The sequence below is a fragment of the Sceloporus occidentalis genome, unplaced genomic scaffold (genome assembly GCF_023333645.1).
Source record: "Sceloporus occidentalis isolate IW3139 unplaced genomic scaffold, rSceOcc1.0.p SCAF_1, whole genome shotgun sequence".
Classification (NCBI taxonomy): Eukaryota; Metazoa; Chordata; class Lepidosauria; order Squamata; family Phrynosomatidae; genus Sceloporus; species Sceloporus occidentalis.
Window position 1 is genome coordinate 36,052,517 of NW_028316981.1, and position 249,388 is coordinate 36,301,904.

At 41.0% G+C, this 249,388-nt stretch overlaps 5 protein-coding genes across 8 annotated transcripts; 1 reads left to right on the top strand and 4 right to left on the bottom strand.

The window, feature by feature from the left end:
* Positions 1–61,613: 61,613 nt before the first annotated feature.
* EOGT (EGF domain specific O-linked N-acetylglucosamine transferase) lies at positions 61,614–94,222 on the bottom strand. Its single transcript, XM_089519291.1, has 16 exons — positions 94,204–94,222; positions 85,256–85,482; positions 84,011–84,111; positions 82,213–82,321; positions 82,008–82,102; positions 79,361–79,465; positions 77,364–77,470; positions 74,768–74,871; positions 70,976–71,068; positions 68,991–69,062; positions 68,719–68,805; positions 67,276–67,344; positions 67,075–67,136; positions 66,029–66,148; positions 62,903–63,005; positions 61,614–62,167 (listed from the first exon to the last, which is right to left on the bottom strand). The coding sequence occupies exons 2-16, from the start codon at positions 85,463–85,465 to the stop codon at positions 62,021–62,023; spliced, it is 1,584 nt and encodes a 527-aa protein (XP_089375417.1). The 5' UTR covers positions 85,466–85,482; positions 94,204–94,222; the 3' UTR covers positions 61,614–62,020.
* Positions 94,223–107,677: 13,455 nt separating this feature from the next.
* TMF1 (TATA element modulatory factor 1) lies at positions 107,678–142,423 on the bottom strand. The gene is made up of 17 exons (XM_089519306.1): positions 142,220–142,423; positions 134,444–135,666; positions 133,044–133,147; positions 131,822–131,948; positions 131,314–131,419; positions 129,896–130,038; positions 128,775–128,941; positions 128,426–128,582; positions 127,282–127,374; positions 126,556–126,712; positions 124,484–124,676; positions 119,287–119,356; positions 119,104–119,196; positions 117,883–118,002; positions 116,407–116,553; positions 113,508–113,633; positions 107,678–110,814 (listed from the first exon to the last, which is right to left on the bottom strand). The coding sequence occupies exons 1-17, from the start codon at positions 142,374–142,376 to the stop codon at positions 110,671–110,673; spliced, it is 3,327 nt and encodes a 1,108-aa protein (XP_089375432.1). The 5' UTR covers positions 142,377–142,423; the 3' UTR covers positions 107,678–110,670.
* A 3,419-nt stretch (positions 142,424–145,842) lies between these two features.
* Positions 145,843–167,841, bottom strand: UBA3 (ubiquitin like modifier activating enzyme 3). 3 transcript variants are annotated; one of them, XM_089519319.1, is made up of 18 exons: positions 167,771–167,841; positions 167,528–167,635; positions 164,615–164,735; positions 163,119–163,199; positions 160,060–160,142; positions 158,501–158,581; positions 157,187–157,230; positions 156,784–156,848; positions 153,074–153,229; positions 152,885–152,987; positions 151,400–151,513; positions 151,014–151,067; positions 150,367–150,403; positions 150,212–150,293; positions 148,874–148,974; positions 148,678–148,741; positions 148,536–148,590; positions 145,843–146,622 (listed from the first exon to the last, which is right to left on the bottom strand). In XM_089519319.1, the coding sequence occupies exons 1-18, from the start codon at positions 167,794–167,796 to the stop codon at positions 146,534–146,536; spliced, it is 1,464 nt and encodes a 487-aa protein (XP_089375445.1). In that variant the 5' UTR covers positions 167,797–167,841; the 3' UTR covers positions 145,843–146,533. The 3 variants fall into 3 exon arrangements, with proteins under 3 accessions (XP_089375445.1, XP_089375455.1, XP_089375464.1); XM_089519329.1 differs by lacking the exon at positions 167,528–167,635 and having other exon boundaries at positions 167,771–167,826; XM_089519338.1 differs by lacking the exons at positions 167,528–167,635; positions 167,771–167,841 and adding an exon at positions 165,673–166,684.
* A 4,278-nt stretch (positions 167,842–172,119) lies between these two features.
* Positions 172,120–194,210, top strand: LOC149321311 (PRA1 family protein 3-like). Its single transcript, XM_089519352.1, has 3 exons — positions 172,120–172,358; positions 191,333–191,550; positions 192,425–194,210. Exons 1-3 carry the CDS (start codon positions 172,183–172,185, stop codon positions 192,595–192,597), a joined length of 567 nt encoding a protein of 188 aa, XP_089375478.1. The 5' UTR covers positions 172,120–172,182; the 3' UTR covers positions 192,598–194,210.
* Positions 194,211–199,088: 4,878 nt separating this feature from the next.
* Positions 199,089–243,198, bottom strand: LMOD3 (leiomodin 3). Of its 2 annotated transcripts, XM_089519377.1 has the most exons (5): positions 243,107–243,195; positions 231,037–231,145; positions 224,212–224,540; positions 205,976–207,361; positions 199,089–200,836 (listed from the first exon to the last, which is right to left on the bottom strand). In XM_089519377.1, the coding sequence occupies exons 3-5, from the start codon at positions 224,503–224,505 to the stop codon at positions 200,810–200,812; spliced, it is 1,707 nt and encodes a 568-aa protein (XP_089375503.1). In that variant the 5' UTR covers positions 224,506–224,540; positions 231,037–231,145; positions 243,107–243,195; the 3' UTR covers positions 199,089–200,809. The 2 variants fall into 2 exon arrangements, with proteins under 2 accessions (XP_089375503.1, XP_089375492.1); XM_089519366.1 differs by lacking the exon at positions 231,037–231,145 and having other exon boundaries at positions 243,107–243,198.
* Between the last annotated feature and the right edge of the window lie 6,190 nt (positions 243,199–249,388).

The following is a 249,388-nucleotide window of genomic DNA, read 5'->3' on the forward strand; positions in this document are numbered from 1 at the left end:
TCAGCCATAACAATGAAAAGAAGGTATGTCTCTGTCTCTGTTTCTCCCATATCTCCAAGACTGCAAACCTTATATATTTAAAATTTAGCATGCTTACTAGAGAGGTATAACATTGACGTATTCCGTTTTTTAAATAGATTATTTAATTAAGAACTGTTTGGAGTCTGCAATATCTTTTTTATTCACTAGGTGGTAGACTTTCCTAACCTAATCTGGGGCCTAATCTGCACTGCAAAAATAATGCAGTTTGACACCACTTTAACTGCCATGGCTCAGTGCTATGGAATTCTGGGATTTGTAGTTTTGTGAGATATTTAGCCTTCTCTGTCAGAGAGCGCTGGTACCACAACAAACTATAATCCCAGGATTCCATGGCAGTTAAAGTGTTGTCAAACTGCATTATTTCTCCAGTGCAGATAAGACCTGAGACATTAATTCCTCTGCAGGTCTTGAAAGCAGCTGCACACAGTACTTTCTCCTACAGGGTCCCTGGATACTTCTTGCTGTCCTTCTTTCAGGAGGCTTAGACATTTTTATTCAGGCAGGCTTTTAAAGGAGAAGTCTTTAAAGAACAGGCTGGGGTGATGTAGTATTTTAATTGTACTGTTTGTAAGCGCTTTTAATAATAATAATAATAATAATAATAATAATAATAAAAATTTTATTTATATACCGCCCTTCCATAAGATCAGGGCGGTTTACAACAATTAAAATACACAATATTCAATTAAAACCATACCAAAATTACATAAATCATACAATAAAACGAAATCAAAACAAAAAACAAAAGCAAAAACAAAAGCAAAAGCCCCCGGGTTAGCCAATCCATTGCCTGTGCGGCGGGGGGGGGGGGGGGCTATGGGGCCTTAATCGGGGAATGCTATTTGAAACAGGTAGGTCTTCAGATCCCATTTGAATTGGGCCAGGGAGGTAGCTGAGCGGAGCTCTATGGGCAGCGTATTCCAAAGGGCTGGGGCGGCGATGGAAAAAGACCTCCTAGAGGTGGAGGATAATCTCGCCCCGGGAACCCTAAGGAGTTGCTGCCCAGATGTTCTGAGGGTGCGGGGCGGAATGTACGGGGAGAGGCGGTCCTTCAGGTATCCTGGGCCCAAGCCATTTAGGACTTTATAGGTCATCACCAACACCTTATATTGCGCCCGGAAGCGAATGGGCAGCCAATGGAGGTCTTTTAAAACCGGTGTTATATCTTTTATCTTGCATTTTATCCTTTTAATGAGTGATGTGTTCTAATACTGTAACTGTTTAATTCTGTTTTTATGCTCACTTTTGTATGGTTTTAATTGTATTGTTCTTTTAAATTGTAAATCACTTTGTGTCCCAGTTTGCGAGTGAATGTAGGATGTTTTTATTGTTGTTCTTGCTGTTATATTAAAAGGCAGAGAAAGAAGGTCCTCTTTCCCTGTGCCCTACGCCTTCCATTTAGCTAATACAGTTTATAACCACAGAACTATCCCAAATGCACTTGTCTAAGACTTTCTAAGCCATTTAAACAAAGTGGAGGTTTTGCTCCATACATCATTGCCTCCACCACCACCAGTACTCCTTACTTCAAGCAAAGGCTCTGGTCAGGTACACTGTAAGACAGTCTCTATTTCTGTTTCAATAGCTGACTCTGAAGCCTTGATATCTGTTGTTTCTTGGAAGGAATAAAAGTCGAACAAATTTCTAGCAGGAGATATCTACTCAGATGTTGCTTCTATAAAGATGATGATGATGATGATGATGATGATGATGATGATGATGATGATATCATCTAGGATAATCAGCTGAAAATTCATGTAATGGTGAAAGGTAAACTATTTTATAAAAACGCTATTACAAACAATTACACAGAACTTGAGAAGAGTTAGTTTTTGGACAACAGAGATCTTAAATCCCCCAGCCAGTATGGCCAGTGGCCTTGCTGGCTGGGGGATTATGGGAGTTGTTGTCCACAAAGGTAACTTTTTCAAGCTATGGCTTATGGTGTGGACAGACTGATTCTCATTTCCAGCTTTGGAAAGAATGTCTAACAATGTACATGTTCTGGAGCAATAGTTCCACATTACTGCCAATAATTCCAGATTACTGCCAAATTCTTCTGATTAGAGCACTGGCAATGTCTTAAGTAACTGCACACAGTAGCAGTCACTTACTGTAACACATGACTTCTCAGAAACATTTCTAAGTATGTGCATGATGCAGACATAAAAGGGATCTTTCAGTCTTCTCAGGGTCTATGTTAACCATACAGTATCTTTCAAGATTTGTCACAGTCAGTCACAATCACACCAACTCTGTTTCTCAAGGAAATGGCCTTGGAACACTCTTGATCTCTAAGACAAGGGTTCCTGAGTCTTTATTGAGCCATTATTGAACCATGGCCATCTGTTGCCTGAATACATCTGGAGTGGCTGGATGGGTCACTCCTGTGGAGTCACTGGGACTAGAGTTAAGCAAATCTAGACATAAGGCTTCTGTGAGAAATCAAAGAGAAGGGGCTAGAAGAATGGGAGAAGAAAGTAGTTCTGCAACAGTTTTTTTCTAGTTATGAGTAAAATACAGTGGCTAGCCTTTATATGGGGTAACATTACATTATCTACAGGCCATCCATTTTGGAGAGCATGCGTTTGAGGTATTAGTTGCATTGGCATATAAATTGAAACCAACAATTAAAAATCATAAATGTTTACTGGAAAGCAGAATAAGTTAAATGACGAGTAAACCTATTGCATGCAAGTTATATGATAGAAAATTGCTCTGGCCTCAATATCTAAAGCATCTCTAGATTTAAAGTTACACATGGTTAAACAAAAGTTGATGTTTCAGGTGTGTTAAAAGCTACATCTCTTTAGGAAGAAACTGGCAATTTTGGCTAACTGTTACCTATGTGATGCAAATAAAATTTTGTTGTGGCAAATGATGTGGGCATGTCCAGTGGTGTATCCTTTCTGGTTGAGTATGTTGTAGCACATTAATTTTGTATGAGAAAAATCTTTGATATCTGTAGGTGCCTGTGCACTTTAAAACTATATTCCTGTGAATTGGCACTTAGGTGATGGTCAGTGTGGTTGGATCCTGCATGCTCTTGTTGTTGCTAAAAGACCTACATTCCAAGGTTGGAAGAACAAATGGTCACCATCCAACATTAAGTCTAACTGCTTTATCAAATACCCAGAAGATATTCTCCTGATATCATATCCAAGCAGGGCTTTGTAGTTGTTTTAACATATGCTCAGCTTTTTATTGTTGTGTGCCTTCAAGTCACTTCTGACTTATGGAGACTCTAAGGCCCATGGGGGTTTCTTGAAAATATTTGTTCAGAGGGAGTTTGCTCTTGCCTTCCTCTGAGATTGAGACAATGTTAGGCCATCCAGTTGGTTTCCATGTCTGAGCAGAGATCTGAACCCTAGTCTCCCAGTACCCTAGTCCTATATTCAAACCACTGCACCATGCTGGCTCTCCTGTTCAGCTTATATTAATGTATATGCCCAGCCCATGATTGTATTCTATGTATTTCTGTAAACTCTTTTTTTTTTCAAGTGGGAAGGAGGAAAAGTAACCACTTTTTCCTAAGTGGCTGGATTTCACATTAAAAACTGGTTCCAAAAATAGAAAAAAATATAAATGTACACTTGCATGTGTGTGTGCATGCACAAATATGGAAGAGGGATGGAGGTGGTAGTCACAGAATCAGGTTTGAAATATATCTTTCCAGGGATCCTTATGTGTGAATGCTAGGGTTCAAGGCTAGCATAGTTCTTGGCTACTCCCAAGCACTGGGAAATACTGTGTTCCAGGCTGCCCATTCAGCAGAAGTGGGGCATGGGCACCATAAAGCAAAGGCTAAAGAACCTATCTGGCAAAGTCATGGGTTTTTGGCAATATTATTTCTATAAAGTGATTTTCTGCAGGCAGCTAATGGTTGGGAGTGTTAAGAGCAGGAACATGGGCAGGAACACCCCATAGAAGAACTGAGTGTTGGGGTCCATAATTATTATAGCATTTTGGAACAAAAGAATGGGAGCTAGCAAAACGGAAACAACTTTGTCAGGATGGAGCTGTACCTTGAAACAGATGTAGGAGAAGAAGAAGCATGCTCAGTCTGGATACATACCTCCTCTTGACCAATACCTGGTCTGAACAAGTGTCAGTAGAGTGGATTCCTCGGCTTAAATTCAATCAAGACAAGGCCTTCTTGTAGCACTACAACTCAGGATGGAGCACACAACAACAAAAACATACTCTACTGGGAACTTGAGACCTATAAAACAAGTATTTGCTGAGTACCTCTAGAACAGCTTGGCCTTTTTACACTGTTTCTGTTGACACTGCCATACTTGTGTCTCCACCTGAGGTAAGCAAAGGTCTTTTAAGGCGGCATTACAACATCATCACAAAGCACTAGGGCAGGGCTATCTTCCAGGCTCTTAGATCAGGTAGCCTGCCAACACTACATCAGATAATTGGAACTCTCCCAAGCAACCTTCTAATAGCAGTGGGCCAACATACACTGGGATATTTTGATTATGTACAAACTTACTCATCAACAAGCATCAGGCAACAAGAAAAAGCTCCCCTGTAGAGTAGATGAAAGAGCTAGGATCAACAACAACTCGGCAAGATAGAACTGCCACAATACCTTCCATGCATCTCAACCAGAACCAGGGGATACATCAAAAGTGATTTTCAATTGTCAGAAATCAATAACTTAGAAATAAGGTCTGCCACCAGACTGGAAGGAAATCACAATAGCTAGCTTTTGCAGACAAGAAGTTTAGAGGAACCTGCTGTCAATGTACTGTCACAGCTAAGTCTCCCATGAACTCAAGCCTGCAAAGGGTCTGTGATTAAGGTGTCTGGAACACTATGGACTAAAATTAAAGTTTACATAGAAAAGCTTATTGTTCTGGGCTAAATGTCAAAAGGGTATTGCTAGACAGATAATTGTTTCCTCAATACATGTGACTGGTCAAAAAAGATTTGGGGAAACCCTCAAAACTTCACTGTTAAGGTTATAAAAAGAATACACTTTGTCTGGTTGTTAGAACTCCTTCTATTGAGTTTGTTCTCCATATACCCATTTTTAATAAAAATGAACACTTGATTCAAAGCCTGTTTCATTTCCAGAACCAGCTTTGACAATACCCATCTTTTTTCCCATTAGCAATAGGAAATTTAGATTCCACCTAAACATTAGGAATAATTTATTTACTGTTAGATTTGACAGTGGAATGGAGTGCCTCAGAGGGTAGTAAACTGTCCCTTAGCAGTTGTTAAATAGAGGTTGTGTGGGCATCTTTTAAGAGTGTTTTAGTCATATATTCCTGCATGGGAGGCAATTGGGCTACATTGCCCTTGTGGCCTCTTGCAACTTTTACGATTCTACAAAATATGAAATGTGAATGGCTTATTTCAATCTGTCAGATGGGTGTACACTACACCAGCATGCTGCAGTGGTTTGTATGTTGGACTATGATCCTGAGACCAGGTTTCAAATCCCAGCTTGGCCACGTAAACCTACTGGGTGACCTTGGGCAAGCTACACTCTTTCAGCGTCAGAGGATGGCAATGGCAAACCCCCTCTGTAGAAACTTGCCAAGAAAAGACCATGGTGGCAGGTTCACCTTAGGGTTGCCATAAGTCAGAAATAAAGCACACAACAACAGATGGGATAACTCAAGAATTTTATTGAAATTTGCACCAATACCTTTTTATAATTGATTTCATTTTTTAGGCCGCCTTCTCCCAGAAAGGGCCCAAGGTGGCCCACAAATAAAAATATTTTTTAAAAATTACAAAAGTTGTAAAACAATTAAAAACTTCAAAATAGAACCAATATAAAATTGCATACATAAAAAACAAAAAACAAACAACGCACCCCATATAAAAGCTGCCACATAATTATCTATGAAAAGACTGAATAAAAATATCTTTGCTTGCTAGTGAAAGGAAAGGGCCAGCCTAGCCTCCTGTGGAAGGCTCCATCTCATGTCTGCACCAAGGGAGCCAATGATGATGGTGAGACCCAGAGAAAGCCAACGTTGCCAACCACATTTGATTTTATTGTTTAAACAAGAAAAAATGGCCTAAATCCTATTGCTAGTCCCAACTAGAAGACAGCCAATGAATCAACTATATCTATTTGCTGACTCAACATTGAACAATTAATTGAATGTATCTACTCTAATTGGAAGTAAGCAACATGATTCCAGCCTATATGTTACAGACTGGCTGCTTTATTACACCAAAAAAGTACAGGGCTATTGTTTTGAAAACTGTATGCCCCGTGCACATATGATTTCTAACATTATTGATGGTAGAAGACCTGGCATTAAGTAATCAGATTTGTAGTCAAATTATGTGTTTTAGTCAAAATACATGGGCTAAGCATGCATGGTTCTTAATGCTATTACTTGGACAAGACCTAACCAGCAAGTAATCCTGTTTTTGGTCACACTACATGTTATTGCATGCTGTTTAAAGCGACTTACCCCATTCTCATTGAATTCTGAAGCCAGATTTTATTGAATGCACCGGGGTCCTGGCTGCAGGCCAGATCCCAGCCGCACTTATGTGGCATCTTTTCAAAACCGGGTGTCTGCTGGGACCCGGGCTGCAGCCAGTTTCACTCATCCAGCCCCCGGAACATGCAATAAAATTAAATGCAAATGGGGTAAGTTGCTTTAAACAACGTGCAATAAACTCCTTAGTTGGTTAACCCATGCAGAGACATTTACGTTACTGCCCAACAATGCTTAAAAATGTAATTTATGAAATGCCTTCTGCATTTCATTCCCCTCTGATTTCACTGTGTACAGTCTGCCACCCCACAGCCATGTGTCAGATCAAGAAACATTTCATGCTTCTGAGGAAGTGGATTCCAGTGCACAAAAGCTTCTGCCTTAAAAACAAAACAAACAAAAACAAAAAATGTTTAACACCTGTATGACATCCACATGGTCCTCTCTCTGCTGCAAGAACAATTGTACTAGTTTTTGGTTGATGGAGGAGAATTTCATTTCAGTTTATTTCTGAAGAATTTATCCAAATGTACAAATTTCTTCATATTCAGGGTGGAAAGAACCCCAGGTGTAAAAACTGTGAATACAGGAAAAATAAATACATTTTCTCATCTCTACTGGTCACTCTTCATGCATACCTCATGAGCTATTGATTGGAATCTTGATAGTATTTTACACATGAGTAAGGTGCTTATCACACTATTTGTTGGCAAGGAGGTGTCATTAAAAAAACTTTCTCCTGTACTCAAAAGGGTAGAGAAATTGCAGTGCACTCTTTTGTTCCATCAGTAGTGTTAATTCCTCTGTTTGTTTTCTTGCACTTGAAATACAATATCATTTACACCACCTTCTTTGCTCCAACACACACTCACCCCATTCCCTGCCAGGAAGATGAACACACACCATGCCACTTCCACCATCCCCCCCCCCCACACACACACACCCTAACAAACTAATACTTGCCTGGTTCAGCTTTTATATGTTACTCTTTAAATTGTTGTGTATTTACTCTTTGTTTACTCTTTGAACTTTCTTAAACACCATGATCTCCAGGTATTAATCCTCAATAGCATTACATCAAATCTGTGTTTTTGTACTACTCTCCTTATTTTAAAACTATATAACTTAAAATTTTGTTTTAAAAAACATACTGGAGAACAGAGAACATGTGTACAACAGTTCTCTAGGGAACTCTTAGGAATCCCACTGTTCTCCCAGCCCAGCCCTTGGAAATAGTTTGAGGTTTCCCTGTTGGAGATCCTAAGGGAATCCCTAAGGAAGACACAATGAAACCACACCCACACTGGGACCACTGCTCCCAATATCACTGTGAAGCAGAAGGAGACATTTACACCCAAAGTGGTTACTAAACTATAGCAGGATTCAAGACATTTGCACCCAAATTGGTTACTAAACTGGAGCAAGATAAGGGACCATTAAAAATGGGAAAAGAATTGATTTCCAAATGACTCAACAACATTACAGCATGGTACAGCAGTGTGAGAGCCATAATGCCATGTGATAAGCTGCAGCCAAAGAAGGGACTAACATAGTGCAATTGTCATGTGATTAATATCACTACAGAAGTGGCTTTTATCCAATGCAGAACATCTGCATTCAGATCAAGGTTGCAGAAGCGTGTGCAGTACTATTGTGCACATTGATGCACATTTACATATGGAGTTGGTTGGGCATTCAGTTTTGCAATATTGCCATTCAATACAAAGGTTATTCTACATGTGGACATTTGCACTACACAAAACCAGTGCAGGCTCTCAGACAATAAACCTCTACTATACAAATGACATACAGTGATGTACTACTTCATGGGATTGTTGTAACAAATATTTAACACAGCAACATCTAACCCAAGATGCTTTGCACATCTTGGTATTGGCACATCTTTCCTGGCAGCACTGCAGAGTGTATTAATCAAGAACTGGGATGCCCAGATTTAAGAGCATGCAGACTATTGCTGTTGTTAATGGTTCATATTCTGTCACTTACAATCATGTGTTCTTTGCATTTAAAAAAGGAGTTTCAGACTATTCTAACCACAGAGAACATGAGACATGAAGTAATGGTACAATATTAGATAACTATATATCATAGCCCAGACGCTATGTCAATACTACCTGTTCAGCTGTCAAATTATAGCTAAGTGCATCTTCTGCTTTGTCACTCAGTTACACAGTCTACATCTTGAGCAATACAGACAGAGCCTCCCTTATCCGAAATGCTTGGGACAAGTGGTGTTTTGGATTTCAGATTTTTTTGGATTTTGGAATACACCTATTTGCATATTTGTACATAATGAGATATCTTGGAGATGGGACCCAAGTCTAAACACAAAATTTTTTGATGTTTCATATACACCATATACACATATCCTGAATGTAATTTTAGACAGTATTTTTAAATAATTTTGTGCATGAAATAAAGTGTACGTACATTGAACCATCAGAAAAGTGTCACAATTCCTGCCATCTATGTGGACAATTTTGGATTGAAGAGTATTTTGGATTTCAGAATTCTGGATAAGGGAATGCTCCATGTGAGTGGAAACCTTGCTTGTCCATACTATTGAAAAGATTTTAATCTCATCCAGACTTGTCTTTCTCACTTTGACCATTGCTGTTACCCTTCTCTCAGATGGTTCTACTTTGTCTACATAGAAAGGGATCTTGTAGCACCTTTGAGACTAACTGTGGGAAAGAAATTGCTATGTAAATTTTCACAGATTTGGTCTACAGTGCAGTGCCCAGAACCTAACACATTTTCCCCATTAAAAGCTAATATCTTTTATAGAAGAATTAAATAATCTGGTAGGCCTGTAACAAGTGGTCTGCACTGTGCATTGTCCAATTAGGATGACATATAAGAGGAGGCCTAACAGGTCCATTTATGCAATAAGCACTGCAGTCATGGAAACCTTGACTGCTCAACTCATTAGAAAAGCTAATCTTGATTAAAGAGTGAGTCAGTTTTACAATGAGAGATTATGTAGCTCAAACCTGTCTGGAAAACATTGTGTCTGACCTCAAAGGCTTTGCCACTAACCCTAACTGTGATCAATTGCAGGAAGTAATTACTCAGCAATGAAGGGAAAGTGCTCTGCACATACTCAGAATCCCTACTGGCCAAAGGTTTCAAAACAAAATTCATATATCAGAAAAGGGTTGGATCCTATGAAGCTCTTTCATTCACAGTTTGTACTACATCAAATATAGAGCGAATGATGACAGATAATGTAGATATTAGTGAAATTTTGTAAAGGGCTACAGATTACACAAGCATTTTAAACAGTTATTTAATTAACTGAAATTGTTTAATTCACTTTAAAAACAAAATAAATTGGAGGCAGAAGCCATGTGGTCTCCTTGGTATTCAAACTAGATTTTTAGCAATGTTTTGTGGTCTTGAAGTTATGGCAGACATATTTGTTGCTGTGTGCCTTCAAGTTGTTGCTGGGTTATGGTGACCCCAAGACAAACCTATTGCAGGGTTTTCTTGGCAAAATTTCTTCAGAGAGCATTTGCCATTGCCTTATACACATACTTACCACTTTAGATGATGTTGCATTAATAGCACTGACAGGAATGAAGGCTCTCTGAGCCAGAGAAGGCTAAATATCTCACAAAACTACAAATCCCTGAAATCCATAGGATTGAGCCATGGCAGTTAAAGCAGTCTCAAACTGCATTAATTTTGCAGTGTAGATGCAGCCTTAGCCTTTTGGTAATCTTCATTACATGGGCACATATAATGGCTGGACAATCAGGTAACCTTCTGCTCTGTAACTTTCACAAGAGTGCTTCTGCCTTCTCCCTTGAATAGTTCAGGGCCTCTATTTGGCCATGTGCTACAAACTGAGGCTTCTCTGTACAGAATGTGAGAAGGATGAGGAAACACACAATTAGCCATCACCATCAGGGTGACATACCCAACCTGGATGGGTCACCAAGCCTCCCCTGAACAAATCTTGCCAAGAATACTCCATGATAGATTTGCCTTAGGGTCACTATATAGTCAGAAATGACTTGCAGGCACACAACACTGTGTGGTATAGTGGTTTGTGTGTTGGACTGGGACTCTAGGAGACCAGGATTCAAATCTCAACTCAGCCATAGATTGTAGTTTGGGGGTGCACCTGCACTCTGTCAGAGAAGGCTAAAGACCTTGTAAAACTACAATTTCATGGATTCCATAGGATGGAACTATAGCATTTAACATGGGACCCTATCGCATGGAGTTAAACCAGTGGCTTACCTTTTGTGAATTCAGTGCTAATTTGTGAGGCAGCTGGGTCCTATCACACAGAAATCACTGCCAAATCACCGCCGGGGTCTGTCCCATATGCAACCCAGGTCCTGTAAGCCGCTTCTGTGGCCATTTTTAGAAGTTGGAAGCTTCTGTTTTTGAAAAGGGGGCACAGAAGCAGCTTACAGGACCTGGGCTGCATCCAGAACAGACCCGGGTGGTGATTTGGTGGCAATTTCTGTGTGATAGGACCCAGCTGCCTGCCACTGTTTTAACCCTATGCAATAGGGTCCCTGGTGTTAACCTGCATTATTTCTCCCATTTAGCAACTGAACCTAGGATGGCTAGGGATATTGGAGGTTTCAGTTCAGCAACATAGGGAAAGCTGCATGATACCCACTTGTGCTAGCAGATGAGCAACTGAACCATACAACAGACAGTGCTGTTCCTTCCACCCCCTTATCTATGGCAGCAAGCAAGCTTAGGGGGCAGAACTGACAATACACAACTCTGTCCTCCAGTACCTTGCTATTATCTCCAGCCTCTGCCACCTGAGGCAACTGTTTCACTCTACCCAATGGCAGGGCCAATCTCAGCTAGCAAACAAAGCAAAACTCATAGAATATGCAAGGATTCCACAATCCTTCATGAAGTCTTCCCCCCTTCTTCTTTGCACTTCTTTAATGCCTGTTCACAGCCAGCCAATGCTAATCCTGCTGCTGGCTGGGGATGAGCAGTTACAGCCAAAAAGTAGGATTTCTTACTTCTACTTCTTGCCAGAGAATTCTTCCTCCAGCATCTTATCACTTAGGAACAGCAGAAAGCTGTGACGAATTCTACACGTGGATCATGAGAGAAAACTTGGGAAAGTTCCTTTTTTTAAAGACTTCAATTCTCCTGCTGTCTAGGGAGCTCTGGGAAGCATAGTGTATAATTTTCCCACCATCTGTTTTTTACTCTAACATGGATTAAATCAGTGTGTGTGCCACACACACACTAGCAATAGGACATAGGCAGGCATATATCCTATTGCTAGTCCTGTCTAGAGTAATTGAATCAACTAGATTTACCTACATGTCAACTGACCAACAACTGAGCTTACTCTAGTAGGGACCAATCAACAGGAATCCAGTCACTCTGAACTGCCTAGTTCAGGGCTTGGGGAAATGAGTTTTTGGACTATTAGTCCCTGAACCCCCTCCATCATAGCATGCTGTCTGCAGGGTTCTGGGAGCGGTAATCCAAAGACTTAAATTTTTCAAGTTCTGCCTTAAAGTCCCCTAAAATGGATGCCCTTTTGCTGTACCATCTTGATGCTCTAGCGAAAACAGGTCAACAATTGGGTCTCAGAGTTTGGCACAAGTTACAAACCTCTGGGTTTACTCCATTATAGTTATTCTAGTATATGTGCCTACTAAGCCTGATATGCCTCTTTCTGATTTCCTGAAGGTTATAGTGAGTGCTAATTAACATATGTCAACAGATATGGAAAACAAATTGATGGCCAACAGATTGGAAACGCTCAATATACATCCCCATCCACAAAAAAAGGAGAAACAAAGGACTGCAGCAACTAAAGGACCATAGCTTTAATCTCTCAAGCAAACAAGATCATGCTCAAAATTCTGCAACATAGGGCCTTATCAAATGGGGTTTTACCAGCTCAGATCCAGGGTCAGTGCAAATCGGTCGATGCGAAGTCACGTCATAATGTTGATGTATTTTCACAACTGGTGAGGGGTTGCAGAGTCAGTTCGAATCGAGGGCAATTCATGCGATGCAGATTCACGCCAAGTGAAGTGAGTGCACATTGTATTACCACACCAGACCGTGCAATGCGGATTGAACAATTCGAATCAGGACCCTTGCGCATGCTCTGTGGGGCTCTGAGCGAGTCATGACCTTTTACGCTTCCGGGGTGAAGAAGGAGGTCACTTCCTTTTTCCTGTTTGGCGCGATTGAGCCTCGTGTGAATTCCTGGTTCATTGCGTTAAATCTAGCTAGCTCCCTCATGTTATAACGTGGGCATTGCTGCTTCTTCATCCCCATCCCTTTTTTGGTTTAATTTATTTGTTTCTCTTTCTGGTATAGCCCAAAGTGTAATGGTGCATATATATATGTACACAAGTATATATATACACACACACATGTGCACATGTATAGATGCAAGGAGACCTATCAGGATATGTCAGCATACGTTTCTGTGTTTGCAGGTATATATATAAACTGCATTGATACAGACCAAAGTGCGCGCGCGCACGCACACACACACACACATATATATATATACATATACATACATACACACACACATGTGCACATGTATTGATGCAAGGAGACAGATATTGATATGCCAGCACATCTTTGTGTTTGTGCATGTATATACATATATATTTATATATGCATATGAATATTTCATCCTGCATATGTATATGTGTGTGTGTGTGTGTGTGTGTGTGCGTGCGTGTATGTATGTATGTATGTATGTATTTACAAACATACAAGAGAGCATTTGTATATATGACAAGATAAACACATATATAGACAAGAAGACATGGATCTAAGAGTGCATGCCTGCCCGTGTACATGTAGGTGTGTGTGTGTGTGTGTGTGTGTGTGTGTGTGTGTGTGTGTGTGTAGGTAATTACAAATGCACAGGAGTGCATATGTGTGTGTATGTGTATATGCATATCAATATCAATATCTAGATAGATAGATAGATAGATAGATAGATAGATAGATAGGTAGATAGGTAGATATGGATATGTGCCCGAGGCTTGGGATTAGTAAAAGGACATGGGAGAAAACCCTAGCGCCCCCCTCCTTCGAATGCTAGATCAAAACTGGGCAACGTTATTATGTCATTATGATAACGTGAAACATGCACAAAACCCCCATGAAAGGTTTCAGCCCTGCATTACCTCGGCGCCAACGGAGCGATTGCTTCTCACCCCGGGCGCCCTGAAAATGGAAAGGGCCACTGGAAGGAAATGGGGGGAAATAGCAGCTCTGCATCATGGGAAATTTGCAACCCAGGGGGTTTTCGGTGGTGTTCCAGAGCACAAGCAAATTGGGATTCCACACCAGACCAATACACATTGAATTCGAAGCGAGCCTCAGTACGAATCCCGTCAACTCACTTTTTAGCGGACTCATGAAAATGAGGAGCCAAGAAGGTTTCAGTTTGGAAGCACCGCAGAAGCCTCACGCAAACAGCTCCCATTGAAAGGAACCAGGTGTGAAAATACATCAACGTTATGACGTGAATTCGCATCGACTGATTTGCACTGACCCTGGATCTCAGCCGGTAAAACCCCGTTTGATAAGGCCCATAGACTCCATCCATAAATGGAGAGAGAATTGCCAGAGGTGCAAGCAGGATTCAGGAAAGGAAGAGGCACTAGGTACCAGATTGCAAACAGACAGTGGCTAATGGTGCACACCAAAGAATTTAAAAAGAAAATCAGCATGTGCTTTATAGACTATAGCAAGGCCTTTGACTGCATAGATCATGAAAGACTATGGAATGCCCTTAAAGACATAGGAGTGCCAACACATCTGATAGTCCTAATGAGGAATCTTTACTCAGGACAGGAGGCCACTATCAGGCCAGAACAAGGAGAAACAGAATGATTCCCAATTGGCAAACGGGTCAAACAAGGCTGCATCCTCTCACCCTATCTGTTCAACTTGTATGAAGAACATATTATACAAAAAGCAGGACTGGACACAGAAGAAGGAGGAGTAAAAATAGGAGAAAGGAATATCAACAATCTAAAATATGCAGAGGATACCATACTACTAGCTGAGAACATCACAGACTTGGAACAACTACTAAGGAAGATCAAGGAAGAAAGTGCAAAGGCAGGCTTATTGTTGAACATATAGAAAACAAAAATAATGACCACAGAAAATTTTGACAGATTCAACTAGACAATGAGGAAATAGAAATAGTTAAAAGTATTTTCATACCTGGGATAAAATATAGATCAGAGTGGGGACTGAGGTCAAGAAATCATAAGAAGATGAAGAATGGGGAGGGCAGCTTAGAAAGAACTAGAAAATAACCTAAAATGTAAAGACATACAACTGAGCACGAAAGTTAGAATCATACAAGCCATTGTATTCCCCATTACCATGTATGGATGTGAGAGCTGGACAGTTAAGAAAGTGGATTGGAAGAGGATTAATTCATTTGAGATGTAGTGCTGGAGAAGAATGCTGAGGTTACCATGGACAGCCAAGAAGTTAAACAAATGGGTCCTAGAGCAGATCAAACCAGAAATCTCTCTGGAAGCCAAGATGACTAAACTGAGGCTGTCATACTTTGGCAAATCATGAGGAAACACTACTCACTGGAAAACAACAATAATGCTAGGAAAGGTAGAAAGAAGCAGAAAGACAGGAAGGCCACATGCAAGATGAGACTCTATTACGGAGGTTATGGGTATGAATTTGCATGATCTGAGTATGTCTCATCTCCTGTGTCTCCATGGGTAGAGATTGACTTGAGGGTGGGTTACAAGAAATAGTGAACATAATATTCATTATATTAAAAAAATCCTGCTTTCTGATTGTCGGTGAGATCATGCAGACTGTACATACACAATAATTATCAAACAATTAATTGCCAATTCATAAATTATTAAAGAAAGGAGTTTTAAAAAAAAAACCTCTTTCATTTGTGTGCTGTTTTATTCAGAAGCCTAACTCCTGTAACCTCCCGAATGCTAATGAGTAACATCATGATCTGCAAGGACTAGCAAAGGCCAATTAATTAAGAAGAGATGGGCTGAATGCAAAAGCTTTGAAATATACTTATAGCCAAAAATAATTCAATTACGCTTTGCAAGCCTAATATAATGATAATTTAAACAACAACAACAAAAAGCTACACTGGGCATCCCACTTCATTTGTTACTACCAAAACTGTTTTGCTCATGTACTTCTAAAAGGCATAATTGGGATGTCCAGGTGCGATGCTTCAGATAAAGGAACAAAACAACTTCAGCTAGATTCATTGCTCAATTGCATCATTTCCTGGCTTCAGTATCATTACTCTTGGCTGGACATATTTTAATACGAATGGATTTAATCACACAGTTTTTGCTTTTGTAATGCACAGGGTTACATCACAGGATTTTTTTAAGGACTAGAAAAATAATGTGTATAAATAAAGTGCTTATGCATATTTAAAGTCTCTCACACACATGTATGCATGCGCACGCACACGCACACACAAACACACATCAAAGTAGCTGTGTTAGCCAAAAGAAAAATTCAGAATATGAATTAAGGTAATAGAGATCCAGCTTAGTATAGTAGTTTGAGTGTTGGATCATGAGTCTGGAGACCAGGGATCAAATTCCCACTCAGGCATGGAGACCTACTGGGTGGGCCAAGACAAAGGCAAAAAAATAAAATAAGTTCCCTCTGTTTCTCAGAATGGCTTGGAGAGCAGACCAACCATTCCACAGAACTTCACTCTGCTCCTCTGCAATGCCAGGTCGGTCAAAAACAAGACCCACATCATCCAGGACCTCCTCCTGGATGAGGATGCCGACCTGGCCTGCTTCACAGAGACCTGGCTGGGAGAGGATAGCGCAGTCACCTGGGCACAGGCCCTCCCAGCTGGGTATTCTGTCAGTGAGCAGGTGAGAAGAAGTGGGCGGGGGGGCGGAGTGGCTCTGGTTCACAAGAACCACCTGACCTTGACCAGGATACCTGTCCGGAACACAGTCCACTTCGAGTGTATGTATCTCAGCCTGAACACCAGGGATAGTCTGGGGATTTTGCTAGTCTACCGACCACCCCGTTGTCTAGCAGACTCCCTGACTGAGCTGACACAGCTGGTCTCTGAGCTACTGTTGGAGTCCCCCAGACTTCTAGTTTTGGGGGACTTCAACATTCCGCTCGAGACCAGCTTAACAGGTGCGGCTTCGGAGTTCATGGAGACCATGACAAACATGGGCCTATCCCAACTGGTCATTGGGCCCACACATTGTGCAGGTCATACACTCGATGAGGTCTTTAGTACGGAACAGGAATATCCGTGGGCGGAGGTGGTAAGTACCTCCGCATTGTCATGGACGGATCATTTCCTGGTCAAGACGGCACTAAGAGCCAATATCTGCCCCACCGGGGGTGGTGGACCCATTCGAATGTTCCGCCCTCGAAGGCTAATGGAACCAATTGGATTCCAGAGAGCCTTAGAGGGTTTAATGGTTGGGAATGCTGGTGACCCTGTCGATGCTCTGGTTGATACCTGGAACACCGATCTTACCAGGGCTATCAACACGATTGCTCCCAAGCGTCCTTGCCAATCCGCTTCAAATCGTAGGCCATGGTATACACCAGAGCTTAGGAGAATGAAGCGGTTCGGACAACGACTAGAGCGTAGGTGGCGGAAGACTCGACTCCTATCTGACAGAACTCGCCATAGGAACTTTCTTTGTTCCTATCGGGAGGCAATTCGTGCAGCAAAGAGAGCCTTCTCCTCTGCACGTATTGCATCTGCAGAGTCCCGTCCAGCAGAGCTGTTTAAGGTGGTGAGGGAAATGACGCAGGTACCTCCTGCGCCAAATCCCTTGCTTAACCCAACAACGGCCTGCTGTGACTCGTTTAACAACTTCTTCGCAGATAAAATCTCTCAGATAAGAACCGACTTAGACGCCACTGTTGTAACAGAATCTATAGGCGAGGTGTCCAGTGACTCCGTCGATGAAGTTATTCTGGATCAGCTCTAATCAGTAAGTACTGAGGACGTGGACAAACTGCTTGGTAAGGTGAGGAAAACAACCTGCCCTCTCGACCCTTGCCCATCATGGCTGGCCGTCCGGGGGGGGATGCATTGAGGAGATTCCTCACGGATATCATCAATGCATCCTTTAGGGAAGGGCATGTTCCATCTTGTCTGAAGGAAGCGGCTGTTAAGCCGCTTCTGAAAAAAACCTTCCCTGGACCCCCTGGATATGAACAACTACAGGCCTGTTTCTTTGCTGCCATTTTTGGGCAAGGTAATCGAGAGGGCGGTTGCTCTTCAGCTCCAAGCTGTCTTGGATGAAACCGATTATCTAGACCCATTTCAAACCGGCTTCAGGACAGGCTTTGGGGTTGAGACTGCCATGGTTGCCTTGACTGACGATCTGCATCTGAACATCGACAGGGGTAGTGTGACCCAGTTGGTGCTCTTAGACCTCTCAGTGGCTTTCGATACGATAGATCACGGCATCCTCCTGGACTGCTTGGGGGGATTAGGTATCGGAGGCACTGCATTGCAGTGGTTCCGGTCCTACCTCTCAGGCAGGTCCCAGAGGGTGCTGCTCGGGGACAGTAGCTCCAGAAAGAGGGAGCTCCTTTGTGGAGTCCCTCAGGGAGCTATTCTGTCCCCAATGTTGTTTAACATCTATATGAAGCCGCTGGGTGAGATCATATGGAGTTATGGTGCTGGGTGCTATCAGTACGCTGATGACACCCAAATCTATTTCTCCATGTCTCATTCGTCGGCCTCGAATTCTAATGGCATCTCTTCTCTCAATGAATGTCTTCGGGCGGTAATGGGCTGGATGAGGAAAAACAGATTGAAGCTGAATCCGAACAAGATGGAGGTGCTCATGGTAGCGGCCCCGAAACCAAGAATTGGGTTGCAACCACCAGTCCTGGACGGGGTCACACTCTCCTCTAGTGACTGTGTTCGCAGTCTGGGGGTGCTCCTTGACTCGTCGCTCCTGATGACAGATCAGGTGAATGCGACCGTCAGGAGCGCCTGTTATCAGCTTCGGCTGATACGCCAGCTGCGCCCTTTTCTGGAAGTAAGGGACCTCGAGACTGTTGTGCACACGCTGGTAACCTCACGCCTTGACTTCTGTAATGCGCTTTACATGGGGCTACCCTTGTGCCTGGTTCGGAAACTACAGCTGGTTCAAAACATGGCAGCCAGGCTTGTGTCAGGAACATCCAGAAGGGACCATATCACTCCGGTTTTGAGGTCCCTCCACTGGCTGCCTATTGGTTTCCGGGCCCAGTACAAGGTGTTGGTTATTACCTTTAAAGCCCTAAATGGCTTGGGTCCAAGCTATCTCAGAGACCGCCTCTTCCCATACAATCCTCCCCGCGCTCTCCGATCCTCTGGGAGGAACTTGTTGCAGCCTCAAAAATCGAGGCTTGCGGCGACCTCCCAGAGGGCTTTCTCTGTTGTCGCCCTCAGGCTCTGGAACGACCTACCGGACGAGATCCGTCAATTAACATCTTTGGACAGCTTCAAAAAGGCTGTCAAGACGGATCTCTTCAGGCAGGCCTTCCCAGACTGAAATATCCCGGCCTCAGGATCTCAGGATCTCCCCCCTCCTCAGTAATGTCTCCAAAGCCCCCTTTTCTTTAGAACTGAAGTTGCAGTGGTTTGTTGGTTGCTATTATTTTGTTTAATTTATTGTTATTTTAACTAGTTATTGTGGTTTTAAATTAGATATGTTGTTTAATAACTTTTTAAGGGGGGAGGGAAATTTGTTGTTTTTATGCTGTATGTTATTTTAATGTTGTAAACCGCCCGGATTGGTTCGCCACAGGGCGGTATATAAATAAAAAATTATTATTATTATATTATAAAATAAAATTAGAAATCCCTCAACAAGAAAACCCCATGATAGGTTTGCCTTAGGGTTGCTGTAAGTCAGACATAACTTGAAGGCACACAATAAATTAGGGTAATACTTTTATCTTTCAGTCTCAAAATACTCTACAAGCTTTCACATTCTGGAGAGATCTACATCAGGCAAGCTAGTAAGGCATATAAGATCAGGAGTGGGGAAGTGGAGAGGAAAAAGACAGTTTATGTTCAAGCCAGAAAGTCTGATTTTCATCTCTGAGCTTCAAAGTTTTTGAGTCATTTCAGATGAGCATTTCAAAATGCCATCGTGTGTCCTTGTTTACTGAATTTTACAAGGGGTTCAGACAATCTTATCCTCCATTTGTAGTCTTCCCTTGTTTTTCTCCTACATCTTCCATCTTTCTGCTTAACACAAATGCATTAAGAAGGGAAGGATGAAATAGCTGTGCTGTGCCTTCTAATAGCTAATACAAGATGTCCTCCATCTGGAGATGCTCAGAAGAGGAGACTGCAGATATTAGATGAGGCTCCTCTAGGGATGCAGATGATTACAGGTCACTCCTGGGCAAGGCCTCCAAGAGAAATTTTGCAAGGTAGAAAATACTTTTGAGCCCCAGGGTGGTGGCTCCTCTCAATGACCAAATAACAATATACTTTATACAAAGCAATGATATGCCTAATTAGCTAATGAAATGAGCCCTTCTGGCTTTTTTATCTGCAAATTTTCTAATAGCACTATCAAAATCAATTTTATTTCTAATAACACTATCAAAATCAGCTTCTTTGTTTTGGCTCCAAACAAGCCAGTTTCTAATGTAGTTCTCCATTAGTGCCCTGAGATTTCAAGGCATTTTCTGGAAAAGCTTGATGGTTTGTGTCCTTTGGGAATTGTTTAGGTAGTGGGGTGTGACTTTGATGTTGTTGCTGTTAACTGCCCTCGAGTTGATCATGACTCATGGCGACCCTGTGGATGAGACAACTCCAAGACTCCCTGTCCTCCACTGCTCTGCTCAAGTCCTGCAGGCTCTGTCAGGGATCTGAAGGGTTAAAACACAGCACACAAGGAAATGCTTGATGTGTGTGTGTTTGGCCATGAGCATTCAGCAGAGTGACAAGGCTGATCAGCACAGCTGAAGCTCATTGGCTCAAGGACACTTCAGTGCCCAAGTGCATGTAGCCATGGATGATGAAAACATGTGTCTGGATTGCACAGGAGACACATGACATGGTTACACACCTGAACTCACTGGGTTTGGGAGACCACATGGTCTGGAGACTATATAAACCCAGGGGTTGCAAGGGATAGCTTGTGGGTTTGAAGTAGGAGTTGGATTGGTATGGTTTAGCGTTTTAGAGATCTGGTTTTGTATTATAGCACTGTGAATAAAGAGCACTTTGGGGACTTTGTTTCTCTGGTGGTTTATCAGAAGAAGCTACAGCATCGGTTTGCTGTGTGTCCCTGGAGGTTCCTGCATTGCTGCAGTTCCTGGAAGACATCCAGTTGCTGTCATCCCAATTGGACTTTGGAGCCACGCTTCAGCTTCTGGAAATTGCCAGCTCTGCTCCAAGGGTCTGATTTAACCCTAGGACTCATTTGAGTTGCTGATAGCGGTTGTTGGACCCCAGCAGTTGCGCTGACAGGTTCATGGCAGGCTCATGGCCTCAGATTGAGTCTAGCCGTCCTCTCTTTCTTCTACCCTCAACCTTTTCCAGCATTATTGTATTTTCTCATTAGTCATGCCTTCTCATGAGTTGGCCAAATTATGACAACCTCACCTTAGTCATCTTGGCTTCTAGGGGTATTTCAGGCTTGATCTGTGCAAGGACCAGCTACTGGTAACATGTTTTTTTCTTTTTCTAACTGAGAAGGAAATTCATTTGTAATACAACCAATGTCAAAGCCATCACTTGACTTAACATTCCTCTCATCAGAACAATTAGAATTAAGATCTGCAGAAGTCTAAGTCAATACACCCCATTTACAGGAAAAATAGACAGGTCCCTGTAAAAAGCCAAGGAAATACCTGAAGTGTTATATGTTTGCTAACCTTTGTAAAAGAAAATAATGCAATGGAAGGGGGCTATGTGATGGGTGTTGTTGTTTGTTGTTGTTTTTGAGCAAGGTTGCCATCTGAAATTAATGGGCCTCCCCTTGGCTCTTCGATGTACCATCTGAACCTCCTCTCTTATAGACCCTCTTCCTGGGACCCTCCCAAGGGTTTCTGGGACCAAAAACAGTTTATACCCCCTTTAATAATGTAGTTCAGCTGTTTGCTCAAGCCTGTATTCATTCTTTGTTATTATCCGAGTCTATCTTTTTCCTCTTTTAATTCCATTTATTTTATTCTCCCCTGCTGAGATTTAATACTATAAGCTACACAAGGTAGAGAGACCAATCTTTCTCATTTATGTCTCTCAATAAAATGCACCTGTTAGCTGGGTTGGTTTTTTTTTCTACTGAAAGTTTCCCAAGCACTATTCAATGATAAAATATAACAATATGAAGCAGCAAGAATGCTGCTGATCTGTTAGCTATGCCACGCCAATCTGCTTTTGTTTCTCAGTCTGCTCTAGGGTGGCCACTTATGCATCTCTAAAAAAGAGGGAACACAGCAATTCAAATAAAACCTTCAAATAAAATAACTGTTTTCACTTAGGTAGGCCATCAGCTGCACAGCCCAATTATCCTGATGGTTTATATAATTTTAAAGTAGGCAATGAAGAGATTGAAATAGTTCAAGATTTCCCATACTTTGAGTCTGGTTGGTGATAGATTTGCATAGCGGGTAAGGACAGAGTGACTTGGAGGTCTCTCATTCATGGGTTGAAATCTATTTGAAAGCAGTTAACTAAAGAAAACAACAAAATATGAATCTATCACAAAGTTTTCTTTATTCAGAGGGTTCATCTTTGCCCCCTTCTGAAGCTGTGAGAATGTAACTTGCCTAAGGTCATCTAGTGGGCTTCCATGGCTGAGTAGAATTCAAACTCTGGTTTCTGGAGTTGCAGTCCAGTGCTCAAACCACCACACCACACCACACCGGCTCTTTTCCCTACATTACTATAGTCCAGCACTGAATGGTCTGAGTTCTAAATTGTGGGTTGAAAATACCCTGTGAGAGTGGTCCACTGAAAACTTCATGATACATCAGAGAGACTATAACTCAGGGTAGGGTAGAATTCAGGTTTGCAGAGTCTACTTTGATGCTGTTGTTGTTTTCTGAAAGCTGAGGTCCACCAATTAGCTAGTCGCAATCCAAGATTTAGAGCTCAAGCCATTCAATGTCACACTATAATACTTTAGGAGGGAGTGGTCATCTTGATGTTGTTATCATTAAACAAGTGAGGAATGAGACTGAAATTATTACTGAACTACTGCAAGTGTCCCATAAATTTATCCGCAGCTCTAGAAGAATTATAAAGCAATTGGGAATTAGAAATCCTTGCCAAACAATTGCAAATCATGCAGGAACCTACCAATAGATCCAGATCAATTGTTATATCACAAGGAATTAGAAATCCTTACCTGTATCACTCAAGGTTCTACCAGTAGATTCAGATCCAGTTGTTATACAGGTAGAAATCAGAAATCTAGGATCTTGCAAATCACCCAGAGATCTACCAGTGGGTTCACACCTATTTTCTGGCCACCCATGATGTCTATTGTAGCTGCCAAATGTAGAAGGAAGTCAGCACATGATAAATGCACTGTCTAGCATACTCATGAAGACGGCCAAGATGTTCTGCAAATGGCAGGCTAAAATGTTGGGATGGAAATCAGGGTAACAAAGGAAACAAATCACCTTTCAAACAAGTGTTCCACAAACAATACATTTTTAGCAGCTACATGACCACGAAAGTCAGAAGAATTAGAAACTGTGAGCATGCAATGAAACTGACAGAAAAACTAGAGACACATCTCAAGATGCTCAAAAAATGACATTTTTATTAATAATAAGTTTTTAAAAGCCAGCACATATTGGTCTGTGCATACTGTTAAGGCCTTCTTCAGGGGCTCTAAGAAATTATAAAAAGAAAACACATACATAGACATTACATGCCCATAAAAGGACTGTGCTACATCAGAGAGGCTGCCTTTCAAGTGGCTGCCAGTCCACTTCCAAGGAAATGTTGTGGCTCTTTTGTTTCATCTTTATGGTTATCTGTTTGGTACTATGATATCATTCAGTATAATAGACACACACAAGTTACAAGATTTTGCCCGATACTGTATACCACTTTGGAAATGGAGAGGATTTTCAAAGTACTTTGTAATATGGCACAGAGGCCCATCCTTCCAAAGGGGGCAGGGGAGAAAAGGAAATCCCCCTAAGCATGCCCAAGCCCTTGGGTGTCTAAAGTAGTCCTTTGTGACCTGCCTTTTGTGCAAAGAGACTGTGCAGTTTTCAAGGGTCTGTTTGAATAGCCATGTACACTTAAAATGGACGCTAACCACAGGGTCTATTTGAATAGCTGTGCACACTTAAAGTGAATGCTAACCAGAGAGGGAGAATGGCCTGTGAATGGTTTGCAATACTATAAGCATTAATTTCCTTGGGTTAATTAAAAGATAATGTCATTGAAATGGAAGATTGCAACTTGGTAACGGGCTCTAGTACTAAGATTAATGCAACAGGAATAAGCAGAGGATTTGCAGAAAATGAATGCAGGGGAAAAGAGTTCTGTCTTCAAAACACTGCACTTGCGCCAATGAAAGTGGTGGTGGTAGTGGTGGTGATAAGAGAAAAAAATAGATGCATAAAACTAGAGGGGAAAAACAACACTGAATCATAGGTTAGGAAATCAATTATGTAAACACTGAATGTGTGTGTGCCTTCAAGTCACCTGTCAACCTATGGCTGAATTTCATAGACATAGGGTTTTCTTTGGCAAAGGATAGTAGAAGTGGTTTGCCAATTCCTTCCTCTGAAATATAGCCTACAATTAATTAATTAATTAATTAATTAATATCCCGCTCTTTTCCCAGGACTGGGACTCAGAGCGGCTTCACAGCAATTAAAAAACAAACAAACAAACAAACAAACAAAAAGTACAATTAAAACATTTTAAAAATAAATAGATAAATGACATGCATTAAACAGAATGATTAAACTAGTCCAACATTCCTGCCTGTTCTTATAGTGATTCCTTAAATGCCTGTTTGAACAAGTAGGTCTTCACTTGCCGATGGAAAGCTATCAAGGAGGGAGCCGTTCTTATCTCCCTGGGCAGGGAGTTCCAGAGTCTAGGGGCAGCCACTGAGAAGGCCCTCTCTTGTGTCCCCACCAAACGTGTTTGTGAAGGTGTTGGGATGGAGAGAAGGGCTTCTCCAGAGGATCTCAGAGTCCGGGCAGGTTCATACCAGGAGAAACGGTCTGCCAAATAATGTGGACCTGAGGCTTTGTAGGATATAACCAGTACCTTGAATTGTGCCTGGGAACGAACTGGCAGCCAATGAAGCTGTTTCAACAGGGGAGTTGTATGGGCTCTGTAATCAGCGCCTGTTAACAGCCTGGCAGCAGCTCTTTGAACCAGTTGAATTTTCCGAACACTTTTCAAAGGCAGTCCTATGTAGAGCCCATTACAGTAGTCCAAACGGGATGTAATCAAGGCATGTACCACCGTGGCCAGATCTGGCTTCTCAAGGAACAGGCGCAGTTGGCGCACAAGTTTTAAATGTGCAAAAGCACTCCTGGTCACATCAGAGACCTGGGCCTCCAAGTTTAAAGCTGAGTCCAAGATTACCCCCAAACTGTGAACCTGTGTCTTCAGGGGGAGTGTGACCCCATCTAACACAGGCTGGATCCCTATTCCCTGATCTGCCTTCCGACTGACTAGGAGCACCTCTGTCTTGTCTGGATTAAGTTTCAACTTGTTTGCTCTCATCCAGTCCATTACTGAAGACAGACACTGGTTTAGAACCAGGACTGCCTCCTTGGATTGAGGTGGGAGGGAGTAGTAGAGTTGAGTGTCATCTGCATATTGATGACATCGCACCCCAAAATTCCGGACAACTTCTCCCAGCAGTTTCATGTATATGTTAAACAGCATAGGAGACAACACAGAACCTTGAGGGACCCCACAGGTCAATGGCCAAGGGGTTGAACAGGAGTCCCCCAGTACCACCTTCTGAGTTCGCCACTCCAGGTTATACAATACCTGGTATTCAATGGTCATCTCCCATCCAAATACTAACAAGGGTTGGTCCTGCTTAGCTCCCAAAATCAAATCAAATGGGATCTGTGGAGCATGGTCTCCAGAGTTGCAGTCCAAATCTCAAACCACTACACCACACTGGCTCTCTTGCATGGAGGCCATTATACATGTATAATTGGTAGTAAAAGAACACTCCCACCATGGTACTGCCTTTCTGTGGTGGTGGGATTATGTATTCCTGTGAGACAAGATGCTATACTGATTATAGCAGTGCTGTTGCTACGGTCTCCCACATCAGACAGGCTTTTGCTGAAGAACCAGACTAAATGTGCCAAACAGCTACTGGGCCACAGCAATTGGGGAAGGGGGATTGACACTGGTGGAGGATTTCTCAGAGACAACAACATATCAAGGCCTACAGCTGAACATTAAGGAAACAAAAATAATGACCACAGATGATTTGCAGAACTTTAAAGTAGACAATGAAGATATTAAAATAGTTCTAGATCATCCATGTCTTTGCTCAGTCATTAACCAGATCATAAAGTTAATATTCTCTAAGCCATTGTATTTCCCATTTCTATGTATGATGTGAAAGCTAGAGAGTGAACAAAACTGATAGGGGGAAAAATCAACTCATTTGAAATATGGCGCTGGCAAAAGAGTTCTACAAACATTGTGGACTGCTAAAAAGACAAATAAATGAGTCTAAGGCAAATCAAGCCTGAACTCTCCCTAGCAGCCAAGTAGTCTATTCTACTACTAAATAGCCCTTGCCATCAGGCAGTTCTTTCTATCTCCTTTCTTGTAACCTGAATTCTTTCTGGTGCTGCAGAAAACAAGTTTGCTTTATCTTCCATTTGACAACCCTTCAGATAATGCTCAGATAGTTCTCTTATTATTATTATTATTAACCTTTATTTATAAAGCGCTGTAAATTTACACAGCGCTGTACATAAATTTTTTAGTCAGACGGTTCCCTGCCCTCAGGCTTACAATCTAAAAGACACGACACAAAAGGAGAAGGGAGTGGTGGTGGGGAATAGGATCAGGTCCAGCAGATCTTCTCCACCTCCGAGGCCTGGACCAAGGCAGATGGACTGGAGGAAGGGCTTGGCTTCTTGATGGAGGGTTAGAAGGAGGCTTCCTGGGTCAGAGGGGGCTCACCTCTAGGAATGCTTCTCTAAACAATATAGTCTTTAATTCAGTTTTGAAACTTGGTAGAGAAGTGATGCGGTGTGCATGTGGGGGAAGAAGGTTCCAGGAGTAAGGGGCAGCAAGCAAGAAGGGACGAATTCGGGAGGGGGCAGTGGTACTCCTACACTGTGACAGGAGACCCTGACTACCAGAGTGGAGGGTGCGAGTAGGAATGTAAGGAGAAAGAAGGTCAGATAAGTAAGGAACTTGACATACTTCAGGCTCCAGCATGTCTTAATCTGGCCCTAAGTACACCTCAAAAATGGTAACACTTCACCCTACTATTTCCCCCAAAGTGTTAAGAACAGCAGGTGACACTTGTTATACACCCTATGGTTGTAAGATGTTTTTCCAGTCACAGTTGCTATGATTGGGACACCTAAGGAACCCAAGAAAGAACTTGGAACTTCCTCCTCCTCCTCCTCCTCCAGCAGTCCATTCTATGTCCACCATTTTTCAAGAGAGCAAAGCCAGAATTCACTTTTTAAAACCACTTGGTAATAATAATAATAATTTGTATCCCGCCTCTCCCTGTATTGGATCAAGGCGGGTAACAGCAAACAAGAACAATAAAATCAAACCGGAGTACCAATAGATTGTTAGAACAGCGCTGTGTAAATTGACAGCGCTATATAAATAAAGGTTAATAATAATAATAGCATAATCTGCTAATACTGTTAATTTTATTACTGGAAATGCTTTGAGAATCAAACACAACCACCCAAAGTGGGGCATTTCCAGTATCCACTGAAGGCTGACTTACTCAAGTATTTTCCAAACTGTTAATGGTGTTGGTTTTTTAAAGAATTGTTTTCAACAAATTATTTCATTGTTTTATCTTTGTTTTATTATTTCTAGAAACTGGTTTTATTGCACCTTAGTTTTATTGTAAAACTACTTTGGGGTTTTCCACTCTCATAAAAATTAAAGTTGGCATTAAAATCTCTTAAATGAAAGAAAAGGGAAAATAAAATAAAACATGGCTGAAAAACATTATGCAAACATGGTTAAATAAAACAAAAGCAGAAGATCCAGCAGGTTGATTCATTGGCCAAAGGGACCTGACCATTGTAGGCAAGAGGGATGGGTGGTTTGACATACTGGAAGGCAGCTTTTAGTTATTTTCATTATTTAAATTGATACATCTACCCCATACACTTTCTTTAATGAACTATACAGGATAACAGCACAATCCAGTTTCTCCATCATATGAACCAAAGTAAATAGGACTACATACCAAATATCTAGGAGATACTAGGACAGCATGAACAGCTGGAGGCTAGTGTCTGTCATGTTAGTAAGGTGGTGAATTCACTCTGGAGTTTATAGTCTGAACTTTAAAGGAGTTAACTGAAAGCTGGAAAAGACTCATTAGCCAACACCTAACAGAGAAACAGACTTGGAAGCAGAGAAGTAGTAGATGAAGAGGTTCCGAGATGATCCCATAGACAATCAAGTGAACTACTACGTACAGCAGAGACAATGAGCCTTATCACTCTAGAAAACAAAGCCAAAACAGAGCTGGAGATTAGTGGCTTTCTCCATGCCTTACCGTATGGCCTTCATAGCACTTCAGTTCTCTTCTTACGGGAGAAGGTTGTCAAAGCAAGTCTTTTTGTCAAATGCATTTTTCCAGCTAGAAAAAGGACTCGCTTTGAAGAGCTACAATGTTATGCAGTAAGGCATGAAGAAAGCCTCTAGTCTCTGGGTCTATTTCGGCTTTGTTTTCTAGTGTGATAAGGCTCAACATCTATACAAAATCTAAGCCTGTGAGCCCGACCCTGTCACTTTTTTAAAAATTTCTTCCTGTATGATTTTTTTAGCATCTTTTGCTTGATGAAGAAGCCAGGGGAGCTTCAAAAGTTTGCATTATCTGTTTTCTGCATTTTGGCTGGCTGATAAAGGTATCACTCTTTTGTACATTTTGGATTTTGTTTCACATATTTTGCTGTATGACCAGCATAGCTACCGCTGAATATGTTTGCAAGATTGATTTAATTTGTTTTTGCTCCTGTCTTGCAGGAGCTATCAGGAGAAAGTGAGCTAGTCATTGTGCTCACCAGTCTTCCAGGTTTCATTCTCTTGTAACAGCAGCTTTGGATATTGGTAAGAAGGTCAGTAGAGCGTGTGCAAATTCAAGAATATAAAACATGATGAATTGTTTTGTAGGGTGAGCGGGTTGAGCCGCTGGGAAACAAAAGTGGCTTCTCCTAATAACATGCACTATTTTTCTTTATTTTTTAAAAAAATCTGTTAAGTGTGACTTTGTTTTTGCAAGTATATTTAACAACACTTTAAGATCTATGAAATCCCAGTAAAAATCCCATGAATTAGCAACAGACTGCTTTATTTTGAACACTTAAACTGAGAAATCTAAAATCCCCCCTTTTTCAAGCTCCCAGAGGATGAATGGCTGTATTTAAGGAGTTCACATGTGGTCATTCTCTGTCTGTGACTCATGTCTTGTTTATTCCCTTGGAGTTTTACAATTCTGCAAACTAATGTCTTTACTTAAAGGTATTTTTGTAGATGCTCTTCCTTTAAAAGGGTGTATGGAGGGAGGAATCACTTGGCATTAAGGTTCAGATTGTGTGATGAATATTTTAATAGTTAAACATCTAGTGAGGGAGAAGAGACTGGGGTTAATGCAGTAAATAAATCTCTTTGTGGCTTTTAATGTGCAAAAATGGGCAGTGGTGGTTTTTAAAACTTTCCACAAGTGCTTAGATCTGTACTCTAGTACCCTTGGTATCAGTAGGCAATAATGCTTTGTTCTAACTTTTTAAGACACTGTAGGCAGGTACCATAAAAACTTTTTCCCCTTTTTGCTATAATAAAGTATGCATTAACAGGCTGGACAATTTCAGAAAATGATTAAAAGAAGTCCAACCACAGGGCCAATCCAGTCAGGTTTCATTTTTAATTTTAAAGATTTTAATGTGACAGTGTTAAACACAAGCTAAATTCTGTTCTAATCTATGGAATACAGCAGTGCTTTTTTGTATAGATAGGTATTATCTACTCCCTGAAAACTCCCAGATCTATTGGTAGTACACAATTTGAGTATTTGTTGCTTCGTTGCACATGTAGAATTGAAAGGTAAACAATTTTCATCAATTCCCCCTTCCCATTGCAGTTGTGCTTTCACACCAAATATGCTCTTGTGGTAAGCCTTTGAGGTAACCTAGAAGATAGTGGCTAACTCAGGGTCAAACTGTCTGGTTGTTGTTAGGAACTTTGGTCCCTCGTCTTCCTTCCTTAAATATCTGAGTTCATTTTATATCCCATGATGCCAAAGGTCTTAACACTCAATGTCTTTTCTAAATGGATGATAAATTGCTCCTCTCCATTCCCTTCATCAAAGAACTCACTGATCAGTACTTCTAGTTAACTAGTCATATGGGTGGAAAGTTGACTCAGAAGAACTCTGAGTTCTATTACATTCCCAATAGTTTTGAGATAGTCCCTACAGAATCTTCTTAAACCCTGAACAGATGTTTAAGATTAAGATTAAATGCAAGATTAATAACAAGATAGTGATCTGAAAACAGGTTTGGGTGGAATTGAAATGGGTGACAATGGTGTCATTTGACATCATTTGTCATATGACTGGTCCTTTATGTAATACCATTCAGTATTGTCCTCGCTCAAAAACAAATAAAAGATAATGGGGTGGGGAGAAGAGATGAAATAATAGCAATATGGTGTGTGGCGTATCTCCTGATTTTGCAGCTGCTGCCTGAAGCTTATTTTGTATTCATTTCATATTTAAAATGAAAGGCTCAACTTCCACTGGTGACTAGTCTGTTCCTGTAAATGGAGTTGCAGTATTTTTGTACATGAGGTAATTGAGAATGGCTTTTGATCCCTAGCTGTTCTCATTATGCTTCTCCCTTAAGAAAGGAAGATTGGAAATAATCTTACTTTAAACCAAGCAGCTTTAATCACCCAGGACACAGAGCACCAAAAACGGCATAGAGAAAGACGAAAAGCAGATATGAGAATCCTCTAATCTTTGGTTTAGTTGTAATGAAATTGTCCAGGATAAGGAGGAAACAGATGGATCCTGATTAATTTCTCACTGGGAAAAGAAAAAAAAAACACCAAAACACCAGGCACAGAACTCAACATACAGCATCAACAAGTGCGGTGAATGAATGCTCCTCAGATACCAAGAGCACAGATGATACTGCTGCAATGGTACAGAATATTTCATTTGTATATTGAAGACCCTGAGGTTTTGACTGTGTGTATCCTTTCCATTGAGCCATTAATTAAACATCCAGACATAGACAAAACTAACCCCTTTCCACTGTCTTTCCTCCACTTTAATAACCTGTAATACTGTAATAAACACTAAATGCAGTCTCCTTACCAACGTCTTGCTATGGTTCATTATTTATTGTTTCTCAAAGACTTGCAAGAAGGAAAATTGATCCCTCATCAAGAGCAGACAACACTGTTCTTTTGATCTGTAGGTTTATAAATGCTTCACTAGGTATTAGTGGAAGAGGCTGAGCAAGGTGGAGACAACATTAAGATTATTGCACTTCCCATCCCCTGTCCTGTACGGTTGAGAGTGAAAATGGGAAAAACATGAAGCTTGGCATCCTGTTTTATGATTATAAGATTGCAAGCTGGACCTATTCTCTCATAACTGAACTCAAGGGTTTTTGAGGTGTTGCAGGTCAGGGCATAAGGAAATGATGCCTGAAGCACTTTTCTGGTCATGGCATGAATTGAGACAAGCAGTTGTGGCAGGACTTCAAGCTATATCTCCAGCTGCCTGTTCTCAATGCATCCCGACCAGGAGAGTGTAGCAAACATAATTTCCTAGCATTCTGATTTGCAGCACCTTGAGAAATCTTTTGGTTGGGGTGCTGCCTGGGTGAATAGGTAAGGTTTTGTGGGGTAGCATTGTCAGAAATAATTATGTGGACAGAGCTCTGTCATTGTAGTTATGTCTAACAATGCAGAATTCTGTGCATAATTTATGGGAAATGTAGGCTATTTCATAGTCTGATCATGGTTAGCAGTGCTCAGTGCTTGGGGAAAACTAGTTATAACTAGTGAATTGTTTGCAATTACATCTCATTTCCTAAAACAAATGGATAATTACATTACATTGTGGATGTAATTTAACCAAGCATAATTTCACTCCTTTTCCAATGTATTTGTCACTTTAAGTTACTTCTACAATGATGGGATGGCACCTCAATAAATGAAGGAGGAAGAATATCACCTGATGCAAAAGAAATGGAATGGAATATAAACCATCTAGGCTATTTTCTAAATTTAAAGAGTTTGGCTATGGGGAGCAAGACCATGCCTTTACATTAATAGGAAACCCACAAGTAATACCAGGAATCTCTAAGTAGGGCTAAGAATGAGACCTGTAACGGGCCGTAGTTTCCCATGTACAACTGAGCTGATACAGAATTTGTGCAACTGAGCTGATACATTTCATAATGTGCACAAGTCACAGGTAACACATATTACCAGTCAATAATAAGAACTCATCTCCACATCATTCATGTTGATGTGTTTGACACAGTCTGAGATTATGTGTTTGAGATAGAGTTTGGAACAGCCTGAGCTGCCTAGCTTTTGAAAACATGACACAAATTTCTAGCATACTGTTTTCCCCCACAGAACAATGTACACCTTGATCTGTTTAAATTCATTCTGGAGTTTGGAACATTAGAAGTGAAATCAAATGCACTGATGTTAACTGATATAGATTGGGAGGTACTGTCATTATCACTAATAATCAACTGAAAGAAAGAAGCTGATAGCCTGAGCTTCATAGGTGTGGTACAGGCCGCCCCTTTGGGGGCAGCCTGCACCCGCCCCTTATCTTGCCGGGTTGGGGGCAGGGAAGCCTCACCATCAGCCCAGAGACCCCAACCTGGGGCTTCTCTGTGGTTCCAAAAAGGGGTGTCCTTGGGGCTTCATGCCCCAGGACAGTCCAACAGGCACAGCCCGGCCCCTTTCTCCTATGGCTTCGTTCCTGTGCGCCACGTTTGGGTGCTCAGCGGCAGCGCAGGCATCATGCCGGCCCCCGTGTAGATGGGAGGCCATCATGATGACACCACCACCATGAAGTAGGGTTGTAAGGCGTGCGGATGCTCTGCCCCAGGCAAACCTACTACATGTCCAGGCCGGCGCAAAACACCGGTCTGGACCGGACCATAGATTTGAGTCTGAGAAAGTATACTCATGTATACCTCATATACCCTCATTTGGGTTGGTTTTGAGGGGGGGGCAATACAATTGAACAACTACATTCCCATCAAGAAGCATGGTTTATAAAACATCAGTGTTACAGTACATATGGAGAAATCAAGGGTCTCAAGTACAATCTGCATCATTTTCAATTTAAAAAACAACAACAGGTGTCTAACAAGCCCAAACACACATGGGACAGGTTATTCTGCAGTGTGTTTTCATCCAAACTTTCAATATTGTCCTGTAAGCCTAATTTAAAAAAAACCACTGGCATTTGCATTCATTCAATTTGTTGTCTGGCTCTCCTACATATGATACATATGACAAGTGTCAGCAGCAAAAGTCTGGGAAGGAAACAGATATACATCTTCATTAAAATAGTCCAAAACATCTGCTCTGGGAGTCTGACCTCTGGCCCTCTGTGGCCAAACCCTAAAACCCCTGGATTCCTCCCTCCTCTAACCTAAGAAAAAAATGGCTTATTAGAAATTGATCCAGTGATCTTATATTCATCCAAGTAAGAGTAAGCCTCATTAAATTCAGACATGGAGGAAGTATGGGTTTAGCTAGCTGTATACCAGGTTCTGCAAGCTATATTTCAGAGGAAGAATCTGGCAAAGCCACCTCTGAATATTCTTTGCCTAGGAAAAATCTATGACATGCGGTCACCACAAGTTAGCAGATGAAGTGAAGGCATGTAAACACACATCTTTTGGTTTCAGGCTAATGGTTTCAGTCTCACCAAACCCTCAAAGCATGTGACCCACTGAACCTAAGGATCAATGGAAAGCAGAATGGGAAAGTGGGGGTAGAGAAAGAGGGCGAGAAAATCCAAGAGAAGACAAAATGGCAGGGGAAGGATGGAGATCAGGGTTTGAATGCCTGCTGAAGCATAAAAACCCACTGGATGGCTTTGGGCAAGTCACAGTCTTTCAGCCTCAGAGGTTGGCAATGGCAACCCCCCTCTGGAGAAACTAGCCAAGAAAACCCTGATAGGTTTGCCTTAGGATTGCCACAAGTCAAAAATGACTTTGAGGAACACATCATCAATAACAACAAAGGAGCTTATTGTTTGGCTATAAAAACTGGTTTACTTCTATACAGTTTAAAGCTTAATTTGGGTGGCATCCTGATCTTATCAGAAGGTTTTTGCTGCTGAATTTGCTACTCGAATGCAGCCCAGGTTCATCCCTTTTTTCAGGAGTGCTCCATGCTGCTCTTTTCAGATCCGGGAATTTTCTGACTTAGGAAAATGGCCAGGGAAGTGCTTCTGGATGTGGGGATGTATCCATGCTGTATTTGGGGGGCAAATTTGATGGCAAAAATCTTCTGATAGGATCAGGATGCAACCTGAATTAAGCTTTAAACTGGATCAAGGTAAGGTGGTTTTAATAGCCAAGCGATAAGCTCCAAAGTAGCACCATGTGAATAGTAAAGACATTAAAGACATAGAAAGGCGTTCAGTGCAGCTCATCCCCAAGAAAAATTTACAAAATCAGCCATATAGGCCATCAGAAGGAAGGGATCACCAGCCTTCAGTTCTAAAGAGCTTGACATTTTGAAAGGAACATGGCTGCCTGATGATCCCCAGTTGAGCAACATCATGGTCTCCATCTTAGGGTTTCTTGGGGGGAAAAACAAGAAAAAGGCATTTATGATCACCAGCCTGAAAGGGAAAAATTTGGAATAATGAGATGAAGTTGAATTTTCCAGCAATCAAGTTTCTAGAGTATATGAGGAATTCTGAATTGCTTCTATTTGCTTCATCCAATTTCAAGCACTTCTCCTGATCTGATCAATAACAATTTTACATCAAATGACCAGAATGATATCACAGACACACACACACCCTTTCCCCCCCTCAAAACACCTCAGTTTCTCCTCTGGATTCCTTACTTCAAAGAAAAAGCATTAAGGTTATTAAGCGTACTAATGATTGATTTATTACATAACATTCCGAAGTGTTGTCTTTGAAGCCGGAATTAAAAGGTCTCGTATTCCCAATTTTTTCTAAGGGCTGAATGCTAAAAATGCTGAGCAGATAATATCAAAGGCAATATTGTAACCAAGGGCATTGGAAGGAGTTTTTGGAGCATCTGCTCTCCTCTGCATTTACTTAGCAGTATTTTAATGAAATGTTTAATATTCTGCCTAGGATCCTGGCTGTGACTCCTTTTTCCCCTTCTGGGTGGAAAAAAAAAGGGGGGGGAGGGGAGAAAAAGAAATATAGAGAATTAAAGATCCAGTTTAAAAAATTTTGTTCCATATGTGATCCTGTGGAGTTTTTCTGTAATGTACTGCAGAAAATCACTCTATTCCACACTGGCCTGCCTTGTTTAGTCATGGGGCTCTATGGAAAAGCAGACTGCTCCCTGGAATTCCAATGACAGCACAATAATGCACTGCTCTCAGACTTAACAATGTACACACTCAGCACCCAGTTGCATTCCCCTGACTCCAGCACTGCCCTTGGTTGACGCTTATTATCTACTGAGTAATTAATTACAATAAACCAAGGCTTTGTATACTGCCAGTAGTGCCTTCCACTTAAAAATCTTGGCCTGCTTTGGAAATATCCAAAAGTCATTTCCAAATGTTAGCAGCTTCTACATCAGTGGGGCAGGTTATTCAACTAAATACTCTAAAGTAGTGGTTTTCCAAGAGTGGGGTGGTGCACAAGGGTTCCTAAAGTGGGGCATAAGACTTGGAAGCTCTGATCCCTCCCCCTCTTCTCAAACTTTTTTATGTGTAAAATTTACACATGTGTTGCAGTATTTAAATACTGAATTTAGGGGCTGTGCAGCCAGATCGGGTTTGCAGCAACCACACACCATGGCATATCGTGGCCTTTCTAACCAGATTGGGGCCATGGCAACCACACACCGCAGCCCCAATCTGGCCTTTGCAGATTGCAAAAAGGACCTGCAGAAAGCAAAAAGGGCATGATAGTCACAGCACTGTGGTTTTACGGTGCTGCTTTGGTGCTGCATCGTGTGGATGCGCCATGCCACCATGTGCTGTGTGGTGTAGTGCACGACGTCACGCTGGCCTGGGAGCAGAGCCAGGGCATGTGTCATATGGATGCTATGCCCCGATTCCACCCCCAAACCAGCTTTTCTTGCTGGTCTGCACAGCCAGTTAGTTAAATAAAACTGTTCTAATTTGAACAACGTTATTTCCTTATAAAATGTTAAAACATGAACATACATGAATGAAGATATGCACACTAAAGAAACAGAATATTTTTATTCACATAATGTGTCAAGCTGGGTTGTGTGTGTGTGAGGTCCTCATGTAGATGTAAACAGGGTCCCAAGGGTAAAATGTTTGAGTACCACTGCTCTAAAGGCACCAGATTCTTTTTGATCTTGGAAACTAAACAGGGTCCACCCTGATTAGTACTTGGATGGGAGATGACACCAAATTAGGAGGAGTAGCAAATACCCCAGAGGACAGGATCAAAATTCAAAATGACCTGAATAGACTAGAGAGCTGGGCCAAGGCTAACAAAATGAATTTCAGCACAGAGAAATGTAAGGTACTGCACTTAGGGTGAAAAAATGAAATATATATAGGATGGGGGACACCTGGCTGAATGAAACTACGGCGCTTTACAGACGGCCCAAAAACGGAGGTCTGCCAGCGCCTCCGTTTCCGCCACCAGGAAGCCTCAGCCTCCAAACGGCAAGGCTTCCCGACGGCCAAAAAAGAAGCTCCAAAAAGAGGCTTCTTTGGCGGCATGCTTATGACGTCGCAAGGCGCCAATGGTGCACTTGCGGCATCATAAGTGAGCCGTGATGTGCAGACGCTAAGCGTCCGCAATGTCAAAATGGCAGCACCCATGTGTATAGGGCGCAGTCATTTTGTATGTACTAGGTACGTACTAGGGTTAGGGCATCCGGAAGGGACGCCCTTTCATAACCCTAGTACGTACCTAGTACATACTTTTTCCCCTGTGGAACAGGCCTACATGTGAAAGGGATCTAGGAGTCCAATTAAACCACAAGTTGACCATGAGTCAACAGTGAGATGCGGCAGCTAAAAAGGCCAATGCAATTTTAGGTTTCATCAATAAAAGTATAGTGTCTAGATCAAGGGAAGTAATAGTGCCACTCTATTCTGCTTTGGTCAGGCCCCACCTGAAATGCTGTGTCCAGTTCTGGGCACCACAATTCAAAAAAGATGTTGAGAAACTGGAGCATGTCCAAAGGAGGGCGACTAAAATGGTGAAGGGTCTGGAAACCATGCCCTATGAGGAACGACTTAAGGAGCTGGGGATGTTTAGGCTGGAGAAGAGAAGGTTAAGAGGTGATATGATAGCCCTGTTTAAATATTTGAAGGGATGTCATATTGAGGAGGGAGCTAGCTTGTTTTCTGCTGCTCCAGAGACTAGGACCTGGAACAATGGATACAAACTACAGGAAAAGAGATTCCACCTCAACATTAGGAGGAACTTTCTGACAGTAAGGGCTGTTCGACAGTGGAACAAACTCCCTCAGAGTGTAGTGGAGTCTCCTTCCCTGGAGGTCTTTAAACAGAGGCTGGATGTCGGGGATGCTTTGATTGAGAGTTCCTGCATGGCAGGGGGTTGGACTGGATGGCCCTTTTGGTCTCTTTCAACTCTACGATTCTATTATTCTATGAATACCAGATGCTATAGGCTCTATTTCAGAGGAAGGAACTGGCAAAACTACCTCTGAGGGTCCCTGCATAAGAAAATGCTACAGAATGCATGGGGTCGCTATAAGTTGACAGGCAAGTTGAAGCCACACACAGAAACACACACGGGACAGGTTATTCTGCACTGAGTTTTCATCGAAACTTTAAAGGCACCATCTAGCCCTGATTGGTCCATAGAATCACAAAAGGCAATGAAAGAATAAGATGCACATTTTAAAGTCAGGGTGGGCATTGTAAGCAGAGAACTACAACATCACAGGCCTGTCTAGCCCAGCATCATGTTTGCCACGGTAGTTGCCAGACATTTTTCAAAAATCCAAATTGGTGCACAATCTTCATATTCTCCGGAGGGTAATGGAGACATAGGCGCAATGCAGACTGCCCAAAAATGGTGGTCTGCAGGTACCCGTTTTAAGTCTGGAGGGACGCCGCAGCTGCCAGACCACATGACGTCCCTCCAGAGTAAAAAGAACCCGGTTCTTCCAGGTTCTTTTAGCGGCCCCCGGGTTACGTCTCAAGTGCGCCATTGGTGCACTCGTGATGTAACAGACACACATCAACGTGCAGATGCTACACATCCCTTACATCAAGATGGCGGTGCCCGCCATCAGGACACCGCTATTACATACTAGGGTTCCAGACTGTGTGTGTGGTTGCTGCATGGTCCGGAACACTAGTATCACTGCCACCACGCCCCTTTCGGACCATCTGTCTCGGGCCATAGTTATGCCATCGAGACCATTCCCCAAGTGAAGACAGCAGCTTGATTTTGCCATTTTATATAAGGAACATCATTTTACTACACTATTGTATTTAATGGGACTTGAGCATCGACAAATTTTGGTATCCACAAGGGTGGAGTGTCCTGGAACTAAACCGCAGTGGATACCAAGGCCCACTGTATTTTCAAAATGTTTTCAAAGGCCTCTGACAAGGTATTATTCACTACAGGAGATGTGTATAACCTGCAAAGCCAGCACCAGGGCGAGACAGGTTAAAAGAAGGAAGCCCTTGCTAACGAGCTCCACTTGTTGCTTTCCAAAATGCTTTTGACATAACTATGCAAATTCCTGGTGATAGCATTAAATTTCATAGTGGGGAGTAAAGGGGGAGAAAGCTTTAAAGAGTCAAGTAGTATCCCGGCCTCTTTAATAATGAATAATGATGCATCAAAGGAGGAAGATGTAAGAGGGCCGAAAGGGCAGATCTGATATTTTAAAGTAACTTAGCACCATGGTAAATAAATTATAAGAAAAGTTTAGTACAATCCTGCATGCAAAGGAGGCTGATGAGAGGAAAATTTGCGGCTTGCGAGGATGGTTTCCCTCATATGTGTATGGATATGCTTTTTTTTCCATAATATTTTTATTAAGAAAATCATGTTATCTTAGGGTTGCCATGTCCTGCCTGGAAGCGGGATAATCCCGCTTTTGAACCGGGTGGGGTCGTCCCATCCCAATTCATTCATGGACCTGGGTTTGCCCCAGGTCAGATGCCGCTCCTGTGCACTGCTGCCGCCGCAGCCTTCACCATGGCCACCACCGTGGCCTTTGCCACCAGCCGGCACTTCCGCTTGCCCTGCGCACTCTTGCAGGGCCGCGTGCAGGGCTAAGAAGGAGTAGTTCCTACTCCTGAGGCTGGCTGGCCAATGGCTGCTGGCAGGGGGCGGGGCTGTTCTAGCTCCAGTCTGCCCCCATTGGCCAGCCAGCCTCAAGAGGAGGAGCTCCTCCTCTATTTGGTCCCCACGTGGGACGGCCCAGGCCCGGCAAGGCAGCAGCAGCCAGCGGAGGAGGAGGAGGAGGAAGAGGAGGAAGAGTAGCAGGAGGAGGAGGAGGAGGAGGAAGAGTAGCAGGAGGAAGAGGAGGAAGAGTAGCAGCAGCAGGAGGAGGAGGAGGGTGCCCATTTGCTAAGTTTTTTTTCCTAAAGTGCCTTTTCTGTGTATTTTTGGTGCTTTTAATGCTAACAGGTCTTCCTTCTTTTAACAATGATAGTGATGATGATGAAGATGATGATGATGATGATATCAGTCAGCTTCTGCGGCATTCGCTCAGTGTTTCTGTAGCCAAGACAGTGTGACTTTCCAAAGTGCATTTCTGTGTATTTTTGGTGCTTTTAATGCTAAGAGGTCTGGCTTCTTTTAACAATGATAGTGATGATGATGGTGGTGGTGATTTTGATATCAGTCAGCTTCTGAGGCATGCACTCACTCTTTCTGAAGCCAAGACAGTGTGACTTTCCAAAGTGCGTTTTCTGTGTATTTTTGGTTCTTTTAATGCTAACAAGTCTGCCTTGTTGTGACAATGATGGTGATGATAATGATGATGATGATATTGATATCAGCCAGCTTTTCTGAAGCCGAGAGAGTGTGACCTTCGAAAGTGTTATTTTGTGTATTTTTTGTGCTTTTAATGCTAACAAGTCTGCCTTGTTGTGACAATGATGGTGGATGATAATGATATTGATATCAGCAAGCCTCTGAGGCATGGCCAATATAAGTTGCTCTGATTTTTACAAACTCATGTGTAGTGAAGAAAAACCAAAGTCCCTTGACCAAGTACACACCTCTGAGAAGTACAGTTCGGGTAAGAAACCTGAAACCGAGGGCAATTCCACTTCTTGTTAAATCACCTTGGCCTGTTACAGACTGCCAAAATAAAGCTGCTTTGGGTCTCTTTGGAGGTATGCTATTTAAATGATGCATGGGTCCTAAGAGTCTGGAGGTCGCGCCAAAGCCACACTCCATTCCTAAGCACTGGAGTGCAGCTTTGGTGCAGCTTCCGGATTCTTAGTATGCATGCATCATTTAAACAGCATACCTCCAAAGAGACCCGAAGCAGCTTTATTCTGGCAGTCTGTAACAGGCCATAGACATGTTAAATATGCATGTTAACCCATGTTAAGTGTTAAACCCAAAGGGTTTGGTAATGCAATAAGCCTCTGAAATATGCAAGAGGCAATGTTAAAATAAAGACACGTTCAATGCCCAAATGTGCTGTTTGGAATGGAGGGGGGTGATTTGGCCAGAAAAGGAAGTACATTTCTGCCACCTGTCTAGGAATAATGCCAAAATGTCCTCCATTTTGAGCATGCCTAAGAAACATGTGTTTATATTAATGCTTTTTTAAATTATTAAATTTTTTCACATGTCCTCCATTCTAAAAATATGTCCTACATTTGGGGCTAAATTTTGTCCCACATTTGTCCTCCATTTTTTTTACATTTGCCCTGGTTTGGAGGTTGACAGTTATGGCAACCCTATGTTATCTGCATATACAGTCAGGCCTCCATATCCATGGATTTTGCAATTTTATATAAAGGACACCATTTGTATTTAATGGGACTTGAGCATCAGCCAATTTTGGTATCCATGGTGGGATCCTGGAACCAAACCCCAGCCTTCAGAATATCAGAAGGGATTATGAGGCTTTGGGATGGAAGCTAAAAGAGCTAGATGCACAAGTTGTCATATCATCTCTTCTCCCAGTTTAATGGCCTGGTCCAGGAAGGGAGAGAAAAATAGAAACTGGCTCCACAGATGGTACCACTGAGAATGATTTGGATTCTTGGATCATGGGCTGGGGTTCCATGAGGGTGGACTTCTGGCAAGAGATGGATTGCATCTCATGCCAGCTGGCAGAAACATTTTTGCCAATAGCCTCAAAAATTTGATCTGGAGGACTTTAAACTGAGTTATGTGGGGGAGGGAAACAGTATTTTGGAAGGCAGGAGTACATTAAGGACAAGAGATAATAGTCAAACTGTCATAGAGGGAACAAGGCAAATAGTAGAAAAACTCAACAGCAAGAGGGAAAAAACTTTTCACAAACAGCTAGGGCGGAGGACCCATGGTCTTCGATGTCTCTACACTAATGCACAGAGCATGGGAAACAAACAAGATGAACTTGAACTCCTAGCAAAAGCAAATACAATATAATAGGCATCACTGAAACCTGGTGGGATGAGTATCATGATTGGAACGTAGTAATAAAGGATAAGCAAACAGAAAACTTTTTGAAAGACTGGAAACTGCTTATAATTTTTTTAAGCAACAAGAAATCTAATGATGTAATAATTTCTGGCTATGGTTATTAGAAAATTTAATATGATTGTGCAGACAGATCTGTAACAGTGCAATAATATGTATTTTTTTCTCTTTTCTATTTTATTAAGATTGGGGAGTCAGAGACTTACTGGACATTAGGTATATGTCTTTTCATTTCCCCTCTTTCCCTTTTTTTCCTTCTCTTTTTCTTCCTTCAGTTTCTTTTTCCTTGATTGTATACTATTTTGTTTGTAAGTTAGGCTGTTCATATTAAAAACGAAAAATATGACTAAAGTTAATAATGAGGAAGAACACATAAGCTAGGAAAGGCCGCAGCGGTTTGCTTTGCCTGAGTCTACTGGGAAAGTCAAGACTCCACCTCTCCTGTCCTCTCCTCCCTGTTGAGTGGAGTGTGAACTACTTTTGCACTTTGAACTCAGTTTGCAGCAACTGAAGTAAAGTGAGTACAAAGAGGAAACGGGGAGAGAGTAGATGAGGCATTTTAAAAGAAGCTGAAAGCATGAGATAACAGAGGATTAATCAGGCCTTTCCCTGACAAATCAGGACAGTTGGAGGGTCTGGCATAGCTTAAAGAGGAAAACTGTAAATGTTTGACTCAGCCCTTTGTACTCCATATGTAATAAACTGATCTCTGATAAATGAATTCTAGCTCCAACCAGATATGTGTGCCACTCTCTTGAGATCTATGGGAAAATTTTATAAATTAATGTTGCAAAAAGAATTACAGTACAACTTTTAAAGGATTTGCAAGTTTAAACCAGGTACAAAAATAGCAACAATACAAGTGTGTGTGTATGTGTGTGTGTCTGTCTATCTATCTATCTATCTATCTATCCATCCATCCATCCATCCATCCATCCATCCCATAGTTCCATGCATCCAATGAGGCACCAGAGTGAGACTTCCTTGCAGAAAAGTTTAAGTTATGAACCTCAATGGCTTTCAAAGGTAAAAAAACAACACACACACACATAAGAAACCCTAAACTGCTAAAACAAAAATTAATAAATCCAAATACATAAAGTCACTATAAGGAATTTTACCTTTCCATGCCTTCCTACACCCATAAATTAAAACCCTGTTGCCTAATTCAGAGGAAGAAAGGCCTAATTCCTTCTCAGTGGCAACTACACCTCTAGTGCTCTTTCATCTGAATTAAAACTTGTTAAATACAGCCCCTTTCTTAAGGTTTCTCTACCCAGAGGGTCAGTCCACAGCAGTCACACATGCCAAGATCACTGCTCACAATCTTAACTGAAACAATAACTAATATCAAGGAGGAGGAGTACTGTAATGTTTACAGGGGGTTTTAGATTCATAAATCAAATCTGAATATTTGTGAAAACTGGAAAGCCTTAGGCTAAAGAGGCGTTTTAACCTGTCATATAGCCTTGCGGCTTCAGCTGTTTTACTGCTAACATTGTAAAATAATCACAAAATGACAATAATTACCTGCCAACACTCCAAATGGGCCCTTAATAATTCATATATCTATTTCTGCCCTCTATTTATTCCAACAATTTCTAATCTGTTCTTCAGGCCAAAAGCTCTCACGGGGGCTAATGATGATCTAAAACACAATAAAAGAACAGTAAAAGCCACAATAATAGAAACAAATGAAGCTGCCAAGGAAAATAGATCTGTGTTGAGCCAGGCAATTAATGCAGTAAGTTAAAACATCAAGAGCTAACTCTCCAGGTAAATACAGGGGTCTTCAACTGGCACAGAAAAGACAACAGACTCAGGACCAGGCAATTCTCATGAATGAGAGGATGTCATGAAAAGTTTCAGTGGCACACTAGTGGAGACTCCATCCACATACAATTAAGTCCACCGCCATCTACTGGGTAAACTATATAATGCCATTATCCACATTGATCTTTTCAAAGTCAAATCAAAACAAATGAAAATGTTCCTTGTTATATTCCTCACCACCCTCACCTTCAAAAGAAGATGAACCATCCAAGAAAGGTGAGTGTTTCTTAACATCTGTGGACTGCAGCAGTCCTTAGGAAATGTGGCTTCCATGTTGTTTATGCTTTTGCAATATTGTGTTTGTTTATCACTAAGTGCGAAGGCAATTTCAGCACGTCCTTCTAGCTCCCTTAATTCTTTCTTGGCCAAACCTACAAGTTTAGAACAATAAGTTGGGAAAAACGCTTAGAATTATGCCTCAAAACAAGCCAGGAACATCTAATGTAGTCATTTCAAAAGCTTCTGGGTACATTTCATTTGCCTAGTTAACGTCAACAATATAATCATGCATATTTTGCCATTGGATTTTGATATATTTTACTATGTATTGTATATTGAATTTATCTTAGATGTAAGGTGCTTTGATTGTTGTTACAAAAAGCAGGATATAAATAAAGTTTTTTTATTATTATTATTACAATACAATCTAGCATTCTAATTTTTGAAAAATTAAATAAAGGTGTCCAAGCAAATATTTAGCTATTTTTGAGAGCTGGAAATGTAAACATTTACATTTTAAAATGTTACAGCAATTGTTATTAACTACGACCAGTATGCTATTAGTAACAAGTGTGTGTTTCAAACCCATGTGTGTCCTTTTTTTAAGTGAAGTGCATGAAGAGTAATCCCTGTTGGTGCTAACAAAGGGGATGCTATGAGACATAACCCCTGGTGATGTCATTAAGTGTGGTACACCAACCACACTTGCAAAAAGTATGCTATTCAGTTAAAAAATATCAAGTCTATTACATAAAGAACACATGCGCACACACACACACACACACTTTTAAAGTCAGTGCTTTCACTTTGAGATTCTTCTTACTCATCTTGAGGACAAGAGAAGAGAAGCCAGGCACTGAGACCTGTAAACATTACATTCATGACGTCCAAATTTAGAGGCAGCTCCTTGACTTGCATTACACTGGCAGAGCCTATCATTTCAGAGAATCGTAGGCCCAAGACACACCAGCCAAAAGCAGAGTGCCAGCACCGAAACTAGTGTTCCAGAGCGAACAGCAACTGCACGCCCTGGAATCCTATTCTGTATGGGCGGGCAGCATCATGCCGGCGTCCTGTCCACATGGGCGCCACCATGATGATGATGATGACACATAGTGTCTGCACATCGATGCGCATTGTGTACATCACAAGTGCACCAATGGCGCACTTGTGATGTACGCAACATGCCACATAAAGAACCCGGAAGAACTGGGTGCTTTTTACTGCAGAGGGACGCAACACAGTTTGGAAGCTGCGGCGTCTTTCTGCAGTTAAAACAGGCAAATCCAGTCTGCCGTTTCAGGGTGGTCTGTACTGCCCCATAGAATCACAGAATTGGAAGAGGCTTCAAGGACCATCAAGTCCTACTCCCTGCCATGCAAGAATACACCATTCCTGCCAGCATACATACAGAAGGTGGTGGAAATGGCAGAGGCTGCTCCCTCTCCTTGACTGCTTCCACAGTGTGCAGCAACAGCCATGATGTTGCTGGATGCATCTCTCTTCATTATGCCATTCATTGAGTATGTAGGGGGTTGCTGTTGTTGTTCACTGACCTCAAGTTGAGCCCAATGCTCCTGGTGAACATCGAGAGCAAATGCAGCAACCTCCTACACACCCAATGAATGCAGCAACCTCCCCTTCAAATGTAAAGTGACCCCTTCCCCCTCTTGGTGCTCAGGAGCAGCCAGACAAACTGACAAGTACCCTCCAGTGGTTATAGAGATGGCAGTTGTTGTTTTGCACTGGGACATGGGCTTTCTGGAAGAAGGTACTGGATACCTCCTTCCATAAAGTCCAAAGTATACATGCAAGGGAAACCCTTAGCTTATGTCACCAAGAGGGTGACAGTCAATTTCTCCTGTAAAAACCCAAGTATTAATTTTTTTGTTGGGTAAAACGTGGATAGCCCAGGACCAGCCCTGCCCCCCGCCACCACCATCTAGCTGTTAGGCAGCTGCCTCAGACAACAGATGCTTATGGTCAGGGAAACATGGCTAGTTATTTGTAGGCAGAGCTGTGTGCACCCCCCTAAGCTGCCACTAGAATCTCTTGCTAATTTTAGTTCGGGTTTTTTATCAATACGGCCTTAGGCCCATGTAACACTATGAAAGCAAAAAGTGGAAGTGCCACTCCCTTTTACTAAGATATCGCTTCTGAATGATTCTGTTTGGTTGCCCTGCAAATCACATAAGGAGCTTTGCCTTTCTACAAATCTCCTCAGCATCTTTCCTGTTATTGAATGAGTTTCAGAGGTTGACCATGGGAAACCACTTGCAGCAGGGTCAGCTCTCTCGTGGTCTAGTGGTCACTGCAGACAGCTGATTTGGGGTGTCATTTAAAATCCAGCAAAGTCATCTTTATTTAATGTATTGTTAAATGCAGCCGCCCGATTCATCGGGCAGGCCGTGTTGCCGTCGGGAGCTTTGCCACTGCAAGGCTGCGAACGGGCTTGGTCGTGCCCCAGTGTGCCTTGCTGGGGTGCTCAAGCCTGGGATTGGTGGCCAGGGTGGAAATGGGAGGGACATCTGCCTCCCGAGGCCTCTCTGGGAGGCGTGGGGTCCCTCCCTATGGTCTCCCCGGGACCTCCAGGGCGGCCGATTCATCGACTGGCCTTGGGGGCGGGGCGACTTCCCTCCTGGCTCCTCCCACATACTGGCTTATTTAAGGCCACATGGCTTCCTGCTTGGAGCCATTTGCTGCTCGCTGCTGTTGCTGCTTGGTGCCATCTGCTGCTCGGTGCCATCTGCTGCTTGGCTCTAGAGCTCAAGGCTTGACTCTTTTCCTGGCTTTAGGCTATGGAATTCTGGGAGTTGGTTGTGCAGCCCAGAGCTCAGGCTGGACCCCTTTTCCTGGGTCAGGCCTTCCAATTCTGGGAGTTGGAGTTTGTTGTGGAGCCCAGAGCTCAATGCTTGACTCTTTCTGGCTGGCTTTGGAATTCTGGGAGTTGAAGTTTGTTGTGGGGCCCAGAGTGCCAGGCTTTGACTCTTTCCAGGCTGTTGGCTATGGAATTCTTAGAATTGGAGTTTATTGTGGAGCACAGAACAAAAGCTTGACTCTTTCTGGCAGGGTATGGAATTCTGGTAGTTGGAGTTTGTTGTTGGGCCCAGAGCTCAAGCTGGACTCTTTTCCTGGCGCAAGCCATGCAATTCTGGGAGTTGGAGTTTGTTGGGCAAGGCTTGACTCTTTCCTGGCTGCAGACTATGGAATTCTGGGAGTTAGAGTTTGTTGGGGGCCCTGAGCTCAGGGCTTGACTGTTCCTGTCTGGCTATGGAATTCTGGGAGTTGGGGTTTGTTGTGGGGCCCAGAACTCTGGGTTTGACTCTTTCCTGGCTGTTGACTATGGAATTCTGGAGTTTGAATTTGTTGTGGAGCCCACAGCTCAAAGCTTGACTCTTTATGGCTGGCTATGGATTTCTGGGATTTAGAGTTGTTGGGGGCCCACAGCTCAGGCATGACTCCTTTCTGGTTGGCTATAGAATTATGGGAGTTAGAGTTTGTGGTGGAGCCCAGAGCTTATGGCTTGGCTTTTTCCTTGCTGGCTATGGAATTCTGGGAGTCGGGTTTTTCTGGGGGCCCAAAGCTTTGGGCTGGACTCTTTCCTGGCTCAGGCTATTTTATTCTGGGAGTTGGAGTTTGTTGTGAGGCCCAGAGCTACAGGCTTGACTCTTTTTGGGCAGGCTTCCCAGCAGGCTCTCCGATCTGGATGCTCTGCCCAATCAACTGCTGGCATTGGAATGGATCGGCCAACTGATGCCAAAAGATCTGGGGGCCTTAGTTAATTTGCTGATGTCCTGCCTTCACTTTCCATTTGCTTTATCTGCTTTCTATCCACGTACGCTCCTCCCCTTAGGGATTGCTTGTTATTGCTGTTTGGCCTGGATCGGTTTTGCCTGCCAATTGTCGGATCTTGGATTTTCTGCTGTGATAGATACCTGTTGCCGTGATTCCAGATGTATCTGTGCTACTGATGGCTATTCGGCATTTGGGACATTCAAAATGGTTCGACAACTGCTTAGTCGCTATCTGGAATATCACAGATTCAGCCTTGATGGGCTGGTACAGGTCGAGGGAATTCACTGGCTGAGCTGCCTGCCCTTGGACTCTGGTGTTGGACTTTTGTGCTTGGGGTGGTAGGGTTGGCGGAAGGCGTTCCTGTGGAATGGCCTTTTGTGGCGGCAGCATAGGTCATGGATCTGGTGGGCGTGGTTTCCAGGGCTGCATAGCCCTTGTTCGGGAGTCCCTTTGGGACACGGGAGCGCTGAGGGCATGCGTTGTGGCCATTGCGGAGGCCACAGCGTGACAGCGTCTCCTGGTGACTAGGGGCTTGATTAAATACAAGCGATCGGATGGTTGCATGGACGGATATATAGCGTTCCCTTAGCCCCTAGGCCATCCTGAAGCCTGGCCGTTACTAGGTATTACGGTTCATCATACAACAGCGGGTTGTAGGATGATCCAGATCCAGACCTCATGCTTTGGGCCAACCCTACTTTGCTAGCTGGTTGCTTAATAAAGTTGTGGCCTTTCCTCCATATTGCTGGCTCCTGTTTTTCTTGTAACGGCGGCCTCCCAGGCAATTACATTTTTACTCTAAGGAGATTATCACATGCCAAATCTGAGCCAGGATAGACACAGGCTGTAACCGTCACAGATGGATCTTATCACATTGCCCCATACCCGGGCAGTAGGCAGCTTGCATCCAACCTGGGCTTTTCCTGCAGCTTTTCAAGAATGGGATTTTCCTATTCTTGAAAAGCTGCCAAAACAGCCCAGGTTGGATACAGGCTGCCTGCTACCTGGGCACAGGGCAGTGCAATAAGATCCATTGATGACGGTTACAACCTGCGTCTTTCCTGGCACAGACTTGGCATGCAATAATCTCCTTTGATCGAGGGAATAGGAGCTTGTGGGGGCTTCCATCCTCTGTACCAAAGTATGGTATTGGCACTATAGGACCTTGGATGAAGGGCAGGGATACAATCTGCTGCTCCTCTGCAGGCAACACTGTTTTGGACTGGCCCTGACCTGTAGCTTGAGTTTCAAATAAAGTAGTCTTCTTTGCACTAATAATGCCTCCATTTTTCCTCTTCTTCTGTGTCTGTGATAACTCCCACTGCTATTAAATCAGAATTTTCTTTAATGATGATTGTCAGAGCAAACGTGCTTATTTTCCTTCTTGTGTCCAGGGCATATAATCAGATATGTGGCTGTTTATCAGCTCCAGCATCATTGGATCTACATTAATTATCTCTAACCAGGAGCCTCATTGGGCACAAAACTTCATCTTGGCTCACATCAGCATCACCCAACCACCTATACAATTAATCTATTATTTTGTGCCTGCAATTTTGTATTATTTGTGGGGTTGTCATTCTTACAGAGAACCATGATTCAGTCTATTCAGAAATAAGCGCTATTGAGTTCAGAGTATATGCAGCTCTTGGTATCTGCTGGGGTTTGGTTTCATGACCCCTCATAGATATCAAAATCCATGAATGCTCAAGACCCATTACATACAGTGGCATAATAAAATGGCAGCTCTTATATAAAATGGCAAAATCTAGGTTTGCTGTTTGGAATTTATAGATTTTAAAAATATTTTCAAGCTGTGGATACTTGAATCCATGGATAAAAAAATCTGTGGATATGGAGGGCTGACTGTATAGGTTTTCAAATGCTCCAGAGTTTGTAAAGTTTGAAATGGTTGATTGATATGGGGAACAATTTCAGTTTCACTGAGTGTCAAGCACTCTAAAAGCTATTTGAGATCTGATATAAAGTATACTACTAACACAAAATGAAATTATTAGAGAGGGTTTTTACACTTTTAAATTTTGTTGATTGCCACTTTGGCAGAGTTTACACCAAAAGGCAGCATACAAAGCTGTCAAGATCCTCTTTTATCCTGGGAGAATGGAATACCAGTCCCACAGGACTGCCTGGCATGGGATGGTTAGTAGAGCTAGGTGGCTGTCATGTTAATGGGTGGTGAATTCGCTTCTCCAGTTTACTTCAAGGATACTATCCCAGGTGCTGAAACTATTTGGAGATAGGGTTTAACACCTTGGATGGTTTCCTTAAAGTTTGGACTTAAACATGGAAGGGATTTACAGTTCCACTGACATGGGAACCACAAGCAACCAATACAGGAGATGTGGGCCAGGTATCCACCTCCTCCCCTGATGGCAACAGGGGCATGTGCTTACCATGGGACTGAAGTTGCCCATTCATCACTACTACCTCTCTTCAGTTTACACAAGATAGGCTTGGATGCCTCCCAGTATGAACAGTTATACCTATCACTCATACAATAATCTGTTGTGTGAGCAGTTTGACAACATAACATCCTTGATATAAACTGTAAACTTTTGTTGCAGGGGAAAGTCATACTGAATTTACTTCAATATATTGACTTATATTCTAATATTGATATTAATGTATATCAACATTTATTAATATTTTTAATCATATTTATTATATATTTTGTTTTTAAAATATTTTTGAAAACACATAACACATAACTTGCCTTTATGAACCAGGTTTACCCCTCATGACATACATTTATGTATATTTAACCAACAGTTAGGTTCAAAACTGAGCAATTAATTTGCCAAATATTCTGTACTTAGTTGATATTCTGTGGCAGGAGAATAAGGCAAAATTAGCACCAAGGCACACAAAAGGGAATATTTCAGGTAATGCAAACAAACTCCAATGCCAGTGTCAAGCATCAACAGGATTGTTCAAATTGGGTTACATTTATAGCAGTCCTGAGATCTCACAGTTTACGAGCAGTAAGATAAGAACTTACAAACATTGTTGTTATATGCCATCAAGTCAGCTTTGACTTATGGTGACCTTGTGAATGAAAGTTTCTGATATTGTTGGACAACAGCCAACACTGTGGGTTATGACCAGCCCTGCTCAGCATTGTGGCCTCCTTGATTGAATCAATCCATCTGTAACAGAGTCTTCCTCTTTTCCTACTGACTTCCACTTTTCCTAGCATTATTGTCTTTCCCAGTGAGTCATCATGCCCCATGTCTATGAGTATAAACTTTACAGATAGGCTCTAAATATATTCTAAATATCCTGTCATGGCTTTCTCTGTATGGGATGCGAAAGATCAACAGATCTAGATAAGGAAGCCCTGGTCAGTTCTTATGGTGGTCATGTCTATATCGCCCTTCCCACACATTAAGATAGAGATGAGAATCATGTGGGCATTCAGATGTTGTTGGACTGCAAGTCCCAGGAGTCTTGGCCAGCATAGCCAAGGAGAAGGGATGCTAGAAACTGCAGTCCAATGTCTGGAGGGCCACATGATATTAACCCCTGTGCTAACATCATTAGTTGAGACCCTTCTCTGTGTGCTTTCCCACATCAGACATGAGGCTGAAATTCACAAGAAAGAAGGTCTTTCCCAGAGTGGCTCAATTACAGAATGCCCTTCTCAAGCAAGTTTGCCTGGCAACCCTATGCTACCCAAGAAAAACAAAGAGGGATTTAAAAACCCATAAGTAATACTTTGATTAATCCTGATATTATTTATCTGATGTTGTTTTGTGGTATGCATTGTTGTGTTTCTAATCAAAACTGTCCTCGAATTGAGAAATGAACAAAAGTAGGTCAATATTTCAAATAAAGTAAAATAAATGCATGAGATCCCCTGCACTTCCTGTGTGGGACACTGTTGCTTCCCCTTTGTAAAATCAGAGTGCCGAAAGCCAAAGCAATGCCACTGTGGAATGTAATAACTGACTGAATTATGATCATGGTCAAGGGTCAAATTGCTCTAAATGAGTACATTTCCGAACCAAGGAGCACACAGCATGTGCAATGATGCTCATACCAGTAACAATTTCACTCACCTAAGGACAGTATCAGAAAGGTTAGCCTTTGCTCATTGTCTACTAATCTCTTTAACCTGCTCTCCAAAAAGAAAACAATTCAAGCTGTGCTCATCAGAGGATCACACAAGTGTTTTTCTGTAAGCAAATGACACCTCTGTTTTCTTGCCTGCAGCATTCAGGGCCCAATTTATATTTATTTTTTAAAGTGCCTCTGATTAAAGTGGGTGGAATCTCCAGCTAGGCTGAGCACCCAATGGACCTTGCCAGACCCAGCCAGGCAATAGCAATAGGGAGGGTTAAGAGCTGGCTGAAGATACATTTGCTGTCAAAATTACAAGAGGTAGCACTCTGTTCCTGGAAGACAAGTGGCAGGCAGGAAAGGACAATATCATCCAAAATTGGTTTCTGGAGCAATCCGATGATTTGTAGGCCTTGGTGCAACTGGGGCAGGTGGTGCTGGTTACACAAGTGAAAAATATCCAGGGCAGCAATATGAAGTTAGATAAAGGAGTTATATTTAACACCTGAAGGTGAGGCAGTATAAGCTGACCTTACCTCAGCCTTACAGGTGTGGAGAGTTGAACAGACAGTTAAACCTTGTGTGTGTACATTTTGGTCTCAGTCATGCATTGTATCCAGTGTCATCTCTGTAATGCTAGATTACTAGAAAATCTTGGGTTGCATTATCAGGATGTAATGAAATGCTGATTGACTATACACTTGAATGAATCAGGAGAGGCCACACACCTGAATGAATCAGGTGATTGGCTATACCTCTGAATGCATATGGTTCTATGTGAGCAGTTGGCGCATGGATGCATGATTCTGTAATCGTAATAATGAGATATATAGGCAGATGATATTGTAAACCTACAGAAAGGTTGATATAAAGTATACTCAACTTGGGATAATTCCCAGCTATATTTTTATATGTTTCTTCTTGACTCACCCTCTTTTGCACAAACAAATCGACAAGATGCAAGGCAGCTTGACTCCAATTTACCACATAAAAGAACACATTGATATATCCAGAAGGCCTGTTCTATATAAAGATAGCTAGCACTTTTATATAGAAAATTGCATTTTTATAGATGTGGTCTATAAAAATAAAAAGGATGTCTGACTGTCTCTCTGCCTGCCTGCCTGGGCCACAACTCAAAGATCCTGAATCCCAGACCCCTGAAATTTGGTAATAGGGGAGCCTAGGGGTTTCCATCTTAAGGATAATTGAATGTTAACATGTATTAATATTAACCAATTGAAATATGTCTCTTTGCTTCAAGACTGTAGTACCATCTTCAGTCACTAGGTGGTGGACTGCCCTAACTAGTACATAGATTTGCAATCAATACAGTTTGAAGAGCAGCAGTCCAAGATATTCATAAGACTGTCCCTCCCACCCCAGTACTGAGGAGCACATAGCCCCATGGGCATGGTGTGGGCAAACTCCTCTTGGAGCAGTAGGGGTACACTATGGCAGGTAATATTGCTTGAGTGTTTGGTGGCCAAGGTTATACTCTGAAGAAGTATCAGTCTGGGGGAAAGAGAATGTACAACAAAAACATTTAATGTTGTAGAAAAACACTGTAATAATGACAGATTTCCAGTTCCTCAAATGTCCCAACTCTCCAGTGGATGGGATGAACTTATGTGTCTGATATTGTCTTTCCTTACTAACAAGATCCATTCTTCTCTCTATGACAGAGCAAATATTGGTTAATTTCGTCACTCATAGGTGATTTCCCTCTCCTCATTTCTTGATTTCCTTTTGGCTTTCCACTAGAAATAGGTACTATTTGCTTGGAATTCAATCCCACACTCATCCTTGCAAGGTGTATTATAAACACATGTGAATGAGGAGTAAGCAAATCAATTTCATTACTAAGTATTTATTTTGTCCTTTCCACTTTATGCTTTCCCCATAAGCCAAACAGTATTAAAAAGCAAGACAAAAACCATTCACACTGCCTCCTTCAAAAACACATTCTGTTTTGCTAAAGTGTTACAACAAAAGTGAGAATGCTATTACCTGTTCCAGATTCTCCTCTCTCTCTCTCTCTCTCTCTTTTTTTTTTTACTGCTAGCAATTGCCTGGATGATCAAATGTGATTTAAGCCAGACACTCAGACAATTTAAAAAAAAATCCTGATTCAACCTAACAGCAGGAACTGGCTGACACAAATCATGTTATTGCAATTATATTATTTTGGACATGGAAAGAGAAACACTCATGTTAATAACAACAACAAAACCCAAGTATGATCACTGAAACACTCAATGGTAATTCCACAGCATTCCCATTTCTATTTGCAACACCTACTGTAATTGTGTAGCAGTATATGCTGAGGTAGAGACTTACATTTTTCATGATCTCTTAGGCTATCACCTTACAACAAGAGAGAGAAGAGATGTATTTAAGGAAAAGTTATTTAATCCAAATTAAACATTTTCACTGCCTGCTTTTTCACAAGGTAAATACAGTGGACCCTTGTTATACGCTGGGGATTGGTTGCAAGATCCCCCGTGTATAACAATATCCGTGTATGCTCAAGTCCCATTAAATATAATGACATAACAAAATGGTATCCCTTATAAAAAATGGAAAATCAAGGTTTGATATTTGAAATTTATACCATTTTTGAACATTTTGAAACCGTGTATGCTTGAATCCGTGTATAAAAAATCCGTGTAAAAGAAGGGCCGACTGTACGACCCTTCAGCAAAAGAATGTGGCAAAACAAAATCTTGTCCGTTGCTCATTTCTGTCAGTACATTTGATTTAACTGAAAAGCAAGGCAAGGATATACAAAACTTTCATGCCACCAAAAAGACAAACAGAAGAGAGATCGGAAGAATCCTCATCACAAATAGAAATCAGCAAGGCCACTTGGGTTAAGTGAAAGCCAAAGCTAATTTTTGTGGGGTGTGTGGGATGAAGACTCACTGGTCATGTGAACTAGGAGATTCTGAAACTTGTAGTCCAAATAGTGTTTTTTCAAAGCTCCAGAGGAGTCCGGCAGGCACTTCTGCTTTATAGTACCTCATTTCAACAGTATATTGCAGGATATGAAGTTACAGTGCAAGAACTCCTTCTGAGCTGTATTCATAAGCTTACATCCTTATTAACTTTCATTACTCTCTCTCTCTCTCTTCTCTTGTATTTTCTTCTTTTACATCTCAACTTGATTTACTTAATTAGCTAGCCAAGAAAAATTGCCTATATTTTGCTCACAAGCAGTCTGGGAAGTGGTGTAACATGTCCTAAGGGCCTCACTTGGAATAATTGTGTCCCCATTTCTGGGCAGCATAATTCAAAAAGGATGTTGACAAGCTGGAGTGTGTCCAAAGGAGAGTGACCAAAGTGGTAAAGGGTCTTGGGACCATGCCTTATGAGGAGCAACTTAGGGAGCTGGGGATGTTTATCCTGGAGAAGAGACAGTTAAGAGGTGATATGATAGCCCTGTTTAAATATTTGAAGGGATGTCATATTGAGGAGGGAGCAAGCTTGTTTTCTGCTGCTCCAGAGACTAGGACCCAGAGCAATGGATGCAAGCTACAGGAAAAGAGATTCCAGCCCCACATTATTAGGAACTTCCTGGCAGTAAGGGCTGTTCGACAGTGGAACACACTCCCTCAGAGAGTGGGGGAGTCTCCTCCTTTGGAGGTCTTTAAACAGAGGCTGGATGGCCATCTTTGATTGTGAGTTCCTGCATGGCAGGGGTTGGACTGGATGGCCCTTGTGGTATCTTCCAACTCTCTGATTCTAAAGTTCTAAGACACACACAACCTGCAGATTTTTTTAATGGCCCAAAACACCAAATGCCCCACCATAAAAATGAGGTGGTTTGGAGCTCGTTGCCACACAACCCTTCTCAACCCTTCCCCGCAAAAAGGAAATTAAAAAAAAATGAGTTTAGATTAACATCTGGGAGCTTTTCAACATCAGAAATGGATATAGTGCAGATACCCCAGATGGTGTTCAACAGCTGCCTTTAAAATGTCCCAGTTTTAGTCTCTTCCACATTCTCCTTTTGTTCTTAGTTTATTTTGAGTGCTGCAGACTGAGTTCAAAGTACTGAAGCAGCTTGCACTCAGTAAGTCAGGAAAGAGGGATGGAGATGAAGGGTCACAATCTTGCCCTTCCCAGTTGGCTCAGGCAAAAGCAAACTGGTGCAGCCTCTTCTACCTTGTTGTTCTTCTTCATTAATCTCTTTTGCCATCTTGACCGCACTGTGATGTTGCATGCCATACATGTCCCAGTTTTCTTATGTGAAATGTTGGACAGTATGGGCTGATAGTAGTAGTTCAGCAACACCAGGAAGGCTACATTTTGCCCCTTTCTTCTACATGAATAAGATCATTTCCATACCTTGAACGTCCAGTCCCACCTTAAAGTGGTATAATTCAGAACCAGGGCTTATGCGATCCTCTTCTCTTCGCTCCTGATTGATTTGTTTGACCTGAAGCCAGAACTTGTAACTGGAATCATGTATTTCTGTCACTGAGTCCCCCACAGCTGTTTAAATGCTACACTGCTAAACTGGAGAAGGGAGAAATACTTCAAGAAAGAGGCACTAACAAACTGTCAACAAGCATTACTCTAGACACTTTTTTGGAACATGTCTCCTATGCAAGGCCTGAATCTGCCATATGAACAAGTAACAATTAGCTTTTACATGGCTTGCTCCTGGACTACAACTCTGGAGACCAGGGTCCGATTCCCTGCTTGGCCATAGCAACCCACTGGGTGATCTTGAGCAAGTCACATTCTCTCACCCTCAGAGGAAGGCAAAGGCAAACTTCCTATGAACAAAACTTGCCAAGAAAACCCCAGGATAGTATCGCCATACATCAGAAACAACTTGAAGGCACACAACAACAACATGGCTTTTTTTAAAGGCTGCTCCTAGGTCTAACATGGTAAATAGAGAGCAAACAAAAATGCCCATAGGTAGCATTTAGGGGCAAATAATTGACCCCTAGTGGGCTTCAGAAGCCAGAAAAAATGGCAGGCACCCACAGGCAACATTTTGCTCATTCCTGCTCTAGAGTAAGTACTGAGGACTCAATCCTGATTGTAGTCCTAACATAGCCAATAGACTGACTCTTATCGTTGTCATATTCCCAATCTGTATCTATTTGTTTTAACAGATCACTATTTTACAATATAAATTGCTAGAGGCCTGAAAAGAACAAAGAGCTAAGGGCTCCCCCACTCCCCTATGCTAGATTCTGAATTTGATTGGGCCCAAACTGCTTGTTTTACTAAAGCAGAAAAGGGGGATATCTACTCTAAGCTCTAGACTGCAGCTTTTGAACTGCTTTTCTGATTTGGGGAGCTTCATTGTATCCCCCCCCCCTCAAATTCATTCTTGTATCATAGAATGACTAAAAAGATAAAATGCTGATCTTCTTCAATGAAAGCTCTTAAATGCACATCCAAAGGCAAAAGGGTGTATTGTTGGGGAAAGCATGTTGCCTGAATCAAGGGAAGCACAGAGATTTTACTTAAAGAGGCTATCAGCACTGAACATCTGTTCCCAAGGCAATTCCAATGGAAAGTAAGCATTTAAATGCACTGTTAAATACACCAGGCTGTATTATTTAACTTGCATGTTCTTACTGTTGGGTATTTTATACTGTTTTAGAATTAAATCTGTATATCATCTTAAATACCTCGATAGTAAAGAGAAGGAAGGAATATAAATCTTAAATATATAGGACTGCATCCAGGGCAAGCCATACTATAGTAAATCTACTGAAATCAATTGAATTAAATTTGGTCACTGTGTCTACTTAAATCCCATTAATTTCAATTGGTCTCCACTGAGTACAACTAAGTCTGTAGGCACTTGTAATAGTTGGATGACTATTCGCACCAGCTATTAGCATGTTCCTATATAATAAGCATGAGCAGCTTCTGAAGGGACTTTTGCTCCCCGATTTCATTCCATTTAGTAGCTGAACAGATGGGATGTTTGACAGAATTCTAGCTCCATCTAGTGTCCTAAACTATACAATTTTTAGGACTAGAAACTCAGAAATTTTGTTAAACACTGACTAATTTTTAAACCATCATATATTTCAGTATTCGTGGAAAGGAAACTTTCTCATTTTGTCTCAGCTTTGTATTTCAAATAAGTTGGCTAGCCATAAGTAGAGGATTTCCTGACTCCAAAACTAAGAGACAAGTACTATAAACATCAAATTAGTCTTTATTTCAAAAGGAGAGTCAAAATTTACATTCAACAATGGAATCTATTTAAAAATAAAAACACTTGGCAAACACAGACTTTGTGCCATGTAACAAAAAGCTTTTCAAATGAATTACAGTAGTAGTGCAAACAGGAAACATCCTGCCATGAAAAAATATTCTGTTTCCTTTGAAATCAATTACTGTCTTGGTTCAGTCATATAAAAGGCTTATGAAACATAGTAGCACTTTGAATTGTGCCTGGAAACAGACTTGTTTCCACTAACGCTGTCATAATGAGAAGATGCACGCTGGTTGCAGTCAACAATCTGTAGCTTATTGGACCAGGTGAAACTTTTTAATACTTTTCAAACTCAGCATTATGTACATTAGGGCTATAATATATTGTTGTAGCCTGAATAGGGTATACTCTGCAAACATCCCCCTTGGCTCCCCTAAAACCTGGGGCCCGTTCATGTTCCACAATTACAGTGCTGTTAATTCCACTTTAGTTGCAGGGGAATTGCAAATCCCAGGATTTCATATGACAGAAACATGGCTGTGAAAAAATGGGATCACAATGCTGTAGTTTGAATGGGCCCCTGGTCAACCAGATTCAGGAATTAAGCCTTAGTACATCCACACTGTGAACCTGAGTCTTCAAGGGGAGTGTGACACATCCAGTAGAGATTGAATCCTTCCCCAAACTGCCTTTGAGCTGACAAGAAGCAATTCAAGATACCATGCAATGTGATGTATGTGTTCCAGATAATAACAGAATTCAGTATCTTTGCTAATGACAAGAAGGAGCAGTAGCAAACCTTAGCTAGGATCCAAAGTGACTTAGATATTGTTCCATTCAAGTCAAACTCACTGGGGGAGATGAGTATGTCTCTGCTTTCTTTCCTTCTCTCTTGCTAAGCAGAAATGGAATATTATATGCAAAGATCCTTGCAGAAAACCATATAAAATTCCACCTGTAACCTACATGTTACATGTACTGAAGACAGTGTAATCACTCAGTCACTTCACGTAGATTTTGTCTTACTTCTGAGATGCAGTAAGGGCCAAAACTTTGTTGCAGACAACAAGGAGTTCTATAGAAAACCTTACAAAATACTTGTCCTTTTGAATTCTGGCAAAACTCTTGATGATATATATTTACAGTGATTTGACTCTTTGGAAGAACATGTCTGTTCCTAAGTAAATTTCTGAATGTTCACAGTGTTAACTCCATTTCCTTTTTTAAAGTGGCACTTTTATAAACTGTTCTGACATTTATTTATACATTTTAGCTTTGTTACAATGAACCTTATGGATCAAGAAAAATATTTTTTTAAAAATCAAAGTTTGGTGCATTGTGAAGACACTTTTACATGACAAAAGTACAATTTTTCTTCTACAGTTGCTTTCAAGTCCTGTAAACACAGCTTTCTCAGTCAATTGCCCTGGTTCAAAAAGGGAAGGCAAATCTCATAATTCACTCCATTTCAGAGATCTCTAGCTTTCTTTTGCAATGCTTCAAGTCACAAGAGATCTATATGTAAGCCACTCTTACAGTAATTCATTTTTCCCCTATAGGCAGGACAGCAAATAGCCTTACACTCTATGAAATTGTTTATGATTGTTAAGAAATAGAAGTCAATAATATCCATGGTTACATACCACTCAAGTATTTACACTTAATATAACACTTTCTTGCCTTTGCATTCCAATAAGAAGAATTCTTTTTTGAGGCCTTAGACAGCTGATTCTAGATGGCAAAATTTGCTAGCAACTTATTCAGAATTGTGTTCAGACAACACAGGTTTCAATTCCAGTGCTGTTTTTGGACTCATGTTTGCAAAGGATGTGGACCACTTTGGAAAACAAGGAAGATGGTTCATTCTGAGTCAGACCATTGATTCATGTAGGCCAGTATCATCAACTCTGACAGTGCCTCCCCATGGTTTCAGCCAGGATTCTTTCCCAAACCAATTTAAGCTCTCTTTGGTCCAGATACTAACCAAAATCAACCCAGCATAGCGTCCAAACTCAGACAAGATTAGGTGTATTGAGGGTGGTATATATTAGTTTACATTATTTTATATGCTACAGTATTTCTACAATGGACAATGGGCAACTGTTATATAAGTGTCATGGACAGCTAGTTCAACTGACAGGAGTGGATACCTGGCCCCCAAGATGTAATATACAAAGAAAAGACAGCTCTGAAATGAAGTTGTCCTTACAACAAACCTTCTCTCTCAGGTTCCAAAGTGATTGCCTGGAAAGAGATACTAGAGTGCTGTCAAATGGAAGGCAAAACATGTCAATAAAATATGCAAGTCAGTAGCAACACTGACCTGGTACTGTCCATAGGTTAGATCCAGATTTAGTCATGCTTAGAGCCACTAAAATCATTAAGATTTAGGCTAGCTGTAATTAAATGAAGTTCTATTGACTTTATGTCCATAGCTAAGAGAACAAGAGAAAAATGGGCAGAAATGTAAAGTGTGGCAGAGAGGGACAAATGTGGGACCTGATGGTTTTATTGACAGCATAGCTGGAGGTGGTTTAGCAAGAACAACTGTTCAATTCATGCCAGTGACAGGACACCACTTATACCACAACTGTGGATAAACTCTCAGGGCATAAGCTTTCAAAGAGATCTGAAGTCACACAGACTTTGAAAGAAACAAAATTTGGAGTGTGACATATATGTATGAAATTATTTATTCCAGCATACACTATAGTGCAAAGACATAAACCTAGGTCTTAGACACTTTTAGTGTAACATAAATATACACTAGTAAAGTTATAATGGATGCCACACTTGCATAAGTGATTGTGCAAAAAGCACTGCAGGAGGGCTATGTGTGGAACAGTTGGCTGCACTAGGAATTGCACTTACACAACCTCTGAAAAATGCAACTTTTTTACACTAGCATTGTAGTCCAAGGAGATTCAGAAAGTTTATTATCTGAAAGCTTCATGTTAAATGTTTGATATAAGACGCAAGTTCTAGAAACTGTATGCAAGGATTGGTTTGGTTTTTAAAGTGGCTTGCACAGTAATACTAATCTCTGCACTGCAGTTTGTTTTTACTTTTGCAGGCAGTTTAAAATATAGGTGCTATTTATAAACAGACCTCCAGACCGGTAAACGTGTGCTCGGTTGCTTTCAAAATTGTTTTCTGTTTTGGATGTTGTTTTCTTTTTCAGAATAAAAGTGAGCTGTTTACACATTGTTTGAATTAAGCATGTTACTTAAATTGGTGCTGAAATGAATGAGACTTATTAGTTGTGACTAACCTGTCCTTTCCATTTTAACTCTAGGTAGTTCTAACATTAAATGTAACCCAGGGTTGAGAATTGTGCGACCTTACAGATGTAATGGATTCAAGCTACAGGAAGAGATTCCACATAAACATTAGGAGGAATTTCCTGATGGTAAGGGCTGTTCAACAGTGGAATACACTCCCTCAGAGAGTGGTAGGGTCTCCTTCTTAGGAGGTTTTTAAACAGAGGCTGGTTGGCCATCAATGGAGAGTGTTTTGATTATGTCTTCCTGCATGGCTGGGTGTTGGACAGGATGGCCCTTGGGATCTCTTCCAACTCTATGATTCTATGTTGTTGGACTTCAGCTCCCAGCATTTTTCTCCATTGACTTTTCTGGCTGGGAGTGCTAGGAATTGCAGTCCAACAGAATCTGGGAAGAGGGGGACATGATTCCCACCTTGACTGAGCCCATTGTGTTTATCAAAATAGGTTCTTTGGCCTATTTCCTAAGGAAGTTTACAATATTCACCCTGAAAACTTCTACAAATTTAGCTGGATCCTTTTTCCATCATCTACTGCAAGGCTGTGGAGTGACTTACATGTACGGGGGGGGGGGGGGGGGGGAATGACAAAGTGATGAAGCTTGTAAAGTTTATGAGTGGAAGCAGAAGGGTGGGCAATGATCAGTGGTGTGCTTATCTTTAACTCTGCAATTTCAGAGCACCCTTTCCTGCATTGCAGGCAGCAAGCACAAAATAAATAGGGTGAAAAAAAAGAGTGCAAACATTAGTCATCTTAATAAATAGGTCTTGCATAATGCAAATTCCTCAAGTAAACTTACAAAAGGGAATTGACATGTTAGAAAATTGAAATGCAAGGAAAAAAGCCTGGAGTGAGATATAACATGTAACTCTTGTTTCCTTTCACCTTTTACCCTTCTCACTCCAGGAAAAAATGCTAAAAACTAATGATTGTACATCAAAATAGGCAACATTTTAAAACAGTGTAAAAACAGATAGCTGACTTAGAATTCATCATGTTTTCTCCTAAAAGGCCACTTGGAATGTTGTGAAACATGATCAGCTGCCAAGAGTACAAGGTGGACAAATTCTTCCACACTGAAGGAGTAATTTGTAAACTTCGGGTGCTTTCCAAGTGTTGGATGATGACCCTGAAGAAAGAGAGATAAAATGGTTATAAGGAAGCAAATAAGTTAGCTCTTTTGCTAGGAAACAAGCAGCAAATTGAGTAATTATTTTAATTCATAATCACTGATTTATTGATCTACCCAAAAGCAACAACGTCAGTAAGAAAACACCTAACAGCAATGCTATTGACAGTCTGAACTAATGGCCAATTAATTTTACTTCTCTTCCTCCCCCAGCTTTTAATATAAATGACTTCTTAATCAGAGCAGAGAATTTAATTTGGTCTGTAGCAGCAGAATCATATTTCACATAGAAGAACTGAGAAGGGTAAAATATTTTAAACAAAACAAAATAGGGTGAGTCTTTTCCACCCCATCCACTACCTGTTTAGCCTGGAGAAAAGAAGGTTAAGAGGTGATATGATAGCCCTGTTTAAATATTTGAAAGGATGTCATATTGAGGAGGGAGCAAGCTTGTTTTCTGCTGCTCCAGAGAACAGAACCCGGAACAATGGATGCAAGCTACAGGAAAAGAGATTCCACCTGAACATTAGGAGGAACTTCCTGACAGTAAGGGCTGTTCGACAGTGGAATGCACTTCCTCGGAAGGTGATAGAGTCTCCTTCCTTGGAGGTCTTTAAACAGAGGCTGGATGGCCATCTGTCAGGGATGCTTTGATTTGGATTTCCTGCATGGCAGGGGGTTGGACTGGATGGCCCTAGTGGTCTCTTCCAACTCTACGATTCTATGATTCTATACCTCATCCTGGGGGAACACTTTATCCTTCTCTTGCCAGGTGATGTAATGGACACCTCTCAGCCTTGCTAGATCCAAATAGCAGCGTTCATCTTCACAGTTGTACCTAGACAGATGCAGATAAGATGGGGATTCATTGGTGAAAGAATTGTATTTTTAGTGCATGTCTTCTGCTGTGGGAAATGAAAAATGTGGTGGGGGGAGAAGAATCTGATGGAAGGAAAGGCAAGGAACCAAACTGTCCATAGTTCTTTACTTTTAGAATTCTCTGCACCTAGAAAACAAAGTTTTATCCAAAAGGTATGCTGTTGAACACTTAAGATGACCAAGCAGAGTTCTCTCTGTTCTGTCCCCTTTGACTCAGACCTGAAGGTGAAAAGTTATCACTTATAGGCCAATAAATTAGAGTAAAAATCTCTACATCCTGAGCTTTCACTGCCAGTGAAACCTCTACAAGTGGGGTAATTATTTTCACTCCACTAAAAAGACTTTTTAAAGCAAAAAATGCCCAGCTCCCCTCATTATCCCCCACAGACACCCAACCTGTTTGGATCTTTGAGCCATATTTTGAACACAGAACACATTCCTAAATATAACAGTCATCAAAAGTATAGAGTGTATATCACAATGGAACACTGTATCTCACAGTTAGAAATGGTGGAAGAGAGGAACAGAGAATTGTGATGTACAGTCAATCCTCCATATCCATGGATTCCTTATCCATGGATTCAACCACTTACAGTTTGAAACTATTAAATATATATATTAAAAAATTCCAAAACGCAAACCTTGCATTTGTCATTTTATAGAAGGGGCACCATTTCTGTGTCATTGTATTTAATGGTACTTGAGCATACATGGATTTTGGTATCCATGGAGGTGGAACACTGAACCAAACCCCAGCAGATATAAAGGGCCCACTGTATTTGACCCCAGAAATAGATAGGATGAAGGCAGGCAGTTAATAATTAGCATCAACAGAAGCAATGCTTGCATTTACATCACATTTCAGACTCTTCATAGTTCCACACATAAATTACCACAGTAAGCAATAACCCTGCAAGGTAGGCTACAAACAGCATTATTATTTCACATTACAGGATGGGAAAAGAAAGGAATACTGGGGGTAAGTGAATGGCTTGTATATAGACCCCGAAGTAAATCTGAAGATTTCATTGTTCACATCTTTCTCACTTACACCTCAAAAGTCCCACAGACTTCACTGCACTTACACTGCAAGTAAATGTGCACAGAACTGCAGCCTTACTCACACCATTACTAGTCTAGTGAGACTTGGTGTAGCATTTGGGTTGTTTCAAAAATGATATGATAAATGCCACTATTATTATTAGCAGCAACAGCATCATTTGATGGGACAAGGCCCTCAAAAACCACATTTAATCTCTTTGCAGTCAGCATCTGGAGAGCCTAGGTTGAATATTGCACCCCCTTTATACTTATTCAAACTAAGAATGCTTTTAGGTATCAGATCTTTTGTGTATGAAGCTACAAGGAGATAAATGTGCTGGTTCTGACCATCAATTAGATCTGAGGATATGCACAGAAGAAACAATTCACATTGGTAATAAGCTTTGTTACATCTGTTTAGATATTCTTTGATCCTTGGAAGAAGAGGGGAATGATACCAGCTCTTAGATTTCCTTTCTGTGCTACAAATAATTATTTCAAACAAAAAAGTAACCATGCATTTGTCCTTTCTTAGTAAGATGAAAACAGCCTATCTATAGTTCTGCACAGCAGAAAGAAACATATTTCAGGTTATTTTAAAAGTGTATAAAAAGAAACCTTCAAAATAGATTGTACAACTGTATCACAAAAGAGGCCAGAAAGAGGAATGGAGGCAAGAAAAGCTAGCTCAGCCACTATGGTTTTAAAGATTAATGCACAACAGTAATTTTAGAGAAAAACCTTGCCATGCCTTCATGTAGTGTGGCGTACTGTACTGATTTAAACATTAGACTACAACTCTGGAGAGCAAGGTTCAATTACCTAGTCAGCCAGGCAAAACCACTGGGTGACCTAGGGCAAGTCAAATACTCTCAGCCCCAGAACGCCCCATAATAGGTCTGTCTTAGGGTTTCCATAAGTGAGAAATGACTTGAAGGAACCCAATAAAACAACATTTATAGGATCATATGGCAAGACAGAAATTAACAGATGAGCCAAAGAAATACAGTACAGTAAACATTTCTTGGCTTCTATCTATCTATCTATCTATCTATCTATCTATCTATCTATCTATCTATCATCATCTATTGTTGGCCCTTCATATTTACAGATTCAAGCATCCATGGCTTGAAAATATTTTTAATAAATAAATAAATTACCAAAGGCAAATTTTGCCATTTTATATAAGGGACACCACTTCAATAACCCAATCATATACAATGGGACATGAGCATCCATGGGTTTTGGTATTCCAGGGTGGAGGTTCCTGGAATGAAACACCAGCAGATACCAAGGGCCCACTGTATCTATTTATCTATCCATCCATTCATCCATCTACCTGTCTATACAAAATATATTTAATACAAAACATGTGCTTTTGTATTAGAACTTGGACACATGATTTTAGTGGATTATGTCTCCTGGAACCCCTCTCAGCCAGTATGGTCATCACTTGATCTCAACCTATCTTGCTTTTGAACAACAAGTCAGGTCCCTTCCTCCAGGTTTTACCAGAAAACCAGTCAGAGGTAAAAGAATGTATTTAGCCTTGAGGCTGCTTTGCTACGAAGAAATATCCAAACAAAGCTAAAGAACACACCAAAGGCTCCAAGGTTGAGTCAGCCTTCCATCTTTTCGTAGGTTGGTAAAATGAGTACCCAGCTTGTTGGGGGCAATTAGCTTACAGTTTGTAAACTGCTTAGAGGGTGCTGAGTTCACTGAGAACTGGAACAGAAATGTAAATGCTATTGTTGCTGCTAATGAGGGACTTTTCTTCAACCAGAGCATTGTTGGTCTGAGAGCTACCATCATTGAAAGAGCCATGCCATCTACTAAAATGACAGATTAGAAACCTTCATTGGAGCAGAAATTGGCACCCTATCTTCATGTAAATGCATGAAAAATATTAAACATAAATATAAGTATTACATAGTGGCTTACAGTTCAAAGATGACAGCCCAGTCTGGCAGAAACAGGAGATGGGTGAGTCCTGCTCCATGCATTCCAATGAATATATCAGAATTGTGTGTAAGCTTTAGCTGCTCCTTAAATTCAACCTCCCTAAAGAAAAAATAGAAGAATCAATATCTGGCATGTATGTGTGAGGCAAAATACCCAGTACATCATCATTCACTAATAGCTTAAGGGCATGATGAAGGTATCCAATAATGATGGAGTGGAAAAAAATTAGCTACACATTAAAATAAAGTATATTCTTGCAGCTATGAAGTTGGAGAATTAATAGGGTAACTTGGAAATGGACCACTAAGTATTTCAATTTTTCAGTTTTCTGAAATTTAGAATGTTATTTAAAATCAACTCCATTATTACCCTTATCATTAATAATGTAAAGCTGCTGCCTAGTATTTTCAGATTTGTATTTTAAGTGGCTGCAATACAATCATATGCATACTGTATTTGCTGGGGACTTGTTTCCAAGAAAGGCTGTTGCCACACTGCATAATAAATGATAACACTTTAACAGTCATAGCTCCATCTTATGCAGTCCTGGTATTTGTAGTTTGTTGTGGCACCAGAGCTCTCTGACAGAGAAGGCTAAATACCTCCCAGAACTACAAATCCCATAATTCCATAGCAATGAGCCACAGCAATTAAAAGGCATCAAGCTGCATTACTTCTGCAGTGTAGATGCAGTCTAAGTGTGCTTGGGACTGCTGTTTTATAAGTTTCCATGATTCCAACAGGAGTTGTATCAGAATAATTGGGTACAGTAGTATGCAACAACAGTGACAGAAAGCATTTCAACTTGTGAAAGACAGAGCATTGATCTTTGCTGATTTCCCCCAACACCCTGATCTACTATGTCTCTGAAAACCTACTCCTGAGGGCTAGAGAAATCTCTGAATCAATAGAGCACAGAGAGCTCAAGTAGGTAAGACACAAGCAAACAGGAACACAGCAATAGACAGATGAAATCCTCCTTATGAAGAACATGCCTGCCTGCTATTCCTTGCTAATATACTTACTTGTACTTATAATTCACTATTTGGACGTCAAACAGTGACAGCGTTTTCAAAGCACTGGCAAGCTAGGAAAAGGAGGGAAAAACATTTTAGTATAGTATTGCTATTTCTCTTTTCACATTTCCCCCAATTCTCTTTATTCTGATAGCTGGCTATGTGCCCATGTTATAGAGAAGACTTTTACTTAAAAGAAAATTATCCAACCTCATTTTGGTTTAATATCTTCCGGTACTCTGTGCTTCGGGCAAGTATTGTAACCCTGATTTTTCCATCCTATTGAGGAAGAAGAAAGGTAGCAAAATAAATCTGTTTGCATCAAAATGAGGAGGAGAAAGACCAGCTGACTGACAATGAAAAAATGAGTGGCCTTAATGGAAACAATTAGCAGGGTGATTAAAATGTCTTTTCTTTTTAATCACCTCATTTGTACAACACACAGGAGAGCCACACACTCCTTAAGAGCAGTCTTAAGACAGATGTTTATAATATGCATTCTGTCCACACACTTTCCCAAAAGACAGTGCTTACAACAAACAACAAAGCCATTTAAAGGATTTTTCATATTCCTTGTCTAACCACCCTCAAAATCATCACCAACCCACTCAGAACTTCACAGTGCTAAAAACAGAAAAGGGTTGCAAACTCTTTACCAAATGGACTAGGTACCCATCATAAACTACTGCTGAATCTGTGAAAAAATAGATATTACACAGATATACCCACAGTGGACTTTATATGTAGATGAAGGATAAAATGGGGGTTGGAGGGGGGGAGGGAGAGATTTGCCCACCTAACATGGTTAGTATTTCCATACCAATTTAACCTTCAGCAGCAAATTATAAAACAAACAAACCAAAAAGTCCACAACAATCCAAAAATATGGTTTAACTTCATGACAAAAACAGCAGGAAATCTGCAGTAAATGGTTGCATCGAGCTTGAAATCATAAATTCTTGTCATAAAAATGCAATATATTCTACAACAAATATTTTAAGGAACCCAAAAGCTTCTACACTGATTTCCCACTAAAGGGTAAACAGAGTAATACTACACATGTACCAAAATTGACAATTAATTGAGAACCACCAATTTCTTGTGATTAGGATAATGGACAGGAAGTAAATCTCACATCCCAGATCAGTCAAGGATTTAACGGATCACTGTAGACAAGCCAGACTTTCCCTGGCTGATTAGTAATGGAAGATTTCCTGATAACACCAAAGCAAATCATGAAACTGTAGAAAGCGTTTTAGAACTGAGAGTGACACCTTCTGAAGTGGAAGAACCTAATACTATGAGAAATCTTGCAGCCATTTACGACTATGCGTCATACACATTGTAGTACAGACATGGGCAATAGCCATATTTTTCAATACTGTATTCTTAATATTCCATTCATTGCTGCAAGGGAGCTTGACTCGGACACTGTGGTTTATTTGTCATCATGAAATGCTCACTGGAAACAGGAACACTTAAACTACAATAAAAACTGGATTGCGAACACCAAAAAAGAGAATTGCTAATACTCAGGTTATAAAAGAGGCAAAATTTGAAGCAAGTGATGCCAGAGAGGCAACACATGCAAACTCAGCTTCCGTTGGGTATCAACTGTGATTGTTACAAAATGACATATTGCAGCACTAATACCTTGGGTCCTTCTTGTGTGACATTTAATCTGTGTAACACATGCTGGGAAAAGGCTCTAAATAATCCAGTACCATGACAGCCGGAGATCTGAAATCAGAGCAGGCATATAGGAATACAAAGTGAAAATATGCTCGATTTTTGTTGCAGTATCAAAACACATAGTTTTTATACATCAAACCTTTCCACCTAACACATTTCATCACGAAATTAGCAAATCTTATTCAGGATTGTTTTAAAGAGAAGTGGGGAAAATCCCCACCAGATTTACTCACCAATGGTGTGTTATAAAATAAGCCATACCTCATGCGAGGCAGTAAGGTAAAAACTGCTTCTTTGAAGCATACCTGGAAAGGAAGATAATTGACAAGTTACAGTGGAAATCCTAATGTATAATTAAGAGAGGTGAATATAAAACAGGACCTATTAATATTGCAACAGAAACCAGATCAGAGCACTCCAATCTCAGCCCGCCCTGTGTTAAGTATTGAACAAACCGACTGACACAAAAACAGTATCTGATACAAAGACAGAAGAATGGAAAAAGAGGAAACTTTATTAAGTGGGGGCAGGGATTCTTAGAAGAGCAAAACATGATAAGCTATATAATAAAAGAAAAAAGATTAAAGGCAATGGTCTGAAACACGTGGGCCAAAAGAAGCAGATTCTGGCTGCTTTGGATGTGTGGTGTTTAGATCACACATGCCCCTAAAGCAGCTGGAAGCCACTCTGTCACCACCAATAGGAGTCTGAGGCTTCTGCAAAAAGGAGCCACTTTAAATTGACTCCTGGCCAGCATAGCTTGGGACCTGTGGCAGCGGCCTGCTTTGGGAGCAGGCTGTGCGATCAATGCAGTCCCAGCCTGATCACAGCAGGAGCGATCAGAGACTGCTCTTTCCCAGCTGTCTGCTTCACCCCAATCACAACAGAAATGTGACTAACAAGGGCACCTTTTCATGGTGGTAACAATTCTCATGCTTAACAGCATATATAGGTACACACAGGTTTGATCATATGACCACATTTGAAACCTATTAGAACAAATTAGGAAGATAATTATATTTCATATTAACTGGGCTGTTACAAAAAGATATGCTGTTACCTGAATCAAAAATATTTTTGTAGTTCATTAGTATTTTCTTAGAAAAAATACAAAGACATAGCCGTGTTAGTCTGGAAAATTAGTATGCAAAGGGATCTTGCTGCACCATTGAGACTAACTAGAAGACAGAAGTTGGTAGCATGAGCTTTCATAGACGTGAGTCTACTTCCTCAGATGAGAAAAGGTATGCAATTGAAAATAATGCTGTAAAGCAAAAATACCCAGAGTTTCTTGATGCTTATCTGTTCTGAGCAACGAATCTATTTCTTAATCCTGCAGGAGTCCATAAATATATATGCAAGATGTAAGATGTCTTCTGTGTATACCTAAAGAAATGGGCTGTGCATATGTAGCCTCGGTCTTATCAGAAATTTAAATTTTCTACATGTGGACAGTTTTGGAATTTGGAGTATTCTTATCCAGAATTCCAAAATTAGAAATACTCCAAAATCCAAAACTGTCCACATGGGTGACCAAGATAGTGAGATGTTTGCTTTCTGATAGTTGAGTGTACACAGACTGTGTTTTATGTACAAAATTGCTAAAAATATTTTATACATTTTTCTTTAGGATATGTATATAAGGTGTATATGAAACATAAATGGATTTCATATCGAAATTTGGGTCCCATCTCCATAATATCTCATTTTGTATATGCAAATATTCCAAAACCCAAAATACGTCTATCCCCAAGCTTTCCAGATAAGGGACTCCCCACCTGTAGTATGGTGTCATTAAACTGTTGATATTCCTTCCTCCAATTTTCATGCCATAGTTTATGATACTGGGAGCTAGCGCAAAACTTCTGCATTTCCTATTCATATCTCTTTTCTTGTGCCAGCTTCAAAATATCATCCCTGACTTGAACAAAAGTTCCCTATTATGTCTGAACTAGGGGATGCTGGTTGGCTAACTGGGGGAATGATTATATCATGATTTATGAAGCAGGAAGGAGTCCAAACATGGCAACTTTCATTTCAAAAATAAATTAAACTGGAACATTAATTTAAATGTGATGTTGCTAGTGTGAACAACAGCTGAATGGAAAAATGCCAGATATGTGATGTGTTGTATCCAAACACTGAACCTGAAACACTGATGTTTGGTACTGCTTAAAATACTATATGCAATTAGCTTTTTTTAAAAAGTATTACATACTCTTTTTGAATCGTATGATTTCAAATGTATTATTTCATAATCCGTAAATGCTTTCCATGTTTCACTGAACAAGTCTCCGTATCCATAGGCACTCTGGGCAAAAAGAAATGTAAGCATCAATAAAGTGTCAGTAGGAAACAACTCAGAATTAATTTCATATTGCTCATTCTTCCCTATAACTTTCTGAAAGCACAAATCCTAAATTTACCTAAAAGGAATGGGTTATAGAACTTAATTTCCATCAGATCTTTTGGATGGCCAGTGGTAAGGAACTGGGATTTTCAGTCCAAAATATCTGAAAAGATTCCCCATCCATATATCCAGAGGTGTGCCCACTAAGCTCAGTAAAAACCAAATTATATGTTTCCTTTAATAACTAGCATGCAAATACATTTGGTAACCTGATTTAGAGGTAGGCTCTAGCAGAGTGTGGGTACTTTAACACAACATATACCTGCATATTCCTAATCTGAATTAATAGAACTAGTCCCTAAGAAAAAACAAGTTTACCTGAGGGCTTCTTCCATTTCCACGTAGCCAATTAAATGGGGATCACAACAGGATGAGAGCAGGTTGTTATCATTGCTGATTGCCTTCAAGTCATTTCTTACTTATGATGACTCTAATGTGACTCTATCATGAAGTTTTCTTTGTAATGTTTGATCACAGGGGTTTTGTCTTTGCCTTCCTCTGAGACTGCAAGAGTGTGACTTGCCCAAGGGCACCCAGTGATTTCCATGGCTGAACAGGGATTTGAACCCTACTGTCTCAACCATAGGCTGCGTACGCACTGCAGAAATAAAGCAGACTGACACCACTTTAACTGCCATGGCCCAAAGCTATGGAATTCTGGGAACTGTCATTTTGTGAGACATTTGGCCTTCTCTATCAGAGAGCTGTGGTACCAGAACAAACTACAATCCCCAGAATTCCACACTATTGAGCCATGGCAATTAAAGTGATGTCAAAATGGATTATTTCTGCAGTGTGGTTGCAGCCACTGTCCAACACTCAAATCACTACACCACATTGGTTCTAGGAGAGAAGATACTGTGAAACATAAGTTTCAGCCTCCCGTGTAATGCATCTTGAAGAACTTATGAAGGCTTCAAAACTGTCTCCCTATATCTTGTTTTTTAAATAGCTTTGTATATGCTGTATGCCTCTTTTAGTGGCTGATTATTTAGAAAGGCTGGTATAGCGTAGACTTTAGTTCTCATGCTTTTTAATCTCAAGAGTGCCATGGTGGATTAGACCATTTTATTTTTCAGTGCTAATTTTATTTATTCCATTTAATATAAATGTGTACCCTGATTTTACAATGAGACAGCATTTTAACTTACATTAAAAGGGAGGAGGGGGGAGTACAAGCAGTTTTCCTGAAACTATAAAAAGAGAAAGTTAACCAAGGCCTGGTACAGACCTCCCAAAAAGGGAGGCCTGCCGCCGCCTTTTTCCCCCATAGGGAAGCTGCATCCGCCAAACCGCACGGCTTCCCTGTGGAGGAAAAAGAACCCATGAGAAGAGGGTTCATTTTGCACCACACTTGGGACGCCCAAGTGCGCTAATGGCGCACTCATGATGTCACAATGGCGACATGACATGCGAATGCTATGCGTCCGTCACGTCATAATGGCAGCGCCTGTATATACGGGGTGCTGTCATTGTGACGGCGCCATACTAAGGTTAGGGACCGTGCGGTTGCCGAGTGTTCCCTTAACCCTAGTACACAGCCAACACAGCGCATTTGGCCCATATGGACTGGGCCCAAGATATTTAAAGAACAACCTATTCTTAGTGGTTCAACAGCTGAAGGCATGTTGAGTCTTGCATCTTTTACATTCACTTTCCATTTTTTTTAACATTGTAATATAATTTAGTTTAAAATTAAAATACATTAAAAAATAAAAAGCTAAAACTCTGGTTATAGTCAGCAATATTAAACTAAAGAGGACACTCAATATTTTTAGCATGTTAATTTTTATTTGTATTTTCTCTGCAATTAGTAGATCTGAGTTTCTCTGTAGCAGATCACATTAGTTTGGCAAAGTCCTCAGTTGCCTTGTGCAAACTCCACAATGATGCATTTTATCATTTCTGTTTGTTTGGAAATGTGTTGGATGCATATTTCACACTGGGTTTCTGCTTTGTTTCACATACTTAAAAGGGCAGCAATATTCAAGTAAGGATGGTAACTCTGCTGTAGCCAGATGCAACAGGCATTACATAAAGAAAAGCAGAATATGTAATAGGCTTATTCACCACAGTTCAGCAAGTTTAAACAGTTCTTTGGCACCACCATTTGGCAATACAAGGAATTAAAATTACCAAATTTAGTGAACAGTTTTAGGAAATACATTTCATAGTTACTACTGAAAATTAATACATATTCCTGCAGAACACTGCAACCCCAGAACTTGGAAAAGTTACTTTTTTTTTACTATAACCCTCAGTATCTCCAAGTCCAAAAAGGTAACTTTTCCAAGTTCTGTATACCCTAATAAAAGGTATTCTAGAGACGCCAGTATTGGCACCAGCCCTAATGCAAGATGGCATGCTAGATGTTCTTATTACAGTACTAGATGGGCTTGGCACATGTTGTGCCAACTAACAATGAGCAGAATTCAAAGACATAGCTGTCTAGGGAATCAGATTGCAAAGGCATCTTGTAGCACTTTTGAAACTAACTGAAAGAAAGAAGTTGGTAGCATGAGCTTTCACAGACTTCAGTCTGCTTCGTCAGATGCACAGGTATCAGTGAATATTGCACAGGTTCCATGAAGGATCTGTTACGCATACTGCTGGTTTCCTTAATACAGGGATCTGAGAGAAAGAAACATAAACCATGGACACAGAGGGAGTTGGTCCTGAAAATTGCAGGGTATGCCTAAGGACAATATAAAGTATAACTGCAACAATTCTGAGCTATTAGCTCTGCTACTAGAGGAGGTAAGGCTCAAGTCTCAACTTTTTATATTTCAATTTCTTAAAGAGTGAAAGAATTGTGCATGTTTTCTAAAGGGGAAATAGGACAGCAGTCTTCCAATACCTCAAACACGGTCATGCAGAAGACAGAACAGATTCACTGGTACTCTTAGCTGCTCTGAAGGGCAGAACTACAACCAACATAAGGGCACTACAACGAGGAAGATTCCATCTAAATCTTAGGAGATACTTTCTCTGAGAGATGTCTAGCAATGAAGCAGACAACACTGGGACATTCTCCTACAGTGGAGGGACTTAAGGTGAAGATTACAGGTGAGATAGGGTCTTTGTGACTGTTTCTACACTCTGGAACTCTCTTCCTTGCTGTCTTTTCATTGGAAGAGAAAGGTCTTTTCTATTCCATAGGCTTTGGAGAATTAATTGTTGTATAAAAAGAGGACTTTTCATAGTGTGCTGTACTACTTTTATTCTTTGCTTTTAAAGCAATGTTTTAAATTGTTTTAATTCTACAGAGAGTTTAATACCATTTTAATCATAACTTCTTCCATGCTTTTAGCTACTTTTGTTTTTATCTTCTTTTTTTTAACCTTGCAAGCCACCTTGAGTCCCAGATTTAGGAAAAAGTCAGAGTACACATAAGGGAATAAGGCAGTGCAGAGTAGAATAAAATAAGCGGCAGCTGCATTACAAAATTACAAATGAGCTGAACTAGAAGATTCCAGATGTTGACTAAGTCTATGATCCTGCCTCCAACAGGCAGAAATAACTATGCATCAATATCCCTTGCATCAGACCCAGTGAGACCATATACATCGATCATCCCATTAAAAAAAAGCTCTTACTTACAGTATCCCACATGACAATGTTGACATCTGTGCTGAATGAGTTGATAATATGCTGAGTAATGTATAGGTTGACAAAATCACAAAAATGGTGGTACATATTAACACCTGTGAAAAAGAAGAGGAAAATCTATTTTTAAAAAAGTAAAAACAGATCTTTTTTATTCATTTGTATATTCTTATTTATGTTATATACTGGAATACTTCCATATTAGCTTGGACTTTCTGTTCTTTTTACAGGAGCTTCCTACAGTAGTTTCTGTTCAGTGAAAGAGACACTCACACATGTTCACAGACATATCAAAATAGTTCAACTTGAACATATTACTATTTGGCTAACAACTCCCATATTCCCCAAGCCAGCTTTGCAAGAGTTGCTAAAATGTTCTCAGCAAAGCCAATCCACTGGTTCACATTTTGAACTGAGGCATATGGTTTTTTTCAAGAAAACTAGTGAGTATGTTGTTTAAGAAGGGCTGTACAGGAACCAAATGCTACATTGATGTGTGATAGGATCTCCTCAAGTTATGATGTGCATGTTTAAAAAAAATTAAACGCTGCCAATTTGATCAGAGCAGGGAAGCTACAGAGCAGTGTGTTAAACCATAGCTCAAGAAAAGTTACTTTTGTGGACTAAAGTTCCTGGAATCCTCCAGCCAGCACTCCCACTTCCACAACATGCCATTTTCCTGATCAAAATCATCATCACTACACCCTGATTCCAACTGCTACTTGGCCCACAGCAACTGTAAAGGGAGAGGTATAGTTTTGATCAGAAAGATCGAAACTTGTTGGTGGTGAAGAAAAGGTTTAAATACTTGTCCAATAAAATTAGCAATGTGCCACTCTCCATTAATGCACAGAGAATGCATTTCATGGGCAAATGAGAAGATGAGCACAATAATGACTGCAAAAACCCTTTGAAAGCAAAACCAGTTACACAAAAGAATGCTAATACAGAACATGTGTTTAAAACACTGAGAAGACTTATTTAAACAAGCCACCAGAGTGCCATTTTTGGCAGAGAAAATCAGCATAAATCCAATACAGACAGTTCATTGATACAATCTTGGATGCCCTATACAGAGCTGTTATTAAGACATTTGCTTGGAGAGCATAGAAAAAGTACAACATAGAAATAAAGAGTAAAGCATTCAAATGCTGAAACTAGCATATTACTGTATATACTCGACTATAAGTGGAGGGCAGATTTTGGGGCCAAAATGATGGATTTTGACCCGTGGATACATCGAGGGTAAGACATAGGGGCATGTAATAAAGGGTGTAAAGGATGATGCAAAGGAAAATGATGCCAAAGAACTTAGAAAATTCTGGCAGGCATAACTGTTTGTGCTCATCCTAAAGGCTGGATGGATGAAAGAGCAGAGGGGATCCCTGCTTCTTTTTGGTGCTCCCAGTATGGACTAAGCTCTTGCCTTTTACCACTCTATTCAGAGAAAGAGGATTGCTCCTTTTTTATATATACAGTCATCCCTCCATATTTGCGGCTTTGATATTTGCGGATTTGATTATTCACGGATTTCATTAATATGTTCTCTCTAGGACTGTCTAGGTCCTCCTGTGCAACTCTATGGTCAACTTTAACTAAAAGTTGCACTGAAAGATCATTTGTAGCTACTCCAGTGCCATTCTGTGGTCCGTGTATGTTGGACATTGACCACAGAGTTGCACTGGAGGACCTAGAGATTCCTAGAGAGGTGTCCTCTCAGGTAAAAACAGTGTTTTTGTTATTTGCGGTTTTTCCATATTCACGGGGGTCTTGTTCCCCTAACCCTAGCAAATATGGAGAGACAACTGTATAAGAATTAAAATGCAGCACTTATATTGACTCGTGGATAAGCTGACCCAGGGTTTTGGGGTCAATTTTTTGACTAAAATTTCTAGACTTATACATGAGTATATACAGTAAATGTTCTCATTCAAGACAACTATCCCATTGTAAACTGAGGACAGGCCAAGTTGGATACTGTCCTGTTGTAAACTCAGGACCAACAAAGTTGAATTTTAAAATAGCGATGCCTTTCCTTCACAGCAACTAGTGAAAAAGACTGAACTATGTTGATTCAAATATCATCCCTGAAATGCAGCTCCAAAGCCCTATTATGTGAACATTATATGATGACAAATAATATCTAGCAACTACAAAAACATCACATGGTGGGGACAGCATGGCAGCTGCTTTCTCATACTGATGTCAGCTTAGGTATAACAGCCCTAAAATTGGCATAGTCATATGCACAGGTCTTGCCACAAACAGTCTTTAGAATGTCCTTGGATGTGTCCTGCAAGGTCTGCTTGCAGGGTCATGCTAAAAAGCAATGCATCACCTGCAGAGTCCTGTGTATGCAACTGACCCACACATACCACTTTATAGCATGCCAGCACTAGTCTGATGTTGACAGGAGGAGGAGCAGGCACACTGCTAGCAGGACATACAAAAACTGCACTGACCTATGCAGTGGTACAGGAGAAATTGTACACACTTGTATTCTACAGAAACTTTTCATGATTGTGATGCACAAAGGAGAAGGCTTCTGTTCCTACACCATACAGTACAGAAGCAAAGAAATACCTTGTACCTGCATCAAGCTTCATGAAATATGTCAGTTTGTCAATGACAACATCGCAGCTGCCATCTTCCATAGGTTTGGAGTTCAGTTCCGTGTATGTTTGGAGCTCAGCAAACCTGTAATTACAGTCACTTCAGTGAAGCTGCCGAAAAACCCCACCCCTTAACTATCCCTGCTAACTTCAACAATGCACTCCATAGACTTCTTTGAACAATATATGGGTGAAGTTTTATAAAGTTTGACAATTAAAATGATTTTTAATTGTAACTGAAGCTTTTTCAGTAAGGCTTCAAAAGGTTAAACTCTGCCTTTGATCTCAGGAGCAAGCAAAATCTTTGATGTATAAATCAAGGGCTGAGGAAAGTCTCAAGTGAGGGAGAGAGTCTCTGTCCATGTTTCCCTTATCCAGTTAATTTTAATACATCGGGGCTCATGTCAAATGCATTGACCATGATTTTCAAGACATTTCAGCAAGACGTGTATTATTAATGGTGACTGCAGGTACAAGACAGGCAGAATTTGAGGTCAATTAGCAGGATCCTTTTAACAGTCTACCTCTAGCAAGTTCCCTAGATTACCAGTTGCACTGGACTCAGGCAATATATCACAGGACCTACAGAGACACTTCACAGGCTTTTTAGAAGGGGGTGACTATGTTTAGTGAGTACGGCTAACCCACTTGGGAAGGGGTTGTATAACAGTTTACATGATGGAACAGTTATATTTTACCACACTTGATTTTAGCTAAAAGTCCAAGAAGCGATTGAACAGCTGTATTTTAAAGTGGCCTATTAAAATATTAAAGATTCAGAAGCATGTTAAAAAATAACAATTAAAAAATTAATGTTAAGATCATACATGGTACAAGCTTTGCTTTAGGATGACATTCTAAAGATATTATTATAGAAGAAATCTATTGTACTTGCTATTTTTCACAGAACATGTTCTTGAGCACAAAAGCTAGCAGACAACTTGACTGTCATGGCCAACTATTTCCAATTATTACAAAAGCATCCTACCTTTGCATTTGTTGTTATTAACTGTCCTCAAGTCGTCTCAAACCCATGGTGACCCTGTGAATGAGATACTGTATCTCCGAGACCCTCTGTCCTCCACTGATCTACTCAGTTGCTGTAATTTCATGCTCATGACCTTCCTGATTGAGTCTATCCAGCTGGTATGTGGTCTTCCTCTTTCTACTGTTTTCTACCTTTCCTAGCATGATACGCTACAAATTTCTTTCCAAATGCCAATGGGTTGTTTGCCTTATGGCATGTGTGTTTTCATGTTATACAACATTCTTGGGTGCAATAAACAAATTGAATTGTTGTGAAGTCGAAGACTTTCATGGCTGGCATCCATAGTTTGAATTGTTGTTTGGATGCAGTCTACTGCAGGGATAGGAACTTTTGGCTCTCCAGATCTCCTATCAGCTTTACATTGCATGGCCAGTGATAAGCAACTAGGGGAGCTGTAGTCCAAGACACCTGGAGGGCCAAAGGTTTCTCACCCAAAGGTCCCAGGTCTACAGCTGATCATGAGTTTCTGGATCTGGGAACTTTGGTCCTCCAGATGTTCTAGATGAAAACTCCCCCAATTCCTTATTATTGGCCATGCAGAGTGATATTGATGGACTTGTAGGCCAAAATAACTGAAAGTCCAAAGGTTCCCCCCCCCCCCATTATAGACTGCATCCAAACAATTACATGATTTGTTTGTTGCAAAGAAAACCCAGATCTTATCAGAAGCTGTAACACTGTCACAATGGTTCATTTTTTTTTCATGAGCTGATATCTTAGAATAACACTCCTCACTCTCAGTGCCCCAATGCTCTGCAATTTGTTCTTCCACTTTTTTCCTTGAAAAAACATAGTGAAAACTCTAATTGTGATCTGCTGAAATAGGAGAAAGGTAGTGTTCACTTGGTATAGACCTGGAAGCTAAACTCTTCTGCCATCATGTCTATCATGAAAAAAAGTAAGAGAGGTTATAGTTTCAAGTCTTACCAAGACTGTAGAGGGCTTTTCCGCTGCCCTTCAGCAAGGAAATTTTTAGTGTCCATGTCACAATGACCTCCAATCTGACCCTTCTTAAAGAAGTCTTCATTAAATCTAAAGTGAATAAAGTTTAAAATATAATTAAAGCAAGGTCAAAAGAAATTCCTAACATGGTAGGCTATATCAGCACATAAACTGCCGATTATGAATATACATCCAAACAATTGCGGCAGGCAATGATTAACAGCATGCTTAAGCCTAGAACAAAAAGCTACTTTCCACAAGAGTATAATCCTATTCATCTTTATTCAAAAGTTAAACCTACATGGGATAGTTTTTGTGGGTTTTTCAAGCTATGAGGCCATGTTTTATAAGAGTTTCCTCCTGACGTTTCGCCAGCAGCTGTGGCTGGCATCTTCAGAGAATGCTGGCATGGAAGCTAGTGGGGTATATATACTGTTAGCTGAGAGGAAGTGATTTATATGTTAATCTGTATATTGTTCTGTTGTTGAATGGCAAGGCCTCAGGGTGTCTATTTAATTACTGATCCATTGTCTGCTGGGAAACGCCCCTCACAATTACCATGTAGTGACTCACAGGACTACAGTATAAAGGTATAGTCCCAAACACACTTAACTTTGAGTAGGTCCCACCTTGCATAACAGAACCTATTTCTAAGCAAGCAGACACAAATACAACTGGCATATGGGTTGCATAGATCTATGCCATGTTTCCCTTGAACAATACCATGATCTCCTTGTTTTAGCAAACATGAAATCACAGACTATAGACTTAAGATATATACTGTATTTTATTTTATTTATATGCCAATTTTCTCCCAGAGTAGGGGTCAAGAAAAAAATCAACTAAAATCTTGCTGTCTGGAAATTCTTTAGAATATTTTGTTAAAATCCCTGTTGTTGCAATTTGAATCCATCCGTTTATATTGGAACATCCTTATAGAGATTTTACAGTGTCTAAGTCAAGTGTGGGCAAAGTGTGGTTTGTGGGCCAAATGTTGCCCCAGGGCTATTTTTGTGGGCCACTGGCCACCCCCAGGTAAAGAAATGCTTCAAAATGCACTCTAGGAAGTGTGGATGACATTTACACAATGCTTGGAGGCCCCCTGGCTGTCCAGGGATCAAAAACAATTTTTGCATTTTCCCCCAGAAACTTCTTTTGCCCTGAAGTGCCCTAACATGTTATCTGGGGGTGTGGGTGCATTTTCACCACATTTTGCACACACTGCTGGCAAACTTAGGCCCAGGAGAGGCTGCCTCAACCTTATTTCACATTATGCACCTCTATTGCATAAATACCAAGGACTGGTCAATTTTACACTACTCTGTTGTTTTCAGACATTAACCCTGATACAATATATAATTTTTTCCAGATTCTGTGCAGCTGTGGTTAAAATTTGCCAGGCAATGACCTCAGCAGGAGACTAGTACCAATCTGGTTTTACTATACTGAAGCTGTGTAAAAGAATATTTTAAATACTGTTTTTAACCTGTGTTTTTATCTTTTTTTATTCTGCATCCTCTTTTTATCCGTGTTGGTCTATGACCATAATAAAGATTCTCTTCTGTTCTCCTGGATCTAAAATAGCCTGTGAATTGATGTGTGTGCAAATGAAATTCACAAAATGTTACAAAGATGTCCCTATGCTCCCAGAGAATTTTAATTTAATTTTATTTTTTATTTATTTTTTGGTGAAGCAAGTGCAGTGGAGAGATGCGCCTCCCCAAGGTCTCCTGGGGGCTAACACAGCTGTCCTAGCATTCTACAATTGGCCATCTCTAGTCTACACTTATTCTTCTACAGAATTGTCTAAATTCATTTTCATATAGACCTCACATTCCTATCGAGACATTTTATTTAACGTTCCCTATATTGTCTCTTGTTGTTATATGACTTCAATTTGACTTTCAGTGCCTTCTTCCATATACAGCCTACATTACCTGGTATTCCCTGGCAACCTCCCTTCAAAGTACTAACCTGCTTACCTGATATAGATGAGCATCAATGACATAGCCAGGTATTTTACTCCAAGTTTCAAGCCAAGTCTCGCATCTCTACCTTCAAATCTCAAGCCCAGCCTCAACTCCTTGCAAGTTATTTTCAAGTTAAGTCTCAAGCTGAATCTCAAGTTTGGGAGCCAACTTTAGCAGGAAAAAAAAGAGCCAGGGTGTGTTATGTTAGGCAGTGTTCTTGAGGTAGCAGCTGAGGTCTGCTCTGCTGCCTGTCCATACTACACCTTGGAGGAGCCTTCCAAAGCTTTTCTAAAGCTTTAGACGGATCCTTCCACCTCAAGCCTATTGCCTAACATATTTGCTGTTCCCCTCCGAGAAATATGCCCAGTGCTCTGGGGACAGATCTTGTCAGCTGCTCAAAGTGAATGACATCAGCAAGTTGGTCACTAAAAATATACAAGTCTCAAGTCGAGTCAGTGCATTTATTGCCAAGTTGAGTTCACTTCAAGTCACTGAAGCGACTTGAGTCCAAGTGAATCAACTCAAGTCTACATCTGATGATGGAGAGGATATATGAAAAGAAGGCCTATATGTCTTCTACAGACCAGCAGTTTTGCTTAACAATAATATCTGGAATGAAATTTCTCTTCATGAGCTTTGGAGAATATAAATAAAGCACAGACCTCTCATGATTTCTCTTTGGGCTTCTGAAATCAATATACAGATTAGTTGCCCTGCAGTACTGAAGATAACGAGAGCAATGAAGTGAAGAATCTCCCTGTAAGAAAATGACAAAGACAATGGCAATAAACTTTTGTAGAACCGAGAAAGCGTGGCCTAGCTTGCCAGAAAATAAATTAGTTTACATTTATACCAATAAGGGCTCACCACTGCCTTAGGTGTGCAGTAAGTTTTCACTTCATCCATCCTCTCTTTAACATAGCCAAAGTCAGCTTGCTTCCAGAACACATGCTGAGCCTCTTCAATGGTAGATGCCCTGGCAAGTAGAAACAAGACTGAAACAACCTTCTGAGAAAATGCCAGCTTCAACTATAACAGAACTCCAGGCTATCGGTAGACAATATTCTACTGCATTAAAATCATTAACACTGTGAAGAAGGGGATGAAAAAGGTTCTTTCAATCGTTCTGTATAAGCACCACACCAAAATGATAGAGGATTAGATTATTCCTGAAGTTCAAAGGGAGTAGTGTCGGGGTAGGAACTGATCAAATTAGGAGATGCTGGGATCTCATAAATATTGGAGGATCTAGTACATTATTCTGGTAAAAATACTGTACTGTATCCATGGCATGTAGGGAAGGGATTGTAAACTTGTGACTAAGGTGGGATGAAAAAATGAAATCAGCATAAAATTCAAGAGTTCCTACTCTAACTTTGATCTTTACATACAAAACAAAATCACTAAAAAATTAAAAGTACTATCCACATGAAGCTTCTGCGTTCAGCTAAATTCTGGGAGTTAGGAGCTGTCATATGGGAGATCTATGGAGTAATGTAGGAATATAAACTTTTGCTACAGTCTGAGATGCAAAACACACTGCCAATATAATCCAGTCTGAGACTGCTTCAACTGCCATGGCTCAGTGCTAGACAAACTTGGGAACTGTAGTTTTGTGAGACATTCAGCCTTTTCTGCCAGAGAGCTTTAGTGCCACAATAAACTACAATTCCCAGGGTTCCCTAGCACTGAACCGGGGCAGTTAAAGCTGTCTCAAACTGGATCATTTCTGCAGTGTGTTTTGGACCTGAGAGATGCAGGGAGTAGTTTACTGACAAATGGTATTAGGCTCAGCCTCAACTTTTATCTGCAATATTAGCAGATAAGAGTTGTATTAAGCAACCTTCCAACCTGTACAAACCCCTGTAACAGGGCAAAAAAAATGGTAATACTGTAGTGTGTTGTAATTATCTAACCTTCAACCCAATGTTTTATGTGCAGGGCTGTTGTAAAACACTCAGAGCCTGACCTCCGATATTCTACATAAACTACACTGAATAAGCTACTTTCCCCCTAGCTAAAGCAATATGGGCCAATGAACTACATCAGCCCTGTAAACTGTATTGGTATGATATTTCTAAACATTCCACAATAAATAAAAATTATGTTAAACATTGCAGGAACTTTATTTCTTGCTGTCATTTGAGTCATTCATTCATTCTTGGTAGGATGAGAACAGGCAACTGCACCCACTCCCAGCCATCTCAGAATTTTGGATTTATTTGGACAGCTCCCAGTTAGGTTTGGGCTTCAGAGTTACAGCTGAATGACTAACTCAATATTTATCCCACCCTTCCTCCAAGCAGCTGAGAGCAGTGCATATGGTTGTGTCTCCCCAGCTCATTCAAGTCTCACAAGAGCTTTGTGAAAGAGTTAGAATGAACAATGTGAGCTTGAGAGCCCTAGATGAACTAGTAAACTTCATGGCTGAGTGAGAATGCAAAACAAAGTTTCCCTAGTCTCATTCCAGCACTCTAATGACTACAGCACACTGGTTCACAAGATTTACACAGAACAATTGATACCTCACCAAACAAGAGACTAATGTTTTAATGCATCAGACATTGCTACAGTACTTAAAATTGGGACAAAGAGAAAGTTTAAAAAGGGAGCGGGAAATAATCATTAAGCAAGTATACTCCACATATTGCTTGTGTATACTTACCATCCTGCCTCGGCATAATCACACACTGGATATCCAAACCTGTTTTCTGGCTTGCATGATTTTTCATATCCCCAACAGGCTTTTGATTTCTTCAAGTATTTCTGTTAAGAAAAAAACTCTGTTAAAAAAGTGACAGTAGCACAGCAACAAATAATTGATTTCTAAATGATTATTAATTTCTCCTTCTGTGTTGCTTGCAGTTGTTTATTTTGCATTTTAAAACGTTGGAGAAATGCATAGATACACAGATTGGACGGGCTGTGCTATATTTATTTTAAAATCCATAATTGCACAGATAAATGCATATTTGCAGTTCCACACAATGACATAATGCAAGATTTAAAGTTACATAAAAGTAAACACATGTAAGCATCTGACAAATTAAAGCAGGGGTAGGCAACCTGCGGCCCGCGGGCCGTATGCGGCCCGGTGAGGCCTTGGGACTGGCCCCAGCCCAGTCCTGCCGCCAATTGCCGCCGGGGCCTTTGGCCTCTCACGCGAGGGAGCATGGTGGGGCAATTGTCTATAGAAGCCTCAGAATCATGCATTTATCTTAACATTTTTTAAAAAATCAGCAAATTTTTGTGTGTCCTCCATTTTTAAAAAGTGTCCTCCATTTCAAATTTTTGTCCTACATCTGTCCCGGTTTATTTATTTATTTAATTTTTTTAAAAAAAATATTTAATTATTTATTTTTTGCTCCCCCCCCCCCCCCCCCCCCCGTTTTCTGAGGGACAGCAGCCCGGCCCCCTGGCTCAAAAAGGTTGCCTACCCCTGAATTAAAGGCTCTAGGACACTACTGTAAAACATTCTGCATGAGCAAATAGGTACTTTGAATACGGTTTATAAATTTCCTCAGTGCCAAAAATCATACCGTTATGCAATTGTCTGTTATTTTAAAGTATTAAAAAACACACCATTGTTTTGCATTTCAGATGTCACTCATTCCAAAATCCTGTAAGTCAGCATTTTGGAAAATGCATCCCTCACTCTATACTATATTTTGGTAGCATGGCTGAAATAATTACAAGAATCTGGTCAAAGCAAGATCAGATTTTAAAGGATTTGCATAATCAGTTGAAGGAAAAAGACATACTGCCCAGTAATGATAAAACAGTTACAGTCACATAAGTTGTCAACTGCTTGGCAAAGAAACTAGTTACCACTACCTTTAACCTCTCTTTATTCTAATGGGGAAAAAAAACAAGTGTAAAGTGGGTTTCAGTAAGAAAAAGGAAAACCCACTTTATATGGGCAGTTATGATCCTGTTTGCAGGCTGTGGCAAGGTGCTGATTATTATGTAAAAAGTAGGGGATATGCTCTTCTGGCAAGTTGATGCTTTCATAGTTATGCAACTGCACTGATGGAATACTGCTGCCTTCAGTGAGACCCCCATCTTTAATCTTGGCCACGGTTTCCTGAAGAAGTAGTCCAAAGGCAAGCAGCATTAACATGGCACTTGGGAAACCTGCTGAAGAAAAAAAGAAAATACCAAAAATATTTAAGGATAGCATAGTTACAATTCACTAGTCTCTTTTTATTAAAATTATAAACATACTTTATTTATGAAAGCATGCAGAACTGCTGGCTAAAAAGGCTTTCCTCTTGAGATAAACATATTTGCTGTTTCCTAAGAGATGCCTGGGAACTCAAGTCAGGAAACTATGCAAGCTTCCCAAGAATATGCTTCCTCTGATCCCAAAAAAAGAATGGGAACCAAAATAAATAAAGAGCAGAAACTGCTAATCAGGTTATTATAGTGCCTATTGTGTACTGCATGTGAATTCTATGAGACTGTGCATCTGGACCAAGAAATGGGCTCAAACTGCATCTAAAATAAATCTCTTCAAGTTAAGTGGAAGAAGAAAGCAGTTCTAATGAAAATGTTCAAACAAAACAACAACTTTTAAATAAACCAAATAATGATTTTAATAAATTAAAATGCATGTTATGTAAAGATAGATTAAGGGTCTATCTACACTATAGAAATAATGCAGTTTGACAGCACTTTAAGTGCTGTAGCTCCATCCTGTGAAATCTTGGGATATGTAGTTTTACAAGGTCTTTAGCCTTCTAGGCCAAATAATGCTAGTGTCTCACCAAACTAAAAATTCCAGGATTCTGTAGTTGAAGTGGTGTGAAACTGCAATATTTCTACAGCGTAGATGCACCCTAAGAGCACATGACTTGTCAAAGGTCACTCTATGGGTTTCCGTGGCTGGCAGGAATTTGAATTCTGGTCTACCAGAGTTCTAGATTAACATTCAAAGTGCAACATTATACTGGATCTCACTTGCTTATGTTCATACACATTATCTTTACCGTTTCATAGTTCATAGTTGCATACAAAACATAGGTCACTTTCGAGGTAAGAAAGACTGAGAAACAAAAGCACCTCCCAGAAGACCAGGCCTAAGAAGCAAATAAGTACTTCCTCACGGATCACCCATATTCAAATAATAGATGACCTCAGGTATGCATCTAATTTCAAAGCTTAGTAACAGAAGCCAGAATTCTGGACCACCAAAAAAGGGGGAGATTTTGCATCTTGCCAGCGGCAAAATCCCTATCTGGGTTTATTGTGCAGTTTAGAACAAGGCTATGAACTGTGTTGCCCTCCAGATTGTTGAACTGCAACTCCCATCAGCTTAGATCCTACCATAGCCAATGGTGAAGGCAGTTGGTAGTGCAGTCCAACAATACCTGGAGGGACACACAACCCCTACTGGGTTTAAAAGTAGAGGCTTGCTGGCTCTGCTCTATTTTTCTTGATATTCTTTATATTGGGAACTGTCTCCCAGAGTTCATGTTTGGTACCACCAGACTTACTTGAATGCTTACTTCCTTAAATCCCTCAATTTGTCCGTGAAGTCTTTGGCACAATCTCCAGGTTCTCATGCCCTAACATGATGTCACATATTTTTTCCTATTTTGGCTGGTGGGAAAACTAATGATAGATTGCTGGTCCATCTCTTTGGAAACCAAGTTGAGCTCCTATATGGAAGGTTAACTGAAAATCTTCAGTGAGTCATAATCAAGATACTGAAAGGGTATATAAAGAAATAATATGTCACAGAGTAACGGAGATGTCACAAAGAAGTTGACACCAGAGAGAAGCAATTTAACCTCCTAATCCTTATTCTGCTCTACAGAGTAATCTCATAACCTTTGTTATTCTTTATGTATTCTGCTTAACTTCACATATGCTATGATATCCCTTCCCCATGGGACCTGCCATATACAGAAGACATGGATTCACTCCAATCTGTTAATTAATTAAACTTTGTCAAACCAACATGAGACCTCTGTTGTCTAAATGTCACCTAAAAGGGGCTCATGATGTCTAGAAGATGAGATGTAGCTAGAACACAAGAGGCAAAAATATTTCTAGTCTAGGCTGTGATATACACCTTAACATCCCACATTTAGAATCAATTAATGTGAAAACTCAAACTGATGAAGCTGCTAGCAGGTCAAATTCAGAAACGCCCAAAAAGTATTAGCTAAAAGGCAGACAGACATACAGAAAAAAATCTGGTAAGCAGTAGAAAAGGAGATTAAGACAGGGTTAATGAAATGACCTGACAGAATGGTTTTGAAAGCTGAATATACTGTCCAAATTTAAAAGAGTTTTAAAGCCAGTCTCTTCCGGCAGGCATAGCCGGATGATTTTTATATTGTGAATTTTAAATGTGGGTTGTTTTAATATGTATACATCTTATTTGTCATTCCAAATTTATGTGTGTTTTAACTGATGTATTTTAACTGATGTTGTTTGTCTGTTAATTGTTCCCCACCTTGATCCATGACGAGAGGTGGGTAAAATAACAATAATAATAAATTATGTTTTTATCTATGCTTGTTCTGTCCTTTGAATTTTTATACTAGCCATTTTATATTTGTTATATGCTCATGCAGTACAGTCCATCATAGACTACATCCACACTGCAGAAATAATCCAGTTTGGCACTACTTTAACTGCCATGGCTCAATGGTATGGAATTCTGGGAACTGTAGTTTGTTGTGGCATTGCAATTTGTTGTGGTTTGTTGTCTTCTCTGATAGAGAAGGCTAAATGTCTCAAAAAACTAAAAAATCCCAGAATTCCATAGCACTAAACCATGGCAAGGAACGTGGTGCCAAACAGGATTATTTTTGCAGTGTGGATGCAGATGTATGTTGTGTTAGCTTGGATGCAATTTAGGCATGATAAAGTCATGCCCAGCCTAGTGCTGGCAAAGACAAGAGTCCTACTTTGAAAAAAATCCTGAATCAGATTTGTCACAGAAGTTATTAAAGTCCAGGTTTATCACAATAGCTAGTAAACCTTTATACCAAGTAAAACACATGTAACTGAAACAGCAACAGAGCTCTTGCTTTACAATGCAAAGCCCCAAACATCTCAGAAAGCGTAGATTGGATAACAGAAGTGGCTTCCAGGTTTTAGCCCAAAGTTTACAGGGAGCTATTTAAGATACTGAAGCTATTTGGGGGATAGCATTCAGCATCACAGAGAGCTCCTTTAAAATTTGTAATAAAACCTGGAGTAAATTCATTGCTCCACTGCAATGGAAGCCATCAGCCACCACTGGATAACAGATGCCATATAATCCTATATGTGTTAATTCTCATGCACATTGAGAAAAGAAATTCATTATCATGGTCTGTGTTAACACGGTCAGTGTTAATAACACACAGTTGTCATTGTCAGTATTTTTATCTAATTCTCCTCTGAACTCTCAGTTAACATCCCACCCTGATCACCTGTACCGTTTTTGTGTGTGAGTCAACAGTTTAACGTGGCTTCCTGTGTTCCTTTTCCATTTTAGGTAGTCAAGGAAGTAGATTGTAATACATCAAAGCTTGAGTTGTAATAAATTAGTTAATCTTAAAGTTGTTACAAAACTCTTTGTTGTTTTGTTGCAACAGACTGTCAATGCTATCCTTTTAAAAATATTCTTTCCTGTTTTCCATTGCCTTTAATTCTTGGTTTTCTCTCTTGCTCCCACCGTGTCAAATTTTAGATATTTATGATGTTGTTGTTGTTGTTGTTGTTGTTGTGTACTTTCAAGTAATTTCTGATTTATGGCGACCCTTTCATGGGTTTTTTTTGGCAAGTTTCTTCAGAGGGGGTTTGCCACTGCTTTCCCTTGAGGCTGAGAGCAAGTGACTTATTTTTATCCAGAAACATGTACAAAACATTTTAAAAGGCACAAATAAAAATATAAGCAAGCTTAGAACAGAGTAATTTCTGACATTAACAAAGTGTCTTGTCCATACAATTGTGCAATTTTGCAAAATAAGGTATAGTTGTTGCATCAAATGATATTCACTATAAAGTAAATTATTAATAATAAATGAACAAGAAACATCTTCTCTTTAAAGGGATTTTTCCTACTTACATTTATAAGTGACTTCCTAACTCTTTGGTATTGGGTGCCTCTCTCATGTTTATTGTTCTCCAGTTTTCTACAAATTAATTTCTAAGTATTTACTACTTTATACTCTATTTTGCACTTCATACTTCGTCTAAATATTTTAGCTTTTAAAAAATGATGGAATGTTATTGTGTATGGACATAACTTCAATAAATGCTATTTATATATCCACCCTTTATAAGTAATAGTATATCCACCTCAAAATTTTAGATTTTAAAGTTATTTTGAGAAGTGCTATCTTCTTGTCTCATGCCTGTTGATCATATAAATTTAATTACAGTACAATCATACTAATGATACACCCAACCAGGAATATCAAGTAAGCAGGTGTTGAACTAGGACTGTGGGAGACCAGGTTTCAAATCATTGCTCAGCCATGGAAACTCACTGGGTGACCTGGAGAAGCTACACTCTCTCAGCCTAAGAGAAAGACGCCTACTCCGAAACAACCAAGAAACTCCTCTAAGGTCACCATAAGTTGAAGTCAAAATGAAGGCACATGAGAGAAGAAGAGATATAGAAATGGAGGGGGAGAGATTTAGAAAGCATAGGGGCAGCTCTCTGAAGACAGATAAATAGGAAAGGGAAATAATTATAAACAGAAAACCACATGCCTATATCTTTCTCCAATCATTTGTGCTTCCTTCAACTCTAACTATCCTAGAATCATAGAACTGTAGAGTTGGAAGAGACCACAAGGGCCATCCAATCCAACCCCCTGCCATGCAGGAAATCTAAATCAAAGCATCCCTGACAGATAGCCATCCAGCCTCTGCTTAAAGACCTCCAAAGAAGGAGACTCCACCACGCTCTGAGAGAATGTGTGCCAATGTCGAACAGCCCTTACTGTCAGGAAGTTCCTCCTAATGTTGAGGTGGAATCTCTTTTCTTGTACTTTGCATCCATTGTTCCATGTTCTAGTCTCTGGAGCAGCAGAAAACAAGCTTGCTCCATCCTCCATGTGACACCCCTTCAAATACTAAAATACTAGCATGACTTATGGTCAGAGGTGACAGCTGCTGTAATCTAGAACTACAAAAGGGAAAACTGCATAAACAGTAAAGCAAGTTGTGGCAAAGACTTCACAGAAATAGAGGTTTTTGAAGCTGTATGAAGGAAGATGGGGTGACAGCATCACAAGGAGACACTTCAGAGGCATAAAAGAGGAAGACTGACTACTGAAGGAAGGAAGGAGATTTTCAGATGGTTGTTTTATTATTAACAACTAGAGCTACAAAGTAAGTAATTTGCAAGAGTTGTAAACAATGTCTCCATTGTGTACATAATTTTGCAATGCACACAAAAGTGATTGGAATAAAAATTATCCCAACAAATCTCTTGCTTTCCTATTTAGGCAGAAAGTTCAGGCCATACCTCCCTCTCCCCGAAGAAGGCTGATGTAACTAGGAACAAAAGAAGTAAAAAGGAAGCAATAAAATCGCCTTCCTACATTTTCAGCTATAAAGTGCCTCCCTCTGAGAGTTGTTTCCTTCTGTCTTGCAGAGTGCAGTGATCTTCTCAGGAAGACCATATGCTGAAAGGCTTGGAGGGTTTTACTGTCATTCCTAGAGAGCCACCGTGGCATAGTAGTTTGGACTGACTCCCTGCTCAGCCATTGAAGCCCTCTTGGGCAAGTTACACTCTCAGTCTCAGGGGAAGGCAAAGGAAAACCCTTCCAACTCCCTCCATGTACGGTCACACATTAATCACAAAGGACTTGAAGGCACACGGCAACAACAACAACAACAGCAACAACAGGCAAAGCATGCCACCAGGAGCCAAATTAAATCACTTTATGTTGGAAATATCAAGTCCCAGGAAAAGATGAGAAATAGTTCACTCTCTCTAGGTTAAGATTTGGCTACTTTGTGGCTGTCTGCTATCTTTAAATCCCCCCAAAATGCAGGAGGAGCCATGTTGACTACAAAACAAATATCAAAGTCCAAATTACACATTGTGGTGGTGTGTATGTTGTCTTCAAGCCACCTACTGAGCTACGGTGACCCCATGAATTTTATAGGGTTTTCTTAGGCAAGGAATACTCAAGGCAGTTTGCCTCCCTTGGTGGTATGGCTTCCAAACTCAGCCAGGATTTGGTACCTTCAGGATATATCTAACCCAAAGGGCACTAGTTATGTACTCTGGATTTTATTTTAGGCTCAATACAGTCTGACATGATGTAAAATTAATGTTTCCATTTAACACGAATCCTTACTAAGGCTAACCCCTCATTTATTGGAAAGCCCACAAGGTCAGGAAATACCCCGAAATCCTTAATGTGAGTTGTTTTAAACTATGTGGGTTGGGTTATTATAAGTAATTTTACTCCCAAATCACTATGAACAGGTTCATACTCTTTTGATGCCTAAATATGCAAGTAAGCAATGGGAGTGCAATCGATGGGTGCATCTTTGTTGTTGTTGTTGTTCTTGTGTGCCTTCATGTCATTTCTGACTTATCGCCACCCTAAGGCCAACGTATCAGAGGGTTTTCTGGGGCTGAGAGGGTGTGAACTACCTAAAGTCACCCAGTGGGTTTCCATGGCTAAGCAGGGAATCCAACTCCACATTCCTGGTCCTAGTCTTACACTCAAACCGCTATGCCAATCTGGCATCTACACTGTAGACATCATGCAGTTTGACACCACTTTTACGGCCATGGCTCCATCCTACAGAATCCCGGGATGTGTCGTTTGATGAGGCAGCAGCATTCTAAAGCCCTGGTAAAACTACAAATCCCTTGAAGTGCTACAGCACTTAAAATGCATGCATGCTTGTTTTAATGCACATAATAACCTCATTCTTTCTGCTATGCAGCTGCACCTTGTTTCTTCTTAGGTCAACGGATTGGCATCAGGTTAAAGCCTCTCCCACACTGCCTCCTCTTCTCCATCTGCTGGGTTTAAGTGTTCTCAGGGACTTGGCGGGGGGGGGGGGGAGGATTCCAGCACAGAGGGGCCCCTGCATTTTTAGAGGATGGTTTGAATCCTGGCTTGGCCATGCAAACCCACTGGGTGACCTTGGGAAGTCACACTCTCTCAGCCTCAGAGGATGGTCATGCCAAACCCCCTCTGAAGGAAACCTGCCAAGGAAAGCCACCTTAGGACTGGAAGGCACACACAACACAAACCTTTATCCTAGGGGACTGTTATTTTAGTAGAACAGCAGAGGATGGACGTGCAAAAACCTCTCTGAAGAAAACTGCCAAGGAAAACCTGTGTGAGAGGTTTGCCTTAGGGTTGCCAAAAGTCTGAAAGGACTTGGAGACCCACAAGAGACACCCACACTATGATGATGATTTATATAATAACAACAACAACAACAACAACAACAACTGCCTCTCCCAAAAGGATTGAGGCGGGTTACAACAATGGACATCAACAACTTATCATACATACATAAATAAAAATTACACAATCCCCTTGCTCCCCTATTATAAAACTAAATAACATTATAAAATATAAATGTAGTTAATTAAATAAACATAATTAAATAAACCTAATTAAAATGTATATCCCACCCTTCTCCCAAGGCTGGGACTCTGGGTGGCTTACAACATTAAAAAAAACAACATACAGTTAAAAACATACAAAAACAGTATTTTAAACTACCCAAGGCCTCTCCCCTCTCCTGGGGGGCTATTGTTCAAGTGAAGGGCAGAGGAAGGCTCCAGCCTAAAAGCCTACTGGGGGGCTTTGGGTGAGTCCCACTCTCTCAGCCTCAGAGGATGGCTATGGCAAACCCTCTCTGAAGGAAAACCTGTCAAGAAGAGAACCTCATAGGTTTGGGTTTTTGCCTTAGGGACAAGTTTGCCTTTGGGTGGACTGGAAGAAGACTGGAAGAGGGAATAATCCTGTGTCCAGTTCTGGGCCCCACAATTGGAGCGTGTCCAAAGGAGGGCGACTAAAATAGTGAAGGGTCTGGAAACCATGCCCTATGAGGAATGACCTAGGGAGCTTGGGATGTTTAGCCTGGAGAAGAGAAGGTTAAGAGGTGATATGATAGCCCTGTTTAAATATTTGAAGGGATGTCATATTGAGGAGGGAAGAAGCTTGTTTTCTGCTGCCCCAGAGACTAGGACCCGGAGCAATGGATGCAAGCTCCAGGAAAAGAGATTCTACCTCATCATTAGGAGAAACGTTTTGATAGTAAGGGCTGTTTGATGGTGGAACACACTCTTTCCTCGGAGTGTAGTGGAGTCTCCTTCCTTAGAGGTCTTCAAACAGAGGCTGGATGGCCACCTGTTGGGGATGCTTTGACTGAGAGTTCCTGCATGGTTGAAGGGGGTTGGAATCATAGAATCCTATGATTCTAACCCCATTCTGCCATGCAGGAACTCTCCATCAAAGCATCCGCAATCCTTAGGTGGGAGTGACCATGTTCTCCTGGAGTTTGTTATACAGTGGAAGGGAGAAGCCAGGCAAAGTCAGACAGGCATCCTAGACCTTAAGAGAGCGGATTTCAGTGAATGTAGAGAAGTACTGTACTTGGACTGGGTGGCTCTTGGGGTCTCTTCCAACTCTAGGATTCTAGGATTCTCAGCAGCAGCAGCAGCAACAACAACAACAACAACAACAAAGAGGGAGAGCTAGCCTGAAAGCCATCCATCCAGCTATCTGCAGGAGGGGCAAGCAAAGGGGTGCTCTTCCAAGCCAGGGGCTCCTCCTCCTCCTCCCCCAACAGCAGCATCCGCCCTGCCGCCCCCTTCCCCTGGGCTGCTGGCCCTGCTGCAGCCCTCGCTGGCTGGAGCTGTACCTGAAGGCGCCCCTCCGCCTGAGGCCGCGGCTGCAAAAGGGAAGGAGGAGGAGGAGGCAAAGGCAAGGAGGCCAGGCAGGGAAGGAAGGAAGGAGGGCCGGGCCAAGGCCGGCTCAGCCTCCCGGATTGGAAAGCCAGGAGGGAGGAAGGCAGCCAGCCCAGCCCTCTCTCCTCCTCCAGGAGAAGGAGAAGAAGGAAAGGGGGAGAAGTGGGAATGCATGCTTCTTGGTTGTCTTCAGAAGGGAGGATGTTCAAGGGAAAGGGAGGCTCTGGCCCAAGGAAAGGTAAAGACAGCCATAGAAAAATAGAAATCCATGCTTCTTGGTCATGCTCAGCATGGAGGACATTCAAGGGAAAAGGAGGGCTGTGACCCAAGAAAAGGTAAAGACACCCATAGAAATGCAAAGCCATGCTTCTTAGTCATGCTGAGAATGGAGGACAGTTAAGAAGAAGGGAGGACGTGAGCCAAGAAAAGCTCAAAACACTCACAGAAATATAAATGCCTGGCTCTTGGTCCTGCTGGGATTCTGCCTGGACGGAAGGCTGAAACGGAGGACAGGCCCTGGGACAGGCGGGGCACCTCTGGTTATGCTGCATGTCCTCCATTTCATCCTTTTCTCCAAGAGGAAGCATGCATTTGCATTTATAGATGAGTGTTTTTAGCTTTCTCTGGTCGTATCCTACATTTTTCTTGACTGTCCTACATTTTGCAGTGCTTTGTCCTCTTTTGAAATATAGATGAGAAAGTAAACTCATTCAAGGTGTGGTGCTGGAGAAGAGTGCTGGGGGCAGCCCAAAAAGGCAAATGGGTCCTAGAACAGAGCGAGCCTGAAATCTCCTCAGGAACCAAGATGGCCAAATGGAGGTTGTCATACTTTGGCCGCATCATGAGGAGGCACAACTCATTTGAAAAGGCAATAATGCTGGGAAAGGTTGAAGGTAGTAGAAAAGGGAGATGGCTCCATCCCACATGGGCTCAAATCAGGGAGGTCATGGGCCTGAATCAGCAGTGGAAGACAAGGAGATGTCTCATCCACAGGGTCACCATCAGTCTCCAGCACCATATCTCAAATGAGTACCTTTTCTATCTGCTTTCTTCACTCTCCAGCTGTCACATCTGTATATAGTGAAAGAGAATAGAGTGACTGGGACAATTCTAACTTTTGTTCTCAGTTGTATATCTTAACAGTTTAGGATCTTGGCTAGTCCCCTCATAGCTACGCTTTCCATTCCTAGCCTTCTCATTTCTTAGCTGCTGTCTCTGTTCTGATCAATATTTGATCCCAGGTATGAGAATTCTTTTAGTATTACCATTTCTTCATTTTCTAGATTGAATTTGTGTAAGGATCCTGTGGACAGACAAAAGGACAAACAAATGGGGCCTGGAGCAGATCGGTTCAGAACTCTCTCTGGAAGCCAAGATGGCAGAACTGACGCTGTTGTACTTCAGACATATCATGAGAAGGCATGGCTCATTGGGTAAAATAATAATGTTGGGAAAGGTGGAGGAAAGTAGAAAGAGAGGAAGGCCACATGCTAGATGGATGGACTCTATGCAGGAGGTCACAGGTATGAATGTACAGGAACTAAACAGAGCAGTGGAGGATAGGATGGCTTGGAGATGTCACATCCACAGGGTTGCTTGTGGCAGTTAACAACAACAAATGGGACCCATAGCATCTCCTTCTACTCCAACCAGTTGAAGTATGAAAACACATTTAAATAGGAAGGTTTTTGCCTGCCATCAAAAAAGAGAGCAGGCCAACTGAGCTACTACATTACTTAGATCAAGTAACTACGGGGTGAAACAGACTGCCCCAAAAGGGCAGATTGGGATTGCCCCAGAGCTGCAGCAACCACATACCACAGCCTCCATCCGCCCTGATGCTGGCACAAGTAAGAATGGAAAAGATCGCTCCTATTTGCACCAGTAAAAAGCCACCTTACGCAGCCCCGCCACAACCCCAGGGTGGCTTCAGGATGCTCCAGGGGTGTAGAACGTCAAAATGTCATGCCCCCAAGCCACCTGAAAGGTGGCTTTTACAGCCAGTCTGTCCGGCCTCTATATATCATAGATTGGGCTCCACAAATGTGTAACCTCAGCTGTAGATTCAACATGGCTTTTGTAGCTTTATTGCATTTATAGAAATTCAATCTGTAGTACATTTGCACTTTGAATAGAAAAAAAGCCTGTTTTAAAATATATTTGTTTTAATGAATCAGAGAAAAGGGGCAAGGGTTATGGTTTTGGTAATGTACTTGTTATTACAACTAAGAGCAATTATATCTTCATCCATATAGAACATTCTTGCAGGGCATAGTTAAAACTTGCCTCTTAATCTGCACACTAGTCCAGAGTTAAAGTCATGTCAACAGAATGTTTTGCAGTAGCGATCTGTGAACACAGGAAAGCATCTCTTTCATGCCATGGCAGGAAATGTAATCAAGCCAAACATATTGTTCTGTTTCCTCTGAGTCTTAAACTCATTTCTGTGCCAGCTAAGTGCTATAGTCTAAAGTTAAAAATGGCATCAAGGGCCCAAAAGAGAGAGAGTCTTGCAGTCTTCAAATGCAGAGTATGCCATACATTTTCTTACTATTATCTTAATAGTGAACAATGTAGCAGCACTAAAATTGTTTACAGTGGCCCATTACAAACGGGCCTTTTAGTATAGAGTCAGTCCGTACTAGGGTTAGGAAGGTGCGGTGCTTTTGCACCCCCCTAACCCTAGTACGGACTGAGTCCATACAAAATGGCGGTGCCCCATCTACATGGGGGCCACCATGACGACGTCACGACCGCGCCACCTTTATACGGGGTGGCACGGATGTGACGTCGTTGCTCCGCGCCAGGGCGCTTAATGCGCCCTTTGCGTGGAGCAGGAAGGAGCTGCGTTTCGGAGCTCCTTCCTGGTTTGCGCCGCTGGGCGCAGCCTTCACACGGCTGTGCCCAGCGACACAAAGGAGAAAGGGGCCAAGTGGCCCCTTTCTCTTCCCCGCCGCTGCGGGGTGTCCTTGGGGCTTGAAGCCCCAAGGACACCCCTTTCCAGGCTGCGGGGAAGCAGCTTTTTGCCGCTTCCCCGCAGCCTGGAAAGCGGTGGATCGGGGCCTCAGTGGCTGCCGTTCTGGCCACTGAGGCCCTGATACCCCGGGGAAAGGGGCAGGTACAGGCCGCCGCTTTTTGGCGGTCTGTAACGCACCAGTGATTCCCAAAGTGAGCGATGGAAAGATCCACAGCTACCATTAAAATGAACATATTGCCAAAACTTATGTTTCCTTATCAAAACTTACCTATTGTTATTAATGATGGTACTTTTGTAGAATGTAATAAAGAACTCAGCAAATGTGTATGGAGGGGGGAAAAGCAAGGATTAAATGGGATCTGTTAAAAAAAGAATGTGATAAAGAAGGATGTGCTCTACCAGATTTGAAATTATATTGTGTGGGTTATTGTGGGTACAAGATTGGATCAAGCTGGAAAATGCAAACTTACTGAATATAGAAACTTGTAACATTAGATATGAGTGGCATGCCTATGTATGGTATCACAAAGAACTAGTTAACAAGGCTTTCAAGAATCACTTTATTCGTAAAGCATAGCTGAAAATTTGGAAATTACTCAAGGACAGGTTGCTTACCTGTAACAGTATTTCTTCGAGTGGTCATCTGCGAATACATACAAATGGGTTTTACTGCGCCTGCGCAGTGCTGCTCGGAACCTTCTGGAATCACTGGGCAGAGTTAACTCTGCAACATATTGAAACTTTTTGGCGGTAACTCCGCCCACCCGTTATAAGGCCCCTGCCTTCCCGCTCTTTTCCCCAGTTCCGTAATTTTTCCGCCAAGCAGGCGAAGGAAGAGAGCCAATGAGAGCAGGACACTGAGGGGATGGACGGGTGGGATTTGTATGTATTCGCAGATGACCACTCGAAGAAATACTGTTACAGGTAAGCAACCTGTCCTTCTTCTTCGTGGTCTCTGCGAATCATACAAATGGGTTTAGACTGACAAGCTTAGGTATGCGGCGGAGGGAGTGTCCTGAGACCAAAGCTATGGTAAACCAAAGGTAAATTTATTACAACAATAAACACCTTGAACCATAAAAAGAGTCAGTCTTATTGTTTTGCACAAACAACATTGCTAAACCTGAGAAGGGAAGATAAGGTCGTGCAAGACCTATCCCATTGAAATAGTGCAAACCAACATTCACAGAATGGAAACAGAAGGCATTATAAAATAAATGCTGAAACACAACCATCAGTAGTGCAATCAATGCAACCCTGAAACCAACACAGCCCTCCCGAAAGCTGCGTCCCGGATGGCTCTGGTGTCCAACCTATAGTGCTTAATAAAAGTCAGTGGTTGGGACCAGACAGCAGCCTTACAGACATCCTCCAAGGGAATCCCCGACAGGAATGCAGAGGATGCTGACATTGCCCTTGTGGAGTGAGACCGAACCCTGCCAGGGAGAGGCTTGCCTATCAGTTCATAGCAGAGGTGGATGGTACCAGCCACCCATTTGGACAACCTCTGCGCTGACACAGGCAACCCCCTCTTCGGTACCGAGTAGCACTGGAAGAGTCTCTCGGACCGACTGAAGGCAGCAGTTCTGTCCAGGTAGAAGGCTAGTGCCCTCCTGACATCAAGGGAGTGCAGGCGTCGCTCCTCATCCGACGTAGGATTGGATGCGAGAGTGGGCAACACAATGTCCTGGCACATGTGGAAAGCAGACACTACCTTAGGCAGGAAGGTAATGTCCGTACGGAGGACCACCTTGTCCTTGTGGAACCTCAGGAATGGTTGGTCCCTACGTAAAGCACAGAGTTCGCCCGCACGGCGGGCAGAGGTGATGGCCACAAGAAAGGCGGTTTTCCAAGTCAATAGTCTCAAGTCCGCCGTGGCCATTGGTTCAAAAGGCTTGGATTGGAGGGCGGACAATACCGACTCCAAACTCCAAGCCGGCGTAGGTACCGACACAGGAGGATAAAGGTTTGCACAACCCTTCAGGAACCCCTTCACCAGGGGGTCCTTGAAGAAAGAAACCCTCCCCCCGAACTGGTATTTGGCACAGATGGCCGACAGGTAGCATTTGATGGATGTGAGAGACAGCCCTCCATCCAAAAGTGCCATCAGGAACTCCAACACCACTGGAGTGGACACCTGTGCAGGAGATAAGCCCTTCTGGTTCAGGAAGAGGCAAAATCTCCTCCATTTCAGGGCATAGGAGCGCTGGGTGGAAGGTTTCCTCGCAGCCAGGATCACCGCCCTCACCGACTCCGGCAAGGTAGTCAGCACCGAATCCTCCAGGCCACCAGCGGCAGGCTCTCGATGTCGGGGTGGAGAATCTGGCCGTCCTGGATCGAAAGCAGGTCCGGGCGGGGGTCGAGACGGAGGAAGCATCTCTTGGAGAGGTGGAGAAGGGACGCGAACCACGGCTGTCTCGGCCACCACAGGGTGATGAGGATCGCATGCGAGCGGTCCGTAGTCAACTTGGAAACCACTCTGATGATTAGAGGGAACGGAGGGAAGGCGTAGAGGAGCTCTCCCGTCCAGAGGAAAGCGAATGCGTCTCCGAGGGATCCGTCCATTCGCCTCCTGGAGCAGAACTGGGGACAGTGGCTGTTCCAGCTGGTCGCGAAGAGGTCGATTCGGGGGGTTCCCCACCGATCGAAGAGGTCGCTGACCGTCTCGGGATGGAGCCTCCACTCGTGGCACACCGACGGAGATCTGCTGAGGCGGTCTGCCAGCTCGTTGTCTTCCCTGGGGAGGTGAATCGCTTGGAGGAGAACGCGTCTCTGGATGCACCAATCCCAGATGCGGAGTGTGAGTTCGAGCAAGGTCCTGGATCTGGTACCACCTTGCTTGTTGATGTAGTACATCACGGTGGTGTTGTCCGTCCTGAGGAGGACCACTCTCCCCGAGACAGCAAACTCGAATGCCCTCAAAGCCTTCTGCACTGCAAGCATCTCCAGAGCGTTGATGTGGAGGCACTTGTCTTGTGCGGACCACCTGTCTTTGACGACAAGGTCGAGCAGGTGGGCGCCCCATCCCTCCAGGGATGCATCGGTTGTCAGAGTCAGCTGTGCCTGGGGCTGATGGAAGGGCATCCCGGTGCAGACGTTGGAGCTGTCCAACCACCATCTGAGGGAAGCGGCCACAGGTCTCGGTACCGTGAGCCACTTTGAAGGCGGGTCCTCCAACGGAGAGAAGACGGAGAGGAACCAGGCTTGGAGAGGCCGAAGACGAAGTCTTGCCCAAGGGGTGACGAATGTCGTCGACGCCATGTGGCCCAGAGCGACTTGGACATCTCTGGCTCTCACCCTTCTGTGGGAGATGCACGGCCTGAGGGATGCTGTCAGGGCCTGAAACCGGTCCGGAGGGAGGAAAGCTAGGCAGTTGTCGGAGTCGAGGACGGCCCCGATGAACTTGACCCGCCTGGTCGGTGTAAAGTGGGACTTTTCCCTGTTGACAACCAGCCCGAGAGAGTCCAGGAGGCGCAAGGTGAATGAGACTGCCTCCTGTAGCCCGTCTTGGGATTCGGCTGCGAACAGCCAGTCGTCCAAGTAGGGAAAGACCATGAAGCCCTTCTGGTGAAGGTATGCCACCACCGGTGCCATGCACTTTGTGAAGTGGAGCCGTGGCCAAGCCAAAAGGAAGCACGTTGTAGTGGTACGAATCGGGGCCGACAGCGAAGGCGAGGAATCTCCGGTGGGATTGTCGGATCCCGATGTGGAAGTAGGCATCCTTCAGGTCGACGGTCGCGAACCACAGGCCCTGGTGAAGCAGAGGCAGAATGGAAGCCAAGGTTACCATTCAAAAGCGGCGGTAGTCCAGGAACAAGTTCAATTGTCTCAAGTCCAGGATGGGCCTGATGCCCCCATCCGCTTTCGGTACTGTGAAGTACCTGGAGAAAAAGGCCCGAGAACACTGGTCGGGCGGCAAAGGGGAGATTGCCCCTTTCACAAGCAAGGTGCGCACTTCGTCGAGGAGGGTGTCCGAGGGGGGAGTGGACATAAAGGCTCCAGTTGGAGGGAGCTCTTGAAACTCGAGGGCATAACCCCTACGGACGATGTCGAGAACCCACGAGTCCGATGTTACAGAGGCCCAGGTGTTAACAAAGGGCCTCAAGATGTCCAGAAAGAAGAGGGGTGAAGGGGAGACGAAGCGCGCTGCGTCCCCTCAGGCTCTCTTCTTCCCCTGGTCGGTGTCCTGCCGGCGGGACTTGCGGTACCGGGGCAGGAAGTTGCGACGGCCAGAGGAGGAGGAAGACTGCGAGGGGAAGCGCTGTCTCTGAGGGCCCTGCTGCTGGGGCTGTCGGTCCCGGGAAAAGGTCCCCTGTGACTGACCTTGTGGCTGCCACGGGCGCTGACGCTTCCGGAACGGAGAAGCCGGTGCCGAGGACATGCCGTGTTTCTTCGCCGCCGCCTTCATCCTAAACTTGCGGTTTAGGCGGTCGTCGGTCTCGGCGTGGAAGAGGCCGGTTCCGTCGATCGGCATGTCCTCAATGGCAGCTCTGACCGTCGGGTTGAGGTCGGAGGCCCTCAGCCAAGCGTGGCGCCGTAGAGCCATGGAAGCTGACATGGCCCTCCCGGAGCAGTCCACCAGATTCCTGGAAGTGGTGATCAGCCAGCTTCCAATGGAGTGCGCCTCGTCCCTGATCTCCACCAGCTGCCTCTGGATGTCATCTGGGACGTCCGGGACGAGGGGGGAGATCCGTTCCATGAGGGTCTGGATGTAGGCCCCCATGCACGCGGTGTAGTTGGCGGCCTTGACCCCCAGTGCCGACGCCGAGTACGCCTTCTTGGCCAGTCCGTCCACCTTCTTAGCCTCCCGGTCGACAGGAGAAGTGGCCTGCTTCGGGACGAAGCTGTGCTGGGCTCCCTCAACGATGGCAGAGTTCGGCCGAGGGTGTTCGGCCAACCAAGGGCAACTCGCCGGGGCAACCCTATATAGCGACTCCACCTTGCGGGAGGGTGCCGATAGGGCGGCCGGGGAGTCCCAGGACCTCTTCACGATGGTCTGAAGCGAGGGAAGGAGAGGCAGACACGGCGGAGTGGGGACTCGTCCATGCACCTGACGCTCAACCGGGTCCTCAGCGTCGTCGACTGCGGATGCGAGTTCGATGTCGAGAGCCCTCGCCATCCTGACCACGTGCTCCGTGAAGGACCTGACATCGTCCGACGGAGAAGACGGCTCCGGGTTGTGCATCCTCTGAGGGGAGGCCGAGCCTGAGAGGACATCCTCGTCCGAGGGTGCCTCCGAGGGTAGCAGTGGCTCGTCTTCGGAATCCAGGTCGGAAGAGAGAGGATCAGTCACTCTGACCTGGGATCTCGGACGGGCTGGAGCGAAGTCGACTGAAGACCGGGAGCGTCTACGGGGTGGAGATAGCGACCTCTCACGTCTGCGGGGTGGAGACGGCGACCTCTCGTAGACCGACACGGTCGGTACCGATGCGGGCGGGTTAGACTGGTCTGCAGGAGGGGGGTTCAATTTGGTGAACTCCCTCAAGGCTCTGTCCTCCGGGACCGACATGTAGTAGCGGCGCGACTGCATGTCGTAGAAGAGGTCCGGGAAATCTTGCCCGCGAGGCAAGTCGTCCTCATCTTCAGTTGCCGGGTGGGATGGCGACCGATGCTCGAGGGAGCGAGGAGGCGCTGTGTCATCCGTCCCGTGGATAAAATCCACGGTCGGAGGAGGCAGAGGCGTGACCGGTACCGGGGTCCCTTGGTCCAGCGGCGTCGGTCCCTGGTCGCGGGGAGCTGATGAAGCGGAGGCGCGAGCCTGTTTGGAGGGGGAGCACTTCTTCTCCTTCGGTCCCGGTAGGTCGGTGGTGGTCCGATCCTTGGAGGACTTTGCCTTTTTAGGGGCAGGATCACGACCAGACTCATCGTGGCGTCTCTTCTTCCCATGCTTGGAGGACTCGTCGGATGGGAAGAACGGATTGTCCGGGAGGTCCAGGATGACAGCAGCCGCTGTCGACGACGAAGGCCTCGGTGATCTCGACCCTTGTACCGGCTCGGTCTGCTCCTTAGGTGTCGCATGGCGCGATGCCTTGGACGCCTTGGAGGACGAAGGCGAGGGCAAATGGACCTTCAGCTCAGTAGCCTCCTCCGAACGGGAACCCTCCAATCCCTTCTTCAGTTTGGAGGCCCGTTCGGTACCCTCAGTCCCCGATGACTTATGGGGGCGCTTGGAGGGTCTGTCGGTGGCGCTGGGCGGTTTGGAGCCACGGGCCACATCGGCGGTGGTGGAAGGGGTCCCGGCCGGGACACACACCACACTCGAGACGGCAACTCTCCCCGATCCCACGCTGGAGACACTTGCCCGGGACGATGAAGCGGGGGGCGCCAAAGGCGGGACAGAAGAGGACCGCGAACCTCCCTCCTGCACTTTCCCCAGGGCGATTGCCGACGTGAGCCGGGACTCACGGTTCTTACGAGCCTGAGTGGAGAGGGCTCCGCAGAGCGTGCAGGCCTTGGGATTATGGTTTGGTCCAAGGCACAACAGGCAGGAGGAGTGCGGGTCCTGAACGGGCACCTTGCCCTTGCAGATGTCGCACTTTTTGAAAGGCGCCGGCATTTCCAAATCGTCAAGCCGAAGGGAAATCCGAAAAACGAAGTCAGCAGTCCAAAGGTCCGAAGTTACCAGGGGCGGGAGACAAAGAATGGTCAAGATACAGTCCGAGTTCAAAAACGAAAGTGATTCCAGCAAGCGAAGCAAGCGAAAGTTCCTTGAAGCAGCTAGCGCGGCGGAAAAAAGGAACTGGGGAAAAGAGCGGGAAGGCAGGGGCCTTATAACGGGTGGGCGGAGTTACCGCCAAAAAGTTTCAATATGTTGCAGAGTTAACTCTGCCCAGTGATTCCAGAAGGTTCCGAGCAGCACTGCGCAGGCGCAGTAAAACCCATTTGTATGATTCGCAGAGACCACGAAGAAGAAAGAAAGTTTTTATGTAAAAATACCATCATGGGTTTCCTCTCAAGAGGCATTCTTTGGTAGGTGGTAAGAAAAACAGAACTGGATAAGATATAAAGACTTCATAAAGGTAAATGAGAATGGAGAGAATAAATAAGATCCAAAGAAGAATTAGAATTAATTGGGGGAAATGCAATGGTTTGGATATTTGCAAATTAAATGTAAGTTTAAAGAAGATTTGTTTTCAGTTGGATTTGAGGATAAATAAAACAAATCAGATAAAATAATATGGGACACAGGTAAAGGAAAAATTTCAGGTATATAAGCTGCTACTTTTGAGAGAACTCGAATATGTTACGTCAAATATGATAAGTTGGGCCCAGGAAATAGGTCATTCTATATCCATAGATAACTGGGGAAATGTCTGGGAGAAAAAACAAATTTATGGTGCCTCAAGACCTTAAAGATAATCATTTAAAGATAATGAACAGATGGTACTATACTCCGGTAAGATTAGCAAGAATATACAAACTAGGCGAAGAGAAATGTTGGAAATGTCTGAAGGAAAAAGGGTCATATTATCATGTATGGTGGTTGTGTTCTAAACTAAAACAATTTTGGCATATGATACACAGGATATTGCAAGAAATATTCAAAATAAAATTTCCAGAGGTACCAGAGTTATATTTACTAAACATGACTTCCTTTTTAAGATTAGAAGCAGAAAAAAATATTGGAGAGTGGTATTATATACTATAATGGCAGCTAGATTATTGTTAGCTAAAAATTGGAAAATGAAAGAAATACCGAATATAGAAGATAGGCTACATAAAATTTGGGAATTAAGAGACATGGGGAAAATAACAGTATTAATACATAACAAGATAAAAGGAAGGGAATGGGAACCTTTAGAGGATTATGTGAGTAAAAAATGGAATATTAACATATAATGTTATACTACTATATAATATTATATAATAAAATATAAAAGACAAGTGATAGAACAAGATGTATCTTCCGGGCAAGATACAAGGTGTTGGTGGTCCTGACTTCTTGTCGGAGTGCCTTCTCCCATATAATCCACCCCACACTTCCACTGGGAATAATCTGCTCCAACCTAAGAGGACTAGACTTTCAGCAGTGACCCAGAGATCCTTTTCATCAGCCGCCCCTAGACACTGTAACAGCCTGCCGGACGAGATCCGTCAGATTACCACCTTGGATACCTTCAAGAAGGCTATTAAGACAGATCTCTTCCGGCAGGCCTTTCCAGACTAGAATACCCTTGCTGACCTGCCTTCCCCCTCTCTCCCTTCATCCTCCCTCTTTTATCTTTTACCCTACCCAGACTCCACTGAAATTTTTTATCTCATTTTAGTGTATCATATACTAATGTTTTAACTCATATTTCAGTTTAATCTCTTTTTAGGACTTGATTATGTTTTTATGTGAGGGTGCATGGTGGGGGATTTTGGAATTTTTAATCTATCTCTTTTAATTGTACCATATTTTACTGATGTAATCCGCTTGGATTCCCTGAGATTAAGCAGAATATATATATATATATATATATATATATATATATATATATATTATTATTATTATTATTATTATTATCAAGAAAGTCTAAGGTAAGAAAATAGTAAAATAAATACATAGTCAGAAAATACATAAATATATGAAGAGTAAACGTAATAGGAAAAGTATATACAAATATATATTGGGTTGAGCTTTAAAATGATAAAAGTGATTGTAAGGGAGTTACAAAACATATGTATCTTCTATTTATAACTGTGATGGGAAAGCCAGTTATTAATTGTAAAATAGAGAAAATCTATAATATGAAATGTATGGATGTTTGTATAATTGACAACTTATTTTTTAAATTTCAATAAAGGAAGTGATACTTTGAAGAAAAAAATAAAATCACTGCTGATCGCTTTGTGTGATGGTGTCTCCTGCTCATGCAAAATCACTCCTTAGCTTCATCATTTGCTAGTACTGGCAGCAACTGTTGGACAACCTGCAAGGCTTGGGTGCAGGGCATTGCTCCTGTGGCTTGGAGCAGTGTCAATTTGGGAGAGACTGACTGACTGGAGCAAGGAGTTGGAGCACATGGCAGTGGAGAAGCAGTGGCAAGAAGGATCATTCAGATCTAGGACTCTGCTTAAGGCTTGTGAGCTTTGCCAGGACTTGGCTGGTAGGTTGGAGCTGCGCTGCTACTCCCACTTTCTTTCATCGGACAGGCTGAGAAGAGGCAGCAGAAGAAACCAGATTGGGGTGGGGACAAATACTTGAATCTCTGTGGGCAAGATATGTCTCTGTGGAAGGAAGGGGAGGAGAATCAGATCAGTTCTAGAAAACAGTCCTTCACCTTGGAGCAGGTCCTGTAGTTAAAATCTCTCCCTTTCCCCGTCCATGCCAGTCTCCAGTCCAGAGCATGTGGCCTCTGTAAACCTCCTACATACACATCGGCTGTGCCACTCTGACCTGATGAATAAGTATTGAACCAGTGTATTACAGTAGCTGGAGTGTTTCACTCCCATATGGGAGACTCAGGTTCCTATACATACTCTGTCATCATATTCTTAGCAATAGCTAGGGCCTCTGACAAGAGATTGCCTTCTTCTAAAAGTTCACTTTGAATTCTCTCGGGAGAAAAAGTAGATACATATTTAACAAACAGAGCTATATACTGTAAACTGGTATGATGTTGTTGTGTGCCTTCAAGTCATATCTGATTTATGGCGACCCTAAGGCAATCCTGCCACTGTTTTCTTGACCAGATTTGTTCAGAGGTGGTTTGCCATTGCCTTCACTTGAGGCTGAGAATGTGTGCTTTGCCCAAAGTCACCCAGTGGGTTTTATAATCAAGTTGGGAATCGAACCCTGATCTCCAGAGCTGTAATCCAACATTTAAGCCATTATAGCATGCTGGCTCTACTTCAAAGTCAATTCAGACACAATCTATTCCTCAAGTTATTCTGAGGGCCGAAACAGACCGGTGACATGATGCTGCCCCTGGAAGAGTCGGGTGGGCACTGCTTCAACCAGCCCCAATCCAGCCAGTCTCCACTCCAAAAAAGGAGTGGGAAAAAATCTGCTCCTATTTGGGGTGGAAAAAAGCCACCCCTTTGCTGCTTGAGGCAGCTTTTTATTATTATTATTAACCTTTATTTATAAAGCACTGTATATTTATGTGCTGTAAATTTTTGCCGGCTCTGGGGCGAGTGATGTCTAAATGCCATGCCTCGAAGCTGAACTGAAGCTGGGCGGAGTGTAATCACCAGTGCAACTTCTGTCTGGCTTGGGGGCATGGCATATCTAAATGCCACATCCCCAAGCTGACGCAGAGCCAGACTTCAGGTCCATCTGTTTTGCTCCTGAATTTGCTTTTTAGCTCATTTGACAGCAAGCCTTAACGATGATCAATCTCAGATCAAGAGCAAGCATTACACACAATCTGAGGATTTTTTTGCCTCTGCTTTGTTTCCAGTTACCAACATCAACCATCAGAGTGCATGTTTACGTTTAAGAAAACACTAAAACATTAACTCAAATATTTTACTCAGACCAAAATTTAAACAGGCTTAAACTATTTACATAGACAGGTTAATATCTGTAACATATTAACATACATAGTTTATAGTAATGCACAGGGATTTTTAATATAAAAAATTTAAAATTTCTTAAAGAACAAGAGGGCAAAAGTTGTTAACACCGTTGCAGTGAAGATTTACCTTACACACATGCACCATTTTTACGTATTTGCTAAAGATCAAATATTACTCCCATTGGACAACAGACAGGGCTTAACTTCACTGTTTCTGATTTAAATGTTCTGAAAAACTAAGAATCCCATTTGTGCTCATTTCTATAGCTTTTATGCAATGCCACCCCAAACACCTGTATTCTACAAAGGAATCCCTGTTTTCTTGCCCTTTTGTTTTTTACATTAACAGTATGAAGACTGCTTCCCATCTGATGAGGCAATTATTTCCATTCCCTAATTTCCGTGAACAGTTACAAATTGGGGGGGGGGGGGGGGGGGCAGATGCACAGAAGTGACCAGACTGCTCACACAAAATAAGAAGAGTCCTGAGAAAAGAAATTGTACAGCACCATCTAGTACTTTCAAAAATTGGCCAGTAATTTAAAGACACTAAAAACATAAATTTCAGAAATAGTACATGCTAATATCATCTCTGATTATCAGAAATTAGAAAAATGATGAAGGGCTGCAAAGGAACTGGGCAGTCAAACTGCCTACATTTTATAGCAAAGCATGGCCCATAGTCTAGTCAAATTCTAACAAACACTTGGGTTTAAAACCAGTGAAAAAGCTGTGTGGATGAAAGTGTGTAGGTGTGTTGAGTTAAAAGCTGCAAAATTATTCAAATGTGTCATGCTTTTTGTTCTGAATAGTGGACATAAAAGTTCTAGTTACACACTGTGGCTAGAATCCCATTGGTTAATCCCAATTAGAATAGACTCACTGAATCAACTATTGAATGGTGAGTCATCACATACATAAGTCTAGTTGATTCAGTGGGCCTCCTCTTGACAAGACTGACTAAAATTTAGACCTCTTTTCTGTTCAAAAGCAGAAAATGTTTGGTTTGAATAAATGTTATATAATTAAAATTAAGGTACTGCACATTCCTTTGGGAGAAAAGTCCAGCTGTATTCAGATTTGAACTTTATATTGGTTTAACAACATATTCACTAATGTAGTGTCTTCTTGGTAGAAAAGCAATGAATTCTATTGTCAGCAATCACTGTTTACTCCTGCTTTACATCACTGTTTAAAGGTAATGTAAATTTATTCTTGAACTGAAGAACTGTTCTCTTAAAAGTACACAGGAATTTAGTATATTTTTTTCCAGGAAGATGCTAGATGGGGGAGAATGTAAAGATTTCATTTATTATTCACCACTTGTCTGTCATATGGTGCTCCTCTATATGCACTTTAGAATGTATGTGGGAGATTTCTGTATTAAGAGCTTCACCAAGTCAAAATCCTCTGTGCATAAAAAACTAGCACATCAGGGAGAATCCAGTCACAAGGAGCCTGTTAGAAACCTTCTCCCTGACTTTCTCTGGTAGGGATATTTTTGAAAAAGATAGTAACCAACCATATTACTCTCTTTGTGAAACAGTAGGGTTTTCTTGCGTCCACTGACTTCTAACCCATTATAGGTAAATGGATGATACAAATATTCACTTCATAAAATAAAAACTTGATTTCTATACACCTTAAATTAAGAAATTAGTTCAGCAAAAGTGTATTTCATGTACGAATACAGAAGAATTTACAGTGAATTAGCTATCGTGTCAAATGGTAAATTCCTTCAACTAGATTTTGGAAGTGCATATATGTATCTGCAACTTTGGATTTCAATGCATGTAACAAAACTTCCATATCTGAATTTTTTAAAAAATATTGAAAAGATAGGGCATCACAGCCACAATGTCCTCATAATGAACATGTATAAATAGGCTGAAGTTAAAGAAAGGGTCTTTACAACCACGTAAAAGTTTGGCAAGAAACAATAAAATGAACATGTTCCTTTTGTGAATGTGACAGATATCAGTGAATTTTTTGACTTGCTCAGAATAAAAAGCTGGTAAGGCAACTTAAGGTGCTATTTCTCACTTACGTTCTGGCAAATCCTTTTTAACAAGCATTTTCAAACTACTTGATGGTATCTTGAACATATTTATTCACTTCTGAAAATAAAGTGCATACATACACTAAAGGAAAGAATCAGTTAATGGCAGGAATGCTGAGCAACATTTCTGGAACACTCCTCCCCTTGGCTGCTGTATAATCTATTTCACTAAAGTTAAAAGCCACTGAAACTGCAAGGTAGCCCACATTCAAGTGGAAGTGTATTGCGTTTTAGGAATACAGCCAAAACATTTTTTAAAACCCCACAGAATACTAGAATTGTACCTACTGAACAGGAATTTGGTTGCTATTAAAATGTAAACCACTCTGCACTGTTGGGAGCAAAGGCAATTGTCTGGCATTGTGGGCAGCAGAACAGCTGTCTGGTTAGGGCACCAGAATATATATACAAATACAGATATTTAAATTTCATAAAGGCACCCAACCCTTCCATTTCAGATTGCAAATGAATACTATCTGTATGCATCTTTCACAAAATTAGTATTTTCCTCTTTGAAACATTCTATTTGATAGAAAAGGTCAGCAGAACAATCAGGTAATTGTCACAGAATTATTACGGGGAGTGAACAGTTGCAGTCAAAGTCTTCTGCTGCTGGAAGATCTGTCAAACACTACTATATAGATACAAGACAGTCTGCCTGCCTTTTAAATTATCATTGAAGTATAGATATAAAATTTTAAATATTAACAAATAATTTAAAGGTTCACAGTTCGCCATCATGAAATCAAAACGGTTCCTGCGAACATATGAACTCTACAATTAAAATTTTATATCACTCTATTGTACAAATTTTTACAAGGTAATTGCATTTATACACTTCTATAGTTTAATGCAACATTGATTTCAACTTGCAGCTTTAGAATTAACTGTGTCTTTGTTTCAGAAGTTCATCAATCTGAGTCTTGTACATGTTTTTTACATCTTCAAGGTCCAACCTCAGTTCTTCTGCTTCTTCTGCTTTCTCACCATACATCTGGAGAATAGTATTGTATCTCTGATCCAAATCCTGGGAAAAGATAGTTTAATAACTTGTTTTTGCCATTTCCAACAATATCCTAACACATTTCTGCTGGAAGTACATGAGCGGGTGGTATTCAAGAGATCACCATATATGCTAACAGCAATATACACTAGGTTTAACAGCTATATATGTATATAAGCAAGAGTGAAGGAATCAATAAGCTTAGGGAAACTATAAAATTTACAGAAGTCAAAAGGTAAAGGTAAAAATCTTGACAAAATTGTCTAGTCGTGTCTAACTGTAGGAGGCGATGCCCATCCCCGCTACTAAGCCGAGGGAGCCAGCATTGTCAAAGATGACTTCTTGGTCATGTGACCAGCATGACTAAATGCCAAGGCACACAGAACGCTGTCCCCAATGGTGTCGTGTCCATGTGGCCACATTGCCATCAAGGACAGCCCATTGTCCCCAATGGCGGCATGTGCACGCGGCAGCACCGCTATTAAAGACAACAGGACTTCAGGTAAGTCTCTGTTGTCCCCAGTGGTGGCGCATGCATGCAGCCACCCCATCATTAGGGACAACAGGACTTCAGGTGAACTCAGGTTATTCCTAATAGTGGCACAGCCATGTGCACACAACACCACTAAGGACAATGTGGTGTGGCCACATGCATGTGCCACCACTGGGGATAACACCGGCTGCCCCTAATGGTTCTTCCACTGGCAAAAGAAAACTTTTATTCAATCACTTTATATCTTGCCTATTTCCTAAGAGTGAGACTTGCAGAATAAAAAGAAATAAATTTATTGGCACCAAAGATAAACAAAATGATACAATAGAAAACAAGTAAAAGAAATACAGGTTAAACCCCATATAGCTAAAAACAAAAAGATTTAAAAATATTAAATTATCCATAGAATTAAAACCATATAAACATTGGGTTTTTGTGGGTTTTTCGGGCTATGTGGCCATGTTCTAGAAAGTTTTCTTCCTGATGTTTAGCCAGCATCTGTGGCTGGCATCTTCAGAGAATGCTTTGCCTGGAAAAAGTTGGGTGTATATATACTGTGTGAGCCTGGGAATGCAGGAGTGATTTGCATGTGTATTGTTTTGTGCTGATGGCCAGCCTCAGGCTGGGAGGCTAATACAAAAGAGGATTAATGTCTGCTAATTGGTGATCATTATCCGCTGGGAAAACCCCTGACTCTGAATGGTTTCCCATTTGCATTTGCTCAGTTCTTATTCTGCTATTCCTCGGGACTGGTAGCCAAATGTTATTCACTTTAAGGGTTTCTTCTTTCCGGCTGAAATTATTAACTTCACATATAAACATTAATTTAAACCCATAATTTAAAAACAGTACAGCACTAAAACAGAAAACCAATTATATAAAACAATCAGTTCCAAAATGCCTGCTGAATTGGGAAGATCTTCAACCAAATAGTGAAAGGACAGTGAGGAGCCTTCATTGAAAGAGAGTTCTAGAGTATGGGAGCAGCCACAGAGAGGGCCCTGTTCCTTGTCCCCACCAAACATGCCTGGATTTGTAATAAGATTTAGAGAAGGGCCTCCCCTGAAATGTTTTTAGATACATCCATGCTGTATAAGGCTTTATAAGTCATCACCATCACTTTGAACTGTGTCTGAAAATGGACCAGCAGTCAGTGGTTTTGTAACAAATGAGCTATAGGCTCCTAGTAATAAGCATACATTAATGATCTGGCCATTTCTTTGAATCAACTGAAATTTTTGAAAATTCTCCAAAGGCAGCCCCACTTAAGAGCACACACTAGTAATCCATGCAGGATGTACCTAAGGCATGTGTCAGCGTGGGCAACTAAGACATCCCAAGAAACAATTGCAATTGGCACACTATTTTAATTGTGCAGATATACTCCCAGCCACTGCCAAGATGTGAACATTCAGGTTTGTGGCTAAGTCTAGTATGGCCAAGCTGAGAACCTGCGTCTTCAGGGGCAGTGTAACTCCAACCAGCACAGACTGAAAATGTACTGCCTGATTTGCTTTTTGACTGACCAGGAATACTTTGTCTTTTCTGGATTAAGTCCCCCCCCCCCCTTTTGCCTTTATCCATTCCATTACTATCAACAGGCCCCAGTTTAGAACTAAACCAGCTTCTCTGATTGAGGTGGAAAGGAAAAATAGAGTTGGGTGTCAGCAGCATACTGATGACACCATAGTAGAACACTCTGGACAATCTCAAGTGGTTTCATGCATATATTAAATAGCATGCACGACAAACTGAACCCTGTGGGATCAGCAAAACTCTATTTTTAAACTTTTTGCTTCCCTGGCCAAGATTAAGTGTGTAGCCTATGACTTTGCCATAGTCTGAGAAAATAGATAGTCTTTTTAGGATTGTAAATTTAGGCCCCATACAGACTGCCAAAATAAAGCTGCTTCAGGTCACTTTGGAGGTATGCTGTTTAAATGATGCATGCATCCTAAGAGTCTGGAATCTGTGCCAAAGCTGTGCTCCAGTCCTTAGGACTGGATTGTGGCTTTGGCGTGGCTTCTGGCCTCTTAGGACTCATGCAGCATTTGAACAGCATACTTCCAGAGTGACCCGAAGCAGCTTTATTTTGGCCTGTCTGTATGGGACCTTAGCTTTTTGATCTACTTCCAAAGGAAAACTTTTAAGTACAGAACAGGGAAACAAGTATACAAACTGCAGATTTTATTTCAATTTTATCCTTCATTTTAGAACTGCATACCCTTAGTTGTACACGTAGTTTGGGTATCTCCTTTACTTTTTCTTCTAAGTCATCATTTTGATTTGTTAATTTTACCAGCTCTTCTGACATTATGGACCGAGTTCTTTCAAGGTTTCCAATCTCCAGCTACAATAAGAAATATCTGACAGTTAGAGTTTGAAGTAACTAATTTTTGTTTTTCATTCCAAGCAGGAGTTTTGACCTTCCAGGCTTTAATTCTATATTACAGTAGTAGTATTCAGTTATAAAAGATACAAGAGTACAGCAGTTCTTAGGCAGCAAAACCAATATAGTATCCTCTTAAAAGTAGAAGTATAGTCTACAGAATACAGAAACATAGCCATGACCGTCTGGAATATTAGTATGCAAAGGGATCTTGTAGCACCTTTGAGACAAACTGAGTGAAAAAAGTTGTAGCATAAGCTTTCATAGACTTGGACTACTCCCTCAGATGCAGAGAATGAAGTGTTGACTAGGAAGGACCTTAATCATCAGACTGTATGCATAGCCATAGAAATGCAAAACTTGTGGATATGGTGATAAGGTGACAAATTTAATTTTTACTACAGTCATTGAACATCAAAGGCAGGAAGAAATATGTGGTCTGGCTATAAGATTGGTGAAGGGAGTTTTGCAATGTGTTGTCTGTACACTGTGAACCAGAAAGCAGATGTGGTAAACTAGGGGTGTTAATCAGGGTTATAACATGTAATGTGGCAGGAAGCCATTGTTTGCGTTCAACCCATTGTTGATGGATTGGAGTTTATGGATATATTCTAATTCAGCTGTTTCTCTTTCCAATTTTCTTGGGTAGGTTTTTTGTTCCTGCTAAGATCCAAGATGGAATGATCAGGAAGACTGAAGTGTTCCGCAAATGGTTTTTGTGTATTCCCATTCCTAATATCGGATTTGTGTCAGTTTATCCTCTGCTGCAGAGGCTGGCCTGTTTTCCCCAATGTAGAGTGCTGAAGGGCAGGATGGCATATATCTATTAGATGATGAGATAGTGACATTTGCTCTAATATTGTGAGATTTGTGTGATTGGGTCATCTGATAACATTTCCCGAGTAGATGTGTTGACAGAGTTGGCATCTAGGCTTGTGGCAAAGTCTCCCCATCTGTGTTGTGCATCCTCCTGTAAACAAGTAACTGTTTGAGACTGGGAGGCAGACTGCAGGCATGTAAAGGCCTGCCACCAAAATAATAATAATAATATGACTTTGAGAAGGCAAAGTTATTATCCAAAACAGATTGTAGTTCAGTGATTATATGACTGAGTGGTCTCAACTGCAAGCTGTACGTGACCCCTAATGTGGTTCTGTAATTTCCTCATGGAGCTGACTCACTCAAGGCATCCCACCTGTAAATAGGGAGGCAAGGATAGAAGCAGTAATATGTAAAACCCTCTACTCATTTCTGGATTAATATCAGAGGACTCTTAATACCAGAAGGGAATTACTGGTTGTTACTGCCAATTTTTGGTAATCACCAGAAACACTTTGAAAACTGTTATTGTGAAGTTTTACCTTGACTGATGCAGAGACCCATTTTAATGCACCACTGGTTTTCTGGACTGCCTTTTCTCAAGAACAAAAGCAGCCTAAACTTCCTACAGACCATTTTTGAACAGAAACACTGGAGACTGCTTGTCCTAAATGTACAGACTGAGAAGATATCATGGGGTATAAGCAACATAGCGTTCCAACTCTGTGTATCAATCCAGCTCTTCTGTATATATATATATATATATTCTGTGTATCAACCCTAAATGACTTCATTTAGGGTTTCATAAAAATATCTATGAGGTCCATATCTCAATGTACTTTTAAAAGCTAATTTTCCTGATTGGTAAGCAGAAGGAAAAGTTTAAACATCAGCTAACATGGTCAGGGCATGGAATCTTACAATCAGATTTATACATTCAGAAATTGTTGGAAAAATAACAGTGTTGAGCCATTTCTTGTGGTGTTTTGAGTTTAAGCAAGGCTAAACAAAAAGGAAGGGACTGATTTTGCTACTGTCATGTGATGGGTTTTTAAAATATTCCATGTTGATAGGTAGTGGTACTGAATAGATAAATGCTTAAACATTTGCGAACTGTTGGGTTTATCAGTAAAAATCCAACTATTTATTTAATGCTAGTGAGACTGAATGCTAAGGAATGCTAATGCAAACTCACATGCACATATAAGCTGGGAATCACATTTCCTCCTCTATGATTGTAAGAGCTGTTCAACAGTGCAAGAGAGGCTGGTACACTCTTGTTTGCAGGTCTTTAAATAGAGATTTGATGACCATCTTTCAAAATTGCTTTAGTTGTGTTCTTGCACAGCAGACAATTGGACCAGAGGTCTCTTGCTGTACCTTTTAACTCTATAATTCTATGAGTAGAAATGAAGCCTCTGTACAGAGTGGGGATGGAGCATAATGTGCCAACCTGAAAGATCTCTGCCCCCAGATAATGGCTGACTGACGGTGTCATATATTACCATTAACCATGTAGCTTGGTTTTGTCCCATGAGCCTTATTTTTGATCCCTGCCTGATATATGGTAGTGACAGTGACCTTGGGAATGATGCAATGCACCAATCTGTCAGGCTAGGTTTATTTAGATCACAGACAACTATTCTGCAATTAGTATGGCTGTTTTATGAACGATTCACTTGGATGATGTACCAGAAACATATGTTCCCAATGAGGAGTGATCTTGCTTTCTGAATTTCAATACAGCATGGATATTACAGATATTATATTATTTTAAAAAGTAACACTGGCACATACAGGCTAATGGCAGATTAATATAGCCAAAATACGATAGACTCTTATATCTTTGAAGTATGTCTATTATGTCTCCTCAATACATATTCCTACATATAAACACATGTATTGTAGCAGTTACCTGTAGATGAGAAATCTCTCCATCCCGTAATTTTAATTGTGACTGCAGATTTTCAATAATACTTGATCCTGCTCCCATCCTCACAGCATCATATAGATTGTTTCCACTTGTAGATAATGAACCAAAGGAATGCTCATGAGGATCATCCTGCAAGTAAAATGTGAAACAACTATGAAAATGAATTTAAAGCACTCCCTTTAGATGCTGCACAAAAGTGATGAATTCATTTTCACTACTGGCACTTCCAGTCATTGTTAATTTTGCGGGGGGAAAGGACTTTCTGGGCCTAAAACAGCCAAATGTAACCCCAGTATATCCCCACCCTGACCCCCGATTAGGAAACAGCAGAAGGTCTAGCGCAGGGCTGCACAAGATGCGACCCGGAGGGCCCAAAATACTTGCCCGATCGCACGGAGCTTTGGAGGATGGGAGCAATGGACTCTTTCTCCAGAGTTTGCCTCTGCTTCCCAGGGGAGCTTTTGCTGGGGGCAGGCTTACAGCTCCTCTCACTCCATAGACCAGGCAGGCCCAGAGGGAGGAGCTTTTTACAGGCAAGCAGCAGAGATAGCCGGGAGGGCAGAGCGAGAGAGAATACTGCAAGAGACCTAGAGATCACAAGAGAGCCTTGGGCCCTTCTTCTGGTGAGTGAGAGGAAGAAAGGAGAAAGAGAGGAGGACACCAGACCACCACGTTGTCCTCCTCCTCCTCTGCCAAGTCCTTCATTTTTGAATGGCCTAGGGGTTTTGCCTTTGAGTAGCAAGGCTGCCCGCCTGGCAAAACCCCAAGGCCGATCAAAAGCAAACGACTTGCCAGAAGAGGAGGAGGACAACGCGGTGGTCGGGCTCTTCCTCTCTTTCTCCCATCCTCCTCCTCACAAGGCTGCCTACCCAGCAATGGGGGGAGGAGACAAAAGAGGATGGGGAAAGAGATAAGGATGCCCACCCACCACGTTGTCTTCCTCCTCCTCTGCCGAGTCTAGACTTTCCCTCCTTTTCCCAGACACATCCCCCATCTTAGCCTTCCTGTTCAGGAGGAGGGATTTCACAATGTCCTCTATTTTGAGCATGGCTAAGAAGTATGGATTTGCATTTTGCTTACAGCTTTTATTTGGTCATGCCCCCCATTTTTTAATGTCCTTCATTTTACCTAAATGTCCTACATTTCACCTAAAACTGTTGGTGGCCCATACAGCCTTAGCTGATCTTAATTTCAGCTCCTATCTCCTTCCAAGTTGGGCTCCCCTGGTCTAGGAGTTTGCAGAAATTGTCTTGGGGCATGCATGGGCTCTGAGTGTTGCACTTTATCCTCCGTCCCCAAAGTGTGATAGTATTTTCACATTCACACATTTAAAAATATTTCACATATATTATCACTTGAGCAAGGAGGCTTAAACTGCATTTAGTAAAGTACTAAGAACAACACTTAAGACTCCATGATCCCAAGAACAACATAGAAGGAACAAACAGAAGTCATTACCTGAGATATGAAAGATGCTTGGAGACCAGCCATATCAACCCCACTGATTGAGCTTGAACGTGAAAGAGTTGGAGTGCTTGAGACAGTTTCTATTGCTGATGAAATGCATAATTTACGTTCCTAAGAGAAAATATACAACATGCAAAGAGCAGAATCATGAAGAAACATTTGTGATCATTTCAGAAGAAGAATAAATTGCTTAAAGAATATGGAAACTAACTGGCTTCACTCTTAAAATTTTCCAGGTTAACTTTTTTTACAGAACTTGCTGCTTATTAGATGCAAAATAACTTCATAAAGAAGAAATATCTGTCTTACTGTGGGAAATGCAGGAAACTTTGTTTGTGTCACTATTAATTTATACCATATGTTAAAGCAGGTTATGGCTCTTCATACTATATCTCACAGGGTATTTCTCAGTGAAGAAATAGGATTTCCACTGCCCCGTCCTGGATTCGTCCCTTCTCACTTGCTGCCCCTCACTCCTGGAACCTCCTTCCCCCATGATCATGGTCATCACTCCTTTAACCAGTTTCAAAACTGAGTTGAAGACTATATTGTTCAGGACAGCATTCCCAGGCATTGTGTGACTGTTTATCTGATTATTATCTCAGATCTGATATTTGATTTGATATTTGATCTTTTTAATTTGTCTGATTTTTTATCTAATTCTATCTTGTATTATTATCTATTGTTTTATATGTATTTTGTAGAATGTACGCCATTGGCAGGTTTCATTTTGATCAATTTTATTGTTTATATGTACAGCACTGTGTAAATCTACAGCACTATATAAAGTATAATAATAATAATAATGATAATGATGATGTATGCTCAAATTGAACCCAGAGAAAAACAGAAGTGGGAGGATCTAATGTAATGTTCACACCAGTGAGGACTATGCTGAAATCCAAGGAAAAGAGAAGGCAAGTTAGACATACAGGCCATTTGTACAAAGACTACAGACTGGAGCCACAGAAGGAAGGCTCCTAAGAAGTATAAATGCCAAAAAAAATTACATATATGTTTGACCAAAATGGACATAAACCAAACCCAAATCAGCTTGACTAACCTTATTTTGAGACAGGAGAATGGAACTATCAAGATATACAAAAATTGAAAGCTAATATGCTGGAAAGGCCCATCTTCCCCAACCAATGCCTTAATTTTAAGGATTGTGTCATATCAAAATTATGGGAAATGATTAGTGTAGACAAATACCTTCTCTCTTGCCGTTTCTTGTACAAAAATTGCTTTCTTTTTTTCTTGTTCAACCTTCATTTTTTCCATTTCTAGCTGAGTAGCCAACAGCATCTACAGAAAGGATAATGTATTGTTTTATTTACTGAGAACTCTACTTGATGAAGGAACATTATACCAAAGAGCTGTATATATTAAAGAAACCTTTTCTTTCTTTGATTCTTCAACTGTTTTCACATATTCTTCCTTGAGGTTTTCCAACTCAACTTCATACCTGTATATGAAACAGAAAGTACTGTCAGTATTCAATATTAACATTAATATTATTATTAAATAATAGTGAACTACATAGAACAGAATTAGAAGAAATACTGGACTCAGAAAATAGAAGTATGCTATCAAAACTATATAAATATTTGTTGAAAATTGAAATGGAAAAAGAAGTGGTAAAAAATAATATAATAGTACAGTGCGCCCACATTATACGCGGGCACTCTATACACGGCTTTGAGCATATGCTCAAAGCTGTGCGGGAGTGCATGGTGCAACGCGTCCCATTCGCATGAATGGGGCGCACTCCCAGTGGCGTGTGCCCTGCACCCTGCCGCCACGGGCACGAACCCCATTCGTTTGAATAGGGCTTGAGCATCCGCATTTTTTCTCTTACACAGGGGGTCCGGAACGGATCCCCTGCATAAGAGAAGGGCAGACTGTATGGGCACAAAATATCAGACACACCACTGAATTGGCACAGTAGGAACTTACATGGTCAAAGAGGCTATGTTACTCTGAAAGTCAAAATATAAGAGATTACTATAAAATGTTATATCGCTGGTATTTAACACCAGACAAGTTGGCCAAGATATATGGATTGAATAATAAGTGTTGGAAGTGTGCAAAAGAAAAAGGGACTTTTTTTCACATATGGTATTGTTGTAAAAAAATCAAGAACTATTGGGAGCCAGAGGAGAAGGAGCAGACAGAGGTCGGAGAGGGTCCAGAGAATGGAGCGGAGTTCGGGAAGGAGCCGGAGAAGAAGGAGCAGACGGAGGTTTGTATGTCTATAATTGGTTGGTTTATAAACATGTTATGTATTTTATACACACAATTATATATATAAAAATCAAGAAATATTGGCTGGGAATTCATAAAACAATATGTAATATTTTTAATATAGTATTTTAATTTAAATCTGGAGTATATTTGTTAAATATGTTGGATGCTACAGTATGGCAGAGTTATATTTCACTTAATTGTTGCAGCTAGAATGACATTAGCAAGACATTGGAAAGAAGACCCAGAAGTTGAAGAATGGATTGAAAATATATATATATATATATATATATATATATATATATATGTGTGTGTGTGTGTGATAAATTAACAACACTATTGACAGATGGCAATTTGAAAAAATTCGAATCAGACTAGAACGATGTTGTAAGATTTATGTCTCAAAAGGGGAGTCAGTGGACAGTAGAAGGATTTACAGATTGTTAAGTAGAATGATAAGATAAAAATGTAGTATCAATGACATTAAAGTGATAAATGTATAGATTTAAGAGGAAAGATAATTAGTAGCTAGTAAAATGATAAGTAACAAACATGCTAAATGGAAAATTAAAGCATCACAAAAGAAGTTACAGTTAATAATCAATACTGTAAGATAGGAAGGATACATTGAATAAATGTCATAAGCATGAAGATTAAATACATTGATCTGGATGCTAACAATATAGTCCTCGGATTGTATTTACAGAGAAAGAATGAACTGGTATGGAAACAGTAAGTGAAAGGAGGTTATAGTGAGTGTAGAAGATATGTGAAAGAAGATTAGAATGAATTAAAGGGAAATATAGGAGAAGGAAGTTTATATGAAGAAGGATGTATGAAAGGAAGAGAGAGATGGGTAGTTAGGAGTAAAGAAGGATAGTCATTGAAAGAACTGGAAAGGATTCAGTAGAGAAAACGGGAGGTGAAGGAAGAAAGGGATAATCCAAAGCTAGCTTGGTCAATATAGTACAGTACGAGTTGTAATAGAAACAGGTTGAGTATACTTTTAAATTTAGATTACGGTAATATAGAAAGTGTGGGAGAATTAAGGAATAGAAAGTACTGTAGTTGCTCATATATAAGTCTTGAAATTTTAGTCAAAAATTGACTCAAAAAAACTGAGTTGACTTATCCATGGGTCAATATAGGTACTTTGCTTTAACTCTTTCTTTAAAAAAGGAATCATTCCCTGGTAAAAGGCAAGAGTGTCATCTGTCCTTGAAGCACTGTCCCCCCTCTATTCTCTTATCCAGCCATCCTTTAGTTATGCCTGCTGGAATTTTCTAAGTTCTTTGGCACTGTTCTCCTTTCCTTCATCCTTTAGATCCTTTGTTACATGCTCTTAAGTCTTACCCTTGATTTATCTATGGGTCACATCAAAATCCATCATTTTGGCCACACAATCTGCCATCGGTTTATACATGAGGTCGACTTATATTTGAGTATATACAGTAAGTGTATGTGATTTAGTATTTTATATATGTTTATGTATGTTTATGTATGCTATAATACCAATAAAACTTTAAAAAAAGAAGAAAGTAGTCAGTAGAAAATATTTTTTGAAATGTGCTGATATAGCACAAAATGTGCCACACTTGGCAGTCAGGGTTATTCAAATTTCGCATCAATGAAGGTACAGATTAATAGGATTTACAGAATGCCAATTGAGTGTACACTTGATTGTTACAATATACCCTGAAATTCTGAAAGAGGTATACTGCACTGCACAAATAAAAAATATATTCTTGGCAGACATGAATGCCATTAGAGCATATTGGCTTTAAAGGCAGAAATACATGGGATTGTCTGCAAACACATTTGTAGATAAACTGTTTTCTCATTATCTTTTTTTTTCTCTCAGTTAATGCTGCCAAATTATCTTACCTGAGAGGTGCAGTCACAGAAATACATGCCACATATACTTTTCTGAATGTTATTAACCAAAAAACTACATTCACATTGTTTAATCTTTGAAACCCTTTCCACATCTTGTTTTAAGCTTGTAATCTGATTGTTTTTGTCAAATATGAGGCTCCTTTGCTAAAACTAATCACCAATCACAGAACCCACTTTCAGTTCCAGTTTTGGGGGAGAAGTGGGATATTAATAAATATAATAAAGAAATAAATCCTTTTCTGCCTATTAAATCTGCCCCTGGTTACAGCTAAAAATGGGCTAGCCTGAAGAAGAAGAGCCCTCCCTCCGGTCCATCTGCCTTGGTCCAGGCCTCAGAGGGAGAGAAGAACTGCTGGACCTGATCCCCTCCCCCTTCCCTTTTCCTTTTGTGTCATGTCTTTTAGATTGTAAGCCTGAGGGCAGGGAACTGTCTATTATCCCCTCTGTTGTAAACCGCTCGGATTCCCAGTGATAGGGCGGTATATAAATAAAACCCATTGTTGTTGTTGTTGTTATTATTATTATTAAAAATGCCAATACAAAAGGTTCAACTTTCCCCTTTGTCTTCTACTTGAACAATTAACTTGGCTTTCTTTAAGGGAGCTTTCAACCTACACAAAGCTTCACAATGTAGCTTCTTTCTATATTTCCCACTCCATTCTTTGGGCAAGCATAACTGTTAGTGCTCACCTGAAAGGTTGGATGGATGAGGAGGGAACTATGTTAAATGGTGACTGTGCAATGTGTGGGGGAGGCAACCAGGCACCCATGTAAAAAAAGATGAAAAGGCAAAGCAAAGAAAATGGCAACGACATTAATAGTGATTACAGCATTTAACTTTAATGTGATAACTTTGCCTGGTTTTAACCCAGAAAAGCTGACAAACATGTACAAATGTCTTATTCAGATCCTTCAGAGCCTGATTCCTCTCAGTGTGTCTTTGATGAGAAGCTCCAAAGAACTGCCACCACTGCCCCTTTCCTGCCCAGGCACTCAAAAAAGGTCAGAAGTGGTGCCACAGCAGAACAAGTACAGGGGGCTTCTTTTAGGTGCTCTCAGGGCAGACTAAGCTCTCGCCAGCACCACTCTACTCAGAGAAAGGGAAGGTTCCTTTTTTGAGAAGAGCTTAAGTACAATACTTAGACTAATCCATAAAAGCCAACCCAGGTTTGTAGGGTCAATTTTTGGACCAAAATTTCTAGACCTACATATGAGTATATACAGTACATTGTTTCTTTTCTTCAGGTTGGTCTGTAGACCAATTATTTCCTTTTCTTTCTGTTTTGTGGTTCATCCACACCTTAACAATGTCCCTTTTGTCTCCTTCCTTAAGTCTTTATTTTTGTCTTTATTATCTCTTTCTACATCATCCTTCCCAAACCCAAACTCTTTTTTGGTTCAGAAGATGTTCTCATCCTCTCTCCAAAACACTCTTGCAGTTCCTCAAAGCCTTTTTCATCTCCATGCAAATCAACTCTGGATTTTTAATGCCTTGGGCCTGTATCAGCTTTTGGGCCCAATATCAGCTTCCTTTCTCAATTACTTATATACTCACAGGCTTATCCATTATATTTTGGGTTGTTATTTGCCTTTCCTTTTGAGGGCTATTACATATACACAGAGACCCACCATGGTGTAGTGGTTTGAGTGTTGAACTATGACTCTGGAGATATGTGTTCAAACCCCCTCCCAGCCAGCCAAGGAAACTCACTGGGCAAACTTGAGCAAGTCACACCGTCTCAGCCTCAGAAGAAGGCAAAGGCAAACCCACGCTGAACAAATTTCAGAGTGGTGACAGGGTTTCTCTGAATAAGGAACGACTGGAAGGCACACAACAATAAGAATACATACTGTATTCTATGCATTTCTTTATTATTTGGGGATACTATTTTACTTGATTTATCCTTCTTTTCAAAGTTGCTATCTTTTGGATTTATTGCAGTTCCCATAATGAGCAACTGGAAATCCCAGTCTGACATTTGCAATGTATATTTTAATTCTCGTCAATTATTTACTCACTAATAGATTAACTGTATTTTTAATCTTCAAATTTTATTAAGGCTGCAAACTTTGGTATACCACGATCTGCATTAAAAGACTCCTTTTAATGTACGGTTTTGTGGCTGAAAAAGTGCACATGCTGGCATGCATTAATGGTAACACCATTTGTTAAAGGAACAGCAAGCATGTGCATTGCAGATGGATTCAGGTTCTACTGAGATGGTTTCAATGAATTATGCACAACTCTAGTTCCACATTTTCATCACAAATTAACTAATTTTTAAGGCTACAACTTATCTCATGATACTTTACGTTTCCTACAGGATTAGAGCTACCAATCCCAATAAAATAAAAAAGCTTCATTTTTAAAGTAGCATTGTTCATACATTTGCTACTTGAACCATGTGCATATATCTACAAAAAATTACTATAAACTGTAAAAGTAATTTACCGATTATTTTCATTTTCTAGTTTCTTAAGCCTGGCTTTCTCTCCTTCTAGTTGAGCTTGAAGGCGACTGTTTTCTTGCCTCAGGATACTATTTTGTGATTCAGTGGAAGAAAGCTGGATTTTATTGGAAAGAAGTTCTTCTGTAGCTGCGCGTTCTCTTTCAGTCTGTGCTGCCAGGGCAGTTTGAGATTCCCCTAGTAGCAAGAGAACAAATATAGTGCACTACCCAATATTACTAGCTGACATTTAGCTGTGACTTGGGATAACAAAGATATAGATAAACATGGTATAGGTTCTGATGGTTTCTCTGATAACATCTCCCTCTGGAGCTATATGACCAACTAAGCTGTCTGCAGCTTCACTTTCAAGTGGAGAGAGCTAGTTGAATTGTTAAAAGTGAGTCTGAACTGAAGAAGTCTCATTTTTTACTTTAAAAACAAACGGGGGGAATGCAGTGAGAACTTGAGTTGCATGGAGTGGAAGATTTAACTTTTCACTCCTGTGCTGAATTGCTGATGAAAATCTCACTCCTCCTCACAAAGCTTCTATTTTGTCTTAAACATACTGCCTAGATTGTCCCTCACATGTGTTGCACACATGGTAACATGGATGTAAGGCATGTATGGTTTCTGCCTGAATCTTTGTTTGAGCTGCTTTCCCACAAAAAGGATGAAGAGTGTCAACTGTACTCTGTCAGGACAGTTCTCTGTCCAGCCTGACTTGCACATGCAGAAGTGTGTGTGTGTGAGAGAGAGGGAGAGAGAAAGAGATATGCTTGGAGCTTCAGTCCAACTAGTCTGGAGGGCACATTGTCCCAACATAGGTGAGAATTCAGGGCTGACAGAAGAGGAGAATATGGATGAGGGTTGGCCCACCAATAGATCTCTATGGCAGGGTACAGAACACCAGAAAGAGGTGCTGAGGAGGCGCCTCTCTTTGCTCCACAGCAGTGCCGCAGCAACCAAACTGTGCGACGCTGCTGCGCAGCAACAAAGGAGCATTAAAAGGTGGCTCCTTTTTGCGGCGCAGTTGTGCCGCTGCAAACCTACAAAGACGTCCTGATGGCGTTGCAGCTGCACAGCGCTGTTTGGATGCTACGCAGCTGCAATGTCATAGCTGTGCGTGCCGCGTGGGAGGTGCTGCGCAGCTGCGATGCCCTCGTCACGTGGTGGGATTGCGGGGTGTGTGCATGCGCTGCCCGAGGCAACCCTAGTACATCATGGGTGCACCACAAAGGGCCATCTGTGCAGGGCCTATGCTCCTTCTTCATTTAGGATCTTTTACCCATAATATCTCTTAAAGTGGACACACAGACCAGGAGACTGTTTGCATGCTCCTGCTAAGGCAGGCAGTCAACTAATGATAGGCAGTTGTATAAAGTCTTGTTCACAATTAGCAATGTCACTAAAACTCTTACTTTTCATCTTGGGATGATTTGTAAGGTTTCATAATACTCTTTTCAGAGAAGACTTTAAATCACAGTTAGAAAAGCACTATATTTCCACCAATTTACCTCCATCAAATGCCTCCCTTGCCAGGCTTATCCCATCCCTTATCCTTACCCCATCTAGGCAGCTACTGAAGCAAAGAGGAATAAAACCTACACTTAGCAGAGGCTACTGCTGCCGCACAACAAGAAACTGCTGTCTGCCTCTCACTAGCCATGGCAAGAGCAGGAGGAAAAGTGCTATCACTAGATTGTCAATAGGGACAATTCTGGCTGTCTTGGAAATAAGCCAAATAGCTTTTCAATTTTGGGGGAAGTATTTTTTACACTTTCAATTCAGAGTCAAGACTGGTATAAACTTGTGAATTGCCCAACTCTCTTTACAATGTATAGGGACCAGCAGCCAACTTTTACACAGCAGAAAGGGTAACATCCAGAAGAACAAAATCAGGAACACCACTCAATTAAATCAGACAGACCATTAACCAAATTCCAACAAGAAATCCTTGCCTACTCAACTTCTCTAGTGAGCAGTCATACAGACCTAGTTATTTAAATTGTGCTTTGCACTGAGGTTCTTAATTCACACCCCAATTCAACCAATGGATGACAACCTGATGCCTTACCAAGCCTATCGGAAAGATTCTTCTCCAGTTTCTCCCATGCTAATGTTTGTGCTCCCAGGGTTGCTTGCAAGTTTTCTATCTGCCTGAGCAGGGGCCTTGTAGCAGATGTAACACTTTGACTTAACTCTTGGTTACGAGACTCTGCCTCTTGAAGTCTCTGAAATAATAAAGTGGGTAAGTACCAATGATGACCTAAAATACCATGAATAAAATGATTTAAAGTGATTCTAGTTGCTGTACCACACTCACTGTTACAGCCATTAATGCAATGCAGAATTTAAGCCATAGTACACATTTAGCATTCATTAACATCTACAGTAGATATTGTACACAAATATGAAACTCATAGCCATTGGTATATCTCTCCTGCTCAGACTGACTATGAGAGATTGTGGGGAAGTAACTAATGCAGCTTTTTAAAAAACTAGAGAAATCAGTTGCTCCTGAACTGAAGTCAACTAACCTAAAACGTGCTGCCCCAATAAATGATCAAGACACCACACTCATGTCCTAGCATTACCAAACAACCTTAGAGATATACTGAGGCACAAGCAGAACAAACAAAACATGTCTTTCTGTCTCGTTCTCTTTTAAAATACATTCTGGTATGTTTTGATTTGATGGAGAAAGATTAAAGATGAGCCCTGCACGAATTGGAAACACTTCTTCTAGTATTTCCTAGGATGGAAAAACAATCTGACGTTCAAAGAATAACCATTACAATACCTGTTGAAGTTCATTAATTTCTTGGTGTAAATAATCCTCCTTTCTAGCTGTTTGTTGTTCTGCACGTTGCAGAGCCAGTCTCAGGTCTGCCACCTACAAAGCAGGAATAAAGATACAATGTACTGCACTCCTTTTCCTTTTAGCATGCCCCAATGACATTCAGGAATTCCAGTTTGCAATAATAATAATAATAATAACAACAACAACAACAACAACAACAAGTGGACCCTTGTTATACGCTGGGGTTTGGTTCCAAGATGCCCCGTGGATAACAAAATCCGTGGATGACATAGCAAAATGGTATCTATTATAAAAAATGGAAAATCAAGGTTTGATATTTGAAATTTATACTTTTTAACATTTTCAAACTGTGGATGCTTGAATCCGTGTATAAGAAATCCATGTATAAGAAGGGCCGACTGTATTATTATTCTTTCTTTCCCATCTCTCCTCAAGACAAGGTACAGCACGATAAAATACAAAACAATTAAAACACATAAACTCACAGTTAAAATACAATACTACAGTATGCCTGCGTCATACGTGGTTTCCAGCATATGCTGGAAGCCGCACCGGAAAAATGCCTCCCGCATCCCGGAAGGAGTAATGGGGCGCACCGTGGGCATGAGCTCCATTGCTTCTCATGGGGCTTGAGCTTACGCGCTTTTTCTCTTAAACGGGGGTGGTGGTGGTGGTGAGCGGAACGAATCCCCCGCATAAGAGAAAGGCCCACTGTATAAAACCATAAACTACATTCATAAGGGTGCATGAACAAATTAAAAAGTCATGATTTAAAATGATTCATTGGGCACATGCAACACTTGTAACTATCTCACCTACAACGATGTTTAAGGAATTAGTATTTTCAGTCAGAATCACAAGGAAACAATGTGACTTACACTATATCTGTAGGGCCAAATATTCCTGTTGTGGTTTGCTGCATTTCAATAGCTTTCCGCTAATTTAAAAAACTGCCCGTGCTTCGGTCGGATTGGATGGCCCTTGCGGTCTCTTCCAACTCTATGATTCTATGCATTCCTGCTTGTGATTATCCCAAATGTTGGGGGGTCCACTTGTATGACTTTCACTCACACACCGACAATAAAAACATTTGCAAGCATTAGTCACGTTGTCTACCACTGACCTGAATTGCTAACGCCTCTTGCTGCTGACGAGCTTCTTCTTGAGCCTTTTCTAAAGCTAAGCCCAGTTCCTCCTTCACTTTCATTTCATAACTTAGGGCTGCTTCTTGTGCCTCACAGTCCTTTGCAGCATTGACTTTATGAAGATCTGCAAGTTCTCTGGGGGGTGGGGGAGGTAGAGTCACATTAGAATTCAGCTCAAGAACAGCATTTCTGTATTCTGAAATCTAACCAAAATTGTACTTTAGAGTACACTACAGAGGAACTTTCAAGTAAGAATAATTTCTCCTAGGTCTGAAAATATTTTTTCTTCTTTTTATTTATTGTTTATTTTTATGAATGTAGTCTTACTTGTATGCACTATCAAGAGCTGCTTGAACACTTCGGTTCTTTTCTTCAAGATCTTCAAGATCTGTCTGGAGTTTGACCAGATCTTTCTCCTGGCGTTCAACCACGCTATTTAACTGCTTAATGTTCTCTCTATGTTGTTTTTCAAGTTCCTCTTTGCCATCCAATACCTGTTAAAGTGATAGACCATTAAAATCGGTTTCCCGTCAGTTAAAAATAGTCAGCAGTTAAACTATGTAATTAGAATTATTTTATTTTTAAAAAGGAAAGGCACTTCTGAACACAATCACAAACATAGTAATGATATATTATGTATTGTGAAATAAACTTTAATAAAAAGGAAAAAACCCAAACATAGTTAGATTTAGGGAGAAATGGAGAAATATCATTCAATGCAAGAGATGGCAAGTAGAAGGGAGAGAATTATTCCCCTCATCAAACAATACCTGGATTTGCAACCAAAATATTTATACTGTACTGTACTACTTGCTCATTGTACTGCTATTAATAATCCTCATTGGTTTTGTCACTAAAAACCCTCAATGAAGTATGTTGTGGCTTTTTAAATTAAGTACAACAACATATTTAGCCTATTCTACATATTCATTTAAAAAAGTAAAGCTTCCAAGATAACTCAATAAAAAAATATAAAAAGATCTACAGAACTACTATAGCACCTTTTTATGCTGAAAAAGACTTACACACCTTTGCCTGTAATTATGAAAACAAAAACGGTGGCCGAGATCCTACATGGCAGATGTAGTTATGAATATGTAACTATGTACAGTGCGTCATACATGGGCGCAATATGCGCAAAGGCTGAAAGCCACGCCAGAAGAGAATAATGGTGCTCAAGCATATGTGTTTTTTCCCTTACGCAGGGGGGGGGGGGGGGTCCAGTTAGGGAAAACATTTGCAATTATGACAATAGTGCTGTTACAGACTAGGTTTATAATTTTATGACCTGGGAATATACCTTTAAGGTAAAAAATATGATTCAGTATATCTTATGAGAATAGAAATGTATATGGCAAAAGATGTAATACATCTGGGAAGAGCCAACTCTTCTAGCCTCAGATAGACTCAGAAACAGTCAAAACTGCCCTTCTATGAATTTGCCCAACCTGCTTCAGATGCTGCAACTCATCTTCTAATTCTTTAATTTTTTTATTCTGCTTTGTATTAATATTTTCTCTTTCCTTCTCTTTTGCTCTTAGTTTCTTGATGATGTTAGAACTTTGTAACTGATGTTTTGAAAGCTTTTCTCCTGAAAAAGAACAGTCTGATTAGCTGGAGATCAATGGGTTATTTAACATATATCCTTTACTTTTATACATGTTTCTTGACTGTCTACTTAACAACCCAATTTACCTAAATATTTGACTCTACGGATTTAAGCATCCACAGATAGCAAGCCCCCATTGTTTGCAATGGTGGCGCATGCATGCAGTTATGCCACCATTAGGAACAGCCCCCACTGTCCCCAATGGCAGCATGTGCACACGGCCGCTCTGCCATTAGGGACAATGTGACAACAGGACACTATTGTTAGGGGAATGTCCCTAATGGCAGTGTGGCAACGAGGTCTCACAGTTTTTGGTATCTGTGGGAAGGGGGTCTGGAATGGATCCCCCGCAGATACCAAGGTCCCGCTGTAATTTATTTCCAGTGATGAACATGAACATTATAATTATTTAAATCTGGGTACTTCATCTTCACTATATTCTGTTGATATACTAGTCAGTAAAACAATCACACCTCCTACAACAATTGAATATCATAAAAGATGAGTTCTTTTCAAACATTTTACATTTGAACTTGGACAGTGTAATATCACCATCTCTCTCTGCAACTGCCTTACTCTCCTGCCTGATGAGGTTGATAGTTTAAAAAGCTCTTCATATGATCTGGAATTCTAATTTTTTGAGAGATACTAATCTACAGGCACTAAGCAATCAAGGATGCTCCATGTTAGTTTAGGACCCATCCTTACATTTCATAATTCCAGAGGAAGTAGGGCTGCGAGAAAATTCACAAACAAGCTGAACATGACCTTGAACACCAGTAAATATGTACATAAACACACACAAATGCAAAAGAAAAAGAGAGCCTTAAATTTAGAAAAAACGAATTCACTCTGAGAATAGACGATTGCCAATTTGAGGTGATTCTCCTTGGTTTTTTATATAGTTGCAGCAACAGTATGTTAGGAAAATGAGTTACAATCAATCCTGGACAAAGCAAGCTTTCACTGAATTTCAGAGGTAATTGTCAAGGCATAAAGCTAGTTATTTATTCCACTGACATGCACGACTGTACACAACTTTGCTTTCTGAAATAGTAACACTATCTACAATCATTCACAGACTTAAAATCAAGAGCAAGGAAGCAGTATATGTTAAATTTTCAAGTTCTAAATATTTTCTAGAAAAGACAGGGTTGAGGAGAAAGGGTTTAATCAACCTCTTGAATTTAAGTACTGTAGTCACTTACTACAAGTTAATTTTAAATAGATGTTAAATCAACTTCTCAGGATACCCACCTTCCTCCATTAATCCTTTGATTTGTTCATCTTTCTCCTTTAGTAATTCAGTAGTTTCATTACTGTTCAATCGAGTTGCTAGATCTTCTTTGAGAACCTTTACTTCCTAAAAAAGAACACAAATAATTCATTCTCTCAACTAGTTATACAATATTTTCACTTCAAATTTTCCTAATTCAGAAATGTACCTGGTCACCAATATCCTTAATAATAAATACATACATCCAGAATTTGGGATTAAACATTGAAGACTGATGCATTCGTAATCTAAATTAATCCAGGAAAAATGGTCTGAGATTTTATACATTTATTTTTTTTTTTAAAAAAGTAAAAGGCACAAAAACATTGGCTATCACTTCCCCTGTCCCATCTCCCATCCCTACTAATACTGGACTTACATGTTCTGCCATTTCAACCTAGATCTGATTTCATAGTTTTATTCTAAGAAATTCCCAAATGACACATTAAAGAAAGGGAAATATAGTTCATGTATGGAAGAATTAATTACCTTTTTAGCAGCGTCTCTTTCTTTGCATGCTAACTGAACCTTTTTCTCTGCATCTGCTATTCGCTGAGCAAACTCCGCTTTAAGAGAAGAAATGCTACTATTCTCTTCTTTCATTTTGAAGATTTCACTAAGCATAAAATATATACATCAATATGGTGCTTCACATATCAAACTTCATGCAGTATTTATGCTTATGAATGCATCTCCTCTTCTTCACACAAACAAACCCCATCCCTTAAAGAACAAAATGAACAGGAGAGCAAGGAGGAGCTTCCATTCTTCAAGGAAAATCTGGTCTTGACAGATACGCATACACATGCATGCATGCTGACTCTACCTTCTCCATCCTACCTGAATGTTTTGTACAATATTCTGTTGAGTCCCATTCATGTAATAGTGTCAATTCCAAAGCTTACATAGTCAGGCTTTCCCCATTGTGCTCCTTTTTAATCACTAGCACTTTTCAAATCCTTAAAACAACACTCCTTAGTCTAATCTGCACTGCAAAAATAATGTCGTTTGACTTTAACTGCCATGACTCCAACCCATGGAATCCTATGATTTGTAGTTTGTTGTGGCACCAGAACTCTGACAGAGAAGGCTAAATATCTCACAAAACTACAAATCCCTGAATTCCACAGCATAGAACCATAGCAGCTAAAGTGGTGTCAAAATGCATTATTTCTGCACTGCAGATTAGACCCTTATTGACAAGGCTTGCAGAGGAACAACTGGAGTGTTCCCAAAATCAGAACTGCAGCTAAATTGGTGGGGACGCTGCAAGGGCAGGTTAAAAAATGGAAACAGCTTTGTCTAATCTCAGGTTCCTCATTTCCATTGTAGCTATTTGGTTCCATTCTGTTTACTGATATTCAACACCCTGACCAGTTTTTAAAATGAGCTGCTACAGTCCATTAAATGTAAATGCTCTGGCCACTCCAGCGCCAACTGGCCCCCAACTGGCTGGGGATTGCAGCAACTGCACAGACTGCTCTGAAAATGGGCTGCGCCAAGGTTGTTAACAAACCGGAAGCAAGGAATGCTTTTTCTGCACTCCTTTTTGTAGTGGCTTCAGGCCAATCTGGGGGTGTGCATCATCTGCACGCCCCGCCCCCGAAACGGATGGAAGCTGCTCTTTTTTGACTGTGTGTTTCAGGCTAAAGAACCAAAAGGACTGATTCAACAAAGGGAGTACAATATTTCATTAGCCACTGAAACTTACTCTTTAAAGTTATCACAAGCTTCTTCAAGGTATGCCTTCTCTTTACTAATGCTTAATAGCCGGTTTTCTCGCATCTCCAGTTTCTCTGTCAAGGAATCAATAATCTGAAAAATATTTTATATAGGAGGTGAGAAGGCTAGTACAATGCGTGTAAGGTCTCTTTGGGCAGCAGCACCAAATCAAACTTCCAAACTTCAATTATTTTAAAAAGCAACATAAAGATATTTCATATTACACAGCTGTGGCTGTTTGGGGGCTTTTGCAAAGCATGTGAATTCTACGATACTGATTTCCTTTATCTGTACAAATAAAACTATACTATATATAGAAGTGATGTGAAGTGAAGTGCTACTGTTGCAATCAAGACTGTTACTAGATTTGGAGAGATGCAAATTCAAATTTGCACTTAAATACAAAGGCCACTGTGTCAACCTGAGCCAATCACACTCTCTCAACCTAACCTACTTCATGGGGTTGCTTCAAGTATAAAATATACACAGGTGTGAAGAGGGAAGAACCAGGATAGTGTAGTGGTCTGACTGTTGGACTACTACTCTTGGAGACCTGGGTATGAATTCCCACTCAGCCATGGAAAGGGTGACCTTGGGCCTCAGAGGAAGGTCAAATGGTCTCAGCCTCAAAGGAAGGCAATGACAAACCTCTTCTGAACAATTCTTACCAAGAAAACCCTGTGATAGAGTTGCTTTCATCAGAAACAACTTGCAAGTACACAAAATGGGAAGGGACAGTAGTATACTCCCAATCTGTGTTAATGTAGTATGCTCCCAATCTGAACAATAGGCTACTTCTATAACAAAATTAAGATCAAATTTATTTCTAACTAAACACTTTTCTATGACCAATAATTTCACCTGGAGTTTAAACAAGTGCATCTGAACAAAGTAGAAGTAACCATAGTTTTTATGTCAACTGTAATTTAATCCAATGCTTCCCTTGCTATCAGATGTTGATGACCAGTCATGTTCCCAATGTGCCAGGCAACAGTATTATTATTGTACTCATCAGAAAGTTCTCTGTGGAGTGACAGCCAATGGCTTGCTGGCCAGTATCAAGCCACAGGCCACCACTTTGACAAGAGTGATTTAATCCACAGGATTCAATTTTGTGTACATATAAGGATTAGAAGTGCAGAATTTATCATGCAATAAAGCAAACAAATAATCTTTTCTCCTTCCCCACTCAGCCTTACCACATATTCACAGCAAACAGAGAGATGCATAAAAAACAGCAAACTAGGTTCAGTGATACAACAAGAACAGCCCAACAATCAAATCACCAGTTGAATCTACTACAGCTCTTTTCTAGCATATTATGTGGCCATTAAGCACTTCAAGAGGGAAATAGAAAAACACAGTGAAAACCACCAGTTCCCATATTACCTTGCAAAGCTCTTCTTTTTCACATTCTGCATTGGTTGATTTTCCAGTACTGGGCTGCTGTATCACCATCTCCTCTTTCTGTATCTGTCTTGGATCAGTCTGTATAGAAACAGCCAAGACATCTGGCTGCTCAGAGTTCACAGGTGTTGCGCTTCGCCCACTTTCCTCCATTTCTGTTTCTTCTACAGGTAGTACTAGGGGCTCATTTTGGATTTGATCAGATTTACTTTTTACAGATTCCGTCTCATCGCTTTTTAGTGCTGGGTGGCCGATGGTGACAGATGCTGAAATGCATCCCCTACCTGGCAATTCATCATCTGAGTTTATTTCACTTACACTTCGACTGTCTAAAGACTGTACACTAAATGAGTCAATCCTTTCAAAAGCATCAGAGGAGCAGCAACTTTCAGTTAATTTCTGAAAGTCATCTAGACGGTTATAGTCTGTGCATGCAGATGATGACAGCAATTGAAATGAAGTTTGCATGAGATGAAGACTAGCTTTTGAATCAGAAGCCTCTTGCCTTGAACTTACTGAGCTCTCACTTATTACACTTTCATGGTCCAGAACTTCAATATCGCTGGTTGTGGATGTCCCTGAGGAGAAAGTGCTAATTGGAGGGGAAGGTGTATTGCTTTGCCTGTCCTCGCTTTTGCGTTCCTTTGTGTCCAGGGCCATATTCTTTGCTTCTGAAGATAGAGGCTGTGCAGAAAGGTCAGGCACATGTCCATGCTCATCACTTCCCGAACTTGATTTCACAATAACAGTGGATTCTGCTTCATTCAGATTTTCAGTTGTGCTTTGATCATTATCTTTACCACTGTTTTCATCACACACATGTTCTTTACTTTGTATAGAATTATTTCCTTCTACCTTTTCCTGGGAATTACTGCTGTTTTTCAATTCCACAGGTAAAATTACAGGGATATCATCTGTTTCTGGCAAGTCAGCATCAAAGGATTCCTGTACTGTACTTTTTACTTCCTCTTTGGGTCGCTGAGATTTGGTGGGTGGTGTAGATACCACTGGACTTTTTTGGATGCTCTGAACATCAGTTGGTGAGAGAAAGGCACTAAAGAAGTTATCTGATTCATCTACCACAGTCCTCCTAACTGGTTTGGTGATGGCTGTTGGCGATGATACTGGCTGACTTTGAGGTTCCACATCTGAGTTTGCTCCCCATGTTGAAGTATCCCAACCTCCACTTGCAAGAGAATTTGCTCCTAAAATGAGATGAAGAAAGAGAGGAGAAAACACCAACAACAATTTTTTAAAAAGTACATAGATTATTACAAGTATTTAGGTAAGTATGCCCTATCTAAAAATGCCTATCATATGACCACCTAACCGGGGCTATGGAGCTGGAGTCCGTAGAAGAACACCATGATTGACTCTGGATTCAAAATAAAAGCATATAATAATGTACGGTAAATACATCTGTTTATATTCATATTTTATATTTAAGTAAATATATTCATCTATTATTAGAGTGCCAAGTGCCACTTTTCAACAGCACCCAATCAATGTTCATACAATAGAATGTTTTGTTTAATTCATTCCTTAGTTAATCCAGGTAACAAAACATCCTTATGTTGTAAACCAGTGATTCCCAAACTCTGGTTCTCCAGGTGTATTGGACTCAAGCGCCCAGAAGCCTCAGCCATCTTGGTCAATTGTCTTGGATTCTGGGACCTGAATTCCAAAACACCTAGAAAGCCAGAGTTTGGGAGTCACTGTTGTAAATGTCTTTGCTGGTGATTATTTTAAAAACATAAAGGCAGTTCTTGTAATCCAAGATTTAGCTTCTTTGCTGTTCACCATTAAAAATAAAATAAAATGACATTTTCTGACTTCCAAAAGGATGACATACTCCACCATTACAACAGAACCTCAAATGAAACATCAGGAGGTTTCAAAGTAACTTGGAGTACACATTTTTATATAACTATTAGATAGCATATGCACATAAGGAATAAATGTACAGTAATGGTATGTAGCTTTTTCAGTGGAGCAATAGAAAAAAATAAATTCATCAGAACATGTGCCTCACAAGCACTTCTTTGTTGGTTCACTCTGATCTTAACAAGTTGTATTGTGCATAAATAACCCTTACGTCACCTTCCTGCATGATGATGATGATGATAATAATAATAATAATAATATGGTTTATTTATAATCCGCTTTTCCAAAATTTGATCAAAGTGGCATACAATTGGAGTATAAAACATCTCAATAAAATCAATTAAAAACAGCATTAAAAACAACACAGTAATCATAACAACAAAAAGGCCAAATGGATAGGGGAGTCGATATACACATTACAAGGTCGTCAATGAAAGGGGGTAAGAGATAATATGATTTTCACGGTGGGAAGGATTGGGAAAAGAAGAACGTCTTTAGATTCTTTTTAAAAAGAACTAAGGATGTGGTGGAGCGGAGCTCATCTGGGAGATTATTCCAAGATCTAGGGGCCAGGATAGAAAATGCCCTCTGTGAGGTCCTCACATAGCGTGTTGTTGGGACCTCCAACAATTTCATCCCTGTCGACCTGAGTGTGCAGGGCGGATTGTATGGGGATAGGCGGTCCTCCAAGTACCCTGGGCCCAAGCCATTTAGGGCTTTATAGGTCATTACCAACACCTTGTATTGAGCCTGGAAGCGAATAGGCAGCCAATGAAGATCTTTCAGAATAGGTGTTATATGGTCTGACCTGGAACAACCAGCGACCAATCTCGCTGCCATATTTTGCACTAACTGTAGCTTCCGGGTTTGGTACAAGGGTTGCCCCATGTAGAGCGCATTGCAGAAATCCAGTCGAGAGGTTACCAGAGCATGTACTACAGTTACAAGGTCCCTCTGGTCCAGGTAGGGACGCAGCTGGTGTATCAGCCGAAGCTGGTAACAAGCGCTCCTGACCATCGCATCCACCTGAGATGACAGCTGGAGCGACGAGTCCAGGAGCAAACCCAAGCTGTGGACCAAGTCCTTCAAGGGGAGCGTGACCCCGTTCAGGACCGGATGGCAAATCTCACCACCCAGACCCGGGGAACCTATCACCAGTACTTCCGTTTTCTCTGGATTCAAACTGAGTTTGTTTTTCCTCATCCAGCCCATTACCGACTCCAAGCAGGCATTTAGAGGAGAGATGCCATCCCTACTCACTGCATCAGTCGGAGACACAGAGAAACATATATGGGTGTCATCAGCGTACTGATAACACCGCGTCCTGTATCTCTGGATGATCTCTCCCAGCGGTTTCATGTAAATGTTAAATAGCATGGGGGACAGAATAGCTCCTTGAGGGACACCAGATGTAAGTGCCCACTTATCGGAGCAAACGTCCCCCAGCTGCACCATCTGGAATCTACCCGAGAGGTAGGAACGGAACCACTGGAGTGCAGTGCCCCCGATACCCAACTCCCTCAGGAGTTCCAGAAGGATACCATGGTCAATGGTATCGAAAGCCACTGAGATGTCCAAAAGCACTAACAGGGACATGCTTCCCCTGTCCATGCCCAGACGGAGATCATCAACTAAGGCGACCATGGCAGTCTCAACTCCATAGCCTGCCCGGAAGCCGGTTTGAAATGGGTCTAGAAAATCCGTTTCATCCAGGATCGACTGGAGCTGGAAGGCGACCGCTCTCTCGATCACTTTTCCCCAAAAATGGCAGCAGTGATACAGGGCGATAGTTGTTATGAATCAGGGGTCTAAGGAGGGTTTTTTTAGCAGGGGTTTAACCACATTTAAAGATGCCTAGACCTCTTTATGTAGCTATGGCTTACTTACTCCACTCCACTCTTGTGCCTCCACTGAGAGAGGGAAGGTTTATTAAGAGCTGAACCCCTCCCTCCTTCACTATGAACAACCTACTGTGTTTTAGATATAACCTGAAATGGACTATAATTTCATTATAGAATCTACTAAACAAACATAATCAACTCAGAACAGCTAACATTCTTTGCTATTTTCTAATACAATATTATGCTTACATTCAGTGCTATTATCACAAGACAGATCTAAGCCCTAAATCATGAATGAATAAGAACTGCAAAATGTACAAACACACATCCCATCAAAGGAAGCTGTGGTACAGATAAGCTTGTACAAGATTCACATTAAATAACACAGAGCTTGTTTTCACTATATATACTGGGCCATAACTCCAAAAGGCGCATCTAAACGGTAGAAAGGGTACATCTACATGGTAGAAATAATGCAGTTTTACACCACTTTAATTGCCATGGCACCATCCTACAGAATCCTGGGATTTTTAGTTTTGTGAAGCACCAACACGCTTTGGCAGAGAAGGCTAAAGACAATGTAAAACTACAATTGACCAGGATTCCATAGGATGGAACTAGGAATGACCATATAACACCAGTCTTGAAGTCCCTGCACTGGCTGCCTATTAGTTTCCGGGCAAAGTACAAGGTGTTGGTGATTACCTTTAAAGCCCTACATGGCTTGGGCCCAGAATACTTGAGGGAACGCCTTCTTCCCTATTATCCGTCCCGCACACTAAGGTCCTCTGGAAGAAATCTATTACAGCCAAAAAAATCTAGGCTAACATCAGTTTCCCAGAGGGCCTTTTCTACTACTGCTCCTAAACTATGGAACGACCTGCCGGAGGAGATCCGTCACATTTCCACTCTGGCAGCTTTCAAGAAAGCACTTCTGGCAGGCCTTTCCAACTTAGTTACCCTCCCCAGATATAGAGATATTTGCCCCCTCATCTGTCTATTTTTCCCTGCCTATGTTTCTGCCTTTTTAAAAAAATGTCTTTAATGCCTTTAATGTTTTTATACTGTTCTGTTTTAGTACTGGGAATGGTGGGGGGGGGGGGGGGTAGGCCTAGGGTTTTATTTTATTTATTTTTTTAACTCCATTGTAATGTGATGTATTTTATTGTTGTAACCCACCCAGATTCTTTGTGATTGGGCGGGCTAGAAATAAATCTTTATTATTATTATTATTACTATATCAATTAAAGTGGTATCAAACTGCATCATTTTTACAGTGTAGATGGGCCCTTAGTGTTCCTAAGACACCTCACATCTTTAACTCCTTGCTTACAAAATTAAAGCCACCAGAGCCAGTTGTGAAACGTTTGCCAACTGCTGAGTAAACTAGTGCATCAAAACCTAACATACTAATAAAACACAGAGCACAAACAAGATAACTCTGTTTAACACTCAACATTTTACTTGCTTCTCTGAACAGCCATTCTTCCACTTTCGTCCAAATGCTGCATTAAAAATGACCTTTGAAAACAACTCAACTAAATGAATTAGCCATCTGGTGGCTAGCAAATCAAACAAGGCTGATGGGAGAAGGAGGAGGTGGAGGAGGAAAATGCACAAGGAAACTGAAGTAAATAGGCTTTTAAAAGTGCATATCAGAATTTGTGGGGAAAGAGCATGAGCAGGAAAAAGTCAAAGTCTGATTAAGGGATATGAATCCAGGATTTCAATAACTACCACTTGGTGATTTCAGAACCACAATGAAAAATGGCATCACCATAACAGAAGACACAAATGAAATATATGTTATAACTCTGAAGCCTTTTATCAATACTCATACAAGTCTCTAGAGTGTACATCCCAAGAGATCAAGGAAAGGTCTAATGGAAGAAGTTATTCAATTAAGCAGCTTACTCAAAACCAGTATTACCAAGTATTGTAGAATAGTACTCCCATCCTTCTTAATCATTAGTCATCCCAACAGGGACGTAGCCAGGATTTCGGGAAGGGGGGGGGGGGTCCAGACTAAGTGCCACCATTATAATGGGGTTTGGGTGTGGAGGCGTGGCAGCACACACCATTCGTTTTATCTAATGGAAGGGGAGGTCCGGACCCCAAGAACCCCCCCCCTTGGCTACATCCCTGATCCCAGCTGAATTTGATGGAAGTTGTAGTCCAAAATTGCAGGGCAATAGATGAAGACGAAATTGAAGATAATGTCCTTCATTTCAAGCCACCACAACCCAGAACATTAGTGTCGTGTTATTTAAGAAACCATAGGCCTACTCTCTAGCTGTGTACATCCATGAGTAGTTGTCTACATAGGAGATGATAACCAATGAAAGTCTGTCAGGCAGACAGGAAACAGGCGTAGTGATAATGGAGAACAGAGCTTTATACCCTTCAAAGAAAGGTAGCAAAATGGCAACCTAACTCTGCAAAAGGAAAAGGAAGAGCAAACCCTAAATAACAATTTACCAGTTATGTGTGGCACTTCCAATCTGTATGTTGATAGTTAACGTAATGTAACATGACATACGGGGTGGCTCTTTCTAGCAATATTAAACCATAGGTATTCAATAATTTGCCCTATCAATTTTGCTATTTTGAATGACTGCTGTTAAGAAAAACACACTCAAAGCCCCTCTGGGGCTAATTACTATAATTACAAAGCAACATTATAATCTCTACTGCAGTTATTAACATGCAATGTTCACAAATCCGATCATCCTGCTGCTTCAGAGGCTAGGACATGGAACAATATTGAATGCAAACTATGTTGATCATAGAATCATAGAGTTGGAGAAGACCTCAAGGGACATCGAGTTCAAGCCTCTGCCATGCAGGAATACACAATCAAAGCACCCTTGCATGGCAACAGCTGCCATTGTATATGGATTATTTGTGTCTTCTGCAGCTCCAGAGAACAGGACCTGGAGCAACGGATGCAAGTTACAGGAGAAGAGATTCCACCTCAACATTAGGAGGAACTTCCTGACAGTAAGGGCTGTTAGACAGAGGAACAAACTCCCTTGGAGTGTAGTGGAGTCTCCTTCCTTGGAGGTCTTTAAACAGAGGCTGGATGTCCATTTGTCAGGGGTGCTTTGACTGTGAGTTCCTGCATGGCAGAAGGGATGGACTGGATGGCCCTTGCGGTCTCTTCCAACTCCATGATTTGGTGTTTCTGTGTATGAGATAAGAATGAGGAAAAGGTTATGGCATTGATCTACAAAACACACAAACAAATAAAGTGGAACCTACTCTAGAAAACCGAGGAAAAGCTTATACTTTGGGTGAGTCACTCTCTCAGCCCAGGGACAGGTTCACCTTAGGTCAGGTCGCCATGAGTCAGGAACGACTTGAGGGCAAACAGCAACAAAAACAGCCACAACACACAACTTAGGCAACACTTGTGGTGCTTTGCCAAAACTCTTGCCCCTTCTGAGGAGGAGGATATACAGAATCAAAAAGGGGGAGAAGAGGAGTTGAGGGGAGAGAGAAAAGGGGAAAGCGCAGCCACCGTCAATGGGGGAATCATGTAGAAATAATGCACTCTTGACACCTCTGCAACTGGGATTTGTAGTTCTGTGAGGCCCCAGCACTCTTTGGCAGAGGGGGCTAAATGGGAGCTTGCTGCCTTACAGCTGAATCAATGCACTTTGGCGCCGCTTTAACTGTCACGGCTCCATCCCATGGAATCGTGGGATTTGTAGTTTGTGGAGCGCTCTGAACCGGACGAGGCTAAACGTCTCAGGAAACTGCAAATCCCAGAACTCCTCAGCATTGATCCGGGGCAGGAAAGGCGCCTCAGAGTGCATTATTAAATACCAACCACAAAATCCCAGGGTCCTTAGCACTTGAAAGGGGAGTCAAACTGCATTCATTCTGCAGTGTAGGTGCCGTCTCCGTAAAGCTACAGATCCCAGGGCTCCACAGCATGGCGGTTGAAGCAGCGTAGGACAATGCCACCCTCCTGAAGCCTCCTGCCTGCCCTTGGGAAACTACAAATCCCCCGGTCCAGCCCCTCACTCACCGGCCTCCCTGGCTCCGAGGCCCCCTTCCTTCCCTCCGCCTCCTGCCTCCTCCTCCTCGCCGGCCTGGATGTCCAGCACCCGGTCGATGGACTTCTGCGCCTGAGAGAGCGCCTGCTTGGCGAAGGTCGAGAGCTGCGAGGCGTTGAACCAACTCATCGCCCCTCAGCTCCCTCCGCCACCGCCGCCATGAACCCGGATGGAGCCGCCCGGCCCAACGCGCATGCGCCAAGGGACCGCCTTCGCGTCCACGTCGCAAAAAAAACCCCTCGCTCACGTGACGCGAAGCCCGGTTGCCATGGATACTAAGGAGCGTCGCTCTGGGGAGAGAGAGAGACTGGGCGGCGCCAACCGTCACTCGTGACGTCACCGACTTTGCCCCCCTCTCTCTCTTCTCTCTGGCCCTTCCTTCAGTCTATCCCACTGTTCCCTTTCAAGAGACTTTGGACTCCAGCTCCCAGAAGCCTCAGCCACGTTGGCCAATAGCCTGGGATTCTGGGAGCTGAAGTCCAAAAGCCCTTAAAGGGCACCACTGCCGTATATCACTGAACGTAATGGCAATAGTTCTGACCTAAAACAACTAGCAAAGTTAAAGTCATACCTCTGAATCGCAGTGTCGCATGCACACCCCCTGAATGTCTAGGATCAAAGTCTGGTTATTTTAATTGTGTGGTTTTTTAAAATTGTTTTTAAAGTGGTTTCATTTTTTAGTCTTGTCAGCTGTCTTGGGTCCCTTTTTGGGAGAAAGGCGGCATAAAAGATTAAATAAATAAATAAAATAAAGATAAAATAACAAATTAATTAACAATAAAATAAATAAAATCTGTATGCAAAGGGATCTTCTAGCTCCTTTGAGACCAACTCAAAGAAAGAAGCCCATCAATAAAGTCGAGGATCCCAAACACACTGCAGAAATAACCCACTCTGAGACTGCTTTAACTGCCCTGGCTCAGTGCTAGGGAATCCTGGGAACTGCAGTTGTGACACCAGAGCCCTCTGATAGAGAAGGCTAAATGCCTTAGAAAACTACAGTTCCCAGAATTCCCTAGCACTGATCCAGGGCAGTTAAAGCAGTCTCAAACTGGGTTATTTCTATAGTGTGTTTTGGACGTGCATGCTACCAACTTCTTTCAGTTCGTCTCAAAGGTGCGACAAAATCCCTCTGAACCTTAAATGTCTATGTGTATGTGTACATAGTTTCTTTCATATGGTTAAAGTGAAAATTTGGCCAGGTGGTCAGATGCTGACCCCAGAGTTGTGCTGGAGGACCTGGAGATTCCTAGAGAAATTACCTCTCTGGGCATTTGCATGTCCCCCAGCATGATTCTATGCTTACCTTTCAGTAGGTGTTGACCACGGAGTTGCGCTGGAGGAAAGAGATTCCTAGTAAGATGTTCTTGTTTGGTTTTTTATTCAAGTATTTTTAATGTGCTTATTTCACTTCCACAGGGGTCCTTCACCCCTAACCCCAGCAAATGTTTAGGGCCCACTGTATATTAAAATGTTCAAAGGACACAGAACTTACTCATAAACAAGGCAGCTGCATAATGTGTTCTGAATATTGCAAGGCTTCAGGCCTTGCTATGGGATGCAGACAGTGCCGGTCTCCTTGGTGCATGACCTACACTGGGAAGTGGGCAAGAGGAGGGTGTTGGTTCTGCTGGATCTCTCAGCAGCTTTTGGTACCGTCCACCATGGGATCTTTCTGGACCATCTCTCCAGACTGGGACTTGGGAGCACTGTTGTAGGAGCAAACTCAGAACATGGTGCTGGAGGATTCATTTGACCCTTTTGGTCTCTACACTTGGTTCTCTCTCCAGGATGCTTAACATACATAAGAAGCCACTGCGAGAAGCTATCCAAAGTTTGGAGGTTTGGTGTCACCAGCATATCGCAGACACTCAACTCTTATCTAATTCCAAGGAAGTGGTTTTGATGCTAAAACAGTGTCTGCTTTGGGTAATGGACTGGAGGAAGGCGAACAAATTGAAGTTCACTGAGGCAAGACAGAGGTACTCCTGGTCAACTGAGAGGCAGATTAGGCAGGGTGACCAGATGTCATAACTGCAAAGGAGGACAAGGCACCCCAAATATAGGACACTGAAGAAGAGTGTAGGGCACTCAAGATAGTGTAGGGCATTACAAAATAAAAGCTAGAAATACTAATATAAATATATGCTTCTTAGTCATGCTCAAAATGGAGGACATTTTGGAATTCTTCAGAAAGCTGACGGAAAGGACATGTTCTGGAAAAGAAGGATATCTGATCATCCTGAGATTATGGAATAGGGATTTCTAGGTTTCAGCAGTGCCAGGAGTAATTTGTACAGTTAAGACTACTGTGCTAGCTTAGCTGATCCTGAAGATTTCAGTATTACATCGTGTTTGGATTACTGTGACACTCTACATGGGGCTGCCTTTGGAAACTGTTCAAAAAATTCAGATCCAAAATGGTGTGGGCAGAGTGCTGTCTGAGGCCAGTTACAGGGAACATAACTGGTTGAAACAGCATCACTGACGACTGGTTCATCTCTGGGCATAGTTCAAAGTGGTGCTTATGATTTATAAAGCCCTATGTGGCTTAGGTTCAGACAGAGAGAAATACTGTCTCTCACTATATGAACCTACTCATTTCTTGAGATCCTTGAGGGAAAGCTTTTTCTTGATGCCACAACCATCACAGATCCATCTTGTGGCCTTCTCAATTGGCTGCTCCCAGGCTGTAGGACTCCTTTCCACAGGAGGCTAGGCCGCTTGCCGCCTTCTCTTCCCCTTTCACCAGCAGGCAGACCTTTTTCTTTAAAGAAGCATTTCACGATTAACTAGTTGCAGGCGAATCTTCTTATGGTTCATCTGTGCTGTATTTTTAACCTTATTGATCTTTGTAAATATATTAATGTCAAATAAATATATATATATATATATATATATATATATATATATATATATATAATTGATATAATTATATTGATAATTGATAATTATTTTCACTTTTTTACCATCAGGGTTTCAGCTCTATTTTGTTTTAACCTTTTAAAAAGTCAATCTTGAGTCTAATGCTGGGATATGAATAAAACAAATAATAGCACCATATACCAGATCTAGCAACACTAGATGTCCAAGAGGAAGGGGGCACTATGAACTCATACAGGGATCTTAATACTAACAGCCCATAGCCATTAAACATTCTCCATAATCAGATCAGTTGATCGTAATAAATCTATTCTAAACATTCTCCATATTATTTTTCAACCAATAATATGCCAGCTGTGCCTGTGAAAGTGACTTCAACAATTTTTGCAAATAGACAATTCACCATAAAATGTCCTCAAGTCACAGAACTAACAGATAGTGGGCAGGGACAGCATTTTAACTTCAAAAAAGAAAAGCCAACTACTATCCCAAACAAGAGTGAAGATTCTATATAATAAAGCCCATTCAGAACTGAACTCACTGAGTTCAGAAGTGGACATAGGATACAGGACTGTATCCCAACGATAATATAACTAAACATTACAAATGCTTCTTCATTGTATCTAAGTTTGTAATTTATTTTATGTATGACTTTTTACTTCTTGAGTAGTTGTGCTTCTACCGGGCTCCACTGACATGCTAACAGACTAAGGCAATCCTTATACAATTTTATTAATAAATATTTCAACAGTGAAACACCAGTCCTGAACAACAGAGCAACTCCATGCATAGTAGCTGCTAGTATTTGCAAATATACAAATGGATTATTTTTATCTACAGGTGGAAGTAAAATCTTTCCATATTTTGAAAAATACAGCAATATTTTTGGCAATATTTAATATATAACAGTTCAATAAAGACATTAAATAAAGCAGAAATACATTCCTTATTTTATTCTACTATCTTGCAGACTGAACTAAGAATTTTACAGATTCTAAAATGTAATTTTAAAAATCTTTGTTCACTTTTTTATTGTATGAACATGGTGGGTTCATAGGTGTTTCTAATCGATAGGTGGTACTAATATATTGACCATATTGCAGGAGAAAGTGTTGGCATTACTTTAGTGTAATTACAAATTGGGGGGGGGGGGGGGGGGAATTGCTAAACATCCAATTTCTGTACATTAGTGAGATTTATACAGATAACAACAACCAAATATTGGTTTGTAAAGTCAGTACTAAAGTAAGAGCAACTTACTCAGAGCAAACTAATTTCCAGCAATGCTTGTATAATAGGAATAAAGGCTGGATAAGTCAACTTTCCTTCTACTAGTACATAACAGTAGTTTAACAAGTTGTGTGTGCTTTCTTCAGTGCATGCTTAGATCACTTGCATTTGCATCAAGTAGTAAAATGAAGTTTGAAGAGGACAGTCTGTGGTGTAGTGACATCTGCAACTGCGAGTTCCTGGCCATCAACAAGTCCCAATTCTGTAAACAAGAAAAAAGTTATAATCACAGATTGCTTCACAGTGATTCAAGTTCAAATTTTGATTTTAGCCAGAGTTGCTGGAGCATTAGCTTGCAAGCATTAGGGCAATTTGTTGATAAAAACTTTAAATTAAAATTCAGATAACTGAATTAATACTTTGTCATATCCAGGAAAGCTCTGGATTCTGGATTAACCTGCCTCTAGTTCTTAATGCTATAATCCAAATTATATTGTAGTTTAATATGAACAGCTATCAGCTAGCTTTGAATTGAGAGTGAATTAAAGAGTCATCTTTGTTCTGTGTTTTCATGAAATCTGGCAAAATAAGGAGGGTGCCAGCGCAGCAATGCTTCAGATGCATGAAGTCACAAATCCTAGGATCTAATGGTGTACTTTTGTTGGATTCCATCACTTCTGTCAGAATGTGATCCATCACTCTCACAGACAGATTACTAGGCACATACCTATTTCTTTGATCCCCTACAAACACCATCAATGTAAAGGTGCCTACATTGAGTTTGCATGCAGCTCTCTGTTCCACAAGCTTTTCTCTCATGTTTGCAAGCAAGGCTGATGAATAAACATTTAATGATATGGTGAAAATACACAGTGTATAGTTCCGCAGGTGTTCACCACATGACATCATTACAGAGAAACCAACTCCCTCTAAAATAGTATGGAAGCAACTGGTAGTTAAGTTTCCTTGCCAGCGCATATTAGCAGTGTACTAAGCTGTTTCAAAACTAAGTTACTGTATATATCCACATTTGAGTCTAGAAATATTAGTTTAAAATTGTCCTAAAAACCCTGGGTTGACTTATCTGTGGGTCAATGTAAGTACTGTACCTTGTTGTTGTTGCTGTGTCTTCAAGTCATTTCGGATTTATGGCAACCCTATCATGGGGTTTTCTTGGCCGGTCCCTCCAGAGAGGGTTTGCCATTGCCATCTTCTGAGGCTGCGAAAGTTTACCTTAACACTTATATATATAAAGAAACCATCCCCTTCTCTGAATGGCAAAAGGCAAGAGCTTAGTCCATTTTGGGAGAATCGAAAAGACATACTGGCCCTCTCTACTCTCTCCACTGTGGTGAGGCCTCTGACCTTTTTGAATTCCCGGGCAGAAAAATGGTGACCACCGACAGGGCAACTTGTTCCGAGGTGGTGCTAAGCCCTGTTTCTGGCCTGAATGACTGCTGTTACTATCAGTTTACTTTCAGAATTGGGACCTACTGTAATTTTGTACTATATATCCTGGACTATAAATCAAGAAATTTATGCCCCCAAACGGATCATAAAATCCTGGTTTGACTTATATACAGTACTGGTCAAAACTCTAATACTGCTTAGAAAAGTCCTGAAACAAGCACCATCATGATGCCCAACTCTTCCCCACTCTTCATGCCTGTGTGTAAGAAATTCCCAATCCCATTTTAAAGCATTCTCCTCCCATCAAAGAAACACCACTTTTAACTCCACTTCTTTCCCTTCCCAATCTGATGTTAAATTCTTCTTCTCCAGCACCTTGGAAGTGGTGTTAGGTGGTCGTGAGAGGTCCAGAGAAGGAGGCACAGAAGTGGTGTTTTCCCCTTTCCATCCATTGCTATAGCCTCCTAAATTTTATCTTTGACTTATCCACAGGCCATATAAAAATCCATGATTTTTAACCTGAAACCTTCCCTTGTGTACAAGTCGAGCTAAGATTTCAGAGTAAACCAAGTATATATGGTAATTTCTTTGGCACTGTTTTCCTTTGCTTCATCCATTACATCCTTTGTTACATGCTATTAAATTTTACCCTCAACTTATCGACGGGTCATATCAAAACCCAAGATTTTGGCCCTCAAACCTGTCCACAACTTATACATGATATACACAATATATGCTTCAAGATATATTTAAAATGTTTGTTACCTTTTAATGTTTTTGAAAGATTCGCCCTTGTTCGTTCTTCAATTGAAGCTACTGACTGGGATGGAAAAAAGAAGAAACACGCTTTATAATACTTTTGTTTAAAGTGAAATACACAGTTTAATTAGTCAGATACATTATTCACCTGTATATAAAGAGTTTTATTTTTCCCATACACTGTGGCTGTTATTGCAGGAGATTTCATTTGCCTGTACAAGACAAATAATAATTAGTAAGACTGCTAACCAAAATCATATCTTCATCACCCTAAATCTATCAAGAATATGTTTCTAGAATCTTAGTTCAATTATTTTAAATAAACAGAATAGCATGTCACTTACAATGAAGCACTGTTGGTCAAATAATCCAAGACTTCCTGCAGTTTAGCAGATGGAGAAAATTCTATGTTTTGAGGAAGCTGGCTGCAAGCCAGGCAGTTCTCCTGGGAAATTGCAAATGAAGCAGTCAGTATCTTTGCCATTTAAGTAATTTACATCAAGCTATCAAAACAAAAAACAAAACACATGGAGATAAGTAATAGACACAAGAAATTTCCCCAAACGAAGACCCCATTGACCTAAAGTCAATGGGAATTTATGTGCAATCTGCATCTTGTTCACCTTTTTGAAACACTATGCCAGGAAATATAAAAAGCCAGGTAGATTTATTTTTGATTTAAATCAGTAATGGCAAATCCTGGATTTTAATTTTGTCATCAAGGTGGTTAAGAGATTGCCCTGAAGTTCAAGAGTTACACTTATATACTCAATAAGCTGACAATTTATTCCAATTTTTAAAAATAATGCATTAGCATTCTAAGCAAAAATAATCAAATATTCAGAATAACCAGGAATTAGGTCTCAGATCAGGAACCCACGAAATAGCAATTAACTTATCCACAGTGACTATTTCATGTGGAATATATGTTCAATCCTTATTCCATAGTGAGAAAGGGAACTTTTGTCACTACTGCTACTTGTCTCCCTGTGGCAAAAAAGCCAAAGAAAAGAGAGGTCTAGGAAGATAATTTGGCATGAAGCAACACAAGGGCTGGCTGGAATAGTTAATCTTTTTTCTGGTGTTCTGTTCAAATGAAAGAATCTTCACAGTAAGTTTTTATTTGTTACAAAACCAAATATCATCCTTTTCGTTCTGAATAAGAATTGAATAGTTGAATTGAATAATACCATGGCCTGTTACAGACTGCCAAAATAAAGCTGCTTCGGGTCTCTTTGGAGGTATGCTATTTCAATGATGCATGGGTCCTAAGAGTCTGGGGTTGCGCCAAAGCCACACTCCATTCCTAAGCACTGGAGTGCAGCTTTGGTGCAGCTTCTGGATTCTTAGTATGCATGCATCATTTAAACAGCATACCTCCAAAGAGACCCGAAGCAGCTTTATTTTGGCAGTCTGTAACAGGCCATTACTTTTTAAGTTCAAAGCACAAATGACCCCCATAAGGCCTATTTCAAAAACTTCATTTATGCTTGAACAAAAACTGAGTGTACTTTGAAAATGTGCCTCTAAGAGGTCTGTTTAAGAAGAGTATTCCACAGTTGGGGTTCCTATCAAAAAAGCACTACACTGCACTTTTACTTGAGTTCTGGGAAAGAGTACTGGAGACTAAGGCCAAGGTGGGTCAAGAATAAATCAGATTTTTTTTCTGAAGCAGCACTAACCTTCTTCTCAGCTTCAAATGTGTATGTGTATAGTCCATCTACATCATTGAACACTAAATAGTTGTTCAGAGGCATGTATGCACTGTAATGAAAAAATTCTGTTAGCTTTTATAAACAACAAGTGCACAAAAATATTTAATTAGGAAGTAAATTACCTTGTGGCTATTTTAAAGACTTCAGTGGCACATATAGCTAGAGAGAAACAGAGACACTATTTAAACATTAAAGAGAGAAAGGTGATAATCAAGTATCCTATTTACAGAATCATGCACAAGAACCAAGTAGTTGTTTGGTAATGCATTTAAAGATTCCGAAGACTTGGATATTAGCAAATTCTTACTGATTTCACTTGAAACAATGGATGATAGTCCATTAGCAGTGGCAATTGTTATTTATCAGATACTGAAATAGAGGCTAATAGAATCTGAACCTGTGTTGCTAGAAGCTAGTTAGTTGCTACAACATGTGCTTTTGTAAGGCCCAATCTATATGTTAGTCCCAAATAGAACAGATTCACTGAATCAATGGTAAGTCATTGGTAAGTTGGCAAGTCAACACCAACTTAGGTTTCAATTATTGATTTGGTTTACTGGAACTGGAACTAACAGCTGGATTTAGGCCTAAAGCTATCTAAGCATATATACATAAACACTGTGTTATAAAGCTTGATTCCTTTTATATATAAGATAGCGCCGTTCACACACAGTCAAACATAAAAGGAACAGAAGACCCTTTTAAAGTGAGGTCTCTAGTTCAATTTTTAAGCATGTAACTAGAATCAAGAATTCAGAGATTACTGCACCTGCAATCACAGCATTTGTAGAAGCTACTGCTGGAATGATCCGCTTCACAACTCCTGCAATGAGAGAGGAAATACCACACATCATTAAATTATTTCTCTGTATAACAGAATGTTTAACAGTGGTAAGGCACACAAGACTGCTTTAGAAACCAGAAAAAATCAAAGGGAAAATATTTACAGATGTAGTACCAACAGCAACTACCTAATATGTTTTCCCATAAGAATATGGTTGGGCAATGTGGGAGCAGTACCTTGAAGTAGATAGGCATCTGGTGTGATCTGGCATGGCTCTTATGTTAAATGAGGGAACTAAGCTAGACGTATTTGCCACCACTTTACTAGGGAACAATGGTACTATCAACTATACAATTGTTGCTGAATCTTACCTTGTGTGAGTCTGTATGTCAAACCTTTAATATTAAATTGTGATGCCCTTTCTAAAGACTTTTCAAAAATCCAGTGTATGTGTTCTGGGTCATCTCCATCCAGAGGAACACCTTCTGCAAAAAAATGTACAATGGATATTAGTACACACCAGAGATCACACTTGGAGTAGCATTGAGAGAGGAGTGACTAGCAGATACATTTTACAAGGGCATTATTTATTTTATTGCTGAGACTCAGGGATACAGCTTAATAAGAAGTGTAATTTTGTTACATACATACAATTTAGAGAACCAGGAAGTCATAACACAATGATGGTGTTCTACAATTACCAGTACTTTAAATCACATTAAGCAATGGATGTAAAAGACATAGGACAAGGTTTTTACATTACAGTAGAGTCTCAATTATCTCTCCTTTGGTCATCCAACATTCCAGATTATCTGATGTCCCATGCTTCTTCGTGCGGCATGCTCACAAAGCATGGAACGTCAGATAATGGCGCGCCACCATTGGGGACAAAAGTCCCTCTCCTCCCCCTTTCTCATTCTTCCTTCCTTCCCTCCCTCACTCCTTTGTTCCCTCCCCATCTCCTTCCCTCCCTCCTTCCCTGCTTACCTCCTGAGTCCTGCTTCCTCTGCGGCAGCTTCTGCCCCGGCTAGGCTGGGGGGGAGGGGGGGGCAGAGTCTGCCGGGGCTTGGAGAGGGCCGAGGTTCCAAGCCACAAAGGAGAGGACTGGGCGCTCTGCCCAGTCCTTTCCTTCGTGGCTTGGTTTTCCTCAGCCTGAAGGGAGTCCACGGCCTGCCTTTGGACTGAGGAAAACCAAGCTGCTGAAAAGAGGTCTGGGCCGAGTGCCCAGTCCTCTCCTTCACGGCTTGGTATTCCTCAGCCTGAAGGGAGGCCCAGGCCTCTCCTCAGCGGCTTGGTTTTCCTCAGCCCAAAGGGAGTTCGGGCCAAGTGCCCAGTCCTCTCCTTTGATGCCTGGAACCTCGGCCCTCTCCCAGCCCTGGAAGACTCGCCCCCCCTCCCGCAGCCAAGTCGGGGCAGAAGCCGCCGCGGAGGAAACAGGACTCAGGAGGTAAGCAAGGAAGGAGGGAGGGAAAAAGACGAGGAGGGAGGGAGGGAGGGATGGAGGAAAGGAGAAGGGGAGGGAAGGGTAGGGACTTTTGTCTCCAATGGCGGAGTGGGTGCGTGCACACCATCATTGGGGACAATAATAATAATAATAATAACTTTATTACGGCCATTTGGCCAGCACAAATTGGGGACAATGGATTTGAGCAAGAAGACATGCTGGGCTAGAGAAGGCAGGCCACGAGGCCTTCTCTCCCAACGATTAAGGCAAGTTTCAAGGCTTTTCTTGGACCCTCCGGATTATCTGACATTTTCGGCTATCCGACTATGAGCCCCCGTTTATGTCAGATAACTGAGACTCTACTGTATTCAACTTTATATTTTGATGAAAGTTTAAATAACTTATTGATTACCTCCAAAAGGTTGTTCCTTGGGCCACTGCAATATCCGGACATACTCAATACAGTGTTCTGGTAGCCGAGGCATTGAAGCAATTGTACACATTGGAAAATTTACCTGGTGGAAACAAATTCTAAAATGTTCTAACATGAATTTTAACACAGAAGAGGCCAACCTTTGACAACTTAATTCGTTTTTGCTACCTGTGGTGGATAAAGTTCAAGAGTACATTCAATACAAGCTGTCATTCCAGGAATAATCACACGAGCATTTCCTTTAAAGCCTTCTGTTCCGCCATCAATCAAAGGTATAATGGAACTTGGATCCAACACCCCATCTTCATAGTTTAAAAGTGAAATCTACAGAGGAAAATAGAGTTTACTATATTAGGACCAGTCCCTCTACCACTTAGCTCCTGAACTTAATTTCTGGACTGAACATTCATGTTTAATTTGAATTGTCTGAAATAACTATATCAATAACTGAGACACAGTTCTGTTGCCATAGCAGCCCACATTAAAATATTATCTTTCAAAACTCAACATTAAGAGATTTCTATGCAATTTATTTTCAAACTGCAGAAGTCAGTTAAATTATCACCATCACCACCACTACCCCTTATATTGCTACCCTTCCCCACAACTCAGTCTACATTCTGCTAATTTCAGCCACTGGTACTGGAATACAAGACCATCATAACCAGCAAGCCCTTTCCAACTTCTACAGCTCTAGAGAGCTATGTTTGGCTTATGGAGTTTTTCCCCTTTTGTTTACCACATGCAATATCAAAATAGCACAGAAATGTATTGTGGCTGTGCAATATACTGCAAATATACATAGTGCAGATCTAGTCTTGCATCAGGACACTTAAAAGATGCTATTGACCGATGGCAGACTGCCATTTCTAGAAATGGAGAAGGTCTACATCATTAAGATAATGTAATTTGAAAAAAATATTGAAATATAATGGTCATAATGTCAACCATTCATTTTTTTTTGCCAAATTTACACTGTTAACTATAAAACTAACAGCAAGACAGAGTCAGACAACACCAAAACTAGTAAGACTTCTAGAGAAAGTGCATACCGTATATACTCGACTATAAATCTAGAAATTTATGCCCCAAAATGGACTCCATAATCATGGGTAGATTTATATAGGGGCAATAGGTCAATAATGCTTGTAAAGTTCCTTTAAAAAGTGCCCACCCTTCCTCTGGAGCCAGGGATCTTTAAATAGCTACCCATTAGAGTCCTGGTGCGGTCTCCTCCTCCTCCTCCTCCTCCTCCTCTCTCTCTCTCTCTCTCTCTCTCTCTGTTATTCCTCAGCCTTCCCTTGCAGCGAGAGCTAATAAACAGCTGCTGAGGCAAGGGACAGAGATAGTGAGGATGGCCAGGCTTGCAATCCATGAACTTGGAAATCCTGGAGGCGAAGGGCAGAGAAAAAGAGAAAGGTCTGCCCCCCCTTTTGCAAGCCATGGGCCTGGAAATCCTGGGATGAAGGACACAGAGAGAGAGGGGGGGGGGTCTGTTCCCCCTTTTGCAAGTCATGAGCCTTGGAAATCCTGGGGGTGAAGGGCAGAGAGAAAGAGAGAAGTTTGTACCCTGTTTTACAAGCAATGAGCCTGGAAATCTTGGTGGTAAAGGGAAGAAAGGTGGGGTTGGATATGCTTTTGGTAAAGGGAAGAGGGGGTTCTACCTCATTTTCTATGCCATGAGCCTTGGCAATGCTTTTGGTAAAGGGAAGGGGGGGTTCTACTCTGTTTTGCAAGCCATAAGCCCTGGAAACACTTTCAGTAAAGGGAAGAGAGACAGTGTGTGTGTCCAGAGGTCCACAGAGGGAGATGTAGGGAGGGAAGTGGTGCTTTGTTTCCCCCTTTAGATCTTTTGTAACATGCCCCAGTGTTTGACCCTCAACGTATCCATGGGTCATATCAAAATCCATGATTGTGACCCCCAAAACTGCCCTTGACTTATACATGAGATCAACTTATACACAGGTATATACGGTAAGTTTTCATATATGGCCAAGTAAACTAGGACTGTCCAATGGTCTTCAAAGGCAGCTCAAATATTAAAAGCGCTGTGTTGATCTGGGGGTGAAGCAGACAAGGTTAAAGAAGCAGTCAGAGTCCACTCCCGCCCTAATCACCCACAGACTGCAGCAACTAGATGCCATGGTCCCAAGGGCGCCCGCTGCTGCATTCCTCAATGGGCCACAGAAAGGAACAGTAAGAAACCACTCATTTCGTGGTCAGTTTTGGGCTGTGTTGAGCGGTCCCAGAGTGGCCTTTGCTAGACCTCAGAGCAATCTAGGGGCATGTGTCATGTGCACACCCCACCCCCAGAATGGCTCGACAGCAGCCCTTTCGGGCCATCTGTTTGAGGCCTTGGTCTAGTTGTACCAAAGTATGCTAGCCCCAAATATAAATTCTGACAATTACCAAATGTATTGTAGAAAAAGAGTGATTTAATGCAGTCTCTGATGAATAGAAACTGAAATGAAATCAGTGGTTGGAGGCTACTTAAAAGAAGAATGAACTAAAATTTTACAAGGGCTATAGGGCTTATTAAAAACTGATTTCTTCAAAACAAAAAAATACATTAGAAGTAATTCTGAAAAATCAGAAAGTCACTTTAGGATGACATTCTGTCATGACCATTACACCAATTTTTCAAGGCAAGTGCAAACAAGTAGACAGGACTTTGATAGGACACAGTCTGTGCATCTAGGTAAAATGATACAGCATTAAGCTTTCAATATTCACGTTCTCTCTTAAATTACCAAAATCAGTAACAGGAACCGATATAGTGAGTTTGGTCCAGGTTTCTACAGTTCTAAAAAATGCACACACAACAAGAAGCAAATCTTATAGCAAATTATCCCTTATCAGGAGAAAAAAACACTTCACATTCATGCAATATCCCCTTCTATTCTATTGCTTAAAATACTGTTTGTCTGCTGTCCTCCCAGACAGAAAGTGTAATTCCATGAGTCTCCCAGAGGGCCATTTTCTATAGTCTCCCAGAGGGTCCTTTTCTATCACTTCATGCAGGAAAAAAAAAGTGAACTCGAAGAGCAACCAGATGGAAAAGTGGCTTCCTTAGAAAGCTATCGTCTCCTGTAGCATGCTAAAATATAGGCAAGTAAGGCAAACAGTGTGTATCTGTCTGTCTTTGTTCTACTCAATTCTGCAAATGTCTACAGAGTACCGACACCAACTGTGGACTTGCTATGCATGGATCTGAGGTTCTGCGAAACAGTAAATCCCAGCTTTTTAAATGGGCATACATGCACGTTGTTGTGAATGCAGGTGCAAAAGGCATGCATGTCCACTGAAAAGAACGGAACTTAAGGTCCCAAATTTTTTGCTATCTGTTGGGAGGGGGTCTGGAACAGATCCCCCAGGGGTAGCAAGGGACTACTGTACTGGCCTGAGTTAATACTTATGGACCCATTGTTTTGTTATTACTGTATTTTTCCTTGCTTTGCTTGTGTTTCTTTGATATGTTGCGGTATGAGTTGAGGTGGCATCTATACCCATTCTCAGGCATTTCTGGTATAAATTTCTTAACTATCTTATTACAGGAACAAGAAGGGTAATCCACATGGCAGTACACCCTTTAACAGTTTTACCAAAAGAGTAATCAAGATATGCTAAAACTTTCACCCAAAGTTTCAGTCAGTTATTCTGAAATGTTGTGACAGAAAGGGAGGTGGATACAAAGACACCTGATAAAGTGCCAACTATTTCAACCCCCCACTTTTTTACCCAAGACAAATCACATATGCAGTGAACAACATACAGATAGGAATTTCATCTGCAGATTAGTAAACAGTAAAGTGGAATTCTTCAACTCATATTTGGCAAGAACTGAGTAATATTACTGTTTAATTATCAAAAGTATTTACCAGCATGCCATTTATCCATCTTCTTGCAATTATTGAGTCCAATCCACATACAATGATATGAAATTCTAGAAGAAAATACATGAATATTGTTACATAAAAATAATACTTTTTCCAACATCAAATACTATTGTCCCACTGATTTTATAAAGAAAATTCAGTTTATAAACTGGGAGTTGAATTCATAGCATTATCTTCCTTTCACAGTAAACATGGACAGCTTGTGTCCCTCCAGATCATCCTGCACTACAACTCCCACAATCCCTCACCACTGGCTATGTTGGCTAGGACTGAGAAGAGCTGCAGTAATCTAGAAAACAAGTTGTCCAGCTGTTTTTCAGGAAAGGATAGTCACATTCTTCTCAATTAGTTTGAGAAAACATAAACAATTATTTCCACAACTTACGTCTATAAAAAGAGTCATCCAGATCCTGAATCTTTTTGTAATGTCTGAAAGCAAGCTATCGTAAAGGAATTTTCTTAAGGTTGTTAATTGATGAGAACATAAATAACACCTAACTGAGTATACAGGTCATGCTCTAAAGACATAGCAAAAGATCCAGTCCTCAACAAAGAATTTTTAAAATGCTTCTAAATTCTCTAAAACATTCCCCTTCAAGAGCTGGAAGAATTACTTAAAAAATCACTCATAATAATAGTGCCTATTTTGGACTAACCCTATCTAATGTTGTTTGGGAAAAACAGTAGAAAAAGACTACTGCCTTCATGTATTGATTGTGGATATCAATCAGGCATGGTGAACCACGGTATAAAACAGGATGCTGGCTCAGGTTCTTATTGTGTTATTTCACTTTTTAATCTGCAAAAGGCTCTGTATTCTCTGCAGAATTAAGATAGAACAATATTCAATCTTGGACCTAAAAATATTTGGGAAAAATGTTCTTTATGAGACTCTAAAGATAATGTTTCAACAATACATTAAGCACACACCAAACCACTCAACGCCTTCTGCCATTTTTGTATAGAGGAATATTTTTAATGTGGTTTAACAAGCAAAACAAATCCAAGGCAAGTATTACATTCAAATGATAAGGGTAAGCTTTATGTTGTTGCAGTGCAAAATTTATGTCAGCCATCACTTTTTTAAAATGGCATGATTGCAAAGGATTTTAAGGTATTAAGAACACCTTATTTCCATGATTATAAGCTATAACATTAAAATTATTTTAACTATTTACATTGTTTTAAATTTGTTGGATTTGCTTTATTGTATGCTACTCTGAAATCTCAGGATATAAACATTTTCATAAATTAATAAATGAATAATCACAGGATTACAAAAAGGTCCCAAACTCGAAGGATTTTCACACTAGACCTAGACCAAAAAACAATGCAGTCTCATGTGACTTGGAATGTGTTGTTCCTCAAATTCATACAAACCTCTGAAAAAAACAGGATCTTATTTGCATAATACTGACTATGCAAATTCACCTTCCAGGTAGTAGATGTGCCTGTGCTAATGCTACAAAATGGCTTTGAAGGTAACAAAAAGAGATTTTTACCAAGCTCTGAAAAATATTCAAGTCCACGTTAACACTTAAGACACTTTTGATTTCTCTGAAGGAACCCAAGCACAGTATTTTATTAGAGATTAGCCCATGTAAAAAACAAGCAAAAGAAGAAAGAAAACACAAGGAAACATAGATGAGTAAACATGAGAAGAATAAATTCAAGTTGTCATGTTTTCATAAAAGGATACGGAACAACAGCGCTATTGGGAATTCGGTTGTTTAGAAATTCAGCAGCAACTTCTGCTTTAGGCCTTCCCACATCCTTAGGTCTGTAAAATCAAAACTTGTTGACATCAATTACAGTCAGTACAGTATTGTGTTGTAACTATTACATCATTGTTTTAAACAAGAGGTCATGAAGTTGGACTTTTCACAATTATTAATATATCACCATGTCTTCTCTCTTATTATTTATTCCATTTATATGCCACATTTCTCCCCAAAGTCACCCAAAGTGGCTCTGTCTTTAAAAGACATAAGAGACTGAATTGCTAATAATCACTGGGTTGAAGACTAATTATATTTAAACCAGATCTGCTGAAGTCCAAGTGTAATTTATTTCAATGGGTCTATTCAATGTATGACTAAATCTACACCTAACTCATGGATATTGATCTCTAATGACTGATTCAAAGGATTACACAGTAATGGTTTTTTGTGGGTTTTTCAGGCTATGTGGCCAGGTTCTAGAAGAGTTTATTCCTGATGTTTCACCAGCATCTATGCCTGGCATCTTCAGAAAAAGAATTACATAGTTAAATTCTTGCAAACTTTGCTTCTCAGTTCTCTGTTTCTAAATACATCCCGATCCACTAGCTGGGAACTTTAGAATTTAACAGCTGATGACAAGTAACTGATATTAGAGACAACTTCACTAAGCGTCCAATGGGCATAAGCATTTTTTTAAAACTGCATGAATCAAGAACTGTATTTGCAAAAGTGCCCTGTGCTTTCTTCACAGATCACAATTTGAATTAATACATACTTTGGCAGATGGAAAACTATCTGTGAGACACAGAACTCCACAAGTTTATCTTTCCCACTCCTCCACATCTGAACCACCAATGAGACTGATATGAACTATGTTCTATATCTAAAGAAAGGTCCATGACAGTGATGGGGATGAGAAGAGACAAAGGAGAAGCAGGCAAATCAGGCTGTGGAAAGATTAGCCCTCATGTAGGCAGATTTTGAGAAGACACTTGTAAAACGAGTGGAATAAATGTGAACTGCTACTTTATTATTAGGAATGTCATGACATAGGCGGGATACAGACCACCCAAAAGGGCAGTCTCCCGCCGCCCTCGTTTGTTGCGCAAGGGAGCCACAGTGGACAAACCGTGCGGCTCCCTCACGCAACAAAAAGCCCCAAAAAAGCGGCTTCTTTCTGCGGCACCATTATGACGCCGCAAGGCACCAATGGTGCACTTGCGGTGTCATGAAGGCACCGAGACATGCAGACGCTAGGCGTCTGTCACATCAAAATGGCGGCACCCATGTTTATAGGGCGCCACCATTTTTATGCCCTTGTTACGTGCAAGGGGCAAGGCGTGTCAGGAAGCGCCACCCCTCACGCGTAACGACAGCGCCTGATAGGGCCCGTCTATACAGCGCCATAGTTTTCTTACAAAGATGCAATCCATGGAACTCTATCTCCAGAAAGTCTTATTGAAATGAGCAGGGGCTCCCTGAAGTTGACAGCTGCAATTCACATTTCATGGACAGAAATTTTAGATGTGTGACTTACCGAAACAAAAACTGTCTATTCAGGTTGGATACATCAATAGTGTCCATATCAATTACGTGAATCTGTCTAAAACCAGACAAAGCCTATATAGATAATGAAATCAAGATTACAAAAACAAATCATAATCTTTTCATACATATAAATTTGAATTTGTTGTTGCTGAGAAATACTAATACTTGAAACATTGAAGATTTAGCATTCAACAACCTCCTGATAGGCACCACTTTATGGCACTCACCAATATAACTTGCTTTCCCTTTTTACACAGCCTGGTTGCCTATGTGGAGCATTTGATTTGCAGGCATCTGTTATCTTCATTCCTTAAATACCTCTAAGATCCCATGTGGGCCCAAAGAAAATGAGAAGTGGCAACAAGTGGCTGTAGGTGAGACATTTTACTCTTCCACTCATCAGGTCACTAACTAAACTGCACTCTGGTTCTCATTTGTTAGCTTCTGGAATGTATTGAACTGGCTGCACTCATCACAGCTACAACTTTAAACCTTATCCTTTTGCAACTATATTTGCAATGATGCCAATGATATTTCATCTAAATCCCAACTGTGACCATTGGTCCAAAAAGTTTGGAGACGCCTGTTCTATACATTTCTTAGAACAGGATTCTACTAATGCAGCCCCCCCAAAAAGTTTGTAATATCTGTTATATGCATGTTAGGAAAACATCCAGGCAGATTAGATAAAGCACTTACGTCCTAGTGAAATTCGAACAGCTCTAAATTGCTCTAAATTGCGCTTTTATGTCTTTCCAGTATTGACATTAAACTTTCAGCGTCACAGTACATACACTCACAGACTGGAGTCCTGATTCAGTTTATGAATTGTATTAAGGAGAAGCAACAATGTGATTATTAATAATTTTGGAATTTAAAAATTTGTAGTTCCGGTTTTTACAATGCACTGACAAGGAGCAATCACAACAGCTAAAATTTTGTGTTTTCCTCTTAATATCAAACTTACAATCTAGTACTAAACTGTTTTTTCTAGAAGCCCAATTGCTTTACAGAAAATATGTTTCCCAAAGTCAAATGAGTTTCAGCCAGCCATAAATGACTCAACTATACTAATGAATTTATTTCATTGGACCCATTTCTTAGTCTGTAGTCTGTCTCTGAACAATTACAGGGACCAAACTTCCCACCACTAGTGTGGTCATGCAATGATGGAAAAAAGCAAAGGAGGAAAGTTGCAGACACGGGAAAAATGGAACAAAACTGGGGGAAAAAAAGAAAAAATTTAAAAGGAAGAAAATGGAATATTTTAATGTAGCATGATTCAGGAAAAACACAGACAACAATATGGTTTTTTCTACTGTAATTTTTCCACAGGCCTTCACATCTCTACATTTCAGCCACATCTTTATTTTTCTTTACCTTTACTATTCTACACAATGCATTTGTGCACTGATGAAACTGGAAATGGAAAAAACACTATTTTGAAGAATCTAAGGTTGACTTTTCTTATTGCGTGCCTTGAAGTCATTTCTGATTTATGATAACCTAACATTACCAAATAGAATGGAAGGCACTTGATCATTCTCAGTAATCATACAAATTTTAGTCAAGAAGAAGAGGTCAGAAGAGAAAGACTCACAAGCTGGCAAGGCTACAGGAGAATTGTGTGTTCTATGTTCCCTACAAGGTCCAAAGAAACAGCAAGCCAGATTCAATGGTCCTGAGTAAAGCTGCTTGCCAATTTAAGAAGCACAAGACAATTAAAGACAAGCAGAATTTAATGAAAGACAAACAAGAGAACAGCTTAAAGAGAACCCGGGTATATTTCAGAATACATTGATGCCTCTTTAAGAGATCTCTCACACAATCTGTAAATTAAAGCTATCTAGTGTCTATTAGATTTAAAAACCATCAACACTGCCAGAAATTTAGTTTTCCTTTTGCAAGTATGTTAGATATTCATCTTATTAATCTCATCAAGTTCTATGCTATCTGGAATGAATCCAGTAAAGGACAAGTGAAATTCCACTTGCACAATAGCACTTTCCTGGTTCTTCACCATTTCCAGAATGTCAGAAAACCTTCAAGAATAGTGTGGGGTGTGGAAGTAGGGGTAGGCTTGATGAGAAATCATACAAATTAAGCAGGTATGCCTTGTTCTAATGAAACTCATGATATGTTCATGCAAGGCACCTTTGGATCCAAGTTGATGGAAAAGACTGAGAGAACAAGAGGAAAACATTCCATACAAATGACTTAATGCACATACACATTTATTATATGGAACAGTATAAATTAGAAGTATAAGGTCTATTCTCTTCCTTCCTTATTACCTCCCATTCAATTCAAAGCATAAGTAGCAAAGTATAGTACTGCACTAACCACAGAACACCTTTATTACTAGGCATATATCACGGCTTTCTACAACCACTAAAATGTTGTAATTTCTACTTCTTTTTACAATTGTGGCACCTTTTCCTAATGGGACTAGTCATGATATGAGCAAATAACATTATGGCTTTATAAAATTCTGTCACTGATTTAAATCATTGTTAAGGTGTATCCTTGTGCTTAGTAACTGAGATGAGCAAGAATTAGCTATAAATCTAATGAGACAGGCCCAGTAAAAGATTTATCCATGATTACCTGTTTTCTATTAGTAAGAATAGTATGTTGATTTAAATTTTTAGGCAAGATTTCTCCTTTATGGCTACAAAACTAAGACCCACTTTGTAAGATTGTCGTATTCTCAAAACATAGTATTTTGAAGGTATTGGGCCTACCAGCAAGACGATTCAGCATAGAATACTGAGATTTTGGCATACCTCTATAGGTTTGAAAAGGCTACAGAACTGGGTATATGTTAAGTAAACCATTTGTTCATTACAATTTTGTATTTGTTTTCAATGGTGAGTACAGTCTGCTATAACTCAGTTGCTAAAGGAAATTGTTAATATGATTTTATGTATGAGAATATTAAACCCAATAATGAGTCTGTACAATTTAATATGCAAAGAAAGGCAGGCAAACCCAACATCTCCTGTGTGAATAGGACAGGCTTTCAAGAAATAAAAATGAAACTGTTACCAGATTTTTCAGGAGTTCACATCCTAATCCTCCTGCTCCAATAACTAGAACTTTACACGTGTTTAACAGAAAGTCAAGAGGCTGTAAAGAACCAAGACAAACAGTTTGTTGAAAACAAGGAAAAAATAGATTTCTAGTTAAGACAGTGGCACAAACATACTGCATAACACTACAATTTTTAAAAAGGTCATAAGCAAAATAATTCAGTATAAATTAGTATTTACCTTGTGGCAGCACTGATGTTTATTTGATTAGTACAGGTTAAATCTGCACTGCCAAGTAATAATCTGAGTGTTGTGGGGTTTTTAAAAAAAATAAATCAAATGTACATGGAAGGACATTAATGTGGTCAACGCAAAACAAAATACAGTCGCCCCTCCTTTCTCGCGGACTTAAGATCTGCGTTCTTGATTATTCACAGAGTGTTATTCTCAATGAGGCATGCCCCCAACGCACACTCCCAGGCATGTGCCCCATTCAAGCTGTGGGGCTTGAATATGTACGAGTCTCTATTTTTGTGGGTGCGTGTGTCCAGAACGAATCCCCCATGAAAATGGAGGGCCGACTGTGTATTCAAAATTTAACATACATTACTGCTAGTTTGACTTCTTAATCTATACTTTATGCAGTGAGAATCAGACTATATGTACTGTATATCTATTGGTCTGTCACATCTACAGAATACAGGGATTGGCAGCCTGGCACCCTCCTAAACCTTTTGAATACAATTCCAACCAATTCCCAAATTGAATACAATTCCAGCTGGCTTGAACAACAGTCAAAAAATCTGTAATCCAAAAAATCTGCAATCCATCTGAGGGTTGCCCACCACTGGATCAATGTAGATGTGTAGCCATCTATTCAACATAAAGACCCACTGAGTAAAAGACTTGTAACCAAGTATACAGGCTTACATTTGGACTGTATCTTTTGTGAATTTAATTTTAACTCAGATTAAAATGATGGATGCAAATAATAATCTCACCACACAATTAGGAACAACTGCTATGCATGCACATGGAGAGTGGATGGAGGGATAACAATTCCATAATAAGCACCCATCTCCTAAACCAGGTGCCATTAGTTATGCCAAGCATTGAACTATCTATCTATCTATCTATCTATCTATCTATCTATCTATCTATCAATCATCTAGTTATAAACAGGTATTACATATATCACAAATCTAAGATAAACAGTTTGACATCATCTTTCTATTTATTACACTGTGTCATATACACTAATTCACAATGTAGCTAATTACCAGAATTCCCTCTTCCTTATATGAAATATTCTAGAGGTTCTCTAAAGCTTTCAGCATCCATAGCTACCCTTTATGCATGCTTCAGTATGCAAGACAGTAATAAAGAAAATTATTCAGTTAATTTCAGAAATTTGTAATCTTGCTCATTAATGAATACAGACAGACAGAAGTGTTCACAACAGTTTGCAACACAATACTACACACATATGTATTTAAAATAACAATTTCTCACTTGAGTGCCTGGCTCGAAATCAGGGTGTGTGAATGGTCCAGATCGCTCGAGGAACTTCTTTACATGGTTCCAGCGACCTTCCCAGTCTCCATTGTCCCCACACCCACCATCAACAGCCATTCTGCACAGAACACAGAAATTCAGCTGCAAAAAACCAGTACAGAAAAACAACAACACAAGCACACACAAGAACAATAGTGTCTCTACAAACCCAAGACTTTCCTTTGGCACTGCTGGGAGTACTTCTCATACAAACCATAATCAGCAATTTTATTGATGAATTTTATTTTACTTACAGGAAATACATGAAATATTTGGGTCAGCATTACCAACTAGGCATTAATATGACAACCATTTCACACAAATAATGTATTCTCCATTAAGAAGAATTTCACTCTATACAAAAAATTATTAAGATAGTCTTACAATGTAAAGGATATAGCTGCTGCCCTCAAACAAGGACATCCTGAAGACTCGGGTTTGTGTTCCCTGGACAAATAATTCAAGGAACTAGTTTCTAAATAGTAAGTGAAAAGCAAGCATATTTTTTAAAAGTGCAGTCATCTATTTCTGGCTTCATGGATAGAATATGCAGTAGATAGAGTGGGGCAGAGGAAGGAAAAGAAACAGTTCACTAACTTGATTTTGATAAGAAGACTGAAAGTAGTAGATAGTAAACTAGGTCATGTCTTTAGACAATCAGAGGAAACTACATTAGAAATCAATATACTGTAATTTGCTTGACAATTCAGTCAGGAGATACTGTGACTTGCTTTAAGCAATGTTTTAGATGCAAGAATGCCTTTTTAAAAAATCTAAATGAACAGTTACATGCAAGGCATTTGCTTCTGTCATGTCAGAGCCTTATCAGTTGCTATAGTAGATTCACGTATTAGCTAGCAACCATCTAATCTGTATTTGATATAAACTGTGAGTTCTTGCACTGGCAGGGAGTGGACTTAATTGCCCTTTTGGTCCCTACCAAATGTGCAATGTCATGATTTTATGATAAGTGTGTAAGACACTCCATGTGATTTTGTATCCAATGGGACATTTACCTTCAAATTATGTAGATTCTCCAGTCTCCTTAAGGGAAGCAGTTTCCACACTGAATGCAGAAAAACTGGCCCTCTCTAGCACTCCAGATGTTGTTGGGCTGCATTTCCAAGCAGCAATTGCCAATGCCAATAAGAAGGATGATGTGAAAGGCAGGCCAAGATCATCAGGAAGGGCTCGTACTCTCCATTCCTGATTTTAAAGTTTAGAAGAGTTGAGCAAAGAGCCTCCTCATTTAGATTTAATCTCCAAAATATTACTATCGTTGTGATTACAGTGCTCTCTTATACTCTGGTTCCTGACATGTTTCTTTTAACTGTGCTTTATTTCAGTTAACTTTCTGAAAGTTGTGTTAGGACCCTGTTGGAAGGGGTTGGCTAATTATAAAATAAATTACGTCATCTGATTTATTACCAAGGCAGTATGCATGAGATGGCAGCTCAGGCATCTGGCAAAATATTCTGCCTGGATTTTCAAGCAACAAGCCAGGGAATGAAAAGTTCTGGATCCATAGTAACCCCCAAAATTAGTTTAACATTTTGTATTATTTTAAATTGTGTGGATTTGTTTTTTTTTTTTTTAAACTCTCTTGACAGAAAAGGGTTTGTTCATTTCTCATGTGAAGTAAACCTGAGTTTCTCCTTTAAATGGTGTACTGGATGGTATAGTCCCAGCCCACTTCAAAGAAGCACACAGCCTGGGAACACAACATGAAGGGATGGACTTAAATTTCACTAACTATTCTGCTCTTTTGTGTGTGGATGTTTTTGTTAAGTGCTTTCAAGCCAACTTCAACTTAAGGTAGCCCTATCCTAAGGTTTTCTTGGTGAGATCTGTTCAGATGGGGTTTGCCTTCCCATAGTGCTGAGAATGTGACTTGATCAAGTCCTCCAATGGGTTCCCATGGTTGGCTGGGGATTCAAACCCTGGTCTCCAGAGTCTTAGGGGAGGTCTGCAGCTGCCTCCATTTTTGCCAGATTGGGGCTGCAGCAACCACACACCATGGCCCCCATCTAGACATCTAGACATTCCAGGGCACAAGGAGCCACAAAAAGCAGCTTTTTGCGCCTTGGAAAAGCCGCTGCGGCTTTACGGCGGTCCTCTGATGCTGCATCCCCATTGTTCTGGGTCAATCTGCAATGTGACAACCCTTCAAATACTTAAACAGGGCTATCATATCATCCCTTAACCTTCTCTTCTCTAAGCTAAATATAAACATTCTCCAGGCTAAAGCTCCCTAATAGTAATAATTGGAAACTACATAGAATTTGGGACATCTACCCGTACTTTGAAATGTGGGCCCTACTGATTTGGGCGTACACTTGTCTTCCTTCCTAACCGGCTCTGGGTCTCCCTATAGTAAACCTGGTTATAATTCTGGTTTTTCAATTAATCAGCTACTTACCTCCCTCCCTCCACCCAAAGTACTGAAGAGCCAGGTGTGACTCTGGAGACCAGGGTTCGAATCCTGGCTCGGCCATAGGGGGACCCATGAGGAAACCTTGGACAAGCCACACTCTCTCAGACCAGCTCTGAACAAATCTTGTCAAGGAGACCCAATGATATAGAAGAGCCTGGGCTGCATCCATATTGGAGAGATAACCCGGTTTGGATGCGCTGTGACTCACTGTCTGCCTCTTGGCTATGGAATTCTGGGAGTTGGAGTTTGTTGTGGGGCCCAGAGCGGAGCGGAGCTCCGCTCTGGGCCCCACAACAAACTCCAACTCCCAGAATTCCATAGCAAGGAGTGAAACAAAGCCTGAAAGCGCTTCCAAACCGGTTTATCTCTCCAGTGTGTCTGCATCCGAGTCCCTTCCCTCGCGTGCTTGCCGTGCTCCGTGCCCTTCCTTCCCTTACCCTTCCCCCGTCTCTCTCTGCCTCCTCTCTCCCGCCAGGCAGCGCTGCCTCTGCCTCTGCCTTTGCCGCCGCTGCTGCTCCTCCTCTAGCCTCCTTCTTTTCTTCTCCCTAAACAGCCAGAGAGAGTAAAAGAAGGGTCAGTGGCCGCGCCCGCCTCGGGTGGCGGAGGCGGAGGCGGCGGGGCAGGGGCCGCGGAGGGAGGGAGGCCGGGAGGGAGCCGCCACCGGACGCCAGGGTACTTACGGCTCCTCCTCGCCGCAGTCCGCCATCGCCCTTCTTCCTCCCTCCCGCCCGGCCTCCCCACAATGCACCGCGGCATTGGCACCATAAAACCCGCCTCCGCTTCAGGCCGCCATTTTGTCCCTCCTCCTCCTCCTCCTATTCCTCTATTTATGGCACATAGAGGTGGCAAAAAAAGGGATGCGGCCTTCACTTCCGGTTCCCATTTAACACACACAACCTTAATATAAACCTATAAGCTCATTCTTCTCTGTCTCTGTCTGCTGCCTTAAGCCTATGAAAGCTCCTGCTGCCAGCTTCTTTCTTTCAGTCAGTCTCAAAGGTGCTACAAGACCTCCCTACAATCATTATTATCATTATTATTATATCCAACTGCATCTGAGGAAGTAGACAATCCTATGAAAGCTCATGCTGCCAACGTCTTTCTTTCAGTCTCAAAGGTGCAGCAAGATCTCTCTGCAGAGTGATTCTACAGACTAACATTTCATCCTTGAATTCATGCTTGGTCATGCTCAGGATGGAGGGCCTTTTGGAATCCCACCTGGACAGAAGGCTGGGATGGAGGCCAGGTCCTGGAAAAGGAGGACCACTTGTGGTCACATAGAGTTGCCATAATTGCCCACTATTACCAGGGACAAGAGAAGTCACCCTATAGTTTAAAAGTTCCCATTTTGTTTTTGTTGTTAATCTCCCTCAAGTCAGTCTTGACTCATGGTGTATGAGAGGTATCCCAAGACCCCCTGCTCTCCACTGCTCTGCTTAGGCCCTGTAGATTCAGACCTGTGACCTCTATTATTGAGCCTATCCATCTGGCATGTAGCCTTCCTTCCTTTCTACTACCTTCTATCTTTCACAGCATTATTGTCTTTTCTAGTGAGTCATCTCTTTGCATGATGTGGCCATAGTAGGACAGCCTGGCTTCTAGGGGGAGTTCAGGCTTGATCTGTTCCACAGGATCCTCAGCACTCTTCTCCAGCACTACAGCTCAAAGGGGTTGATTCCCTTCCTTCTTCTTCACTGCTTTCACAACCATACCTAGAAATGGGAAACTGACAATCTGTGTGTGGGGCATCCATCCAAGAAAACTACTGTATACATAAAGGCTGCAGACAGTCTGGTGTGGACTGTCTGCCACACATGAGGGCTTTCTCTTTGCAGAGGATTTTGGTTGTTATGAGCTTCCAAGGAGCGTGATCACGCAACAAGAGGGAACCCATCCATAATGGGCCCTTGGGATTTTAGGACACCAGATATAGCAGGCCCTCAGTATCTGCTGGGGTTTGGTTCCAGGACCCTCCATGGACAGCAAACTCTATAGAGGCTCCCATGCCATTAAATACAATAGCGTAATAAAATGGTGTCCCTTATATAAAATGGAAAAAAATCATGGTTTGATTTCTGGAACACACACACACACACACATGTTGAATTTTTGCAGGGGATTTCGGTTGCTGTTGTGAGCTTTTGAGCAACGTGATCATGCAACCAGAGGAAAGCCGTCTACAGTGTAAATAAACTACAATTCCTAGGATACCCTAACACTGAGCCAGGGCAGTTAAAGCGGTCTCAGACTGAATGGTTTCTGCAGAGCGTTTTGGTATTCTAGGATTTTAGAACTGTAGATACAGCAGATCCTTGATAATCTGCTGTGGTTTGGTTCCAGGATCCCCAGTGGATACCAAAATCCATGGATGCTCCAGTGGCATTAAATACAATAACATAGTGAAATGGTGTCCCTAATAATGATGATTTTATTTCTTATGATTATATAAAATGGGGAAAATCAAGCTTTGCGTTCTGGAATCTGTAGATATACTTTTTTTGGCTGTTTTTCAACACTTCTAATGTTCCCTGGCCCATTTCTTTGCAATGGGGCAGGCATTTTAAATTGGGACCCGGAAGTGAGTCCTCTGTTCTCTGGCTCTGAGGAGTCCGCCAGGAAGCCTCCAGGGGGCGATAGAGAGCGGCGGTGGGAAGCTAGAGCGTCGCTCGCTGATGACGTAGGCTCAGGTGGACGCTCTGGTCGGAATGTACTCGATGGTTGCTGCAGGTGCTGCTGCCCAGTTTTAGAGAACCAGGTCACCATGGCAGCCATAATGGGCAGAATTACGGAATGTACGCAGCTCCCCACCACAAGCAACCTCCCCTCACAGCATTAGGTCCAAAACACACTGCAGAAATATTCCAGCTTGAGACCACTTTAAGAGTCCTGGCTCAGTGATAGGGAATCCTGGGAATTGTAGTTTATTGTGGCACCAGAGCTCTCTGACAGAGAAGGCTCAATGTCTCCCAAAACTACAGTTCCCAGAATTCCCTAGCACTGAGCCAGAGCAGTTGAAGCAGTCTCAAACTGTATTATTTCTGCAGTGTGTTTTGGTCCTTAGTGTACTCTCCCAGCATTTATCAGTTATTTCATTCAAGGCTGCATCTGCACTGCAGAAATAAACCACTTTGACACTGCTTTAACTGCTGTTGCTGCATGCTGTGGAATCGTGAGATTTGTAGTTTGTTGTGGCAAGAGAGTTGTCTAACAGAGAAGGCTAAATATCTCACAGAACTACAAATCCTAGAATTCCATACCATTGAGCCAGGTTGGCTTGCACTTAGTTGATATGATAGATCCCTGACCTCCGGGTCACAAAATAAATTTAAAAAGGGATTATAGTGGGGGAAGGAATTAAGTCCAACTCTAAGGGGACATATACACTAGAAATAATGCAGTTTGACGCCACTTGAGGTGCCGTAGCTCCATCATACTAAACCTGGGGAAATTAAATAATAATAATCATCATCATCATCATCATAATGAAAGTAACTCCGTTATCTACTATCTCCGGTCACTTTCGGCATGAAACTTGTTTTCTGTGCTCTGCTCTCAGCCAGGTTATGCTGATGGAGAGGTTTGCCAGGACCAGAGCATAAGCAATCCCATTCAAAGCACACATTGAGCCAAATCCTAGTTAGGTCTTGTGTTTGTGTTTGTGCACCTTTAAGTAATCTGTTTACTAATGGCAACCCCATTAATTTCCTAAGGTTTTCTTAGGCAAGGAATATTCAGAGGTGGTTTTACCAGTTCCTTCTGCTAAAATATAGGCAACAGCATTTGGCTGGAACTGCCAGCATAGCATAATTTCATTTCGTTGGCTGTAGAACTGGATCTTTTATAGCTTTCCTTTTCCACTGGCTAAAACCTATCAACTGTAAACTATTTCTGTTAAGAACCAGTGTATCTAGTGGTTTGAGTGCTGGACTATGACTCTGGAGAGCAAGGCCTTGCCCTTGGGCAAGTCACACACTCTCAGCCTCAGGGGAAGGCAGTGGCAAACCCCTCTGAACAAATCTTCCCAATACGTCAGAAATGACTTGAAGGCACAACAAGAGAGGCAGCAAACCCTATGAAATCCAAGGAGTCACCATAAGTCTGGGGGCAACTTGAAGGTGCATAAACCTTGTTGGTTTCCCTACCCTTTTCTCCAAAAAGTGAAAGCAGGAATGGGCAGGGTGGTCATACAGTGGTCCCTATGAGAGATTTTGGACTTCAGCTCCCAGCATCCCAGACTATTGGCCAATGTGGCTGAGGCTTCTGGGTGCTGAAGTCCAAAATCTCTTAAAGGGAGAGTTTGGGGACCACTAGGAAATGTAGAACATGATGATGAATGTAGGAAATTCAAGAAAAACTGTAGGACAGGATACCACATAAACACTTAAAAAAAAAAACACCCACTCATATCAGTGTAAATTCATGCTTAATTTTTCATGGGCTTTTCGGGCTACGTGGCCATGTTCTGGAAGAGTTTATTCTTGACGTTTCGCCTCCATCTGTGGCTGGCGTCTTCAGAGAATGCTGGCATGGAAGAGAGTGGGTTGTTCTCTTGTTGTTAAATTCATGCTTCTTAGTCTTGTTCAAAGATGGAGGACAAATGACAGTACTTGCCCAGAGAGAAACCATACTTGCCCATAGAGAATAATTGGAAAATACCTGCCCATAGCAAGTATTCTCTAATGATTTCTTATGGGCAAGTATGGTTTCCTCTATGGGCAAGGGTTCTCCCGTGATTCCCTATGGGCAAATATTCCCCAAATGTCCCCTGTGGTGGGCAAGTACTGCCATTTGTTTTAGCATGTCCCCTTTCGGGTAGGGATTCCTCCTGGAGAGAAAGGCTGAAAAGGTAGGACATTCATTCCCCTGGAATTAAAGGAGGCTCTCAGTCTCTGGGCTGGAGAGGAAATAAAAGCAAAGCGCGCCCTCCCGCCTCACTCCTCTGGGGCTGGTTGTGCAGGCAACCGCAAAGACGACGAGCCGCGTGAGGGGTTGCTGCAGTTGTGCGTCGGCCGCCGCCTCGTCTTTTTTTTAGCCCGGCCCTGTTCCTTCCTCTGCTGCTGCAGAGACAGAGAGACAGAGAGAGGCGAGGAGGATGGAGGTGCAATTGGCCCCGCTCCGCTCCTGGGACGACTTCGTCCCGGGCCACGACCGCTTCGCCGTCCCGGACTTCAAGGACATCTCCAAGTGGAACAACAGGGTGGTCAGCAACCTCCTCTACTACCAGACCAACTACCTGGTGGTGGCCGCCGCAGTGGTCTCCATCGTCGGGTGGGTCAGCCTCCGCCCCGCAGGATTAGAACCCAGGACCCAGGACCGATTCTCCTCCCTTCCTTCCTTCCTTCTACTCCCCTGGTTCCCTGCCACTGCTGTTCCCCCTCTGCCCCTGTGGCTGCCTAGGCTTATGTAATTGTTTGTCATCATGTAATTGTTTGTAATTGTGTAATTGGATTTGTTCTTTTAGGTTGGAAACAGCTCTGAGCCCCAATGGGGAAGCTGGATGCAAATACAGGATTAGTATTGTTGTTGTTATTATTATTATTATTATGCTTAAAATTCTTATGTTAAAATTAAATATTGGGGGTACAGGCAAGGTACAGATAAATTATTATTATGTTTAAAATTGTTATGTTAAAATTATTATGGGTAAAATTAAAATATTTAGGGGGAGCTAGGGACAGATAAATTATTATTATTATTATTATTATTATTATCACCATGCTTAAATTGTTATGATTAAAAATTAAATATTTGTGGGGGAAAGCTGGATATAAATAAATAATGATAACGCTTAAATTTATGTTAAAATGGTTAAAAAAATTACAGTTAAAATTAAATAGTGGGGGGGGGGAAGCTGGATGCAAATAAATAAATAAATAAATGGTGGTTAAAATTGTTATGTTACAATTGTTAAAATTGTTATGCTTAAATATTTGGGGGAAACTGAATACAAATTGATGATGGTGATGATGATGATATTCCCTGTGGTGGTGGTGGTGATGGTATGCCTTCAAGTCGTTTCCAATTTATGGCAAGGGGTTTCTTGGCAAGTTTACTCGGAGGAGGTTGCCATTGCCGTGAGGCTGAGAGAGTGTGACTTGTTCCCCAGTGGCTTTACATGACTGACAAGGGATTTGAACCCTGTTGTCTGCAATCATAGTCCCAAGCTCAAACCACTGGCTACTACACACCCTTTGCTGTACAGCCAAGTTTCCAGCTTTAGGGGAAGGAATGAGACTTGTGTGAAGGATGACTAATCCACTCCCATTCATTCCTTTGGTTTTACTCCATTCGGGGACTGAGGCCAGGTTTAGCCCTAAGGCAGGAGGAATACATGCCAGCGCCCTGTGGCTTGCGTTCCTCATGCCACAGAAAAGTACAGTCACATGCAAAATCCACAAAACAGCTATACAGTTGGCCCTCCAGATCCACATCCATGGATTCAACCATCCATGGGTTGAAACATAATATATATGGAGAGAGAGAGAGAGATAAATTTCAAAAAGCAAATCTTGATTTTGCCATTTTATACAAGAGACACCATTATATTACCCCTTTGTATATAATGGGACTTGAACATCCACAGGTTTTGGTATCCATGGGGGTCCTGAAACCCAACCCCAGCGGGTGACTAGGGCCAACACAAAATGCAACATTGCAACATCTTATTGCTTGGCCCAATCACTCTTTTGTGGATTTTGGTTGTTAGCATACCTTGCTACAAGGCCAACACAGCTACCCCTGGATATACCATAGAAAAAGTGGTATTTTCAGCCTCTCTTCTTCTGGAGGGGCAGAATGGGGGAGGTAAACAGTCTTTGTCTTCTGCTGTAGGATGGTTTATTGGAGGTGGCAAGCTGCAGTGAGTTTGGGAGGGGAGTTCTGCCCCTTGAATCCTTTTGGGGCCACATGTTTTGCCAGAGGTCCATTGCTGGTTTTGGAAAGTAAGGGTGGTCTGGGAAATCTGGAGGAGTCAAGGGCCACAAAAAAAGGCCTTGAGTGCAACAGTTTGCCCACTGTGAAGTCAAATGCTTTCATGGCCGCCATCCATAGGTTTTTGTGGTTGTTTTCAGGCTGTGAGGCAGTGTTCTAGAAGAGTTTATTCTTGACATTTCGTCAGCAGCTGTGGCTGGTATCTTCAGAGAAAAGATTTGAAGAAGCCAGCCACAGCTGCTGGAGAAACATCAGGAATAAACTCTTCTACAACATGGCCTCACAGTCTGAAACTCCCCCACAAAATCTAAGTTTGCCCACCCTTGCTGTGAACACTTATGTGAGAATAGACCCCATAGTATAGTGTAGTGCTTTCAGTGTTGGACTATGAGTCTGGAGACAAGGGTTTGATTCCCCAGTCGGACATCAAATCCACTGAGTGATCCTGGGCTAGTCACACTTTCTCAGCTTTGAGGGAACACAATGGCAAACACCCCTAAGAAGAAAACTGCTAGAAAACCCCATGATAAGATCACCTGAGAGTTGTCATAAGTTGGAAATTACTTGAAGGCTCACAACAACAACAAAACACCATTGATTGATGGTTTTTCCTTTTCTCATAGACGAAGCCCCGTTAGTCTTTGTGTTTCTCCTTCTGTTCTTGTTGATCTGGGTCTCAAAATTAAAGTGCTAAGGACTGTCAGATTTGTGTTGCTTTAGACAATTGGTTTTTAAAATGGGTTATGGCTTATGGGTTATGGTTGTGGAGAAAGGCCCCATGGTGTAGTGGTTTGAGTGTTGGACCATGATTCTGGAGACCATGGGTCAAATCCCTGCTGAGCCATGAAATCTACTGGGTGACTTTGGGCAAGTCACTCTCTCTCAGTCTCAGAGGATGGCAGTGGCATGATAGGTTCGTGCTACTTTCGCCTTAGGATTACCATAAGTTGAAAATGACTTGGAGGCACACAATAGCAGCATGGGTGTAGAAAGGTAGTTGCAAAAAAGATCTCTGTCTCCTGAGCTGTGTGGTTCATAAATGTTGTGTCCAAAGCTTGTTTAATGACATCACTGGGTTTGCGCCCAAGTAAATGTTTGCCTTACAATGGTTAACTTTAGCCACTTAGACTTAAGTGTATCATCTCCAAATAGACTAAGTATATTGTCGCACATCTTCAGTTTGACTGGTTAAGTACAGCTGCCAGAGAGGTTTTATCAGCTGAATATTCTTCTGCAAAATGGGTTTAACACTCATCTTACATTTGGGACATACATTTTGAGGGGTTAAGGCCTTTTCTTTCCTGAATTTCTTTTTAGGATTCCTTTGTATGACTTGAATATAAGTGGCCTTAAATAAAAGCTACCTCTTTTGCTCATTTAAAATGAGTGTGTCTGTTTCCCCCATTTGCTCATGGGTTAAACTGGCTGTTAAATACACTTTCTGCTTTCCTGTCCAAACACACTGTTTAGTTGAGTGACTGGGGGAGTTGAGGATGAATAATAAACTTTGGGACTAGCCAATGAAGTGTGAAATAATTTTGAACATACTTAAAAATGCACAAACATCCTTTATAAAAAAAAAGTTGTAAGTCAGCCCAAAACTGATAGATCTGATTTTCAAACTCTAGCTGCCATTTCTTTATGCCTCATGTGGCATTTCGTATTTAGAAAGTAGCTCCTTCCTGGCTGAATTCATTCATTTCCTGAATGAAAAGCTTCCCAACTGTGTTTACAATTTTAATTTGGGAAATAATAAAAAACCAATGCCACTTCAGAAGGTTAGTTTTAAAATGTCCCTGATTTGGCATCCTAGTAACTCTTCAAATGACTTCTAATTTTAGGATAAAAAGCATGTCCTCTGCAGCATATTCAAGCAAGATGAAATCTCCATTTTTGTGAAGTTGAATGCTGCTTATGAACATCATTGAGCTGCATGGTTTTTTGTGGTAGAAAAATGGGGTAAGATACAGTACTCAGTTCTCCTTACTTAGAAATGTGTTCAAGAGATTTCAGTGGGATTTCCTTTTTGATTGCAATCCTATAATCAGATATATTAATACTTGTTTTAATTTAAAAGTGATTTTTATTTCTATCAAGATAATGTGAACTTAATCGCATCATAATTTTTACATGACTTGGAGTGGATAAATAGGGATCTGGTATATCCGTTTTGCATTACGGCTTCCTGCTATTATAATTAAGAAGTTTTCCAATCATTTTTGTTGTTGTGTGCCTTCAAGTCATTTCGAACATACGGTTACCCTAACATAGAATTTTATTGGCAAGATTTCTTTGTAGGGGGTTTGTCTTTGCCTTCCAGAATGCAACTTGTCCAGAGTTACCCAGTGGCTGAATGGGGATTTGAACCCTAGTCTCCCAGAGCCTAACCCAACACTCAAATCACTACAAAGTGCTGGCTCTTACCCTACTATTTCTATTATGTGTGTGACTTCTAGGTCCAAAACGCACTGCAGAAATAATCCAGTTTGAGACTGCTTTACCTGCCTTGGCTCAGTGCTAGGGAATACTGGGAAAAGTAGTTTATTGTTACACCAGAGCTCTCTGACAGAGAAGGCTATGTGTCTCACAAAACTACAGTTCCCAGAATTTCCTAGCATTGAGCCAGGGCAGTTAAAGCGGTCTCAAACTGGATTATTTCTGCAATGTGTTTTGGACCACAGTCACTTTTCTACTTATGGCAACTCCAAGAATTTCATAGGTTCACCACTGGCTACATACAAGATTACTTCAACTAGAGTATGCTTATATAATGGGACTTAGATAAGTGGGTGACTGGCAAATAGCATTCATTCATTGGGTCTGTTCTAATGAGAACTGACTTTGGATTTAGCTCTTTATGACAAAATTGTCCAATACCATTTAGAGAGTCACTTTAGCAGCTTATAGTTAAAAGTGCATTCAATACATCAGTTTGGTATTCTTTTGGTATCAAAGAATATTCATTTCAGCCTGATGTTCAAAATATTTTCTTTATGAGGGTAGCTGGGAAGGTTATTAAAAAACTGAAAGTGCTTATTTCAGGTTACTTTCATCCTTACAGGTAGAACAAATAAGCACATTGCATTTTAGCTTGGCGTTGAGTTTAAGACAGGATTAATCAAATTCAACAATACCTTTTGCAAGCCCCTTTGCAACCTGTGTCGGAATGTCATTCAATTTACTCAGAAGGAAAGCTAGACAAGGTAGAATTGGTTCTTGATGCCTCCATCAGATACTGATGAATTGATTTTTTTTTCTGTGGTGGGAGGGGGATTAGCATTACTAAATACCTCCCTAGAAATGGACTTGGTCTGCAGAAAGATAGCACAGTACCACAGAAAGTAATTGTCTGAAAACTGATTGACATGGCAAAATGTTCAGAAGATGGAAGGAGCAACAGATTTAAATTCCCCGACTTCCATTTTGTGTGAATTTGATGACTAACCCTTCTGTTATGACAGTTGTCCCTCCACTATGAAAACAGTTGTAAGGCCTCTACATTTTCTAGCACATGACTGAGCAAAGTGCATTCATGGGTCTCTATTGTGACCTTCTGGCATCTGGCCCACTCCATTTTTTAGAGTCTGTCAGTTCGACTTAGCTCCTGCTGCATCAGGAATACCAAAGCGTCCCTGGATGCTATATATTTTAATTTCTTCCTGTTGGCAGTCTTGGGATATGTTTTTGTTTCTGTTTTGTGTGCCTTTAAGTAGTTTCCGACTAAAGTGAACCTATGGGGGATTTGGGGGCTGAGAGTGTATGGCTTGACCAAGGTCACCCAGTGCATTTCCATGGCTGAGTGGGGAACTGAACCCCTAATATTCAGAGTTGTAGCCCAGTGCTCAGATGATTACACTACTTTGAATAGATTAGTGGCCTGTAGGCTCTGGGAGACTAGGATTCAAATCCTCAATCTGCCATGGAACCCCGCTGGGTAATCTTGGGTAAGTCACATTCTCTCAACCTCAGAGGAAGGCAATGGCAAACTAAGTCTTGGGATGCTTATTACCAATTGTAAATTTTCAGAAACAGTAGAAATCTAAATAATTTTTATGATTTAGCATGATTGGTTTAAACGTTACATTCAAATACATTCAAAACTTCAAATGGAAATTATTTCATTGTAATGAAAATTACTGCAACTGAAAAAAAAACTTGTTTTTAGGACACGTGTCAAATGAGTACTGTATCTGATATATTTTGCATCAGTTTGAATTTCTTTTTGTGAGGCATAACTGTAGCATTCTCAGTTTTGCTCACAAGCTCTCTACACTATGAGTTGAGAAAAACCTAATTCAGTACAACTAGTTGAACGTTTTGTTTCACTAAAGGATGGATGTGGTTCTGTGGGCACAGGAAACTTGCCACATTTTGTCTTGGCTGCTTGTATTTGTGACTCACTGAGAAGCAAGGAGGCAGTGTTCTTAGTATTTCTTTGAGGGCTAGAGGTTGTCAGTGCTTGTTTCCATGGAAAAATAATTTGAAGTTCATATCTTATATTTAGCCCATCTAATATGATGGGCTGCTCAGACAACTATGGATAAATCTATATAGATATATGATAAATGTCGGTTAATACATTTTCCAACCTGGAAGATTTTCCAACCTGGAAGATTTTCCAGAAGAAAAAATGGGGGGAAAATCCTCTCCACATCTGTTTCTTAATGTTTTCACTTACAAAAATGAACTCTGGGAGTGAAGGTGCATGACAAGCAGTAAGAATTACTCAGAAAAGATGGTAGTTGAGATGATAGTCAGGAAAGATGAATGTCATTCCTATTCCTGTACAACCTGAATTACAAGGTCCGGGCTTGGGTAGCAAGAAGAGGGCATTGTTTTTGCACTTTGGATGGCAGCCAGTGGACTTCTGCCAAGTGGACAAGCAAAAGACAAAACATTTTTCATCTTTCTGATGTATCCTAAACAAACGTGCTTAGAAGAATGTTCCTCTGTGATTACTGGAATTTCTTTAGAAGCAAATGTTTGTCTATGGTTAGCTACAAGCTGCACCGCTGAATCTCATGGGAATAGTTTGAAGCTAGGGTCTCAGAGTAATATGGAGAATCTGAATTATGATGATTCTATACTGTACTGGAACTAGTAGTTTTGTTACTCCAGAGCAAATTCACTTTGAATCCCTCTAGCAGTACTGAGATCTAGCAGGAGATGATCAATAGTCTGTTGTGATGTGGGGAATTCAGCTTCCTGTGTTGCAGGCAACCAGCTTTCCTCTTGTCAAGCATAGAAAACTTTGTGCTTCAACTACATTTCCTGTTACATGTCTCTTTACTTTCTCTGCTTTGACATTCTGCTCTCTCCTCCTCAGTGGAAAAAGCCTAAATGTCTCATAAAGAAAACATATGACCTTTCTCGTATCATTTTTCCTTACCCATTAGCAATGTTACCAAATGTAGCAATGGTTTTGCCTTTTGGAAACTGCTCTCTTTTGTTCCCATACTGAATCTCTTGGTAAGATGTGTTGCTACATCCTTTACAACACTGCAAAAACTTGGCCCTTCTCTTCGTCTCTTAGTGAAAGCTGTGGTCCACATCCCAGTCATCTTTCATCTAGACTACTGCGGTTTTTCCTTATAACTTATCTAGCACTCTTGCCCCCTTTGTGATTAGAACAAGATGCCCTTCTTTAGATTTGGCTGCTGACTTCATATCCACACTTGCATCCAGCCTGCTCTCCCTGCATCTCACTTATTACCAAAGTTATGTCCTGATACTTTCAATCCCATGAATTTTGCTTCTCTTCAACTTTCAACCATCCGAGCAGCTCCTGCTTCTTCAGACAACTGTGCCCTTGCCATCCTTTATGCTTAAAACAATATCCCAGAACATTTGTGAGATGCTACCTGTTACTTTGGATCTCACCTTTTCCATGAACTCTAGCACATACAGTGTGCCCTTCTTTTACGCGGGGGATCCGTTCCGGAACAAACACAATTGCATAAGAGAAATACAGTGGTACCCCGGGATACGAATGCACCGCGTTACGAAATTTCCGGGGTACGAAAAACTTAGATTTAAAAAAACTGTTCCGGGTTACGAAGGATTTTTCGGCTTACGAAGATTTTTTCGGCGCGTTTCGGCGCGAAATTCAAAAGCCGCCGCTAGCCGCTAGCGGCTTTCCAGCGGCTTTTCGGGTTGCGAAATGTATCGGGTTACAAACGGCGCCGCGGAACGAATTAAATTCGTAACCCGAGGGAGCACTGTAATGTGTATGCTTGAGCCCCATTACAAGTAATGGGCTCATGCTTGCGGCGGCATGGGGCGGTGGTGGCATGCGTGCGCCGTTGTTTCTTCCGGTGCACGCCGCTGCTCCTTCCTGTGCTGCTTTCAGCATATGCTGAAAGCAGCGTATAATGCGCCCACGTATGACACAGGTGCATTGTACTAGAGAGTAGGACCCAGAGTGATGGATTCAAAGTACAGGAAAAGAGATTCTACCTCAACATTAGGAAGAACTTCCTGACAGTAAGAACTGTTCAATCATGGAACACATTCCCTATGAGAGTGCTGGAGTCTGCTTCTTTGGAAGTTTCTAAACAGAGGTTGGCTGTTAGGGGTGCTTTGATTGTGTCTTCCTGCCTGCCAGGGTTTTTCATTGGATAGCCCTTGGGGTCCCTTCCAGCTCTGTGAATCTGTGGTTCTATATTGCAGAGATAGCAGACTAGCTATGGGAACAGAGGCCTGGTGGCTTCCTCCATCATCAGAGCACAGTACCTTTATCTGAGAAGCAAAACCTTTCTGGGAACTCAGCAAGCTAGATAAGAAGACTTGCAAACCTAGTTTCAGTTTCTGACATAACATGTGCTAACTGTAACCCTCAGGTTGTGTACAATTGGATAGTCTGTACCCTGTTTATCCCTCCTTTGTATACATAGAATCATAGAATCGTAGAGTTGGAAGAGGCCACAAGGGCCATCCAGTCCAACTGCCATGCAGGAACTCTCAATATACCTGCCCTTTTGATTTATTATCTTCACTTGTTTTCATTTGATTTGCTATTCTTTTGCAGTATTATTGATTGCTTTTTATTGAACTTATTGCTGATGTTAAATTATTTGTTGAGTCAGTATTTCTACATAAACTTTAAAATGTAATAATTCTAGATTGCATTTAACTTTTTGAAAAGTGCAGGTTCTGTAGAAAAAGATAGTGTGAGCCTGGATTTGAGGTTTAAGAGTGCTTGAAACTACAGTTTTCCAGATCAAGCACCATTTCTTACTCTTTATCTTCAAAGCACTCCATAGCCTTGCTCCCCTTCCTATATCCTCATTTTAGATATAATGATGTGTTACACACCGCCCAAAATGGGCGGTCTGCCTGCGCCTTCATTTGCTGCGTGGAGGAGCCTCAGCGGCCAAACCGCGAGGCTCCTCTGCGCTGCAAAAAAGAAGCCCCCAAATGGCGCTTCTTGTTGTGGTGTGCTAATGATGCCGCAAGGCGCCAATGGCACACTCGCGACATCATTAGCGCTGCATTATGTGTGGATGCTAGGCATCCACGACATCAAGATGGCAGCGCCCGTGTAGGACGGGCGCCACCATTTTGTACATCTCCAGGATGTACTAGGGTTATGGGCATGCGTAAAGCACGCCCTTACCTAACCCTAGTACGTCCTGGGGATGTACTTTACGCCCATGTGGAATGGGCCAATATGTCCCTATCCTTGACCTCTAAGGCACCCTGACATGTTGCTGATAATGCTGATGTCATTCCAATAATGGTCCACATTATGTGGCTTTTTATTAAAGCTGTTGTAGCCTAATCTTTAGGTTGTCTTCTGTCTCCCCAGAGGTTGTGCCTTTTCTTATTTTTGCCCACAGCTGCCCTGCCCTGCCCCCTCCCCCAAATTACCTTGGCCTCTGTTTTTGTGCTTCAGTGGCTGTCTGCATGAACATCCCACTGGGCCACCCAATGCATCTGACGCTGGCATAAGTTGCTCACTTCTGAGGCCAGAACAAGGCGGCCAGTGACAATCACATGTTGGGCACCACATTCTGACCTCAGGATGGGGGTCCAGCAGGACGCCTGTGCAGACTGCCACCATGGTGCAGAAACAGAGGGCTCCAGATTTTCCCATTTATTTAATAATAATAGCAATAGCATTTACATTTCTATACCGCTTAATAGTGAACTCAACACTCTCTAAGAGGTTTCTACTGTGTAAGCCAATTGCCCCCACTTGGCAACTAGAGCAGACAAAATTAACATGAGACTTTGTATAGAAGGATGGCTGTGGTGATGCTAAATATAGTAATGGCAATGAGAATTGAGCTGCAGGATTAGAATGTATTACAGATTAATTTAAAAGGAAGGAGCAATGTTGATGTGAATGCCCCATGGCTACCACGATTACTAAACATTATGCAATATTTACAAAATTGACTGTGCAGAATGAAGCAAGTATATTGACCATAGTAAATATTAATAATAGTATAATGCAGGCATGAGCAAGAAAGTGTGTATTGCCCTAGTGTTGCATTATAGAAAAATACTGTACATGGTAGCCTTATTTTTCTGCTGATCTTAAAAGGGCCATCAATCCCTGTTTTACTGGTTCTGCATTAATTCACAATTAGCTTAAGATTCCTGAAGGCTACATGTATTATATTTATCTAAATGGGTAAACAGAAGGTTCGTCTGTGATAGAAATTTAGCTTATTCATTCACAGGGAGGTATGATTTGTGATATCATTCCGGCAGCATCAATTGCAAGCCACCCAAAAGGGAAATTATCTGCTGTTCAAGTTTTCAAAGAAGAAACCATATTATTCTACCACATTCCCTTTTTTCTCTTCTTTGCTTCCTCCTTTTTATCTGCTGTTTAATTAATGTAGTTCATCATACAGTATTGCCCTATTAACATAACATAGATACTTAAAACTGCAGCTGAAAACTAAATAGTGCACAGTATTATTTATAATTTATAACTGAAAGGAGGTCAGTGAACATTAAAACATATGCAGAAGCAAGTGCCTTTGCATCTGTAAAACATTCTGTAGTTCAATATGGATCTTGGAAGCACCATCTCTCTTACAAATTCCATCTTGCTAATTAAAACCATGCTTTACAGTACCTGTCAGTCAATCATAAAATCCTTGAATTTACATGAACCTTTGCTCATAATAGGCATCTGCAAGAAGCTGAGCGATCCCTTTAGTTTTAGTTTGAGAGAGGCAGGTGGACGGCATTAACCTTCACATCATGACATGTCGGAAGTCTAATGTTCTTGCTTGCATGCTTGGCTCCTTCGCTCCAGTCTCGCTTCACATTTTCTTTACTAGCCTGAACTGGTGCCCTCTCGAGCCAACTGTTGGTAATACCCTGTACTGTTTTTTAATTTCTTTTGTCCAAGCATTGCTTAACTAAGGTTGCATCTTCACTGCAGAAATAATCCAGTTTGACACCACTTGACACCACTTTAACTGGCATGACTCATTGTTGTGGAATTCTGGGCATTGTGGTTTTGTGAGGCATTTAGCCTTTTCTGTTAGAGAGGGCTGGTGCCACAACAAACTACAAATCCCAGAATTCCATAGCAGTGGTGACACACTGGATTGTTTCTGCAGCACAGATGCAGCCTAAGTATACTTCCTGAGTATCTGTCTAAAAAAAGAGCTGGCATGATGTATTTGTATGAGTATTGGACTGTGACTCTGGAGGCTAGGGTTTGTATCCTGGTTTGGCCATGGAAGCCCACTGGGTGACCTTGGGCACATCACACTCTCTCAGCCTCAGAGGATAGCAAAGGCAAACCACCTCTGAACAAATCTTTCCAAGAAAAACCCTGTGATAGGTTCACCTTAGGTTTTCTAGAAGTTGGAAATGATTTGAAGGCACACAACAACATCAACAACCTGTCTGCAAAGAAACAATTATTCAGACTCACTATAGCCTGTCAAAACCTGATCAAACCCTCTCTGACAGAGAAGACTAAATATCTCACAAAACTACAGTTCCCAGAACTCCATAGCATTGATAATTTGGAAAAACTGCTGGTGCCTGGCCATTTCTTTGAAGGCCTCTTCATCATTTGGAAAACAACCTGGCTTCCCTCTTGATCTTAGAACTACATGATCTGTTTTCCTGCCACTTTCCTGACTATTCAGACTTTTAGCTTTTAAGAGCATAACTAATCTTAGCAACAGTTACTTTGCTTTCTCTTCCTGCTTGGTTTATATAAGTACGGTATTTCATGCTCATTCTTCAGACTACTGCCAACATGTTTCACTGTGAAAACAAGTTTTCCACAGTACAGGTTGAATCTCCCTTATCCAAAATGCTTGGAACAAGAAGTGTTTGGGATTTCAGATTTTTTTTAGATTTTTGAATATTTGCATATGCATAATGAGATATCTTGGAGATGGAACCCAAATCTAAACATGAAATTTATGTTTTGTATGCACCTTATACACATATTCTGAAGGTAATTTTGTGCACAATAATTTTAATAATTTTGTGCATGAAATGAGGTTTGTGTAGACTCAACCATTGGAAAGCAAAAGTGTCTCTCAGTCATCCATGTGAACAGTTTTCGATTTTGGAGTATTTTGGATTTTGGAATACAGTATCAGATAAGGGGAACCCAACCTTTTTTCTTTTTTGTTTTTAACTTTTCATTGCTGCAGAAAGTTGCAGAGTGAATTTTTTATCAGAAGACTAGTAAACTAGTCTCTTGGCTTGTTCCCATGAAGGAGCACACAGGTTGCCTGCCTGCAGATGATTTTTGTCCTCTTGGTTTCACTTGCCTTGTTCTTTGTGCAGTATTTCCTAATAGGCACTCAGTCAGCAGTCTGTTTATATTAACTGCTTTACACTTCTGTGTTATCCCTGCCCTTGCTATGTCACTTAGTCTTGGTTATTAAAAACGAATCATCCCCTTCCCAAGTTTTTGTTTTCATAGGTTGTCCAGGTAACATTGTCAACCTCAGACTACTACCACTCTACTAGCAGCCTGCACATATAGTAGTGGTGTCTGTTGCATTCAATAAATCTCTCTTAACAAGAGCTATATTTAGAGCATATCCTATAACTAACCTCGCTGCTAAGACCACCTGTGATATCTAATGACTCTAATTTGGAAGACTTCAGAGCACACATCAGATATGATGGATTACTAGTCTTAACACCTTAGTCGAGATGGTATCAATATTGACCACCTGCTGTTTGAGGTGGAACATCTTAGAACATTACCTTCAGCTTGTTTGAAGCTTTTTCAGAAACTAGCATACATATACCTTTCTTGGCCATCTCTCGGTTCTGACAGTATTTCTGAGAAGTGAAATCCAGAGGTTTATTGATTCACTGATTATGTAAAATTAGTTTGCAATCAAAGGAGTATTTTTTGTGGTTACCTTTTACATTCATTTGAGGGTTTGAGAGAATTAGGCTGCAATCCAGGATTTAACTGAGATCCAGCATGGTGTAGTGGTTTGATTGTTGGACTACAACTCTTGAGGCCAGTGTTCGAGTCTCCATTTGGCCATGGTCTTGGGCAAGTCACAAATGCTCAGCCTGAGAGGATGACAAAGGCAAACCCCTTCTGACAAGAAAATCCCATGATAGTGTTGTCTTAGAGGTGCCATAAGTCAGAAATGACTTGAAGGTACATAAAAATGATCAGGATTTAGCTAGATAATAGTTGGGACTTCTTAAGGAATAAACATGCATAGAATTACACTTTTAAAACAGATTAAGAAGTGTTGGTTTGTGTTTTTTGGTGTGGTTTTTTCAGGCTATGTGGCCATATTCTAGAAGATTAAGAAGTCATACATGTGCACATTGAATGATGGTTCAGAGCTGCAGTGTACAGTCATGCTTGTCATATTTTGTGCCTGAAATTTTTGTCCATGTAATCTGTCTCAGAGTAATTGCAGAAGCTGGACCCAAAAATAGTTCAGGATAGATGCAGAAAGATTTCAGTTCTTTCAGTCCCTACCCCCATCCCAAACAATCATATGAAGTAAGATTTGCAGGATAACAAAGGGAAACTTAAATTCTTTTAACCAGGCCAAGGCTTACTTAGAATCCACCACAGCACCAGCAAGGCTTCAAGGAGCTATAAGTTTCAGGCAGGAGCTTCTCCTTGCTTAGCTTGTACTCTTCAGACTTTGTGAAGATGGCAGAGTCTTGACTGGGTTTGAGACTTGAGGCCAGGCATTCATGTTATCTTTACAGCTCCACAGTTTAAGAACTAATATCAGTTTCTCTGTATATAGGCGCACGCACGCGCGCACACACACACATATATATTTGCACGTGGGCCTTCAAGCTCCCTGTCGACTTATGTTGACTCCATGAATTTCATAGGGTTTTCTTAGGCAAGGAATACTCAGAGGTGATTTTGCCAGTTTCTTCCTTTGACGTGTAGCCTACAGCACCTGATATTCATTGGCAGTCTCCCATCCACACAGTAGCCTGGGCTAACTCTCCTTAGCTTCCAAGATCAGACAGGATCTATATTTCGGAGGAAGGAACCAGCCTTCTTTTTTTGAGGAACCATCCCTGTGTATTTCTTGCCTAAGAAAACTTCATGAAATTTATGGTGTCACCATAAGCTGATAGGTGAGTTGAAGGCACAGACACATCTGTTTCTCATCTGTGCATACAAATGCTCTTCCTTTGTTGCTTAAATTCACTGCAACTGTGTCATCAGAAAAGGCTTTTTTACATCGTCATCTTGTTCCTGTGACCATGATAAACAAATTTAACTTTTAAAATCTTCCTAGTAATCTCTTGCACTGTAGTTAAGTTCCAATTGCAGTCAAAATGCATTGCAGCTTGATAGAAAACTTGTTAGGCTGTAATTTCTGAATCATTTATTCTGGTTGTTCTCTATGATTCCAGTGAAGTATATATATCTAAGCTGCAGCGATACTGATTTTTAAATGCCTTGTGGATTATATCCATTATATGAGTAGTTGCTCAACAGTCTCTGAGAGAGCAGGAGTTAATTGTATGGGGGGGGGGGGGAACTAATGCTTCAGCAAAAAACAAAAATGTCTTGATGCCTGCATTACTTTAGCAATGGAGGCAGATCAGCAAAAAGAAATTATTTTAGTAGATTGATGAAACATTTGAGTGACCCTGGCAAATTCTAGTAGTGCTAGATAACTATTAGATGCTGTTTCTTTAACACTTTTGCCATATAATCCTGAGAAGGTAAATTGTTGACTTAGCAACCTCATGAATGAGAAACCGTCAAGTCTCCCATCAGCAGCCCTGCTCACTTCTTGCAGACTCAGGGCCTTGGCTTCCTTGATTGAGTCTTATCCATCTGGAATGTGGTCTTCCTCGTTTCCTGCTGCCTTCTACCTTACCGAAGGATTGTTGTCGTTTCTAGTGACTTGTGCCTTCTCAGTATGACAATCTCAGTTTAGTCATCTTGGTGTCTAGGAAGAGTTCAGACTTGATATACTCAATTTATTTGTCCTTTTAGCAGTCCACAGTAATAAATAACAAATAAACTTCATTCTTATACCCCGCCTTTCTGCTGCAGCAATCAAGGTGACTTACATGACTAGAATATATTGGAATAATACATGATTTCAAAAAATAAACTGACCCTCCCTTTAAAACATGATTAAAAACAATACAGTTTAAAAATTCAACCTGTTAAAATGACAGCAATTTTCTAGTAGAGGCAGTGGTTACATAAAGTAGTGAAAGTACAGAAATTAGATTGAACTATTCTGGGAAGGCCTGCCAGAAGAGATCTGTCTTGACAGCTTTTTTGAAGCTATCTAGGTTGGTTATTTGACGGATCTGCTCTGGCAAGGGGGTCCATAGTCTGGGACGGCAGTGGAGAATATCCTCTGGAAGGTTGCTGTTAGTCTGGTTTTATGGGTTGTAATAAATTCCTCCCAGAGGACCTGAGGGTGCAGGGCGGATTGTACGGAAGTAGGCGATCCCTTATATAGGTTGGACCCAAGCCATGTAGGGCTTTAAAGGTAATCACCAACACCTTGTATTGCGCCTGGAAGCCAATAGGCAGCCAGAGAAGAAATTTCAGAATATGTGTAATATGATCACTTCTAGTTTTACCAGTGATCAGCCTGGCTGCCATGTTTTCTACTAACTGTAGTTCCTGGATTAGGTACAAGGGTAGCCCTATGTAGAGTGCATTGCAGAAATTGAGTTGTGAGGTTACCAGTGCATGCATTACAGTTTCTAGGTCCCTTACTTCCAGGAAAGGGTGCAGCTGGTGTATCAGCCAGAGCTGATAACAGGCGCTCCTGTCTGTGTCATGGCCAGCCACGAGGAGGACTTTTAGGACGAGGAGGAGGACTCGGCTCCTCAGGTACAGGAGGAACCTGAGGAGAAAGAATTACGTGCTGCATGTATTGCCTCTTTATAGGAACAAAGAAACTTCCTATGCTGAATCCTGTCAGATAAGAGTCGAGATTTTCGCCAAGCACATTCTAGTCGTTGTCCAACCCACTTCATCTTCCTAAGTTCTTCCATATACCATGGTTGGTGATTTGAAGCGGGTTGGAAAGGACGCTTGGGAGCTCCTCTGGCTCCTCTTTTGTAGCTGCTGGGAAGGGCAGTTGGTACTGGGCCTGCCTCTGAAGGCCCCTTCTCTGGCTCCTCAGTATCCATTTCTCCAGCACAACATCTAAAGGACCAGAGTTTGGGAACCATTGATAGGGTTTTCCTCTTTTCCTGCTTCCTTTTCCTTACCAAACATTATTGTCCTTTCTAGTGAGTCCTGTGTTCTCATGATGTATGACAGCCTCAATTTAGTCAACTTGGCTCCGAGGGAGAGTTCAGACTTCATTTTCTCTAGCACCCATCTGTTTGTCTTTTTTGTATTCTGTGGTATTCATAGAACTCTTCTCCAGCACCATATTTCAAATGAGTTGATTTTCTTCATATTGTACGTCATAGGCAGGTTTACTCTTTATATTTGTTTTTATGTACAGCACTGTGTAAATCTACAGCACTATATAAATAAAGAATAATAAGAATAAGAATAATGATGATAAATATTAGTTCAAAACAGAGTGACTTTCTCCCTGGAGTTACTATTCAGCTTTTCCAGGCAGAACATTCAGAAATTTTCGATCTAAATATAGCTTGGGGCTGACCAGAAGTGACTCAGAGACTGGAAATAACAAGCAGATCTGGCCTGTTCTTAGTATGCCGCAGTGGAGTTTGTATGAGCAGCAGGAGCAGGTGGGCAGCTGACTTGAAGCTGCTTCTCTAAAGGAAAGATTGATTTTATTTTATTTTATTTTGCTTTTTAATCAAGTTATCAGTTTATTTAATGATGGTAACAATTAGAAGAGTTCTTTGTGTACTGAGAACAGTAAATTTGGGTATATGTGTATGTATGTGGCTTCAAGTCCCCTGCTGACTTATGGTGACCTCATGAATTTTGTAGGATTTTTTTAGGCAAGGAGTACTCTGAGGTGGTTTTGTCAATTCCTTATTCTGAAATATAGCCCACAACACCTGGTATTCATTGGTGGTCTGCCATCCAGGTTTGTGTAATACTAAGAAATTTATATAAAACTTGCCTTTTGCAAGGGAGCATAAAGATCTATTCACAAGTCACATAGTTAGAGCAGGGATGAATTATTTCCCAAGTCTTAGCTGATTCAAGAATTTAGATTCAAGCAAATTCACAGCGTTGGTATATATGTATGGATGACATAACATGACCCTAACTTTTTTATGCTCACCTTTCTGTTGCCCTGTGTACCTTAGTATTTGTCATATGACATATGTTGTGCTTGTGGTAAGCATATGAGAGAGGCTAGTGTCCCACTATTGTTACCTGCACTGAAGAAAGTTGGCCAGACTAATGTATCCAACATTTTGGGGCTATATAGCCCTTAAACACAGCAGTGCCTTTTCATTGGTCCAGTTATTCCTCCCTTCTTTTCCCCTGCCATCTTGTTTGTCTTACTCCCCAGCATTTATGGTGCTGAGTTTTGCTTCTGTTGAGCCAGCTGTTAAGAATGAAAGCTTTTGCTATTTGCATGACTCCATCCAGCACATTTTGGTATGGTCAGAAACTAGATTATTATTATTATTATTATTATTATTATCATCATTATCATTATTAACCTTTATTTATAAAGCGCTGTAAATTTACACAGCGCTGTACATACAATCTTTTTAATTAGACGGTTCCCTGCCCTCAGGCTTACAATCTAAAAAGATGCAGCAGTATCCTAAAGCTCAGCCACTCTCACCTTTTTAAGTGGCTCCAGATAGGATAACATATGAACCATGGGGAAGATATATTCCAAACTTTTACATGTTGGGATGTTGTTGTTGTGTGTCTTCAAGTCATTTTCAACTTATGGCAACCCTATCATGTGGTTTTCTTGGCAAGAATTGCTCAGAGGATTGTTCTGAGGCTGAGAACATGTGACTTGCCCAAAGTCACCCAGTGAAACCCTGGCCTCCACAGTCATAGTCTTAACACTCAAACCACTACACCATGCTGGAATACTGCAGTAGTGTTTGATTAAGACAAGTAAATACACTTGGATAGATACAGGAGGTTACAGAGTTCATATGCTGTTACTGATGTATTTTTAAGCCACTCATTGCATATAAAAGCTTGCAAAACCCAGTTTGAGATCTTTTTACAAAAGGAAAGAGCTTTTAAATGTGGCTAAATAAATCAGTGTCACAAAGCCAGCATGGTGTAGTGGTCAGGGTATTAGACTTGGACTCTGGAGATAGGAGATCAAATCTCCACTTGGCCATTGAAACCCACTGAGTGACCTTGTACAAGTCAGAGTCTCTCAGCCTCAGAGGAGGGCATGGCAAACCACCTCTGAATAAATCTTACCAAGGAAACTGCATGATAGATATGCCTAGGTCACCTTAGGTTGGAAATGACATGAAAGCATCCAACAACAATGGATCAGTGTATTGAACTGGAGATTTGATTTGACTGCTTTGCCATTTTAAATTGTTATGTGCCTTTAAATCAGCTTTGACTTAGAGAGACCCTATCATGAAGTTTTCTTAGAATGATTTATTCTAATGAAATTTGCCATCGCCCTCCTTTGAAGCTGAGGTCACCCAGTGGCTTTCCATGACTGAGTGGAGATTTGAACTCTTAGTCCAGCACTCAAACCACTACAACCAGGGTGGCTTACCATGTTAAATGTTCAAGACAAATCAAAATTTACTTTCACCAGGCCAATAGCCACTGAAATTTATACAAGTATATAGTATAAACCAACAGAGAAAATCAATATAAATACATATTAGCACTGATACTAAAGCAATTATATAATGTTAAAGGTTGTTTGTATCTTGTGTCTCTGCAGATTTCTGAATCCACTGAGCATGGTTCTTGGGGCTGCTGTGGTAATCCTGGTGTTCCTGACATTTGTGTGGGCATCTCACAACAAAGACTTCATTCACAAGTTTAAGAAGCACTATCCTTTTGCTTTTGTCATCGCTATTATGCTGTTGAGCTACTTCTTGATATCCTTTTTCGGAGGAGTGATGGTGTTCATGTTTGGAATCACATTTCCTCTATTCTGTGAGTTCTTCTTGTAGGCCACATACTTTTAAAATGGTTTTCATTTGCATAACATTAAATGTTTAAGCTTCTCGTTAATCACAGTCACATTAAGAAACCAGTAGATGGTTTCTTATTGTAACTATGGCTTGAGGGTTGTCTTTTGTGGTCAGGAAGCAGCCTGTCAGTCATTTCCTGTAGTCTACTGTTGCATTTCGCAGTAGCTTCTACTATTTTCCTAAATTTATGGCTCCCCTGTGCCATTTGAGTTAGCCAGAGTTGTGTTATTTTGGCTAATCTTGAAAGTTTTAGATTGCAGTGATGGTGATGTCTACTTCCATGGAGTGGCATTTGAAGCTTGAGGGCATTTCATTGCTGGGTAGTGAAAATTTTAGTCCCAGACAGGGTCTTTTTCCAAACAGTAACTGCCTAAACTTCCTGTTTGAAATTAAGTCCAGTCTGCACCTGGGTACGTCAGAGAAGTTACTACCCCTGCCCCCCCCCCCCCCCAATGTAGCAAAAATAGCAAGTGCCACCCCATGCAAAAGCTTTCAGAGGTGCTGTTGACCACCTTTGAGCTAAAATCAGAATATTGTAACCCCCAAAACCCTGGATAAAGGAGACAACCTGTATTTAAAAGGTGAATTGCTGCACCTTTAGGCTTCCAGGACAGCCAGTTTACTCTATTTTTGTCCAGAAAAAGAGCAGGCCAGGGAGTCTGGAGGATTGAAGGCCACATAAAGGACCTTGGGATTTGTCCACTGCTTCCTTAAAGTGTGTGTGTGTGTGTGTGTGTGTAACCTTTCTATGCTTTTATTTTCCTTCAAAACAAAACAGCTGTCACAGCTGTATATCAAACAGAAACCATCTATTAATATGATTTTCTTTTTGGCAGTGATGTTTGTTCATGCTTCCTTGAGGCTTCGGAACATAAAGAACAAAGTAGAGAACAAGATGGAAAGCATTGGCTTAAAGAAGACTCCTATGGGCATTATCCTAGACCTTCTTGAACAGCAAGAAGAAGGTTTCACCAAACTGGCTGATTACCTATCTAAAGCAAAAGAATAAAATATGCATGCTGCCCATTGTTCTTAGTCTGAGGAAGTGTTTGATCATATCCAACATCATTTTTCAGTCTGTGGATGTAATGGTACTCAGACTGCAAAGCTGACATATGGCAAAATAAAAATATCTCAAATGCTTCCAGCCTCCTCTGAACAAGGTGGATAGGAGGTAATAAGGTGTAACATGCAAAGGTATTTGATACACGAATGCATTTGTTAGTTCACAGCACCCACTATTTTTCCAGGGCAGGGAATGACGTGAAATGCCTTCTCCAAAACTATTTATCTATATATTGGTATGCTTTTGGAAGCCTGTATTTTATGGCAGCACTCCAAATGCAAAGAATTAGTCTTTTTATCTTCCATATAACCAAGATGATATTGTACAGATCCAAAATTAATATGGACTAGCTAAAGAAGATCTGTTGGAGCAGTGGCAGCTTTTGGTTCCCATGTTGGTCAGGTGCTAAATCTACTTTGGGGTTTAGACGGAGCTTTAAAGGCATTAGCCAGGGTGCTGAACCATATCCCCCAAATTGGTTCAGTACCTTGCATAGCTCCTTTAAAGTTCAGAGTAAAATCCAGAGCAGATGTAGCATCCCATTGATAGCACACCTTTCAGCTGCACCTTAATTAATCTCTTGAGTGATCTGTATTTCCAAGTAGAGAACTCCTGTTTAGTCACAAAACATGTACATTTTATTGTGATAAATATGGATTGTCCCACTGTTTACCAACTGAAACCTTTTTTTCTCTGCACAAAAATTTCATGTGTGCATAGATAATATCTAACAAATTGACATTCCTTTAGTAAACCTATGGAGTGACAGTATCTAGGGGTTCAGGTTGCATTACAAGATTAACATGATTTTCTGTGCATGCCACATTCAACTGTTATACATGCTTTAATATATATATGTATATATATAATAGAGTTATGTAAGTATTTAACTTTTCAAAGCTTGAGATCTACAATTAAATAGAAATATGGGTCGTAAACAGTCTTTGTTTAGTCAGCATTGATATATACATTTTAAAGAAAAATTAACTGGAGAGTAGAACCTCATTTTTTAATGTCATCTCATATTAGCATTTGGGATGGGGCTATCCAGACATTCTTCTCCTGTAACAAAGTGGAAGAAACAGTCTAGACAACCTCACATATATTTTAAGCACCTCCCATATGCTTCTAGAATATAATTTCAGTGTGAATTAAATTTCATGTGTGAAAAATATTAAAGTCCACACTGAATATCATACTCCTATTTTTTCCTTTTGTTGGGTTTTTTTTAACATAGATTTATATTGTTACAGTGGCAGAAAACATGTGGCCTTCCAGAAGTTTTTGGACTGTATCTCCCATCAGTTCTAGCCAGTAGGATTGATAAGAGTTGCAGTTCAACATTATTTGGAAAGTCACATGTTCCCATCCTTCTCTTATTTATGCAGCAAATATCCTCAGATCTCTCCTCACAACCCCTTGGCTTTCCCTTTTTGAACTGAGAGTTGTAACATCTCATTCCATATTATACTGTTAAAAGATCAGTATTTTATTAGGATTATGTCTCTACTTGAGTATTCCAGGATTAAAGATGAATAAACTGGTTTTGATTTGTATGTTGCCTTACTTTAATTGTGTTTAAATAGTTTCTCTAATGTTTAGTTTAGTCCCTAGCTAAGTATGAAATGTTAGATACAGAAAGTATTTATACATGATGATTTCTTGGTGAGAGTACTTAATGACTGTGACAAGTGAAAAACACACATTTTGTTACAATTTGGCCAACATATGTTTATCCATATAAGAAGGCAGCAACACTCCAAGATAGAGGAGGATGCTACCACGATTCCCCGTGCCCCTACTGTGCCAGCCAGCCCTACAAAGAAAGATCTATTTCCTGAAATATCCAGTACTGAAGTAGGGCCAGTCTTTAACATGGCAGGTGTTCTGCCGTCTCATCTTCCTTCTTTCCAGTGTGGGGCTGACTTTGGCAAGAGGAAAATTGAGCACCAAACCCCCCTCTGTGTTGGGACATGTGATGCTACTGGGTCCTCTTTCTGGGGCTCGACAAGGAGACGTCACTTCTGCCAGGTCATTCACTTTAATAGTGTACTATGGAAGACTTGTGATGTGAAGGTAATACAGTGTGCCCGCGTCATATGTGGGCGCAGTATACACAGCTTTCAACATACGCTGAAAGCCACCACAGAAGAAACGGTGCCACATGCCGGAAATACTAATGGCGCATGTGCCGGCACACTGCAGCAGGCATGAGCCCCATTGCTTTAAATGGGGCTCAAGCATACTCAGAATTTCCCTTATGCGGTGGGCTCCGGAATGGATCCCCTGTATAAGGGAAGGGACTATTGTACTTAGCTTCTTGCTTCAGGTGGTAGGAGGGTTTGGCCTATTCCAGCCGTGGATGATACCAATCTTATTAAGGACTTCCTGCTACTAGACAACAGCACCACAAGGTACATTAGCTAAGGATCCAAATAGCTGATTGTTACAGGTGTGATTCAAAAGGTGGATGGTTTGAAACCATCTATATACCCCTTTTTCTTCCATAAGATTGGAGGAACATCATGTATCTCCCTCTGTCTATAATTACTGGGGTTCCCCATACCTTTCCTTCTGTATATTTTTCTCCATCTTTACTGTATATGCCACACTGCTGTCAAAGTCACTCAGCTTTAATGCAAAGAAGGAGCTGAACAAAACATACAGCCTATATCAATAAATAGAGAACCTACTAGCTTCTAGTCTCCAAATATCCTCTGACATTGTGAGCAACCATTTATCAACCCATACACTTCACAACCATCTGGGCAGCTTGTCTGTATACCCTGGACCTCCTGCCAACCTAACTTATGCCAGGGAAAATAGTCCCAACTTAATCTCCTCCACCCACTGCTCCAAGATGTCACCTAAAGGCAATATTTAAAGGATTCACCTCCCCACCTTTCACCTTGCAAGGCCCTTCAAGGTTATAAAAGAGCAATCCCAATTTAAAAAGTGAAAAAAATAAATTATTTGAAAATATGATGTTGGGAATTAATTGGTTTTCCTCTCCTGCACACGTCAGCTGGATTTTAATGGTCTCTATGAGGGGAGAGTGGGCTTAGTCCCCATTTGATGAATCAGAAATATCTGAGGAAGGCAGTGATGACAGGATTGCCTTACTGCCTTCTTTCTGACATAAACATGGAGCCCTGGTGGCGCAGTGGTTAAATGCCTGTACTGCAGCCATTCACTCAAGACCACAAGGTTGCGAGTTCAAGACCAGCAAAAGGGCCCAAGCTCGACTCAGGCTTGCATCCTTCCGAAGTCGCTAAAATGAGTACCCAGACTGTTGGGGGCAAATTAGCTTACTTGCTAATTAGCTTACTTGCTGTTCACCGCTATGATCTTTGGAATAGCGGTATATAAATAAAACATATTATTATTATTATTATTATTATTATGCCCATAAACTGTCTGAAAAGATGGATTTTGGTTATTATTGAGATGCTTTTGATTGTCTTCATCAGCAAGGCACTACAGGGTTACAGTGGTAAATTTCAGCTTCAGGGAGTGGAGGCTTCACCCTGGAAATTTGTTAACCATTTCTGTAGGCATTGTTCCATCATCTCACATCTAGTGAGCTTCCTCAAGTCTTATTTTAAGTGTACTACTGACCATCTGGAGGGGTGCATGGTAGATGCAACATCCAAAAGGTAAGATACGGTTACTGTAGCTAGTGTGTCCTTTTGACCTGCCAGTCATATTTGTTGAGAGTACTTAGGGGCATGAAACTTGAAGTCCTCTTGCCTAAATTTACAAAGCGATGTCATGTTTAGAAACTCCTAATGATACTGGCTGTACCTGCTGTCAACAACCATTATGAACAGCTGTTCGTAGTTGCCTGTTGCCACATAGCCCTGGCTTAAAAGCTGTGCCATTATCTGTGACCTAAAATGACTTAGTTTGAAGTCAACACTTTGTATGGCTAAAAAGTGTTAATAAACTTTTAATTCATACAAATCAGTGTTGACTTCAAACTAAGGCATTTTAGGTCACAGATAATGGCACAGCTTTTAAGAAGAGTTCATCACCCCTAGGTCTTATCAAAAAAGAAAGGGCTTAGATTTTAGGCCCAAGAAGATTCTAGGCCTTTCTCTTCTCAAATTTGATACGTGTTCACACATATAGCTCCTACAGTAACTTTATTTTCCATTTTGAAATATGTAACCTCCAATTTGAACAGATTTACAGGCTGTGCTGAAAGATTCTGTGTGGAATTCTGGGTTAAGGACTGTTGTCTGTGAAATTATTATTATTATATAATGGGAATTGAGTAAAAACTTTTAAATGCTGTACATGAGTTGCATGCTCTCCATCCTGTGGGGGTTTGCATGCCTGTATAAGTACATGAATGCAAATTCCTCTCTAAATTTTATCCACATCTAATTCCATAAAACCTTTCCTAGTATGTTGGTATGTCACAGTTCTTGGTTCATTTAGAGTACATGCTTTGCTCAGTAAGGACACTTGAATCAGTGTTGTGATATTGCCCTTGAATTACAGAATTTTGTTTCCTTTGGTGTGGCTTAATAACTGTGCATGGAGTGCAAGAGAATTTCTCAGAAGCAAGGGTGGCCTTTGATAATCTTTTAAACTAACCAGAGTAAAATATTCAGGGATATAGCCATGTTAGTCTGGAATATCTATATTGAAAAGGATCACGTTGCACCTTTGACTAAACTGTGAAAGAAGTTGTTCCATAAGCTTTTGTAAACTTGGTCTACTTCCTCAGGTACAAGATGTAAGTATATAGACCAAGTCTACAAAAGCTTATGCTACAACCTCTTTCACACATTTAGTCTCAAAGGTGCAACAAGATCCCAAGTAACAAACTTGACTTGTCACCTTACAGTTGTTTAATTGGTAGGGTGATTTACACTTGCCTACTGGATCACTACCTAGTCGTCTATACTAAGATTCATTACTTTTCTTTCTAGTTTTTATCCACATTTTTAAAAAAAATTGTCGGATACTCTGTCATTAACCCATTTTACCATTCCTAACATCTAACTGTCTTCTCCCAATGACATCAATGGGGCTGGGGCTGGTGGGTCCATTTAGAGATTGATCTTGGCCAGGCTGAACCAAGAGCCTTGAAACCAACAAGAAAACCAGACAACATGCGTTCATGTCAGACTTAGCACGACAGTGCTGTGCTGCAGTTTTGTAATACAGCTGCATACCTGGTTGTAAGGTGGGAGAACTGAAGAGACAAAGGTGCTGCATTACTTCAGCATAAGAAATAAATATGCTGTTAGTAGTACATAAATAAGAAGTATGGACAGAAGTATAGCTGTCATTGTTGCTCAGTGGCTGAATGATTTACATCATGCCAAGCAGAATCCTCAGTGCTAACAGACCTATACATTGCTAAAAGCAAAAATGTTATAAATGAATTATTTTATATGTACTTATCTCAGAATGGATTTTCTCCCCATGGATGACATGAAAAAAAGACAGTGTATTTTCCTTCTTACACATGTAAGAGGTATATCTGACTTCGCATCTACCATATGAGTAGCTTTTATAAAATCAAAGCAGCTAAGTCAATTAAGCATTTGTCGTTTAGAAATGGTTAAATAATCGGGCAAGGATGGATTAGCACCTTGTCTCTAGTGACTAATCTCCAGTCTCTTGCAAAGAGCAAACTGTTTTTCCCCTCAGCTTGTAGGGAACTTGCCATTTTACACTGGGCAGTACACCAAGCACCCGGAGTAAGGCATCCAGCAAAGGTCTTGGCATCAATCCTTCCCAGGTCCTCCAGTCAGTTAACAAGGTATCCGAGGGATGTTCTACAAGAGTGCCATTCAAAGTGGTGGTCCATGGACTGGGGCCAGTCTGAAAGCCATTGGCTGATCTGGAAGCCATTTTTCCAGGGGAAAAACAGTTGTAGCCTACCAACTTGAATATGGTGCCAGACCCTGGCACCCTATGCCAGTCCACCATCTCAGATAGCTTAAGAAGCACTGTTCTACAGTGCTGTTTCAATGTGATTGTAGAGGGTGGCATTGATGGTGGGGAAGGGAATGAAAAGTTCAGGTGTATAGCAAGAACAGCATGGACCTTGAAGTCAGGAATATGTGAACCCCCCATCTCTTAGAATCAGAGGTGTCTGGTCCCACATTTCCTTGAAAGTGCCAAGACTTTGGCTTCAAGAGTGCACCTGTCTGCCTAGATGCAATGTTGATTTTCCCAGAGTGAATTTAGGTATCTTGCCTGATTTGCATTGGAGTATAACAGGCTGCTCCCAATCTCAGAGAATTTTAATCATGGCCCTTTGTCTTCCATGATTTATTTACCTACCCTGCTTAAATGACCCTGACAAGCAAAAGCCTCACTGAGACCTGGAGTCCATTTTTATGTCAAGGCCTAAACTTCAGCAGGGTTTACTGCCAAGAGCCTTGGGCACAGACAAGTCTGCCATTAGACAGAGTGAAATATCCACCTCAGCAGAGCATTTTGTCATGAAAGGGCAACAAATTGCTAGTTATTTAGTTTGTTTTTACTGTGTTTACATTGTCAGGAAGGTGGGTACATGTTTATGCCACATGTACCAAAACAACTTGGATGGCTTTGGTACCATGTGGCTTGAATTGGGCAGTGCCATTTGCTGCTGTGGCTCAGGCAACAAAACATCTTGTGCAGAGCCTAGCTCTTATTTTCTTCCAACCCTTTGGCGTACATGTGAATTTGGATTTTTAGAAGTTTGTCTTAGGTGAAGTCTAGGAAAATAGCCAGAGGATAAAGTGACAAATGAAAAAAGAAGGTAACCAATGGCTGTGAATCACCAGGAAACTCACAAGAAACTATTAGCTGCAGGGGGAAATGGAATTCCTTTCTTACAATGGAATAGGGGGACACACAAGCAAACCTGCAAATGGAAAATTCACTAGATAGAAGAGGCAACAGCGACTACCCATGAATTTTATTTTATTTTATTGCCAGCTCTCCACCTGGTAAATTAATGGGTGGTAGCAATGGGGAATAGGTGGCAGATCTGATGGCTGTGAGGAACAGAAGAACTTAGAAGTGTCTTGTCCCAAGATCCCTCCCCCGCAAAAAAACCCCAACCTATAGCAGATTCTGCTTACTGAATCTCCATAGTACTTGCCTCTATGGGCTCATCTACACTTGGCAGTATACTCTGGGCTGCCCTTGGAGTATTCTAGCCTCAAATTCACCCCTTACCTTCTGACTTTGACTCTGTTCCCCCAGCAGCAACAGGCAGTCCCTGTTCACCACCTGGTGCTGCTGCAGAAATAAAAACAAGGTGCCCTGCCATGCTGTTGATGCTGGGAGCATCACTCTGATTTCAGCAGTGGCACCAGGCAACTCTCGAACTGTGAGTGAAAAGGCTACTCCACCATTGGTAGAAGAGAGCTGAAAACCTGAAGCAAAAGGTGAGTTTTTAACATCCATGTTCAGGGGAAGAAACCCCAGATCAGGTGCAGGTGTTGTGAAGACAGTCTAGATTTGATTTGGGGTTTTGGCCCTATGCCGTGTAAGCAGGACGCAACAAACCCTGGGGTAACTCCGTCTCAAACACCCATGTAGACAAGACCTTTCGTTCATGTCCTGTGGCAAAAGGAACATCTACATCAAGCTCTTTAAAAGGAGACGTTTATTTCTATTGTGGTATCCTTCATCTAATAAAACCAGAATTAACTGTGGTTTGCAAAAAAATATTTTGAAGCTGGCAGGCATGCCACACAACTACAGACGAGTGAATGAGAAAGAAAAGGACTCTGAAAAGGACACCACATACTTCCATAAATGTAAAAGGGCAACATGCTTGCGATAAGATTTACTGAAAGAATCTATATAAAAGTGGCAACATAAGGCGGGAAGGCAATGGATCCCTTTCCATCCCACCATCACAGATGCTAAATGTTGATGGCAGATATAGGGCCATGGCACCAGCTTGTTACTTGAGACCAGATGGATATACTTAGCCATTTATACTGTTTCCATTCTACTCTTTTCAGTCATCACTTCAACAGACCGCATGCTTCAAACGTTGTTCCCACATCTTCATGGCTTCCACATGAAGGAAACAGCCCCGGAAGCAATCTGGAGTAACACTTGAATAGTCCGTGTTTGGGGGTTTTGTTTGTTTTTCCTTCGGGTTGTTTCCTCCAGCTGAACCGGTTCCTTATTCCAGCTCTTTGGGAACTGGTACCTGTGCAGGAAGAGCAGGAAGACATGTGGCTTGTAGAGAAAAAAATTACTTTCCACCCCAGTCTCTGCCAAATGACACAACATAATTATCGGCAAAAAGCTTCCAAAATGATAATAGAAACCCAAAGCTGAGGTTTCGTTTCCCCTGGGTTGGGGCGTTATTTGGCATCTTGGATCAGGTATGTGGAACATGTGGGTGGACCTACAGATGTTGTGCACTGCAACTCCCATCATTCCACACCACTGTGCAGCAGCAGCAGCACTTGGGTACACAGGGTAGAGCTATCAGCAACTGCAGTCCAACAACTTCTAGAGGATGCCAGGTTCCCTGAATTGTATTAGAACTCTTCCAGCAAAACAGCTGAAAAGCACAATATGTAGCTGCTGTTCAGTGGTGTAGTTGGGGTCTGGCTATCTTTCCTGAAAGATACTATCCCAACAGTCAGGAGGCTGGATCCAAAGAACCCCAAGGTGAACTGAGCCTGTACCATGGGACTCCTAACTCTTCTCCACTGCAGCCCACTGCATATCCCATCTGCTTATGATGGGGAACATGAGATTGCAGCTGAGTAACTAAACAATTTATCAATTTCAGCAGAATTTATTTTGCACTTCAAAGATCAGGCTTTGCTAGGGTTGCCATATTCCACTTCTTAAAATCTGGGCACGTAATTTGTATAATATGAAAATATTCTAATTATACAAACCACTCTAATTTACATTCTAATTATGCAAATTCAGCATATTAATGGTTGCATTTTTCTGCCACTATGTTTAACTTTTGTACCATTTTAAAAGTTCAAATTGATCTGACAAAAACAGTACAGACCAATGTTTAAAGTGGTGGAGTTGGAACAGAGAGCTCCAAAGAGACATTTCTTATATATAAGAAACAGGAAAGTTCCTAGTTTTCCAGGACACATGACAACTCTAGGCTTTGTTCAGTACTAACAGTTCATAGAAGCATAGAGCTGAGAGAGACTACATTCACTCCAACTCCCTGCCATGCAGGAACACACAGTCAAAGCACTCTCAACAGATGGTCATCCAGCCTCTGCTTTAAAAATCCCCAAAGAAGGAGACTCCACCAAGCGCTGAGGCAGAATGCTCCATAGTTAAACAGCTCTATTAGGAAGTTCTAATGCTTAGTCTTTTACTGTATTGGACTATGTGTATCAAAACAACACTTCTGACAAGTTTCTGCCCATAAGAACTCAGTTAATCTCTGGGTTCAGACCATACATATTACTTAGACTGATTAACAGAATAAAAGAATAAAGCATTTCAACTTCTGCCTTCTTCCATAAAAAATAGAAGTCAGATGGGTCCATGGTGGCAGTTAAGAAACAGAGATGCTGTTTATATTGTTTTAATATACTATAGTAACTCACATTCCCTATGGATCCATTTATCTTTCAAGTATAACATCATACTTTGTGAACTAACATTTTGGTAATTCATTTATTCTGTTTTTTTAATCATTCTAAGAAATACAGGTATGTGCTGTTTACAAAGCTGGCCAAGATTTAGAATGTTGTTCTTCAGATCTGATATTTTCGATACTTCCTCTATCTTTATGTTGTGGAGAGGCATGGTAAAAAGGCATTTCACTATAATCCAGGCACCTATGAATTTAGGAAACTACTTTACAATGACCACATTGAAGAGAAGCATGAAAGAACAGTCTGTACATGGTGATTTCAGCCAGACTCACATTTGCACAGAAATGGAAAGCTTGAAGCATGCAAACTTGCTATTGCTATAACTAACTGCTGACATGTTATGGAAGTACTACTAAAAGGTATAATTTGATAGATAGGAGAGTTTGTACATAGGCAGAGGTTTAAGTATGCAGATGGAATTGAAAGCTAGATTGATTTAATTAGTGCCCACTCCTTGACGGTAGAAAGTACTAATGAAATAATTGTACAATTGTAGAGCAAGAATCTGATTTGTAAATTTTAATAATGAAATTAATAAAAATAAAGTTCTTATATTAAACTGGATCATTGTGTCATCTAGCCAAATATTTCTCACACCAATTATCAGAAGCGAACCAGTGTCTCAGTCAGAATTTTTTCCGAGTTCTACCTGGAGAGGCTGAAGATCAAAAATTGGGATCCAGTACACTTGCCCTTTCCCTGAACTACAACTGTGTGAAGGGTGCTTAAGTATTTCAAGTACTGGAGGGCTCAAGGTTATAAGAAGCTGGCTTTCTGGGTTAGTGCATTGGCACACATAGACCATTATTTTCAATTCTCACAGGCAGTGGCTTTCCACAGTTTTAGGAAGGGGTGCCTCCTAGCAATATCTGGAGATCTCTGATACAGCTTGTGGTCTCCCATCCAGGTACTAAGCATGGTCAACCCTGCTTAGCTTCCAAAACCAGGTCAGATTGAGTTCAGTGTGATATGTTGGGATGAAGAGGCTGGCTCCACTCCATTCCCAGGAAAATGATTCTGACCAGGAGATGTTCAATAGCAGACATCGCTCTAATTGGCAAACCTCTCCCCACATTAGAATTATGTCAAGATCTCTCCTAGATTTCATTGCTCTGAGGGTAAGGTGATGAGGTGCAGAGCAGTGTGTTCACACAGTAGTGCTTTAAGAGATGTTAGATTCTGGGCTTAATGGCTGTATGCTTCATTAAGGTAATATATCATTTAGTAAGTTGAAATTGCTGTGTTTGGGGGCTCATCATCAGAGGTACTGAGGACATCCCTGTCTTCCTCATATTTTAGTGGGCAGAAGCCACTATCTTCCTCCAGAACCTCTAGATGGAACTTATAATACATGAAAGATTTTGAGGAATCCCAGTACTTGGAATTCAATCAGAAGTGTAATACTAGGAAAGGAAAGGAAACTGAGTAGCCATTGGATTTTATCAAATAAATGTTCTTGCTTTCCTTAATTTTTTTCCTCCTAGCTCTTCCTAGAACAATTGTGTTCGTGTTACAGTTGAGAATGCTATAACAGATCAAAACGAGAAAATTCTAGATTTTATATAGAATCATAGAATCACAGAATCGTAGAGTTGGAAGAGACCACTAGGGCCATCCAGTCCAACCCCCTGCCATGCAGGAAATCCAAATCAAAGCATCCCTGACAGATGGCCATCCAGCCTCTGTTTAAAGACCTCCAAGGAAGGAGACTCTATCACCTTCCGAGGAAGTGCATTCCACTGTCGAACAGCCCTTACTGTCAGGAAGTTCCTCCTAATGTTCAGGTGGAATCTCTTTTCCTGTAGTTTGCATCCATTGTTCCGGGTCCTGTTCTCTGGAGCAGCAGAAAACAAGCTTGCTCCCTCCTCAATATGACATCCTTTCAAATATTTAAACAGGGCTATCATATCACCTCTTAACCTTCTTTTCTCCAGGCTAAACATCCCCAGCTCCCTAAGTCGTTCCTCATAGGGCATGGTTTCCAGACCCTTCACCATTTTTGTCGCCCTCCTTTGGACACGCTCCAGTTTCTCAATGTCCTTTCTGAATTGTGGTGCCCAGAACTGGACACAATATTCTAGGTGGGGCCTGACCAAAGCAGAATACAGTTGCACTATTACTTCTCTTGATCTAGACACTATACTTCTATTGATGCAGCCTAAAATAGCATTGGCCTTTTTAGCTGCCGCATCACACTGTTCACTCATGTTCAACTTGTGGTCTACTTGGACTCCTAGATCCCTTTCACACGTAGTTTCATTCAGCCAGGTGTCACCCATCCTATATCTGTGCATTTTATTTTTCCGCCCTAAGTGCACATTTCTCTGTGTTGAATTTCATTTTGTTAGCTTTGGCCCAGCTTTCTAGTCTATATAGTCATTTATATAGTCAAACTCTAGATTTTATATAGTCACGGAACTAACCCAGGTGTCTTAAGAGATCTTCCAATAGCTTCATTTTCAACCCTGGAAAAATTATTTTTGCACTACTGAGGAAGACATAATTGAACACAACCACCATGAGTGACCTCCATGATTAACAGGTGCAACAGACTAGACATAGACCCAGTGAAAAAAAAATGTGAGGCATGCAAAATTAGGATATGCAGGCCAGCTTGTTCACTAGGCAGCATGCAAGGTATGTAACTGAGAGGAGAGGGGATTTGTCTGAAAATGTGCCCCACATCTTGAAATGCTCTCACTGGCTGACATTGGAGATGCTCCACCCAGGGGTCAGAAGGATTTTTTTTTAAATGATCCTCAAGTGAAGCAGCTAGAAAAGGAAAGCTAAAAATAATTAGTTGGTAAATCCCTATCGTTGCATCTGAACACACATGCCACACACGTATACTTGAATGCCAGAATGCAAATACAGCACGTTTTGGTGCTGAGCCTCTCACCCGCATCAAACAATGTGATAGCTTTAATATGCTGGGGTTACCCTTTTGTTCATAGAATCAGAATAATAAAAATTTGACAACAGGCCACCGTCAGGGAATAGCCATCATTGGGTCCCTGCTAAGGCCCACACTCCAGCAGGAGGTTCAGTGCCAATTCCTGGAGTACCTTGGCTCCACTGTTCCTCTCCCATGTAGGTATGGTCTGTTCACCTGTCCCCTCTCACCAAGAGACAAGTGACAGGATAAGAGCAACAACCTCTGCTCACTTTCCCCTCTCCCTCTGAACAGCTGGAAGCTGGATGGATAAGGGAGGGGTCAAGAAGATGGATAGGTGTGAAAGCAGAGGGGAAAGGCTCCACTTGGAGAAGAAGGTCAAAAGGGGCATTCTGCCCAAGAGCTCTAAACCTGATCCACAGAGAACATTTCTCTCACAGGCTCTAAAACCAATGATTGGGAATGTTAATTTTTTGGATTACAGCTCCCAGAATCCTCCAGCCATTTTACATTCTGGAATTATGGTCCTCAAACATTTATACATTCTGCTAAACACAAAGTAGTGGCAGTTCACAAATAGTGTGAGTTTAATAAAGTAACAGCCTAAAACAGTTCAATATTTTCATCCCACATCCAGAATACCCCAGCCAGAATGGATTCTGGAAACTCTGATTCCAAAATTAAAGTTTCCAAACATACAACTTCCCAAATTAACCACTTTTGACTAAAATAATAGTTTAAAATGGGTTGCTGATATTCTAGCATTTCCCCACACCTTTATCTCGCCCTTATCATTTGTACTCACTGGTTTCAGATACGCTACGTTGCTCTGGCGAATATCATTAAGAAGCTTATCTCTGGGAGTGATTTCCACCAGGGGAGGCGGCCGCCTTCTTGGGATCGGTTTTAATGTCTTGATCACATCTTTGAGATTAGTTTTTTCAGCTGGCTCAACGTATTCTTGTACAGTGGGTTTGCGCTGGGTTCTCTTAAGTTTCACTACTTTGAAAGAGGGAGTGTCATCACTGTTTTCATGTTCAGGGGCTGGTTTTCTTGCAGGTTCATTTTTTCTGCTAACAGGAGGAGCTTTGGGGACTGTTGGCATTGGAGGCTGCATTGGAGGAGGTATCAATGCAGCAGGCACCGGTCCTCCTAGCAGTTCCCACATCCCAGGAGGCAGCCCGAGTCCATTTTCTAACATGGCTATTAGCTCCTTCTGCTGTTTTAACTGTTGCTGCTTTTGCTCCTCTATCCTTTTTTGCCTCTGTTTATCGAGATTTCTGCTGAGTAAGTTGGTAACCACCATCCGAGGACCTGGAAGCTCAAAGTGGTAGCCTATCTTAAGTAGTGTAGGGTTGGCTTTCAGTAGCCTGGCAATCTCCATTTCTGCTTGATGGCCCAACATACTCCTCTGGTTGTGAAAACGTAGCTCAGTCAACTTCTCATTGTACTGCAGACACCTCATAATGGCAACGATTCCTTTACCAGAGATGAAATTAGAATCAATATTCAAAGTAGTGATGCTCCTGTTTTCACGTAGCATGTTGGCCAGGGCGAAGGCAACATTATCATCTGCTCCCACATTGGCTAAACTGAACGTTTTGATGTACTTGTTCTTTTTCATGGCATTGACAAAATCTGTCAGCATTTCCTTTGGGATGTTTTCAATGTTGTTCAAGTTGAGTTCTGTCATGTCTGAATCATTCTTTCGTACTTTTGCCAAGCTTTCATCTAAGTTGGTTTGATTTCCTGAAGGCCTTGCACTTAACTTAATGAAACTGGTATCAAGGGCTAATTTTTTGGGAATAGCTAACTTTGCTATTTTATTTTCAGTATCTTCTTTTTCACTTGATTCTGTGTAAGATTCTTCAGGTTCTTTTTTGCTTTTGTTGTCTTTATCACCACATGGTTTCTTTGTTGCTTGATCATCCTTGTCTTTTTCATTATCTTCATGTTTTGCCTTTGCTTCTTCATTCTCATTCTCAGTCTCATCTTCTCCTTCTTCCTCCTCTTCCTCTTCCTCCTCTTCCTCCTCCTCTTCTTCCTCCTGCTCCTCCTCCTCCTCTTCATCATCTTCATTATTTTTGTAATCTCTTATGTCTCCATTAGTTTTCTGTGTAGCATTTTTCAACTTTTGATTCTCATCATTAGTATCAGAAGCATTTTCTTCAGACCTCTCCGCATTGTGTCTCTAGAGAAAACAGAATGCTAAGAGCTGAAATAATTTAAAATCGTCTTGACACATTTATTAAATAAAACCAGCAAAGCTGATGCAACTTTTAAATTTGTTTCCCCACTATGTAGATTTGATACATTGAATTGAAATGCACAGGCCTATGTTTTAATGCCACAATACAACACCTGCTCTATTTAATATCTGACTGTATGCCTACAAGCCAAGCATGAGTGATTAAATCACTATTCTGCAATTACTTAACTATAATTTAAATAGATACTTTAGATTATGCCATTTTATAGCACATATAGGTACTCTTCACAATTCAAAAGATATTAAAGAAACTAGGTCCATCCCACCACTGTCATGAGGCCCCCAATGTGTCCCCCATACTGATATACACAGTATCCCCTTCCTGTGCATGCATACACACACATGCACACACACTTTGAATCTGATGACTGCTTATCATCCTTGATCAGGGAGAGTGAACAGTGAAAGAAGACCTCTCAGGCACTGCCCCAAAGATTGAGGCACTCTGCACCTTCCCAGATCCATGTGGGCAGCACTCTCAACCAACACCACAGGGAGCAGTTCCTTAAAACATCTGCAAAGTAAACAGTCTAGTTTTCTCTTCTTCTTCCCTTTTCCAACAGCATAATTGACAGAGTTGTGGCATCACAGAGTACTCCTAGTATCACAGATTAGAGGTTCCATAAACTCCTCTTTTGCCCTTTTAGAATGAAGCAATAATATGGCTTTCTCTTAGAGATCTGGAAATATGTGGAGAGGGTTTGAAACTTTTGGGGAGCAAGGAGTCCACACCAAACCCTGGTGGGGAGAATTCAGATTAAGTCTGGTGCTAAATATACTATCAAAGAGAACTGAAAATCTCCAGGTTCACTGAATTATTAATTGGGGGAACGGAGTTGTGTCAAAAGGGGACATCTGGCCTCCTGTTCATTTTAGGTGACAAATTGCAAATTACAATAAGGGGAATGTTGACCAATATGTCAGTTGTGAGGACAACTCCTCCAGTATTTGGGGTGAAAAAAACATGGAGTAAGAATGGATTACATTCATGGTTGCCTCTTCTTTAATTGATATGATTATACAAAATGATATGATTATGACTATCATGAACCTTCATAGAATCATAGAGTTGGAAGAGACCACCAAGCCCATCCTGTCCAACCCCCTGCCGTGCAGGAACTCCCAATCAAAGCATACCCAACAGATGGCCATCCAGCCTCTGCTTAAAGACCTCCAAGGAAGGAGACTCCACTACACTCCGGGGGAGTTTGTTCCACTGTCGAACAGCCCTTACTGTCAAGAAGTTCCTCCTAAAGTTGAGGTGGAATCTCTTTTCCTGGAGCTTGCATCCATTGTTCCGGGTCCCAGTCTCTGAAGCAGCAGAAAACAAGCTTATTCCCTCCTCAATATGACATCCCTTCAAATATTTAAACAGGGCTATCATATCACCTCTTAACCTTCTTTTCTCCAGGCTAAATATACCCAGCTCCCTGAGTCGTTCCTCATAGGACATGGTTTCCAGACCCTGCACCATTTTGGTCACTCTCCTTTGGACAAGCTCCAGTTTCTCAATGTCCTTCCTGAATTGTGGTGCCCAGAACTGGACACAATATTCCAGGTGGGGCCTGACCAAAGCAGAATATAGTGGCACTATTACTTCTCTTGATCTAGACACTATACTTTTATTGATGCAACCTAAAATTGCATTGGCCTTTTTAGCTGCCGCATCGCACTGTTGACTCATGTTCAACTTGTGGTCTACTTGGACTCCCAGATCCCTTTCACACGTAGTTTCATTCAGCCAGGTGTCCTCCATACTATATCTGTGCATTTCATTTTTCTGCCCTAGGTGCAGTACCTTACATTTCTCCATGTTGAAGTTCATTTTGTTAGTTTTGGCCCAACTTTCTAGTCCATTCAGTTCATTTTGAATTTTGATTCTGTCCTCTGGAGTATTAGCTATTCCTCCTAATTTGGTGTCATCGGCAAATTTGATTAGTATGCCCCCAATTCTGTCATCCAAGACATCGATAAAGATGTTGAACATCACTGGATCCAGGACAGAGCCCTGTGGGACCCCACTGTTCACTTCTCTCCAGGCTGAAAAAGAGCCATTGTTGAGCACCCTTTGGGTTTGGCCGGTCAATCAATTACAAATCCATGGAACAGTTGCCTTGTCTAGCCCACATTTTACAAGCTTGTTTGCAAGAATGTCATGGGAAACCTTGTCAAAGGACTTACTGAAGTCAAGATATACTATATCCACAGCATTCCCTTCATCTACCAAGCTTTATCAAAAAAAGAGATAAGATTTGTCTGGCATGACTTCTTTCTCGGAAACCCATGTTGACTTTTTGTGATTATGGCATTGCTTTCTACATGTTCACAGACTCTCTGCTTAATGATCTGCTCTAGAATCTTCCCTGGTATAGATATCAGACTAACTGGATGATAATTGTTGGGATTCTCTTTTTTTCCCTTTTTGAAGATGGGGACAACGTTTGCCCTCCTCCAGTCTGCTGGGATTTCTCCTGTTCTCCAGGAGTTTTCAAAGATTATTGCCAATGGCTCCGATATTACATTTGCCAGTTCTTTTAATACCATTGGATGTAGTTCATCTGGTCCTGGAGACTTATATTCATTTAGATTAACAAGGTATTCCTGTACTATCTCTTTACTTATTCTGTGCCGAAATTCCCCTATTCTGTCTTCTGCTCCATTTTCCTCAGGTTGAGCACCTTTTTCCTTTTCTGAGAAGACTGAGGCAAAGAAGGTGTTCGGTAATTCTGCCTTTTCTCTGTCCCCTGTTAAGATTTTGCCATCTTCTCCACACAGTGACCCTACCATTTCCTTCTTCTTCCTTTTGCTGTGGACATATCCAAAAAGCCATTTTTATTCTTTTTAACCTTTCTAGCAAGCCTGAGTTCATTCTGCGCTTTAGCTTTTCTGACTTTACCCCTACACATGCCTGCTAATTCTTTGAATTCCTTTTTCGTGATTTCCCCCTTTTTCCATTTCTTATACATGTTCCGTTTCAAACTTAGCTCAGTTGAAAGTTCCTTAGTCATCCATCCTGGTTTCTTGAGACACCTCTCATTTTTCTTTCTCACTGGAATTGTTTGAAATTGTGCCTTCAGTATCTCCTTTTTGAGAAAGTCCCATCCATCCTGAACTCCCTTCTCTTTTAGTATTTCTGACCATGGGATCACCCTCAATACTTCCCTAAGTTTACTGAAATCCGCTCTCCTAAAGTCTAGAATGAGTGTCTGACTATGCCTGGCTTCTCCTTTACGCTGTATAACAAACTCCAGGAGAACATGGTCACTTCCAGCTAAGGATCCCACCACTTGCACCCCATTAACCAAGTCATCCTTGTTGGTTAGGATCAGATCTAAAATAGCTGACCCCCTTGTTGCCTCTTCCATCTTTTGGACAATGAAATTGTCTTCGAGGCAAGTGAGGAATTTGCTAGACCTTGAGGATTTGGATGAGTTCCAGCAAATATCAGGATTCAGTTTGGATATGTTTTCTCTTTAAAATATGCACACACCTGCCAATCTGGATAGGGTGTGCCTTACTGTCTATACATTTTTTTAAAAGATTGAAATTAATTTGTTCATGAAGTTTTATCAAGACATCAAGAGTCCAAGATTATGCTTCTTTTTCTCTTTTACCTTTTATTTAAAACATAAACAAACCAACTGATAGGAGATTTCCATTATCCTATTTCTCACTTACAGATAACAAATCCTCCTGAGTTTTGAGAAGACATTTCAGATTATCATTCTGTTGATAAAAAAATTAGCAGGTGATGCATATGCACAGTATATCCACCTTCTGCCTCTCAGTTACACCTGGGTCATCTTTTGGATATTAGTGATCTCTTCAGAAAATTGTCTCAGATATTTTATTACACATGCCTCTTTCATAATACAAATTTTCATTTTTTTAATTGACTTAATGATAAACAAATAAGAATTCATCCTTATGGGAGACAAAACCATGCATTGCTTTTCCCATCGTCTATCTGAAGTTGTAACTGCTCTTTTTTTTTAGTGTTTATTTTTTTAGCATGAACATAAAGTGCACATCTCTAAAGCTGTAATGTTGCAGGGACACAAAATGTGTTTGGAAAGATGTTTAGCCCCTTATAATGTATTAATTTGCCTTAAGGTGTGCTAAGATTTATTTTAATTCAAAAACGAGATTTAATGAGAGTAAAATTAGATTAAACTAGATCAAATAAAGGTAGATTAGGATAGATTTTGGTATGTTCATTAAGACTTAACATCAGTGAGTGCCCAATGGGGTACTTTTTCATTGCTAGACACAGAGAGACTGTTATAATTATCAATGCACTGTTAAAGTCAGATTAATTTCAGCTTTACTGGTTCAGTATCTCTCCTTATTATAACAATTTAAGTGCATAGAGAACTTTTCTTTGCCTGCATTAAGATGCTATTTTACTTTGTACTGTATTTTACCCTGTATTGTAATGAATATTTGATGTTGTGAACTGCTTTGATCACTTTGGAAAGGCGGTATATAAATAAAGTTTTTATTATTATTTATATTAAAGAACAATAGAAGTATGATCGGGTAGCTAGTACTTATCACACACATAGACATATGAGATATATAAGAAGGAGGCTCTGAATTCAATTATACAATGTGCCTTTGCTCTCCATGGGGAATTTGTTCTGGATCCCACTGTGGATAGTAAAAAACAAAGGACCTAAAATCCCATTCTTCTGGGCACATGCTTTTGCTTGCACCACTGCAAGCTGGGGCTTGCTGTCCATGGAAACTCAAACTGCATGTGGCAAACCCGCACTTAGCATGGGCACACTATACCAAATAAGTATGTATAGGATTGCAGCCTAACAGGAGTGATCCTACACTATGCTTATGCTGAGCAAGGAAGCAGTATCACTGCAGTTCTGGTCGTAATCAGAATCACTACTATATGTACTCCAGCATCCAAAACATGCTCAGCCTGGCATTGTTGTTTTTTCAAGGGAAAAACACAATCAGAACTAAAAATTGCACACATGCAGTCACTCAGCCAGTGACTACCAGTCCCAGAGTCCCAGGAGTAACACACACATGTTAACTAAAAATAGATAACACAACGAGAGGACATTTCCTTCCCCACCACACACACAAAGCACAACATGATGCCACAGCTCAATTTTCTTAAGTCATAACAGACAAATGGATGGGGGGAAATGCCACATAATTAACCCATATACAGCGCTTTGGCAGGATGTCTGCAAAGAGGACACACAGCATTTCTGGGACAAGGGTTCAGGATGGACAAAGGAGAAAAGGATTATTTGTTGAATGTGAAGTCAAAGGCTTTCACTGCAGGCATCCATAGTTTTTAATAATAATAATAAATAATAATAATAAAAACTTTATTTTTAGCCCGCCTTTCCTGGGATCAAGGCGGGTTACAACAGCGAGAAGCACAATACAATCAATAAACAATAAAGTTAAAAATACAAGAATTACAAAATATAAGAACTATTAAATAACAGGTAAGAATTATCCAACTAGCACAGATTTACAAAAACAATGAGGAGAGAGAAGGGGGTTACATTGGAATGTTAGGGGTAGGCCCGCTGGAACAGAAAAGTTTTAAGCCCCTTTTTAAACTGGTCCAGGGAGGTGGCCGAGCAGAGCTCGTCCGGAAGCGAGTTCCAGAGGTTGGGGGCCGAGGTAGAGAAGGCCCTCTGAGTGGTGGTAGAATATCTTACCTCTGGGACTCGTAACAATTGCTTCCCAACAGATCTGAGTGTGCGGGGCGGAATGTATGGGGAGAGGTGGTCCTCCAAGTACCCTGGGCCCAAGCCATATAGGGCTTTATAGGTAATAACCAACACCTTGTATTGCGCCTGGAAGCGAATAGGCAGCCAATGGAGATCTTTCAGAATAGGTGTTATGTGACTGGTCCTGGAAAAGCCAGTGACCAGTCTCGCTGCCATGTTTTGAACCAATTGAAGCTTCCGAGTATGGTACAAGGGTTGCCCCATGTAGAGCGCATTACCGAAATCCAAACGAGAGGTTACCAGAGCATGTACCACTGTTTCAAGGTCCCCCCGGCCCAGGTAGGGTCGCAGCTGGCGTATCAGCCTAAGCTGATAACAAGTGCTCCTGACCGTTGCATCCACCTGAGATGTAAGATGAAGCGACGAGTCCAGAAGCACCCCCAGACTGTGAACTGAGTCCTTCATGGTCCTTCGTGATCCCGTTCAGGACAGGTGGACAAACAACCATTCCTGGGCCAGGCGAGCCTATCATGAGCACTTCCGTTTTCTCTGGATTCAAACTGAGTCTGTTTTCCCTCATCCAGCCCATTACCGACTCCAGACAGGCATTCAGAGGAGAGATGCCATCTCTGGTCACTGCAACAGTCGGAGGCACAGAGAAGACTATCTGGGTGTCATCAGTGTACTGATAACACCGCGCCCCGTGTCTCTGGATGATCTCTCCCAGCGGTTTCATGTAAATGTTAAATAGCATGGGGGACAGAATGGCTCCCTGAGGGACACCAGATGTAAGTACCCTTCTATTGGAGCACACGTCCCCCAGCTGCACCATCTGGGACTGACCCGAGAGGTAGGAATGGAACCACTGGAGCACAGTGCCCCCGATTCCCAGCTCTCTCAGATGTCCCAGAAGGATACCATGGTCAATGGTATCGAAAGCCGCTGAGATGTCTAAGAGCACTAACAGGGACATGCTACCCCTGTCCATGCCCAGACAGAGATCATTGACCAAGGCAACCATGGCAGTCTCAACCCCGTAGCCCATCCGGAAGCCGGTTTGAAATGAGTCCAGAAAATCAGTATCATCCAAGATCGATTGAAGCTGGATGGCAACCGCCCTCTTGATCACCTTCCCTAAAAATGGCAGTAGCGATACCGGCCGATAATTAATATGCATCAGAGGGCCAAGGGAGGGCTTCTTTAATAATGGTTTTACAATAGCCGTTTTCAAATTGGATGGAAATTGCCCATCCCTGAATAATGTATTTATTATTCGGCGCAACAAAGTGGTTACCACCAATCCCCCCTGAGCCGCTAGCCGTGAGGGACAGGGATCGAGAGAGCAGGTCATCCTCCTAACACTTCTAAGGATCTTGTCCACATCCTTGGTACTTACAGACTCAAAGTGATCCAGTCTAATTGAGTCCACGGAAGCTCTGGAGACCTCTGCACTGGTTTCTGACCCAACAATGGCGTCGAGATCAGCTCTTATTCGAGAGGTTTTATCCGTGAAGAAGTTATTAAATTGGTCACAGCAGGCCTTGGATGGTTCCAAAATAGGGTTCAGGGAGGAGGGAAGCTGCGTAAGTTCCCTCACTACCCTGAACAGCTCTGCTGGACGCGACTCCGCAGACGCGATACGCGCAGCATAGAACGAGTTCTTTGCTGCATCTATCGCCACTCCGTAGTCCTTCAAGAGGGAAGCTAGGAGTGCCCTGTCGGCTAAGCGCTAGTGTCTCCGCCATTTGCGCTCTAGTCGTCGCAGAGCCTGCTTCCTTGCCCGAAGATCTTCCGTGGGTTTTCCAACTATGAGGCTGTGTTCTAGAAGAGTTTATTCCTTTGCCAGCAGAGAATGTAAGATGCTAGCCACAGCTAGCCCCATAGCCCAAAAAACCCACAAAAAACTATTATTTGTTGAGTAGCCAAAAGGAAAGGCAAGCATATACAGGCAAAAGCCTTTTTGTTCAGGCAGGCTTTTTGTACTGTCAGCTTTTGAAAGATGGCTAACTGGTTTGGCTAGAGCAAAGTCTTTCATTTTCATATATATACATATATATTGCAATGCTTCAATTAATATTTTGTTATTAGTTTCTATTTTGTTATGGATAACTACCTTGTGCACCTGGGTGGTTTGTTTGTTTTTGGCAATAAGATGGCCTTTGGTGCTGTGTAAAAGTAAGATATTAAATAAATAAAATACCATACACTGACTGCTACAACTTCCAGTAGCCCACAAGACACAGCCAGAGGTTCAGAAGGAAAACCTGACCAAGGGAAGAGGGCAACTTGCCTCCACTTACCTTTTGCATGCCTGGAAAAACAAATGTCATGCCAAAGTCAAATATGAGGGAGCTCTCAGAATTCAAACTTACCCTGCAAACACAACAGAGCACTTCCCTAACCTCAGCAACAAGAGAGTGTAATGAGGGATAGCCTGAGGCAGTTGTCTTCCCTTCAAGCCCCTCTCCATGTCATAAATACCCAGAACATACACACACAGGAGAGGTCTAACCATGTTATCAGTATATATTTTACATACAGGAAACCCTAGGCACCATTCTTAGGGATAAATTGTTGTGCAATCTGAATCGATGGATTGATTCGACAGCGGAGAGTGGTTCCCATTACATTTGCTGTGATTGCATTTTTCCCCACTGCATTTGCCCCGATCACATCTTTTTCCTCCAAAATAATCCACTTGCGGTTCCCATTTACAAATGAATTGATTTAGAATGATTCGGTTCCAGCTGGCTGGAGGAGAACTTTGAATCGATTTCGATCTGCAGGTGGTTCACACTTGAGCAGATTTGATTTATCAAAAAAGAAGCAGAAAAAAATCAGCATCAAAAAGACGCGGGTTAAATGGGTCTAGCACATGGCCCCCGTCTTGGAATCACTTCAGCAATTTGGATTAAGTGGGAACCAGGGTCATTTGAACTGGTTCAAACCAATTCACAGTCTGGTTTAAAAGATAGTGGGAATGAGGCCCTAGTTTTGAACCCATTCAGATAGCTGGGGCATAGGCATAGCTAACTATGGACCAGAAACCAAGCAAGTCCCTTTATTTTCTATCTCCTACAGCAATCCATTTGACACATCCACCCGCCTGCTGTATTGCTTCATCTTTCTTCCTTCTCCTCCCTTCAACTGCCATATACCCCAGCAGTAGCACCCATCGCATCTGTGCAGCCTGAAATGCCAACCCTGTCAGAATGAGAAGAGAATGAAGGGTCAGCCTCCCTTCTTGCTTCTCTTGGAATCCCATCCTAAGGCCAACTCAACTCAAGCTAGAGAGTGATGAAGAAGGGGAGGATCTCTGTCTGTCAATCCCTGCATGAAACAACACCTGTGGCACAGCCATGTGCTTTATTGATAAGCATCCAGGATGGAGGTATGGGGAGTGTCAGCCACAGAATGCTAAGTGTCAGGTGCAATAGAAAAACAGGCAACCTGATGTGGGGTTACAGTAGAAAATGCTGAAGGATGACATTCTGCAGACCCCTCTTTCATCCAGACAGCAAGAGTCCATTTTTATCCTTTAGTGGCTAAGGAGGGAAGATGGTTAAAAAGACCACTGGAGGAATGGAATACAAGGTACAGCAGCTACACTGTGGTTGATGCACCTAAACAAAAGACATTGTGCAGTTCTTCTTAACTTTCTGTGGCAAGAACAAAGACAGAGAAACTGGGGGAAAATGAGATGGTGAACAGAAATTGATTAAAAACAAGTTCCTTTAGAACAGAGCCTTGTAAATTAGATAATATTTACACATGATCTATAAACAGCAAAAAGATTTATCCAAGAAAAGAATTTGGCAACCTTTTCAGGAAAAGGTTTCAGGGAAAATATTTAAGGTAAGTATAGAGCTGCCTTGGACTCCATTCTGAGAGAATGGTGGGGTATAAACCATTCAGTCAATAAAATAGAGTTGAGCTCTGCATAATCAGTTTTTAGTTATACCTTCCAAAACAGTATATTCATTATCTCAGATAACAATCCCTGCTTTTCTTTTATATAAGAGTGTGTATGTACAAAAGGAGGCCTAAATATCCTAAAGGCACCAGATCCTGTCTGATCTTGGAAGCTAAATAGATTCATTTCTGGTTAGTACTTGGATGGGAGACCACCAATGATTACTATGCCTAAGTATTCCTTGCTTAAGAAAACCCTATGAAATTCATGGTGTCATCCCCATTGTACACACACACACATGTACAAAAGTATCCATGAATATATTTTATATATTTTTGTCTACATTTTTAATATATATATATATATATATATATATATATATATATATATATATATATATATTAAAATAGCATGCATTACATGGCCCTGAAATTACCTTAGGCCTTTAGGATGGTCATATGTAAAAGGAGATACAACTCTTACACCTTTAATAGTTGTTCAGAAGGGATAATTTCAGTAGTTGTAACTGCCTGAAGGTAAAGGTTTACCCTTTGATGTGATTGTCTACTCATATCTGACTTTAGGGTGCAGTGTTACTAAGCCGAAGAGCCAGCATTGTCAAAAATGGCTCAGTGGCCATCATGACTGCACACAATGCTGTTACCGTCCCACTACTTATCCTTTTACATGCTTTTGAACTGCTAGGTTGGCAGAAGCTGGGACTAGTGATGAGAGCTCACTTGGTCACACGGCTCTTGGGCCTTGAACTGTTGATCTGCTGACCTTGCTGTCATCAGAATTGGCGTCTTAACTGCTAAGCCACTGTGTCCCCTATGTAACTGCCTACACAACTGTTAATGAGAGGACTCTGGTCTACTTTGCAGCTGGTCAGATAATTGCCCGAAAGACATGGCCAAATAAAGCGACTTCAAGCTGCTTTGGGGGATGGCATTTAGATGATGCATGCCCCCAAAGCAGCCAGAAGCTGCACCAAGCTGGCAAGAGCCAACTCTTTTATGAACAGATTAAATCTGCCAGCTGCTGGCTTGGGACCAAGGCAGTGGTCCGCTTTGGGAGTGGGCCATGCAGTCACTGCAGTCCCAGGCTCTGGGCCATCTGCTTTGGCCCTATATGAGCTTTTTACCTGAAGTGCAACTCGCAGCTTTTGACATTTCAATAGTAATGTTTAGTATTTATATAATACTTGTGAATGGTGCACTTCAGTAGTTCTTATAATGATGCTAAAAGGATCATCAGTAGCTGCTAAGAGACAGTGACTTGCTTCAACTCTATCTCAACACTAGCTGAGTATTTCACAATTTAAAAAAGAGGAATAAAATAGCATAAAACCTCTTGGCATATTCCAGTATTTGGGGACCTAAACTATTATAGCATTTACTCTAAAATGAAGTGGAACATGCCACCAAACCAATTTCTACTAAGCACTGTGATGTATTTAGTGACTGTGAGTACACAACAGATTTGTAGCTATAAAACACTGGAAGCTTGGCCTGAATATAAACCTTGAATACCCTTGAAAAATCCTTTTTTATATCACTATGACCATGTTCTAACTACACTCAGCTGGTACCGAGTCTCATTCTTCCATTTCTCTCCATCTCTTATTGACCTCCCTTCTACCCCATTGGTCTCCTGGTTGTAACACTCACTTCTCTCCATCACATATTTCTTTCCCCTAGAATGAACTGCCTTATTCAAGAAATATCTACTGTTTAAGATTGATCACAATCTTTTTTTCTCTTTTCATAAAAGCAGAAATTAAACAAGATCCATAGGATACTGTAACAGACAGAAGTGTGGGGTTCTTCTATGAATTTTTAGAGGATCAAGGACAACCTGAGAAATTCAGAGTTTAAAGCTAGGCTATAATTATGGTGTTCAGAAATTTACTGCTTTCTAATAGTTCTAACAGTTTAGAAACCAATACTTGCTCCAAACCAATTTGACTGGGGACTTGGGTTCTCTGGCAGCAAGGTAGGCCTGTTGAAGCAGCCATGAAAGAGCAAAACACTGGCTTCATTTTATTTATCTGTTTCTACATAAGTCACTCTAGTAGAACCACATTTCCCCTGACAACTTTTTCTGGGACACTGAAGAACATTGTGTTGATATCTGTACAGCAATACCAGATGTGGGCAAAATTAGACTGTATGCATACATATTATTTACATTAAATTACATTTAATATTATGTACATTAAATTACGCTGCATAATTATAGTAGTTTGATGCCACTGTAACTGTCTTGGCTCCATCTAGAGGAATCCTGGGATTTATAGTATGCTGGGGTCATTAAATTACCTGCTTGAGAACTATAGTCCACTTCTCTGAATTATAGCAGTATAGCTTTCTGGCAAAGACGTCTTAAGTACCTCTGATCAAACTACAAACCCTAGAATTCCCTAGCATAGAGCCATGGCAGTTAATGCAGAATTAAAATGCTGTAACTATAGTTTATATACACCTTTGGTGCAAACTTCAGGGGCATTTGCCTGGGAATGATGTCGGGGGCTGGGTGAGTGATTTCATTTGCTATATTCCCTGTTCTCTGCCTCTCCAGAGTGGCCGGGGACTATGAATGGCAAATGCAATGCTAGATTAGCAAATATGAAGTCTGCAGTGTGCTGCCTTGTGATACACTATACAAGCATGAAGGGAGCTGTAGTGTGCATGTGTGAGTGAGTGTGTGAGAGGAGTGGATGGACGAATAAATATGAGAGGTAAGAAAATTTTTAAATGCATTTTCCACATTTTAGCATGTGCATCTCATGTTAAACATATTTTGTTTTTAGAGCTGCAGATAGATAAACTTTAGAAGGTTTAAAAATAAATGTTTTTGCTCTTCAAAGGAATAAAACTGCTTTGATTAGGATTGGGTGGGGTAGGGAAGCTGAAAAGGAAGCAGTGCTAATTATTTGAAACACACAACCCACTCTTGCTGTGCAAATGTAGATTGAAAATATTATGGACCAAATAAGACGCCATACATGCACGTGAGTTTGTGTTTCTTTCTTAATTTCAGTCTCAGGTGTTTTAACAAAAACACATGGATATAGAAATCTTTATTTTAATCCATGCCTATGATTATGATTCCTATGATAGTTAGAAATAATTTAAATGGAAAGATTAAATGGCTTATCTATACAGTGGGCCCTTGATATCTGCAGGGATTTGGTTCCAAGAACCCCTGTGGATAACAAAATTCATGGATGCTCAAGACTAATTAAATACAATGGCATAGCAGGCTTCCCTTATATAAAATTATACATTTAAAAAATATTTTCAAACCGTGGATGCTTGAATCCAAGGATAAAAAATCCATGGATATGGAAGGAAGATTGTATTCCTCCAGGTGCTGCTGTTTCTACTTGTTTGCTCCACACATCAAGCACCATTTTGTCTTGGATTGAAGCATAGGTGTGAAACAACAGTAACATTTCTGTCCTGCTGGTGAAATGCAACTTGTGTTGCCACCCAAACTGAATGGCCTTATTTATTTATTTGGAACACACTCTTCAGACAATGTAATAAGCCTTTCTCAGCATGGTGGTCTTCTTTATGGTTGTTTAGGTTTTCATATAATAAAAAAGAATGTGCTAGGTATTTTAAGTGTGTTGTAAATGTGAATTGCATTTCTTTCCAATTTTGTCTCAAGATTTCTTTCCTTCTCCCTTGTTTTTCAGTTTGTTTGTTACACGCCTTCAAGTAGTTTCTGACTTAAGGGGACCCTAAGGCAAACCTATTTTAGGAGTTTATCACACTGTGGCTGATTTCGACATTAAAGAGAGATTAAAGCACATTTAGAGCATCCCGCAAATGAAGTGGAAATGGTGAGTAATTGTGCGAATGATTATCACACACAATTGCACAAATAAAGTGATATCGAAAAAGCATTGTCGCTGAAATCTCGAAAGTGCAAAGATGTGCATTTATGCTTCTCTGTGACCACTTTAATGGCAGGTTTTGTGCGACACTGTGTGAAATTGTTACGCGTAATTACATGATTATTCCAGGATATCCACGGGATAAACTCCCGATCTCCTTCGAGTGATAAACTAAATAGGGTTTTCATGGCAAGTTTTGTTCAAAGGAGGTCTACCATTGCCTTTCCCTGAGGCTAAGAGCATGTGATGTGCGCAAGGTCACCCACTGAGTAGGGAATTGAACCCAGTCTTCAGAGTCCTAGTCCACTACTCAAACCACTACACCCCCCCCCACACACACACACACACTGGAGTGGCAGTAAGCTGATAGGTGACACATGCATACACTAATGATCACTGTGAGGTGTTATTGGGGTGCAAGGAGCTTGGGCTTTAGATCTGTATTTATAGTTAAAGGTTTTTATTTTTGTGTGTGCTTGCTCTCTGTTTCTTCACTCTCTGTGTTTCTTTTTAACTTCATTCATTCTCTTTCAGTGGGCGTGATTGGGGTTTTTTCAAAAATTCACGCAGCTGATTCTTTCTCTCCCACCTCCAAAACATGGATGGAGTAAAATCAGGGATGACATTTTCCACCTTAATTTGGGCAAGGTTTTTAGTGCTGTAACATAGCATAAATTATAATGGTATATCATAGTTAAGAGAATTTTAATATATTAACTGGGTGCATCTACACTGTAGAAATAATGCAGTTTGACACCATTTCAACTGCCATGGCTTCATCGTACAAAATCCTGGCATTTGTAGCTTTGTGAGGTACCAGCACTCTTTGACAGAGAAAACCTTGTTAAACTGCAAATCCCAGGATTCCATCTGCTGGAGCTACAGCTCAAACTGCATTATTTCTACAGTGGAGGTGCACTTCCATTTTTAATGATTAAATTTAGAGTAATCATAGCAGGGAATCAGAGTTATAGTTTTAATTAATGATAAGATTCAGTCACATTCCAGTAGAGTGACTGATTTAAGTCAAATCAGTAAAATATTTCAGCATTTTATGAATTAGTCATGGCAATGGCCAGGTTCTGTAACTCCAGTTTTTGTTATTTTTCTTTGTTGTCATATATTCAAAAATGAACTAAATCTATTTATTAATCCCAATTAGACTAAATTCATTAAATCAGTGGGAACTTGGTAAGTCAACACTTATATAAGTTACATTGATTCACATTGTTCATTCTAGTTGGGACTTACAACTGGAATTGAGGCTTAGATTTGTGATATCTAAGCAGGCAAAACAGTAAGTATAAAACACCAAAGGCAGGCCTCCCTTCTCATTTCTGTGATTTTGGCCTCTTTTTTCCTTTCCTTTCTCTATTAATTTAATAACTTACCTGTTTTCCATAACTTTATCCAAAGACATACACAAACACAATGGCTGCTGACGTTGAGAGGTCCAGGTGATGTTCGCCTTATTAGTGTCTCCATGATTAAGAAAAAAACAACACATTTTGGCCACCTTGGAACTGAAGTTTTGAAATACCTTCCATTGCTTCTCTTTGTGCTTTCATTGCTTTTTTAGACAGATAGTTTGTAGGCTGCTATGTTTTAATGGGTTTTTTCAAACCTATTGATGTCTTTTATTTCAATGGCATAGATGGAATTAAAAACAGGATGCAAATAGCTTTAATCAGTCAGTTATTTCTAGCTGAAATAGCCAAGGCTAAGGATGACCAGCTTTATTGCTCAGGGTTTTATGCATACATGCAACTTTTTAAGTCAGCAAGTTCATCTTATTTTCTGGCAGTAGTACTGCTAGGTTTCCAGACAAAACTTTTATTGTGTATCACTCCTGCCTTATTCACAGAAAATGTATGTGCAGTGTCTAAACATCTTCCTTTATTTTAATTAGATTAGAAGAGGGCCTCTTTTTCAAAAAAAAAAAAGGAAAAAAATGGAAGATTTGTCTGTACCTATCTGTGTTTACATTTATAAAAAATTGTAAAATAGTTTCTCCCCAAAAACATGCTGCACAATTGAATTAGTCTAATTTGGATAATATTTGTGAGGGAGGGGAGGTGTCAATACAGCTTCTCTCATGCAAGTTTGTTGGACTTGATTTTTCCCATTAAAAATAAATGCTTCATAAAAGCAGCATTCAAATTTTGGAACAGGTAACTGAGAGCATGGTGTAGTGGTTTGAGCACTGGACTACAACTCTGGAGACCAGTGTTTGAATCCCTGCTTGGCCATGAAAACCCACTGGGAGACGTTGGGCAACTCACACTCTCTCAGCCTCAGAGGAAGGCAAAGGCAACCCCCCTTTGAACAAAACTTGCAAAAAACAGAAAAAGTCACAACAGGTTCACCTTTGGGTTGCTGTAAGTTGGAAACTGAATGAATGAAAAGAAGGAAGGAGGAGAAACTCTGTAATATGTACAGTCAGCCCTCCTTTCAAGCATCCACGGCTTGAAAATACTTTAAAAAATATACAAATTCCCATAGGCAAACCTTAATTTTGCCCTTTTATATAAGGAACACCATTTTATTATGCTATTATATTTAATGGGATTTGAGCATCCATGGATTTTGGTATCCACGGGGGGTCCTGGAACCAAAACCCAGCGGATACCAAGGGCCCAATGTAAAATATAATCGGCAAGATCCAATTGGTTGCCAGTGAAGTAAAAAGCACCATTATCTCACACTGGATCACTACTGACCACACAGTGATCACCATAGCATCAAAGGGACTTGTACTTGTGCAGTGCAGATCTTGGATGAACAGCAAAAATGTCAAATCACATGCACTATAGTCAGTTGCACAAGCAGTGTGGCACAATGGAAGCCTGGCCAATGTATCTAGAGTGTTTGCCATTGAAGTAAACATGACTTCTCTGGAAAACACTGACTGAAACTGTTGACCTTGTCCATACAGAGCTCTAAAACACAAAATGTCAGTTTGTAACATGTTCTTTAGCTCTGTGAAAAACACTGACAGATTGAAAGCATGTTTTGAACAATCCATGTCTATTTCATTATTCCATTGATTTTGTTAGTTTTTGCCGCTCGCTACAGTTAAGGTTGCAATCGTATCAGATATACAATGTTAGCAATAAGTATAAATATTCTGGTTTCTCATCAGATCGTATAAATCTTTCGCCTTTTACAATGTTAGCAATAAGTACAATGTTGAAAATATAGACTGGCAGACAGAGGCAGAATATTTACATTTCCTGCTCCTTACCTCCGATGGTAGGAGAGTGACTGGCACCCTCTCATCCTCGTGCATACGTCTCGATGCCTTCTGCCAATACAGGTAGTCAACAAGAGATCTGTGATCAAAATTTCCTGTTGGCGGTTTTTCAGTCTGATCTCTCTGTATCATTCCAACTGGCACTTGGGGGTCTGGGGCCATGACTTCCATTTCACATTGCAGTTCCTTCAGTTCTTCTGGGGACAGATTTGCTAAGATTTCATCTTCATCAATATCCTCAGAACAAATTTCTTCCTGGTCAGAGTTTTGGCTGAACTCAGACATGGTTTTTTTGCTGATTACAACTCCAAATGACAGACCTAAAGAAAAATTAAAAAACAACACCCAAAACTGGTGAACATAAACAGTATTCCTTCTATAGCACAATGATAACCCTCTATGTTCCTATCTGACTGTTATCAGAAATGATGGCACAACTTGATCTTAGAAGATTCTTGTGGAAGAGTGAGTGGGGACTGAAGCATATGGTAAATCTATATTAAGCTGTGCTTGGCTGGAGGAAGAGAATTTATGGAGGTGCTGCCATATTCTGTTTTGAGCAGCTTGTGTCAGCTGTGTAAGCCCTTCTGACATTTCGGTACAGCTGCTGTGTTGCTCTGCGGCATCTTCATCGTAATTTTCTAGAGGATTCCCCTAGGGGAATGAGTTTTCATGGCTTGTGATACAGAGAAAATATTTAAATATAGGGAAATGAATGCCACTTCCAGTGGCCTCTACTTGAATTCCAGACTCTTTATTCAATTCAAGCTTAAGTGACACTCAGGCAATATTCTAGTGACTTTACTTATCAGTCATTTTCACTTTCTGCATGACAAATCTTTGGGAAGTGACTGATTTATGAGGGCCAACTTAAATGACATTGGTAAATATCACAGTATTTATTGTCCCTAGCATTAAGAAATACTCTCTGAGAAATGCACTGTAGAGTCACTGACATACTGGATAAACAAAGCAAGGGACTAGGGCAACAGCAGAAACAGCATGTGACAGTTATTTTTAAAGCCAAAATAGACAGTGGTAAAATAAATTGCAAATACTGGAATTGTTAACACATCCTTAACAAACCAATTAGTCTTTAGAGAAAAACTGAATGTTTATTCCCTTTTTTTAATGTCATGAATAATTGGCCTAGATATTAACACACTGTAGCAAAATTAGCTTTTGCTTCAAAATGGAAATGTTTCATAATAATGGCTAAAATCCAGTGGCATGGAAAATTACAAAACTTCTTATACTCCCCGTTGCTTTAAATCTGTAGAACAGTAATTGTGTGAATTCACACTTTTTAAAAAACGTGTAGAGAAACCTTAGGAGGCCTTGAGAAGAGGATTAATGGATACTGTAATTCTCTCCTGATGCAAATATTGCAGCAGGCAGCTTTTGGGACACTTTCTTGTTGCAACAGTTCCAGTGGCTGCTGGTCTGTTTCCATGCACAATTCAAGGTGCTAGCTTTGACCTATAAATCGCTATATGGTTTAATAATAATAATAATAATAATTTTAATTTGTATTTTCCTGCCTCTCCCTGCGGATCAAGGAGAGATTACAACAATAAAATAACACAGTATAGATATAAAATACAATCAATAAAACACTAACATTATTATTAGTTCAATAAAATAGCTAAAACATCTAGAACATCTAAAACATCTAGAAAACATACATCATAACCAGAAGTGAAGCATTTTATCTTAAAGATCTCCTATAAGAGGTCGGATGGATAAGCCTGCCGGAAGAGATCCGACTTAAATGCCTTCTTAGGCTTAGGTCCAGACTATCTGAAAGACTGTGGGCCTCAACAGGCCAGCACTAAATGCCATCCTCAGCGCAGAGTGGGGACTTGGCATCGGCACGATGCACACCCCGATGCTGCTCTGATGCTGGCATCATGGCAGGCGGTGTAACGGCGCTCCTTTGATGCTGTGTCCAAATGACAGACACCAAGAGGAGTGCCAAAAAGGTGCAGTGCCGGCAGCTATGGTGCCTTTTCTACAGCTTTTTGTGGCTCCATTTTGCACCACAGAAAGGCCAGGTTGGCCCTGCGGTGTGCAGTTGCCACGGACCTGATCTGGCAATGAAAGAGGCAACTGCAGGCTGCCCCTTAGGGGTGGTCTGTTCAGTCCCTATATCTCCCCATATCAGATTGCCTGAGCTCTAAGATCTTCATGGGAGGCACTTCTTTTTATCCTACTGCCTTCACAGGCACAGCTGGTGGGAACACAGGAGAAGGTATTCTCTGTGGCTGCTCCCACACTTTGGAACTCCCTTTCTAGGAAGATTAGGATGGCTACTCTTATTTTCCCTTCAGTGACAAGTTATTCATTCCAGTACATTAGCTTCTAGAAACTGATTTTAACAAAAATGACTTTTATGATGCTATACTGTTTTGAATATCTTTTAAAATAAGACTTTAATTCATTTTAATTTTGTTGATATTTAATACTGTTTTAATCTTGGTTTTTGTATGTTTTTATTTGTGTTTATTGTATTCTGTCTTTTTGTAAACTGTCTTGAGTCCCAGCCTAGGAGAAAGAATGGTAATAAATTAAGTATGGCTGGCTGGCTGACTGGCTGGTTGGACCTTGATGTAAGAGAGACAGGGAGGCTTTTCACACTTCACAGTTATAGCACTACGATTCCACTTTAACTGCTATGGTTCCAGTCTATGAAATCCTGGGGTTTGTGGTCTGTTAACACACTGGAGCTCTCTAGCTGGATTTTTTCAAAGGGGGGTTGCCATTGCCTTCTTCTGAGGCTGAGAGAGTGTGATTTGTCTAAAGTCACTCAGTGAATTTCCATGGCCAAGTAGGGATTTGAACCCTGGTCGCCAGAGGCTCTGGTCTCCACACTGGCTCTCTGAGATGACAATACAGTGCTTAATTTCAAGAAAAGAGGTGCTAAGAAGCAACTCAATCTGTTATCAGAACTCTCTGATTTGGAATGGTTTCTGTTAGCTCCTGACGACATGTGAAGACTGAAGGATTTTCAAACATTTGAAACTATGTCATGCCAACAAGTGGCTGAGAGAAGCAACTCACACCAGCTGTCCTCAGCCCTCATGTCGTTGTCCACACATTGATTGACTACATAAGCACAGTTAATCAACATGTGGAAATCAAGGACAGGATCACTAGACTTGATATTGCTCCCCCTCTCTACCTATTCCAATGTACACATATTGAAAAGAGCTCCCTTCCTAGTAGAATCATAGAATCATAGAATCATAGAATCGTAGAGTTGGAAGAGACCACTAGGGCCATCCAATCCAACGCCCTGCCATGCAGGAAATCCAAATCAAAGCATCCCTGACAGATGGCCATCCAGCCTCTGTTTAAAGACCTCCAAGGAAGGAGACTCTATCACCTTCCGAGGAAGTGCATTCCACTGTCGAACAGCCCTTACTGTCAGGAAGTTCCTCCTAATGTTCAGGTCAAATCTCTTTTCCTGTAGCTTGCATCCATTGTTCCGGGTCCTGTTCTCTGGAGCAGCAGAAAACAAGCTTGCTCCCTCCTCAATATGACATCCTTTCAAATATTTAAACAGGGCTATCATATCACCTCTTAACCTTCTTTTCTCCAGGCTAAACATCCCCAGCTCCCTAAGTCGTTCCTCATAGGGCATGGTTTCCAGACCCTTCACCATTTTTGCCGCCCTCCTTTGGACACACTCCAGTTTCTCAATGTCCTTTCTGAATTGTGGCGCCCAGAACTGGACACAATATTCTAGGTGGGGCCTGACCAAAGCAGAATACAGTGGCACTATTACTTCTCTTGATCTAGACACTATACTTCTATTGATGCAGCCTAAAATAGCATAGTAGTGATGGGGAAAAGGCACTGTGGGTTTATACAAGGCTATTTTTTATCCAACTATTTTTAAAAATATGTGCCAGGTCTGAAATCAGATACAAATGTTGAACCTAGGCACAGTTTAAGTGAGTGGGAACAGTTTTGTTTGGTTGCTGCATAGCTCTTAGAAAATAATTTGTCATGAGAACAATGCAATTGTCTATTGACAGTGATGAAAAATGGACAGGACTATATCTTCTGCCTAAATTTCCAGTCTTCAAATGACAATCTACTGGTTCTCCTGTGCACAATTAACATTATGTTAATAATGTTTCCTAATCTATGATAGAAGGGAGAAACTGGATCTAGATCCTAAGTCAGGGGAAAAAAAGTTAGGAAGAAGGGAACAGTACTTTTCCTACCAGCCCTAATTTGCAGAAGAAAAGTAGTGGCTGGCCTATGAAGACAAGGATTTCAGGTGAGATATATAGACCGAATGATGCTTATAAAGTCATTGGGGGGAAGAAATCAACATGGCTGAGATTTCTTCTGCCTGCCACCTCATGTAGTAGTGGTCAAACTAGACATGTTTATATAATTGCAAGCAATGTGTTTTAAAAAAGTAAATAGCAGTCTTGGCCCCCACAAGCAAGAGCAGAACCATGATGAAGTGTTATTTAAATGTTTCTTTCCTTCTGTGATCTAATTGAAAGCTATCCCACTTCTGAAGCTGCTACTTGCACTGTGAGGAATCTTACATCTTGAACAGGAGTAGAAATTATGTGACCCTCCAGATGTTGGTAGCATGCAAATCCCTTGCCAGCCTACGCAATGGTGAGCAATGCTAAAAGTTGCAGTCTAGCAACATCTGTATGGCTGCATGATTCTCATCTCTGATCTAGAACTGTTAAAGGGCAAAAGTAACCACATGACCCTTACACTTCTGAGACAATCAGGAATCTAACAGGATAGGTCCAGTATGAGGAACATAAAGCTGTCATCTCTAGCTGCTTCTACATTTCCTGAAGGGCCTAGAGTATGTTGCTTACAGAGCAACAGGACATTGTAGGAACTACAGGACATGGGGAGGGGGGGATGGCATTCCCTACTTACTCAAATGTAGTGAAATTGTCAGAAGAGTTTATCACATGGGAGGAATTTCTCTTAATTTCGAATGAAAAGAAAGTGGGACCAGGATGCATTCACATGAATTCGCTAGTTCAGTGAATTTACGTGAATTTGAATTGCTTGCGAACTGACTTCCCATTGCCCGAAAATAGCTTGTTGTAGTCTATCACGCAATAACGTGAAACCCCATGATTGCGTTCGGATTGCAATTGGATTATACTTCCAATTTCCCTTGTCTGATAAACTCCATATAAACAGAAGATCTTGTGCTGCTAGGAAGAGTGCAGGAGGAGCCTTGCTTTCCAGTAAAAAAAAGAGAAGGGGGGGGGGGGCAGAACATATATGTACACAGCAGTGCTGCCAACGAGCCTTGAAGATATTCCCCAGAATGTTTTACCAAAATCCAAAATCCCTGGAATTACCCAATATTTATTATTATTATTATTATTATTATTATTATTCAGTCAAAATCCCCAGAAAGAAATTAATTAAATTCCCTGGATTCCGGGGAATTCCCCAGAAATTGGCAACACTGGTACACAGCCACCTTACATACTCAAAAGTGTTAACAAGTAACGTGAATTAACTATTACTCTTTTTATGAAAAACTATGACATGTTGACTGCTCATTCCATTAGGCTAGTCCCTCCCTCCCTCTTTCTCTCTCTCCCTACCCACTAACTTAATATGAGTTTTTATCATTGTAAGTAGGTTTTTAATATACTGGAATGAATAACTGACCTTTGTGAAATAAATGTACCCAAGATTGTCAGGATACGTATCCCCACATCTCCCTGCCGCCACTATTTCTTCATCCCTTCTAAAGCAACTTTTCCTGTTAGGGCGGGAGAATTTTGCTGTATTTTATTTAAAAAATTTAAAATGCATTTTAATTGTGACTCAGATTTTTAAAATGTAATTTCATAGTAGATTATACTATAATATAATATTTTGTGTAAAAGCCTAGGTGGCATAGCGGTTTGAATGTTGAACTATGACTCTGGAGACAGTTCAATTTTCCATTTGTCCATGAAACCCAGTGGGTGATCTTGGGCAAGTCATACTCTCTCATCCTCAAGGAAGGCAATGGCAAACCTCCTTTGAACAAATTTTGCCAAGAAAACCCCATGATAGGTTGGCCTTAGAGTCACCATAACTTGGAAACAACTTCAAGGCACACAACAACAATAGCATTTTTATGTAAACAACCTAGACGTTTCGTTATGTTAAGTGATATATAAGATTTTTAAAGGGGCTGTTGTGTTTTGGCTGTACATGTTTCTGTTCCACAGTTAAGCACTTCTCTGTTTCAGTGATTCTCTCCATAATAATAGTATAATAATTGTATGTGCATTTTTGTGCTGCTGCTGCAGTCCAGCATTTCTCCTGGTCTGTGCTAAAGACCTTGACCTTTCTGTGGAATCAGGGGCTGCTTCAGTTACATAGTTATGATCTGGAAAAAAAAAATTGGGTAGGTTTTCCTTCTGGGAGAACCAAGCAGCTAAGTTGGTCCAGATGGTTGCTAAGGCAGTTCTTGTTTGTTGTGGGGGGAAGAATATTTAACTGGAATGTTAAGAGGTGATCAGACAAGACACGTCTAATGACATCTTATCAGTGTCTTTCAGATATGTAAATAAGATACAGAGCAAGGAAAATGTGGCAAGTTGTGATCGGAGGTAGGTCACTGAGGTATGAAAAGTGTCTGCTTTCAGTTCCACACAGGTAATTATCACAGTTTTATAGTTGCTACCATGCTTAGCCTGTAGTGGATTCTGCCTGCATGTGGTGGATCAAAGCCTGCATGCCGACAGCAGTGCGCTCTGTTACAGTTTAGCAGATACTGGCAGGCATCACTTGTTATTTCTGGGCCTGATTTACCTTTCAGTTCAAACTGTGGCAGACAGCAGATTGTTATTCTATTACTTCCTGTGCCAGCGCAAAAATCAGACTGATATGCTCTTTTCTTCTTCCTTTCTGCTTCTCTAGACTAAAAATAAATGAAAAAGAGATTAGCCAATATCCCACAGTTTTTGAGAAATGGACAAACACTTCCAGTGGAACACTAAGGAAGTGTAGTGCTACCTCCTAATTCAGAGTGAGCAGAACTACTGTAGAAACACAGGACTCTTTCTCATACTATGGAGTTTATTACTTGAGGCTAGTAAAGCACAATTACAATAAGAAAATAGCATGTACAGCAAGTACTTATCACACGACTTTATGTTTCTCCTGTTATTGCTTTGCATGCTAATCACTGGTGGAAAACACCTTTCCATTGACAATTTCCCTGATCAATTAAAAGATGTGCACCACCAATTGAAATGTTAGGCAGTAAGAGGAGAAACATGATGCCATACCTGCCAAAGGTGCTAGATTCCTACTGTAATTGCATTTTACTAGGCTTGTGTGATAAACTCCTAAGACAGACTGGGTCCATCTCATTGACTGACAAGCACTAACTCTCTAAGTTTTCAGACATGAGTCTTTCCCAACTGTTTCTGGAACAGCCAGTGATTGAACATAAGGTTTGTGGTCTGACCTCTGTTTCCTGAATTGAAGGGACTACAAAGCTTATCACACACATTATTTTCTGTGTTATGGGAACAGGAAGGGGACTCTCGGGGCTGTGTGTGACTGGGAAAAAATGGATTTTATTGCACGGCAAATCATCCCCAAAATGGCCCCGTTCTGTTCCCTGATGCCAAACCATCCCCATTCAGTGCTGAGGAGTGTTAAATGTTGCAGTTGGAAGTCTTCCGACCAAGCAAAATGGCACCCCTCAGCACTTAATGGGGAGCGGGGATGGAACAGGGCCATTTTGAGGATAATTTGCTGTGCAATAAAATCCGTTTTTTCCCAGTCGCGCGCAGCCCCAAGAGTCCCCTTTCCATTCCCATAATGGGGAAAATAATGTGGGCGATAAGGTTCTGCATGTGCTGCCTATCACCTTAAAGAAAATGTCCCATTGCCATGTGGGAGTAAATGAAATTTGTTCTAATACAGTGGTTATAGAGAAAAGGCTTATATCAAAAATTGTCTTTTTCTGATACCGAACGAAACTAACAAACATGCAAGTAGAAATATGTGGAGTTGCTGTATAACTAGATTATTTGTACCTGTAATCTAGTATTGTAACGGTAAAAAAATACAACTTTAAATCTTTTAAAGATTCTTAAACATTAGACATTTCTGTAATATGAAACTTGTTAATCTGATGTGATAATGTTTTCTTGAAATGGCTGAAATGGGCTGTGGCATTCGCCTGTATCGAATGCCACCGCTGGGGAAGGGATAATTAATAGGACCAAACAGTAAGTGCCTGTGGGCAGTAGCGTCACTAGGGTTGGTGTCACCTCATGCAGTAACTGATGGTGTCATTCCCCTACTGACCGCCTTCCATACCACACTATACAGAATCCTTTGTAATGTTTTTTGTATTAATTTACTTATAAATCATAATTCCCATATATCACTGAATGCAATGGTAATAGTTGTGACATAAACAACTAGCAAAATTAAATGTATACTTTTAAATTATGACATCATACACACAGAATACATGTGTTTACATATATGTAGTTTCATGTGGTTAAAGCGAAAATTTGGTAAAATGTGATGCTTTGAAATAAAAATTTAAAATTTTAATTTTTTAAAAAAATTAAAATTAAAATTTGAATTTTTATTTTTTTTAAAAAACTGGGGCCTTTCTTTTCTCTTCCCACTGAGCCTCACCCAACACACTATCCCTTCAACATCTTAAAGTGATACAGGCGAATGTCACAGCCCATTTCAGCCAAAATGCAGATGTCTGAGAAAAGTGGTGTCACCTTCCTTAGCATTTCACCTTGTTTCGTCTGCACCTCCTGCACTTCCCTAGTGATGCCACTGCCTATGGGAAATTTCTCCCCCAAATGAAACACTTGCTTCAGAAGAGGGATTTTTTTCAGGACTTCAATAACTTCAATTAGGGAAAGGATTACATTTCATTACATTACATTACATTAATGTGTGTCGGGACCCCTTTGGGGGTCAAATGCATGGGGGTCACCTAAGGCCATTGGAAAACACCTATTTAATTACAGTTATGAAGTAGCAATGAAAATAATTTCATGCGTTTGGGTCACCACAACATGAGGAACTGTATTAAAGGGTCGCAGCATTAGGAAGGTTGGGAATCACTGCCCTAATCCATTTCATTATAACCCCCCTGCTGTGTATGCCTTCAAGTTGCCTGTTGATTTATGGAAACACCATGAATTTTATAGGATTTTCTTAGGCAAAGAATACTGAGAAGCGATTTTGCCAATTTCTTCCTCTGAAATATAACCCACTGTATGTATTGGCTGTCTCCCATCCAAGTACTAACCAGAGCTGACCATGCTTATCTTCCAAGATCAGACAGGATTTGGTGGCTTTAGTGTATTTAGGCCCTCTACCCCTTTCCTCTTCTATTGTAATTTGCACTGAATGACCACATCCTGCAAGTTAGATGCCAGCTAAGGCATCAGCTTAGTGGCAGCTCCCCAGAATCTTGTCATCTAATATCAGGGTTATTTGAACTGTCAAAGATTTAAGGAGGAACCTTGTGTGCTCAAAGCATGTGCTTTGCCACTGGGCTCAGGGCTATCCTGTAGACACCAGACAATGGTCCTGGAAAGAACATTTCACAAGCATGTTGGCTCCAGAGAACATGTCTGTCCTTTAATCTGCTTGTTTCATATGATTCTGCTTGTATAGTTGATGCACAACCCTCATTTCAATATAGTGTACTTTATTGAGAATAAATTTCTCCCTAGCAGTTCTTGGGCCTACTGTCCTCTCCTCGACTATCCTATTTACATATTGTGTGTGGCTCCTCTTCTACTCTTCCTGATTCTCCTCCCTACCCCACATCTCCTGCTGATTTAACTTCTGAAGCTTATACATACTGTCACATCTTTCCTTTCAGTGGTTTCTAAACAAAAATTGTGTATTTTGGAAGGTAGAGCTTACTAGCACATAGGCCGCCAATGATCTGTTTTCGGGCTCTTTCAGGGTTCTTTCACCCAAGAATGCTTCTCACACAGTTTATTTTCTTGTTCTGAGTGCTGTGCTTTCTTCTGTCTTTTCAGCACTATTGTTTTGTGGGCTGGACTACTTAAATGAGTCTCTTCCTTCATGGGGTTCCTGGCATCTTCCTCCTCTATGTGGGATCCATTGGCAACAGTCAATTTGTCAAAGTTATCTTGGTCCTGGTCCTGAATTTGTTTCTGCAATCCCCCCACCACCACCTGCCCATACTCCTCAGCTGGCATCTCAGTCGCTGTCCACTGTATAATGCAAAGTCTGACCAAATAATATCAAATACTTTATATATTTGTGTACAAGTCAACCTCATGTATAAGTCATGGGAAGGTTTCAGGGTAAAAATCATGGATTTTGATATGACCCATGGATAAATTGTGGGTAAAACTTAGGGGGCTATAATGAAGGATGCAAAGGAGAAAATACCACTTCCATCGCTCCTTCTCCTTTTCTAGACCTCTCCTGACCACCTGATTCCCAGGTGTTGGAGGAGAGGTTTTAACATCGGATTGAGAAGGGAAGCAAGTGGTGTTAAATGAGGTGTTTCTTTCATGGGAAGAGGAGGCTTGCAAATCAGACTGGGGAGGGAAGCAAGTGGTGTTAAATGGGGAGTTTCTTCCATGGGAAGAAAAGGCTTGAAAAGTGGACTGGGAACCTCTTACAGAGAGAGAGAAACACGTGTCTTGAGGCACCAAGAGTGAGGCATCAGGATTCCTGATTTTAGGACCTTTCTAAGCAGTACTAGTTATTGATGTCAGGGATGATGGGAGTTGTAGCTCTTCACCTCTGGCTCGAACTCACCACCTTGTTACGCACCGGCGCTGACCAGTTTTGGCCAGTGGTTAAAGCTTTGCTCTAAAGCAGCAGAGTTACAGAGAATAGGCTGAAGACCCTAACAAACTCTCCAAGCCTTCTCACTCTTGCTTCCACAGAAGTCTTCACACTTCTTCAGGATCCAGCTGGCTCTTGTATCTTCACCCAAGACACCAGACAACTCAGTAGTCTTATATAAAAGATCTACTTTATTCTACTATATACAGCTCCAAAACTATCCAACACAACTCCTCACTACTACCCACGAAATACATTAGGATTCATAGCCATTATTATAGTCATTAGATAATACCACCCACTGTTGTCTGTTTCCACCCAGTGGGCGTGTACATCCACTCTCATTGGTTCTCTTGGTTCAACCCACAATTAATGATTTCATCATCTCAGCCTTGACCACTTAACAATTCTCAGGTGTTCTCAATTATCCACTTTGCATTTCTGTCCTTGCCATTTAGGACTTGTTAATTCCATTACCTTTTACACCTGTGTGACTTCTAATTGCTTCTGCTGAGTCACCCTGACTCTCACATACATGTTTTATTTCATTCACTGTATGTCCCATGTTGCTTTTCCTTAACAATTGACCCGTATATAAGTCAGCCCAGGGTTTTAGGGTCAATTTGGGGGCATAAATTTCTTGATGTATAGTCAAGTATATATGGTATGTTTTCAGGGAAAACCCATAAATATAACCAGAATCTAGGTTTATGTTCTAACTAAAGAGGCAGAAAAAGAAGAAATTGAAAGATTCTGTGCTGGAATCCAGATGTAGATTAATCACACACCAAAATAGGACTTTTTGTTACTCATAGGCAATTGGGATGCAAAAGTAGGAAACAGAGCAGAATCAAAGATTGTAGAAAAATTTGACCTAGGTCAAGAAATGAAGCAGGAGAGCAACTGAGGCCAATAGTTTGCTCAGATTTTTGAGGCCAGCAGTCTGTTCATCACAAATACATTCTTCAAGCAACCAAAGAGATGATTGTATACATGGACATCACCTAATGGCCAATATAGAAGCCAAAGAAAGGATTACAGGGATTGCAGTAACCACTGGACCATTGCATTAATTTTCCATATAACAAAGATGCTCGAAATCCTATAATAAAGACTTTTATCATATATCGAGTGAGAAATGCCAGATGTCCAAGCTGGGTTCAGGAAAGGAAGAGGTGCTAGGGATTATATTGCAAACATACATTGGATAATGGAGCACACTAATGAATTCCAGGAGAAAATCACTGTGTTTTATCGATTATAGCAAAGTATTTGATTATGTAGATCATAAAAAACTCTGGATTGCACTTAAAGATCAGTATGCCACAACATTTGATTGTCCTGATGCATCAGGACAAGTGGTTACTATTAGCAGAGAATCAAACTGTTAGAACAGAATCAACCTAACAGAATCTGTTAGGACAGTATACAGGAATGGAATTATTTCCTGTTGGTAAGGGGGTCAGGCAAGGGTGTATTTTATCACCCTGTTTCACTTGTACACTGAACATATCACACATAAAATGGGATTAAACTCAAAGGAAGGAGACATGATAACTGGAGGAAGGAACATTTAATTTAAGATATGCAGATGGCACTGTTTTACTAGCAGAAAACAGCAAAGATTCAGAACAATTAATTAAGAAAGTCAGAGAATGTACCAAACAATGTGCTAAAGGGAATCAAGTAGCTGGATGGCTCTTGCATATAGCCAAATCCATCAGCAGCAGCACAAACTGCAAACACCTTTGCCCAATACAAGTTGGTAAGACACCCTAAATTGTTGGCAGTGGGCAGTGGCTTCTTTTCAGTGCCCTATTTTGTGGTTGAAGATCTAAGCAGATTCTCAATTTTCTGATGCTTTCCTTATAACCACTGCTTTCTTATAGGGAGCTGGCACTTTCCCAGTGGTCTCACAATTGTTATGTCATACATTATCAACACTTGGCAAAATTGTTTTCATTCTGATCCTGTCATGCAATAGATTAACTGGTAGGACACTGCAAGTGGTTCCACAATTGGAACACAGTCTTAGAGGCCTTTGCAGTAGTAGCATTGTTACAGTTGTGGCTGAATTGGGTTCTTTCTTAACTGTGTTTTTTATGCCCTGTGAGGCTGTGCTTTATGTAAACCTGCACTGAATATCTCATCCTCATGTGCAGTATCCAGATCCCTCATCACTTCATTGTTTGGGTGGCTATGGGTATATTGCCAGGAAAATCTAGCATACCTTCAGGCCAGCCTGATCCACAGCAACCATGGCTGTTTGTCTACATACACTGAAGCAAGTTTGGGAGAATTTTCCATAGAGTTTTGAATTCACTCTTTCAAACTAAATCACTCTGGTGTAATAAACTGCAGTATGTGTGGCCCATGGCCATACAGCCCTTTTTTTTCCTCCCCTCTCCCCTTGCATGCAAAAGTACATATTTCTGAATTATTCCCCCAGCCTCATACTGACATCACTATGGAGCTCAGTCGACACACATGCACAAATATCTGGATTTTCTGCTCAAAACTGGGATAAATTGCCACTTTTCTCCCTCTGGGTTAAAGCTGTTAAATAATTCAGTTGTCCCATACATCGTTTGGACAGCTTGCTGTGAAAACGTGGTAAGACCGTTTTATTTGGCCTGTGTAGATGCATCCCAGGACACTGGCATTTAATGTTCTTTTTCCCACCATCTTTAGCATAGCTTCCAGCAATACATAAACTAAATTTTACTGTTTGTAGTTGCAAGTGGTCTCTCCCATTCCTGCTGTTGTTTTTTTTGGGCAATGTGACTGCCTTCTGGAAGAATTTATCCCTGACATTTTTCCTGTGGCTGGGATCTTCAGAGGTTGGTGGCATGGAAGTGTGTGGAGTGTGTGTGTGTGAGAGAGAGAGAGAGAGTGTGTGTGCGCGCGCCAGGGATAAATTCTTCCAGAATGTGGTCACATGACCCAAAAAACCCCACAGAAAACTATAAACAAATTTCATCTTTAGACTTGGGTCCCATTTCCAAGATATCTCATCATGTTTATGCAAATATTCAAAAATCCAAAAAATTCCAAATTTTAAAACACACCTGGTCTCAAGCATTTAGGATATAGCCATGTCAGTTAAAGTGGAATTATAGTGCTGTAATTGTGTAGTGTGAAGTGGGTCCAGCTAACATTTCTGAAACATATCCAGGGGCAACCCCACATGTGACACATTGTGGTAGTCAAGCCTAGAAACCACCTGAGCCTAGATCACATGAGAGACGAAGAAGCAGCGTTTCCAAGATAGTGGACATAGCTTTGAGTTCCAGTGCCTCTTTATTTAGAAAGTAACTCTATGGGTTCATTAATGAGGATGGCACCAACACACAATTTACTCCAGTTGATTTAGGGGGGCAAGATGGATATTGCTTAGCATGACAACTTTTTGGGGAGGGCATCTATTTCTACTTATTCTTGATCTTTCATTGGTGGTTAATCCATGTTCCTATCTACTGTACCCTTTCAAAATCAGCTGTGCAAACCAATTACTGAAGAACAGCCAGCTTGCACAGCCCACTCTGGAGCACATGACAAAATGAGAGGGATGGATGAATAAGTAAATCTCTTCCTTTTGCCCAATTAACATACATTCAGCATGAACATGAACTCATATTTATACACTGGGCTCTGGCTAATAAAAAGTAGAGAAAAGTAGGAGGGGTATTGTTTAAAGCAAGCTAACCACGCTAATATTTTATCCATTATTGCAGCTGTATTAAATGTTTTATATTGTTTTAGCTGAGTTTATATTTTATTGTTCTCACACTTTACTTTTTGTGAACCAGCTTGGCCAGGTTTTACTTCAAAAGGCAATACAGAAATAGATCACATAAATAAATAAGTATTCCTATTTCAACATTTTGTGAGACTTTGTCTTATAAAAATTGATGACAGCATAATCCAAGCAAAGTTAGACATTGCTAAAGATGATTGGCTCCCTGATTGGGTATTTGACAGAAAGGCAGGACCTTAAGTAAGTAAATAAATAAATACATGATTGATTGATTGAAGTTGAAGAGCGTTAGGCTTGTGATTAGCTCCTCCCCATTACAATGAATTGGATTTAGATATACTTAACTTTGTCTGAAATAGGAATATATTTATATATTTTCCCTTTTCATCTTTCATATATTAATTTAGGGTGTGCTACTGAATACCTTCCAGCATTTCGCATATGAAAACCAGGACATATGTGACCAAACAACATCAGAGTGGGGTCAAAATGATCATTAATGAGGAAGAACAACAAACAGCTTTATCACATTGGGGCTAATTTCGTTATTAAAGAGAGATTAAAGCGCATTTAAAGCATCCCACAAATGAATGGTGAGTAATTGCATGAATAATTATCACACGCAATTGTGCAAATAAAGTGATATCGGAAATGCATTGTCATTGCAATCCCGAAAGTAAAAAGATGTGCATTAATGTTTCTTTGTGACTACTTTAATGGCAGGTTTTGTGTGATGTCATGTAAAATTGTTTCACGTAATTACGTTATTTTTCCAGGATATTCACGGGACAAACTCCCAATCTCCTTCATGTGATAAACTCCCAAGAGAGGATGAACAGTTTGATTTTTCCAGAGCCTACTGGGAAGGGTGAAATTCCACTGCCTTCTGCCCTCTCTCCCCACTGAATTTATTAAGTACAAACTACTTTTGTACTTTGAACTCAGTTTGCAGCAATGGAAATAAGATGAGGACAAAGGGGGAAAGCAGGAGGAGGAAAGAGAAAATGGGGCATTTTAAAAGCAGCTGAAAAGGTTAATAAGAATAATTATTTTTGCAAAAAGCAGGACAGTTGGAGGGTAGGCTATTAGCTGGAAATAAATATTGCCATCTGTCTACTTTTTGGAACCTTGGAACCAAACAGCATTTTATATTATGCACCTGTAAGCACAACATCAATCTCTCTTGTCTTACTGTTCTAAGCACCACCATGGGTCATCCATAATACAGTCCATAAATGGATCCTGATGTTCTCGAATAAATCAACTGTGGTCTCTAGCTGGCATCTTATTCTCTCAAACCATGCCATTTGGGTCACTGAAGCTATCCATTCACCGCCTGCAAATCTCCTGTTGATTTCTTGTCTGTAAATAAAGTGCTTAGCTGTCCTCTTATATTTCCCTGATCTACAATCATTCCATCTTGAGGCCATGAGCCCTTCTGATCTCTTACCTTAAGGTCAAGCCTCTTGTTTGGGCTTCTGTAGAGTGGTAGTCAAGGATAGGATATGTTGTCGGTGCTAAGGAGCAGCAGCTTTAATTAGGCATTTTCACATTATCTGTGACTGACAGCACTGTATTCTTTGAAGAATGTCAGGCTTAAACTGTGCATTGCGCATTGAGGGTGAGGAGTTTTGCTTTCTTTATATAGTACTATGCTTGCTTAATACAGCAGTTAAGACCATATGAGCAATCTTACAGGTTTATGTTCAGGTCTATCATAAGAAGTTCCAGAAGGATCATAAACTAATTTTGTTTCCTTAGAAAAGACACTGTAAAATATGAAATATGCTAAATCCCAGTGCGGTGTGAGCATTGGACCAGGACTCCAAGGGAGTAGGGTTGAAATCCCCACTTGGCCATGCAAAACCAATGGCTGACCTTAGTCAAGTCACACTTTCTCAGCCTGATAAGAAGGCCACTTCTGAATAAATTGTGCCATGAAAATCCTATGATAGTATGAGGTAGGGTTGCCAGAAGTTGGAAACAACTTGAAGGCACACAAGACAACAAAACTCATAACAGAACATTCTTTCTATTATACTTTTTCTTCTTTCCAGCATTCTTCTGTAATATGATACTGAGTGAGAATTTGTTTCCATTCCTAATTTATGTAAAGTACAATGATACAATGTGAAATAGTGGCATGCTATACTAATGCTAGAAGTAGATAAAATTTTGTTCTTGTTATAAGTGAATATGTTGACCTTTACTTGGTTGAAATTCCAACTTTTACTTAACCTAGAATTGCAGATTTTGATTTTTTCCCTTTTTTCAGCTATTCTAAATCTAGATTCTTATTGAAGTAATCCAATTTTTATACATTCATGCATTCAGATATATAAATCTTGATTAAATTTCTTATTGCTGGGAAATTATCTGTCATTATGCCCAAAGGATATATCATTAGTATATGACATATGTTCTGTACATGTGTGCGTGTGCATTTAATTTTATTCTTAAAGAGTTATTTCTTATGCAGCTTATTAAAACGTCTCCCTCCAATCTATTTTATCCTTCTCCCCCTTTAAAATACAATTGGCTCTCTGTATTTACAGATTCTTTATCCACAGAATCAAGCATCCATGGCTTGAAAATATTATTTAAAAATTCCAAAACCCTGATAAACATTGATTTTGCCATTTTAAATAAGGGACACAATTTTACTATTCATTGTATTTAATTAGACTTGAAGATCCATGGATTTTGGTATCCAAGGGGCGTCCTGGAAACAAACTTCAGCAAATGCCAAGGGCCCATTTTAATTTATTACATTATATGTTGCTTTTCTGTTACCTTTTAATTCCCTTTTTAGAAAAGAAATCCATCTTTAAAATGTAACAGCATAGCTTAAAATTTGAAAAAGAACCCCCCCCCCCCAAATTGCACTCCAAATCAGTTTTTAGCCTTGAAAATTTAGCAAGCATTACTTAAGTGGAAAAAAAAACACATTATTACCAGTTGTTCCTATTTTCTTTTTCTTTTGGAAAAGGAACACTGTTATCCTCTTGTTACATTCCTCCATAACACATTACAGGTGCTGCCCCACACTATTTTTAATATATATTTTTAATACATTACGTCCAAGCTCTGATATATATACATATGCATACACATATACATATATGTATACACACAAAGGAGCAAATGTATGACCTTCACACCTGTTCTTGTCTATGTTTTCTGCTGCAGACAGTGAGTGCCTGAAAACCAGAGGAATATCCTTCTTGCTCAATAGTTACACCTGCTCAGGAGGTGGACTTTTGCCCCAGTGATTGCTGCTTCTCACATCCCATATGCACAAATGGCTACAGAAAGCAGGATTTAGCCAAACCAGAAAATCACAGCAATGCTGATAACCTGTTTTGCAGGACAAGTGTGGTGGTGAGTTTAACTCCATACCTTTCTTTCCCTGAAAAGTGACTGACTGGCCTAATTGCTTTTTTTTCTTAATGAGTGACCTCTGCTGATTTATATATACACAAAATCCCCAGTGAGCTAAAGCACTGTTGATACATTACATTAAGAAATCTGAAGAAATGATCTAAATGCAGAGCCAAATCTAACAGCAGTTTCAGCAGAAACACACAAAAGCTCAAGTTTTCCTAATATGAAAACATTTGCAACAGTCTAGCATCAAGGCTTAAGATCTTAAATATTATTCATAGGAAAAAAATTATGAGTTAGGCACTTTATCCAATCTATTTCCTTCTTTTGGTTTCATGGCTCAGAACATATCATAAATATCAGAACATATCAATGTATTAATATCAGAAACCACACAAGCAAACACAACCACACAAGCAAACGTATTTTTGGATTTTCTCAATAAATATTATAGTTGGAAGACTAAAATTACAAAAGGAAGGTGAGTGGAAGATTATAAGCCTACAGCTCTAATTTGCAGCACTGTAGTGATAGGTAGATAAATGAATGAAGGGAGATAAAGAGAGATAGAGAGAGAGTCAGTCATGCTGCATATAATGCTGTCCATTAATTTCTAAGTAGGTGCTGCTGAAATAAATAAAATTTACTTCTGTGTCAGTACCTAAAGGATAAAATGCTGGTCTCACATCTAATTAATACAATATAGATGAAAGTAACTAAGCTTGGATGTTTGTAAGAGATCATATGATGTGGGAAAAATTAAAGCACAGCATGAGTTTAAAGTTTCTAATGTAAGGACCTAAGAAGAGCATTGGAGGATAAGAGGGCTTGGAGATATCTCATCCACAGGGTCAGCATGAGTTGAGGTTGACTTGAGGACAATGAACAACAAAAACAAATGTAAGAACTTACCTAGAGTGTGTGCAGACACATGCCTTCCATTTTGCATCAAAACACCATTTGCTCAAATTCTGAACATCATCTTCAGTTGTTTGTTCCAGCTACAAATGAAAAGCAGTGGCCGATAAAAGAAGAAGCAATTACAAATACATTCACCATGGCCTCCTCATGTATCATCATTTGAATCCTAGGTAGTGGGGTCATCAAAACATGCCTGAAGTGCCTTAAATGTTGAATGGGTTCTATTTTTAAGATAACTGATGGGACAAGTGCTGACTCCAAATGCTTCAGAGCAAATTCTGCTCCACTAGTCATTCATTTTTGCTGATTACCCCTCTCCCCGAACCCATCTCATTTATTGCTCTCTGTGTGTATATCCTCCAGTAGTGCCAGAACACTTCACAGGAGCCAATTGGAGGGAATGTACCCATGAAACTTAAACCTTGCCTCATTTGTAAACTACTTTGTAACTAATGTGTGATGGCAGGGATTGGAAGGGGGAACCTAATGTTGAAGAACAGACTAGCACTGTATTATGCCCCTCAATACTCTGTAATATAATATCAGGATTATAAAGGGTCAAATTATAGCTTTGTGATAACAACATCTGCCTTGGTTACCAGAGTAGTCATAAGAAAGCTTGGAGAAGATCCCAGTGACCCTCCCCAAACGCAGTAGATTTCTGCATTCTAGATGCTCAACTCTCTGCTTTGAGAAACGACACTCAAAAGTTCTTTTATACATTGTCTTCCCTGCACCAACTATAACAAAGACTTGGCAGAGGGGAAATGTATAAACAAATTTGCACTGGGTTTTAGACCACATAAATTTCACTGTAGTTCCTTTTAGCCATGGTAATCTTAGATTACTCTCAGAAGTAACCTGGCCTTCTTGTGATAATATGGTAATACCATCATTGTCTTGATCCACAGATTATCTAGATCCATTCAGTCTGGTTTCAGGGCTGGTTATGATACAGAAACACTTTCAGTCTCCTTGGTGGAGATCTTTGCAGGAAACTGGACCAGGATGGGTCTGTCACTTTTGGTTCTCCTGGATCTCACAGTACTTTTGATACAATCAAATATAGTATCCACCTAGCTCACCCTGCTGGGATGAGACTTGGAAGTATTGTTTCATAGTGTGGCTGTTCATTCCTGAAGGAGTGAACCCCAAAAATGGTCATGGGGGATGCCTATTGAACTCCTTGATCTGTGAAACCCCTTAGGGCTCAGTCTTATGCCCATATTTGATATCTGAGAATCAGAGTAGTGTATTGAATTGAATGGTGGACCAGGATTCAGACCAGGGTTGAAATAATCAAAAAGCCACGGAAACCCTGTGGATGGCCATGGGCAATTCACATTCTCTCGGCCTCAGAGGAAGGGAATGGCAACTCCTCTTTGAATAAATCTTGCCAAGAAGATCCAGCAATAGGTTCTCCTTAAGAACATCATAATTTGGAAATGACCTGAAGGCACACAACAGCAACAATTAAACATCTACATGAAGCTGCTGGAAAAGGTTTCTAAAGGTTTGGTGCTGATGCTTTGCTGATGATACCCAATCCCATTTCTCCTTCACACTGAACTTCAAGGAAGCAGTTTCTGTTTTAAATGGGTTTCTGACATCAATAGAACAAATTTAATCTTAAACCAAATAAGAGTAGAAAGAGGTCAGTTGAAAGACATATCAGGGAACAGTGATTCAGCCTATGCTGGATGGGATACACTCTCCCTGAAGACAGAGCTTGAGTGTACTCCTGGATTTAATCCTGAAGGCCTGAGGATTTGCACACATAAAACTAGTACACCAATTCCCATTCCTTGAGATGACCTATATGACCACAGTGCTATATGGCCAAGGTCTTATCTATATGGGCCAAAAGGTGTGTTCCTTCTTACCCATGCTGGCGTCATTCTATTTGGACATTCTAGTGTGAGCAGTTCCAAGGACCTCCATCACACTCTGTATCAGAACTGGGCTATACTAAACTTAAAACTGTGTGTGTTTATGTGTGTATACTCACACATGAAAATCCAGATCCCTCTGTTCCTGTAGTAGCTATCTGCATTGGCATCTTGCTGTGCAGCCCTGCACATGCACCACTCCACCGATCACTTTTCTATGATCACAGCAAGGTGCTCAGCATATGATCATCACTGGGTTCCTCATTCTGACCTCAGAAGCAAATGACCTGTGGTGGTGGCAGATGCCTGTGGAGACAGCTGAGGCAACACAGAAACCAAGGCCTAGGTAACTGGGGCAGGTCAAGGCAGGTGTGGGGCCAAAATATTCCTGACTGCCTTCATAATATCCTGACCAGTGTAGACAAAGTGTTAGTCACATCCTATTTACATTGCTGTATTAAACTCTACATGAGGCTAAAAATGAAGAGTGTTTGGAAACTTCAGCGGGTTATAAAGAGCTGCAGCCAGATTTTTACATAAGTGGGGATGGTTATGGGTGAATACACCTCCCTTGCTACAACAGCTCCACTGGTCTGTTTGAGGGCATAATTTAAAGTGCTGGTTATGACTTATAAAGCCTGTACAGCTTGGGATCAGGCTGGCAGACTATATATCCCCAGATATTTAGAGATCCTCAGGACAGGCCCTTCTTTCAGTTCCACCACCTTCACAGGCATGCCTAGTGTGGACATGCAACAGTTTGGGATACTTTATTAATGATAAAATTAGCAGATAGATCAAACATACTGAAGAAGTCCATGTTACATGATTTTTTACATAAAGAAATGGCTTCCATTCCTAGAATATGTTAATAAACATTCCCAAATGGCGATTCCACCAGTCCTTCATCCAGAACTTTGGAATGATGTCTTACAGGAGACTTCAACAAGGTTTTTATTCTGTTATTTAAAACAACTGTAGTTGTTTTCATCTTTGTAACGGACCCACTAGCATACACCTTTACCTTTTATTTTTATTTCAATTTATTCATTTTTTACTGTGTTTGTTTTAATAACCTATTGGTTTACCTGTTATATTTGCAATATTTTATGTGAAATAAATACAAAAATAAAAAGTAACTAAGAAGAACAATCCGTTGTTTTTATATTTATTTATTTATATTTATATCCTGCCTTTTTCAGTGCATACTCAAGGCATGTTACAACAGTTAACCATAGTTAAAAATTCACAACAAACAAAAGTTAAAAATATAATTAAAATATCAAAAACTAAATTAGTTATGTGTGACCAATTACAAACACACACTGCTTAAATTAATTATTTATAACCAGTTACTGACACATGGGCTATATAGAAATATAATTATATAAATGAAGTTTGCTGTGATCTTGTCCTTAAGGGTACATAGTGGCCGAGGAAAATTGGGAGAGATTTGAGATGTGAAGCAAGTCCATCCATCTCACACACACTGCTTTCTATGCATGTGTACTGGCCTTGTGTGACAATGTAACTTCACATTTTTATTATTAATTATATTTATATACAGAGATTATATGTAATTCCTTAAAAAAAATCTACTGACAGGAACATTTTCTCCAGGGATTATTTTTATCAAAAAGGTCAAATGCTTTCCTTCTATCCTTTTGGATCACCTGACTCACCAGCCAGGAACAGAGTACAGGACTAAGTGGACCTTTGGTCTGATCCAGCAAGTCAATTACTGTGTTCTTATATTATAATTTTTGGCTGGCACAGGACATCATGCCATATAACCCTCAGGAAACTCACAAGCAGAACATACTGGTCATGCCTTGTCACTTTTTCCCTGCACCTACAAGACAGAGGTCAGCTGTCATTGAAGACAAAGGTTCCATTATTTGGATTAATGGCTCATAGCTGTTGATAGATTTATGCTCCATGGACTTGTCTAACCTTTTTTTTTAAAGGACACCAAAGCTGGCATCCAAAGAGACCTTGGAAAAGTTCCAGTTCCTCAAATCCCCTAGCCATCATGGTCCATGCTAGCTGGGGCATTTGAGGAGTTATAGTCCCAAAAGGTAACTTTGGAAGCAAAAAACGGAACGTGTTTCTTTTGTCTAGTGCTTAGGGTAGGTCCAAGATACTTTGCTGCCTACAGCAGATAAGAATCATGAGGGATTATCACATGGAGGCTTACTGTGAGTTAAACATCGCAAAATGCTCCTGAAGCATGAAAGTATGATAGCTGGTCATGCTTCTGATTCATCATTGAAGTGTCCCCTCGTCTCTCCTGTCCTCAAAGTGTTTGCAGAGCAGCCATTTCTTCAGAATGGAAGTTCCTGTTATTTCCCCTATAGAGTTAGAGAGCTGGAAGAGACCACAAGGGACATCCAGTCTAACTCCATTCTGCCATGCAGGAAGACAGCCAAAGCACTCCCAACAGATTTCCATCCAGCCTCTGCTTTAAAAACTCTGAGGGCGTGTGTTCTCTTGTTGAACAGCTCTTACCATCAGGAAGTTCTTCCTAATAGGTGGAATCTCTTTTCCTATAGTTGAACTCATTGCTCCATGTCCTCTTTCTTCAATAAGACATCCTTTCAAATATTTAAACATGGCTGTCATGTCCCCTCTTAACCTTCTCTTCTCCAGGCTAAACATCCCCAGCTCCCTAAATTCCTTCTCATAGGGCATGGCTACCAAACCTTTCGCCATTTTAATCGTCCTCCTCTGGTTATGTTCCAGCACCCTTACTCAAACAATTTAAGGTGTGTAGGATCCAAAGTGAGTCAAGTGACAAGGCGAACAGAAATCCTTCAAAGATTCTCTTCTCTAGTACTAAAAATGAGGCAATTAATAATAAATAAAGCAATTAAAAATGTGCTTCCTTTTCATGATACCCCAAATCTGCTGCCTGGGGCAGCCACCTCAGTTTGCCTAATGGTAGAGGTGGCTTTGCCTGTGCCTATCGCACTTGCTGTCTTTTCCCAATCTGGGCATGGGCTGAGACCAGGCTGAGACCATGAAGGTTATCGCATGGGGGCAAAACCGTCCCCTGATGTGTTCTAACGAGCACGAGCGCGGGCGCGCACGGAGCGTGATGGGAACCTGATGGGGCCCAGAACGCTAGTTTACCGCACGGTGGAATGCCACCGCTGCCGCCGGCATTCCCATCGGGTTCCCGATGTGTTCCAGGAGGCGCCATTTCTGGGAACAGTTTAAAAAGCGTTCCCAGAAATGGCGCCTCCTGGAACACATCGGGAACCTGATGGGAACGCCGGGGGCAGCGGCGGTGTTCCACCGTGTGGTAAACTAGCATTCTGGGCCCCATCAGGTTCCCATCACGCTCCGTGCACGCCCGTGCTCGTGCTCGTTAGAACACATCGGGGGACGGTTTTGCCCCCATGTGATAACCTTCCATGTCTTATCGCATAGCTCCTTGCCCAGATCACATGTGATCCCCAACTCATTTCCTTCACGACAGTACAGGCTTCCCAAGTGCATAGTTCTCTGATGAGAAAACATGGGGATCTTGAACGAGGAGGGAACATGAGGTTTCTAGCAAAGCACTTCCTTTTCATGTTAATATTGGGAGGAGGGAACATTTGCAGGGATGATTTGGTGTAGGTGGGGAGATTAGCCTTTCAGATTCTCCTCACCTGCAGTTTTAACTCAGTTTCTCCCAGCAAGGGATCTTAATATGTCCTGTACTGTATAGATTTCTCCACTATAATTTCCCTGTTCCAAAGAACAGGGAACTTAACATAGATCAGAAGTAATTTGATCCATAATATTTTAAAATAATTTTGTGCATGAAACAAAGTCTGTATACACTGAACTATCAGAAAGAAAGGTGTAATTATCTTGGCCACTCATGTGGACGATTTTGGAATATTTTAGATTTCAAAATGTCCTGATAAGGAAGACTCCGTTGGTATTTTTCTTAACACCCTCTTCTTCCTGATTTAACCTGGGAGAAAGGGCAAGGAAACAGAAGGATCGACACCTAATGCATAGATGTTTGATGTTTTAATTCACAAATAGAATGGGTGGGGGTTTGAACCCTATGGGGCCCCTTCCAACTCTATGAAGTTTATCATGCTAGGGATTTAAACCAGATATAAATAAAAAAAAAACTCTGCAAATGCCTGAAGTTTATCAGATGACGTCACTGTTAAAGTGAAATAACGCAAAGTTTCTTGAAGCCAACTCCATCCTCGATCCCTTTCAGTCTGGTTTCCGCCCACGGCATTCTACAGAGACAGCTCTCACTAAGATTTTGAATGACCCTTTACAGGCCAAGGCTAATGGCCTTTACTCTGTTCTCATCCTTCTCGATTTGTCTGCAGCCTTTGACACCGTTGATCACTGTCTCCTAGTTGACATA

What these genes read in the sequence shown, in the direction of transcription:
- EOGT (XM_089519291.1), bottom strand. Translation starts at nt 85,465, where the DNA reads ATGTTAATGCTGCTTGCCTTTGGACTACTTCTTCAGGAAACCGTGGCC. An exon ending in GATTATGCCGAGGCAGGATG is followed by an intron (nt 82,322 to 84,010) that starts GTAAGTATACAC and finishes TCTACTTGCCAG; the next exon opens with GGCATCTACCATTGAAGAGG. An exon ending in TGGGCTGTCATCTTTGAACT is followed by an intron (nt 63,006 to 66,028) that starts GTAAGCCACTAT and finishes GCATCTGTCTAG; the next exon opens with GTACAACTGTGAAGATGAAC.
- TMF1 (XM_089519306.1), bottom strand. Translation starts at nt 142,376, where the DNA reads ATGAGTTGGTTCAACGCCTCGCAGCTCTCGACCTTCGCCAAGCAGGCG. An exon ending in CCTCGGAGCCAGGGAGGCCG is followed by an intron (nt 135,667 to 142,219) that starts GTGAGTGAGGGG and finishes ATCTCATTTTAG; the next exon opens with GAGCAAATTCTCTTGCAAGT. An exon ending in CAAAGGATTAATGGAGGAAG is followed by an intron (nt 130,039 to 131,313) that starts GTGGGTATCCTG and finishes GTTCTTTTTCAG; the next exon opens with GAGAAAAGCTTTCAAAACAT.
- UBA3 (XM_089519319.1), bottom strand. Translation starts at nt 167,796, where the DNA reads ATGGCGGACTGCGGCGAGGAGGAGCC. An exon ending in CAAGGAACAACCTTTTGGAG is followed by an intron (nt 151,514 to 152,884) that starts GTAATCAATAAG and finishes ATTTTTTTGCAG; the next exon opens with AAGGTGTTCCTCTGGATGGA. An exon ending in CATTTGAAGCTGAGAAGAAG is followed by an intron (nt 148,975 to 150,211) that starts GTTAGTGCTGCT and finishes GCAATTTCCCAG; the next exon opens with GAGAACTGCCTGGCTTGCAG.
- LOC149321311 (XM_089519352.1), top strand. Translation starts at nt 172,183, where the DNA reads ATGGAGGTGCAATTGGCCCCGCTCCGCTCCTGGGACGACTTCGTCCCG. An exon ending in GCAGTGGTCTCCATCGTCGG is followed by an intron (nt 172,359 to 191,332) that starts GTGGGTCAGCCT and finishes GTGTCTCTGCAG; the next exon opens with ATTTCTGAATCCACTGAGCA. An exon ending in AATCACATTTCCTCTATTCT is followed by an intron (nt 191,551 to 192,424) that starts GTGAGTTCTTCT and finishes TCTTTTTGGCAG; the next exon opens with TGATGTTTGTTCATGCTTCC.
- LMOD3 (XM_089519366.1), bottom strand. Translation starts at nt 243,143, where the DNA reads ATGCAAAATGGAAGGCATGTGTCTGCACACACTCTAG. An exon ending in TCACTCTCCTACCATCGGAG is followed by an intron (nt 207,362 to 224,211) that starts GTAAGGAGCAGG and finishes TGTTTTCTCTAG; the next exon opens with AGACACAATGCGGAGAGGTC. An exon ending in ACGTAGCGTATCTGAAACCA is followed by an intron (nt 200,837 to 205,975) that starts GTGAGTACAAAT and finishes CTTCCTGCACAG; the next exon opens with GTACCAGTTCCCAAAGAGCT.